The 288,358-nt window shown below is 41.8% G+C and overlaps 4 protein-coding genes and 1 long non-coding RNA gene across 7 annotated transcripts in view; all 5 read right to left on the bottom strand.

Annotated features, from left to right (window-relative positions):
• Positions 1–21,591, bottom strand: part of cables2b (Cdk5 and Abl enzyme substrate 2b) — an 87,084-nt gene extending 65,493 nt beyond the window's left edge. The window contains exon 1 of one of the 2 annotated variants that reach the window (XM_060938010.1): positions 21,097–21,591. In XM_060938010.1, the coding sequence (XP_060793993.1) occupies positions 21,097–21,551 (455 nt within the window). In that variant the 5' untranslated portion in view covers positions 21,552–21,591. Of the gene's footprint in view, positions 1–15,141; positions 15,529–21,096 lie in introns of those variants that run through there. The other variant, XM_060938011.1, reaches the window with a different exon arrangement.
• Positions 21,592–36,666: 15,075 nt separating this feature from the next.
• Positions 36,667–65,631, bottom strand: ccm2l (CCM2 like scaffold protein). 2 transcript variants are annotated; one of them, XM_060938013.1, is made up of 10 exons: positions 65,552–65,631; positions 63,101–63,268; positions 56,567–56,650; positions 55,615–55,798; positions 55,002–55,192; positions 52,612–52,741; positions 48,235–48,298; positions 47,692–47,851; positions 45,726–45,864; positions 36,667–37,484 (listed from the first exon to the last, which is right to left on the bottom strand). In XM_060938013.1, the coding sequence occupies exons 1-10, from the start codon at positions 65,579–65,581 to the stop codon at positions 37,222–37,224; spliced, it is 1,413 nt and encodes a 470-aa protein (XP_060793996.1). In that variant the 5' UTR covers positions 65,582–65,631; the 3' UTR covers positions 36,667–37,221. The 2 variants fall into 2 exon arrangements, with proteins under 2 accessions (XP_060793996.1, XP_060793995.1); XM_060938012.1 differs by having other exon boundaries at positions 54,561–55,192.
• Positions 65,632–77,573: 11,942 nt separating this feature from the next.
• On the bottom strand, positions 77,574–234,345 carry xkr7b (XK, Kell blood group complex subunit-related family, member 7b). Its single transcript, XM_060938014.1, has 4 exons — positions 233,903–234,345; positions 90,814–90,998; positions 78,170–79,536; positions 77,574–77,593 (listed from the first exon to the last, which is right to left on the bottom strand). Exons 1-3 carry the CDS (start codon positions 234,343–234,345, stop codon positions 78,566–78,568), a joined length of 1,599 nt encoding a protein of 532 aa, XP_060793997.1. The 3' UTR covers positions 77,574–77,593; positions 78,170–78,565.
• A 9,671-nt stretch (positions 234,346–244,016) lies between these two features.
• LOC132896163 (uncharacterized) lies at positions 244,017–251,240 on the bottom strand. Its single transcript, XR_009655951.1, has 3 exons — positions 251,159–251,240; positions 245,439–245,472; positions 244,017–245,132 (listed from the first exon to the last, which is right to left on the bottom strand). It is a non-coding gene; the product is annotated as an uncharacterized LOC132896163 (long non-coding RNA).
• Positions 251,241–272,165: 20,925 nt separating this feature from the next.
• Positions 272,166–276,440, bottom strand: sox18 (SRY-box transcription factor 18). Its single transcript, XM_060936879.1, has 2 exons — positions 275,837–276,440; positions 272,166–274,135 (listed from the first exon to the last, which is right to left on the bottom strand). The coding sequence occupies exons 1-2, from the start codon at positions 276,159–276,161 to the stop codon at positions 273,168–273,170; spliced, it is 1,293 nt and encodes a 430-aa protein (XP_060792862.1). The 5' UTR covers positions 276,162–276,440; the 3' UTR covers positions 272,166–273,167.
• Positions 276,441–288,358: the final 11,918 nt, after the last annotated feature.

Below are 288,358 nucleotides of genomic sequence, written 5' to 3' on the forward strand. Positions count from 1 at the left end.
GCCCACTTTTGGGGTCCGGGAATTGAACACTTAATTTGCAAGCATTTTTGGAGGCCCATATCTTTTGTTCTAAGGGGAATATAGACCTGTAAATTGAGATATCTATGTATTCTGGCCCTGTCTGTCTGATTCTGCACCTAAAAATAGCACAGGTTTACTAACTTTATAGATATTAACCCCTTAAAAGTGGATTTTTTAATGACACAATTTTTTTGACATTTTGGGGGTCCATATCTTGGAAAGTTTTTATGTTGATGGGGTTTCAACTGATTTATCATCATATTTGGGAACTCTACTGTGTACTTGGAGAGTTTCAGGGCACTCAGAGCTTTGGTGGGGGTACAGGGGGCCCCCAAATATGGCTTCGGGACAAAATTACCATTTGGTACGCCCTACTTCAGGCCATTAGTTGGCCATGTGGGTACATGATGACTGGAATGAACCTTTAACCCTATCAACAGACACCTTTTATCAAACTTTTAAGCCAATAAAAACATTGATTATCCAACTCCTTCAATATAAACTAAGCATTTGTATATGGTACTGTTTTTGCATATTTTCTGAAAAATCCTAAGTCCGGAAAGTAGGTCAACTGTTATTTTGACTGCCTATTCATGCTTAAGGTAGTAAAAGCACACCCATATAGTGATTTTAATCTATGGGAAGATTATTTATACCCAATACCCCATTAGTTATATTGACAATTACAAGGGATAAACCCTTTCCCGTCTGTTTCACAATGCTTTTTTTTTTTACATTTGACACCTTTCCCTGTATCCAACCAAACTCTGACCACTATACACTAATAGTTAAATGCATCTTTCAAACAGGAAAGGGAAAGATGCAAACAAGGGGATTGTAGGTGCATTTGGGTAATTGAGTGATCAATCTCATTAAATCTGAAGGTTAATAATTAAAATTGAATCAGTCTCATTTGAATTGTTTTCAGTGAATCATTTTCATTGAATCAGTCTCATATTATCATTAAATCACTCATGGAATCAGTCTCATTAATCAGTCTCATTAATTAATAGCATTAATTTTGGTGCTTAATAATAAATTACCAAACAGCTAAATTATGGTATATTCCAAATTATTATGATCACTTACCATATTACATAAATCATATGCACCTTTTAGAATTCTTTGGAGACTGGGGACTTCAGAGATATTGGAACACAAATAAACACACAGTTTCAATAATAAATGAATTTATTATAACAAAGATAAAAATGGATAATGGCAGTTGAAATATATACAAACAGTGAGATGTGTGTGTGTGTGTGTGTGTCAGTGAAAGGCCCTATGGCCTGAGCAGAAGGCTAGCGTGGGATGCTAGCTAGGTATGTTCGTGTGTGTCCACATGGTGTAGGGATCACCACGTGGGATTTGAGGAGAACAAAGGAATTAGCCTTGTGTGGCTAAGCTAAGACAAAGGGAGGCTAGCTAAGGTGGGTTTGTGAGACATGTGGCCACGTGTGGAGGCCTAGATTAGCCTTGTGTTTAGCTAAGACAAAGGAATGCTAGCTAAGGTGTGTTTGTGTGTGGGGAGAGAGAGAGAGACCTTGTGTGTAGCCTACAAAAAGGATTAGCTCTGGTAGCTAACTCCACGTGTGTTTGTGGGGGAGGAGTTGACCACGTGGTAAGGCCTATGGCCTAGCAAAAGAAAGAAGCTAGTGTGGGATGCTAACTGAGGTGTGTTTGACCACGTGGTGAGGCCTAGATTAGCTTTGTGTTGCTAAGTAGACAAAAGAATTAGCCATGTGGCTAGCTAAGGAGGGTGTGTCACCACGTGGGGTTTGAGAACAAAGGATTTAGCTCTGGTTGCTAGCTAAAGGTGTGTTTGTGTGTGGCCAGGCCTGGTGACCACGTGTTTCTAATGCCGCTTTTCCACTACAAACGCGGCTGAGTCGTGCCGTGCCGAGTCGAGCTGAGTCGAGCTGAGCGGGGCTGTTGGAGTTGCATTTCGACTACAACCGCGCTGAACCGTGCTGGCTGGAAGTGGGTGGACACATTGGGTGGAGTTAGTGAAAGTGGGTGGACGTCACGTGATGTCGTTAAGCAGCGCAAACAGTGACATCAGTGACAGTGGCGGAACAAGTCAGAGCCGGGCCGGGGGCGGGGCAAATGACCGGGCCCTTTATTAAAGCTTATCATAACATCATTTTAGGCTACAAAATGTCCGCAACTGCGGTGATTACCAATTTCAACACTACCGGGTGCAACTATATGTTATTTAGTACATCAAGTCCTTCAAACGAACATGTAACTCAGAAACAAAAAACATTAGGATACTGTACATGGCTCATAATAAAACATCAATAGCCTATACTGCGCACATTATTTGAAGGGCATACGAATGAGCGCTCAGAGGTTGCAACGGTGACAGGAAGAGTCAGAAATAAAAGGAGGGCGGTGCAAACCTCACTGAATGCACTGTGTTTACCAATTTCAACACTACGGGGTGCAACTATGTTATTTTGTACATTAAGTCCTTCAAACGAACATGTAACTCAGAAACAAAAAAACATTAGGTGACATACTGTACATGGCTCATAATAAAACATCAATAGCCTACTGCGCGCATTATTTGAAGGGCATACGGCGAGCCTTGCGCTCCGCGAACTCGTGCACGATGCTCTGTATGTCACTGATTCAGTGATCTTTTAAGCGGTAGTCTCACGACCCGAATAGTAAACAATAAACATGGAGGACATGGAGTCGTTAGTGTTGCTGGTCTTGGTGCTGTGGCTTGTTGTCACCGACAACGCCAACAGATACTGGCAAGAGCGTATAGATGAGGCGAGGCGCATAAGGCTTCAGAAATTCTCGTAATTCGTAATTATTCTCCTTCCGGGTTTGCGGTGTTTACAGATCCCAGCGCGCTCGCGGGGCGTGTGTGGGCATGTAAGGACACTCCTCCTCACCAATCAGCGCACAGGGGAGTGTCTGCTCACGCCCCCAACCTCAGTCGGCACGGCTTGGCTCGCTTCAGCCCCACTCCAAAACGGTGCGAGTTTTAGGGGCTAAGCAGGGCTGAAACGAGCTGAGTCGTGCTGGTTTTTGGTAGTCGAAACGCGAGCCGTGTCGGGCTGAAGTGAGCTGAAGCGAGCTGAAGTGAGCTGAAAAAGGGTAGTGGAAAAGGGCCATAAGTAACAAAGGACTAGCCGGTAGCTAACCCACTAGCTCATAACAATACTGAATCCACTGAAATCTTGATGCGGTCAAGATGTGATAAGGAAATTATGTTAGTAAGGAATAAAGAGAAGCATGCACAACCTATCTATTAAAACAAATGAGAGATTAAAACAAAACAATAAATCAATTCAACACGCTGCGTGTTTACAGTGTAACAAACCGTTCCTGAGGTAAATTCACACTACTTCAATAAAAGCTAAATTCCTAAGACTAGGTTTTGCCCAAATGCCAAGTCTTACTCAGTATCTTGCCTCTAGCAAGATTATGAAGAGATGTTCCGAGACTTTTGGAGTTTCGCCGTTGTGGAGCACGTGAGTCACTTCCGTGAGGTGCAGAGAACTTCTCGGTCCGACGCGTGGTCGCTTGCGATGAAAAGAAAAGTCTCTGATAAAATACTGTGCACAGTTTTTGAGTTAAAAAGGATCCAGTCGCTTCTTAACTTTAAAATAACTGCCTGGGCTGCAGTAGTACGTACTTATAAGGAACAAATGAAAAACCGGTTGTAAACTCAAGCTGAGTTTGAAATCGCGCGATCTTAGAGTCTACCGTGGCCAAAGGTAAACAAAGAAAAGCGCGAAACTCTGATTCTTGCAAGAAAGAAAAGACGTCTTTTTGGGTTTGCTCGTGGAGCGAGCGATTCCTCCCTGTGTCCGTGTTGAAATCACGGCGCCAAAAGAGGAGGAGCTAGGAGTTTCCGGGTGGTTTATGCCTTCCTGGAGGATGTGACGTAGATGATCCCGCCCACGCGTGACGTAGGTCAACGCGAAAGTTGGCTGATGGGAAATGTAGTTTCTTAAAGAGACGGACTGAATGTACCTACAGGATGATCCCAAGAAAAACATCCTGGCTGCTTTACTACATTTGTTCTGACATCCGATCTGGAAGTTAAACCTAGACTCATCAGGGTTTTTTTTTTCAAGAAAAGGGGAAGGGGCCCCTAGCCACTCATGTGGGGAAAATTAGCATATCAATTAGCAAAAAGGGGAAATAAAGATTATTTTATTATAATCATTATAAACATGAAGGGGTCAAGGGTATTCATGAGGAACTCTATATATTTTTGATACATACCTTTCTTCTATACAATTGTTTTTAAAGTATTGATCATAAAGACATCTAAATGTTAACAGTTTTATGCTATGTGTTCATTACTTACAATAATTGGTTGTTTCAATATCAAAGTCTTGAGCATATGGCTCAAACCCACTGGTATTTTCATGAACAGTTAGCATTAAAAAAAGTAACAATTATTTTGTATACAAAGTAAAATTAATTTGTAACAAACTGTGACATCACACAAAGGCTCCCAAGCTGAGTATTTGCTTGCTTATAAATATCTAAACTGAATTCACAGAGAAAAGAGGATTGTTTCAATAAGGTCATTGTAGGGAGGGGAAGGCACCAATATTCGGTGTCAGTTTGTTAACCAAAAAATCCCCTGCTCATGGAAGATGGAACAAAATACTTGCAAGATTGGTTTGTCACTAAATGATGACTGCCATAAAGTTGATCTGATCACATGACTAATTTATTAAGCTAGTGTAGTTTAAGTTAAATGTGTGTGTGTAGAGTGTGCAAAGGGTTAATAAATGTAAACTGTCAGTTATTCAAATATATGTGTTCAGTGATATTATCCTTGTTTTAATCTTACTATTTTATAATTTGAATGTGTTTTAGTACCTTTTGATTTGAATTGGCAGTTAAAACAATAGCTGACCTACTTTCCGGACTTTTTGGATTTTTCAGAAAATATGCAAAAACAGTACCATATACAAATGCTTAGTTTATATTGAAGGAGTTGGATAATCAAAGTTTTTATTGGCTTAAAAGTTTGATAAAAGGTGTCTGGTGATAGGGTTAAAGGCTCATTCCAGTCATCATGTGCCCACATGGCCAACTAATGGCCTGAAGTAGGGCGTACCAAACGGTAATTTTGTCTCGAAGCCATATTTGGTGCCCTCCTGTACCCCCACCAAACCTCTGAGTGCCCTGAAACTCTCTAAAAAAAAATTGTCATTAAAAAATCCACTTTTAAGGGGTTAATATCTCTAAAGTTAGTAAACCTGTGCTATTTTTAGGTGCAGAATCAGATAGACAGGGCCAGAATACATAGATATCTCAATTTACAGGTCTATATTCCCCTTAGAACAAAAGATATGGGCCTCCAAAAATGCTTGCAAATTAAGTGTTCAATTCCCGGACCCCAAAAGTGGGCGTGGCACCCAAACTTTGAAGGGCCAAAATTCAAAAACCATTCCAGCTAGGAAGCTAAAATTTTGGATTCTTTCTTTTGACATCATAAGGCACTAAGAAAATAAAAATAAGCCAAATTGAAGAGGTGTCACTGGGGAGGGTGTGTGAATTGACATGGAATGACCCCATAACAACAAAAAACAAATCCCCTAATTGTCCTTCTGTTCTTGTTTTTTAGAACAACTTTTCAGTGAAAGCTCTGCTGTTATAAGCTGAAAGAGAGAGTGGTTGTGAGGAAAGGCAGTGTACTGAGCCAAAAAAAAAAAATTATATATATATATATATATATATATATATATATATATATATATATATATATATATATGTGTAAAATTGTGTAATGGTGGTTTCATGGTTAATCACAGTGTATAATCTGACAGTTACACCACCGGTGACTTTTTCAAAATGCCAAAACAATCTATATTTGGTTAAGCAATGCTGCACACTGATCTGTTGGTTATATATATATAACCAACAGATCAGTGTGCAGCATTGCTTAACCAAATATAGATTGTTTTGGCATTTTGAAAAAGTCACCGGTGGTGTAACTGTCAGATTATACACTGTGATTAACCGTGAAACCACCATTACACAATTTTACAGAACAACTTAAGTATGTATGTTACACATGCCCTAGATCATCATTAGTATCCACATATGAAAGGTATAGCAATGCAGCACAGTCTAACCCAACTAACCCCAACACACACAAACACGCACTAAACAACAACCATTAGTTATTTAATTGCCAGTCTCATCTCTGACTCTGACTTGGGCCTCCCATGGTGTTGTTCCAGTCTACAACTTAGGATGGACCGCTGATGTAATTAACACTGCTGTAAGCACTTCCTTCTTCAAATCACAGACTGTAAAACACCCATAATGTCAGGAGGTATTGCAGTTGCTTGTAATAAAGACGTCTAGGAGTCTCAGAGTCTGCTATTACAGTCCTCAACTTCATCAACACATGTATGATTAAATCCTTAGCTACACACTCAGGCTGCATTATGGATTCTATTGACATGATGCTATAAGGTTTGACTAGAGCTGCACAAAATATATATATATATTTTTTTTTTTTTCACGGTCCGGTTTCCATCAAATCCTGTGCTCTGATTGGCTGGCGAGCGGGTCCGTATCCTACAATACGGACCCCGGTTACGGACCTCTGGCGACTCGCTCGTTCACAACAACAACAAACATAGTAGCATTTTTTGTCAACATTTATCTTTTTTTTAATAAGATTTATTTACAAGATTATCAAAAATCTTATAAATTTTTGCCAGCATTTCTCAGGAGAATATCATTAATTTTACAGCATGGATAGCGATAACGACAGTGTTCACAGCGAAAGCGAGTTTTACTACCCTGAGGAAGAAGAAATAAAAGAAAACATTTCAGGAGAAAGCTAAAAACCTCAAACTGTTGCTAACACCAAGCAAAAACATGACTGAATCCTGAATGACTCCTATTTGTATAAACAGGGGACTACATAGGCGACAAAATGTAGTTTTTTTCCTGCCATGGAAGTGCACTTGTATACCGAGGAGGAAGCCATTTGCATTACAGCCGTGAATGAGGATTCAAAATGGCGGCTCGGCTCGGTTTTCCCTTTGGGCGCTCTCGTTTTCTGTTAGAATTTGGTAAAGAAAAAAATAAATATATTATTTACCAGCTTAAGGTCGGTCCGTATGGTGAAATACCGTGACCTCGGCCTTAAATGCTGATCTTGGCCTAGAGGGCCTTGCTCAGTACTTTCAAGACCTCAGTCACGGTATTTCACGATATGGACCTCCCAGCTGGTAAATAACATATATATATTAAAATCACACACTCCATCCTGTGGCTGTGAGGTCAGGGACCAAAATGCTCTCTGGGTGGGAGGGATGGTATGCTCTCTCTCCCCTGTCAATCACAGAGACACTAACCAATAGCAGGTGGCTGTGAGCTCATGTATGTAGAAGAAGGTAGATAGTGCTTTCCTCAGTGTGTGCTTAGCTGCCCTGTGATGGAGCATGAGCAGCTGTTTGGAAACATGTCAGCTGGCTTCATGTGTCTCGAAGATAGCCATCACCCACCCTCCTGAGTTGGTGATGGTCACACAGCTGCTGGGGTGACCAAAGTTGGTTGAAATATTTAATTTGCTTCAGAATGTGATCAGTGTTTCCGCTATGTACAATTGGCTGCGGCGGGCCACCGCACCTTGAGTTTTGCCGCCGCACCTTCAGGAATTCCTGAAGGGGGGCCGTGGCCCGGGTAACTTTTTGAAAATTATTTTTGAAAATTATTTTAAAAAATAGGCTAAACCAATATTTTTTGATGTTGAGCGGACTCGAGCCTGGCATGAACTGCTCCGACGCGCTATAATGACACCAATCTATCACCAGCCAATCAGGAGACTTAATCAAACGCATCCCCCGCCCACCAATCTATCACCAGCCAATCAGAAGACTTAATCCAACGCATCTCCCGCCCACTTGTGTCCGCGTCTGAGACGTTGAATTTTCACAGAAGGAGGGAAGAAGTTGACTGAGGTAAGACTGTGTGATAAATTAACGAACGAATAAGAGAGGAATTTCAACATATAGGGCTTAAGTTTGTTACCGTTAAATAAGCATTGCTTGTACAGTAGCGTTATGTCGTTACAACGTTGACCCACTTTTAACGTGCCGAGTACCGACTGTAGCCGCTAACATGCTAATTAGCTTGCTGTCAAAAGTGCAAAGACCTTAAATTGCTCTGTGTAAATTAGAAAATGGCGCAACTTCCTCTGTAGCCGTCACCTCAACTTGTCTTGAGTTTTGAGCCAATCACAACAGGGCAACACTGTGGCCTGAGGTAAAACATGATAGTTTTAGTTTGTTTAAATTACAAAAATGAGTACACCCAATGACTGTCTCACACTGTAAACCCGAATAAGTTGAGTTTACTTAAAAAAATTGAGGAAAGTGGTTACCTTAAAAAAAATAAGTAATTATTAATGATTGAATTGAGTAACTTAAACTTACAATCTTCTGGTAAGTTTAAGGTACTCAATTCAATCATTAATAATTACTTATTTTTTTTAAGGCAACCACTTTCCTCAATTTTTTTAAGTAAACTCAACTTATTCGGGTTTACAGTGCATATACTCTTCATATACTCACACTGTTTAAGTAATGCAATAAAACTAATCTTTAAAAGTGGTATTTACTCAAACTGTTTGCGTAGAATGAACTTTGGGGTTAACAGTGTAATAGTGTTGCAGTGTTCCGCACATTTGCAATTTAATATTTCAGATCTTGAGACATGAAAGTGCTGTTTTAAAAAATAAAAGGTCAGAAATGTTTTCTTTGTTGTCTATTTAGTTCATTTTATTTCCTCAATAATTTTCCTTGATTGAGAAATCGGTCTGGGCTCTTATGGGTTAATCAGTAGCCTGCATGCTAGTATATGTTCCATTTACAGTCAAACATTTTGATGTACTCCAGGCTCAATTTTGATTAATCAAAAATCTGCATAGTAGTACAGTCTGAAGATGCTCTTGCACATTCGGTGTCAATTGAACAAAAATTATGGGAGGATATAGGTTTAAGTTTTACAATTTTTGAAGTGAGTGATGGATTGATAAGTTTAGATGTGTTCAATATTTTCTTATCTTCAGACATAATATTGTAGATGTTTCTTTACCTGCTTGATAGTTTTGACCGGGACTCCAATCTTCCTCAGAAGAGTCTCATCTCATCTCATTATCTCCAGCCGCTTTATCCTTCTACAGGGTCGCAGGCAAGCTGGAGCCTATCCCAGCTGACTACGGGCGAAAGGCGGGGTACACCCTGGACAAGTCGCCAGGTCATCACAGGGCTGACACATAGACACAGACAACCATTCACACTCACATTCACACCTACGGTCAATTTAGAGTCACCAGTTAACCTAACCTGCATGTCTTTGGACTGTGGGGGAAACCGGAGCACCCGGAGGAAACCCACGCGGACACGGGGAGAACATGCAAACTCCACACAGAAAGGCCCTCGCCGGACCCGGGGTTCGAACCCAGGACCTTCTTGCTGTGAGGCGACAGCGCTAACCACTACACCACCGTGCCGCCCTCAGAAGAGTCATTAGTCCTTAAATTAAATTCATTATAGACATGAACTTAAAATCATTGTTTTATTTTATGGCCTCGGTGCCCTGGCTTTTGGCCTTCGTGCCCTCGGCATCAGCAGAGCGTTTGTTTTCCACACTTCGTCGACTGAAATCATACCTCCGATCCACAATGACACAAGAGACTGAATGACTTGATGAACTGCCATATTCACCGTGACATTCTGGAACAAACTGACATGACAGCCATCGCAAAGGAGTTCATGCAGGCCAATGACAGACGCAGGCAGGCCTTTGGGAAGTTTTAAGCGTAAGTCATTGGTTACTTCTATTAGCACCGCCGAGTGCAGTGCTTCCTCTGTTTTCAATGTTTCTATACTGCATTGGTACTGATACAAGCAAGTTGTTTAAGTTGAGTTAGCCTACTACCGAGGTGCTTTTGTTGTGTACTGTTGGCTGTTTTAGCATTTTATTCTGCGCAGTTATGTGCTGGCATGTTGTGGGCTAAAGTCATGACCGATGGATTAATCTATGTATAGCCTTCTGTGCTGTTGGCTGTTTTTATCCTCGTACTGGGGTGGGATGTCTGAGTACAGGTCTTGCCACCGCACCTTCAAACATTTTCTAGGGGAAACACTGGTGATTGTCTCAGTTCATCTGATTATTTAATTAGCCTTTTACGTTTTATCAGTGAAAATGCATGCATGTACATGTATGTTGCATAAGTTATAACACCTATCCTGTTTTAATGAGAGTCAACTCACAGTCAGTGAAGTCAAATCAGTCTTAGTTGAGCGAGTCGGTAACGGTATTTCTTACTTTCACCATAAATTTTTATTTATACGACTTTGGTCTATAGCTGTAAAAGGCCTCGGCCTTAAAACCGGTTACCGCTGTGATGTCACGCACTCAGGGCTGGCTGGCTCAGCGGGGCAGCTCGAATGCCAACTTTGCAGTTGATTTTAACTCTCAAAAATATATATATTTTTAAATTCCAATTTATGCAGCATACAAGAGTCAAGGATGGAGATACTATCCACTCAAATTTATTTAAAAATAAAGGTTCTGCGGGCGGCACGGTGGTGTAGTGGTTAGCGCTGTCGCCTCACAGCAAGAAGGTCCGGGTTCGAGCCCCGGGGCCGGCGAGGGCCTTTCTGTGTGGAGTTTGCATGTTCTCCCCGTGTCCGCGTGGGTTTCCTCCGGGTGCTCCGGTTTCCCCCACAGTCCAAAGAAATGCAGGTTAGGTTAACTGGTGACTCTAAATTGACCGTAGGTGTGAATGTGAGTGTGAATGGTTGTCTGTGTCTATGTGTCAGCCCTGTGATGACCTGGCGACTTGTCCAGGGTGTATCCCGCCTTTCGCCCATAGTCAGCTGGGATAGGCTCCAGCTTGCCTGCGACCCTGTAGAAGGATAAAGCGGCTAGAGATAATGAGATAAGATGAGATAAAGGTTCTGCGTATCTGCTTTAAGTGTTTACTAAAATGTAATAAAATATTAAAGTCATAATCACTAAGGGTAGTATCTCACTGGGCTGCGACAGCTTGCGACAAATTGCAAACGTCGTTCGCGAAAGAGTTTCAAAAGTGTCTTGAAACATTCACGGGGCTTCTCAATTTCCTCGCATGAGTCCCAAAGTGTCGCTCCTTTGTCGGTTAAATTTTGAACATGTTCAAAAAATTAGTGCGACAAAATTTCTCTCAAAATAGCCACAAATGCATCGCAAAGCCGTCACGAACCCTTCTCAAGTCAGTTTCCGCGAGACAGGAAGTGTGAGTTGAGACCAGGGCTGAACGATATGGACAAAATTTCATATCTCGATATTCATGCCAGATATCTCGATATCAATACGATACGACTACGGGTTCAGTGAAAACCAAGCATTTTTCAGAAAAATAAAAACATCATAATACAAAAAAATGTGGAAAGTGCAGTTTCATTTTTAAGAACTCACTGCCAGTCATCAACATTAACATAAATTATGAATAAATAAATTACAAATCAAACATTTTACTGCAGCTCTGCTTTAACAGTAAATAACAAATGCATCCGTATTTAATTATTTATTGTATGCTCCCCGGGGAAGAAGGATGTCTGCAGACAGCGGGTCTTGAGTTCGAAGTTTGTTGTAATAAAATGGACCGTTAAACTGATGTAAGGTTCGGTTGTCCGGCTCAACCACAGGTCCGTGGTTGTGGTGAAATGATTGATTTCACGGAGCTCGGATTCAACATTCATTTTACACTCATGATAGAGTTTCGGAATGGCCACTTGATTAAAATGTGTTCGGGATGGTATTTTATAACGCTTGTCCAGCGTCCAAACCATTTTTTTAAAGCCCTCTTTCGAGACTGTGTACACAGGTACCATGTCTTTTGCAATGTGGTATGTTATAGCGTCTGTAATTTCTTTATGTCTGGTGGACGTCGACTCGTACGGTGTAACGCTACTGAACGCATCAACAATCAAACTTTGCTTTGGCTTATTTTGGGATGACTGAGAAGTCCCCGGTGTTTCTCTCATTGTCATACACTCTTCGTGCAGCACGCGATGGTGTTGTTTCAGGTGGTGAAACATGTTTGTTGTGCTACCTTGCTTCGTCGCAATTTTTGCTAAGCACGACCTGCACAACACCTCACTCTGGTTAACATCGTCCTTTTTGAATCCAAAATACCTCCAAATAATGGAGGATGATTTATGTTTTGGCACCAAGTCAGATTCTGCACCGCCACCGGCCGCATTATCTTCCGCACTCATTTTCTTTCTTTCTTTTTAATTTCCCCGCTGTGTCTGTAGTGTGTGTACACGTCGGTCTCTGTCTCCCTTACTCCCGCCCTCATATGTTTGTCATTGGTTGGCTTCAGCTGTCGATCCACAGCAAGCATGAAATAAGGTTTGTTGTTGGCTGGCCTTAGCTGTGCATTCAAGGGGCAAGCGTAAAAATGATGTTTGTTGTGACTGCCAGAGCTGTACATGCAGGGCGAGCATGGAGAGGGGAAATCTATATCGTCTATATCGTTGCTTTTTCGATATTAATATCTTGAATGTTCATATCTAGATATAGATATGATAACGATATATCATTCAGCCCTAGTTGAGACAGGAAGTGCGAGCCAGTATCTCACTGGGCTGCGACAGCCTGCGACTAGTTGGAGATACAACAATTGCGGTAAAATATGCGAATATCAATTCAGTGTGATTCCAAGGGAAAATTGCCGCTAATTCGCATATTTTATCGCAATTGTGTCTCCAACTAGTCGCAGGCTGTCGCAGCCCAGTGAGATACTGGCTTAAACAAACAACAACTAAAAATGTACGTAATGGAGCCAGCGAATTATGGCTGCATGTGCCATCTTGTTCAAGTCCTATCTGAAGGTCTGTGCTGATCAGCTGGCCCCCATCTTCACCCAGATCTTCAATAGATCGCTGGAGCTGTGTGAAGTCCCCTCATGCTTCAAACACTCCACAATAATCCCGGTTCCCAAGAAAACCACCATCACAGGACTGAATGACTACAGGCCTGTAGCCCTCACATCTGTGGTCATGAAGTCCTTTGAGAGACTGGTGTTGTCACACCTGAAGGACATCACAGACCCTCTGCTGGACCCCCTGCAGTTTGCCTACCAGGCAAACAGGTCAACGGATGATGCAATCAATATGGGACTGCACTACATCCTGCAACACCTTGACTCTGCAGGGACATATGCCAGGATCCTGTTCGCGGACTTCAGTTTGGCGTTCAACACCATCATTCCAGATATCCTTCACACCAATCTCACTGTGCCCTCCTCCACCTGTCAGTGGATTATAAACTTCCTGACTGACAGGAAGCAGCAGGTGAGGCTGGGGAGCATCACATCCAGCACCCAGACTATCAGCACTGGCGCCCCCCAGGGGTGTGTGATCTCTCCACTGCTCTTCTCCCTTTACATCAATGACTGCACCTCAAGAGACCCGTCTGTTAAACTCCTTAAATTTGCAGACGACACAACGGTCATCGGTCTCATCCGAGACGGTGACGAGTCTGCATACAGACGGGAGGTTGAATGGCTGGTCTGTTGGTGCGGTCAGAACAATCTGGAGCTGAACACGCTCAAAACTGTGGAGATGACAGTGGACTTTAGGAGGAGCCCCCCCACCCTGCTACCCATCATCAACATCGTGACTGCTGTTGAAACCTTCAGGTTTCTGGGTTCCACAATCTCCTGGGACCTGAAGTGGGAGACCAACACAGTCACCATCATCAAAAAGGCCCAGCAGAGGTTGTACTTTCTGCGCCAGCTGAGGAAGCTCAACCTGTCTAAGGAGCTGCTGACAATTCTACACTGCCATCATTCAGTCTGTTCTCTGCTCTTCCATCACTGTTTGGTTTGCATCGGTCACCAAACAGGACAAGAACAGACTGCAACAGACAATAAGGTCTGCAGAGAAAATTACTGGTGTCAGCTTGCCCTCCATCCAAGACCCATACCTGTCCAGAGTCAGGAAACGGGCAGGTAACATCTCTGCAGACCCATCACACCCTGGTCACAAACTGTTTAAACTTCTCCCCTCTGGGAGACGCTACGAACACCGTACGCAAAAACAACCAGACACAAGAACAGTTTTTTCCCCTCAGGCTGTCTCTGTGATGAACAGCTAAAACCGGACTCAAATATCAGTAACATCAACTGTGAAATATCTGCACACTCATACCGTCATTCTGTGCACACTGTATATTTATATTTACTAATTCATCCTTGCACTATGCTGTCTATAGATAGTTTTCACTGACCTCACAGCATTCCGGGGAACGCCCTCCAGCCGCCATCTTGTGGGGCAAACAAAACGGACCATTGCCATTACCGGCTACGTTATCTCGGACAAATTTATGAAGTTATATAGTCAGTTTTCTAAAATAAAGATCAATGTCAGCAAAATCAAGCAAACGGAAGTATATAGATACATTGGACGACATCTCACGACAACGGTATGCAGCCAAACTGGCCTTGATTGGGGGAATTGACCCCTACGAAGTGGACAAAGATGCATTTTCAAGTGACTATGCAGGGCTGCCATCCATATCGTACCCTGATATTGTGAACTATTTCATGAACAGTAAAAGTGCCTACACACTTGACGACCTCAAAGCATACAAGTCGCTGGAGTCATACAATTATTTTGTCTGTGGTTGGGTCCGTGAAGTCCACCATATAAAAACAAGTGACAGTCGTGTCCTAATTACAGCCAAGGTATGTAAACATTGGAATTTTAGAGCTCTCAACACTGCATATAAATATATGTGTGTGTATAATATCGAGTTGATTTAAGACAAATTTTACATCCATTAGTGGTATTACAGTACCATGTCAGTATAAACTTTGTAATATAATTAACTGGTATGTAGGCTTGTTACATTTTGTGTTTGTTATGATAAATATGACAATTTATAGGCCAGTAATAATCATATGTTTGCAGCCTTGTACCGAGCGATATTAAGTGTACATTACAATGTAAACGTACACTCAGCGGTTCCAGTTAGGCATTCTCCAGAGATTGTTTACACGATGTTTTGGTTTCCAAAAACAAACTTAAACACAATTGATTGTTTATTTAAACAACTTACCACTTATAAAATGATCGGAGCAGACTTTGCTGTGTTTGGAAGGCTGATAATCCTTGCGGTTGATTCTCGCAAGCCATAGTAACTCCTTTGTATGCTGAGTTTCTTTGTTTGCTCGCCTTTGTGCTCCCGTACAGTGGGAATTCCATAAAAGCTCCGCTTGACGTCATCATCTGACCTATTACGACAGCCGTGAATACAACAGGTGTGCACCATTGCTAGCTTTAAATAGCCTGCTTGGGCTCTTTTGAAGACTCTGTACTCGCGCGTTACAATGTGTGCTCAGTGACCTGTACGGTAAGCTTGACCCACAAGATGGCCGCCACTAGGGAATCCCCGACTCTGTGACGTCATGTGAAAACTATGTATACATATATTTACCCTTCTACATGTACATAGCTTTTTGTTTTTTTCTACGCTTTTTATCTGTTTGTACTAAGAGAGCTAAGTGAAACCGGCGTCAAATTCCTCGTGTGTATTCACATACCTGGCAAATAAAGTTTATTATTATTATTATTATTACATATAGAGCTTTTATCAAAACCTGATCTTAGGCTTCGATAAATGATGACTGATCAAAAAAAAAAGGAAAAACTAAAACAAACTTGCGTGATCTTTTCACTGAAAGCACTTGTGATGGGGTACATTTTAAAAAGTAGTGGGAAGATTTCCTTTACACTTTGGGAAGACATACAACATTCTTGGCAACCTAATATGGGAAAGTTTTATACTAAATAGCAGGTGTTTCTTTGCTCAAGTTTTAGGCTCGGCTCGGCTATGGCAGTACCAATGTGCCAGCAAATGAGTACTTCACAGTACAGAAGAGCCATCATTCACAAACACCTACACAGAAGCAAGATCTCAATTCCGAGCCAAATTAAACAGACAAAAAAGTGATTCCTATTTAATCAGGAATTTGTGCACTGCCTAGTTCACAAACTGCTCTGATCTTCTCTGGAACCGTGATACAGAAAAGGTCACATAACAGTTTCAAGCATGAGAAACTGCTCTGCTCATGAATATTTCTGCTCTAACTAAGGAAATGACACTTACTGGTGTAAACTTTCAAATCCGACACAGTAGATGAACGAGGAAGAAGAGTAGAGTATTTTCTGCAATGTAAATAAATCCCCTTGACACCTCAGCAAACCCAGACCTACAGTACGTACATTCCTCCCACTTGTAACTATACACCTTTCCCTCTGTCCAGACATGATTTTTTTTTTTTGCTTATTAAAATCTCTCCCATATCTGTGTGCCTAGAAACACTTCCATGTCCTCCAGACTGGATTCTTTTCACATCGGAAGAGTTTTAGCGCACTGTAACCATCGTCTAATACCGGAGAGGGAATATGTTCGGGCCTGCAGAAACTGTACGACTTGCAGATACGACCGTGTGTTTGGCACACTTTGATCTCTCCAGGTGTTTGCGCAAAATGTCAACAGTCTAACCGGTATCTACTGATCTTCCCCTTCCTAGCTCTATGATAAAGCAATGCAGATGTGCTTGCGAGTGGTTCTGCTTCTCTTTCCGCCAATAATAACTGAAACCACACCCCTTCTGAAAAGGAAAAAAGGAAGCCAGAGGCAGGGCCGATACACAGAGCAAAGCACCACCCACTGCTCAGCAGCGTGCGTGTGTGCGTGCATGCATCAAACCTTTATCAGGCAGGGGTCTCTCACTGTTTTCTGTCAGATAAGTCAACTAAAATGGCGTTTATAATGCTTTGCTCAATGAATTGCCAGGTCTGAATAAACACGACTCATATCATTGGAATTCCAGCGAAGGGTTTGTTCATTTTAGGGGCTGCTGATCAGTGAGAAGGGGGCACATTCTTTTACCATGTCCAGTGTTTAGTCTCTTGCTGTTTAATAAATAAACTGCTAGAATGTGATTCACAGGTTCCTAATCTTTGCCCAAAGAATGACAGAGTTTTATCAAACACTCTACGTGTGCTGTGACTGTAGGATCTGCTGATCAGGACTTTCTTCATCTTATCTGTTTATTCACACCAGTTCAGCCCCTTGCAGGATACGTAAACACAGGAGTGTGTGGGAGTCTATGGTTTCTTTCTGCTGATTATGCTTTCTGTTCATAATCTGATGCATTTTGAAGCCTTTTTTTCTGGCTCACTAACATTTCACCTGTTAACGCTGTTCTTTCAATGCTGTTATCGGTGTAAACAGGGTGCGCTTCAACCGACAGGAGACTGTATGCAGTCTGATCGAAGCAACACAAACTGAGCAAAGGTTTTGGAGATTGTGCTGGCTCTCTGGTTTCGACTCACCTCAGAAAAAGAAAAAAAAAAAACCCTGCCGGTAGATGGATTGATTAAAATAAATTGTTTCAAGGTGTGAGTGTGCGCACGTGTGCATTTGTACGGTGCCCCTGTGATGGATTGGTGTCTGATCGAGGATGCATTCCAAGCCCTGCACCCAGTGTTCCTGGGATGGGCTCCAGTACTACTGCAATCCTGACCAGGATAAAGTGGTTAGTGAATGCGAGTAGAGTTAGTTTGTGAAATGAGGATTCTGTGCTTGCAGTAAAAATGCAGTAGGAATTTTTAGGAACACTTGGCATGTCATGATGGCAAACCAAGTCAAACATTATGGGCATTAAAACTACAAAAAATTATAAAATCAATAATACAGCTCCTGATCTCCTTTATTTGGAAGCACATTTTAAAGATAAAGTGAACCCAGTTAAACAAATGAGACAAAATATTCTACTTGGTCATTTATTTATTGAGGAAAATGATCCAATATTACATATCTGTGAGTGGCAAAAGTATATGAACCTTTGCTTTCAGTATCTGGTGTGACCCCCTTGTGCAGCAATAACTGCAACTAAACGTTTCCGGTAACTGTTGATCAGTCCTGCACACCGGCTTGGAGGAATTTTAGCCCATTCCTCCGTACAGAACAGCTTCAACTCTGGGATGTTGGTGGGTTTCCTCACATGAACTGCTCGCTTCAGGTCCTTCCACAACATTTCGATTGGATTAAAGGTCAGGACTTTGACTTGGCCATTCCAAAACAATAACTTTATTCTTCTTTAACCATTCTTTGGTAGAATGACTTGTGTGCTTAGGGTCGTTGTCTTGCTGCATGACCCACCTTCTCTTGAGATTCAGTTCATGGACAGATGTCCTGACATTTTCCTTTAGAATTCGCTGGTATAATTCAGAATTCATTGTTCCATCAATGATGACAAGCCGTCCTGGCCCAGATGCAGCAAAACAGGCCCAAACCACGATACTACCACCACCATGTTTCACAGATGGGATAAGGTTCTTATGCTGGAATGCAGTGTTTTCCTTTCTCCAAACATAACGCTTCTCATTTAAACCAAAAAGCTCTATTTTGGTCTCATCCGTCCACAAAACATTTTTCCAATAGCCTTCTGGCTTGTCCACGTGATCTTTAGCAAACTGCAGACGAGCAGCAATATTCTTTTTGGAGAGCAGTGGCTTTCTCCTTGCAACCCTGCCATGCACACCATTCTTGTTCAGTGTTCTCCTGATTTATCAAAAAATTTTAACCTTCTGATGCCGTTTCTCCCCTTTCGGATGATCATGCTTCAAGCGCATGCATAAGGTCATGTGGTGCAATGCTTGTGGTCATTGCTGATGGTGAATAAAGAGGAATATACAGTAAGCGTGCTCAGTCCTTACTGGCTGCTGGGCTCGAACCCAGGACCTTCTTGCTGTGAGGCGACACCGCTAACTACTACACCACCATGCTGCCTTCATGGGTTAGATAATATATCTTGTAAAGTAAGATATAACCTCCCCAACCTCATCTCTCATCTCATTATCTCTAGCCGCTTTATCCTGTTCTACAGGGTCGCAGGCAAGCTGGAGCCTATCCCAGCTGACTACGGGCGAAAGGCGGGGTACACCCTGGACAAGTCGCCAGGTCATCACAGGGCTGACACATAGACACAGACAACCATTCACACTCACATTCACACCTACGGTCAATTTAGAGTCACCAGTTAACCTAACCTGCATGTCTTTGGACTGTGGGGGAAACCGGAGCACCCGGAGGAAACCCACGCGGACACGGGGAGAACATGCAAACTCCGCACAGAAAGGCCCTCGCCGGCCACGGGGCTCAAACCCAGACCTTCTTGCTGTGAGGTGACAGCGCTAACCACTACACCACCATGCCGCCCCTCCCCAACCTGTATATAAGTGATTCCACGCTTATGGGTACTGAAATGGGGACATGAACTTATTCACCTAAAACCATTTCTTTTTTTACCATCAGGTCACAAAACATGTAACTTTAATGAATGATATGTTAAAAGATAACTTTAATTTTCTGAGATGTAATAAAAACATATTTATATGCCAAAGTCAAGCCTATCAGTTCCAAAATGATGTCTGTTACATTACTTCTGTTACGATTGTCCATCTCGCGTCTGTTACAAATTAATTACAATCTAGCTATATACCATGTTAATCTTATTGAAAGAATGTGTATGTTTATTCTACTACACATGTTTATTAATTATATTTGCTAAAACATCACCTTCCTATGTTTCAAAAAGTAATTCTACATTGTTAAAATTGAGAATATATATGTCCACAACACTTCTGTTACGTTCTGACTTTGGCATATAAATATGTTTTTATTACATCTCAGAAAATTAAAGTTATCTTTTAACATATCATTCATTAAAGATTACATGTTTTGTGACCTGATGGTAAAAAAAGAAATGGTTTTAGGTGAATTTCTAAAAATAAGTTCATGTCCCCATTTCAGTACCCATAAGCGTGGAATCACTCATATGCCAAAAAAAACAAGCTCCAGGAAAACTTGAATTAGCCCCTGGTCTTTTCAATAGCCAGAAACGCCCTTGTGACTTGTCTCATAATTCTGACATATCTCATGCTTGTGAGATAGATTAGATTAGATAGAACTTTACTGATCTCTTTGGGAGGGTTCCCTCAGGGAAATTAAGATTCCAGCAGCATCATTACAGGATAAACAGAGAATAGAAAATAGAGAAAAAACTTCTAGATAAATTAAATTAAATTATTTACATATACACTACCGTTCAAAAGTTTGGGGTCACTTTGAAATGTCCTTATTTTTGAAAGAAAAGCACTGTTCTTTTCAATGCAGATCACTTTAAACTAATCAGAAATCCACTCTATACATTGCTAATGTGGTAAATGACTATTCTAGCTGCAAATGTCTGGTTTTTGGTGCAATATCTCCATAGGTGTATAGAGGCCCATTTCCAGCAACTCTCACTCCAATGGTACAATGTGTTTGCTCATTGCCTCAGAAGGCTAATGGATGATTAGAAAACCCTTGTACAATCATGTTAGCACAGCTGAAAACAGTTGAGCTCTTTAGAGAAGCTATAAAACTGACCTTCCTTTGAGCAGATTGAGTTTCTGGAGCATCACATTTGTGGGGTCGATTAAACGCTCAAAATGGCCAGAAAAATGTCTTGACTACGTATATTTTCTATTCATTTTACAACTTATGGTGGTAAATAAAAGTGTGACTTTTCATGGAAAACACAAAATTGTCTGGGTGACCCCAAACTTTTGAACGGTAGTGTACAAATATAAAAAGAATAAGATATGGGGAAGAGGGGGAAAAAAAGGGGGGGGCAGCAGGATAGATATTGCACATTTATTGTTAGGCTAGGCTACTATTAGTAAGTTGAGAAAATGTTCTCATTATTATGATTATAACAATATGTCAGAATCCTGAGACAGCCGGGATTGTTATTATAACATGACATTCACTGTGACTTCATTTTTTGAAGTGTGTTCAAGCTCACGTGCGTTTCAGCGTGTATATAAACAAGTGAAACATCCGGCTGGCACGCGCAACACGGAAGTGAGTGACCAATGGAGCGCAGCGGACAGAAAGGTGCGCAGCTCGCTGGAAGACTTTCCGGTGTGTTTATAAATAACACGGTCATCTCCTCACCTGTGTCGGGACTCCAGAGATGATGCGCAGCTCTGGACGGACAGGAGGGTCGGAGCTTTCCGGGCTCCCACCGGGCTGGGCTGCAGGCTGCAGGGGGACAGCAGGTTCCCCTGCGAGGACGAAAAAGACCCCGGAAATGTCTCCGTGTTGTCGCAGTCCGAGTCTGAGGGCAGCACGAGGATCGGAGGCACACTCAGGAGCGCGCTCTCCGCGGACAGGTTCGAGAAGGTGCCGTTCAGTTCACTCGCCGCCGAACCGACCTCACTGCCTTCAGACTCAGCCGCGCTGTTTACGCGAACCACCGGCCGGCCGTCCAGGGAAATGTTGGTGAGAAACAGCAGAGCCGCGCGTCTCTTCTGCGTGTCTTTGCTTCTCCGCGGACACGCTCTTTCTCCGTGCCCGCTGAACGGACTGCAGGGAGCGGGAGGAGCCGCCGCTGCCGCCGCCGCCGCCATTCTCTCCACTGAGCAACCCAAACCCTGCGCCGAGCCGGGCTACCAGAGGCGCGAGAAAACCCGTCCCCGCCCACCCTCACCTCATTGGTGGAGCGACGTAAATTATGGTAATGAAGTGACCATCTCTGAGATGTGATTGAAGCAGGTGGTTTGTGACGATATGAATAATATAACGGGGCACAGAACGCAGCAAAACAGCACTGACGGATTGGAGCGGCAGGTACAGCGATGGGACAACAGCCTAGTCATCATTTCTCCTCCTCTTCTTCTTCCTTTTACTATTTAGGATCCATATCTAAAAAGAGTCAGCAAAATATGTATGAGAAACAATATAGTGTAACTAAAGCATCATGGCTTCCCAAACTTTTTGGCTAAACGACCCCAGGCAGAATCATAGGGTTGACACGGTGGTGTAGTGGTTAGCACTGTTGCCTCACAGCAAGAAGGTCTGGGTTCGAGCCCCGGGGCCGGCGAGGGCCTTTCTGTGCGGAGTTTGCATGTTCTCCCCGTGTCCGCGTGGGTTTCCTCCGGGCGCTCCGGTTTCCCCCACAGTCCAAAGACATGCAGGTTAGGTTAACTGGTGACTCTAAATTGACCGTAGGTGTGAATGTGAGTGTGAATGGTTGTCTGTGTCTATGTGTCAGCCCTGTGATGACCTGGCGACTTGTCCAGGGTGTACCCCGCCTCTCGCCCGTAGTCAGCTGGGATAGGCTGCAGCTTGCCTGCGACCCTGTAGAACAGGATAAGCGGCTACAGATAATGGATGGATCTAATAAGGGTCAGCAAAATATGTATGAGAAACAATATAGTGTAACTAAAGCATCATGGCTTCCCAAACTTTTTGGCTAAACAACCCCAGGCAGAATCATAGGGTTGACACTGTGGTGTAGTGGTTAGCACTGTTGCCTCACAGCAAGAAGGTTCTGGGTTTGAGCCCAGTGGCCGGCGAGGGCCTTTCTGTGTGGAGTTTGCATGTTCTCTCTGTGTCTGCATGGGTTTCCTCTGGGTGCTTTGGCTTCCTCCACAGTCCAAAGACATGCAGGTTAGGTTAACTGGTTGCTCTAAATTGACTGTAGGTGTGAATGGTTGTTTGTATCTATGTGTCAGCCCTGTGATGACTTGTCCAAGGTGTACCCTGCCTGCCTCTCGCCCATTGTCAGCTGGGATAGGCTCCAGCTTGCCTGCAACCCTGTAAGACAAGGTAAGCAGCTACAAATGATGGATGGATGGATGGATATTCTTCTTATTTAAAAAAAAAATTCTATTTATATCTTCCTGAGAACCAACCCAATGACTTGTGTCCTCTGTAGTTGACATTTGTTTTATGTGCACACCCTCTTACTCTTTCAAGCTATTCACTTGAATCCTGGTGTCTTGTAAAGAGCACATCCTGGGCTTTCCAATGATATATCATGTGACTAGGAGGGTTGCTGGGAAATTCCTAGTAAGGAAATCGCAACAAAAGAGAAATTGAGACACGTTTTTTTTTCTTGGTTCCCAGGAGGATATAACTACTTTTGTCTTCCATCCATTATCTGTAGCCTTATCCTGTCAGGGTCACAGCATAAGGCTACAGCTGGAGCCTATCCCAACTGACTATGGGTGAGAGGCGGGGTACACCCTGGACAAGTCGCCAGGTCATTGCATGGCTGACACATACAGTAGAGACAAACAACCATTCACACCTACGGTCAATTTAGAGTCACCAGTTAACCTAACCTGCATGTCTTTGGACTGTGGGGGAAACCGGAGCACCCGGAGGAAACCCACGCGGACACTGGGAGAACATGCAAACTCCACACAGAAAGACCTTCATTGGCCGCTGGGCTCAAACCCAGAACCTTCTTGCTGTGAGGCTACAGTGTTAACCACTACACCACCGTGCCACCCAAAGATTAATTGGTGTAATTGGCTAATTGGTGGCTCTAAATTGACCATAGGTGTGAATGGTTGTTTGTCTCTATCACTACGTTTACATGCACATAGAGAGAATCGAATTTCTGCCGTTGCTCGACTGAAATCGAAGTTCAAAATGCCATGTATACACCTTAATTCGGCTGAAATTGAACCGAACTTGATTTCTCGGAATCGAGCTACACGACCTAGTTTATGCGATTTCTGCCGAGCTACTTTGTGCATGTATACCCTATCGAGCTAGTTGTCGAGCTACTTCCGGAAGTGACGAGTGACGAGACCACAAGCGGGAAACACAACAGCCTCGGTCGGCATGACAACAGTAGTAGCGAGCAGCAGAAGAGGTCAGGAGGAACAAACGAAGAAGAGAAAATGTGGATGTAGAGCTCTCTGAAGTGTGGGTGGAGCACAGAGGACGGCAGGACAAAGCTTCTGGTACTAATAGGCTTTTTATTGTCAGACTTTTCAGTTTAACAGCCTACTTTTATTCTTGAGAGAAAAACACACACACACACGCGCGCGCGCTGTGTTCTAGTCCCGGGATGAGCTGTCCCCTCTGCTCTCCCTCTGCCTCCTTAAATAGGGCGCGGTTACTGGGAAGACACACAAACACAGGTTAATTACCGTTAGGTGAAGTGATTCTGCCACTCACCTTCCCTGGCTCCGCCCTCCTGTCACAGACCGGCGCTTGACCACGCCCCCACTGCCACAGGCAAGCAGAAACGTGCACTTCTGGAGCAGTGAGGAGGCAGAGTTCATGCTCATTCAGCTTAAGGAGTTGAATATATTAAAATTCATGGACGGGAGAAAAACGCGCAATGGAGAACACGGAACTGATAACTTTGTTTACACTCTTGAATAGCTCTTCTTCATGACGACAACCGGAAGTGTACCAACACGATGGGGTGTGTTGCGCCACCTGTGGCTCGGGTGCACAATGCACCTCACACAATAGCCCGAATTCAGTTGTGTGCATGTACGATTGGATTTCTCTGGCACCCTGCTGGGACCTTCAGCTCGATTACCGACAGCAGCTCGATTTGGATGTGCATGTAAACGTAGTCATAGTGTCAACCCTGTGTTGATCTGGTGACTTGTCCAGGGTGTACCCCACCTCTCGCACACAGTCAGCTGGGATGGGCTCCAGCTTGCCCGCAACCCTGTAGGACAGGATAAGCGGCTACAGATAATGGATGGATAGGCATATTTAAGGAGTACGTGCATGAGTTGTTTTGAAGTCCAAGCTGTACAGTATGTCCCGGAATGTGCAAAATAGGTCATGTGATGAAGATGAAGAAGAGTCATGATATGAATGTGTGAGAAGAAGAGAATATGTGCAGTGGGTTGAATAAATAGCCAAGCTGTACTGTGTGTGCCGGAATGTGCAATAAAAGTTCACAGAATGAAGGTGTAGGACTTGACCATGAAATGTGCAAAATCAGAGTTTTGTGAAGATACTCAGTCATCCAGGTACATAGTAATCTGTGGTTGGTAGAAGAGAGCAACTGGACTTGCTTGAAAAGTCTTGAAGACGTTTCGCCTCTCGTCCGAAAGGCATCCTCAGTTCTGTCTGTCTCTGTTCAGTGATGGTTGTTCCAGGTTGGCAAAAATGAACGATCCTCTCTGGCTAAGATGTCTGCCAGTTTTCTGGAAGTCCTCTCATACTCCCGCACCAGTCGAAGGGAACTCATCCCAAAGTGCGTAGAAACATATCTGTGAAGATACTCAGTCATCCAGGTACATAGTAATCTGTGGTTGGTAGAAGAGAGCAACTGGACTTGCTTGAAAAGTCTTGAAGACGTTTCGCCTCTCGTCCGAAAGTGATGGGATGAGTTCCATTCGACTGGTGCGGGAGTATGAGAGGACTTCCAGAAAACTGGCAGACATCTTAGCCAGAGAGGATCGTTCATTTTTGTCAACCTAGAACAACCATCACTGAACAGAGACAGACAGAACTGAGGATGCCTTTCGGACGAGAGGCGAAACGTCTTCAAGACTTTTCAAGCAAGTCCAGTTGCTCTCTTCTACCAACCACAGACAAAATCAGAGTTCAGAGACGAAGTGCATTAATTAAATAATGTTGGCTGGCGTTGAGTGGTATATCAGACATATTCCATTCAGCTAGCATGATATTGAATGAGTCGAAGAGGAGTTCAGGATCATGCTAGCTGAATGAAATATCTGATACACCACAAAAAAACCAGCCAATATTATTATTCATCTCATCTCATTATCTCTAGCCGCTTTATCCTGTTCTACAGGGTCGCAGGCAAGCTGGAGCCTATCCCAGCTGACTACGGGCGAAAGGCGGGGTACACCCTGGACAAGTCGCCAGGTCATCACAGGACTGACACATAGACAACCATTCACACTCACATTCACACCTACGGTCAATTTAGTCACCAGTTAACCTAACCTGCATGTCTTTGGACTGTGGGGAAACCGGAGCACCCGGAGGAAACCCACGCGGACACGGGGAGAACATGCAAACTCCGCACAGAAAGGCCCTCGCCGGCCCCGGGGCTCGAACCCAGGACCTTCTTGCTGTGAGGCGACAGCGCTAACCACTACACCACCGTGCCGCCCAATAATAATAATAATAATTATTATTATTATTATACATACATATTCCTTTCGGGTGTTCAGCACGTCTTTCTCTTTCAAAATTCTCTCAAAATCTTCAGTATTTAATGAAGCAAATCTGGTGGCCATACCGTATTTGTTGTGGCTACTGCCTCATCGGGGTAGGAGCCACTATGTCATCGTGTTGTAAGAATGAGTGTAACAATCGTGAACTGTACATAGGCATACAGGTGTTCCTATTAAAATGGCCGGTGAGTGTATGCAATTTGGTTCACCATTCGAAATAAATGGACTAGACTAATCACTTTCAGACATGTTTATGCTTATTACCAAGGGAAAGTGCATTTCTATTTTAAAATATACTCCAGGTTGTCCCCCTTTCCTTGCCTTCTTCAGCCAGTGGTCCCATGTGTGATGTAGATGTGATGCACTTCCGAGTTGTTACGGGAAGTTGTCGAAAAGAGTATTGAGACCACTGAGCTCTAGCGCCAGGCCTTTTCCGGGAAATAAGAGTTTGGGTCATGGCGACAGCGTGTGTATGTCAGCCTCGGTTCGGAGGTTTCAGTTTCGAAAACTGTAAGAGGTAAGAGTAGAATAATATAAAGTACAGACACTTGGTATATTTTACTTCTGTGATTTTTAAATTGTTTATTTTTGGATTACTTACACTTCATTTTTGTGGTTGCTGCCTCATAGAGTAAATATATATGCTATATTTACTGTATGGACATGGTATCAGAAAACAATTTTATTTATAAGCAGTAGCCACATGGACCTGTAGGGTACCTATTTTTTACAAATTGTCACAGTCGCTTGCTAGCGCGCAAGTTTTACATCTCCGACATGTGATGTCATGTTGTCTTGACAACCATGCAATATTGTAAACCATATTCAGTGCTCATTCTCCATTGGGTAGAGTGATGTAATACACGTAGGATAAGTGATATGCTAACAATATTGCATGCTATCAAACCAAATGAATGGAACCTGCAAGAAGGGAATAGAATACATTGAAAAATTCCATCGAAAAAGTGTGACAGATTGAAAGTGTGGGGCGGCCCGGTGGTGTAGTGGATAGCGCTGTCGCCTCACAGCAAGAAGGTCCAGGTTCGAGCCCCGTGGCCGGCGAGGGCCTTTCTGTGCGGAGTTTGCATGTTCTCCCCGTGTCCGCGTGGGTTTCCTCCGGGTGCTCCGGTTTCCCCCACAGTCCAAAGACATGCAGGTTAGGTTAACTGGTGGCTCTAAATTGACCGTAGGTGTGAATGTGAGTGTGAATGGTTGTCTGTGTCTATGTGTCAACCCTGTGATGACCTGGTGACTTGTCCAGGGTGTACCCTGCCTTTCGCCCGTAGTCAGCTGGGATAGGCTCCAGCTTGCCTGCGACCCTGTAGAACAGGATAAAGCGGCTAGAGATAATGAGATGAGATTAAAAGTGTGAGGTTAGAGTCAGTGGGGGGTCTCTGAACTTATTGATGAGGCCAGCTGCAGTGGGGAAAAAGTTGGCCTTATGGCGTGAGGTTTTGGTCCTAATCAACTGCAACCTCCTACCAGTAGGGAGTGAGTCAAAAAGTTTGTGTCTTGGGTGAGAGGGGTCGGTCACAATCCTTTCTGCTCTTCTCAGGGTCCTGGACTCATACAGGTCCTGAAGGAGATGGAAGGTTGCAGTCGATCATCCTCTCAGCAGAGCGAATGATGCGCTGCAGTCTGCCCTTGTCCCTGCCAGTGGCAGCAGTGTACCAGATGGTGATGGAGGAGGTGAGGATAGACTCGATGATGGTGCACTTTTACACCACCATCATTGGCAGATCAATCTTCAACTGCCACAGGAAGTACATCCTCTGCTGTGCTTTCTTGGTGAGAGAGCAGGTGTTCGTCTCCCACTTGAGTGATTATAGTGCCCAGGAAGCGGAAATACTCTACAGAGGTTAATGGGGTGTCAAACAGGGTGATGGGGGAGGGTGTGGCAGAGCTCCTCCTGACGTCTACGATCATCTTAAAGTGTGTATTCTGGACCAATTTTTTTTTTTTATATGAAAGTATGTCCCTTTACACACTCATCCAGAAAGGTAATTTTGCACAAGGCCATCTGTCTACAGCAGAAAAAAATAAAATAAAAAAACACGTCTGGAAAAATCCCAAGGGAGTCTGGAGCCAGAATTGTGACGTTACCTGCGGAAGCGCCAGCAGGCTGCGCGAGCTTTGCATGGTTTCAGTGCACAGCCTGTGTAGACCAAGCGCTCCCATTTCTCTCTCATTGTCCGCTCTTTTGGAAAACTATAATTACTAATCCCATCAAGATTGGTGTTGCTACACCCTCCTACGATACATCTGTTAACCATTTTAATAATTACGTGATAACGTTGAAGAAATTTGCAGAAAACCACCAGGTTGTTTTCTCATAAACAAACCAGCGCTGACGTAGGATTCAGAAGGAGGCATCCCGCACGCGACGTCATGAAAATCAATGTTTGCCGGGAAATCCAAATGCAAAGTTTTTTTCAGAGGCGGACCAATTCGCCTCAAATGGCTTGATTTCAACTGAATTTTTCTGGTATTGTGCAAGGTAAAAAAAAATTGCAGAGAATGCAGAATGTTACAGATATTTGACCAAAGTTTAATATAAAATAGGAGAATTACATTGATCTTGCTCCTGAATTTACCCGTGATATGCACTTTAAGTTGTTCTGCCTGCACCAGGACACCAGATGATCAATCTCCCACCTGTAGGCAGACTCACCCTCATCAGAGAGGAGTCCACTGAGGGTGGTGTCGTCTGCGAACTTTAGGAGCTTGACAGACTGATGACTGGAGGTGTAGCTGTTGATATACTTGAGTGATTATAGTGCCCAGGAAGTGGAAATACTCTACAGAGGTTAATGGGGTGTCAAACAGGGTGATGGGGGAGGGTGTGGCAGAGCTCCTCCTGACGTCTACGATCATCTTAAAGTGTGTATTCTGGACCAATTTTTTTTTTTTTTTTTGTATGAAAGTATGTCCCTTTACACACTCCTCCAAGAAGAATAGAGGAGAAAGGATGCAGCTTTGGGGAGATCCGGTGCTGATGGTTCGGGAGTCAGAAACATGTTTCCCCAGCTTTACATGCTGCTTCCTGTCAGACAGGAAGTCAGTGATCCACCTGCAGGTGGAGTCAGGCACGCTCAGCTCATTCATAATGTACATTATGAATTTTCTGCCACCCCAAGAATGGGCGATCATACATTTCTTTATTCCAGATGTATAATTTAAGACTAATGTAACATTTGAACATGTCTTCTTATGTCTACACATGTAAAATAAGTGAAAACTTTTTTAAAAAAATGTTCTTGTAGAGGAACGTCTTTGCACTGACCTGTCAGTCAGCTTGGAAGAGTGAGCTTGCATTTGTGACACAGCTCTTTAAAGCCAACAGGTGTGTCTGAAAGGGTGCATCTCATCTCCTTTTTCATTACAATTCTTTAACTAGAAAGACACTTGGTAGAGTGCGTACCTCCACCAAGCCACATATTATCAAAATCAAATCATTTGAACCTAGTGATGATACTAAAGCAGTACATCAAATTTCATCAAAATATGTTCACTACTTTTTGAGTTACGTTGGAAACACACCCACACCCATACCCACACAAAAAAATCCTGGATCCATATCCGGATTTGCTTCAGAATCTAATCAATTGTTCCTTGGCCCATGGCTCACCTTTCCTCAAAATCCTTTCACTGTTTTGAGTTACATTGGGGGCGGCACAGTGGTGTAGTGGTTAGCGCTGTCGCCTCACAGCAAGAAGGTCCTGGGTTCGAGCCCCGGGGCCGGCGAGGGCCTTTCTGTGTGGAGTTTGCATGTTCTCCCCGTGTCCGCGTGGGTTTCCTCCGGGTGCTCCGGTTTCCCCCACAGTCCAAAGACATGCAGGTTAGGTTAACTGGTGACTCTAAATTGACCGTAGGTGTGAATGTGAGTGTGAATGGTTGTCTGTGTCTATGTGTCAGCCCTGTGATGACCTGGCGACTTGTCCAGGGTGTACCCCGCCTTTCGCCCGTAGTCAGCTGGGATAGGCTCCAGCTTGCCTGCGACCCTGTAGAAGGATAAAGCGGCTAGAGATAATGAGATGAGATGAGATGAGTTACATTGGGAAGAGGCAAACAAACAAATGGAGGCGAAAACATAACCTTCTCCAACATAGTTGGCGGAGGAGGTAATGATCTCATAGTAATTTAATACTCATTTCTGTAGTGTCTATATAGCAAACCTTTTGTGAGCAGTGACCCCTTTAACTGAAAATCCCCCTGACCCCCTCAATAGCCTACATATTTATTTTATGAACATTATGTATACAATGAATTTGTATCTGTTCTTTTCTAAAACGTGATGGTTTTTTCACAGGTGACACTGAGACAGCCTATCAGTAATCACTAGGGTCACATCACGTCCATAGACTGTATAAAATCAAGTTCAGTGATTTCTCAGCAGCATTATTTGAACACGACTGTTCAGATACAGTGGTGCTTGAAAGTTTGTGAACCCTTTAGAATTTTCTATATTTCTGCATAAATATGACCGAAAACATCATCAGATTTTCACACAAGTCCTAAAAGTAGATAAAGAGAACCCAGTTAAACAAATGAGGCAAAAATATTATACTTGGTCATTTATTTATTGAGGAAAATGATCCAATATTACATATCTGTGAGTGGCAAAAGTATGTGAACCTTTGCTTTCAGTATCTGGTGTGACCCCCTTGTGCAGCAATAACTGCAACTAAACGTTTGCGGTAACTGTTGATCAGTGCTGCACACCGGCTTGGAGGAATTTTAGCCCGTTCCTCCGTACAGAACAGCTTCAACTCTGGGATGTTGGTGGGTTTCCTCACATGAACTGCTCACTTCAGGTCCTTCCACAATATTTCGATTGGATTAAGGTCAGGACTTTGACTTGGCCATTCCAAAACATTAACTTTATTCTTCTTTAACCATTCTTTGGTAGAACGACTTGCGTGCTTAGGGTCGTTGTCTTGCTGCATGACCCACCTTCTCTTGAGATTCAGTTCATGGACAGATGTCCTGACATTTTCCTTTAGAATTTGCTGCTATAATTCAGAATTCATTGTTCCAGCAATGACGGCAAGCTGTCCAGGCCCAAACCATGATACTACCACCACCATGTTTCACAGATGGGATAAGGTTCTTATGCTGGAATGCAGTGTTTTTCCTTTCTCCAAACATAGCGCTTCTCATTTAAACCAAAATGTTCTATTTTGGTCTCATCTGTCCACAAAACATTTTCAGTAGCCTTCTGGCTTGTCCACGTGATCTTTAGCAAACTACAGATGAGCAGCAATGTTCTTTTTGGAGAGCAGTGACTTTCTCCTTGCAACCCTGCCATGCACACCATTGTTGTTCAGTGTTCTCCTGATGGTGGACTCATGAACATTAGCCAATGTGAGAGAGGCCTTCAGTTGCTTAGAAGTTACCCTGGGGTCCTTTGTGACCTCGCCGACTATTACATGCCTTGCTCTTGGAGTGATCTTTGTTGGTCGACCACTCCTGGGGAGGGTAACAATGGTCTTGAATTTCCTCCATTTGTTCACAATCTGTCTGACTGTGGATTGGTGGAGTCCAAACTCTTTAGAGATGGTTTTGTAACCTTTTCCAGCCTGATGAGCATCAACAACGCTTTTTCTGAGGTCCTCAGAAATCTCCTTTGTTCGTGGCATGATACACTTCCACAAACATGTGTTGTGAAGATCAGACTTTGATAGATCCCTGTTCTTTAAATAAAACAGGGTGCCTACTCACACCTGATTGTCATCCCACTGATTGAAAACACCTGACTCTAATTTCACCTTCAAATTAACTGCTAATCCTAGGGGTTCACATACTTTTGCCACTCACAGATATGTAATATTGGATCATTTTCCTCAATAAGTAAATGAGCAAGTATAATTTTGTCTCATTTGTTTAACTGGGTTCTCTTTATCTACTTTTAGGACTTGTGTGGAAATCTGATGATGTTTTCGGTCATATTTATGCAGAAATATAGAAAATTCTAAAGGGTTCACAAACTTTCAAGCACCACTGTAGATAGATAGAACTTTATTGATCCCTTTGGGAGGGTTCCCTCAGGGAAATTAAAATTCCAGCAGCATCATTACAGGATAAACAGAGAATAAAAAATAAAGAAAACTTCTAGATAAATTAAGTATTAACATATGCTTAATGTATGTTAATTATTAACATGTGCTTAATTATATGCAAATGTAGAAATAAATTATGAAAAAAAAAGTCCAGCAGGAGAGGTATTGCACATTTATATTGCACATTGTCCAGTATTGCTTATTGTTAGGCTAGGCTACTGCTCCTTCCCGTCCTCTGTCCTCCTGTTACCCCTCCTCCCCCCCAGAGAGGAGTTGTACAGTCTGATGGCGTGAGGGACAAAGGAGTTTTTAAGTCTGTTAGTCCTGCACTTGGGAATGGCAGAATGGAAGGAGGCGGTTATTCTGGGGAATGTACGCACTCATGGCTAGACCTAGAACCCATTTTTCAGTTTTCTGACAGGATTAAAGATTCATTTTGTTTTAAATGTTTGCTTTGTTTGCCAAAAACGAACCACATCACGGCCTACAAAAACTCGCCGTCCAACCTGCGGAAGCATATTGAGGGATGTAAATGTTTTAGTCCAAGAGAAAGCTTGCAATGAAGTTGTCTGTGTTTTTTAGAGCTTGCGATAATGTTGCAATAGCTATACAGTCTGGTTCGTCAAATGACTTTCTATGGATTTGCCCGCCAAGTTGCCAGAGCCTTATCCACGGCTAACATTGGCACTATTAGTTAGCATGTAAAAACAGAGTTACGCTAACATGAATAACGTTACCTTATCTGAAGTCCTTTCAGAAATATGTTTTAGCGTAATCTTGCCAAATAAACAGAATGTAGAAATCTTTCTTTTCTAGTAACATGAGCTACACAATATGATTTTGGGTTTGAAAAGAGTTTGCTAGCATGCCAGGTGGAGCTTCAGTGCTACAGGTTCTACAAGCTAGTCAGTAGATCCAGTAGGTTGCTTCAGAGGCATTAGGTTTTGTAAGTGTTGTGGCAATAATACAACAATGCATTGACAGAAAATGTACTTTTAATACTTAAGTATTTTTAAAAGCAAATACTTCAGTACTTTAACTTAATTTGACTGGACAACTTTCACTTGTATCGGAGTAACATTTGACTTAAGTAATGAAGTTGGGTACTTTGCCCATCTCTGCCTAGGGGAGGCCTGTTCAAATATTTCACTTCATTGTATATTTTGTTGTCATGATCTGGAGAACAACTTTTGAAGCAAATCAGGGTGATATTTCTGGATTAAGTCTGTGGGGGAGAGAAGAGAATAACATGACTGTGTTCCAGCAGGCTGTCCTCTCTGCTGGCAATAGATAGATAGATAGATAGATAGATAGATGGATAGATGGATAGATGGATGCAAGGTGCAATAAAGAAGGCTTAACAAGGTTTAAAGGAACAGTCCACCGTACTTCCATAATGAAATATGCTCTTATCTGAATTGAGACGAGCTGCTCCGTACCTCTCTGAGCTTTGCGCGACCTCCCAGTCAGTCAGACGCGCTGTCACTCCTGTTAGCAATGTAGCTAGGCTCAGCATGGCCAATGGTATTTTTTGGGGCTGTAGTTAGATGCGACCAAACTCTTCCGCGTTTTTCCTGTTTACATAGGTTTATATGACCAGTGACATGAAACAAGTTCAGTTACACAAATTGAAACGTAGCGATTTTCTATGCTATGGAAAGTCCGCACTATAATGACAGGCGTACTAACACCTTCTGCGCGCTTCGGCAGCGCATTGATACGGAGCTCAGATATCAATGCGCTGCCGAAGCGCGCAGAAGGTGTTAGTACACCTGTCATTATAGTGCGGACTTTCCATAGCATAGAAAATCGCTACGTTTCAATTTGTGTAACTGAACTTGTTTCATGTCACTGGTCATATAAACCTATGTAAACAGGAAAAACGCAGAAGAGTTTGGTCGCATATAACTACAGCCCCCAAAAATACCATTGGCCATACTGAGCCTAGCTACATTGCTAACAGGAGTGACAGCGCGTCTGACTGCATCTGACTGACTGGGAGGTCGCGCAAAGCTCGGAGAGGTACGGAGCAGCTCGTCTCAATTCAGATAAGAGCATATTTCATTATGGAAGTACGGTGGACTGTTCCTTTAAGACATGTGTTTTTAATGGGGCAATATATCAGATTCAGTCAGGCCTAATTTATCTAATATTTCTTATTTGAAGATTATTAGAACTCCAAATATAAGATTATTTAGCTTACTTCTAGACATTTTTACTCATTTCAAGTGTGATGTCACTACAGTTGAGTATGTGCTCTGACTGCCATACCAACGAGCCTGGCTCTTTGGTGTTGTGGTCAGGATGCAGGTTTGGCACCCTGTAGACCTGGGTTCAAGTCAGGGTGGGGTGACTGTTCTGTCTCTTCGCTACAGTTGGCGTCAGAAGTGGGATGGCTAGTCGTAAGAAGACAGCTCGCCTTCCAAGGTAGTGGATTGGATTACGCTCTCAGCAGTGAGCAGTACAGGAACAGCCACCACCTGATCCAGCTTGGGAGATGGTGCCTTCTGATCCTTCAAAGGAGGTCATTCCTGGTTTGATGATTGGCCCTCCTGTCCCACCCAGTGCAGCTGGGAAGGAGCTGCTGGCCCTGATGAGAAACTTTCTCACAGCCCAACAGATGGTGTCAGAAGTGGGATGGCTTGCCGGGAGGCCATTGGAGGTGTGTGAGCTGTATGAGGGACCCCAGAGATGGGTGAAGCATGAGTGTGTGGGGCACCCTGGTATGGGGGTGGTACGGCTGGGGAATGTGTGAGGGACGCCTGTGTGTGTGAAGCATGGGTGCGCCTCCTGAAGGGGAGAGCAGCGTGATGGAGTGCCCGTCACTACTGTTGAGTATGTGCTCTTTGGTGTTGTGGTCAGGGTGCAGGTTTGGCACCCTGTAGACCTGGTCAGGGTGGGGTGACTGTTCTCTCTCTCTTTGCTACAAATTTTCTTTGTAATTTTGCTTTTTTTTCTAGAATTAAATGCTTAAAATTAGAAAAATTATCTGCCAGCAGAATAAAAATATTTAAAGCTTGAAATGAGTAAAAGCATCTAAACGTAAGCTAAATAATCTTGTATTTGAGTTCTAAGAATTTTCTAATAAGAAATATTTGGTAAATTCACCCGTATTATAGATATTTTCTCTTAAGATATCTTTTTTCAGCGTGCTATCCTCCACACAAGTGTGTGTGTGTGTGTGTGTGTGTGTACTACTGAGGACCAAATGTCCCCATAGGGATAGAAGAATCTGATTATTCTAACCTTGTGGGGGCATTTGAATGGTCCCTACAAGGAAAGATTTGTTGTTGCTGCTGCTTTTAACAAAAAAAAAGAAAAAAAGAGCCAAACAGTTTCCTTTTTATTACTGAGATTAAGGTTAGGGTTAGATGCAGGATCAGATTAGGTTTTAGGTTAATTAACTGTATTAAAGATTCTCGTCTCGTCTCGTCTTCTTCCGCTTATCCGGGACCGGGTCGCGGAGGCAGCAGTCTAAGCATGGAAGCCCAAACTTCCCTTTCCCCAGACACCTCGGACAGCTCCTCGGGAAGAACACCGAGGCGTTCCCAGGCCAGCCGAGAGACATAGTCCCTCCAGCGTGTCCTGGGTCTTCCCCGGGGCCTCCTCCCGGGGGGACATGCCTGGAACACCTCCCCAGGGAGGCGTCCAGGAGGCATCCGAAAAAGATGCCCGAGCCACCTCAGCTGGTTCCAGTACAAAATTAAATTACAGTCAAAAGTTTGGACACATCATCTGATTCAGTGGTTTATCTTTATTTTTATTAATTAAGTCACTTCATGTCAAAGTAATGATGGATGTCGTTTCTCTTTACTTAGTTGAACGGTTCTTGACATAATGGATCACTACAGTTGAGGAATAGGGCTATTTACTGTATGTTTGTTATTTACTGTTTGATCTCAAACGCATTAAGAAGGGAATAAATTGCACTAATTAACTTTAGACAAGGCACTTTGTTAATTGAAAAGCATTCCAGGTGACTACCTCATGAAGCTGGTTAAGATAACGCCAATAGTGTGCAAAGTGTCAAGGTAAACGCTGGCTACTTTGAAGAATCTAAAATATAAAACATGTTTTTAACACTATTTTGTTTACCACATCATTCCATATATGTTCCATATGTTATTTCATAGTTTTGATGTCTTCAGTATTGTTCTACAATGTAGAAAACAGTCTAAGTACAGAAAAACCTATGAATGAGTAGGGGTGTACAAACTTTTGACTGGTACTGTATGTTAAATATGTTGGAATGTACTGTAACTTCCTAATAAGTCATATAAGTAGTTCCTGAGAGCCTGAAAACCACAAGGGAAACCCATAATAAATATTGGCCTATGACGGTATGTCAATAATGTTTAAAACTATACGTAGTTCTAGTGAAACAGCGTCTTATTCGGTATTACAGACTTGCATTGTGGTGTAATAATTAGATTGAAATACTTTTAATAATTGGTTAGAAATTATTTCACAAAACCTAGGAAACATTAACAAACTTACGGATAAGATACTTTATTCAAAGTACACATATTCGATGTGCAAAAGGGATTTATGTCCAGTTCATGTGAACGTTAGAACATTAATCGAATACCTAAAAAGATAATGAAAACGTCATTCATTTTGTTTATTCTGTATCTATACCACAGAAAAATAGATGTTCATTCAGCCACCACCTCAACCCACCTGAGGAAGGTGCTGAGGCAGAATGAGTCATTCTGCTGAGGCCCCTCAAAAGACCAGAACTTTCCATGTCCTATAACATACTGTAAATCTTTACATAAAGTACACAAAATGTTGGAAATCAAAACTCTTTTTTTTCCAGTTCCTCATCCAGGGAATTAAGATGGCGGTGCAGTTGCACGCAGTGGCCCGGCAGTCTTCACCCACAGTATTTGCAGTGTTTTCACTGCTGCTTACTAATGAAGAACTTCTAAACAGATTTTTCTTGCTCTCCGCACAATGACGACAAAGATCTAATCTAATCGAATCTTTTAATCAGTTAATCCTTAGTAAAGACTTAAATGTAAGCCTATATACTGTTCAGATTGTAATCAGAGGTAGTAGTCCTCTTCCTCAATGTCTCCATCTCCCTCCTCAAATCCGAGGGCCTCAATGTCGTGTGTGATGTCACTCATCCTACTGTTGAAGTCATATGATCCCTCATAGCCTCTCACAGCCGTGGCCGACGTGCTGCTCATACTCCGCTTGATCCGCCCGAAGCTGTCTGTAAGAATCCCGCCCTCACGAATGCCAATGCTTTCCAGGAATGTCTCGAAAGTTCCCACATCCTGGTCAGGAATGAAAGGACGCATACCTAGCCATGAATGGGCACAGAAGAAAGAGAAAGCTCAACTTGTGATAATGTCTTACTACAATGTAATGGATGAATGTGGACACATTGTAGTAATTTTTGTAATGTTCCTCACATACTTGATGCCATTTTGATTTTATGAAGAGCGGGAATGAGCAGATGAGAATGTGTGCTGAAAATGGTCATCTTGAAAAGTATGATATGCAAATTAGTCCATCCATTATCTATAGCCGCTTATCCTGTCTTACAGGGTCGCAGGCAAGCTGGAGCCTATCCCAGCTGACTATGGGCGAGAGGCGAGGTACACCCTGGACAAGTCGCCAGGTTATCACAGGGCTGACACAGAGACAAACAACCATTCACACTTACATTCGCACCTACGGTCAATTTAGAGCCACCAATTAGCCTAACCTGCATGTCTTTGGACTGTGGGGGAAACCGGAGCACCCGGAGGAAACCCACGCAGACACTGGGAGAACATGCAAACTCCGCACAGAAAGGCCTTCGCCGGCCACTGGGCTCGAACCCAAGACCTACTTGCTGTGAGGCGACAGTGCTAACCACTACACCACCGTTTCACCCCAAATTAGTCCAATGTATCAAAATGGATGTTTTAATCGAATGAAAAATTTCAATTCATTTTCACTTCAATACTCTCTTCAAACATTTTTTTTAACTACTGCTCAGGCTGCATCTCTTTAACTACTGCAAACTCTTGTGGTTACCAGAGCACTAGCCCCCCACTGTAACCCTAGCTATGTAATAGGCGAGAGGCCGAGGGCTACTGAAATGGAGATTGGCGCCACCCTATGCACCACTTGGCGTGAGAAGGACTTTGTCAGGTTGCATCACAGGGTAGCATAACATACTCAGATGAAAGCGCCATCTACCCTCTTCCACATACATGAGCTCACAGACACCTATGAATGGATAGTGTTGCTATAACTGACAGAGGAGAGAGTGGGAGAGAGTATGCCATCTTTTCCATCCAGAGCGCAAGGCTAATTTTGCTCCCTTGGCTATTAGCCATGGATGGCTGGGGCATCATCAGGGTTTGAACTTGCAGCCTTCCAATGATAAGAGGAATGGTTTTCTGTTTTGCTTCTATTTCTGTTTTATGTTCTTGTGACACAAGTTGTATAAACTTCTAAAATATTCTGAGGTTTATGAATTATCTTGCATATTATACATATAGAGATATGATGTTTGCATAAATAGTTCATCAGAATTCTCCCCAGTTCTTTTTGAAGTGTGGCTCCATCTGTCCTGTTGGCACAACATTCACTCCATAATTAGCCTTTTTCATGGAAATGGAGGACGATCTGCAATGCAGTTAGGGATCAACAAAGATTAGATATCGTGACCAGGGCTTAGTCATACACAATAAACCAGTACACAAACCTGCATCAAAACACTCTCCCCTCCTCTTTGTACATGGAACCCAGATTTGTTTATGGCAATTCCAACAGAAATAAACACAAATGGATACATTTAAGTCATTTTAACTCGAGTATTTCCACATGGGAATGTATCCAAGAAATGTATGTGAATGGTTGTTTTGAAGTGTTTACACTGCTATATCTGCTGCTCAATTTTCTTAGCTCTGCTTCATGTCACTGGAAACATACAGTGTAGTTAACTAGTTCACAGAATAGTTCTGGGCTATGTTTGATGAGGATGTGAGCAGACAGATGTAAAGGCTTTGTCAGTTACATAATTGGGTTCGTGTACAGCTCACTCCCATCAGTTTAACGACAGTGTAGTTGTACAGTATGTGCAATTTATTTCTCTAAATCCACAATGTCTTATCTCTTCCCAGACGACTGGTTTTAAAGTATTTCTCAGTTGTATAAATGTGATAAAATGGAAGTCGCTCTGGATGAAGGCGTCTGCCAAATGCCGTAAATGTCAGTGTAAATATAAGATAGTGATGGCCAGCTAAAAATCTAATATCTACCAAAGGAATACAATAAATAAAGTAGCACTTCTTACCTTTTAATGAATAATGTTGTATATACAAGTATTTGCTTTAGATCAACCAACATAAAGGCATATTTGCTTGTTAAATCTAGAACACTGACTATAGAGGTTTTCGACCCACGTGACCGTTGCCATGTCAACAAGTAGCCGGCGCCATTTTGACGGTCACAAATATGGCGACTATCGGTAGCGATACACTGTTGATCATGACGAAGTCTCATTGTCGAGTATTTTATCCGGCCTAGATGACGCGAGTAAGAAGCGATATCACCAGAAAATCAATGATGCTGGTGTACGTGATCCGTACACGTTACCAGGCTATCTTTTTCTGGCTTTGCAGCGCTGCAGCGCGGGTGATCTTCCTGACCTGCAGTCAGGCGTGTGGGAAATACCAGGGAAAAAACATAAAAGAAAAAGGAGCGAGATGCAGAAAACACCTTCACTATCCAGCGACGTAGGGCATTTACAGGGCGAGCAGAGGGAGAGGTATTTGCAAAAATTGAGGTTAGCAGGCTTAGAGAACGACGCTTACCTGCTTCCACCAGGATTGTTCACTGACGTACGGAAGTACACGAAGCCCTCGTCTTTACCTGACTTCGGCCCACATGATCTGTATACCTATGTCGTTAAAAACCAGGCTGGGTAACATGCCTACATCAGCGGGTCGTCCCTGGAGCCGGTGGTCGCCATCTTATTACAGCTAAGGTTTGTTCACATTTTCATTTACTTTCGGTCCTCAGGATAAACAAAATGTTATTAAATGTCATTGAAATAACTTCTTAGTCTGTTGAGACATGGCCCGTTATAAATTTGCTGTTACCAGGCAATGACCAAGAACTGTATTATTAGGGTCGGTGTAGTTGTAGTAGTGCACTAGCAGCTAGCTGTTAGCACTAGCCAATGTCAACAACAGTAGCTGGTATGTTACTGTAGCAATGTTTACGTTCAGTCATTTGGATGACTGTTAAAACCTTTCAGTCTCAAGTTTTTCCTTTACTGTATTTACTAGTTTACTGAGCTAGCGCACTCGCTCCCAGCCTGCCCGAGCTAGCGCGCTCGCTCCCAGCCTGCCTGAGCGCGCTAGCTCAGTAAACTAGTAAATACAGTAAAGGAAAAACTTGAAACTGAAAGGTTTTAACAATCATCCAAATGACTGAACGTACACATTGCTACAGTAACATACCAGCTACTGTTGTTGACATTAGCTAGCTTGACCTTCAAAATGGCGGACACGGGGGCGTCATGTCACCTGTGACGTCACGTCGAAATCCTCTATATAAAAGACAAACATGGAGTTTGTCAATCATGGTTTTTCTCCTACTTTGTAGCTCAAGTGCTCACAAGTTGAAAATTCCAAATTTGGACTTCCCACTTTTGAGGTAAGTTGAATGCAACATCCTAACAGAATAATAAGAATGGTGTGGGGTAAAATATTACACACCCTTAAGCCTTTAATAATGTGTAACAGAGAGGTAGCTGTTTTAAGTTTGTAATGCCTTAATGGGTTCATGGAGTGTTTTCTCTGAATACAAAATATGGTAAACATAAAAGTTTTGTTTGTACAAAAGTCAAGTCAAAGTCCTTCCCGCACCATTCATGGCGCGTTTGGTGGCACTGATCTCCATTTCGTAGCCTTTAGCCTCTCGCCTATATTACATAGCTAGGGTTACAGTGGGGGGCTAGTCCTCTGGTAACCACAAGAGTTTGACTCCCCACTTGCGTTTGTATTGCAGCGTGCCTTGCCAGTAGGCACCATTTTTATGATGGGCTTTGGTATGACCCAACCGTGAGTAGAACTCGCAATCTCCCACTCGAGAGGCGAACACGCTAACCACTAGGCCACTCGCCTACACTTTATTTGTACACTTTTGTTAAAACCAACCAACCCACAATCACCACCACCACTATGACCAACAGCAACAACAACTAAACTGTGATGTCATCTATCATTTTGAGTCATTTGTACTTTGAACAATGTGTGCTCAGTTAATCTACTTTTTTGTTTCTACTCTAATGGCTTTTTTTTTGGGGGGGGGGTGATGACAAGAGAAGTAAATAGAAAAGTAAATAATCCACCTCTCTTGCTGTTATTACATCCAAGACCGTATTTCACGTGTCGTCTTAATCAGCACTGATGATATAACCGAAGTGAAGCTGGCTGAAAAAGGTCTGTCCAAATGGAGATTAAATCTAGGGAGTGTTTCATTCTTGGGTAATCACTTGACATAGCTCTCACTGCATGAACCTACAGTCTGGTCGAGAAAGAAATCAGTGCCAACCTCTCTTCTTCATAGCAGTCTGTATGTATGTGTGTGTGTGTATATATATATATATATATATATATATATATATATATATATATATATTATTACAACAATTGGTGGTGCTGTTGGGCATGGTTTGGTTTCACAAAAGTGCAAAATAAGAGATTGGTTAAAGCTAGACGGCCTTTCGATTTCATAAAAATCGGTGAAATTTAGTTTCCTCTGAAATTTGGTCACTGTGATGTATGTTTATTTCTGTAATATCTCACAAAATAATCAGGCCATTCTGTGGCTGGGAAGTTATTTAATTTGAGGGGATTCCCTCGCAAATAATGTGCATGAAATTGCTCGCTTCACACAGTCAAGCAGACAGAGGAAGTCCGTGTGTGCATGCGCAGGTTTACCTTCTTCTTCTTTTGGGTTTTACAGCAGCTGGCATCCAGTGTTGCATTACTGCCATCTACAGGTTTACCTGACGCCAATATTTATTAGTTTTGTCCTGCGTTTCCTTTCCTTCATAACATAATGTCTTTTCTTCTCGCTTTCTGTTACTGTAGTTGGTCTTTCACATTTCGTTCGTACACTCACCTCCATTTTTCTCTCCTGTTTCAAATTTGTATCCCACAATGCCTTGCGCAAACGGGGAAAGCCCACCATGTGATGCATGACGTATTTTCTGGACAATAAGCCGCTACTTTTTTCCTAGGTTTTGAACCATGCGGCTTATACAAAGGTGCGGCTATTCTGTGGATTTTTCTTCCACCGCTAGGGGCGCACTAACCGGAAGTAGAATCAAAAATAAGATAGACGAAAAATCAATGCAAAGAAGAATTAGCAGATCTTTAGCAGATAGAACACGCACGACAAATTACTAACTGGTAATTATTTTCAAATACAGCGAAGATGATTAAAGTGACTTGTGGTTTCAAACACAGGAGAAATGAAGGTAAATAAATACCGGTTATTTTCTCTTGGTTCTGTTCCGTTTTAATCAGCAAAGTTGCTGCCGTGTTAAAAGGCACTGTTCGGAAAGAATCTGTTCAGGTACATACATGTATATTTACAGTACAAAATCGTTCTGTACATGCAGTAAATATCTAATTTTTCAACATAGATATCTGCGGCTTATAGCCCGGTGCGGCTTGTATATCTTTTTTTTATTATTATTTTTTAAATAGAGCAGATGCGGCTTATATACAGGTGCGCTCTATAGTCCAGAAAATACGGTATCTTGAATTGGGTCATGGTGAAGCAGGAAAAAATGGCGGAGAATTTAGGGCCATGTGGCCACAAATTCATTAATTGTTATACTTAAAAAAAAAAACGAATAAAATTGGAGGTCTGTGATTCCAATTCAGTAGCTTTGGGTCCACTAAACAAAAATAATTGGGTGTCAGGGAAAATTCTTTTTATGACCTACAGTTGAAAAATCTGAAAGGCAGTCTACAGTGGTGCTTGAAAGTTTGTGAACCCTTTAGAATTTTCTATATTTCTGCATAAATATGACCTAAAACATCATCAGATTTTCACACAAGTCCTAAAAGTAGATAAAGAGAACCCAGTTAAACCAATGAGAAAAAAATATTATACTTGGTCATTTATTTCTTGAGGAAAATGATCCAATATTACATATCTGTGAGTGGCAAAAGTATGTGAACCTTTGCTTTCAGTATCTGGTGTGAGCCCCTTGTGCAGCAATAACTGCAACTAAACGTTTGCAGTAACTGTTGATCAGTCCTGCACACCGGCTTGGAGGAATTTTAGCCCGTTCCTCCGTACAGAACAGCTTCAACTCTGGGATGTTGGTGGGTTTCCTCACATGAACTGCTCGCTTCAGGTACTTCCACAACATTTCAATCGGATTAAGGTCAGGACTTTGACTTGGCCATTCCAAAACATTAACTTTATTCTTCTTTAACCATTCTTTGGTAGAACGACTTGTGTGCTTAGGGTCATTGTCTTGCTACATGACCCACCTTCTCTTGAGATTCAGTTCATGGACAGATGTCCTGACATTTTCCTTTAGAATTCGCTGGTATAATTCAGAATTCATTGTTCCATCAATGATGGCAAGCCGTCCTGGCCCAGATGCAGTAAAACAGGCCCAAACCATGATACTACCACCATCATGTTTCACAGATGGGATAAGGTTCTTATGCTGGAATGCAGTATTTTTCCTTTCTCCAAACATAATGCTTCTCATTTAAACCAGAAAGTTCTATTTTGGTCTCATCCGTCCACAAAAATTTTTCCAATAGCCTTCTGGCTTGTCCATGTGATCTTTAGCAAACTGCAGATGAGCAGCAATGTTCTTTTTGGAGAGCAGTGGCTTTCTCCTTGCAACCCTGCCATGCACACCATTGTTGTTCAGTGTTCTCCTGATGGTGGACTCATGAACATTAACATTAGCCAATGTGAGAGAGGCCTTCGGCTGCTTAGAAGTTATCCTGTTTGTGACCTCGCCGACTATTACACGCCTTGCTCTTGGAGTGATCTTTGTTGGTCGACCACTCCTGGGGAGGATAACAATGGTCTTGAATTTCCTCCATTTGTACACAATCTGTCTGACTGTGGATTGGTGGAGTCCAAACTCTTTAGGCTACGTTTACATTAGACCGTATCTGTCTCGTTTTCTTCGCGGATGCACTGTCCGTTTACATTAAACCGCCTGGAAACGCCGGGAAACGGGAATCCGCCAGCGTCCACGTATTCAATCCAGATCGTGTCAGCTCCGGTGCTGTGTAAACATTCAGAATACGCGGATACGCTGTGCTGAGCTCTAGCTGGCGTCTCATTGGACAACGTCACTGTGACATCCACCTTCCTGATTCGCTGGCGTTGGTCATGTGAGGCGACTGCTGAAAAACGGCGCGGACTTCCGCCTTGTATCACCTTTCATTAAAGAGTATAAAAGTATGAAAATACTACAAATACTGATGCAAATACTGCCCATTGTGTAGTTATGATTGTCTTTAGGCTTGCCGTCCTTCCACTTGCAAGTGGTAAGTGATATGCGCTGGGATCACACACACAGCGGCTCAGTCCCGAAAACACTGCTAGTGTGCTTCACTCGCGCGCTCTGTGAGCTGCGCAGGGCCGGAGTGCGCACCCTCCAGAGGGCACTCGCTGTTCAGGGCGGAGTGATTTGGAGCGCAGGATGCCTGCGGAGCCGAGCGTATCCGTGTATTGGTATTGTTGTGTGCACGCAAATCGTGTATTGGTGTTGCTGTGTGCACACTAATCGTTTTAAAAACGTTAATCTGATGATCTGCTGATACGGTCTAATGTAAACATGGGCTTAGAGATGGTTTTGTAACCTTTTCCAGCCTGACGAGCATCAACAACGCTTTTTCTGAGGTCCTCAGAAATCTCCTTTGTTCGTGCCATGATACACTCCCACAAACATGTGTTGTGAAGATCAGACTTTTATAGATTCCTGTTCTTTAAATAAAACAGGGTGCCCACTCACACCTGATTGTCATCCCATTGATTGAAAACACCTGACTCTAATTTCATCTTCAAATTAACTGCTAATCCTAGAGGTTCACATACTTTTGCCACTCACAGATATGTAATATTGGATCATTTTCCTCAATAAATAAATGACCAAGTATAATATTTTTGTCTCATTTGTTTAACTGGGTTCTCTTTATCTACTTTTAGGACTTGTGTGAAAATCTGATGATGTTTTAGGTCATATTTATGCAGAAATATAGAAAATTCTAAAGGGTTCACAAACTTTCAAGCACCACTGTACCTTTAATGGCAAATAATCTGGTGTGGATGCCAAACAACGAAACTTGTATTGATGTCGTTTCCTCTTTGAAAAACGGTGTGGGGCTTATCCCTGCTAACCCATATACCAGCTGCCCCTGGTAGTATCAATTACTCAGAAACCCCAAGCTGGACATCAGTTTTGACCTGCTAATGAAGTTTCAAAGAAATATGAACAAATCTGTATTGTCATTAAATGTGTCAGATGGCTGTTTGCTTTACTCACCGAGCAGGAGGAACTTGCGCGAGTCTCCATAGAGCTGGAGCAGGTCAGAGCAGAACTGGTCTATGGGAGCGCCCACACGGTACTCCCTCAGCAACACAGCAAACTGCTGAATCTCCTGGGGAGACAGCTTATTGCGTAGCTGGGCACAACAAAAACACAGCGCACATGTAAGGACTGCAACACTACCATGAAGTTCAAATTGAAGGCAATATAGCTCACAGAAAAGAGACTTTGTCATAGATAGTCTTTATCTTAGATAGCTAATACATTTGTGGCACTGACACACAACATGGACAACAACTTTTTTGGAGAAACACACATACTGTACTGGTTATGTGATGTGTAGCCTACTATTGGTATCCATAAATATTCAGCATAAAGCAGATTGTACTTTCAGGTTGGTAGCTGACGATGTACCATGTATGTATTTCGATAATATTTCTATGGTATTTCTTACACATTTAAAGCATTTGAATCAAATTAATTTGATCCCTCAAGGAAAGTATTAGTCATGACCCGAGGGGAACCGTCAGGGCCTTCTTGGCCTTCAGAGGCCCAAACATATCAGCGTTTCAAATGTGATATTTAATTTCTGTCATTGTTTAATTGCTTTCATTCTTTAATAATTTCATTACAACTATTCTCTTCTAATTTGGCCTCATTTTCTATCAAATTTGCTTCAGAAATGAAAGGGTTACTGTCCTGAAAACATTAAAATAGAGTTATACAGTGAGGTTTTTTTTTTTTTTTGTCGTCTCTAGGCTGAGAAGAGTTTAGAGCTGGCTCACTCATTGGTTAGGACTTCATTGCCGGGACAGAAGGCCATGGCAGTGTATGTTTATGTAGGAAGTGACAGATTAATTAACCAATCAGATTTTGATTTATAGTGCGAAGGGACCAAAAATTGATTGCCCTATGCCTTCTTGAAGGCCAACGTGAGATTAGCCGTGAATCGACGCCATTAGCATGGCAGTGAAGTCACCTTCCAGCCGGTGTAGCGTCCATCAGTAGTGTTAATGAATGCCAAAAAAGTGGTCAAGCCAGTGCTATCGAGAGCAAGTAGCATAGGCTAACGACCGAGAAACTAAGATTTCTGTCTCCAAACTCTTTTTCCACACACACTTGCTACAGTATTTTTCACTCATACTTAAGTATTCTTTCCCTGTGTAATTTACTTAGTTACTTTTAAAATCAACATCGACAACTACACACGACAGAGCTACCTGGCACCCTGCCACTAATCCCTTGCAAAATCCTTTGCCCTATTGCTTTTTTTTTTTTTTTGGTGTGTCTGAAGTCCCAACTCTACTAGTAACAGTTCACCACTGGTCATGACCATGTGTCCTCAGAAACTTTTTATTGATTACGTGAGGATAATGGCATCATTACTTCAGCCAAACAGTACAGTTCAAAATGAGTAGTACATACTGTAAATAGCAATTAAATATTAGTATGTAATAAAAATAAAGAAGTTGATTAAATTATAAATGCATATAATAGGCGGCACGGTGGTGTAGTGGTTAGCGCTGTCGCCTCACAGCAAGAAGGTTCTGAGTTCGAGCCCCGTGGCTGGCGAGGGCCTTTCTGTGCAGAGTTTGCATGTTCTCCCCGTGTCCGCGTGGGTTTCCTCCGGGTGCTCCGGTTTCCCCCACAGTCCAAAGACATGCAGGTTAGGTTAACTGGTGACTCTAAATTGAGCGTAGGTGTGAATGTGAGTGTGAATGGTTGTCTGTGTCTATGTGTCAGCCCTGGCGACTTGTCCAGGGTGTACCCCGCCTCTCGCCCGTAGTCAGCTGGGATAGGCTCCAGCTTGCCTGCGACCCTGTAGAACAGGATAAAGCAGCTAGAGATGATGAGATGAGATACAGTTTTTGCACGTCCAAGAGATTGCAAAGGTGTGTGAGGTCCTTCACAGTAAACATCCATGTGTTCCTCATTAGTCTACATACTCATTACAGTGTCTCACCGTAATCATGTACTCTTGCATTAGCTGCAGGCTTGCATTACTGGGTTCCGAGTCACTGTGTATGGACGCCAGGCTCCGATGCGAGTCCTGATAGGAAAGAGATGAATTCTCACTGTAGTTCTCACTGTAGTATGGTTCAAAGGCATACTGAGAGCCATCACTGTGGAAAAAACACAATGCAAGCGAAGGTGAAAAATATCAAGGGATCTAATCAGACCAATACACAAGGGTACTGTTATAGTTTGTGTCTAGTCTACATGCATGGAGACACGTTAACATGTTTATATACTCCAGTGTATATCCCACACATATAAACACACATTGTTGTCTTACTTTATCATTGGTTTTCCTATTTATCATTGGAGCAACTAAATACTGTACAGAGGCTTTAGCTCGGGCAAATAGGACAGAAATTCTCTCCATCTGTAAAAGTGCTCTCATGTTGCAATTTTCTTCTTTTCCTCCATCTGGTTTTTGGACAAGACAATACAAATAATGTGTACAAACACACAGGCATGAGGTCCCGGTGCACCAGTTACTCACTATGAGCTGCAGCAGCTGAAGTCCGTGTCATAGCTATATGTCATATCTGTCAGACAGCTGTCACCTTGGAATCAAAAAAAGAGGAATGATCAGGGTAACACTACAATCAGATTTTCTAACAGGACAGTCTATGACAGACTGTGTCATTAATTAATTAATTAATTAATCTCAATAACTGTTTTATTCTGGTCAGGATCAGGGCAAACCTGGAGCCAATCCCAAAATCCCAGGTCATGAAACAGGAATATGTCTACCTAAAGATGCAGTGTCAAAGAAAATGTATTAATTTTGCACCTGCAATAGATGTAAGGTACAACCCCAATTCCAAAAAAGTTGGGACAAAGTACAAATTGTAAATAAAAACGGAATGCAATAATTTACAAATCTCAAAAACTGATATTGTATTCACAGTAGAACATAGACAACATATCAAATGTCGAAAGTGAGACATTTTGAAATTTCATGCCAAATATTGGCTCATTTGAAATTTCATGACAGCAACACATCTCAAAAAAGTTGGGACGGGGCAATAAGAGGCTGGAAAAGTTAAAGGTACAAAAAAGGAACAGCTGGAGGACCAAATTGCAACTCATTAGGTCAATTGCCAATAGGTCATTAACATGACTGGGTATAAAAAGAGCATTTTGGAGTGGCAGCGGCTCTCAGAAGTAAAGATGGGAAGAGGATCACCAATCCCCCTAATTCTGCGCTGATAAATAGTGGAGCAATATCAGAAAGGAGTTCGACAGTGTAAAATTGCAAAGAGTTTGAACATATCATCATCTACAGTGCATAATATCATCAAAAGATTCAGAGAATCTGGAAGAATCTCTGTGCGTAAGGGTCAAGGCCGGAAAACCATACTGGGTACCTGTGATCTTCGGGCCCTTAGATGGCACTGCGTCACATACAGGCATGCTTCTGTATTGGAAATCACAAAATGGGCTCAGGAATATTTCCAGAGAACATTATCTATGAACACAATTCACCGTGCCATCCGCCGTTGCCAGCTAAAACTCTATAGTTCAAAGAAGAAGCCGTTTCTAAACATGATCCAGAAGCGCAGACATCTTCTCTGGGCCAAGGCTCATTTAAAATGGACTGTGGCAAAGTGGAAAACTGTTCTGTGGTCAGACGAATCAAAATTTGAAGTTCTTTATGGAAATCAGGGACGCCGTGTCATTCGGACTAAAGAGGAGAAGGACGACCCAAGTTGTTATCAGCGCTCAGTTCAGAAGCCTGCATCTCTGATGGTATGGGGTTGCATTAATGCATGTGGCATGGGCAGCTTACACATCTGGAAAGACACCATCAATGCTGAAAGGTATATCCAGGTTCTAGAGCAACATATGCTCCCATCCAGACGACGTCTCTTTCAGGGAAGACCTTGCATTTTCTAACATGATAATGCCAAACCACATACTGCATCAATTACAGCATCATGGCTGCATAGAAGAAGGGTCCGGGTACTGAACTGGCCAGTCTGCAGTCCAGATCTTTCACCCATAGAAAACATTTGGCGCATCATAAAACGGAAGATACGACAAAAAAGACCTAAGACAGTTGAGCAACTAGAATCCTACATTAGACAAGAATGGGTTAACCTTCCTATCCCTAAACTTGAGCAACTTGTCTCCTCAGTCCCCAGACGTTTACAGACTGTTGTAAAGAGAAAAGGGGATGTCTCACAGTGGTAAACATGGCCTTGTCCCAACTTTTTTGAGATGTGTTGTTGTCATGAAATTTAAAATCACCTAATTTTTCTCTTTAAATGATACATTTTCTCAGTTTAAACATTTGATATGTCATCTATGTTCTATTCTGAATAAAATATGGAATTTTGAAACTTCCACATCATTGCATTCCGTTTTTATTTACAATTTGTACTTTGTCCCAACTTTTTTGGAATCAGGGTTGTAAAATAAGACTATTATTCCCTTATGAGGAACGTTAGAAAGGAAATTACAAATAGGGAAATATTAATAACCTAAAAGGCGCTTTGGGAACTGCAATTGTGTACACAAATTAATATAGCTGGAGAGCAGGTATAACATTTGCAGAAGACTGTTGCCACCAGGTGAAGACAGAATTACTGTAGAACATTTAACATTTAGTCTAAGTAACAAGAAAGTTTAGGCTATATACTGTAATTAATGCCTAAGTAAAACAATCAGAAATGGTCCCCTTCAGAAATGGAGCACTTAATATTACTGTGGTAAAGTTGGTTTCATATGATATGTTTGCTGCAAGGGCGGCATGGTGGTGTAGTGGTTAGCACTGTTGCCTCACAGCAAGAAGGTTCTGGGTTTGAGCCCAGCGGCTGACGATGGGCCTTTCTGTGTGGAGTTTGCATGTTCTCCCTGTGTTTGTGTGGGTTTCCTCCGGGTGATCCAGTTTCCCCCACAGTCCAAAGAAAAGTCCTAATTGGTGGCTCTAAATTGACTGCAGGTGTGAATGGTTGTCTCTGTGATGATCTGGTGACTTGTCCAGGGTGTACCCTGCCTCTCACCCATAGTCAGCTGCGACCCTGCACAGGATAAGCAGTTACGGATAATGGATGTTTTCTGTGGGGGTGGTGTAGTGGTTAGCACTGTCGCCTCACAGCAAGAAGGTCCTGGGTTTGAGCCCAGTGGCCGGCGAGGGCCTTCCTGTGTGGAGTTTGCATGTTCTCCCCCTGTCTGCGTGGGTTTCCTCCGGGTACTCTGGTTTCCCCCAAAGACAGGCAGGTTAGGCTAATTGGTGGCTCTAAATTGACCGTAGGTGTTCAGTGTGAATGGTTGTTTGTGTCTATGTGTCAGCCCTGCGATAACCTGGCGACTTGTCCAGGGTGTACCCCGCCTCTCGCCCATAGTCAGCTGGGATAGGCTCCAGCTTGCCTGCGACTCTGTAGAACAGGATAAGTGGCTACAGATAATGGATGGTTGGATGTTTGCTGCGTGCTTACAAATCTGATGCTAACAAAACAAAAAGGGTTTTCACGCGCACAGAGACTTTCTGATATCAAACCACGGCCAGAGTTAGTTTAAGTAGAGACAGCATGCTGCTTAAAATATGAATGGAAAACCGCTCTATATGAAAGCTGTAATTAGTAAGTCCCACCACTTTGGTAAAAAGAGCTAATCACCATTTTGTTTAAGAGGTTACCAGAAAATATGTTGCATATCAGGTGTTCCTGATGACCGAGTAGCCAGTGCACCCTGAAAAATGTGTCTTTAATGTGTTATTTGAGCCAAGCATCTGTGTATAAAAGATCATCTTGTGAATCAGTTTCTGGCATATGGAACTATGGAACTTTCACCATCGAAGTAGGTAGAAGCCTGGTATTGTATGATGCAAAACTAGATGGGGAAGTTGCCAAGATGGCTGCAGAGCAGAAGGATTTTATCCTGGAACAACGTGTGCAGCAATCTTATTTAAATACTCTTAAATGCATAATAATCAGCTTTGAACAGAATTGCTACCCTGTTCAAAGGCTCCACCCTTCGTTCTGATGGATTTAGCAGACGCTCCTATCCAGAGTGACATACAATAGGAACCGGAGCAGCCCAGGGAGCAGTTGGAGGTTAGGTGCTCAAGGGCATTTCAACCATTCCTGCTGGTCCAGGGAACTGAACCAGCAACCTTCTGGTCCCAAAGCTGCACCTCTAACCATTAAGCCATGGTTTCCCCATGTCTTCCATATGCACCATTGGGGGGGGAAAACAAACTTGGAAGTCATTTTATAATGTGTCCCTCAGTATTCTCCATCTTGCCACCAGTATCATTTAGGAGACACTGTTCACTTAGTGGCGGGACGGTGGTGTGGTGGTTAGCACTGTCGCCTCACAGCAAGAAGGTCCTGGGTTTGAGCCCAGCGGCCGACGAGGGCCTTTCTGTGTGGAGTTTTCATGCTGTCTGCGTGGGTTTCCTCCAGGTGCTCTGGTTTCATCCAAAGACATGCAGGTTAGGCTAATTGGTGGCTCGAAATTGACCGTAAGTGTGAATGTTTGTTTGTCTCTGTGTCAGACCTGCGATGACCTGGCGACTTGTCCAGGGTGTACCCCGCCTCTCGCCCATAGTCAGCTGGGATAGGCTCCAGCTTGCCCGCGACCCTGTAGGACAGGATAAGCGGCTACAGATGATGGATGGATGTTCACTTAGTCTGATCTCGTAAATCAGAATCTACTACTTTGTATCTTGAAATATTACCCATTTGTTTCATGGCCTGTCTGTTTCACTGTTTGTAGTGATATGTACTGGAGCAAGAAACAGAACAGCACACCAGCTTCACCCCACAATGGCATATCCAACACCTAATATAGTGTTTTGTCTCTGATCTTTGTGTGATAAAAGACAAAACTGTAAGTTGACAGGATGTGCTATGTTTTTGTCACTCACTTCTCTGTAGCCAATAACGGTCAGGCATGGTGTAGTGATACCCTGCCCTGTCCACACACTCAATGGTCTGGTGTCCATAGATGATTTGAAACATCTGACAGATGAGAGCACAGTACTCCTCTGCAGCATCCTGTGTGTTTGTGGTTATATTTGTAGACAAAAAAGGAAACAATAATGTGAGAACGTCAGTGGGAGACGCAGCTAAACAAGCACACGCTCTACAACACATAAACAGAGACATGTACACAGTTTACTCACCTGCACAGTCAAACTGAGATCCAGGACAACACAATATCCTTTATATTGACCACACTGTTTCATCTTGTACACTTAGATCCTTGACACAGGACACTGTTATAAGTCTCTGCATTACACTACAGAAAGACTTCACTCTGAGTGAGCTGCTCATAATACGCTTGCTGTCACAACTCTACACATCAATACTTACTGCAGAGCACAAGAAAGTCATTAGAGAGGGAATGGCTGCTCCTACCCATCATTATTCAACCCGCATTACAATATTTCTGTATAAATATGGCTGATCTAGACATGAAATGATGGGCATTTTAAAGGTCAGTAATATTGATTTGTTCTGGAAAATATTGATATGAGCTACTTTTAGGAAAGGGGTTGGTCTGTTCAACTCTCTAACCATTTATCTTAACTACTACACAACTGTCTTTTCACTAGTCTGTCCATCCATCCAGCTGTTTGCGTTTTGAACCAGATTTATAAATAAAGAAATAAATAGATAGATAGCTCGATCAAGGGTGGCAGAGTGGTGTAGTGGTTAGCACTGTTGCCTCACAGCAAGAAGGTCCTGGATTCGAGCCCAGTGGCCGACGAGGGCCTTTCTGTGTGGAGTTTGTATGTTCTCCCCATGTCTACATGGGTTTCCTTTGGGTGCTCCAATTTCCTCCACAGTCCAAAGATATGCAGGTTAGGTTAATTGGTGGCTCTAAATTGACCGTAGGTGTGAATTGTTGTTTGTCTCTGTGTCAACCCTGTGATGACCTGGCAACTTGTCTAGGGTGTACCTCGCCTTTCACCCAAAGTCAGCTGGGATAGGCTCCAGCTTGCCTGCGACCCTGTACAGGATAAGCAACTACAGATAATAGATAGATAGATAGATAGATAGATAGAAACAAAAAAGCTTCGGTTGCATTTAGTTTGTAAGAATATCTGAAGGTACCAATAACTATGTCAAATGGGCCATCTTTTCACCTTCCCATTAATCCATCCATCTACCTTTTGAACCAGATTTATAAATAAATAAATAAGAAAACACTTCAGTTACATTTAGTTTATAAGAATTTCAGAAGATGCCAGTAACTGTGTCACATGCAACCCCCACCCCCCAACTCTTTACTCCCTGATTTAGTCTATCATATACCTGCCACCAACCTGGGAGACTGAAGCCAGCCAACCACATCTCTTTGAACTGCTGTACATGTTGCATTACAGGGCAGCATAACACACTCGGAGGAAAACACTATCCACCCCGTCCACATTTCTGAGTTCACAGACACCGATAATTGTTTAGTGTCGCTGTGATTGATAGGAGAGAGAAAGTAAGTAAGCCATCCCTCCCATCCAGAGTTCACAGCCAAATTTACACTATTTTTGTTTTCTCCATACCATGGATGGCTGAAACATCATTGGGATTTGAAGTCACGATCTCTGGTCCTAAAGGGGTGTGTATCTGTTACACTACTAGGGAGCCCTTGATAACGTACTTTCTTTATTTTCTTTTATAACCTTTTCAGCGTGAAATTACGCTACTTACCCACTAATACACTTTTTAACATATCTTTACCAAGTGCGCCAATATATTTGGAGCTATCCATCCATAATTATATCTATACATTTGTCTGATCATTCACCCATCATCCCTACATCCTTGTATCCAAAGTCCCATAATCACTTCTCCTCCACTTGTGATCTCTCACCCGGTTGTCCACTGCCAATACGACCAGGTTACAGTAAGCATCAGGGCATGGTGTTGGCTCCAGTGGATTGTGGCTCCTTCTCTCCCAACTTCCATATGACTTGCCTCTCTCCCAGCTTCCCATGAAGGCTTGCCTGCGCTCCCAGCTGCCCCCCTGCCCATGCTTCCTCTCCCAGCTGCCTCCTGCTTTCCCCCCAGGTCCGTGTCTCTTCTCCCAACTGCCCCCCACACCCCCTCCGCCTTTGCCCACGGGACCACGGCGCTCCCAACTGCCTCCTACAAGCCGTCTCTCCCAGCTCCCGCTCATGGGTCTCTTCTCCCAGCTTCCTCCACATGGCTTGCGGGTTTGGCGTCGCTCCCAACTGCCCCCAACCTGCCTGCGTTCCAGACTGCCACCTCCACCGTTACCTCCTCCTCCACCTGCAGACCCAACTCCACTCACACTAGTGCCACTCTGCTTTGACTCATGACGAGACAGTGGCTTCCAGTCCACACCACAGATTGTATGGCGTCGCTCCATGGTGCCCCCTGCAGGCCGAGGATCAGCATTGCTCATGGTCTGTCTGCGGCCTTCTAGACCAGTAGGCCTTTTTTCAAGGCTGTCCCCTGCTATAATGGTATCCACATTTAGACCTGAGACATATGCAATAGGGAAGGATGAAGAAGACAAACAGGTATATGGTCAATTGTGCAAAACAGCACTGTGCAGGATTTGCTCAGAGTAGACTAACCATTGTTATATGGATTGATGTTTTGTAGAAAATCTTTGTATTAGAGCTACTTGTATTAGAATGCTACTTCTCTGCTGAACCATTGACTTATTTTTCAGTCCTTCCATTCTGTCTTCCATCTGTTTATCCATTACAATTAATCCAGCCCCACAACTGTAGCTTCAGTTGATTTAACTTTTAAAAATTGGTCTACAAATTGCTTTGATTCCTGAATGGAGCTTTAATATAATGACACTATTTTGTTCAAAATGTATTTGGATTTCAAATATGCACCATGAGATGCACTGTAGCACAAATTGCCAGAGCACCCTGATCTTTCATCACCTGTTTTGAGCACCAGCAGGTGCAGGGCATCGTCCCGCAGGTAGGAGGCAGCAGCTATCTCATGCGTAGGGATTCGCAGCAGTAGTTTCTCATTGTCTCTCCAAGTGAGCAGTAGACAGCGTGCAGACAGACTGAGAATGCAGTCCTGCTCTATGGTTGTCTGAAGAGGCAGGACTTTCAGCTTCTACCAGAGATAAAGACAGAAGAATTATGTACTGTATCTCTGAGCCCTGAAATTCTTATATACAGTACCCGTCAAAAGTTTGGACACACCATCTAATTCATTCATCTATCCGTTATCTGTAGCCGCTTATCCTGTTCTACAGGGTCGCAGGCAAGCTGGAGCCTATCAGCTGACTATGGGCGAGAGGCGGGGTACACCCTGGACATCATCGCAGCATCTAATTCATTGGTTTTTCTTTATTTTTATGAATTAAAAGACACTTCATGCCTTAAAGTAATGATGGATGTCGTTTTTCTTTACTTAGTTGAGCGGTTCTTGACATAATATGGATGACTACAGTTGTGGAATAGGGCTATTTACTGTATTGTTATTATTTACTATTTACTGCTTGATTTCAAGTGCATTATGAAGGAAAGAAATTGCACTAATTAACTTTTGACGAGGCACGCCTGTTAATTGAAAAGCATTCCAGGTGACTACCTCATGAAGCTGGTTAAGATAATGCCAATAGTGTGCAAAGCGTCATCAAGGTAAACGCTGGCTACTTTGAAGAATCTAAAATATAAAACATATTTTTAACACTTTTTTTAAATCACATAATTCCATATGTGATTTCATAGTTTTGATGTCTTCAGTATTGTTCTACAATGTAGAAAATAGTCAAAATGCAGAAAACCTATGAAATGAATAGGCGTGTCCAAACTTTTGACTGCTACTGTGTATAAATATTTAAAGCTCAGAACTGGAGTGGGATAAGTTTGTCCTCACCCTCGCAGTGTCCAGAAGCTGCAGTAGTTCGTCTCTGCTGGAGGGGTTTAGGGAGCAAGACACCCATGTCAGATGACCCAGAAACTGAGAGTAACATTTAAAAAGAGTTTTATTGATGACTTGGAAAGAATAGCAACCCTCTCTAAAGCCCGAGGCCTAATTGTAATGCAAATCAATACCAAGTACTGCATTAGAATTTGGTCACATTATATTTTATGAACAACAAAGTTTTTCACTAAAATGAATTAAAAATTAATTAATTAATTATCTACAACATCACAAACTCTTTAAAAAAAATCTCTAACTGTAGGTCTGGATATAATATCTAGTGCCCTCCATAATTATTGGCACCCCTTGTAAAAATGAGTAAAAAGGGTAGGAAAAAAAATCCACTTTTTTGCAAAGTTGCTTCATCTCACACTGAAAAAATGAGAACCATCCAACCTTTCATTGAAATCAATTTATTCAGAGAAAAACAAATCCCTCATCATAATTATTTTCAACAAAAACACATGTGCCACTATTACTGGCACCCCCTGCGTTGAATACTTTGTATAGACTCCCTTTGCCAATAAAACGGCATTGAGTCTCTCCGATTAACATTTTATAAGGTTGGAGATACAGAGCAGGGCATCTGAAGCCATTCCTCTTTACACAATCTCTCCACCTCATCCATGGTCCGAGGCCCTCTCTTGTGCTCTCTCCTCTTCAGCTCACCCCACGTTTACAGTGGGGTTCAGGTCAGGGGACTGAGATGGCCATGGGAGAAGCTTGATCCTGTGGTCAGCTAAACAAACATCACAAAACTTACACCATATTTTAGAGCTGGGATCGGGTTCTTTTAATTATAGCCGTCCTTTTTACACCAAACTCACCTTCAGTGTTTATTGCCAAAAACTCAATTTTTGTTACATCTGAACACAGAACATGGTTGCAGTCAAAGTTGTACAAGTGTTTTGCAAAATTTAGGTGCTTACATTTGGGTTTAATTGACAGAAAAGGCTTTTTTTTTTTTCCTGGCATACTTTCCAAATAATCTGTTGGCATGGGAGGTGGCATATGATGGTGGTTTTGAAAACTTGATAAACCCAAAATTTTACTTTTTCTTGTAATTCACCAACAGTTATCCTTGGGGATTTTTTTTTTTTGCCTCTCTTACCCTCCTCCTCACTGTACATGGGGCAAAATAAACTCGGGCCCTCTTCCAGGCAAATTTGCAACTGTTCCAGTTGGTGTCCACTGTTAATTTTTTTAAATTATTGCCCTAACAGTAGAAATTAACATTTTCCAGTGAGTAGCTACAGAGGCGATTCTAGAGTCTGTTGTGGCCCCAAGTAAAAATTTCCAGGGGGCCCTTCTGACCAGTGTTCATCACCAATATGTGTTAAATAAATCTGACACTAACGAAAAATGTATGAAACCAAAGTTTTTTAAATTCCAAATGTGAAAATACAATGGTAAAGAACAATAAAAAACAAATAAGCCCTTGGGCCCCGACTCTCGGGGGGCCCCTGGGCCAGGGGGCCCCAAGCAGTTGCCTGCCTTGCCTGTTCACAAGCTGCACATCTGAGTAGCTAATGTTTTTATACCCAATCCCTGACTTATGAAGGCCAACACACTTCTCCCTCATTTGGTTTGCGTGTTCTCTTATCTTTCCCATGTTGATCGACGACTAAGGAAATGTGGCCTCTGTGTCTCCTCATATTTGTCCCCCAGTTAATCAGGAAGTCGTGGATTACAGTTTGAAAGTTCCTACACACGCCAATCAATTCAGAAATGTACAATTTTAATGGGAAACATGCTTCAGTTACATTGTGTTCACTATAAACTCCAGGGGTACCAATAATAGTGGCACATGTGTTTTTGTTGAAAATAATTATTTCTTAATGAGGGATTTGTTTTTCGCTGAATAAATTGATTTCAATTAATGGTTGGATTTTCCTTTTTTTTTTTTTTTAGCGAGATGAAGCTATTTAACCAAAATGTGGATTTTTCTCTAATCCTCTTTACAAGGGGTGCCAATAATTGTGGAAGGCACTGTAAATGAACAGCTTATATTAAATACTTTATTGTTTTTGTAGAAACAGGGACTTGTATGGCAGATGCTCTACATAAACTAAGCCTAATGGATTACGAAAGCATGTTGTTATTTCCCAAAGAAAAACATAATTGTTAATATGCTGAATATTTCAGTAGATTTTCTGACATGAGAAAATGTTCAGGACAGAGGAGTTTACACTTTCTGGTTTTTCTGACAACATGACAAGCTGCTTTTTTTGTCTTACTAACTTTGTGAGAGAGGGGAAAAAGAGTGGTTTGAGAATGACTATTTATAGCTGTTATAATGTAAGTGTAACAGGAACTAACTTGTCTCAAAGTCGATCCATAATATTCAATGTAACTAAATGGTTAAAATGTGTAATGTGTCATTCAATAAAAAATAAAATAAAATATAAAAACGGCACCCTGACATTGATTATTTTCCTATAACCTCACAGCCCATAGTGTTATTACACAACAGCAATCAGTATAAAGAATTCAATGTATTTGACTTACTGTATGATAATTCCACTTTATTATCATTTGAATGAGAAGTATGTATGAGAACAGTGAAACAGCAGTGAGGTGTGCAGTTGGAATGACTGAATGGTTCAAGGTGAAGGTGGGACTCCATCAAGGATCTGCTTTGAGTCCTTTCTTGTTTGCCATAGTGATGGATAGCTTGGTGGATGAAGTGAGGCAAGAGTCACCATGGAACATGATGTTTGCGGATGATATTGTGATGAAAGTAGAAAGGAGGTTGAGTTGGGTTTGGAGAGATGGAGGTATGCAGTGGAACGAAGAGGAATGAAGGTGAGTAGTAGCAAAACAGAATACATGTGCATCAATGAGAATGGGGATGAGAGTGTAGTGAAGATGCAAGGAGTAGATGTAAAGAAAGTTGGTGAATTCAAGTACCTGGGGTCAACTGTGCAGGAAAACAGGGGCTGCGATAGTGAGGTGAGAAAGCGAGTGCAGGCAGGGTGGAGCAGTTGGAGAAGGATTTCGGGAGTCATTTGTGATAGGAAAGTCCCAGCAAAAGTGAAAGGTAAGCTGTATAAGACTGTAGTGAGACCATCTGTGATGTATGGATTGGAGACCGTACCCTTAACGAAGAGACAGGAGGCAAAGTTGGAGGTGGCAGAGTTGAGGATGTTAAGGTTTGCGATGGGAGTGACAAGGTTGGACAGGATAAGGAATGAGCACACTCTAAAAAATAAAGGTGCTTCAGTGGTTCTTCAAATCTCTGGATGGTTCCATGGAGAGTCAAAACTCTGTGATGAACCATTACATTATGCGAAAGGTTCTTCACATTGGAAATGGTTCTTCAGAGCCTGGCATTCTCTTACCATTTGCTGGTCAATGCACATAGGCTATGTTTACACAAATCTGTCTTCACTGCTCAAACAAATGGTTTAAATGGTTCTTTAAAGAACTGTTGCATGAACGGTTCTTTGAAGCTCTGAAAAAGGTTATTCTATGGCATCGCCCTGAAGAACCGGTACTGGCCCCATTATTTTTTAGAGTGCACATCAGAGGGACAGGACATGTGGAGAGCTTGGGAATTAAGCTAAGACAGATGAGACTGAGATGGTATGGGCACATCCTGAGAACAGGAAGGAGAATGTTGGGGATGGAGCTGCCAGGCACACAAAAACGAGGAAGGCCAAAGAGGAGATACATGGATGTGGTGAGAGAGGACATGAAAGTGGCAGGTGTGGTAGAGAAGGATACGGAAGACAGGGAGCAATGGAGACGAAAGATCCGCTGTGGCGACCCCTAATCGGGAGCGGCCAAAAGAAGAAGATCATTTGAATCTACTTATTCCATTATAGATAGATAGATAGATAGATAGATAGATAGATAGATAGATAGATAGATAGATAGATAGATAGATAGATAGATCACTTTATTAATTTTAGAAGGAAATTCACAGATTACAGCAGCAATCCTAGAATGTGCACGTAAGAGTATTCAGAATAATAAAAATAAACATAAAAAATTGACAAAATATAGTGCAAGATAGGAAGGGAGTATAGTCTTATATACACAAGCCTAAGTAAATGTGAAAGCATCAGTGCAAAACTGGAGTATTAACCCCAGGGAAGATGAATAATGATGATGATGCGTGCAAAAGGTGCAAAACAGCAGGTATGGAACCACAGATGTGCAGCAATGTAGCTGTGATCAACAGAGTGACCACAGACGTACAGTTATACAGTGCAAAAAATTTGATGAAATATATTCTTATACTTCTATTAATATAAACTGAGTTGAATTTAGTTCTTGACAACTGATGTAACATTACATTACATTACATGGCATTTAGCAGATGCTCTTATCCAGAGCGACATACAACAAGTGCAAAAGTCAGGTACAAGAAGTGCTGAACTTCTAGACAAGAAAAGTTCCAGTGCCAGCTGATCAAGTGACCGATAATTCTTAGTGTAATATTCTGTTAAAGTAACGACAATCCACAAACAGCCAAGGAAAACAGCTAACCATACAAATGATCTGACAAAGTACACTAAGGCTACGTTCACACTGCAGGCTGAAGTGACTCAAATCCGATCTTTTCGCCCATATGTGACCTGTATCCGATCTTTTATTGACAATATGAACGACACAGATCCGATTTTTTTCAAATCCGACCCAGGCCGTTTGGATATGTGGTCCTAATTCCGATTCCTATCCGCTCTTTTCATATGCGACTTCAGTCTGAACCGCCAGGTCGCATTCATCCGACTTACACGTCATCAACAAGCCACAAACGTCACTATTCTGCGCTGAAGTAGGCGGCGGGTCTCTCAAAAAAAGTTACAACAACATGGCGCATAATCACGGGCGCAGATAGAGGGTGGGACGAGTCAGATTTAAATTCACCTCGTTCGGTCCCCCCACTTATAGGGAGGAAAAAACTTCTATGCTGTCTTTCTTTGCATAAGGCAAACCTCACGGAAAAATCAAAAGACTAATTACCATTCGGTTTATTGAGGTGCACAGCAGTGTATACATAGTTGCAACAACTCACATAAAACAAAACAAAGACTGATATTCGGTTGGTTGAGCTGCGCAGACTGCACATTGCGAGCTCGAGCTTGGTTGCTATGGTTACTAACAACAAGTTTGACAGGCATATCGGGGTTGGGGTTGGTTTGCTGGCAGCTTTGTCCCCCCCCCCCCCCCCCCCAGTTTTTTGTCCCCCCCAGTTCAAAAAACGTATCTGCGCCCCTGCGCATGACATCAATGCAAGGGACGCTTCGGGCTGTGAAGGTTCTGAATCTTCTCAATGGAAGGACGCAGAGGTTAGGGAGCTGATTTCCATTTGGGGGGATGCAGCTATTCAAGCTAGATTGGATGAGTCATACCGCAACCGGGCGGTTTTACTTCCGTAAACACTGGCCATGCTCACTGCGTGTGACGTCATCGTATCCTGCAATGCGCATGCGGAACACTTTTAGGTCGCTTTTCGTTCATACTGAGGATCACATACAAGTCGCATATATTTGTTAATGTGAACGACCTCACAAAAAAATCAGATTTCACAAAAAAATCGGAATTGAGCATTAAGCCTTGCAGTGTGAACGTAGCGTAAATTGTACCAAGGAGGACACATCCAGGCTGGACAAACTGATCAGGCGGGCCGGCTCTGTGGTTGGCATGAAGCTGGACTCTCTGGTGACGGTGGCAGAGAAGACGACTATGGACAAACTACTGAACATCATGGATGATGCCAGTCACCCTCTGCACACCGTCATCAGCAACCAGAGGAGCCTGTTCAGTGACCGAATGCTCCTTCCTAAGTGCAGGATGAACAGACTTAAAAACTCCTTTGTCCCTCACACCATCAGACTGTACAACTCCTCTCTGGGGGGGTAACAAGAGGACGGGAAGGAGCAGTAGCCTAGCCTGACTAAAAGCAATACTGGACAATGTGCAATATAATGTGCAATACCTCTCCTGCTGGACTCCCCCCTCATCTTATTCTTTTTTATATTTGTGTATGTAAATACTTAATTTAATTTATCTAGAAGTTTTTTCTCTATTTTCTATTCTCTGTTTATCCTGTAATGACGCTGCTGGAATTTTAATTTCCCTGAGGGAACCCTCCCAAAGGGATCAGTAAAGTTTAATCTAATCTAATCTAATCTAATCTAATCTAATCTAATCTAATCTAATCTAATCTAATCTAATCTAATCTAATCTAATCTAAATAGAGAAAAATAAAACTCCAACGGCTAACCCCAAGTTATCATGACCAGGCTAGACAGTACACAGCCTGGGTTGGTCAAGACCGATACGTGATTACACAGTGGGCAGGGGAGAGGTACAGCCTGAAATGGTGGGTCTTCAGTATGTGCTTGAAGGTGGTCAGGGAGTCAGCAGTTCTGACCTCAATGGTCAGATAAAAACATAAGATGTTTTCAGTATTGGACTCAGATGTACTGGGTTCTCGGACATATTATAAATATGCCAGTTCAGTGAGCTACTGACCTTCACTTCTTTCTCCACATAGTCATAGATGAGATGTTCAGGATGGATGAAAAAGTCTGGTGGGTAAACAGGCACCGTGTGCAGAGGCCTGCGATTTGCACTGCCCCTGTCTGCCTGCCTCCGGGCCGACTTTGGGAAGACCAGACGCTTAATTGGTAAAACAAACCCCTAAATAAGCACAGGAACATGAATATAAGCACAGGAACATGAATATGGTATGACAAAAATGGATACAAGTGTCATGACTATGATTAAGGTATAGAAAGTATATAAAACATTCACTCCAATCACTTTAATGTACCGTATCTGTATAATAGATTAGTCACTGTAAGTATTAAAATATCCAAAATGTTTTTGGGCAAATTCACAAAACTAGAATGTACAGTACCTGTCAAAAGTTTGGACACACCTTCTAATTCAATGTTTTTCTCTTTCATTTTTATTAATTAAGGCACTTCATGTCTTAAAGTAATGATGGACTGTTGTTTCTCTTTACTTAGTTGAGCGGTTCTTGACATAATATGGACGACTACAGTTGTGGAATAGGGCTATTTATTGTATTTTTATTATTTACTGTTTACTGTTTGATCTCAGATGCATTAAGAAGGCAAGAAATTGCACTAATTAACTTTTGACGAGGCACGCCTGTTAATTGGAAAGCATTCCAGGTGACTACCTCATGAAGCTGGTTAAGATAATGCCAATAGTGTGCAAAGCGTCATGAAGGTAAACGCTGGCTACTTTGGAGAACTTTAAAATATGAAACACTTTTTCGTTTACCACATAGTTCCATATATGTTCCATATGTTCATAGTTTTGATGTCTTCAGTACAATGTAGAAAAGTCAAAATACAGAAAAACCTCTGAAAAACTTTGGACTGGTACTACAGTACATAATCACAATGTTAAGAATCTTAAGGCAAAGCTCCAGAGGAAACCTTATCCTCAGCCGTCACATACACATAGGAATATTTCAGTAAACAGATATTACTTGTACAATTCCATTAAAAGCTTCCATTGTGGCTTTAAAAACAATTATGAAATGAAACTGAACTGACTTTGATGTGAATAATCAATGCTTCAGTTTTCTTCACTTAGTACAACAAACCATTCGGTGATGTGATATTAGCTTTTTTTTTCATCTGCAAGCATGGCATTTAGCTTTTACTGTTTAATTAATTACTCCTGCCCAATTTCAGGTACTAATGCTCTAATCAGATTCATTTAGCCCCTGCTGAGACAAAGAGAGAGAGACAGCTATCAGAGAGGAGTCATGTCTCCTGCAATGTGGATCAGATGAAACAACACGTCAAATTAGCCACATGCTGATTTACACGTGTGTGAGGGACTGAGAGCGAGAGCATATAATAATCACACCATATTCTAAAGTGTGTTCCTGGATGAGACACTTAAGATGGAGGTGAACATCAGTGTTTTTGCAGTATGCTCACGAATGACCTATTAATCATCTTCACTCAGTGTTTCAGTGTGGAAATAGTGGTTTTATGTGTATGTGAATGCACACGTGCGCGCGCGTGTGTGTGTGGGTGTGTGTGTGTAATAATGGCACTTCATAAATGGTACATTAGCAAAGAAATAAGGCCAGGCATAATGAAAATACGTCCAGTTCATTAAAGCTAAACAGACATTTTGCTTTATACCTTTTTACCCTCAGAGAAAACTGGTTATAAGTAGATCCAGTAGAGGGCAGCTGCTACAATTAGATGCGCTTTCGAAATAAAATGGTTTGTTAAATGTCTTCTTTCTGCTCATCAAACCTGATAGTGGATTATATGAACGGTTTTACACACACTCCCACTATCATTAAAATAGGAACAAAACTGTATTTGATATTCAGTTTGCAGGAATCTTGGAATGTGTCCTTTGTGTTTATGTGGGTAGGCAAGAATATCCAACAGTCCTCTTAAATTATGGTACAGGAAAACAGAGTACTGGTCTACGTTTTAATCCAAAAAAGTTTACAAAGTCATAAAAGAGGACACGGTCTACATGGAAACATTAACACCTAATAGCTCATGAGAATGACACCAGCTAAAGCTGCACGAGTGTGTGCACAACACTGAGGTTTAGTATTTAGAGAAACATTTTAACAAGAGCGGAATTATCTGGTAACAACCTCAAACCACATATAACCCATGTTTGAGCAGATCAACACATCCTCCAACTTGCTGTATGAGTGACAGTAAGCTAATGTACTCATATAAAAACCAACATACACAACAACCCTAGGAAAATAATATTACTGATAAAGTGGAAACGCAGATTGACGTATGTCAGTTATAAAACATGAAACAGTACAAATGCACAGGTGATGATGCCCTGGCACAAGCTAGAGCTTCCTCAAAATAATGATTTTTTAAATTTTTATTCAGGCAATTGTAGAACACCTATGCTGTTAGAAGAAAAAAAAAATTACTGCGCATATCTTACCTTTTTGATTTTCTTGGGCTCATAGTCCATGTCAACTGGCAGTGTGTAAATGAGTATAATAGTGTGTGTGTGTGCGTGGGCAGGGCTGGCCTGATCTTCCATTATACCCCTAGACGGACATCCCAACTAAAGCAGGAAATCAGTTTCCTGTTGAAAAGGAAACTCCACCAGAGAGGCCAATTTAAACTCTCCTGGAGTAGCTCTAATTTGAACACACACACAGATTCCTGACATTTCAAGCTTTTGGCAAAAACAAACAATACTGTTGAGTCACCTTCTAAAGTATAACAGATGAAACTAGAAGGGCACTCGGTAGAGGACATAACTCCACCAAGCCACATCTCCAGATTTGCATTAAAATCTAATCAATTGTTCCTTGGCCCATGGCCCACCTTTCCTCAAAATTTCATCAAAATCTGTTTGTTTCTTTTTGAGTTATGTTGGGAAAAGACAAACAGAGGCAAAAACATATCTTCCTCCTACAAAGTTGGCAGAGGTAATCAAGTGGAGCCCCAACTATGTGGGAAGAGTAGCGTACAAGATATTTTTTATTATTATATGGAGCTCTAAGCAAGTCTCATAAAACTGGAATTAAAACTACTTTTCATGATCTCTGTTTGTTTCCACCTTAAAGCTAGACGGCCTTTCCAGTTCATAAAATTGGTGAAATTTAGTTCCCTCTGAAATTTGACCACTGTGATATATGTTTATTTCTGTAATATCTCACAAAATATCAGGCCATTCTGTGGCTAGGAAGTTATTTAAATTGAGGGGATTCCCTCGCAAATAATGTGCATGAAATCGCTCGCTTCAAGCAGACAGAGGAAATCTGTGTGCGCATGCGCAGGTTTACCTTCTTCTTCTTTTGGGTTTTACAGCAGCTGGCATCCACAGTGTTGCATTCCTGCCATCTACAGGTTTACCTTGACCGTGCACTGACAGTTCCATCATTCCATCACACCAAGGTGCTCGGTGACCGCCGATATTTATTAGTTTGGTCCTGAGTTTCCTTTCCTTCGCAACATAACGTCTTTTCTTCTCGCTTTCTGTTACTGTAGTCGGTCTTTTACGTTTCATTCGCACACTCGGGTCCTCCATTTTTCTCTCCTGTTTCAAATTTGTATCCCACAATGCCTTGTGCAAACGGGGAAAGCCCACTAAATGTTGCATGACGTAGAATCTTGAATTGGGTCATGGTGAAGCAGGAAAAAATAGCAGAGAATTTAGGGCTATGTGGCCACAAATTCATTAATTTTTCTATAAAAAAAACTAACAAAATTGGAAATCTATGATTCGAATTCAGTAACTTTCGGTCCATTAAACAAAAATAATTGAGTGTCAGGGAAAATTCTTTTTATGACCTAAACTCAAAAAATCTGAAAGGCAGTCTACCTTTAAAGATTTAATTTAAACGTGCTGACTTCAAAGTCATCCGAAATTTTTTATTTTTTTTATTGTGCATGGCATTTTCCTATGTCTCGCAAGAACAATATCATGCGGACGAGATGTGATCATTTTGATGTGCTGAGGGTCACTTTCCTCCATTTTGGGACTGAATATCCTACCTCTTGAGGTAAACAGTATGGCCCTACAGAAATAGCCAAACACGAGGAGCTTTAACTAATTAGCATAACTCTGGAACTGCGTCACACCAAGATGGCGACGCGTGGAAAACATTGTGACTCTGCATCGATGTTGGACAGTTTTGAGTTGCAGGTATGTAATTTGTGGTTGACATTCGCAAATAAATCTGTGAAACAAAATACACTATATTGCCAAAAGTATTCGCTCACCTGCCTTGACTCACATATGAGCTTAAGTGATATCCCATTCCTAATCCATAGGGTTCAATATGACGTCGGTCCACCCTTTGCAGCTAGAACAGCTTCAACTCTTCTGGGAAGGCTGTCCACAAGGTTTAGGAGTGTGTTTATGGGAATTTTTGACCATTCTTCCAGAAGCGCATTTGTGAGGTCACACACTGATGTTGGACGAGAAGGCCTGGCTCTCAGTCTCCGCTCTAATTCATCCCAAAGGTGTTCTGTCGGGTTGAGGTCAGGACTCTGTGCAGGCCAGTCAAGTTCATCCACACCAGACTCTGTCATCCATGTCTTTATGGACCTTGCTTTGTGCACTGGTGCACAGTCATGTTGGAAGAGGAAGGGGCCAGCTCCAAACTGTAAAAACAGTCTGCATGCCTAGGTGCTTGATTTTATACACCTGTGGCCATGGAAGTGATTGGAACACCTGATTCCGATAATTTGGATGGGTGAGCAAATACTTTTGGCAATATAGTGTATGAATACATCTTTTCTCTGTTTCTGCTTTTGTGTTATCGTTTCTTTCTCTGTAAGATTAAAACATTAGGTGTATAACTCCATACTTGCTACTGTGGAGTCGAGCCCATGCATTCTAAGGCTAAGATAGCTAAGCACTAACTAGAATGATTTAGTTATCGGTCCAGAAAAATGACATAATCTAATCTTGCTCTATCTTGCATTTGCACTCACTAGGCAGGCTTTCCGTTTCTTTTCTGCTGGCTTTTAGCTGGTGGGAGAATGGAGTCCGCCATGTTTACCCATGCTGACTTGTTTTGGTTAAAAGTACTGTAGGTCAAACACCCCACGGTGGTCACGTGATATTGTTGCTCACTTGCTTCGGCAATCTCTGGAATCGCAAAATGCAGGATGCATTTTATCTCGGCAAAACATTTACACATAGGATACACAGTGTGTGCAGCAGCGAAACATCTCAAAACTCCAACAGCAATAGAACTAGAACATTTTACCCAGAATTCAACTTTGCAGTCAGAATCTTTAATTTACAAGTTGGTGGCTATACCTTAACTTTTCAGTTTTCATTGTTCTCAAAATGATATCTTCTGCTAAAAGCGTAGGCCCACTGTAGCCACATATTTCTCTTCTTGACTGAAAGGAGTGGAACCTGATGTGGTCTTCTGCTTTTGTAGTCCATTCACCTCAAGGTTCAATGTGTTGTGCAATCTGAGATGCTTTTCTGCTCACCATGGCTGGAAAGAGTAGATATTTGAGTTAGTGTAGGCTTGCTGTCAGCTCAAACCAATCTGGCCTCTGACCTCTCAACAACAATGTGTTTCTGCCCACAGAACTGGTGCTTACTGGATTTTTATTTTTGCACCATTCTGGGTAAACTCTGGAGACTGCTATGTGTGAAAATCCCAGGAGATCAGCAGTTTCTGAAATACTCAAACCAGCCTGTTTGGCATCAACAACCATGTCAGTGTTAAAGTTACTGAGTCATTGAGCTTTTTCCTCCATTCTGTTTGTACCTGCTAGCACATGATTGGCTGATTGGATAATTGCTAGGTATTCCTATGGAAGTGTCCAGTGAGTGTGTATTCTATCCACATTCACTGGATATTAGCAATCGCGTGCTCTGATTGGCTACTCTATGACGAGGATATCGGCTTATATACTGTGAGTAGAGAAAAACAAAATGGCGGTTTTGTTATAAAGTATTTAAAAGAAACAGAAACAGCTGAAAGAATATAGTCCCCCCAATATCTCCTGTTCCACACTCCAGGCCAGTTGGTGACGGTAATGCACCTTCAAGTTGGTTTGCTAACCGCCAAAAAAACCCCCTAAAGAAGTAGTAGTAGAAGAAAATGGTGGAGCGTGTTGCTGAACCAACTGAGGACGAAATAAAAACTCGACTCGAAAACAAAACCTCCAAAAATACAAAAAAGCAACAAAATACAGAATAAAAGTATTTAATGGTAAGAACGTATCTTTTTTATTTTTCAATAATTATTCTTATAGCATTTTTCACAAATTGCTACTATCATTTCGCTGGGCAGAAATTATTTCATTGGACATTTTGTATAAAGTTTTTATTTAGCAAATATGCAAAAAATAAAAATACTCTGTTTCTCAAAATCCAGTGAATGTGGATAGAATAAAACAGTTATTCCACTCAATCTCATCATACATGGCTTATAGCCTACTCTGTGCTACGCCCCTCATCAGCTATCAGCTCATCCATCCATTATCTGTAGCCGCTTATCCTTTGCAGGGTTGCGGGCAAGCTGGAGCCTATCCCAGCTGACTATGGGCGAGAGGCGGAGTACACCCTGGACAAGTCACCAGGTCATCACAGGGCTGACACATAGAGACAAACAACCATTCACACTCACATTTGGACTGTGGGGGAAACCGGAGCATCCAGAGGAAACCCACGCAGACACGGGGAGAAAAAGCAAGCTCCACACATAAAGGCCCCTGTCAGCCACTGGGCTTGAACCCTCTTGCTGTGAGGTGACAGTGCTAACCACTACACCACTGTGCCGCCCCATCAGCTCATGTACAACTCAAGTTTGTAGAATAATTGTGTGTGTAATAAATAAATAAATAAATAAATACACACACACACACACACACACACACACACACACACACACAAAACCCTGATTCCAAAAAAGTTGGGACAAAGTACAAATTGTAAATAAAAACGGAATGCAATAATTTACAAATCTCAAAAACTGATATTGTATTCACAATAGAACATAGACAACATATCAAATGTCGAAAGTGAGACATTTTGAAATTTCATGCCAAATATTGGCTCATTTGAAATTTCATGACAGCAACACATCTCAAAAAAGTTGGGACAGGGGCAATAAGAGGCTGGAAAAGTTAAAGGTACAAAAAAGGAACAGCTGGAGGACCAAATTGCAACTCATTAGGTCAATTGGCAATAGGTCATTAACATGACTGGGTATAAAAAGAGCATCTTGGAGTGGCAGCAGCTCTCAGAAGTAAAGATGGGAAGAGGATCACCAATCCCCCTAATTCTGCACCGACAAATAGTGGAGCAATATCAGAAAGGAGTTCAACAGTGTAAAATTGCAAAGAGTTTGAACATATCATCATCTACAGTGCATGATATGATCAAAAGATTCAGAGAATCTGGAAGAATCTCTGTGCGTAAGGGTCAAGGCTGGAAAACCATACTGGGTGCCCGTGATCTTCGGGCCCTTAGATGGCACTGCATCACATACAGGCATGCTTCTGTATTGGAAATCACAAAATGGGCTCAGGAATATTTCCAGAGAACATTATCTGTGAACACAATTCACCGTGCCATCCGCCGTTGCCAGCTAAAACTCTATAGTTCAAAGAAGCCGCCGTATCTAAACATGATCCAGAAGCACAGACATCTTCTCTGGGCCAAGGCTCATTTAAAATGGACTGTGGCAAAGTGGAAAACTGTTCTGTGGTCAGACGAATCAAAATTCGAAGTTCTTTATGAAAATCAGGGACGCCATGTCATTCAGACTAAAGAGGAGAAGGACGACCCAAGTTGTTATCAGCGCTCAGTTCAGAAGCCTGCATCTCTGATGGTATGGGGTTGCATTAGTGCGTGTGGCATGGGCAGCTTACACATCTCGAAAGACACCATCAATGCTGAAAGGTATATCCAGGTTCTAGAGCAACATATGCTCCCATCCAGACGACGTCTCTTTCAGGGAAGACCTTGCATTTTCCAACATGACAATGCCAAACCACATACTGCATCAATTACAGCATCATGGCTGCGTAGAAGAAGGGTCCGGGTACTGAACTGGCCAGTCTGCAGTCCAGATTTTTCACCCATAGAAAACATTTGGCGCATCATAAAACGGAAGATACGACAAAAAAGACCTAAGACAGTTGAGCAACTAGAATCCTACATTAGACAAGAATGGGTTAACATTCCTATCCCTAAACTTGAGCAACTTGTCTCCTCAGTCCCCAGACGTTTACAGACTGTTGTAAAGAGAAAAGGGGATGTCTCACAGTGGTAAACATGGCCTTGTTCCAACTTTTTTGAGATGTGGTGTTGTCATGAAATTTAAAATCACCTAATTTTTCTCTTTAAATGATACATTTTCTCAGTTTAAACATTTGATATGTCATCTATGTTCTATTCTGAATAAAATATGGAATTTTGAAACTTCCACATCATTGCATTCCGTTTTTATTTACAATTTGTACTTTGTCCCAACTTTTTTGGAATCTGGGTTGTGTGTGTGTATATATATATATATATATATATATATATATATATATATATATATATATATATATATATATATTCCACATAAACCGAAGGCTGGGGAAACTCTGCTCCCTTGTCCTCTCTTACTCTTTTATCTCTGTCTTAAAAGAAATGAGACAATATGGAAAGAATGGACACCTTATGTATATATTTTTTCAAACGTAACAGGTAGTCTTTCCACTCTATTCTGTAATGCCAACGCCTTTAGGCAGAATTATCTGTAGTTCTCCACCTGTGCCCACAGGGGGCAGTAGGAGACCGACACAGTTGAGCTTCGCTTCTTGGCACAAAAAAACAAAAAGTCTGTGAATCTTCACATCATTGTTTCCATACCAGCCCTGGAGGAACTGCACAGTAAGTTTTTGTGCACCTGATTCAGTTCATGAAAGGATTGATTAAAAGAGTAATGTTATGAGTACTGGAGCTAAGGAAACACAACGCTGGAGTTCGGAAACATTGCTTTAGGTCATGATGATGACCTGGGGTAGTGTTTACTAACCATCATCTGCTTTTAAACAAATGTGATAATTAGGTGTCAAGTCCATTTATGTGGATTTTTTGGGGGTAAATTTTGAACACTCTTTAGTATATGAATAACTGTTGCATTCAGAAATTGATGGTTGCAGAAAACGCTCGTAAGCTGTAAATAAGTGAGAAAGCGTGTGTATGTAATACGTACAGTAATGCAGAAGGGAGTGTGTGTACATCAGCTACATGCGAATGATATGTCACTAGTCACAGGGTATGTGTGTGTTTCGTACAGAGACCGCTTTTAATCCTGCACACATTTTGAGGCCTACAGGTGTGGAGCTAATGGGGAGCTCCTGTCTCTGCTGCTGAAAAGCACTTCAACTGGGAACTGACGGAGCTCCACAGACCCACAGTTACCACAGCAACCCACAAAAAATGAGCTTCATGAATTGCACATACTGACCTTGGGAGTCTTTATGAGAAAAGCTAGAGTCCTGTCTAGTAATTACCCTCTGTAGTGCGATTAATTTTTCCTGTCGAATCACCCTTCAGCTAAATTCACAGAACCGTCTGCACTTGAGTTGATTTCTTTTGTTGTTGCAACATAAAACAGTTTACATACAAAAATGGATAGAGTTAAAGGAATACTCGAGGTTTTGTGAAAACCTAATCTGTCCTCATCATGCCTGTAGCATACATGTGATTAGACACATTCAAGAATCTCAATATTTCCCTGCACTAGAGAAGAAAAAAAAAAAAAAACCTCAACACAGTTGCTGAATTTTATAAATGATCATGATCATTGGTCCCCAGGTCACACGTCTGTGTGGACTGTCTGTTCTCCCCTTATCTGTGTGGGTTTCTTCTGGTTTTACCAGTTTCCTTCCACCTTCCAAAAACATACCAATAGATTGACTGGCAATTGTAAATTCCCCTAGGTGTGAATGTGTGTGTGTGTGTGTGTGTGTGTGTGTGTGCGCGCACGCACGCACATGATGCACGGTGCCAGTGTTCCTGAGATTCACTGCAACGCTGACCGGCAGCTCCACATGGCACTGCCACATGGACCAGGATAAAGTGGTTATTGAAAATGAATAAATTAATCAAGAAGAAGAAGAACAAAAAGAGCAAGAACAAGAAAACAACAACAACTGTCCTTAGATTTCTATTATATCTGACTTGTAAGAAAAAAAGGTTTTTCAATTCTTTTCTCAGTGTAGCAAAATTATTTTAAATTATTAATCATGGTAATCTGGCATATTCCTTTGGGGGGGGGGTGTAAATATTTATGAATTTTGAATCAAATGATGCAGCTTCACCTTCAGAGTTATTTTTCCCCAACTATTTTTAAACTGCATAAGAGACCCTAATTTCCAATACAATATCTGCAATGACAGTTGCCCTAACCCCCATCATCACTAAATGTTTCAAGAGACTCATCCTCTCTCACATTAAAACAGCCATCCCTGCTGACCTCGACCAACATCAGTACGCTTATAGAGCGAACAGGTCAACAGAGGATGCAATAATCACAGCTCTCCACACAGCTCTCACGCACTTGGATCAAAAAAACACCTATGTGAGAATGCTGTTTGTGGATTTTAGCTCCGCCTTTAATACAGTTATTTCCCACAGGCTAGTTCAAAAACTGAATGACCTGGGCTTAGGCAGTTCACTGTGCACTTGGATATTGAATTTCCTAAGTAACAGACCACAGAATGTCAGGATTGGACTTTAACACATCGTCCACTCTCATCTTGAACACAGGCACACCACAGGGGTGTGTCCTCAGCCCCCTCTTCACCCATGACTGTTCCTCCATCCACACCAGTAACACCATTGTCAAATTTGCTGATGATACCACGATAGTGGGTATGATAACTAACAACAACGAGACAGCCTACAGGGAGGAGGTTCAGCACTTGACAAAATGGTGTTCAGACAATAACCTGGACTTAAACATTTCTAAAACTAAGGAAATGATAGTGGACTTTAGGAGATCGAGGCGCACTGAACACTCTGCCCTCTGCATACACAGTGAGGAGGTGGAGAGGGTGGAGACCTTCAGGTTCCTAGGCGTCCACATCTTGGCTGATCTCACCTGGACCACTAACATCTCCCACCAGGTGGGGAAAGCCCAACAGAAGCTTTACTTCATTAGGAAGTTAAAGCAAGCTCGCCTCCCTCGCCACCTGCTGATCAACTTTTATCGATCTGTAATAGGAGAGTCTCCTGACCTACTGTTGTACGGTGTGGTTTTCCAGCTGTACCGTGAAGGCCAGGAAGGACCTGCAGCGGGTGGTGAAGGCGGCAGAGTGCATAATTGATGTACCACTACCTCCCCTCAAAGACATTTACACTGACCGACTACAAAAGAAGGCCAGCTGTATTTTAAAGGACCATACCCACCCTGGACATCATCTGTTCTCCCTACTGCGCTCTGGAAAGAGATACAGACTAGAGCCCTGCACTCCCGCGGGAGTCCCGCGGGACCCGACGCAAAGCAGTGCGGCGCAGGACAAATTTTGAAAGCTCATTCCGGGTGCGGGCGGGAGGAGGAGTGCACAATGCAGGAGCGGGCGGGAGAGGTGATAAGCTGCAGTCCCACTAACTAAAAACGTGTTTAAAATAAAATTTATAAATTATTAATTTATGTCTATCATATATAATTTGTGCTGGATATTTTATTTGGCATTAATAAAAACATTTTAAGATGCCTAAATTTGCGGATGTGGTCTAATCTCGCGTACGTTTCCGATTCCTTTTCGCTCTCGGTGCTTAGTTTCAGCACCTCTCAGTGCTTAGTTTCACCTAACCAACTTTGTCTGAAGGTGTCAACTGCATTCAACATGGCGGACGGAATGTCTCGATGTTTAAATATCTCAGTTGTTTGACGGTGTATCGCACAGATTGTTCAATTTAAAGCGAGAAATAGACAGTGTATAATCTGAGGAGCTGGTTGTGGTTGCGCAGCACTTCATATGAGAGGAGAATGAAATCGCGGTTGGAATCATAACGCCACAGACTCGGAAGTGGGAGTGCGAGTGCGCAAAGTGAGAGCTGTCAATCAAAGCGAGAGCTGTCAATCATGAGCGCATGCAGCGCTCAACTTGGAATGTGTCAGCAGAATGTCAGAGTCTAAACAATAAACTTACAATAAACCTAACAATGCCACCTATAAATACACAACATGTAGATCTACATAACGTTATCTGTGCCATCTCACAGCAGTTTGCTTAGCTATTTTTAATCAGGGCAAATAGCCTTATAGCCAAAACTAGTATATGATGCTTTAATTTATGGAGATGCCTTTTGTTTACACGTGATTTCCAAATGAGGGGTACTGCAATTTTATATTAGTCTAAATGAACATCTACACCAAGTTGCAAGCATCAGGGGAAGATTATGGACGCACCAAATTTGGCTTAATGGTCATTTAATGGTGAAATGCCGTTCGCACTGTCAGCCAACTTCGGGTTGTTTCTCTGAATTCCGACAATAAACGAGACCATCCGAACACATCTGAAAACATCGTGGTTTGAACTGTGTTGGTTCAAATCAACTTGGTTCAGACCAAGTTGGTACTACAGCTTTGGGAAACAGTCGTTTTTTGGATGTTAGTTAGTTCAAACTTGCATCGTACCATATTGGTTTAATGCTAACTTGGTTGGTTGTTTGGGAAACACACCCCTGAACGTGAGCTGTAGATATTTATGCTAAATCCACTCAAAGTAGGGGGCGGGGCACCATCACGCTGTGTCTTTAAATTATATTAATTTCTTATAGGCCTACTTGTATTTCCTAGAATGTAAATGTGAGGAGTGACATATAAGCTATGTGCAATGTACAATATTCTTAATATCCACTGCAGATTTTGGTAGGTGTGTTGGGTATCTCTGTAAAAATTCAGCTGCGCATGCCGCCTGGCAACGCGCACCCTCGCTGCGTGCGCTAGGTGAAGGATCAGTCAGTGGAGAGCTCAGCTAAGCTCAGCATGTTTAATTCCCCAAGCCAATGACAAGAACTTTCGTGAGAAATAACGCGAATGTCTGCATCATGCGGGATTTGCGGGCGGGAGCGGGACAAAATATGGCAGGCGTGGGCGGGAGCGGGACTGAAAATCATAATTCTTTGCGGGAGCGGGACTGAAAATTCTGTCTCGCGCAGACCTCTAATACAGACTCATCAGAGCTTCATCAAACAGACTAAAAAACACTTTCTACCCTCAAGCTGTCGGTTGCGCAACCCCACCTCCCCTGCCCCAACTCCACCAGTGAGGGGCAACAAGCACCCTCCCACAAGGAAAATGCCTATTTATTGTTTTTATGTCTATTTATTGTGTTTCTTTTTGTGTTATTTGTTCGTGTATCTATTTTGCATTTTGCACTGCCAGTACCGAGAGCTGCTAAACTGTTTCGTTGTTTCTAAAACAATGACAATGTTCTATCTTATCTTAATATCAAAAAAAGTTAGAATGAACACAAATATAAATAAAAAGACAAAGACACTTAGACACACCAGTTTAAAATCCACCATCTTCATCTTCAACCCCTTGTGCTGCTCAAATCAAATGCTGCCCAACAGTGAGCAGCAAACAGTTTGAAAAACTCTTGCAACAAAACCAGTATCTCGCAACAGGCTTGTAGTACTCAAGTCCAGGACTCAGACTCGAGTCCGATTTGTGCCCTAATTTTAAGGACTCGTGACTTGACTTGGACTTGAGCACTGATGACTCGGACTTATACATTAACCGCATTCAAACTCGTAAATTGGAGACGAGGACTCGGATTTTTTCTTTATCTTTTGTAACATGGCATAATAATTTGGCATAAGATATCTACATTAATTTTTATACTAATTTTGTGCAAGAGAATGCACATTCACCTGTTCATGCGTCATGTTCAGGAACAAACTAACGTTAATGGTGCTAAAATGCCTGGAGAGAATGGCCCTAGGATTGTCCGCTTTGCTTATACAGACTTCTCGTGCAGTGGGAAAAAATGCACTGCTATGTGTTCCATATGTAGAAGAACTATCGAGGAGACGATGGGGACAACCTTGAACTTCAATCGCCATTTGGCAAGACTCCACCCAGAGAAGTAAGTGACGCACTATGTTCATTGCTCTGTTGATAGCAGGGCTTGCTTGCTGACTGATGAACTAGCTAGTGTTAACCCTCTTTCATGTTATTTGCCCTGTTGATAGTGGGCGGGGCTTGCTGAGCGATGAATCTGTAGGCTATTAACTAAAATGGGGCAGTCAAGCAGTAACGTTAGTCCAACACAGTAGCAGAGACGCTTTCACATAAAGGCAGCAACAGCCATCGTCAAATGGTGCAGTTGGAGTCTTGTTCTCGGACTCGACTCAGATCAATAGTGGACTTGACTTGAAATTTTCTTTAATGACTTGGACTTGAACACTGGGGACTTGAGACTGGACTCGGACTCGAGGTTTAGTGACTCGACTACAACATTGTCTCGCAAGCAAGAGTAGAGCCTATGGGAAAAGAAAAACACAAACAACATGCTTTCATTTTCTTTCTTTTTTTTTTTCAGGGTTGTTGACAGTTGTTTTACTAAATATGTTTCCAACTACATTTTAGTCATAATGTATCATCATCATCATCATCATCATCATATCAGGGCATGGTTAACCCATTTTTTTCTTCATATTTTTTTCTGTCTTGAACCTTTACAGATGAACAATGCAGTATGATCAAAGACCAGCTGAACATACAGACAACCCAAAGACATTCAGACCTACACAGTGATACCATTCCAATATACTGTATACATATAAGAAAATGATTATATGTATACATTGATATACAATAATAAAAAAAACTTATCATCATCGCCACAGAGTAACAAAAAAATAAATCTACTCGATCAATAAATAAACCAATGATAATTCAACTGGCTAATCTCACCATTCACATAAGCAATATAATACACAACTGGTACTGTTTTCAAGCCACTAATATGGATTTAGACCAGTGCAGCTCCCAGGGCACTGATTGGTCAGTTCTTCTAGCATTTAACATAAACATTTCACCTGAAATCTCCTACTTACATTTATCATCATCCTCATCATCACGTCCATGCACATCATCAAAACATCTATGGACAGGCATCACCCTTCTTTTCAGATCAGTACTTATGGCTGGCATTGTGGTCTTATTCTTGAATATCATTCTCATTTACAGTCAACCCTTTACTCACTGAACTTTTTGACCTTTAACTTCTAACCTCACTCATGTTCCATTTGTATTTTCTGAAATACAAGTTTTCAGAACAGATGATAATTTCCAGGCAAAGCCAATGACCCATGTCCCATGCACACACATGCCTCAGAGCACCAATTGTATTCTGGGATTCTCCCAGCATTGCCTTACTCTTCATTGCTTCTCTACACAGAGATGCAGAGTCACAGGCGAAGTCCCTGCTGATATGAGGTCAGGAATTGCAACTACACAGTAGTCTCGTACTCCATCACCTCTTTGGGGCTGCCAAGACTGCGGTACTGGATCCGTGGCGTCACTGGTGATGTATTCTCCAGCACCAAGATGGCTTTTCTCAACCGGCGGTCAATGAAGTGTGCATCCCAGGCTGGGTAGCTTTTCCTGGGCAGGTCAATGCGGATAACAGGACCCTCAGTTTTTGGTGTTCGGGGAGAAGGTGCAGGAGCCACACTGATGGACCTCACCTGAAAAACAGGCAAGCAACTCTCCTTGTCTCCTTGTTCCCGTTCCCCATCCTTAGTCCTCTGCAAGGTTCTTGGGGGACTTGTGACAACATCTGTTTGGGGCAGAGGCGTCCCCAGATCCCCCACACCTCCGAGTCCTATTGCACCCATTCCTTCCTCCATGCAGCTCCACTGTGAACCCAGAATTGGGCCATCAGGATGGAGCAGGCAGTAGTAGACAAACATAAAAAAGGTTCCCAAGGCATAGCTGCATACTACCACACACACAATGATAAGGGCATAGAAGTCTGAGGTGTGTGGGCCCCTGTATGCATACCAGGTGGCCGTAAGGGCCGCATTCTCCACCAAAATCACACAGTAGTATGTGGCCAGGCGGCATCGTGCTGGACCCTCCTTGACATTGAACCAGCAGAAGATGTAGATGATGCCTACAACCATGTTGTAAATGATCTCTTCCCACTTGGACATGCAGAAGTCCGTCTCACCTTGGATGATCCAGAAGGTCATGGCGCACCAGTGAGCCACAACAAAAATACCAAAGTACAGCTGGAAGACAGAGGCGAAGAGCGCAAAGGCAATGGTACGTGCACCAATGGTGAACAGGTGCCACAGCATTTGCACAATCACTGCCTTGTAGGACATGGGTAGCTTGTCATCTCTGGAGTCACGAAGGACCTTCTGGTAGGAGGCAATCATCCACGCCAAGGAGACCAAAGAGGCAGAGGTGGAGAGACCTGTTCAAAGCAAAGTGACAACTCAGTGACTCTCAAACATGTACATGGAGATTTATAAGGGCATAGAATTGTGAGGTGTGTGGGTCCCTGTATGCATACCACCAACAAAAATCACACCGTAGTACCCTATGTGGCCACAGTAAAAGCTTTTAAAAGCTATAAAAGCTCAGTTTGTGCCAAATCAAAGCATATTATTTACATTTCATTATAAGTTCTGGCGAAATGCTGAACGCCATCCGACCGTCATTGTTATTAAACCTCAGTTTACTCTGAGGTGCTAAATATAAAACCTAATCAGAATCTTTATGGAAAAATGAACACTTTCCCATTCTTAGAGCACTGCCGCTCAATATTTAATTAGATCCCATGTAATTCATTGCTAATTGGACATGCTATTGAATTATTAATGAAAGAAAAATGAATAATTCATGCCTTAAATTATGTCTCTCATTACTTGTGACTCATTCTTCATAAGAACAGCCATGAATCTGGGGACATTTCCTGCTTTTTGACTGCCTAAGCTTATATTAGAAAAGTGAGATTCTGAGGAAGCTACAGTAGGCACTCTTAAAGTATTACAAATAAGTGAAAAGCATTCATTAAAATTATATGACCGGCTACTCGTTTAAGAAAAGGCGAGACCTGAATTAGGAGCTAAAATTGTGACGTGTTTGTCAGTTTTGCTACTGTCTTGTATGTTTCATGAAAAAACACACTTTTTAGTTTACAGGCACCCTGGGGTATGATCAGGTAAAAAGTGTGTGTGTGTGTGTGTGTGAGAGAGAGAGAGAGAGAGAGAAGGAAGTAACCTCCAGGGCTTCCATAAAGGTGAAAGTATTCTTGACATCAGGTCTTTAGTACATCAAGGCGGTTTGTTTGTTTATCTGTCAGCTCCCTGCTGATATCCTGCTGCTTTTATCCCTATGATATTGTCAGACACACACAGAGCAACCAAGCCAGCGAAGATTTTTCATCCCTTTCACCCAGAGCTTTAACTCGAAAGTGCTGAACGATAATCTGTCTCCTTTAAAGCCAGTTACAGTGCCTTGAAAAAGTATTCATACCCCTTGAACTTTTTCACATTTTTCCACCTTACAACCACGAACTTAAAAGTTTTTATTGAGATTTTATGTGATAGACCAACACAGAGTAGCACATAATTCTGAAGTGAAATGAAAATGATAAATGGTCTTCAAAATTTTAAACAAATAAAAATCTGAAAAATGTGCTGTGCATTAGTATTCAGCCCCCTGTCCTCTGATACCTCTAAATACAATCCAGTGCAATCAGTTGCCTTCAGAAGTCATCTAATTAGTTAATAGAGTCCTACTGTGTGTAATTTACTCTCAGCATAAATACACTTGCTCTGTGAAGGCCTCAGTGGTTTGTTAGAGAACACTGAAGAACAAACAGCATCATGAAGACCAAAGAACTCACCAGACAGGTCAGGGATAAAGTTCTGGAGAAGTTTAAAGCAGGGTTAGGTTATAAAAAAATATCCCAAGCCCTGAACATCTCAAGAAGCACTTTTCAATCTATCATTCAAAAATGGAAAAAGTATGGCACAATTGCAAACCTACCAAGACATGGCCGTCCACCTAAACTGACAGAGCGAGCAAGGAGAGCACTGGTCAGAGAAGCAGCCAAGAGGCCCATGATCACTCTGGAGGAGCTGCAGAAATCCACAGCTCAGGTGGGAGAATCTGTGCACAGGACAACTATAAGTCGTACACTCCACAAATCTGGCCTTTTTGGAAGAGTGGCAAGAAGAAAGCCATTGTTGAAAGACAGGCATAAGAAGTCCCGTTTGCAGTTTGCCAGAAGCCATGTAGGGGACACAGCAAACATGGGGAAGAAGGTGCTTTGGTCAGATGAGACCAAAGTTGAACTTTTTGGCCTAAATGCAAAGCGCTATGTGTGGCAGAAAACTAACACTGCTCATCACCCTGCACACACCATCCCCACTGTGAAACATGGTGGTGGCAGCATCATGCTATGGGGATGCTTTTCTTCAGCAGGGACAGGGAAGGTGGTCAGAGTTGATGGGAAGATGGATGGAGCTAAATACAGGGCAATCCTGGAAGAAAACCTGTTGGAGGCGGCAAAAGACTTGAGACTGGGAAGGAGATTCACCTTCCAGCAAGACAATGACCCTAAACATACAGCCAGAGCTACAATGGAATGGTTTAGATCAGGGGTCACCAAACTTTTTTTCTCTGGGGGCCACATTGTTGTTCCTGACTGTGATGGGGGGGCCGGGGTCGGGTCAGCTATATAACATAGAATTGTATGACCCAGACAAATATGACCACCAGCAGGTCTCATTGTGTAGTAGAGATTACTAGCCTGGCACAGCCATCCCCACTACTATATCCCCACTACTATATCCCCACTACTCTATCCACACTACTATATCAACACTTGATTCCTGGCACATATTTGTTTATCTTTACTGGTGGTTTGCAAAAGTAGTAATCGAGTCTTCACACTTTGTTTTAATTTGAAATACCACAGATATTCCATTTATTTATTTTCTAATAAAAATAACATCAAAGCTGTCAAGGTATCTGCCTAGTTGAGGTGATTGACACTGGCAAAGGTGAGTGGAAAATTATAAATTGTAGGTAGGCCTGTTGATGTTATTAATATTAATAATAATTGTGTGCAGCACTTAATAAAGGCCAAATAAGTAGGCCTATAAAATAAATACATTTAAAAAAACAGTGAAATTATAATATGAGCAATAGATCAATAGATCACAGCAGTTGTGCTGTGTCCTGCACGTCATTGCTCTCACCCATGGCCAAAGCAAAAAACTCGAATTCTGACGCTTTCTCATTCAGCTGGTCATACACGTTGTCCCCCAAATCTTCGGTTCGCCTGGTCATAGCAGGTGTGGAGAGACTCACCGCGTTGAGCGCATCCTTCGTCGGGACACACCTCCTCGGCCACAGCAAGCATGCATACTTTAACAAAGTCCCCATCAGTAAACGGCTTTCCATGGGTAGCTAGTAGGTGAGCTACCTTATAGCTAGCTCGGACAGCAGCCTGGTTGATCTGGGTTTGGTGAAGGAATACATTCTGTTGTGCAGCCAGTCCGCATTTCATCCTCCGAATCCTGTCTTCTCTTGTTTGCCCTCGCAAACTAGCATACTCTTTGTGGCGGGTTTCATAGTGACGACGTAGGTTATATTCTTTGAAAATTACACACTTTCTTTACATACAAGACAAACTGCACGGTCCTTACACTGAACGAAAAAATAATCGGTGGTCCACTGTTCTTTAAAAACTCTGCACTCTCTGTGAACTTTTCGCTGACCGCTAGCCATTTTGCTGTCCTGAACACTGATAATTCTCTGCGCATGCGCTGCCTGTCACTGCTTGATCGCGAGCATATGATGAAAATTTGGAAAATATGAATAGTTCATTTTATAACTAAATATCAATTTTAATTGATAAAATCAACAAAATACAAGATGCAGACATGTTATTATTTGCCAAAAAGCAATTTTAAAAAATAGGCCATGACCACTTTTGGGGATTGCCTCATAGGGCCGGTTCAAGTGGTGGGGGGCAGAGGGGCTGGGGGGCCGGTCAAAGGGGGGTGGCGGGCCAGAGTCGGCCCGTGGGCCGTAGTTTGATGACCCCTGGTTTAGATCAAAGAATATTCATGTGTTAGAATGGCCCAGTCAAAGTCCAGACCTAAATCCCATTGAGCATCTGTGGCAAGACTTGAAAATTGCTGTTCACAGACGCTCTCCATCCAATCTGGCTGAGCTTGAGCTATTTTGCAAAGAAGAATGGGCAAAAATTTCAGTGTCTAGATGTGCAAAGCTGGTAGAGACATACCACAAAAGACTTGTAGCTGTAATTGCAGCAATAAGTGGCTCTACAAAGTATTGACGCAGGGGGGCTGAATACTAATGCACATCACATTTTTCAGATTTTTATTTGTTTAAAATTTTGAAGACCATTTTATTATTTTTGTTTCACTTCACAATTATATGCTACTCTGTGTTGGTCTATCACATAAAATCTCAATAAAAACTTTTAAGTTCGTGGTTGTAAGGTGGAAAAATGTCAAAAAATTCAAGGGGTATGAATACTTTTTCAAGGCACTGTATTCTTTCTCTCTCTCTCTCTCTCTCGCTCTTGTTTGTCCCACACCTACGTAGATTAAAATTAAAAGAGCTCTTAATTAGCACTGAACTGATAGCTGAATGTACTGTTTTCCGGCTCGGCTGTTGGCTGGCGGATGCTCTCTGTTCAAACTTGCACATTGTGTTCCTGCTGCTCTCATGGAACATGGTAGACAATCTTAATTAAATCAAACATCACACACCGCTGCCACAAAGAACATCAAAGATTAGATCATGGATTAGTTAAGTGCAAAGCTGGCACCTTGCTGTGAGAAAACAGAATGGGACAATTGGTTCAGTTACCTAAACGTGGATAACATCTGGTTGTGCATATTGTTCTAGAAACCTAATTGGCAATTTCTGAAGGAAAGGATTTTTTTTTAAGCTGAGCTACTTAAACAAGAAAACTCTGTAACTCCAACAGAAGCTGAAAGGATATTTTAGTTTGGAAACTGTGGCTGCAGCATTTGGATTTTTGTCTGTTCAAGTACTCGGATTCATCTGTAGTAACCACTTAGGGTCAGAGTTGTGGTGGAACCAGAGTCTATCCTGGGTATAGACTGATCGAACCGTGATCGAACCGTGTACTCTGGAGCTGTGAGCTAGCAACACTACTGTTTCACCCCTGTTTAATTTTTTAAGTACTATTTCATTGTTGTATTTCATACAAAAAGGAAAATCTACTGTACTGATACAACAAGTATACATTTGACAAGACAGAAGATGATTACAGAATGAAATTCTGTCTAGGTTTTAATCACTGTGCGTAAAGACAAATCAATTTTATACATAAATCTATCAAGGATTAATATTTGAATAACTAAGAGGAATCAAAACAGACAGAGCTCATTTAAAACACAAGTATGAAGCGGTTATAGCTATTATTTACTATTATTCACAGACTAACACGTACACAGACACGATGGCTAGAAATGTGTACAGATTTGTGAGCATGGCATGACATTAACAAATCTACATCTGCTTCATGAAACTTTTGTTTGACATCAAAATGAGGGATGGTTTGAGCACAAAGGATGAATTAGCTGATCACTGCAAAAATAAATAAACAAATAAAACAAAATATCCTCAATATAGTAAAATGTATTTAATATGTCCTATTATAGGATTACAGTAAACCACATGTAAGAATATTAAACTTATTTCTAGACATTTTTACTAATTTCAAAAATAATGAACATAGACTTGTTCTACTGGCAGATACTTTTTCTCATGTTAAACATTCATTTCTAGAGAGAAGCAAAATTATCTGCCAGTAAACATAAAGATTGAAATAAGTAAAAATGTCTAGAAATGTCTATCTATCTATCTATCTATCTATCTATCTATCTATCTATCTATCTATCTATCTATCTATCTATCTATCTATCTATCTATGTGAATTATTTTGTAATTTAATTCAAAAAGGTAAAATTTCATATATTCTATATTCATTATACATAAAGTGATATTTCAAACCTTTGTTTTAATTTTGATGATTATAATATTATATTACAACCCCGATTCCAAAAAAGTTGGGACAAAGTACAAATTGTAAATAAAAATGGAATGCAATAATTTACAAATCTCAAAAACTGATATTGTATTCACAATAGAACATAAACAACATATCAAATGTCGAAAGTGAGACATTTTGAAATTTCATGCCAAATATTGGCTCATTTGAAATTTCATGACATCAACACATCTCAAAAAAGTTGGGACAGGGGCAATAAGAGGCTGGAAAAGTTAAAGGTACAAAAAATGAACAGCTGGTGGACCAAATTGCAAATCATTAGGTCAACTGGCAATAGATCATCAACATGACTGGGTATAAAAAGAGCATCTTGGAGTGGCAGCGGCTCTCAGAAGTAAAGATGGGAAGAGGATCACCAATCCCCCTAATTCTGCGCCGACAAATAGTGGAGCAATATCAGAAAGGAGTTCGACAGTGTAAAATTGCAAAGAGTTTGAACATATCATCATCTACAGTGCATAATATCATCAAAAGATTCAGAGAATCTGGAAAAATCTCTGTGCGTAAGGGTCAAGGCCGGAAAACCATACTGGGTGCCCGTGATCTTCGGGCCCTTAGACGGCACTGCATCACATACGGGCATGCTTCTGTATTGGAAATCACAAAATGGGCTCAGGAATATTTCCAGAGAACATTATCTATGAACACAATTCACCGTGCCATCCGCTGTTGCCAGCTAAAACTCTATAGTTCAAAGAAGAAGCCATACCTAAATATGATCCAGAAGCGCAGACATCTTCTCTAGGCCAAGGCTCATTTAAAATGGACTGTGGCAAAGTGGAAAACTGTTCTGTGGTCAGACGAATCAAAATTTGAAGTTCTTTATGGAAATCAGGGACGCCGTGTCATTCGGACTAAAGAGGAGAAGGATGACCCAAGTTGTTATCAGCGCTCAGTTCAGAAGCCTGCATCTCTGATGGTATGGGGTTGCATCAGTGCATGTGGCATGGGCAGCTTACACATCTCGAAAGACACCATCAATGCTGAAAGATATATCCAGGTTCTAGAGCAACATATGCTCCCATCCAGACGACGTCTCTTTCAGGGAAGACCTTGCATTTTCCAACATGACAATGCCAAACCACATACTGCATCAATTACAGCATCATGGCTGCGTAGAAGAAGGGTCCAGGTACTGAACTGGCCAGCCTGCAGTCCAGATCTTTCACCCATAGAAAACATTTGGCGCATCATAAAACGGAAGATACGACAAAAAAGACCTAAGACAGTTGAGCAACTAGAATCCTACATTAGACAAGAATGGGTTAACATTCCTATCCCTAAACTTGAGCAACTTGTCTCCTCAGTCCCCAGACGTTTACAGACTGTTGTAAAGAGAAAAGGGGATGTCTCACAGTGGTAAACATGGCCTTGTCCCAACTTTTTTGAGATGTGTTGTTGTCATGAAATTTAAAATCACCTAATTTTTCTCTTTAAATGATACATTTTCTCAGTTTAAACATTTGATATATCATCTATGTTCTATTCTGAATAAAATATGGAATTTTGAAACTTCCACATCATTGCATTCCATTTTTATTTACAATTTGTACTTTGTCCCAACTTTTTTGGAATCGGGGTTGTATTATAGCTCATGAGTATCAGAAATCCAGTATCTCAACTTATTAGAATGTTTAATTTCAAGTTTGAGTAAGTTGCTATTCAAACAATATAAATACTGTGCATCTCTCAGTGTAGTTCAGTACACACAACCACAATCATAGGGAAGACTGCTGACTTGACAGTTGTCCAGAAGATGACCATCGGCACCCTCCACAAGGAGGGTAAGTCACAGAAGGTCATTGCTGAAAAGGCTGGCTGGAAAAGGTGCACAAGCAACAGGGATGACTGCAGCCTTGAGAGGATTGTCAAAAAAATTCAATTGAAGAACATGACTGAGCTTCATAGGGAGTGGAGTGAGGCTGGTGTGAGTGCGTCAAGAGCCATCATGCACAGACATCTTCAGAAAAGGGGCCACAACTGTTGCATTCCTAATATCAATCCACTCCTGAAACAGAGACAGTGTTAGAAGCGTCTTTCCTGGGCTAAGGAGAGAAAAAACTGGACTGTTGCTCAGTGGTCCAAAGTTCTCTTTTCAGATGAAAGTACATTTTGTATTTCATTTGGAAATCAAGGTCCTAGATTCTGGAGGAAGAGTGAAGAAGCACAGAACCCAAGGTGTTTGAAGTCCAGTGTTTAGTTTCCGCAGTCTGTGATGATTTGGGGTGCCATTACATCTGCTGGTGTTGGGTGACTGTTTTTATCAAGTCCAAAGTCAATGCAACTGTCTACCAGGAGATTTTAGAGCACTTCATGCTTCCATGTGCTGACAAGCTTTATGGAGATGCTGATTTCCTTTTCCAGCAGAACTTAGCACCTGCCCACAGTGCCAAACTACTACCAAATGGTTTGCTGACCATGATATTGCTGTGCTTGATTGGCCAGCCAACTCGCCTGACCTGAACCCCATAGAGGATCTATGGGTCAAGAAGAAGATGAGAAACACCCGACCCAAAAGTACAGATGAGCTGAAGGCTGCTATAAAAGCAACTTGGGCTTCAATAACTCTTCAGCAGTTCCACAGGCTGATCGACTCCATGCCACGCCGCATTGATGCAGTAATTCGTGGTAAAGGAGCCCCAACCAAGTATTGAGTGTACAAATGAAAATACTTTCCAGAGGTTACACATTTCTGTATTGTAAATCCTTTTTTTGATTGATTTTAGGAAATATTCTAATAATTTAAGATACTGGATTTCTGATTTTCATGAGCTATAAGCCACAATCATCAAAATGGAAACAAACAAACAAAAAAAAAGGCGTGAAATATTTCACTTTATGTGTAATGAATATAGAATACGAAAGTTTACCTTTTTGAATTAAATTACAAGAAAGTGAACTTTTTCACAATATTCTAATTTTTTGAGATACTTTAGTATATACTAAGATTTTTTTTTGCAGTGAAGAGAGTAACATTTTTCAGTGAAGTTATAGGTGCATTTGTTTGATGTTTCTACAAATAAAAAGACAATCATGAAAGTATGCTCTGTTTTATATGAAGCTGTTTAAGGCCATCATTACATAGAAAGCTAAACAGTTTGGCAGAAACAGAGGCAACAGACAGATGTAAAAGCAGCAGAGAGCTTAATTAGGCTAAGCTGGCACACAAATCCAAAACAATACGCAAAAGGCAGAGTCACAAAACAGGCAATGGTCAGGCGAGGCACAAACAGGTTATCAGAGGCAAAGACAAAAGGGCAACAAAGTACAAATAAAGTCAAAAACACGATGTCAGCATGTTGCTTAGAAAGCTTGGTAAAGCCAGGCAAGGGTACACTGAGCTTTTACTTCACAATGAACTGTGAGCATGAAGTCCTTAAAGGAGAACTGAAGGCAAATTTTTAATTATCAAAATTATATTTCTCATTTTATTAAATATAGGAATGCATTTTTGATAGCTATTTTTCTCACTGCTATAGCAAGTTATGAGTGTTTGAAATATGCTCTGTAATATATCAGTCCATATGTCAAAGCAATGGCCGTAAACGAGATTTGTTGAGACCTGTGCGAGACATCGTAGGACGGAAGTAAAACGTACAGCGGAAATCAAAGCGACCGACATCTGCCAACGTTGTCCAAAGACGCGTGCGCCCTCTTTCGAATGCTGATGTAATCAAGCTGGAAGTTTTGTTTTAATAGCAATCAGGAAAGTTTGAAAAAAGTAGGCAGTAATCGTCATTTAAACTTGTTTTTGTGCAATACTTCATTTGGATAACAGTTTTCAAAATGGCGGCGCTGACACTTCACGTTTCGAAGTCTTGCGCAAGTCTTGTGAAGATCGCACGGATAAGCGACGCCTGCCGTGAACCAAACGAACTAAATTCAACATGGCTAAAAACCGAATAGGCCGATAAGTATAATATTTAATTGCAATTAGTTGCCAATACGAGTCACGATATAAGGTTACTAAAACCGAAAACGTAATTGAATAACACTTTAATTAAGAAATAAAGCAAGTTTAAAAATGACTTCAGTTCCCCTTTAAATCGTGTGGCTGAGTGAGTGCGCAGTGTTTGGGTTCAGGTGTGTGATGAATTCCGGAGACTGCGAGTGGTGAGGTGCAGGATGGTTATTGTAGTCCATGGCAGCCATATTTGATGGCCGCTGTGAATCCTGGGAAGTGGAGTCTTGAGTGCAAGCAGGTGCCAACGTGATGCAGTTTTCCAATCTCCCCTGTAAGTGATGTGAATTCTGTTCATTGCGAGGTGCTTTATTCATTGAAATACTCAAATAAGTCAGGCTGAAGTCAGATTTATTCGAATCTGTATGCATATTACAAAATAGCATCTGGCATGTTTTAGCATTGGTCTGAAATGATATAGTAACCTTAAACACCTGATGATATCCAAATGTCTCTGAATAACCCAGGTATGTGCTTCATCTTTCATCTGCTCATTCCGAGTCAATGTTTATAATAAACGCCATTACGTATTATAGCACAGAATTCCTGCAGACGCAACTGTGACGATTAATATTATTTGCCATTTTTCTTGTTATTACTTTTCCTACTCTACCCACAATACTATGGATTATACTGATATTGATTTTGTTAATTTAGTAAATATTTCTCAGATTATTAAAATGGCACGCTCAAATGTATATGCACCTCTGACCATATGACCTTATAGATCCAACAAAGATGAAACAGCACTGCAAAAATGTCTTGAATATAAGCAACTATTTTTTCTTTGTTATATTGAAGACGCATGATAAGGTTATTTATCCTATTTTTCTGGACATTTTTTACCAATAGAATAAAACAGCTAAGATTAAATGGAGTAAATCTGTGTAGAAAAAGGCTTCATGGTCTTATATGTGTTATATAATAATAATAATCCCATAATGAGAACTATTACATAACCTTTCACTTATTAAAGAGAATTACATTTGCCAAGATATTTTTTGCCGTGTGATGATTAAGAAAACTGATGATACGTTTGCTTGTTTTACGATCAATGTGCCTACAGATTCATGGTCTAGGCTTCTCTTTTCTCTGTCCAGCCCTCGACTCTCCCACCTTCTGACAGAATGGGACATTATATCATAGAACAATGTTCAGTGTACTCCACATATCATTGCTTTCACAGGTAAATCTCACACCACACTACACCACACACAGAGACAAAGTATTTTAAGGAACACGAGTGTCATGCACACATCTACACCTCTTCTGTCACCACCTATCATTATTTCTCCTTCACTGCTCTTTTCCACTACCTTTCCCCCACTTTCTTTTCATTCTCTTTGAACATTTGGCTCTTCATATCGCTTCCAGATTTTCATGCACAGCAAAGCATCTCATGTACTTGTTAAGAATCATGGCATTATATTGACGCCGAAGTGGGGTTTGGCATGCATATGTGTGTCTGTGTGTGTGTATGTGCTTGTGTGTTTTCACTCTGCAGGCTGTGATGGATCATGATGCCAAGATGCAGCCCCAGCTGAAAATCGCATATGTAGAGGCAGTCTACATGCATTCACGCTGCAGGCGAAGTATGTGTTTGCACTGTGTGTGTGTGTGTGTGTGTGTGTGTGTGTACTCACCCTGTAGTGGCAGGACGTGTTTGCTGTGGATCATGATGCTGAGCTGTAGGACAAGCTGTGGTGCGCTCTTCAGAAAAGCCTCCAGCAGCCTCAACATGTTCACATCAGCCGTTTCAAACATCAGGCGCCAGTAGCAGTGGCGATACCAGTGGTTCTGCACGCCCAGGTACAGCGTGTGAATGTACCTACACACACAAGCAAGCAAGAGGGATTTCTTTACTTCTGTTCAATTCTATTTTTGTTTGTACAGCAGTGGTGGCTTTCAGCCTTGTAATATGGAAGTCCATCCATCCTGTCCTACAGGGTCGCGGGCAAGCTGGAGCCTATCCCAGCTAACTATGGGCGAGAGGCGGGGTACACACTGGACAAGTCGCCAGGTTATCGCACATAAACACAGACAACCATTCACACTCACATCCATGGTCAATTTAGAGCCACCAATTAGCCTAACCTGCATGTCTTTGGACTGTGGAGGAAACCGGAGCACCCGGAGGAAACCCACACAGACACGGGGAGAACATGCAAACTCCACACAGAAAGGCCCTCGCCGGCCGCTGGGCTCGAACCCAGGACCTTCTTGCTGTGAGGCGACAGTGCTAACCACTACACCACCATGCCGCCCCAATATGGAAGTCAGAGATGACAAATATAAGAATCAACACCTTGAATTGGCATAAAAGAAGAAACCTCGAGAGGAGCCGGACACACCAAAAAAAAAAAAAAAAAACATCCGCCTCTGCTTGGCACTGAATTGTGGTAGTTTGATAGTAAACTTGTGAGTAAATGTGACCTTTAGAAGTAGGACATGTTCCTGAATTAGCACTTTATAACCAATCACTGCTTTCAGATATCAAGAGTGTGCCTCTCCTGCTCCTCCATGTCCTCAGCTTGTTAGCTGAAAATGCCTTCCATTGCTCTGCATTTCAGTTCATATTTTTTTTTTGGATGAATGATTGAAACATAAAAAGTAATGGCAGTCTAGAAACTACACAGTGTTATAAGATGCTAGAAATGACTATTTGAGAGTCTTAAGATGTAACTAGAAATCAATTTTAATCACACGCGTGCTTTCAGGTGATGGGGTGTAATACAGTCCCGCTATGTGCATCTTTAATGTAATATGTTTATTCATACCAGTATCTGGGGCGGCACGGTGGTGTAGTGGTTAGCGCTGTCGCCTCACAGCAAGAAGGTCCGGGGTTCGAGCCCCGGGGCCGGCAAGGGCCTTTCTGTGTGGAGTTTGCATGTTCTCCCCGTGTCCGCGTGGGTTTCCTCCGGGTGCTCCGGTTTCCCCCACAGTCCAAAGACATGCAGGTTAGGTTAACTGGTGACTCTAAATTGACCGTAGGTGTGAATGTGAGTGTGAATGGTTGTCTGTGTCTATGTGTCAGCCCTGTGATGACCTGGCGACTTGTCCAGGGTGTACCCCGCCTTTCGCCCATAGTCAGCTGGGATAGGCTCCAGCTTGCCTGCGACCCTGTAGAAGGATAAAGCGGCTAGAGATAATGAGATGAGATGAGATACCAGTATCTGTTTTCAGATTTCAACCTAAAGTGGGTGTGGCCTAAGCTGGAAGGGACTTTTTGAATTTTTGAATTGAATTTGATAGAGATTTGTGCAGGACAGCTTTTCTCTCCTGCTTCTGCATGTTTATTTGTTTTTCACTGCTCACAACATTTCTAATGAATGAAGGAATAAATTAATTAATGAATTCATTAATTCATTCAGTTTCTATACCACTTATCCATTGTGGGTCGTGGCTGAGCTGGAGCCAGTCCCAGAGTGAGGTGGGGTACACCCTGGATAGGTCACCAATCCAGGTCACCACAGAGAGACAGACATCCATTCACACTCACATCAGTGGGCAATTTACAGTAGCCAGTTGACCTAATCCACGTCTTTGGACTGTGGGAGGAAACTGGAGCACCCGGAAGAAACCCACACAGGCACAGGGAGAACATACACACTCACACACTCAGCACAGAAAGGCCCCAGTCAATCACAAACAGTGGCAGCTGATGGTAAATTTTTTTTTTTTGGGGGGGGGGCACAATGAATTTATATATATATATATATATATATATATATATATATATATATATAAGCCCTGTGATGACCTGGCGACTTGTCCAGGGTGTACCCCGCCTTTCGCCCGTAGTCAGCTGGGATAGGCTCCAGCTTGCCTGCGACCCTGTAGAAGGATAAAGCGGCTAGAGATAATGAGATGAGATGATATATAAGGGCCATTTTCAAAAAAATGTACCTATTACGGTAAAGAAGAAGTCTTCACTTATTTTTCAGTTTCTCATCAGAACAGAGGGGTTAAATTGAAAAATGATTCACATAACTGCATAGACCAGGGCTTTTCAAAGTGTGGGGCGTGCCTCCCCGGGGGGCGCCAGAGTGCTTCAGGGGGGGAAAAATAAACCAGAATAAGTTACTATTGCGGACATTTAGCGAACTTCAGCTAGCCTTTGCCAGAGACAAAATGGATCGATTTTTAGTACCTAAAGCTACAGTGAGTGAGGAGACAGAGTCTGGGCCAAGCAAAAAAACAGAGCCTCCAGGATGTTGAGATTTGCAATTTCAACGCAAATTCAACCAATCCCCGCGAATTCAGGGCGGTGTTGCAATTATATCCAATCACCGCAACTTTCCCGCAAATTTGACCAATCGCTGGTGTCGTCTTGAGGTGACGTCGACAAACTACCTTCCGCCTTACTTCCGTGTATACGTTCAAGAGAAGCAGCATGCGCGCAGTGTTGCCAGATTGGGCGGTTTCGAGTGCATTTTGGCGGGTTTTGAACATATTTTGGACTGGAAAACATCAGCAGTATCTGGCAACACTGTGTGCGAGTCAGTGTTTATATAGGCTTAAATTCTGTTACTGAAAGTGTGTTATGTTTACAGTGAAGGACTGTGCGCACTTTACATTATTTTTTTTACTTAATACAAGAAATTAATGGATGGCAACATTTTTGCCAAAATGGTATTTTATTTTCCATTGTTTAGGCAGCTTCAGCATCATACCGAGATTCTGTTCAAATGTTTTTTTTCTTCTATGAAGCCTGAGCCATTTATTTTATTAGTTTATAATTATTGTTTAATTTAGTCTTCAGGAGAGACTGCCTGCACACAGTACTAGTATTAATAGTTTTTTTTTCTTACATGAAAGCTGAGGCATTTATATTATATTTTAAGGTAACTTCATGTTGTGCTGTGAGGTTCTCTGCACTTTAACTTTTGAACCAACAGGTGCATTTGGATAAGTAAAGCCTATTTTTCTGCATTTTTGTAGTCCTGGTAATCTTTTATATTGGTAAAGTTGTTTATAGGACCATTTCTCAGTGTCTTTGTTTTTTTAATCAATAGTTTTTCAGTAATAACTTAATATTTAACATATCATTCAATTTTCATCACAAAAAGAGAACATCGCAACAATTTCTCGCAACTTTCACTTCCTCCCGCAATGTAATCGCAACAAAAACCTAAAAAACACTGCAATTTTCATCGCAATTTTTTGGAAAACCCCCGCAACATCAGACATTTTAGCCCACAACAATCACAAAAAAGGCCCGCGGAATCCTGGGGGGACTGTAAAAAGAAGGAAGTATGACCACGATTATTTAAAGTTTGGATTTTCATGGACTGGCCCTGAAGATGCTCCACTGCCACAGTGTGTTGTCTGCCAAGAGGTGCTAGCTAATGATGCTATGAGATGTTTAAAATGTGTAAAACAAGATGTTTTAAAAAGCACAGATGTTTAAAATGTGAAAAATAAAAAAAATAAAAATGTGTACAACAACCATTTTTTTAAAATACGAATGGAACATTAAGTATAGCAACAACAAAATTGTAGGGGGGGGGGGGGGGCGCTGTTGTTTATTTGCTCTCCGAGGGGGGGCTGACTCTTCCACACTTTGAAAACCCCTGGCATAGACAATAAAAATCTCTCTAAATTTTCATACTGAAGTTTTTTATCTTATTTAATAAGAAAAATAAGAGTGATTTATGTTATAATTTTTCTTTACCATTACCAATGCAAAAACTAATTATTCATAAATATATCTTACATTCTTGAACTTACTCAGGAGTAAATTTTATTTTTCACAAAAATAACTAATTAGGTGTTTAAACAAAAGTATTGAGTACATTATCTGATTTGTTTTTTTTTATAAATTAAAAAAATATTGTTGTGTTACTTTAGTTTCTTTACTGTTACCCAAAAACATTTTTGAAAATAATTAGTTCCTAGTGCTTGCTAAAGAGGGAGCTGTTCAACATCCTGAAGTGCCAGGATGTTGGGACTCCATTTTGAATTTTTTTGAGGCAGTGGAGGCTGAAAGGTGAGCAAAACATTTCATTAATTACTCATGTCACACAAATATACTTTCTTTACCGTGATGCACATATCATCTTATAGACATCAGTGATTTGTAGAAACCATTTGTAGTTGTTGAGTAAGTTTGAGTGATGAAATATGAGCAATTATTTGAAAGCATAACTGTCATGCTATGTTGTAAGAGAATGAGACACCTCTTTACCGTTACCATTCCTAGTAACGGTAAAGAAACTTTGGTAACAGTAAAGAGAAAATCATGCATAAATGTCTGTTTTTCTCTAGATTTCCGGGCCAAATAGGCAAATAGAATTGAATTTAAAATATTTTAAGTCATTGTGTACCAGATGAAATATAATAAAAGCTTTTTTGGTATGGTAACAGTAAAGAAAGCCACAATTTCAGAAAAATTAATTTTTTTAAATAAAAATAATAGGAATCTAGCTTTGCTAATTAGTAGGACTTGATTTTAATCAATAGGCAATCTTTTTGTACATTTATAGAAAGTGACAATTTTTTTTCATTTCTTTACCGTAATTGGTACAATTTTTTGAAAATTGCCCATATATATATATATATATATATATATATATATATATATATATATATATATATAAAATATAATTTCGAAGAAGAAGCAGCCTTTATTTGTCACATGTACACTCAAGCACAGTGAAATTCATCCTCTGCATTTAACCCATCTGAAGCAGTGAACACACGCATGCACACACACACACACACACACACACGTGAGCAATGAGCACACACACATACCCAAAGCAGTGGGCAGCCGTGCTACAGCGCCCGGGGAACAGTTGGAGGTTAGGTGCCTTGCTCAAGGGCACTTCAACCCAAGGCCGCCCCATGTTAACCTCACCACATGTTTTTGCACTGTGGGGGGAAACTGGAGCACCCAGAGGAAACCTACGCAAACATGGGGAGAACATGCAAACTCCACACAGAAAGGACCCCATCGGCTGCATATGGTTTTGTCCTCTGTCCTTTTGTGCAATTTGTACTTTGATTGGACAATGTGTGCTCAATCAACTTTCAGTTTCTCCTCCAAACATATTTTACTGGCAAAATAGTGATAGTGCATAATCCGTTTCGTTCACTTTCATTACACCTATGACTGAGTCTGTAACATGTCTACTGGTGATGTATTATGGAAACATCACCAAAATGAGCTAGGAGAAACAAGTACAACGCATATTAGTCCACTGGAGGGTGTGTCATGCTGTGTAGTCACGTGACACGACTGTTGCTGATTGGCTGCATGAACCTACAACAGATAGTAGCTCTGTCTACTGTCTACATGAAAAAAAAAAGTTCCTCCGACATGCATATGTATTTCTACTGTTCAAAACACATTATCTGTTCAATCTAAACAAATGTATTTACATTCATAACCACCCGTAAAGGAAACCATAAAAGCTTTTAGTGAGGATATTTGAGCATATAATGAAGAAAATATTAAAGTTGAGTGAATTTGATATTTAAAAAAAAAAAGAATATGTGCATGAAACTATTTTTTATTTATCATTTTCACTGGGTAATATTTGTTTGTATCTGCCTATGACATTTTCTAATGAATTTAGTTCAATTTGCCATTAAAAAAGTGCCCCTCCTGTTAGTATCTGTGTACTGCTTAGTTCACATTTATTCAATCCAAACCATGTATTCATTTTTTTTTAAAGATTTTTTTTGGGCTTTTTTTACCTTTATTATTGGATAGGACAGTGTAGAGACAGGAAACGAGCAGGAGAGAGAGACGGGGAGGGATCGGGAAATTACCTTGGGCCGGAATCGAACCCGGGTCCCTGGATTTATGGTATGGCGCCTTATCCACCTGAGCCACGACACCCCCCAAACCATGTATTCATATTCAGTTATTAGGATAAAGCAGGTTAAAAGGTATAGAAACAGAAATGACAGCAGTGCAGAAGCACGTTTCATGAGGGAGAATAAGTACAGGCTCCTTCTTATACTTCCACTCAAACCTATACCAACATGCAACGGATAGTGGTGAAAATCATCCATTTTTGATGTGTTGTGAATTTGGAGGGATGACCAGAAACTCACTCTCTCTCTCTTTCATGTTGAACCAGCTTTAGGCAGCTACTTTATCTGAAAAGCTGCAGAAGAGGTAGGATGCCATACCCTCTGCAGTGGGAAAAAGTCCAGCCCGTGCATTCGCCTGTTAGCCTTGCTGCAGTAGACTGTGTTTCGGGCTTAGATATGACTGTGTTTATGGGGAAATGGTCTAAGAACAAGTGCATGTCACAATTAAAATAGACGAATCATTGCTTTAATACGTGTGTGTGTGTGTGTTCACAGGTCTCAGACAGGCTCTAAGCAGCTACTTTCTCTGGATGAAAGAAAAGCTTGCAATACTCATTAGGGCTCTGTTGATCTGAGGGCATATGCGGTTTGAAATGGTACAATAACACAAACTTTCAGTGTTCTACTTTCTCTGGGTCGATCGATCAATGAGACCCATTTTTATAGCCTCTCAGTATGTAGCTAGCCATGAATCATAATATTGGTGGTGCATCAATGCAAATCTAACCTGATGGCTGTAGTATAACATGCACAGCAGTAACGTCATATCAGCATTTTAATTAGATGTTATTGATCAAAGTCCATCCCGTGCCAGGACCTGGTCTTCCCAGACAGTCTCCCGTCCCAGTACTAACCAGGCCCTCAAGGCACACTGGGTGGCACAGATCTCCGTTTCTATAGTCCTCAGCCTCTTGCCTATTACACAGCTAGGGTTACAATGGGGGGTGGGGGTGGGGGCTAGTCCTCTGGTAACCGCGAGAGTTTGACTCCCCACTCGCATCAGTGTTGCAGCGTGTCTTGCCAGATGGTAGTAGGTACCATTTTTATGATGGTCTTTGGTATGACCCAACCGTGAGTAAAACTGGCGATCTCCTGATCGAGAGGCGGACACGCTAACTACTAGGCCAGCTTATGGTGATGTTATTGATCATGACAATGTAATTGTAGTGTTGCTAGATGACAGTGGCTCTCTTCCTCAAATTGAATGTGTGTAATTTGCACCTTATTTGCTGTTTACAGTAATTATGGCCTTGGTTACTTGCATATCGTCTTCAGTTTCATCCCCTACCTGTCATCTCATGCTGTGCAGTTTGAAAAACAACGGTGGAAATGTATTTTCTTCTCTGAGTGTGTATTCTGTTCTGTATTTGTATGACTTTAACAGACTGCTACCTGGATCACTAATGGCCTCATTTCAATCCTTAAAACACACATTCAAGCCTGGCTTTACCCACTGTTTTGTATAGTAGTGTGAGAGAGAGAGAGAGAAAACAGAGCAACATCATGAGTGTGGTGTAACAATAGTAAATGTGTTGTTTCACTTTGACCTGATCAAAGAAAATTCTGGGACACTGAGTACATGGTTCTATTACACAAAAACTGGGTCTTTGTTTCCAAAGCTCTGAGTTCAAACCACAGAACATCAATTAAACAGCAAAATGAGAGTTGATAAGACGACGGAATGGAAACAGAGTAACTCATACAAAATGAAATGTGCCTTCAAAAACTGAGAGAACAAAAACATTACCCGTACCACAATGTTTTACAATTAAAATGATGCACATTTATTTTTCACTAGATTAGCCAGACCTTGGGTAGCATGCTTAGTACTGTTACCTCACAGCAAGAAAGTTCTGGGTTTGAATCTTGTGGCGAGTTGGGGCCTTTTTGTGTGGAGTTTACAGTACATGTTCTCCTCATGCCTGTGTGGGTTTTCTCCAAGTGCTCCAGTTTCCTCCCATAGTCCAAAAACGTGGATTCGGTCAACTGGCTACTCTAAATTGCCCATAGGTGTGAATGGCTGCTCGTCTCTGTATTAACCCTGTGGTAGATTGGCAACCAGCCTAGGGTGTACCTCACCCGAACTTGGATTGGCTCCAGCTTTCTCCGTGACCCTGATGGTTAAGTGGTATAGATGATGGATGGCTGGATGGATGGGTAGCCAGATCTTGCCATTTTAACCCACCTTCAACAGTTTAACCTGCTGCCTCTCACAGAATATTCATACCAGCCAAACTAGAAATACACTACATGGCCAAAAGTATGAGGACAAAAGTAAAAGTCACTGAACATCCCATTCCAAAACCATGGGCATTAATCTGGAGTTGGCATGAATTTGGTGTTCCAAAAGATCCGAAATACATTCAGTGAGGCTGATGTCAGGGTTCTATGCAAGCCACTCGTGTTCATATGCATCCATCCTTGGTAAACTATGTCTTCATGGACCTCTCTTTGTGTACCATGCTTTAACAGGTTTGGACTCCTTAGTTCCAGTGAAAGGAATCTTAATTACACACTATACAAAGAATTTCTAGCCAATTGTTTGTTTCCAACTTTGTGGTAACAGTCTGGGGAAGACAGTCATATGGGTGTTATGGTCAGGTGTCCACATACTTTTGGCCATATAGTGTAATTAACCAGGCAACCTGGAGGAAACCCATGTGATACTCGCTCGAGGCATCAATGCTATATACTGTGTCCCCATGCTGTTTGAGTCAATCTGAAAATGTGAAGTTGTAAACCAATACTGTGATACTGGTGAAATGGTTAAATGATACTGAATCCATTTAATGGGTTGTTATTGTACTGTGAAATTTTCATATTGTACCCCCCTAAAGGAATTCATAAAATGTGCCAGAGCATTTTTATTACAAAATGGAAGGGCACAAGATTTAAGTAAGGATATTTTGGCATATAATGAGGAAAATGTTAAGAGTTACTGAGGGAATTAGTGTGTGAGAGTGAGCAAGTGAATTAGCAAGCATGAGTGAGTGAAAGTACAATGAATGAATTAATGAGGAAGAGTGAGTGCAAGTGAGGGGTGCGTTAGTGTGTATGCATAAAACTGTAAATTAGGGAGTGTATGAGTGAGTGAATAATTGAGTATGAATGTGTGAGTGAATTAGTGATTTCAAGTGTGTGTGTGTGTGAGATCTCATCTCATTATCTCTAGCCGCTTTATCTTGTTCTACAGGGTCGCAGGCAAGCTGGAGCCTATCCCAGCTGACTACGGGCGAAAGGCGGGGTACACCCTGGACAAGTCGCCAGGTCATCACAGGGCTGACACATAGACACAGACAACCATTCACAGGTCAATTTAGAGTCACCAGTTAACCTAACCGCATGTCTTTGGACTGTGGGGGAAACCGGAGCACCCAGAGGAAACCCACGCAGACACGGGGAGAACATGCAAACTCCGCACAGAAAGGCCCTCGCCGGCCACGGGGCTCAAACCTGGACCTTCTTGCTGTGAGCGAATTAGTGATTGCAAGTGAGGGAGTGACTTATTAACCGTATGTGAATGAGTGAATTAGCAAGTACGAGTGAAATTGTAAGTATGGGTGAATAAGTATGAACGAGTAAGTGAAATTAGTGAGTGAGAGTATAGGGTGAATTAGTGGGTTTAACAGTGAATATGTGAACCAGTAAGTACAAACGAGTAAGTGGTTTAGTGAGTATGAATGTGTGAGTAAAATTAATGAGTGAGTAAAGGGTGAATTAGAGGTCTGCGTGGGTCGGATTTTTCAGTCCCGCTCCCGCCCGCATTGTGCAGTCCCGCTCCCGCCCGCGCCCGCAAAGAATTATGATTTTCAGTCCCGCCCGCGCCTGCCATATTTTGTCCTGCTCCTGCCCGCAAATCCCGCATGATGCAGACGTTTGCGTTATTTCTCAGGAAAGTTCTTGTCTTGACACAGCGTGATGGTGCCCCACCCCCTACTTTGAGTGGATTTGAGCATAAATATCTACAGTTCACGTTTGTTATTATTTACCTTGTTTCTGAATTCAGAATGTTGAAATGGCAGCATGTAGACCTAATAATAATAATTATTTAAGTAGGCTAATCATTTAAGTATGCGCTCTCCCGTGGTGCGTCTCCTATGAATAATTAGTGTGAAAGGAGAGATGGATCGCACTCTTGAACTTATTCTTTTAGTTACATTTCTTTTCAGTTGTTTTTAGCAGCACTTACTTTTGAAGCACTGTGAGCTTCAGTAAAGGAGCTCTGCTCTTCTGCCATGATCGGAGATCTCAAACACGGAAGAGGAAAGGAATCGGAAACGTACGAGAGTTATTTATCCTCTCCTGGATTCATTTATTTACTCAATTGGACAGTGTCACTCACTAATTCACCTGGTGAATTAGTGAGTGAAACTGTCCAATTGAGTAAATAAATGAATTAGTAAGTGAGTGAAAACAATTAGTGTGGGTGAGAAGTAGTATGAGAAAGTGTGTTAATTAATGAGTGCAAGTGAAGGAGTGAGTTATTGATTATGACTGAATGTGTGAATTAGTCAGTGAATGAGTAAGTATGAATGAGCGAGTGTGAGTGCAGGGTGAATTAATACGAGGGAGTAAGGCCATCCATCCATTATCTGTAGCCGCTTATCCTGTGCAGGGTCGCAGGCGAGCTGGAGCCTATCCCAGCTGACTACGGGCGAAAGGCAGGGTACACCCTGGACAAGTTGCCAGATCATCGCAGGGCTGACACATAGACACAAACAACCATTCACACTCATATTCACACCTACGGTCAATTTAGAGTCACCAGTTAACCTAACCTGCATGTCTTTGGACTGTGGGGGAAACCGGAGCACCCGGAGGAAACCCACGCACACATGGGGAGAACATGCACGCTCCACACAGAAAAGCTCCCATCGGCCACTGGGCTCAAACCCAGAACCTTCTTGCTGTGAGGCGACAGTGCTAACCACTACACCACCGTGCCACCCTGAGGGAGTAAGTGAAATAGTGAATTGGTGAGTGTGAGTCAGGGGTGAACTACTGTGAGGGAGTAGATGAAATAGTGACTGAGTGAATTAGTGAGTATGAGTGAGTGAATTAATTTATACAAGCAAATGAGTGAATTAGTATGAGGGAGTGAATGAATTATTAAGAATGAATTTGTAAATAGGTGTGAGTGAAATAGTGAGTATGAATGAGGGTTGAATTCGGGAGTGTGAGTAAATGAATTAGTAAGAATAATTGAGTGAATTTGCCACTATGAGTGTATTAGTAGTATTAGTATGTACTAATAAGTATGAACGAGTAAGTGAAATTAGTGAGTGAGAGTATAGGGTGAATTAGTGGGTTTAACAGAGTGAGTATGTGAACCAGTAAGTACAAATGAGTGAGTAAGTGGTTTAGTGAGTATGAATGTGTGAGTAAAATTAATGAGTGAGTAAAGGGTGAAATAGTGAGTGACTACTAATACTACTACTAAGTACATACATACTACTAATTAGTGAGTAGGAGTGACAGAGTGAGGCGGAGTACAGTAAGTGAATTAATTAATGTTAGTGAGTGAATTAGTGAATACAAATGAATGAGTTAGGTTCAGAGGGAATTAATACGGAGGAGTGATTGAGTTAATGTGTGAGTGGGAATAAATTAATTAAATGTATTAGTGAGTGACTTAATGAGTACAAATAAGTGAATGCCTGAGGTAGTGAGGGTGAGGGAGTCAATTAGTGAATGAATTAATTCATTTGTGTAAGTGAGCGAATTACTGAGTGTGAATGAATTAATAAGTGGAAGTGAGTGAATTAGTGAGAGAGAGAGAATAAGAGGCTGTCCACAAGGCAACGGATTCAGGTGAATCTGATAAAATTGTTTATCGTTTCGGCCTGGCGTCCACACGGCACCGGCGTTTTGGGTGCCCCAAAACGATATTTTTTGAGAACGGGTTCCAGAGTGGAAAAATCTGGCAACGGCGCCGTTGCGAAGTCGTCTGGATGAGTAGAACGGATTTTTTTACGATGACGTCACAACCACATGAGTAGAACAAGCAGCACTCTCGCTGTTTTGTATGAACCACTGCATTGCATTCACTTTTGTATACAGCTTTTCTTTTAAATAAACAAGTAACTGAACCATTTCTTGAATTTATTTATTTTTATTGGATAAGACTGCTTTTCAAAATGTTCACACACAATATAAAAAGTTATATAAATTATATAAAAATGCTTTTCAAAATGTTCACACACAATAAGAATATTAAGTTATATAAAACTATGCACACTAATAAAACTAATTTGTACACACAGAAGGCACAATTTCTTCGTGTAGTCGCAGCCATCATCTTCTTGTTGTTGTGTGTTTGTTCCTGAGTGCTTCACGCCGGGTAGAAGAAGGGGTTTATGCGCATGCGTCCTACTTCTTCTATTGTTCTGGTGTCTCCGATGGGACCGTCTTATAGTGCACGTAGAGGTGTGGCATGTGTATTGCATCGCTTTCAGCAAGCGTTGCGTTGCCATATGTACCTAATATTTTACTGATCCATTGCCCATGTGGACGCGATATTTTTGTAAATAAAATCTCGTTGCCGTTGTCATGTGGATGTAGCCTAAGTTTGTGAGTGAGTGAATGAGCAAAATAGTGTGCAAGACTGAAGGGTGAATTAGTGAATGACTAAAAGATTAACACACACACTCACACAGCCTTTTTCTGCTGAAGCAGGTGGCACATGTCTATTCCCATCGGCTTTGTGTACAGTCTGTGCTAAAGCTTGTTTGGTCTAATTAGCGGCATTTAGACGAGTTAATGAGTTTCCACTTAGAGAGAGTGTGCCAGTTAGAGTAGTGTTCTGAGAGCTACCTAAACTGCTTTCAAGTACCTAATATATGCGTGTGTGTGTGAGCGAGAGAGAGAGAGGGAAAGAGTGACCATGAGTGAGAGTGTGAGAAAGTTCTGGGTGGTGGGATTTTGAGTGAGCATTAATCATCTTAATGAGTGGAGCTCCGGTTCCAGAGCTTATTAGACACTGAGTAAGAGAGATGAACACTAGACTGAAACTTAGAACTCGCAGTAACACTTTTTTGGCCAATCTGCTCGTCCATTTTTTTTTCGTACTCTATAAACAGTCAACAAACCGTTTATAGATTGTCAGTGCCATCTCAGCTGACTGACATGAAGTCCATCAACAATCCTCGTCAACAAATGGTTCTATCTTTCAGTATCACTGACTGGAGTGTCAGTGGTTCTTTGATTCATATTCATGCATTCAGCAAACTATTTGACTGATAATTCGTTCATAGTTGGCTGATCAGCAAAAAACAGACCATGCAAGTGAAGTGTTTCTAAGGCTACATTCACATTACAAGCCTCATTGTTCAATTCCAATTTTTTTGCTCAGACTGGATTTTCCTGTCGAGGGTTCACATTCATAATGACAAGTGACCTGTAACTAACTGTAATGTGAACACATCTGTCCTCCGAAACAGCACACTATGTTTTTGCATGAGTTATCCACGTCACAAACAACAAAAAATGTATTTGTGAGACAATTCATGGTATTAAAACCGACAAAATGGATGCACTAGAAATTAACGTATGCTCTGGAGGATGGCAAACAGTTTGTCAGCTGTACGTGATCAGGTTGAGAAGGTGAAACAAAAGCCAGCCAGCTAGTTTTTGCTGTGTTTGCAGTTATTGTAGCTCTCCTCCATTGTTGTTTTGCCATGCTACTGGTGCTGGCTGATAAAGACAGCGCTTAATGCACGTGTATACCGTTCTCATTCATGTCTCATGGCCACAAATAGGATATGTATCCGATCTAGGACCACATATGAAAGTGACTCAAATCTGATTTGAAAAGATCGGATTTCTTTGGCTACTCTTCTTCTTTCGACTATTTATATTAGGGGGTCGCCACAACAGATAATGTCCCTCCATCTCCTCCTGTCCTTCGTATCTTCTTCTGTCACACCAACCGTCCTCATGTCCTCCTTCGCTACATCTATAAAGCTCATCTTCGGTCTTCCTCTTTTCCTTCAACCTGGCAACTCCATCTCCAGCATTCTTTCCCCCCCAATATACCCTGGATCTCTCCTCTGTACGTGTCCAAGCCAATACAATCTTGCCTCTCTCACTCTGTCTCCAAGCCGTCCTACATGTGCTGTCCCTCTAATGTGCTCATTTCTAATCCTGTCCAACTCTCTCACTCCCAATTAAAATCTCACAGCCCTGAAAACATCAGATCTCTGTCACATTAAGGGGAAAAATCAGATTTGAGTCACTTCTGCCTGGCAATGTGAACATGGCCCAAAATAGAACCTGTGCTGATGCGATGTGATGCTGATCCTGATCCAGTGTAAACTGACCCAGATGCAGTTTACTCTGAATTGCTTCCAAAATACTGAGTTCAAAATGTTGAAGAAAAGAGGAAGAGCATTCCCAAAGACAAGTCGGATTCAGTGTGGTTTCTTGGTTCAATAGAAAATTCAGATCTGGTCTGTGTGTCTCTCTCATCCGTCTGTGTCCCCCATTTAATTATGCATCACCCTTTTTCTCTCATTTGGCTATGAGTTTCTCTTATGTTTTTGCGTTTATTGTATTTCTGTCTCTCTTTTCTATCCATCTCACTTGTCTGTCTATGTCTCTCTTGTCTGTTGTTTTTTTATTTCATTTGCCTGCCTCTGTTTGTCCATTGTCTGACTGTCGTGTTTGACTGTCCCAGTGTCGTGTCTGCCTGTCCTTTGTTCCTGTATTGTCCTTCTACAGTATGTGTTTGTCGCTCACTTATGCACTGAGATAATGTGAACACACAAATTGAGAACGCATGCCTTTTTTAGAGAATTTTTAAGCTAAATTAGGCAACATCCAACAACATTCTTTCAAACATGATCTGTTTGATTTCACAATTCTAAATATTTTATGATATTGTGGTAAATTTGGACAATTGAGATAACTGGGATAGATTACCAGTGGGATGGGAAGAGAAAGAATAAGAAAGCAGTGTTCCAGTATAAATTATGAGTGTGGGTTTAACTGAATAAGGGTAATTATCCTGAATGCAGAAAAAGCCTTCACACATTAACTGTAAATTAGAGGCTTAATGTAAGAAAGTAATCTGTCCCTGAATGATATGGATTCACCTGTGCATTAGTCTTGCTAAACCATTACAGTATGCCTCAATGGCTAGTAATTAGTGTGTATATATAGATATAGCGATGTCAATTTGTATAGACCACTGCTGAGTCTTCTCCTACACTCACACTTCTCTCAGTACAGAAGAGCCAGTAGTGCCAGAGTGCCAAACCCGCAAAAGCTCTGCATACCATCTTGCCCTGATCATAAAGAGCTCATGATTCATTCATTCATTATCTGTATCATTTATCCATTATGGGTTGCGGTGGAAGCTGGAGCCAATTCCAGCTGACTTCGGGCGAGATGTGGGGTACACCCTGGACAGGTTGCCAATCTATCATGGGGCTAACACAGAGAGACAAACAGCCATTCATACAGAAAGGCCCCAGATGACCAGCAGGTCCAAACCCAGAACCTTCATGCTGTGAGATGATCTCCATGGAAACCATTGAGGAACTTTTACTCCTGCACCATTGAGAGCATCCTGACGGTAAATATTCCCACCTGGTTTGGGAACAGCACCTTCTTCTTCTTCTTTCGTATATCATCAGATGGCCAACTCAATGTCATGCAGCCACGCCCTCATCTCTGGTCCTAAGTCGAAGAGGCCAGCTTCTGAGGGTGGGCTGTGTAGGGGACAGCCGGTGATTATGTGCTCGGCAGTCTGTTCAGGTTTGCCACACTTGCATGCCGCACTGTCCGATAGGCCCCATTTCTTCAGAGATGACTTGAAGCGGCCAACCCCAGTGTGTAGACGGTTCAGTGAGGTCCACAGGTGGCATGGCAGGTCTTCTCCTTTTACACCGCCTCCTGGGTCCCTGATGTATCGTTGGATGCGAGAGGGCCCAGCCATCTCCTACGTCTGTTTGCCAGGATGCTGCTCTGGACAAGACCTCAGGGATAGACTGTAGCATCTCTTGTGCTGCCTTGTTGTAGGGATGGCTAGATTTGAGCCTGCCTGATGGATCTGATGTTATTGTGGCTTTGTGCAGGATGTGCCAGTCATACTTCCGGGCTTTTCTTGCCAGGGTGAGGGTAGCTGCATCCCGTCGGAGACTGGCCGGGGTGATTCCAGCAAGGACTGACAGGTGGGACACAGGGGTGGGTTTCAGACAACCAGTTACTATCCAGAGGGCACTGTTGATGGCAGTATCTACCTTGTTCACGTGTGAACTTCTGCTCCAGGCAGGGGCACAGTATTCGGCTACGGGTAGGACAAGGGCTTGCGTGGATATGCGAAGGGTCCGGGGAGAAGCTCCCAAAGTCGAACCTGCCAGACGGCAGATGAGCAAGACCCTTACTGTTACCTTGGCCTTCCCTTCATCCAAGTGTTGCTTATAGGACAGTGTCCAATCCAAGCGTACACCAAGGTACTTGGGGGCTTGCTGGAACTCCAGGCAGTTGTTGCCAACATACACGTCCAGTTCCCTTCTTGCTTCCGGATTGTTGAGGTGGTATGCTGCAGACACTGTCTTGCCCACGCTGAGCTGAATATGCCACTTCTGGAGGTAGTCTGCCAGGATGCCCATGTCTCGGTTGAGACCATCTTCCATCTCCTTCCATGTTGGGCGTTGAAGCATGACGGTCAAATCGTCCACATAGCCGTACTTGGTAGATATTGTATCTGGCAGGTCATGAATGTAGATGTTGAACAACACTGGTGAGAGGACGGAGCTTTGTGGGACACCGTTCTTCAGCCTTTGGAGCCTGCTGGTCTGGCCATCGCTGGTCTGTAGGATAAAGCTACGGTTCAATAGCATCTCCATGATGAACCTCACCATGTGCCGGTCCAGGATTGTCCTCAACAGTTTCAGACGTAGTCCACAGTGCCACACGGTGTCATAGGTGGCTGTCAGGTCCAGGAATACTACTCCAGCTTTCTCGCCATCCTGAAAGCTGTCTTCGATGTCCTGAGTGAGTAGGGTTACCTGATTCACTGTTGACCTTCCTCGGCGGAAGCCGGCTTGTTCTGGTGGGAGTTATGGGTCCACCACTGGCTCGATGCAGCTGTAAAATCAGCCTCTCCAGGATCTTATATGGGATACAGAGCAGAGAGATGGGTCTGTAGGACTTCAGATCTTCAGCAGGTTTGTTCGGCTTTGGCAAGGCTATGACGGAAGCACAGCGCCAGGTCTTTGGAAGCTTGGACCTCCGGAAGCATGCTGAGAAGAACGAGCATAGCTAGCAAGATGTTCTTTCACTTTGGTGTATGACAAACTCTGGGTGGATATTGTCTCGACCTGGTGACTTGCCCGGCTTCAGTTTGTTAATTGCTGCACTTAGTTCGGCTGCTGTGAAGTCTCCTGAGAGGTTGGCATTGACGCTGGCTGCCCTGGAGAGAGACGATACCTCACACGAGCTCAGTCGTGTGAAGTTTTTGTCTGCATCTGGGAAGCGGCCATTTTTCAGGAGCTGGGAAGCAATAATAATAATAATAATAATTTAAATTTATATAGCGCCTTTCAAGAAACCCAAGGATGCTTTACAATTATAGACAAGGAAAAAAATAAATAAATAAAAAATTTAAGAAAAAAAGTAAAAAGTTCACCAAGTAGGGGTCAGGATGTAATTCCCGTGGTGTAGCAGCCACAGTCCCACCAAAAGGCGCACGAAAACAAGTCCCACATCTCCAGCACCGCCGCTGTGACGCTGTCAGCAACATTGCTTGAACACCACGCCATGGATCCACAAAGCGAGCAGAGAAGCTCTGCCACACAGAGCGCTGGTGTGTCCCAAACCGCCTGCACAGCCACTGCAATGCAATGGCATCTGCTGTCACTTGACACCTGCGGGGTGTTGTTTTTGTCCCTGAGAGCAGGTTGATGGGTCTGCCACGCCTTCTGGCTACAGTGGGTGAAGTCGAGAGATTCCACTACTTCAGTCCACCTAGTCCTTTGGGTGTCGTCCAGCTTCTGCAGTAAGGTTGTTGCTGTTGCGTCCATTTCTTCCCTGGAGCTCGCCTGCTGGTGTTGGTGCAGCAGGCAGCTGCACTCCTCATCCCAGCCCAGGATGTAGTTCTTGTTATAGCCACGCGGGATGTTGTGCTTTGCTGCCCTTTGGAGGACTTTACAGTAGGCGGCATATGCAGCATCCACATCAGCTGCTTCTGGGTCCAGCAGACCAGCAGTTCTTTCTGTTTCTGCCATAAACAACTGCCAGTTTGCCTTCCTAAAATCCCATCTCCTGATCGGTTTGCCAGCTACCGGCTTTACCAGCGATGGTACTTTGATGGATGGCCGGTCGTGTGAACGAGGGAACCTGTCCAAGACACGTCTCTCCGGTTTCAGGTCGTTACTGCGGCATATGGCGAAAGCCAGGTCTGGGTTGGTGTAAGAGTTCCAGCATGCAGAAAAGAAGCTTGGGGGCTCTTTTGAGTTGAAGAGCAGCAGTGCTTCAATGTTAGAAGCCCACTCACTCAGTGCTTCACCATCATGTGATGTGTGGTTGTAACCCCAATCTGTATGTTGGCAATTGAAGTCACCTGCATAGATGACGGGAGCAGGCACAGGTGGAAGTGATGCTACAATCAGCGCTGTTGGTGGGGGCTTGTATACATTCACAACAGATGTTTCTTGGATTTTGGTGACCAGCCACTCAATGTTGCAGCCAGGTGGAGAGTGGCTGGTGGCTGACCAACTTAATCCTTCCCAGACAAAGGTTGCCATTCCATGTGTCTTGCTGTGGATGGACCCAGAGAGGAGGAACCCAGGCAGCTTGAGGTTGTCATCAGAAACCCAGTGTGTCTCTTGCAGGAGAACAACTGCCACTTTATTGGAATCAGCGAGATGTCTGATGATTTCGAGTTTGGCGATGGTAAGGCCCTCGACGTTGAGTTGGAGCACTGACAGGCCTTGGTTTTCGACGGTGGGGGTATCTGCCCATCCTAAGGAGGACGTTCTCGGCCTTGGTCTTGACCTTGGCTTGTACCTTGGTCTGCCAGCTCGATGATTCTTTGGCGACATTAGTTTCATGAGTTGGTCTTGCACCATTTCTCACTACTTGCAGGGGAGGCCATGTGGAGGCTGTCATCTTCTCTCCCAGATGAAAGGACAGATGAGCTCTCCAGAGAGTGGTGCGATCAGCCGAGACATCATCCACACTGAGCTCCCTGACCTGCAATCTATCTACACCAACTGGTGCCGGATCAAAGCCAGGAAGATAATGAAGGACCTCAGCCATTCCAACAATGGACTCTTCTCTCTGTTGAGGTCAGGCAAGCACTTTCGCTCCCTTAAGGCCAACATGGAGAAAATGAGGAGGAGCTTCTTCCCTCAGGCCAGTCGGGCTGTTAACCAGGACAATACCTAGGTTTCATCACCACTTCACCCTCATCCCCTCCCCATCTCTCTCACCTCATCATGCATTTTCATTTCACTTCATTATAGTGCAATATATGCAGTAAATTTCTATTGGAAGTGCAACTTATTATAGTGATCTACTCTGTATATATTCTGAAGAGTATTCTATTCACATTTTATTTTTATTCTATTTATTATATTCTATTTTACTCTTTTTTTTCTTTTTACTACTTTACCTGTTTTTTCCCCCTTTCTTTTTATCGCCCTAGCGATACTACTTATGGAGCATTGCCCTAAGCATTTCACTGCATGTTGTACTATGTATGACTGTGTATGAGACAAATAAAATTTTAATTTGAAAATAGTCTTTGTGATGAAGCTTTGTTCTGCTTGCTAATTCATTTTATTACCTCGCCTGGGACGGAGTCCACCAGGGGGTGAGGTATTGTTTTCAGTGGGGTTTTTTTGTTAATGATATTACAGGAAAATGGCTGGACCAATCTTCATGAAACTTTTAGGATAGATGGGCATTGGTCTCAAATAGAACCTCCAACATTTTGAGGGTTATCCGGTCAAGGTCACCAAAAAGGTCAAAATCGTTTTTTCGCGATATCTTCCTTCATATTCATTCAGATGTGTTCTGACTGGCTAAGAGCAGTATGGTGTGTTCTGACTGGCTAAGAGCAGTATGGTGTGTTCTGACTGGCTGAGAGCAGTATGGTGTGTTCTGATTGGATGAGAGCAGTACGGTGTGCGAATGAGAATCAGGCTCAGAACCGTGTTTATTGGCCAAGTATGCTTATTGGCCAAGTATGCTATAAGGCCAAAATCAAGGTCAAGGTCACCAAAAAGGGCAAAATAATTTTTTCGCAATATCTTCCTTCATATTCATCATAAGTGCTACCGGGCGAGGTTTGTTTTTCCTGGTAACACTTATTACTGCAACGATTTTTTTTTACTCTCAAATATGATTTATTTTGTTGTGTGTTCTGAATCATGGACCTTGTGGCATCATTGATTATGCACATGTAAACATTTGACGCATGTCCAGGACAGAGATTGTTGATGCTAATGACAGATACATGTCGAACAAAAATGACAATATGAGTGTCACAGTTTTCCTAACTTTGTCACTGTCACTTCCTGTTTTGGTTCACAGTCTACCTCCAGTCAACTAGCATCTTAGCAACTTCCTTAATTTATGGTAGCTCTGCCTGACCAATAAAAAGTCACTATTTGGATTTAAATAAATGCTTAAGAGGCTTTGATTGGATAATTACTAAATATTACTAAATATTACTTTCAGCTGGCAACAATGTTTTTAGCCCCAACTGATGCAGTGAGTAGCTTCTCATTTCTTAAACAACCATGTCAGAAGATGTATCTCGTGCTCATGGAAAAGATGTTACTGTGTTTCAGAAGGGTCAAATTATTGGACTGCATCAAGCAAAGAAAACAATTAAGATTACTGAAATTACTGGAATTGGGTTAAGAACTGTCTAATGCATTATTAAAACCTGAAAGGACAGTGATGAACTGTCAACTTTGTGAAAGAAATGTGTTCGGAAAAAAATCCTGACTGACCATGATTGGAGAGCACTTAAACACTTGCTGAAGTCAAATCAGAAAAGAGCAATAGTAGAACTCACAGCTGTGTTTACTAGTGAAATTAAGATCGTTTTCACATGCACAGTGTGATGAGAACTCACAGGATTCTATCTAAACAGCTGTGTAGCCACAAGAAAACCTCTTTTCAATGAGTATAATGGGAAGAAAAAGATTCAACTTGCTAGGGAGGCATAAAGATTGGACTCTGGAGCAATGGAAAAAGGTCATGTGGTTTGATAAATCCAGATTTACCCTATTCCTGAGCAATAGGTGTTTCAGGGTAAGAAGGGAAGCACATGAAGCGATGCGTCCATCATGCATAGCGGCCACTGTGCAAGCCTCTGGAGGCAGTGTTATGATCTGGGGTTGCTTCAGTTGGTCAGGTCGAGGCTCAGCAATGTTATGTGGCAATAAAATGAAGTCAGCTGACGACCTGAATGTACTGAATGACCAGGTTATCACGTCAATGGATTTCTTCTTCTCTGATAGCTCTGGCATAAAATTAGGGCTCAGATTGTGAAAGATTGGTTCAGGAAGCATGAGGAATCATTTTCACACATGAACTGGCCACCACAGAGTCCCGACCTTAACCCGATTGGAAGTGTTTGGGATGTAGTGAAGACTTTACAGAGTAGTTTGACTTTCCTGTCATCAAGACAAGATCTCGGCAAATAAATAATGCAACTCTGAATGGAAATAAATGTTGACATTGCATAAGGTTGTTGAAGCAATGCCATGGTGAAAGTGCACCATAATCAAAGCTAAAGGCAGTTCAATGAAATATTAGAGTGTGCCATGCAGTGTATATCCTGTCTCTGCCCTCGCCGTTTGTGTGACTTTGCTTGTAATTTGCTTAATGTTGGTTTGATGGTTTTCTGCTTGTTGGTCTCTGTGGCAGTGGAGGCATGGCCAAGCGGTGGTTTGTGAATGGAGGGCGGGGCCAGGGAAGGTGAGTGGCAAAGTCAGTCGACTGTCGATTAATGTTGTATGTATGTGTGTTTTGAAGTTATGATGGAGGGTAGAAAAGGAGGGAGAGAGCGGAGAGAGAGAGAGGAGCTCTCCCAACCAGAGCACGTCTGTGTGCTGTGTGTGTATCAAGTCAAAGCCGAAAAGCAAAAAGTCAAACCAAACACAAAATAAAAGTCTGTGTTAACCTCATTCCCTGCCTGGTGTGCTTCAGTATTCCACCCACGTCAGGGACGTACTACAGTCTCATACTCATATTTGTTTTTCCTGTAGTTTGTATGTTTCCACTTTTGTTTAAAGTTTAATTTTGGTTTTACATTGGCATCATGGTTGGTCCTGGTCTCATCTGTTTAATGTACCCAGTCTCGCCTAAACAAAAGGAAAGAAAAAAAAAACAAAAAACCCACAACGACTTGTACCTACACTCAAAATCTCTGTCGGTTTTGTCAGACTTGTCTCTGGAACCTGTGCCAGTGTTACTCTGAACCACCAAAGCAAAATAATCAGAATGTAACTTGACGTATTGAGATCAGTATCTTGAAGGCTCACATCTTTTCCATTAATTTGATTGTTTTGAGGTGTTCAGAATATTAACTTTTTAATATGATGATTTTAATTAAAAATTTAATATAATAATTTAATATAGAATATTAAAGATCAGATATCATTTAAAAGTTATTAATACAGAAATCCAGATAATTACAAAAAGGCCACCAACTTTTCCCCAATACTGAGACGTCTGTGTGTGTGTGTGTGTGTGTGTGGGGGGGGGGGCGCTGTTGCCCTGTAATGAATTGCCCTACATCAGTCAGTCAGTCATTCTTAGTGTGGCTGGTGTGAATCCTCTTGTTGACTGGAAGTTAATTTTGATCATTTTATTCATAAAACAGGGCAGTGCGCAGGCAATGGTTCTACATGTGGTTCTTTTTGAGAACACACTTAATTTTCTATGAGTCACTATGTTTCCCTCTGCTGTCTCATCAACTCCTATTTTAATTAATTGATGCTCTGTGGTTTGAGCTCAGAGTTGATATGTGTGTGTGTGTGTGTGTGTGTGTGTGTGTGTGTGATTGTGTGTGTGTGTGTGAGAGAGAGAGAGAGAGAGATGTGGATACTGAAATGTTCAGATTTGGATATTTTCTACTATATATACACTTACGAAAGCTATATGCTTTCCTGAACTGGATGTGAATGACAGAAAATCATCTCATCTCATTATCTGTAGCCGCTTTATCCTGTTCTACAGGGTCGCAGGCAAGCTGGAGCCTATCCCAGCTGACTACGGGCGAAAGGCGGGGTACACCCTGGACAAGTCGCCAGGTCATCACAGGGCTGACACATAGACACAGACAACCATTCACACTCACATTCACACCTACGGTCAATTTAGAGTCACCAGTTAACCTAACCTGCATGTCTTTGGACTGTGGGGGAAACCGGAGCACCCGGAGGAAACCCACGCAGACACGGGGAGAACATGCAAACTCCGCACAGAAAGGCCCTCGCCGGCCACGGGGCTCGAACCCGGACCTTCTTGCTGTGAGGCGACAGCGCTAACCACTACACCACCGTGCCGCCCGCGACAGAAAATCATATTTAAAGATAAAAAAATACTGCAACATTTAAAATTATACAGTGTGAAAATGACATCACTTTCATTACCAGCTTCATTCACATCAGTCTCTGTTTCATGACCTGAAGTAAAAGTTACTCACAGCATTTCTTCACGTCACTGGTCTTTGTTCACACTAACATTTGTTGGAAACAGCACATTCTCTTAATGTTCTCTTCTAATGGTTACTTTTCTTGTTATTAATGCCTTTTTATCAGGTTATTTAAGCATTTTGTCTGATGCCATCTGTACAGAGTGTGTAAACCCTTTTGTGATGTGATTTCAAACAGAATTGATTAGACTTCTGTCCAATTCACTATGGCATGGAACTATCCAAAAATGTGATCAAATCAAAGCACACGCCGGTAGCAAAGTTTTATAAATCTTCATACAGAATGCACATATAGTAAATATATCTTTACCCAATATGATCTTTGTAGGCAGACAGTCACGGCATGGCTAAAATAAATAAAATGATGTAATTTTGTTCAAATGTTATGTTATACATACAGGACACTTTTTCCATGGAATAAAAACAAGTATTCTATTCCCTTCTTGCAGGTTCCATTCATTTGGTTTGACAGCATGCAATATTGTTAGCATATCGCTTATCCTACATGTATTATGTCACTCTAGCCAATGGAGAATGAGCGTTGAATGTGGTTTACGATATTGCATGGTTGTCAAGAGAACATGACGTCACATGTTGGAGAAGTAAAACTTCCATGCTAGTGAGTGACTGACAATTTGTAAACAAACATGGCTGCCAGGTTTGTTTCGGTAACTATGGGAGATTTTGAGAGAATTTTAAAAAGAGAAAGACGCATTGAACACCTGAAAGAAATGTGTATATTTAATAATATTATTGGCTGGCTTTTTTTTCGTAGTATATCAGATATAGTCCATTCAGCTAGCATGATACTGAACTCATCTTCGACTCGTTCAGTATCATGCTAGCTGAATGGAATATATCTGATATACCACTCAACATCCATCCATCCATCCATCCATCCATCCATCCATCCATCCATCATCTGTAGCCACTTATCCTGTACTACAGGGTCACAGGCAAGCTGGAGCCTATCCCAGCTGACTACGGGCGAAAGGCGGGGTACACCCTGGACAAGTCGCCAGGTCATCGCAGGTCTGACACATAGACACAGACAACCATTCACACTCACATTCACACCTACGGTCAATTTAGAGTCACCAGTTAACCTAACCTGCATGTCTTTGGACTGTGGGGGAAACCGGAGCACCCGGAGGAAACCCATGTGGACACAGGAAGAACATGCAAACTCCACACAGAAAGGCCCTTGTCAGCCTCTGGGCTTGAACCCAGGACCTTCTTGCTGTGAGGCGACAGCGCTAACCACTACACCACCGTGCCACCCCCAGCCAACATTATTTAATTATTTTCAGTCAAAAATATTTTACTGACTAGAATTTCTCAATTCTACTTTTTTGATTGATTGCCAGAATTCAAACACTGACATATGACTGGTTTTTAAGCACGCACGCACGCACGCGCACACACACACACACACACACACACACACACACACGTTTGTGAACCTCTCTGATACCCGTCTGTCTACTAGACATCAGCCCTGTAGAACAACCTCATCCACACTTTCCCCTCAGTATCAAGTCATCTTGATTCTGACAAAGTAATCCACCTCATCATCGTTTAGCTCTAATGAGAATAAATGTGCTGCTAACAGCACACTGACCCCCCGAGAGAGAGAGAGAGAGAGAGACAGAGACTCATTACCAGCAGCCATGCCACCTGCATGTCCATGTTTCCCCTACAGGGTGGGAGGGGGACATCTCCCTCCAAATGTCATTAGTATCTCAACAATATGACCATTAAAATACACCAAACCAATACTTATTCTATTCATAATTAGGTGCCTTGTGGCACAGTCATTTTCTCTGACAAATCCAACAGGACACACACAAGCTGACAGGAGGATCATTTCTTTAAGGGCAATCAAATAAACCAAAAAAACCAAGCAGTAGAGTAGGAGAGCAGCTATTCCAACCTATGCTCTTTGAATGACACTAAATATGGCAGGTGCAAATGAGTCTGTGAACAGCCGGCTTCACAGCAGAAATAAAGCAAACAGAAGGAGCATCCTGGCACTGCACCCTCTTCCCTAACACCACCACGCAGAATACTTCTCATCAGAGACACAATATACCCACTCATTCGCACAATATAGCTAATCAGGTTCATAATACTACAAAATTGGACGTATAATATAGCCAATCATAATGTGCACTACCCAATAATTACTTCGGCATTTATATTGGTACATAAAGCACATCGGCAGAAGACGTCAGGCTTTCTTTGAATCTCTAAGACGCAAGTTTGTGAAAAAGGGCTTTTATTGACAACTGCTTTGCAAAGGCAAGTCTGAAATCCTTTAGCCTGAAAATGTTTAAACATGGGTCTGTGTGTTTATGGACTGAATCTCGAAAGAAAAAAAAAAAAGAGACGATTATGTATGCATGTGGAACTGATGTACAAAAGTAACTCAGAGGGGATGTATATTATATTGAGAAGCTTAAAAGTTGTCAAAACTAAAGAGAATGAAAAACTGTTGGGATTATTAAGGATGATGAGGAAATAGAAGTAAACAACAGAACCTACCTCAAACTTCACACCAGGTTAAGTGGCTTCATAGTTCTGCATTTTTATTAAATAAATAAAAATCCTGAAACTCTGACGCAAGAGGAGGAGGTAAACAATATCATCCATTCATCTTGGCTGCATAGCTAATGCTAATTAACAGGTGTTCCATGAAATTGAGTCGTACGTGAGCTGATAGCCGACAAGGCACGTAGCGCCGAGTTAGTGATAAGCCATGTACAATGAGATTGAGTGGAATAACTGTTTTATTCTACCCACATTCACTGGATTTTGAGAACCAGAGCATTTTTATTTTTTGCAAATTCGATAAATAAATACTTTGTACAAAACATCCGACAAAATAATTTCCGCTTAGAATGTAAACAAACTGGTGAAATGACTGGAGCAATTTGTGAAAACGCTATAATAATAATAATTCTTTAAAAAATAAAAAAGATGTGTTCTTAGCATCAAATACTTTCATTCCATATTTTGTTGCTTTTTTGTACTTTTTGGGGTTTTGTTTTCGAGCAGAGTTTTTCTTTCGTCCTCGGTTGGTTCAGCAACACGCTCCGCCATTTTGTTTTTCTCTACTCACGGTATATGAGCTGATATCCTAGTAGTAAAAGAGCCAATCAGAGTGCATGATTGCTCATATTCAGTGAATGTGGATAGAATAGTACATGATCTCATCTCATTATCTCTAGCCGCTTTATCCTGTTCTACAGGGTCGCAGGCAAGCTGGAGCCTATCCCAGCTGACTACGGGTGAAAGGCGGGGTACACCCTGGACAAGTCGCCAGGTCATCACAGGGCTGACACATAGACACAGACAACCATTCACACCTACGGTCAATTTAGAGTCACCAGTTAACCTAACCTGCATGTCTTTGGACTGTGGGGGAAACCGGAGCACCCGGAGGAAACCCACGCGGACACGGGGAGAACATGCAAACTCCACACAGAAAGGCCCTCGCTGGCCACAGGGCTCGAACCCGGACCTTCTTGCTGTGAGGCGACAGCGCTAACCACTACACCACCGTGCCGCCCCCATAATACATAATGTCTATTTCAATTTATCTAACGGTTTTCACCAAATATTTCACTCTGTAGTATATTCAAGTCAATTCGTGACTTCTGAATATTCATGAATATTTTGAAGTTGATCACAATGCTTTGGTTTAAGCTTGCTTTACTTTTAGACAATTTCTTTTTATGAAGGCCAACACTGACCTGCAAAATCTGAGTTGGACCTTTCCCTCTTCATCTCCCCCCTCAAATTCTCTGGTTAAAAAAAAAAAAAGATTTTGATTTTACAAAGCAGAATTTCTTTGTTTAAAAAGAAGGGTCACATCTACACTACCGTTCAAAAGTTTGGGGTCACCCAGACAATTTTGTGTTTTCCATGAAAAGTCACACTTTTATTTACCACCATAAGTTGTAAAATGAATAGAAAATATAGTCAAGACATTTTTCTGGCCATATTGAGCGTTTAATCGACCCCACAAATGTGATGCTCCAGAAACTCAATCTGCTCAAAGGAAGGTCAGTTTTATAGCTTCTCTAAAGAGCTCAACTGTTTTCAGCTGTGCTAACATGATTGTACAAGGGTTTTCTAATCATCCATTAGCCTTCTGAGGCAATGAGCAAACACATTGTACCATTAGAACACTGGAGTGAGAGTTGCTGGAAATGGGCCTCTATACACCTATGGAGATATTGCACCAAAAACCAGACATTTGCAGCTAGAATAGTCATTTACCACATTAGCAATGTATAGAGTGTATTTCTGATTAGTTTAAAGTGATCGTCATTGAAAAGAACAGTGCCTTTCTTTCAAAAATAAGGAAATTTCAAAGTGACCCCAAACTTTTGAACGGTAGTGTATGTCCTGTGTCATATTTCCATTTACAGCACCTTTCGAAAATGTTCTTACACCCTCATTTTTAATTTTTGGCAAAACTGAAGGAACTAATCAAATTTCTATTGCCTAAAGCTTTTAAATAAGCATGTGTGACAGCCATAAACCTCGATAACCCTCGTGTTCACCAGAAGTTTCAGTTCTATTGTATTTCTGTGGTTATTAAATCACACTTATATTCAGCATCAAAGTCCTTCCTACGCCATGTGGCGCATAGGGCGGCGCCGGTCTCCCTTTCCGTATCCCTCAGCCTCTTGCCTATTACACAGCTAGGGTTACAGTGGGGGGCTGGTCCTCTGGTAACCGCCAGAGTTTGACTCCCCACTCGCATCTGTATTGCAGTGTGCCTTGCCATACGGCAGTAGGTACCATTTTTATGATGGTCTTTGGTATGACCCGACCGTGAGTAGAACTCGCAATCTCCCGATCGAGACGCGGACACGCTAACCACTAGGCCAACTTGCGGTAGCAGGAACTAAGGCTAAAGGATATCGATACTTCACAGCAAATGAGTTTAGTCCCCTGTACTTGATGCAGCAGAGGAGAATGCCATCCTTCCTTTCTACAAATAAAAACCCTGTTGGTGCTGAAGACATAGATATATGCAGCATGCAGCACCATAAACTCTGCCTATACCACAGCATCTTTTTAATTACATTATTAAACATGTATTTTGACCTTATTATAGATGAAGAATGAATGGCAAATAGAACCTTCACCCTCTACTGCATGAATGTTTTAATTGTTTAACGGTTTTAATGCTTTTTATAGTTTAAGTGAAAGTGTTTTTTGTGGTTTAAGTGAAAATTTGAATTTTTGTTGAAAATTAATTTAAATGGTGTGGGGGTAGGGAGTTGGTAAATTGTCGCCATATGGCAACAATGCACAATGGTGGAAAGTGCTGTAAAATCTAATTTTTCCTTCAAAACTTAACTTACTTTCTTAAAAAAAATTGTAGTTGTACTCAATGAAATTCATAACCAAATATTTACACTGCTAAAATAATGACAATTTCAATTAACATATTACCCTATTATCTCACATATATCACAGTTTGTTTGCAAACTGGCAAATATTTACAAGGTCTTATAGGACAACAAAATTTCTAAAACTACAAACACAAGTATAAAGAATGTTTTCTTTTATGTCAAAATATGATTAAAAGTTGAAAATACATTCTGAGAGTATCCATAAAACATAATGTTTTATATAAACCTATTACATTCGGATCAGTTGAATGAACACATTTCAGTTATGTATTTGCATGCTGTTGCCATATGGCAGGGGTCACCAAACTTTTTTCTCTGGGGGCCACATTGTCGTTCCTGACTGTGATGGGGGCCGGGTCGGGTCAGCTATATCACATAGAATTGTATGACCCAGACAAATATGACCACCAGCAGGCCTCATTGTGTAGTAGAGATTACTAGCCTGGCACAGCCATCCCCACTACTATATCCATACTACTATATCAACACTTGATTCCTGGCACATATTTGTTTATCTTTACTAGTGGTTTGCAAAAGTAGTAATCAAGTCTTCACACTTTGTTTTAATTTGAAATACCACTGATATTCCATTTATTTATTTTCTAATAAAAATAATATCAAAGCTGTCAAGGTAAGAAACATCTGCCTAGTTGAGGTGATTGACACTGGCAAAGGTGAGTGGAAAATTATAAATTGTACGTAGGCCTGTTGATATTATTAATAATATAAATAATAATTGTATGCAGCACTTAATAAAGGTCAAATAAATAGGCCTATAAAATAAATACATTTTAAAATACAGTGAAATTATAATATGAGCAATAGATCAATAGATCACAGCAGTTGTGCTGTGTCCTGCACGTCATTGCTCTCATCCATGGCCAAAGCAAAAAACTCGAATTCTGACGCTTTCTCATTCAGCTGGTCATACACGTTGTCCCCCAAATCTTCGGTTCGCCTGGTCATAGTAGGTGCGGAGAGACTCACCGCGTTGAGCGCATCCTTCTTGTCGAGACACACCTCCTCGGCCACAGCAAGCATGCATACTTTAACAAAGTCCCCATCAGTAAACGGCTTTCCATGGGTAGCTAGTAGGTGAGCTACCTTATAGCTAGCTCAGACAGCAGCCTGGTTGATCTGGGTTTGGTGAAGGAATACATTCTGTTGTGCAGCCAGTCCGCATTTCATCCTCCGAATCCTGTCTTCTCTTGTTTGCCCTTGCAAACTAGCATACTCTTTGTGGCGGGTTTCATAGTGACGATGCAGATTATATTCTTTGAAAACCGGCACACTTTCTTTACATACAAGATAAACTGCACGGTCCTTACACTGAACGAAAAAATAATCGGTGGTCCACTGTTCTTTAAAAACTCTGCACTCTCTGTCAACTTTTCGCTGACCGCTAGCCATTTTGCTGTCCTGAACACTGACAGTTCTCTGCGCATGCGCTGCCTGTCACTGCTTGATCGCGAGCATATGACGAAAATTCGGAAAATATGAATAGTTCATTTTATAACTAAATATCAATTTTAATTGATAAAATCAACAAAATACAAGATGCAGACATGTTATTATTTGCCAAAAAGCAATTTAAAAAAATAGGCCATGACCACTTTTGGGGATTGCCTCATAGGGCCGGTTCAAGTGATGGGGGGCAGAGGGGCTGGGGGGCCGGTCAAAGGGGGGTGGCGGGCCGGATCTGGCCCGTGGGCCGTATCTGGCCCGCGGGCCGTAGTTTGGTGACCCCTGCCATCTGGCAACAATTACATTTTACCATTTAACAAAACACTCATTACATCTAAACATGTTTTAATGATAAAAATTAAATATATACTTACCTCAGACAGTGTTTTATTTTTTTCCTTGAAGGACTTTTGTTTAAATACTGAAAAACTGTTCAATTTTGACAGCCCTTAGGTGACGACCTTGATGTGTCAAGTGTTTGCTGAAAAGGGAAGCTCTACCAGCATTTCCTGTTCACATAACCTTACATTCTGTTTCATAGCAAAAGAAAGGTCCTCCTTTTCACAAATAAACAGTAAAACATAGGCTTTCTGGTACTGCCTGTTAGAAAAATTAGATAAATTAATTGTTGCCATATGGCTACACCATGCAATAGAGGGTTATAATACTAAGGTCACAACATTCCATCTAAAGACAATCTTTTCAGCAATATGAAGAATTGTTTTGCAATGTGTTCAAACATTGAAAGGATGCTAGAGGGCATCTACAGTCCTATAAGCAAAGAAGGTTTCACTGTGTCTGTAATCCTCCACATTTTGCCGTTTACCAGTCGTTAGAATGACGAAAGAGTATTGAAAACCACCTAGTACATGTATACATCATACACTGGTGATGTATCCTGCTGTGCAGAAAAAGCACACTGTGCAGGAGGGATAGAAGGCTCCCATTAACTGTCAGCAAGAAAAAGGAATTTGATGGACAGAGACCTTGCTAAACAGTTACACATCTCCTAGTTCCTTGGTCCTTGCTTATCCAATTTGGTTGTGGAAAATATAGGTGAACCCCATTACTATCAATCTCTACGCTGGATTGTTCACCTGACATCTTCGCATAGAGTGAAGGAGAACTGGTGGCATTGTCCTCAGTATGAATCCACCTGTTTAGCTCTTCCTGTCAAGCCACTCACATCGCTAGCCCTTTACATCATACAGAAATCACTTGTCTTCGCTCAGTACCAAGATTTGGCTGAGGTTTTTCAGTAATGGTAAAGTAACGCAATTACCTCCCTAGAGAACATGGAACTGTCCCAGGAGCTTTACCTCCACTAAGCAAAATATACACCCTGTCTCTACCAGAGAGACACACCACAGAGCCATACACCAAACACTATAAGAAATATTACAGGGCTCTTCAATTTCTCCTTAAAGGTTCTATGTAGAACCTGACAAATGAAAGGGTTTCCACTTCTGAAAAGGATCCAAGGACAGCCTCTTTAGAAGAGCTGAATGTAAATATTCAAAGAATTGTAAAGATACTTGTTAATCCCTTTATCCCTTTTTTGTCAGGTTGTAAGCTTCACAAGGATATCTATGTCTTCAGCACCAACAGGGTTTTTATTTGTAGAAAGGAACATTCTCCTCCACTGCATCAAGTACAGGGGCCTAAACTCACTTGCTGTGCAGTATCGATATCCTTGGGCCTTAGTTCCCGCTACTGCGAGTTGGCCTAGTGGTTAGCGTGTCCACCTCTCGACCGGGAGATCGCGAGTTCTACTCGCGGTCGGGTCATACCAAAGACCCTCATAAAAATGGTACCTACAGGACTACCGTCTGGCAAGGCATGCTGCAATACAGACGTGAGTGGGGAGTCAAACTCTCGTGGTTACCAGAGGACCAGCCCCCCACTGTAAACCTAGCTGTATAGGCGAGAGGCCAAGGGCTATGGAGATCGGCGTCGCACCCATATGCCTTAAAGAGTTGGTTAGTACTGGGACAGGAGACTGACTGGGAAAACCAGATCCTGGCATGAGAGGGACTTTGACTTGACTTTAGTTCCTGCTGTTGTAGAACAAATAAGCAGGGCTAAGATCACTGAACTAGACCTCCACTGCAAATATTTTGTTGGCAAATAGTTATAACCTTGTAACTGTTTCTAACTGGAAGCTAGTATGAAAAGAAAACTCACTATTGTTGGGCTATATGTAGAAATGCTTTGTTTTAAAGCGATTAAACAGGACATTTTGAAATTACGGGGTTATGAAATGCCATTATTATATGTTAATACAAGATGTTCTTGATGAAAAAAATTAAGCAGACTTTAGCTTAAAAAACATTTTAAAGTTGCAACATCAGTCCGTTGGGCCATTTCCGTTGCAGCCATATTGGATTAGCCAGATACATGGATGTATTAGGAGAAGAAAACGAGGGTGGCGTTGCGTGACATAGGATTCCGCACGTCTTCCTCATTCCGTCCTGGATCCAAGACGTTTGGCTGAGTGGCTTCATTAAGTAAAGTGAGAGAACTTTACTCCTGGAAAAATCAACAAAATTGTGCAGTGAGCATTTTACAGAAGATTGTTTTGTGGAGGACTTGTATGAAAAAAAAATCACTGTGAAGAAGTGAGACACGAGGCAGAAACGACATCTGAAGCCAGAAGCGATCCTGACTTTGTTTCAGCACAACACATTGGCAGCACGACAGCATAACACCATGTCAAGCATCAAATGGATGGAAGATAAGCAGGTACCGTAAATATATTTTTTTAAACAAACAGGCAATAAACTAGCCATTACTTTATTCTGATTCCTTTTCTAATACTGCATTGCCATCGTTTTTGTGGAGGAATGCAAACAAATTGACCGAGAAGTCACGCCAGACCATAATATTATAGGATAGACTCGTACAGCATGCACTTGTACACCTCCGCTGTGCTCACGGAAAATGACATCACGCATGATGGAGTTATGGCGGCCTCCCTGACAAAAAATAGTCCCGTCTATTTTCATCACTTTAGTGGTTAAGAACAAATTCAGCATGCAGCTTTTTATAAAGGACAGACATAAAGATTGACTTTTAGCTCAGTTTGTTTGTTTGTGAGATATTTCCTTTAAGGCTCTACATAGAACCTTTAAAGTTTTTATTAGAGGTACAGACTTCTTTCCTACAAGTGCGTGGTCTGGTCAGTAACCCCATTAAATATAGAGAAGTATAAATATCTGGTAGATATTAAGCACACAAGGGGTAGAGAATCTCATCTCATCTCATTATCTCAAGCTGCTTTATCCTTCTACAGGGTTGCAGGCAAGCTGGAGCCTATCCCAGCTGACTACGGGCGAAAGGCGGGGTACACCCTGGACAAGTCGCCAGGTCATCACAGGGCTGACACATAGACACAGACAACCATTCACACTCACATTCACACCTATGGTCAATTTAGAGTCACCAGTTAACCTAACCTGCATGTCTTTGGACTGTGGGGGAAACCGGAGCACCCGGAGGAAACCCACGCAGACACGGGGAGAACATGCAAACTCCACACAGAAAGGCCCTCGCCGGCCCCGGGGCTCGAACCCAGGACCTTCTTGCTGTGAGGCGACAGCGCTAACCACTACACCACCATGCCGCCCCGGGGTAGAGAATCATAAGGAAAAAGTGAAAGCACTGACGAAGTGTGTAAAGGCTTGCACAAAGACCTGCAAGGATTGTTAATGTTTTCCGTAACAATTTCATTGATTTTGACTTAGATTTAATCTCTCCACACAAAATCACACAAGTAGACTAAGTCAGTAAATCAGGACACCTGGTTCCTTTGCTCATAATGTAGTAGTTCTCAGTTTAAACAAAACTGCTTTCTACCTTGGACAGATTACATTCTAGCAGTTTACTTTAGTAGATGACTCGTTGCAAAGGACTGAGCAGATATTGGGAATAGCACATGGTCAGCTACAGAGGATCATCCACAGAATAAAGCTGTTGTAATTGGATCAGCGAACCAACCATGGCCAGTTATACTCAGTTGGTTTGGGTGTCCATGACTGACTTTTGGCTCAAACTTTCTTCTAAACAGCTCCAACAAACTACTAAGTTCAAAAAGTCTTCCCAATGTCCTTCGATAAATCAATTCAGTTTCATTGTGCCTGCAGTTGGCCCTGACTTACTGAATTGCCACTACCTTCCATATGTTCATAAGCCTCTGTCCTCTGCAGCATAAGTAGAAGAAAATTGAGCCACTGGATGTGAAGGTCAGCTTGGTGTAAAGCTGAAGATTGCATTGACTAATTGACTGGGAAGTATGAAATCACTAACTACCCTTAATCCTTAACAGAGGAGAGAGTAGTATGACCCGAGCCATTCAGAGAGATGAGCTCTCTTGTACTCCTCAGCTCAGACGGCTGTGGCATCGTCAGGATTCAAATTTGTCATCTCACAACACTGCATTGAGGATTGGATTGCATATTGGTCCGTGATTATTTTTTAATCAAATAAATTACCTGGAAACTCAGTGCACTGATCCTTAACACTATCTGAAGTACAATCACAAACAGTTCTGCCTATAATCTGCAAACCATACTAATTATCAAACGCATATAAAACAGTGTCATACATTCAGTCAGCAATTTTCTCTGGATCACAAAAATGTAATAAAAACAAACTAAATATCTCTCCCAAATTTACTGACATTTAGAAGAACGGAGTTAATTTGTTATGCGCTCTGTGCCCTCTACTGAATACCATAAAAGTGCACAAGGAAACAAAAAAACACATTTGTAAGCAAGCTGACCATTATTTTTACCTGTCATAATCTCATTCTCCCCTCTGTACATCTCATTATACCAGAAAAATAAATTGTGTGCCTGCAGGCAAACAGATCTCTGAGCTGTAAGAGATGGTCTGAGCCTTTTATGGCTTTTGCTTGAAGTCAGAAAGAAAAAAAAATGCCTTAGCATCTGCGCAAAGAGGGCATTTCAGCCGGCAGGAATGTAAACACAATTACGGACCAGTGTGAATTTTATCACACCTCCTGTAGTGTCCCACCAGTCATGTCAGTGCCAAATTAGCAATAAGTTGGTGCTACTGTATATCAGCTTGTGTGCAAAGATATTACTGGCATCTGTATCATGGCCAATTCTGTGCTGCAAGCTTTCTGCTTTATTTCAGGGGCTTTTAGCTTGTAGTATTTTTAGCATGCTAAATGCATCCTGTATTGGATTGGGCATTCAAGTCTTGGCCTCGAAAAACTTTAGTCCTGATCAATTTTTTTTGTAAAAGAATGTTTCATAAACTGCTGCAAAAGTAGAAGCAACCCTGACCCAGCTCAGTACATGCTCCTGTAGAGGCATATCACCAAATCAGACATTCCGGTATGTACTACATCATTAATTCCCATATGGTCCTGCATCATAAGATAGTTTAAAAAAAAAAAAATCACAGAATGATAAATTGCTAAGTTGTGTTTTGTACAAAATACTTGTACTTGGTAAGGTCATCTATAGTCTGCCTGCTCGTGCTCGGTTAGAAGGTTCCTCCATTGGATCCTGTTGGCGGCGACTCCCAGAGTGGAACCGATGTCCCAATGTTCACCCAGTAGATGCTTTATGTCGGAAGCAATAGATCGTAAAATGCTCTGACGAGGTCGTCCAACACTTCGGGCACCGTGTGAGGGAGTCCAGTTAAGAAGGTACTTTGGTAGTCGAGATGGTTCCATTCTTGCAACGTGGCCAAAGTATCGTAGCCTATTTAACTGAGCACGGGTACCCAGTTTGATGCAGGAAGATCTTGCGCGGACCTCTTTATTGGGGATGTAATCCTCCCAATGAATATCTAAGATCCGCCAAAGGCAAGAGTGTTGGAAGCTTTCCAAATGTTGCACTTGCTTATCTATTAGGGCCCAGGTCGGGGAGCCATATAGCAGGAGTGAAAAGACACCACATTCCAGGATCTTGATCTTTGTGCGGAGAGTAATTCCGCGGTTTCTCCAAATGTTGTTCAGGGAGTTGAATGCTCCAGAGGCTTTCCTGATCCTGACGTTAATTTCTTTGTCTATGGAGCCATCACTTGAGATGATTGAGCCAAGGTACCTGAAATGATTCACCTGCTCCAAGTGATTGTCGTCCACTGTTATGCCAAGGATTTCGTCCTGCTGAAATGGGCGTTGATTATGGAATTTGCCTATCAGCATGCAGTTGGTCTTCTTGGCATTGATCTTTAAGCCAGCTTCTTTGCCGAAGTAGGAAATATTTGATGTCGCTTCCTGAAGGCCAGCTACATTGCTGTCAAGGATGGCGATGTCATCAGCATAATCAGGATCGCTGATGTAAGCTGCTGGCTGCCGTGAACTGCGACGTTTTTGCAGCAGAAAACCATTTGAGATGTTTCTCTCTGATAATGCTCATTCCAAGACCCAGTTGAGGATGATGTTGAAGATGGGAGGGGCCTGTATAATCACCTTGACCTGTACCAGAGTTGACGTTGAACCATTCGGTCAGCTCATCTCCGATGCGTACTGCACTCACTGTGTTGGAATAGAATGCTCTGAATACGTTGATGTATTTGACGGGTATGCCGTAGTGTTCGAGAGTGGCCCAGATATAATCGTGATTGACTGAGTCAAAAGCTGCTTTAAAATCGATTAAATTAATAAACGGGGGAAGATTGTACTCAAGAGCTTGCTCGATGATAACGCGCAGAGAGAAGAGTTGGTCAATACAGGATCTGTTCCTCCGGAATCCGCACTGGTTTTCACGCAGGAGGGATTCTATGCCGTCTGATAATCTCGATACGATGATCATCTGGAAAAGTTTTAAAGCTACACAGCGGAGGGTGATACCTCTTATTTTCGCAGTACGTTATGTCTCCCTTCTTCACTACTTTGATGATAACTCCTTTTAGCCAGTCTGAAGGCACTTGTTCTTGGTCCCAGACTCGGCCGAACAGGGGGTGGAGGAGGTCTACTGTGGCTTCTCGCCCGAAGCGAAGTTCCTCATTGCTAATTTCATCTATGCCGCAAGCTTTGTTGTTCTTAAGCTTTGAGAGGGCCTTGCTGATTTCACACTACGTAGGGGAATAAGGGTAGATCAATAGAGTTCATCTGCAATAAGATTGGAAGGAGTGACAGAAAACTGAGAACTGGGAATGGGATTAAGAAGCTCTTCAAAGTGTTCCTTCCACCTAGCAAGTTTCTCATCTTGAGCAGTTATGAAGTCTCCGTCCTTGTTTCAAACTACGGAGGAGGCGTTCTTCTTCTTCTTTCTACCAGAGAGAACGTTGATGTTATGCCACACCTCCCGTTGGTTGCCAAAAGTAGCAGCATCCTGAAGTTTTGAGGCTACATTCGAGGCCCAGTTCTCATCATCCTTCTGAACACTTTTCTTGACTTGCCTATTGATTTTGATATACAGTTCGTGGCTTCTCTCAGATGCCTTCAGCTTTTTCACTTCGTTGCGTTTCTCAATGAGGCGCAAGGTTTCAGTGGAAAGATGCTTATCACAGAACTTGATGGGTCTTCGGCTGACAGACTCATGAGAGGCATTGCGGAAGGCTACTTTGATGTTATTCAAGTCTTCGTCTAAGGAGTAACCAGAGGTGGGGAGATCTATTGAGTGGCGACAAAGGGATTGCCGGAAATCCTCAATTTTTTCGCCCGATCACAAGAGATCTTGGTTGGGCAAGGAAGAGTGTTTCTTTCTCCTTTGGCTGGAGAGCTTCAGCCGCACTCGGCTGATCACAAGATTGTGGGTGGAATTTATGTCGGCACCGCGGTAACTTCTGACATCTAGCAGGGAGCATTTCCAGCGATGGTTGATGCAAATGTGGTCCAAGTAGATGTGTCTCCCTTAGGTGAAGTCTATGTAGCCTTGTGGATATCCTTGTGCTCAAACAGGGAACCACCAATGATGTACTGGCGAAGAGCACAGAAGTCCAGAAGGCGGTATCCATTGTTGTTGGACACTGGATGGTGAGAATGTTTTCCGATAACATTCGGCCAGGCATCAGTGTCTTTCCCGACACGGGCATTGAAGTCTCCAAGAAGAATTTGAATGTCATTTCTGGGAACATCACGGTGGATTTTTTTCTAGATCGAGATAGAATTTGTGCTTTTCTTCGTCATCAGAGACTTCGGTAGGAGCATATGCAAGGATGATCATGAGATTCACTTGTCGATTGTAAAATCTTGCTGACATGATCCTGTCCGAGAAGGGTGTATATGAGATCAGGGACCTTCGGAGATCTTTGGAGATGAGGAAACCGACACCATATTCTTTCCTTCGAGTAGTCCCGGAGAAGATGAAAAGGAAACCGTTATCGAGGATGTCTTCCCCAGAGAGTGGAATGTGTGTCTCCGTAATTCCCAAAATGTCGAGATGATATTGATCTAAGGCACGTTGGAGCTGGTACATCTTGCTAGAGTTGCTAACAAGGGAGGTGACATTCCATGTGGCAATCGAGAGAGGTCTTTTGGAGAGACAAATCCCTGGATGCATCTTGTTGTACTGCATGTCAGATGGAGTAATGTGGAAGGGTGGTCTCTTGCATGATCGTGGGATTGCACAATTGGTGGATTGGATGGTTGGGTTGGGGGTGCTATTCTTAGCACCAGATGGTAGTTGTGAGCTCTGGGACATCGCACTGGCAGCGTCCAAGTGGCTTTGACTGTCAGCGTTCATAATGGAACGATTGGAGGATCCTCCCGGTGTCACACTAACCAGATGAGTTGGTGATGTTGTTACACAAGTTTCGGTAGATATGGCGGGTTTTCCTTGACAGGGGAGCTAGCCCGGTGCACAACCCCCTAGTATGGGGGAGGGGTTGACTGAACTTCGTCTGGCCTCTACCCTTCGACCAGTCCGGCATGGTTGAGCCTACCAGGGACAAGAGTCCCAGCCAGCATTGCTCTAGGGGTCACTGAGACACACAAACCTTACCACCACGTTAAGATGTCAGCCACGGTAAGGAAATACAGAAAACTTGATTGATTGAAAAATACAGAGAACTTAGATTAGATTCACTTTATTCATCCCACATCAGGGAAATTTCACGTGTTCCAGTAGCAAGAAAATGTCAAACAGATAAATAAAACTGAAATAAAAATTAGACAAATGAAGGATTAAATACAGAGGGCTATTTGCATTATCTACCGTGAAAAAGTATAGAAAAATTGCCTTATTGAGAGGCTCGGAAAAATTGCACATTACAGGTAGACTCTGTATATATATACACACATATATAAGTACGCATAAAAATAGTTTAGGGCCTATATTAATTGCACATAATTGCATCGATGAGAGATGGCAGAGGTAGTAGTGGTGAAGTAGTGCAAATATAACAACAAACAGGTTATTGGTGCTACGTTACAAGTTGTGCGTGTTATACAGTCTGACAGCAGTAGGTATGAATGACCTGCGGTACCTCTCCTTACACCGTGGGTGTAGCAGTCTACTACTAAACGAGCTGCTTAAAGCCCCCACAGCCTCATGTAGGGGGTGAGAGGGGTTATCCATGATTGAGGTCAGCTTGGCTAACATCCTCCTCTCACCCACCACCTCAATGGAGTCCAGAGGACAGTCCAAGACTGAGCCAGCCCTTCTGACCAGTTTATTAAGTTTCTTCCTGTCCCTCTCTGAACTTCCACAGCCCCAGCAGATCACAGCGTAGAAAATCACTAATGCTACCACAGAGTCATAAAAAGTCCTAAGCAGTGACCTGCACACACCAAAAGACCTCAGTCTTCTCAAGAGGTGGAGACGACTTTGGCCCTTCTTGTACAGGACATCTGTGTTGTTAGTCCAGTCCAGTTTGTTGTTGAGGTGAACACCCAGGTATTTGTACTCCTCCACGATCTCAATGTCCAAACCCTGGATGCTCACTGGTGCAATTTGAGGAACCGTCCTTCTGAAATCGATCACCACCTCCTCTGTCTTGCTGGTGTTGATGCGCAGGTGGTTCAGTTCGCACCAGGCGACAAAGTTGGTGATGACCTCTCAGTACTCCAGATCGTCCCCCTCTGACACATGTCCAACGATGGCTGTATCATCTGAAAACTTCTGGAGGTGGCAGCTGTCCGTGTTGTAGCTGAAGTCAGATGTGTAAAGTGTAAAGAGGAAAGGAGAGAGCACTGTACCCTGTGGAGCCCCTGTGCTGCAGACTACCACATCAGACACACAGTCGCGGAGCCTCACATACTGTGGTCTGTTAATGAGGTAGTCGATGATCTATGCAGCCAGGTGGCAGTCGACACCAGCTCCCTCCAGCTTCCCCCTAAGCAGTGATGGCTGGATTGTGTTGAAAGCACTGGAGAAGTCAAAGAACATGATTCTCACAGTGCTCCCAGTGCCTTCCAGGTGCAAAAGTGACCGGTGTAGCAGGTAAATGACAGCATCATCCACACCAATGCCCGGTCGATGTGCAAACTGCAGGGGGTCCATCTCGCTGTTCACCAGGTGTCGGAGGTGGGAGAGAGCAATCCTCTCCATGATCTTCATTAGGTGAGACGTTAAAGCTACTGGCCGAAAGTGGTTGAGCTCCCTGGGGTGCGCAGTCTTGGGAACTGGAACCACACATGATGTTTTCCACAGAAGTGGAACTTTCTCTAGACTGAGGATCTGGTTGAAAATGTACAGAAGAATCCCACAGAGCTGATCTGCACAGTCCTTAAGCAGTCTGGAGTTGATACCATCAGGGCCAGCAGCTTTCCTTGTCTTGATCCTCCTCAGCTCTTTCAACACCTGATCAGCTGTTATGGAGAGGCAAGGGGTGTAGCCGAGGTGTGAGTCCTGTAGAGTGAGGTCGGGGGTGGAGTGTGTGGATTGGTCTGACAGGGATCGGAGGGGGGTGATGTGGTGTGAGGAGGGAGCTGTTGGTGTCATAGGTATTGGGGGGGGGGGGGGTGGAGTGATATCACAGACCGGTCAGGACTATGGTGAGTGGGGGAGGGTGGGGTGGCACAGTCAAATCTGTTGAAAAAGAGATTCAACTCATTTGCTCAGTCTTGGCCCCCAGATACAGGGCCCCTCCCACTGTCCTTTGTGTGGCCAGAGATGGTTTTCAGGCCTCTCCATACCTCTCCGGTGTTGCTCCCCTAGAGGTGCTCCTCCAGCTTCCTCCTGTAGCTGTCCTTGCCTCTCCTTATCCCCCTCTTCAGCTCCCTCTGCACTCTCCTCATCTCCTCCTTGTTGCCAGATTTAAAAACCCTCTTCTTCTCGTTTAATAGGGATTTTAGTTCAGAGGTCACCCAGGGTTTATTGTTGGGAAAACACTGTACCTTCCTGACTGGCACAGTGTTTTCAACACAGAAATTAATGTAATCCGTGATGCAGGTTGTCAGGCTATCAATGTCATCCCTGTGAGGTTCACACAACACATCCCAGTCCGTGGTGTCAAAGCAGTCCCTCAGTGCCATACTGGTCTCCTCAGACCAGCTCCTTACATACCTCATGGTGAATAAACAACCACCCACCAAAGGTATGTATGTAGGGGACAAGTGAACCAGATTGCGGTCAGAACGACCCAGCGGGGGGAGGGGTGATGAACTATATGCGTCCTTGGTGTTCACATACATTAAATCCAAAGTTCTCTTGTCTCTGGTGTGGCATTTCACATACTGAGTAAAGGTTGGGAGAGTGGAAGACAGGGAAGCATGATTGAAGTCACCGGAGATTAGTAGCAGGGACTGGGGGTGCGATGTCTGAAGCTTTGACACTGTAGTGTGTAAGAGCTCACAGGCTGCAGCAGCATCGGCCGCTGGGGGGGATGTACACAGTTATCGCGATAACATGCGAGAATTCCCTCGGGAGGTAATATGGCTGAATGCTAACTGCTAACAGTTCAATGTTTTTACTGCAATACTGCTCCTTTACCCTGATGTGCCCCAGGTTACACCATCTGTCATTCACAAACATCGCTATACCCCCTCCTTTCCTCTTACCGCTCTCCTTGGCTTTCCTGTCCGCTCTCATGAGTTGAAATCCATCCAGAGTGACGTGTGAGTCAGGTGAGAGTTCATTCAGCCAAGTCTCTGTGAAGCATATAAGGCTACACTCCCGGCACTCCCTCTGCAGCCTGGTTAGCGCCGTTAGCTCATCCATCTTATTAGGGAGAGATCTTACATTTCCCATGATGACAGACGGTATACATGGTTTATACCATCTTTTCTTCTCCCGGCACTTCATTCCAGCTCTGCATCCCCTTCTCCTTAATTCCGCGGGGATCACCAGTCTTTCCACGGGGAGTACCTTGGTGTTGCGCAGTGCTAACAGCTGTTCCCGAGTGTAAACAATGGAGCCGTGGCTAAAAGGGTCCGCTGATGCCAATTTAACTAGCCCCAGAAAGAAAAAGAGAAAAATACAAATGCACAGTCTCATGAGTAGTACATCCCGAGGTGCACACTTCCGACTGAGACTAGTGCAGAAAGAAACACACAAAAAAATAAAAAAAACATACCAAAACACAAACATGCTCGGAGCTACTGTAACTAGCTGCCACTCTTGCGGCGCCATCTTGAAGTAGATCATCAACTTGATTGATTGATTGATTCTGAACAGTAAAGAAGATTTAAAATAAAAATAAAAAATGCAATAATCAAAACATCGTCATAAACAAACAGACTAGCGTAGCCACAAGGCAGTAACATAATAATGTTCGGAAAGGATTAGGAAGAAGTAAATAACTTATCAAATCCTAACCCTCTATACCACCAATCAAACGTCACTTTCTGCAATAACTTCACTGAACAGACAAAGTAAATACTATTTCAGACATTATTTACAATGATAGAGTGATCTATTACTTGAACAATAAGATAATAAAGTCCTCTTTAAGCTCTGAACTGATGATACTGCTTGCAGAACTGAACTGCTGTCCCATGTACAGTACCAGTCCAAAGTCTGGACACACCTACTCTATATTCTACATTATAGAACAATACTGAAAACATCAACACAATGAAATAACACATGGAACATGCATAGAATTATGTGGTAAACAACAAAGTTTAAAAAAAAACCCACAATGTTTCATATTTTAGATTCTTCAAAGTATCCACCGTTTACCTTGATGACGCTTTGCACACTATTGGCATTATCTTAAAGGAATAATCCGGAATGATATGCTTTCTAGGTCTATTTTCGCATTATTGGGAGTGCATACGTTGAGTTGCTACCACAATCACGTCAATTGGATGTGTTTTGAGAGAGTTCATTTTTTGCGATTTCAACTGGAAAGCGCTAACACGGCACTGTGAGGGGCATGTCTTTTTGCCGATACCACAATTGTGCATTTCCAGCGGGATGGGCTCTGCACTCGGCACTTGACTTTTATGGACTTTACCCTGAAGATGGCGTCTGGAGAAGAACAACTTCAGGTAAGGTACTGGCTTTGTATTTACTCTTCTACACACTCTGTCCGTGCACTTGCAGAGCTAGGGACACTTCGTTTTGTTTGTAGGAACCCTCTACTCACTTCCACAGAACTGTCATGTTGTTTTGAGCTTTGCAATGGTTTTAGAACTAGCGTTTTGTATCGGCAAAAAGACATGCCCCTTGCACTGCCATGTTAGCGCTTTCCGGTTGAAATCGCAAAAAACGAACTGTCTCAAAACACATCCGATTGATGTGATTGTGGTAGCAACTCAACGTATGCACTCCCAATAATGTGAAAATAGACCTAGAAAGCATATCACTCCGGATTATTCCTTTAACCAGCTTCATGAGGTCGTCACCTGGAATGCTTTTCAATTCAAGTCAAGTTTATTTGTATAGCGCTTTTAACAATAAACATTGTCGCAAAGCAGCTTTACAGAATTTGAATGACTTAAAACATGAGCTAATTTTATCCCTAATCTATCCCCAATGAGCAACCGATGGTGGCAAGGAAAAACTCCCTCAGACGACATCAGGAAGAAACCTCGAGAGGAACCAGAATCAAAAGGGAACCCTTCCTCATTTGGGCAACAACAGACAACATGACTATAACATTAACAGTTTTCACATGAAGTCAGTTTCGTTGATGTTATAACTCTTCATTGAAGGAAACTTGAGTGCAAAACTGTTCATGACAACCGCAGTCCTAAAGTTAGCAATTAACAGGGGTATCTCATCAAAAGTTAATTAGTGCAATTTCTTACCTTCTTAATTCATTTCAGATCATCAAACAATAAATAATTCGGTTTGGTTCAGTGCCCGAACTGATAATCTGCATCATCAGTTTTTCTCTGGCTAATCAGACACAAGGTACACCACCACTCTTGCCGGAGCAGTTGGGGCTTAGGTGCCTTGCTCAAGGGCACTTAAGCCAGTCCTGCTGGTCCAGGGAATCGAACCAGCAACCTTTTGGTCCCAAAGATGTTTCTCTAACCATTACACTATGGCTTCCCCTAGTAAATAAATGGGGAAGCCATAAATAATCTCATCTCATCTCATTATCTCTAGCCGCTTTATCCTTCTACAGGGTCGCAGGCAAGCTGGAGCCTATCCCAGCTGACTACGGGCGAAAGGCGGGGTACACCCTGGACAAGTCGCCAGGTCATCGCAGGGCTGACACATAGACGCAGACAACCATTCACACTCATATTCACACCTACGGTCAATTTAGAGTCACCAGTTAACCTAACCTGCATGTCTTTGGACTGTGGGGGAAACCGGAGCACCCGGAGGAAACCCACGCGGACACGGGGAGAACATGCAAACTCCACACAGAAAGGCCCTCGCCGGCCACGGGGCTCGAACCCGGACCTTCTTGCTGTGAGGCGACAGCGCTAACCACTACACCACCATGCCGCCCTGCCATAAATAATAAAAATGTAAATAATAAAAATGCAAAAAAGTAAATATTCCTACTCAACAATTGTAGAAATCCATATTATGTCAAGAACCGCTCAACTAAGTAAAGAAAAACGGCATCCATCATTACTATAAGACATAAAGTGTCTTTTAATTAATAAAAATAAAATAAAAAACATTGAATTAGATGGTGCGTACAAACTTTTGACTGGTAGTGCACATGCTCTCTTCACTGCTCTATTCTCATGATTACTTTTTTGTGCACACAATTCATGGCACCTCACTCATATTTTTACTTACCATACCAGGCTGTAGTACTCAAGTCCAGGACTCGGACTCGAGTCTGACTCGTGCCCTAACTAACATGATTGGTCTATTCAGTATGCATGAATACGTAAAGATTAGACTCGGCCACTGTGTTTACTTCTTGCACCTGGACTATGGAAAGGCTTAGTTCTCAGCTCGTACCTGGACTTCTCTTGGTTGAGCTGTATCCTTTTACACACGTTATAACCATAAATACAGTATATTTAAGCACAAAAAACCCCACATGATTATTCTGTCTATTAGGACTATTATTTGAGTCCTGACATCTAACATACTGTACTGTTACATAAACATAAATCACTCAATACATCATCAGGTCTGTCTGATTACACATTCAGCTGCACCTTTAAAGAGATTGTGTCACATTGTGGCATTGACGACCCCGATAATTTCTGATCATTAGTGCTCATCAGTGCTTTTTTGTTGGTGTCAGCCTTTTCCCCCCTCTTTCTCTATTTAGACTTGCAGTGATTAAATTATCTACACTGATAAACTGCTTTCACGAAACTGAATAGAAATCCCTCTAGGAAATAACAAGCAGCTGCAAAGTTAATCATCCAATTCATATTTTAACACTCTAAAATCAATACCTGCAATGGATACAATTTTATTAAAACATTCACTGTAGACAAGATGTGTATTGTGCTCAGGCCCATAATGGGTCTTTAAAGTACACATCTTAACCTCTATCGCCTGGAGGAAGGGAGAGGACACAGTAGTGTATACCTATAAGCCAAGGTGAAAAGGTGGTAGCAAATTTATTGTCTGAGGCCCTGTCCACACAGCAACGGATTCAGGTGAATCTGATAAAATTGTTTATCGTTTCGGCCTGGCGTCCACACGGCACCGGCGTTTTGGGTGCCCCAAAACGAAATCTTTTGAGAACGGGTTCCAGAGTGAAAAAATCTGGCAACGGCGCCGTTGCGAAGTCGTCTGGATGAGTAGAACGGATTTGTTTACGATGACGTCACAACCACATGACTGTCAGTGCTTCACGCCGGGTAGAAGTGTAACGAACTCGATGCAAGTTGTTAACAAATCCTATAACTTGGTTCATGAAACGCGCTTACAAAATATTTTCACTGTGAATATTTATTGTGCAATGGTGCAAAGTGAGAGAGAGAGAGAGAGAGAGAGAGAGTGAGAGAATAGCCCTTAGGGCAGAGTCTTTAGTCCAAACACTGTGGAAGCAGTACCAAACCGCGCAGCACCGCCCGTGCGCTTTCCAAAAACAAAAACAATCCTGCCAGCAAACAGGAAAAAAAAAGGAGCGATCTCACCTCTTCAGATGTTGGTTTAAGTCCGACAATACATTCCTCAAAAAGGGTGTAGAAGAACAAAGTAATCCATCAACGTGCAGCATTCAATTTATTCCGGACCATTAAAGAATTCTGGAGGATATCAGAATGTTGGCGTACCGGCTTCCATCTACCCCCATTCATTCCTCTTTCCGCGTCTTTCGTTTTACGCTACTGATTAATAATCAAAACTTTATGTGGCTGATGCTACAGAAGAAGGGGTTTATGCGCATGCGTCTACTTCTTCTATTGTTCTGGTGTCTCCGATGGGACCGTCTTACAGCGCACGTAGTGGTGTGGCATGTGTATTGCATCGTTTTCAGCAAGCGTTGCATTGCCATTATGTACCTGAAATTTTACTGATCCGTTGCCCATGTGGACGCGATATTTAAAAAAAAAAAATCTCGTTGCCGTTGTCGTGTGGATGTAGCCTGAGATAGAGGAAATGTGGACTTGCAGGATGGGAAAGTGCAATTCCTTTTTAAAAAGCTTTTATTTGTTATTACAGTACACATACACTCAAGCACAGAGTTAAGCACACAGTGAAATGTCTCCTCTGCATTTAACCCATCTGAAGCAGTGAACACACACATGCACACACAAGTGAGCAATGAGCGCACACACATACCCAGAGCAGTGGGCAGCTATGCTACACTGGCCCATGCTAATCTAACCACATGTTTTTGGACTGTGGGGGAAACCAGAGCACCCGGAGGAAACCCACACAGAAAGGCCCCTGTCGGCTGCTGGGCTTGAACCCAGAACCTTCTTACTGTGAGGCGACAGTGCTAACCACTACACTGACGTGCCAAAAACTTTTGTTTCCTAACCCTTTGGTACTCCTCTGCTCTAAACTACATGACTATACATCTGCGAAGCGGTGTACCTGCTGCATTAGTGTGTCAGTAGAAAAAGATACAATTTATAATATATTTTATATATAATTGAATAATATACTTTTATAATTTATAAAGATATAATTTATAATTAATATTTTAATTTTAGGTATAATAAAACTACTGTGTATAATTTTTGAAATTCAATATTATGTGATATTTAAAATTTTGTTAGGGCATAGGACCATAAAGTAATAGACCACATTTCTGATAAAAAAAAACTAATATACTATATATTCAAGATTATTTGGGAGTGTAACAAGTTCTCCAAGGGGCTGCAACAAGCCTATCAGCTAATTCATGTAATCTTAAAAGCATAGGTAAATGATGATTTTATTATACTTTATAATATATACTTTTTTTTTTTTTTTTACTGTTTACTACTCAATATAGTCATTACGTTGATATTTGGGAACTTTACGTTTCATTAATTTTGAAGTCATCTTTGTGCTTTTACAGACTTTTGCACAGTACTGTATTGTGTATATCAGAATAAATGATCAACTGAGAGAGAGAGAGAGAGAGAGAGGCCAAAATCCAAAAGGAAATGGCTTTTCATTTAATAAATACAATTCTATCCTTTTATTTCCTTGTCAATCCATCTCAGAATGGCTCTGAGGATAAATGTCATAAAACAATCCTGCTATCCATCCATCTCTGCTCTCTACCATTCAGCTCGCCTGCCAATCATGCTCGCAGATTCTTCTTTCCATGGAGAATGACAGCTTTAAGAATGCAGTGACTGAAAAACTGGGTTGTTAAAGAGTGACTCACTCTAGGACCATTTCAAAAGTTGTGCTAAACTCCCTGAATTCAGAGGCGGGATTTCGGCTGAGTTAAGAGCATAATGCGCTTTTTCTATATAATGTATTAGCTTTTTTGTTTCCACCCAGCTCTCGCAGAACGTATCGATTCGGTCAACAAAGCCACTGTTCTGGAACAAAGCAGCATCCAGAGCGACTTTTCTCATTAGAGATGTGCTTCACTCAGTAACACTAGTATACTGTATGCACACACAAAGTTGTTTGCATTGTACACCTCATGGTTCTCACATCCAGCATGTGCACCACATAAAATTTAGGTCATGGTAATAAGCAGAACCTATTAGAAACTGAGATAGTTTCACCTCACTTGTCTCACTCGCTTATTCACTATTTAAAATATATCCTGTTCTACTTGGAGCAAGAGGAGGGCAACAATAAGGGAGACACTCAGTGTGTTTACATGCACATAGAGAGAATCGAATTTCTGCCATTGCTCGACTGAAATCGAAGTTCAAAATGCCATGTATACACCTTAATTCGGCTGAAATTGAACCGAACTTGATTTCTCAGAATCGAGCTACACAACCTAGATTATGCGATTTCTGCCGAGCTACTTAGTGCATGTATACCCTAACGAGCTACGTATTCGAGCTACTTACTTCAGCACTGCCCCTTCCGGAAGTGACGAGTGACGAGACCACAAGCGGGAAACACAACAGCCTCGGTCGGCATGACAACGAATCATGACAACGGCATGAATCTTTTCTTTTTGTGGCATTGTTTGCACTGTTAAAATTTAGCTCACTTACTGTATCACCAAATACATCTGTACAGCTGTTGCATAGCTGTGAATTGTGGACATAAACAAGTCATTGTATTTGTGTGTGTGTGTGTATATATATATATATATATATATATATATATATATATATATATATATATATATAATGTCTGAGTAATAATACAGTATATGCACCTCACCACGCTACTGTATTAAACGTACTTTCACATCAACTACTGCACAGAGCTTTATAAATGATCTCCCAGAGCTGTCAACTTTGATTGGGTCACTGTCAGCCCCTGCAGAACTTGATCAGGCAACTGAATGCTTAGAGTCAACATTCCGCCATACTTTAGATAATGTAGCTCCTCTAAAAAGGAAAATGGTCAGAGACAAAAAATTAGCACCCTGGTATAATGATGACACTCGCACATTAAAACAGACCACTCGGAAATTGGAACGTAAATGGCGTCAAACAAAATTGGTAGTGTTCAAATTAGCTTAGAAGGAGAGCTTCCTGAAGTATAGAAAAGCTCTTAGTGCTGCGAGATCAACATATTTCTCCTCCCTAATAGAAGATAACAAAAATAATCCTAGATTCCTATTTAATACTGTAGCAAAATTAACCAGGAATAAGTCCGCTATCAACACATGCACACCTGCAGTATGTAGTAGCAACGACTTCATGAATTTTTTTAATGACAAAATTGAGAATATCCGACAAAAAATTCAAACTACTAATTTAAGGTTAGACAATGAAAGTGACCCTGGAGTTAACAATATAACTGTATCAGATCATCAGTTAGAATGTTTTACTCCCCTAAAAGAAACTGAATTACTTTCATTAATCTCTACATCAAAAGCCTCAACTTGCGTACTAGATCCCTTACCGACACATCTATTCAAACAGATAATACCTGAAGTAATTGAACCGCTTCTAAAAATAATAAATTCTTCTCTTATGATTGGCTATGTACCCAAATCCTTTAAACTAGCAGTTATCAAACCCCTGATTAAAAAACCTGACCTTGATCCCTGTCGGCTGTCCAATTATCGGCCAATATCAAACCTGACCTTGATCCCTGTCAGCTGTCCAATTATCGGCCAATATCAAACCTCCCCTTTATCTCCAAGATCCTTGAAAAAGCTGTGGCACAGCAGTTATGCTCATATTTACATAGGAATAACATCCATGAAATGTATCAGTCAGGATTTAGACCTCATCATAGCACAGAGACAGCACTGGTTAAAGTAGTAAACGACCTACTGTTGGCGTCTGATCAGGGCTGTGTCTCACTACTTGTGTTGCTTGACCTTAGTGCAGCATTTGATACCATTGATCATTCCATTCTTCTGGATAGACTAGAAAATGTTGTGGGAGTTAAGGGAATGGCCCTCTCCTGGCTCAGGTTTTATCTAACTGATCGTTATCAGTATGTTGATATAAATGGTGATATTTCTAGACGTACCGAGGTAAAGTTTGGTGTTCCACAAGGTTCTGTCTTGGGTCCACTGCTTTTTTTCCTCTATATATGTTACCTCTGGGCGATATTATTTGTAAACATTGTATTAGTTTCCACTGTTATGCTGATGACACACAGTTGTATGTCTCTGCAAAACCTGATGAGAGACACCAGCTTAATAGAATTGAGGAATGTGTTAAGGACATTAGACACTGGATGCTTATTAATTTCCTTCTGCTCAACTCTGACAAGACTGAAGTACTTGTGCTAGGACCACATACAGCTAGAAGTAAGTTTTCTGATTACACAGTGACTCTGGATGGCCTTTCTGTTTCTTCACGTGCAGCAGTAAAAGACCTCGGAGTGATTATTGACCCCAGTCTTTCATTCAAAACTCACATTGATAACATCACCCGGATAGCTTTCTTTCATCTCAGAAATATTGCAAAGATAAGAAATTTAATGTCATTGCATGATGCAGAAAAACTAGTCCATGCTTTCGTTACCTCCAGGTTGGATTATTGTAATGCCTTACTGTCTGGATGTTCCAATAAGTGCATAAACAAGCTCCAGTTAGTTCAAAATGCAGCAGCAAGAGTCCTTACTAGAACTAGAAAATATGACCACATCACGCCTGTCTTATCCACACTGCATTGACTCCCAATCAGATTTCGTACTGATTATAAAATACTACTATTGACCTTTAAAGCACTAAATGGTCTCGCACCACAGTACCTGAGTGAACTTCTGCTCCTCTATGACCTGCCACGCCTACTTAGATCAAAAGGTGCAGGCTATCTGCTGGTACCTTGTATAGTGAAGGCTACATCAGGGGGCAGAGCCTTTTCTTACAAAGCCCCACAGTTATGGAACAGCCTTACAAGTAATGTTCGGGAATCAGACACAGTCTCAGCATTTAAGTCTAGGCTGAAAACATATCTGTTTAGTCAAGCCTTTTGTTAATGGTGTTTATGAGGTAAAGGAGTAGATCTGGAGGGTCCTCAGACATAGTGTTTTGGTAAACTGGGATGTATGGATGCTGTCAGTCCCCACTCGCTTGCTCACTCGTGTTTGTTGACGGTGTAGTGGCTGCTGCTTTATGTCCCGGGGCTCCCTCATGCCTGTGTTACCTTCTGGCTCTCTCCTTTTAGTTATGCTGTCATAGTTGGTTGCCGGAGTCCCTGCTTGTACTCGGTGCAATATGTATACTGCTCCTACTTATTCAGGTGACATTGGGCATACCTAACAACCTGTGTTTTTTTTTCCCTCCCCCCCACCCCAAATCTGTCCCTCTGAGTTACATGGAGTCAACAGGAAATCTTTTGGTGGAGAGGGTGGAGACCTCGACTGGCTATCGTAGCCTGCAGGGAATCGGCCGTCAGACATTCTGTCGCATGTCCCAGACCCGGTGAAATGTAACTGAATTGTCTTGGCCAGCCCTAAGGGTCCCATCTGCATCTCATCATTGCTGAGGAGTGTGCTCCCATCACCCAATCAAGCATCCAGCCAGAGCAGGTCATGATATTTTTTTACCATATTAACATGCCATTGTTGTGTGTTATGCCTGATGTAAAGACTCTCATCTCTGCGAGCCTACCACACAGATTTAATACTTGTCATTTTTAGGGCATACCTAACAACCTGTGTTTTCTTTCTCTCTCCCCCCCCCCCAATCTGTCCCTCTGAGTTACATGTTGATCCTGGGATTGAGATGCTGGCCTCTTCTGTCCCTCGGACCTGCTTGATCCATCCTGGTGCCCTGTGTCTGGTCGGAGTTTTATCGCACCACTCCTGTGAAGGACGGCCCCATGAGGACAGTTGAGGGTTATACCTGTTAAAACTGTTAATATTATAGTCAGGCTGTCTGTTGTTGCCCAAATGAGGATGGGTTCCTTTTTGAGTCTGGTTCCTCTCGAGGTTTCTTCCTCATGTCGTCTGAGGGAGTTTTTCCTTGCCACCATCGCCACAGGCTTGCTCATTGGGGATAGATTAGGGATAAAATTAGCTCAAGTTTTAAGTCGTTCAAATTCTGTAAAGCTGCTTTGCGACAATGTTTATTGTTAAAAGCGCTATACAAATAAACTTGATTTGATCTGATATATATATATATATCACAGGTGGCTTCTCCAGTGAGGAGAGGGAGGAAGATCCTCCTTAAAAATTCTAAGAATAAAAAGTTGAAATTGTCTTGACCAATTTAATGAATTGCTGTCCTTGAATATTACTATTTTACTGCCAAATACGACATGTACATTATATTCGTTTCTCTGGGTGAAATTACATTAGCACCCCCTATCGCTCGGTATTAGAAATTACTGCACGGAGGATCTTCCTCCCTTCGGCTCCCATTCACTCCGATTCAAACAGTCTCCGGCACTGGCGGCTCGTGGTTAACATAGACTTCAATGAGAGAGAGGAGGAAAATCCTCCTCTAAGAGGGTGGGACTAGCTAAGAGATCTGACAAGTGCTACAAAATATTAACCAATAGGCTGCAGCCCTAGTTGCGCAATGAACCAATAAGTAGAGGCCTTAGCTGCCTGGGGGGAGGGGTTATCTTATCAAACTTAACTTCTAGATCCGGTGACTCAGGCACTTCGGCAGTCAGAGTGAGAACGGCGAGGTGGAAGTGGATTGACTATGTTATAGATATTCTACGAATAAAGTAATGGAAACAGAGGACGTGGTGAATGTTTTGCTTGCAAAACCCTTCCATGGGCTGAGCTACAGTGAAAAATTAGCCATCAAAGCAGCAGGTAGACCAACCCCTAAAATCGAAATCACAAAACCCAATGGCAAAGGCAGTACAGTGAATGCTACATGGTTTGCTAGGTACACATGGCTCACTGGTAGCGTTACCACCCATCGATTATATTGCTGGCCCTGTTTGCTAATGAACAATGCCAAATCACAAGCGTGGAGTGTTCATGGTTTCAATGATTTAAAAAATCTAGATAGGGCAACCAAACGCCATGAGAAGTGTCAAGACCACGTTGGTGCTGCTATCCGACTGTCCTTACTAGGCACCATGCCAATAGATAGGGTGGTAGACGAGGGTGTGCGGCTGCAAATCCAGCAGCACAATGCTAAAGTGAGTCGCAATAGAGAGGTATTAAAACGTCTAATAGATGCAACAGCCTACCTAGGCATGCAAGAGTTGTCACTGAGGGGACATGAAAAAGGGGGGAATTCGGACAATAAGGGCAATTACAGGGAGCTAGCGGAGGTTATTGCTCGCTATGATCGTGTTCTGGCAGAGCATCTGGAAAGTTCGACTGTCTTCACAGGCATGTCAAAAACAATCCAGAATGATCTAATATCCGCTGTAGCTGGTTCAATTAATTCAGAAATCCAAAAGCAACTTAACACGGCACCCTTCTTCTCGTGGCAAATCGACGAGACCACAGACATAAGCTGTCATTCACAGCTGTCTGTCATCTTGCGCTATGTCGATAATCAAGGTACAATTCAGGAACGCTTTCTAGGATTTTTTGATGTGTCCAGTGGTCGCAGTGCACAATCCTTGTTCGATTTCGTGCAGACTGAGTTGTCAGGTTTCAATTTCAAGGATAAACTTGTCGCTCAGACTTACGATGGTGCCGCGGTCATGGCCTCGGACTTGAATGGCCTTCAGGCTAAAGTGAGAGAATTGGCTCCCTGTGCAACATTTGTCCACTGCTATGCACATCGCTTAAACCTAGTTTTAAGTCAGGGTGTTAAGACCATTCCCCAAGCAAAATACTTCTTTGCTCACTTGGGTGGCTTCACGTCTTTTTTCTCCAAGTCCAGCAAGAGGGTTTCTTTACTCGAGGAGTTCAGTTGCGCCCGCATTCCCTGGAGCGCTCCCACTCGCTGGAACTTTTCCTCTAGGGTTGTGAACACGGTTGCTTCAAATTATGACGAACTACTTCAGATTTTCGAGAACATTACTGAGCGCCCAATGATGGATGATGAGACAATACGTTTAGCTGATGGTTTGAGGTCGAAAATGCAAGAGTTTGAATTTGCGTTTTTACTCTTCACTTTTGAGCAGTTGTTTTCGCACACTGACGTGGTGTTTGACATCTTGCAGCACAAATCCATGGATGTCGCCTTTTGCAAACGGCGAATAGAGAATCTCCTGCAAATATTGGATGAGCTAAAAGTACAGAGCGCCTTTGACAAAATCTACGCCAGGGCTGCCTCTCTAACAGAAGACCCTGACTTGTCTCACAGGGTCAAAAGAAGGCTGCTTAATCCCCGTCAGTCCTACAGAGCACTTTATGATTCCATCCACGACAACTTGCGCACTCAAATAACTCAGCGCTTTCAACACCTCGACCGCTTGCGCTTCATGGAGCTTTTGGATGCGGCGAAATTCGACTCGTTCAAAATATCATTTCCTACGCAGCTACTGTCAAATTTGATGGAGACATATGGCCACCTTTTTGATCAAGAAAAGCTGAGAATCGAACTGCAGCATTTTTATCACAATGCAGAAATAAATTCATCAAGAAAACTTTGCGATGCCCTTGGCTTCATGAAGTCCAGCGGTCTTGATGGAGCGATGCCACAGTTGTACATAGGCTCATGTCCCTGATTGGAACAACTGGCGCAACCTCTGCAGGGGTTGAAAGGAGTTTTTCGTGCCTCAAGAGAATTAAAACATACACACGCAACGCAATGGGGCAGGAGAGATTAAAACATCTGGCCATTATTTCAATTGAAAAAAAGATTCTCAAGACACTCCAAAAAGATCCAGTGTGGTACGATCAGGTCACAGATAGATTTGCAAATCAGACAGCACGGAGAATTGACTTGATGTATAAATAGGGAGCCTCAATCAGTTGGCCTGAATCATTCCTTAACATCAATGTTTGTCTTAAACACGGCTATATCCCATGTAAATAGTTGTGAAATAATGTTATTGTTGTTCTTTTACTTGTTGACTGTTGCCAGTTGTTTGACACCGTGGAAAGGATGTTAATGAATTATTCAGGAAAAACTATTATCAACTCAACCCGTGCGTGTAACTATAGCCGGTCCAGCAGGTGCGGTCGCATTGGGGCCCGTGACCTTCAACCAAGCATTCCTTCCTCCCTCACTTTTACAAAAGCCAGCCGCCACTGATATATATATATATATATATATATATATATATATATTAGGGATGTCCCGATCAGGTTTTTTTGCCCTCCGATCCGATACCGATCATTTGATTTTGAGTATCTGCCGATACCGAGTCCCGATCCGATACTTCTTATAATCCATAAAAAATAATAAAGACGAGGAAAGAAACGGATCCAGGATGTTCCTCATTTTTTTTTAATTTAACACCTTATTTTAACATCCAACAACTCCGTTAGCAAACAGAGCACTTATGTGAGGTAGTTTGAACAATAAATAACAAATTAAAAACATAACCTTAAAATACCTGGCAGGAATGTAAACAAATAAAAAAAATAATAATAAAACTGCCACAGTGCCAGTAATTTGCTTTTAAGAATGCATCTCACAGTGGTATACAGTAATTTCAATTAAGGAAATGAACGTTTTTCTTGATGAAAACAAGCATTTCTACCCTTTCAGGTTTGAGCCTGTTTTTGTCATCCAACACGTTTGCAACAGCACTAAAAACTCGCTGTATTGTGTCGGGTGTTTGTTTTTCAGGTGCCGTATCAGGTTTGTTGTATTAAATGCGGCCCTTTCCTGTCCACCCCTTGAAATTCCAACTTTACATATTTCACAGTTTGCTATGGCAATGTTGTCATCAACTTTGAAATACTGCCACACCGCAGACATGCTTTGCTTTCCGCTTCGAACTGCTTCCGTGTTCAACTTCGCCGGCAACAGGCAGCCAATAACCAATAGCGTCTCCGCTACAAAGTGATGTCATGCCGCACGCGTTGATGTTGCTGTGTTGAGACAAGAGGTCTGGTCTCACTCTGTGCCAACGCATAGCTATTGATGTGTTAAAAATGAGAATATATTATATAGATATATATCCGATCCCTGATCGGGAGGTAATGCCCGATTCCGATCGAGTCTGAAACCACGTGATCGGGCCCGATTTCCGATCACGTGATCGGATCGGGACATCCCTAATATATATATATATATATATATATATAATATATGTGTCCAACATCTGAAGAATGTCAATAAAAACAAAACAATTGAACTTTTTGTGTGTTTATTAAGACACAAGTTAAATTGTAAGCAAAAAAAAAATTTTTTTGTAAGCAAAAAATGGACTTTAGAAAAATATACAATTGTACAAAATAAGTTGTCTTACAAAACAGTGTTCTGCGCAGGACAGTTTGTAGCCATACAGTCTGTTAGAGCAAGCCTAACAGCTTGAGCATGGAACTTGTGAACACGGAACTGCCAGTGTTGCCAGATTGGGCGATTTTAAGTGCATTTTGGCAGATTTGAACATGTTTTGGGCTGGAAAACGTCAGCAGTATCTGGCAACACTGCTGATAACTTTGTTTATACTCTTGAATAGCTCTTCTTCATGATGACAACCGGAAGTGTACCAACACGATGGGGCGTGTAGTGCCACCTGTGGCTCGGGTGCACAATGTACCTCACACAATAGCTCGATTTCCTTGTGTGCATGTAGGATTGGATTTCTCTGGCACCCCTGCTGGGACCCTTAGCTCGATTACCGACAGTAGCTCGATTTGGATGTGCATGTAAACGCACTGACTGTACTGAATTCAGACAACACTTAGCACTTCAGCATGAACATTCACTTCAGCACAGATCATTTGGTTAGCCAACGTAATTGTTCAAAAATGCATTCCTTAGATATAGAACATTTTCAGATTAGTTGAGTCAATTGTACATGTATAAGAAATTAATTTATAACATAATTACTCGACATGTTTTTCATCCCAGGACTTGTTTACTCTTACTTGAGTAATTTGCTTGATCACAAGGGGAGAGCAGGGAGACGTGGGACAGTTTGTATTCCCATGAATTAATGTCAACCAGTCAGGTTTTAGATGACATCAGATGTTAGATGTTGCTCCTTAGAGTAACCTACTTCCTTTGGAGCCACGAAGCTGGACACTGCAGTAAGGTCTGTGCAGTTAAATCTTTTTTTCAACCAAAACTTGTTTTTTTACTTCAGTCCACCTCCATTCCATGGTGTAATGTATGCTGGTGAATTCAGGATTTATTAGGAATAACAAGTATGTAGCCTAGAGCAGGGTTCTCAACCTTTTCTACTTTAAGGCCCACCCATTCATACTTGTAACGAGTCGAGGCCCATTAAAAAAAAAATCCCTCAATTATTTTGGCTCATCTATTCTATTAGAATCTAATAATCTATTGCCGAATGTATTAATGGGATGCAATATCACTCCCTGTTGCAGATGGGAGCCCAGGAATTAAATAAATGTAATAAAACAAACTGTTTTTAATTGTAGGTATTGTATTTAAAACTTTATGGATGTGCCAGAAGCCAAACCCTGCACACAGGGCATTTTCAGTCAAAAGGGAGTCTGGTCCATTAACACAAGAACTTACTGCCATGTTTGTGTACAACAAACAAGCAAGTTATTAAAACCAAGAAGTACACTCACAAGAAGTGGATATAGAAACCACTCAATGGGATTAGATCCTTACACGCTAACAAAGAAGGATTTTTCCTACGAGTTGGAAAATGATCCATCTGTTGAGTTCCCTGAAATCTCAAACTACCTGGTGCTGCAGACATCGTTCTACACGGACACACAGATGGAAACCTGGAAGAGCATGGAGGAGTACAACTTTTTATATGTGGCTGGGTTAAAGACCTGGGGATCAGGACACTACAAGATAGACGGCAGTAGACAGATCTAAGCGCAGGAAGTGTTGATGAGCAGGCATGATATTTATAAAAATGAAAACAAAGCAGAATCATAAGGCAGAGCATTTAACCCTTTGGGGCTGAGAGTTTCGCCGGCGAAGCTCGACAGGTTTAGAATAAGCAGGTCATGTATTGAGATAAATATCTTCAATTTTTTTTTTTTAAATCATACAAGCATGATAAACATATTGACAGAAACTTTATACTTTACACTTTCCTATGTGCCCACTGCCAAATAATATTATAGTTTTAAAATTACCTAAATTAGATGAAACATAAAACTTGTCACCTTACTCAGTCACACCGGAGTCAGAGCGCTGAGTGCCCACTTACGCATTCATAAAAGACTGTTCACATGGTAACGGCATGATAATCACTCTTTCGGTTTCGATTGGTTTCTCTTTTGCGGTGGGAATGCCCACCGTAAACAGGATAAAATCCGTCATATATAGTTTGGGCTATTTGGAGGAAAAACTTGTTGTGAGACGGCACATGGATTTTATGGACTTCGGATGATTCAGTACAGTGATGCAATTAATGATTCATGTCACGATTCAGGACAGGTATTCAACTCATGATTCATGACAATGATTCGGTTCAATCTTGAGAACTGCGACACTGATGATGAGTGGTGCCTTTTTTTTTTACTTCGACTCAATCCAGCCAAAGATCAACTCGAGTAAGTGTAAATATTTCTTCTATTTATTATGAGCAGATCAGTTGATGTGTGTGCGCTGTTGTGAAAACACAAGAAAAATGACTAAGCAATTTTTTCCAGAGTTAAAAGTATTTTCCTCAAAGTAGTTAATTTTGCTCTATTTTGAGTTGAGAGAGTAAAATTTGGAATTGGAGTGGGAGCAAAATTACAGAGTAATTGTGTAACAGAGATGGTTGTGGCTCTGAACTGAGTAAAATAGTACGAGAGTTAATTTCAAGACACACTGAATAGAGTCAAATACCAAAATAAAGTCAAATTCCAGATAAATGAAGCTGTTGTAAAAAACAGTTTTAGAACTGTCTTGGAATGTGTGAAGAAACATTACCTTACCCATTGTGACTTGACCTGATGGGATTAAGAGATGGCAGTACTCTGTACACAATTACTCTGTAATTTTGCTCCCACGCCAACTCCAAATTTTACTCTCTAAACTCAAAATAGAGCAAAATTAACTATTTTGAGGAAAATACTTTTAACTCTGGAAAAATTGCTCAATCATTTTTCCTGTGTATGCACTACAGTACACACATATCAACCGATCTGCTCATAATAAATAGAAGAAATATTTACACTTAAGTTAATCTTTGGCTGGATTGAGTCGAGGTAAAAAAAAAAAAAGGCACCATTCATCATCAGTGTTGCAGTTCTCAAGATTGAATTGAATTGCTGTCCTGAATCATGAATTGATTTGCTGTTCTGAAACTGAATCACTGTCCTGAATCATCCGAAGTGCATAAAAATCCGCGTGCCATCTTGCAACAAGTTTTTCCTCCAAATAGCCTAAACTATGTCTGACAGATTTTATCCTGTTTACAGTGGGTGTTCCCATGGCGAAAGAGAAACCAATCGAAACCGAAAGAGTGAAAGTGATTATCATGCCGTTACCATGTGAACAGTCTTTTATGAATGCGTAAGTGGGCACTCAGCGCTCCGACTCTGGTGTGACTGATTAAGGCGACAAGTTTTATGCTTCATCTAATTTAGGTAATTTAAAAACTATAAGGGCACATAGGAAAGTGTAAAGTATAAAGTTTGTCAATATGTTTATCATACTTGTATGATAAAACACTTGCAACGATATTTATCTAAATACATCACCTCCTCATTCTAAACCTGCCGAGCTTCGCCGGCGAAGCTCTCGACCCCAGAGGGTTACATTTTTTTTGTTAAAAATGTGGGCGTGTCCCTGCATGAGGATTAAACTTATTTAATTCCTTCTTGAGAATGGAACTGTTTTGTCGAGTCAGGTTTTGGGTAAACTGGCATTTTTCTATCGCTGTACCAGCATTGTGTGTTCATACAGTTCATACATTACACGTTCTAATAATAAATAAAAATTAAACATGCAGGCCTCTGTATTTTATTTTTGTTCCATGTCTCCTCTCTATGTCCCAAGTCACCAACATAATGTCCCGTCTCCCCTCAATGTCTCATGTCTGCGTGCAAAAAATGATGACAGAAGACGTGAAGCCTGAAGGTCAGTATATGTGACAAGCTGAAGAACTAATGTTGTGGTAAGAGGGTATAGTAAATCCTCTCTAATGCAACATGAATGTGACGCTACCTACAAAGAATTTCAAAAGCCGAAAACTTGTCCCAAATCTCTCCGCTCTTCCCTACTTTTACTCAAATGAATTATTACGACAGAAGTAATAGTCTTTCCACCACCGACTATAGTTACAAATATAGTGCACTATACTGGAAATAAGATTTGTTCACTAAGGATCCCTAGGAGTCTAATCCTTCTTGTTACTAATTTATAAGCTAGAAATATCCTTAAATATACTTCAAACAGGAAGAAAAATTATCTCAGGCATTTGACCTTTCTTTGAAGACTTTCTTAGATTTTGGATACATTCCAATCTAATCAGTTCGTCTACTGGTTAGAATAATAATTCCACATAAATCCTACAAATATGATATGTTGCTAACAAGGATGGACAGACAGACAGACAGACAGACAGACAACCTGAAAATGTAGTGCTTCCACAATAAAGAAAAGACGCCCATGTCGTGCACTATATGGTGAATAAGGAATGTCTGCTGTTTCTTCACTGCTTCTGTTACAGTGTCCTTATTCCACCTGCAGACACTCACAGTTTGTTGAGCATTCTCAATTCTAACTTCTTATTAACTTATAGACAAAATTTTTAGAAATTTTCATTCATCTACTCATTCATCCATCTTCAGTATAGCTTTATCCTGATCAGGGTTGTGGTGCCTGTCCTGGGAACACTGAGCACAAGTCAGGGGAATTCAGTCTGGACAGAACACCAGTCTCATTGCAGGGCACCCCCACCCTACACACACTCACTTGTTCATACCTATGGGCTATTCTTTATGTTACATTACAGGCATTTAGCAGACACTTATCCAGAGTGATGTACAATATGCACACACCCATACCCAGGGCCTGGAGAGCAGTTGGGGGTTAGGTGCCTTGCTCAAGGGCACTTCAGCCATGGATTTTCCTGCTGATCCAGGGAATTGAACCAGTGACCCATTGGGCCCAAGGCTGCTTCTTTACCCTTTAGGCCATGGCTGGCCCAGCATCAGTATAGCGAGAACAAGTGAAATTCCACACAGATGGTAACCTGTATCTTTACGTTCCACAAATTATTCATAAAAACTATACATTTACAGATCTGAACATTAACAGCAATCAACATTTCTGATACATAACCATAAACCAATAAACATCAATTATCATCACTGTACAACCAGACAAAACAATTCCTCTTGACCAAAAATATTAAGTTGTGAATATATATAAACAAACAACAGATTTTACCGTGGGCATATCTGTAATTATTATATCCACATTCACTGGATATGAGCAATAGCACACTCTGATTGGCTACTCTACTACTAGGATATCAGCTCATACCATGAGTAGAGAAAAATAAAATGGCAGCACGTGTTGCTGAACTAACTGAGGACAAAATAAGCGGAAATTTTTTGTCGGACGTTTTGTATAAAAAGTTTTTATTTATCGAATTTGCAAAATATAAAAATGCTCCGTTTCTCAAAATCCAGTGAAAGTGGATCGAATAAAACAGTTATTCCACTCAATCTCGTCGTACATGGCTTATAGCCATCTGCACCTCGTCGGCTATCAGCTCATGTACGACTCGATTTCGTGGCATAACTGTAAAATATCCATTTATATAACTTAAAATCAGATCCTAAGACCCAAAGATATAATCTACAGTATGTAGACATTCTATGTTGTCTCTCTCTATCCTTCTCTCTCTAAGCTCCTTCATGCCATCCTCCAGTCTGACCTCTGGGTTTCCGTGACACTGTGAGCGTAGTTCCCTATACTGCTGTTAAATAATAAATATAGTTCGAGATCACAGACTTTTTATAAGGCTACTGAAAATGACCACTGGCTTCTGATGGAACTACAGCATGAGTTGAATTATATCACAAAAAGCCAATGTTTGGGTCATAAAGCACTCTGTAGTTGGAAGTGAAAGCACTATTAAGATAAATATTCTCAGATCCTGTTCTCTCTCTCTCTCTCTCTCTCTCTGTGGGCTCTCACATATGGACAGTTTGACAGTCTTATTTACAGAGCGCTCTCTTTCTCCATACTTACTGCTGCTAACTGCCACCATGACTCTTATTGGAAAATGCAGAGATCTATCAATCAAAAGAATGAGGGAGAGAGGGTAAAAAAACTAGGAGAAAGAGGAGGGCTGGTGATCAATGTATTCTGCCAAGTCTCTCAGCTCCGATAAGATCTCTCTGTGAGCTGTAGTGTTTAATTAGACAGAGAAAACTGACAAAGAGAGCTGGAAACAGCACACATAGTGTGTGTGTGTGTGTGTGTGTGTGTGTGTGAGTGAGTGAGTGAGAGAGAGAGAGAGAGAGAGTGTGATGGTGTTGTAAGTACACACCACTTGTAGGCCACATCCACACGACAACGGCAACGTGATGTTATTTAAAAAAAATATCGCCTCCAAATGGGCAACGATCAGTAGAAATCAGGTCCATATGGCAACGCAACGCTTGCTGAAAACGATGCAATACACATGCCACACCTCTAGGGGCGCTGTAAGACGGTCCCTTCGGACACACCAGAACAACCCATACGAAAAAGAACAGTAAAGAACTTATAAGAGTTTACCACTGTCTTAGTAGTAAATCCTTATAAATATAAATAAATATATATGCCATGTATGATTTACTCCTGAAAGTGGCCCATTTTGCATTTTCCTCATACAAATTTTTTATGAAAATCTAGTATGTATGAAGTGAACATTGTGCATGGTTTTTACAGATAATGTGTATGATGAATTACACTGTCTTTGTATGCTTCATGTAATGTTTGTAGTTTTAAATTATATTTTACAGTTTAAAATGTATATGCCTTTTATATGTAAATCCAACACAAACATATGTGGATTTACATATAAAAGGCATATACATTTTAAACTGTAAAATATAATTTAAAACTACAAACATTACATGAAGCATACAAAGACGGTGTAATTCATCATACACATTATCTGTAAAAACCATGCACAATGTTCACTTCATACATACTAGATTTTCATAAAAAATTTGTATGAGGAAAATGCAAAATGGGCCACTTTCAGGAGTAAATCATACATGGCATATATATTTATTTATAAATCCTTATAAGGATTTATCCTTATATTTATAAGGATTTACTACTAAGACAGTGGTAAACTCTTATAAGTTCTTCACTGTTCTTTTTCGTATGGGAATAGAAGTAAGGACGCATGCGCATAAACTATTATGCGCGAGACTTCATATTAGCCACAAAGTCAGGAAAATCTGTTCGTAAAATTACATTATAATGACCAAATACAATGAAAAGTATTTTTCCAGTCTCACCTGTGAAAGGTAATCCCATGTGATCTCGTTTGGACGGTAAACCTGTTGGTACAGTTAAACGCAGCTAATCTTTATTCTCCGCTTTGACCTTTCCAATATGGCGGCGAGGATGACGTACGCAGAAGGCGGCGTCTTTAATTGTCCGGAATAAATTGAATACTACACGTTGATGGATTAATTTGCTGTTTCTCACCTGTGAAAGGTAATCCCATGTGATCTCGTTTGGACGGTAAACCTGTTGGTACAGTTAAACGCAGCTAATCTTTATTCTCCGCTTTGACCTTTCCAAAATGGCGACGAGGATGACGTACGCGGAAGGCGGCGTCTTTAATTGTCCGGAATAAATTGAATGATACACGTTGATGGATTAATTTGCTTTTCTACGCCCTTTTTTGAGGAATGTATTGTAGGACTTAAACCATCATCTGAAGAGGTGAGATCGCTCCTTTTTCCCCCTTAGTTTTGCTGGCGGGATTGACTCTGCCCTAAGGGCTATTCTCTCTCTCTCACTTTGCACCAGGCATTACACAATAAATATTCACAGTGAAAATATTTTGTAAGCGCGTTTCATGAACCAAGTTATAGGATTTCTTGACAACTCGCATCGCATCGCAATGAGATCATTGGCACTACTGGTGTTAAGAATCAGACCATTTTATAAATGAATATTTTGCTGTAGAGCTGCAGTGTTTGTACAATTGCATGTTTTTGCTTCACTATTACTGTCACTATTCTGCTTCTTGCATTACTACTGTGAACTAACACTGAACATAATAATAATAATAATAATAATAATATCCAAGCTCGTGTTTCACTCTCACTAGTGCTCTGTAAGGCTTTTTCCTGGTGATATTCGTTACACTTCTACCCGGCGTGAAGCACTCACAGTCATGTGGTTGTGATGTCATCGTAAACAAATCCGTTTTACTCATCCAGACGACTTCACAACGGCAACGTTGCCAGATCTTTCCACTCTGGAACCCGTTCTCAAAAAGATTGCGTTTTGGGCACCCAAAACGCCGGTGCCGTGTGGACGCCAGGCCTAAACGATAAGCAATTGTATCGGAGTCACCCGAATCCGTTGCCGTGTGGACAGGGCCGTAATGTATGCTAACTCTCAGTGCGTTTACATGCACATAGAGAAAATCGAATTTCTGCCGTTGCTCGACTGAAATCGAAGTTCTAAATGCCATGGAAACACCTTAGCTAGGCTGAAATCGAACCGAACTTGATTTCTCGTAATCGAGCTACACGACCTAGATTATGCGATTTCTGCCGAGCTACTTAGTGCATGTATACCCTATCGAGCTACGTAGTCGAGCTACTTACTTCAGCACTGCCCCTTCCGGAAGTGACGAGTGACGAGACCACAAGCAGGAAACACAACAGCCTCGGTCGGCATGACAACGAATCATGACAACGGCATGAATCTTTTCTTTTTGTGGCATTGTTTGCACTGTTAAAATTTAGCTCACTTATTGTATCACCAAATACATCTGTACAGCTGTTGCATAGCTGTGAATTGTGGACATAAACAAGTCACTGTATTTGTGTGTGTGTGTGTGTGTGTGTGTGTGTGTGTGTATATATATATATATATATATATATATATATATATATATATATATATATATAATGTCCAACATCTGAAGAATGTCAATAAAAACAAAAAAATTTAACTTTTTGTGTGTTTATTAAGACATAAGTTAAATTGTAAGCAAAAAATGGACTTTAGAAAAATATTTTTTTGTAAGCAAAAAATGGACTTTAGAAAAATATACAATTGTGCAAAATAAGTTGTCTTACAAAACATTGGTCTGCGAAGGACAGTTTGTAGCCATACAGTCTGTTAGAGCAAGCCTAACAGCTTGAGCATGGAACTTGTGAACACGGAACTGCCAGTGTTGCCAGATTGGGCGGTTTTAAGTGCATTTTGGCGGATTTGAACATATTTTGGGCTGGAAAACGTCAGCAGTATCTGGCAACACTTTGTTTATACTCTTGAATAGCTCTTCTTCATGACGACAACCGGAAGTGTACCAACATGATGGGGCATGTAGCGCCACCTGTGGCTCGGGTGCACAATGTACCTCACACAATAGCTCGATTTCCTTGTGTGCATGTAGGACTGGATTTCTCTGGCACCCCTGCTGGGACCCTTAGCTCGATTACCGACAGTAGCTCGATTTGGATGTGCATGTAAACGCACTGACTGAGCGCATACAGCACCATAGTTGAATTTCACTGTACATGGTGTATACAATATTAATTCAGTAATGTGGGTGCAGGGCGGCACGGTGGTGTAGTGGTTAGCGCTGTCGCCTCACAGCAAGAAGGTCCTGGGTTCGAGCCCCGGGGCCGGCGAGGGCCTTTCTGTGTGGAGTTTGCATGTTCTCCCCGTGTCCGCGTGGGTTTCCTCCGGGTGCTCCGGTTTCCCCCACAGTCCAAAGACATGCAGGTTAGGTTAACTGGTGACTCTAAATTGACCGTAGGTGTGAATGTGAGTGTGAATGGTTGTCTGTGTCTATGTGTCAGCCCTGTGATGACCTGGCGACTTGTCCAGGGTGTACCCCGCCTTTCAACCGTAGTCAGCTGGGATAGGCTCCAGCTTGCCTGCGACCCTGTAGAACAGGATAAAGCGGCTAGAGATAATGAGATGAGATGAGATGTGGGTGCAGAGAGCAGCACAGTTGTGCAGTGTTTAGCACTGTCACCTCACAACAAAAAGGTTCTGGGTTTGAATCTCCTGGCCGACTGGGGCCTTTCTGTGTCTGTTTCTCCGTGATTGTGTGGGTTTCCTCCGGGTGCTCCGGTTTCCCCCACAGTCCAAAGACCTGCGGATTAGGTCAGTTGGCTACATAGGTATGAATGTGTATAATGTGAATGGTTGTCTCTGTGATACTGTAGATTGGTGAGCTGCCCAGGGTGTACCCCGCCTCTTATCTGGGATTGGTTCCAGCTTCTTCCGCAACCCTGATGGATAAGCAGTATAAATAATGGATGGATAATATGTGGGTGCAAAATCTGAGGAAGGCTCTAACTCGGTTTCAATTGTTCTCAAAAATAAGCCTGTATCCCAATCATTTTACCTGTTTTGCTTTTATGGAGACGACATAAATATGGCTACTGTCACTGTTGCATAGGCTCATTATTCAGTCGGCGCGTTTGAAAAATCAATTCTCATTTAAACAAATATCAAAATCATACTTATGCTCTCACAGAGAAGAAAGAGAGCGAGAGAGAGAGAGAGAAGGAGGGTCCATACGTTCACATGGCCTTGGCTGGCTTAAAGTCAACATGACTAAGCCTGGTGTCTGTAGATGTGCAGTTGCATTCCTCTCTTTTATTACACGACTTGTACAATGCTGCACTATAATAATTTTCTAGCACCATTTTTCATTTCTGCATGATTTTCTATTTTAAGTGGAATTTGAGATTTTTCATGGATTTCAATTACTTTTCATGGGTGGCAGGTAATGTTGCTGCTTCACAGCTCCAGGGTCCTGGAATTTTGTTCCTGCTGTGTCTGTGTGGGTTTCCTCTGGGTTTTCTGATTTCCTCCCACCACCCAAAAAAACACGCCAGTTGGTAAATTGCCTACTGTAAAATTGTCCCTAGTTGTGGATGAGTGTGTGCACGGTGTCCTGAAATGAACTGGAGTCCTGTCCAGAGTGTATTCCTGTCTCATGCCCGGTGTTCACGAGATATATTCCACATCCACCATGACCCTGACCAGGATAAAGTGTTTAGTGAACAGAAATGAATGTTAATTTCTGAGGGAAAAAAAACCCTCTGATGTTTGGGGAACAGAGGAACTGGGAACGGGCTTCAGAACAGGTGTGTTTATTATTTTTCCCACTTTTCAGTGCAATAATTAGCCCCTACACACAGACACCACATGAGTTTGGGAACACAGCTTGCTTGCTCGCTCTCTCTCATTCCTGGCTGTCTAATACTTCGTTTACACGTAGCCAGGTATTTATGAAAACCAGTATCTTCTCCTCCCCGTACTAGAAAATAATTCTGTTTACACAATGCTCAAAAACAGCCACGGAAGGCTGTCAAAAACATGTCAAACAAATAGAAAGCCAACCAGAGATCTGAAAGCCAAGGAGGAGGGACCGTCAGATCACAATGCTAAAACTCCGTTTTCCCCATAACTAGGGCTGCTCGATATTGGAAAAAATCAATATCACGATTTTTTCAGTAAATATCGATATCGCGATTTTTAAAACGATATTTATACACCTTTTTTTAAAGCCCTGATCATCAACACCAGAGGCACCGGGCCACATTTTTATAGTACAGGCCTCATAGGCTACCTGTCAACCCTTCCCGTTGTACCCTGAAACGCCTTTTACTTAAACTATTTACTGTGCAAGCGCGTACTTTGCCTGCACAAGGCTCACGTTCTCCTCACTCAACATTTCCGATCACAGAGGATGGAGCCAGCGCTGGTATTACCAGTGATTACTGCATAACGTCCACACTGGCTCGTAGCCAGCCAAGGATAAAATCTCTCTCTCACACACACACACACACACACACACACACACACTACAACGTAAGCTTGTGTGTTGTTAAGACACCAACATTAAACACGCACAATATAGAGACAAGTCCTTAAGAATTAACATACATGAAAATAGGCTTCTCTTCCTTCATCTTCCAAATGTGGACTCCGCTATCTTTTTGGCATGTCAGCATTGAAATACCATTTGCAGAGATATTTCACTCGCAATTAAGAAAAGTAAAAGCAACACATGATTAGGGCTACATGATTAGCAGGGGGACACCGTTTTAAGCGCACGGAATTTTAAAAACAATGTAATTACATCTGAGTCCGTCTACATCGCGCAATAAACCCGTCCTTAGCAGAACCTACTTCAAAGCATGATGCTAGCTGCAGATGCACAAGTCAAAATCAAATGAACCCAACATGCCGCGACGGGCAACATTAATAACCAAATTGCCTTACCTTAAAACGCTGCCTTGACCACAGGACGACTCGCAATTATTCCACTTAAATCCACACGGTTTAACAAATCTAACACAGCTAGCAAGCTGGATATGTGCTAATATTGTTGTGCTTGTTTTCTTCCGTAGATGCCATTTTTACATTACCCAGTCCCACATCCAAAAATATGACGTAAATATATGTTAATTGTATTATTATAACTATTAGCAAGCAAATCAAACAACATATTAACAAATCAATATATCAAATCACCCGACACGTATGAAAACAGAAGAACTGATTTTTTACTGTTGCGGAGATATCGCGGGAGTAGAATGGATGACGTATGCAAGGCTACGGTGTGCCTTAGGGGACAGAAGGGTTCGTTTTACCTTACTGTCACGTCAATGTTATTGTTGTTTTATTGCCATTGTAGAAATATTGTGCACGTCCCTTTCGACAAATGACAAAAAATCATTTCATATCGATATTATGAATTTTGATATTGTTTGACACCAATATCGATATCGTGATAAAAATACGATATATTGCACAGCTCTACCCATAACACGGAGAAAACTCCGTTTTCCACTATTTACACACAGGCATGAAAACGGAGTTTTCACAAATGTCCACTTTGCCCGGGGTTTTCAAAAGCAGCCGTTTTCAGTGACTGAAACCTCCGTTTACGTGTAAATGATGGGTGCATTAAATAAATAAATATCCGTTTTTACAGATACCCGGCTCCGTGTAAACGGGGTCTACAAGATACACATGTTAACAGACTGCCAGTAATTAGACACAGGTGTACCTTGTCACACGTTTTTTTTAATATATATACACATTAAATATATATATATATATATATATATATATATATATATACACACACACACACACACACAGTGGTGCTTGAAAGTTTGTGCACCCTTTAGAATTTTGTATATTTCTGCATAAATATGACCTAAGCTGCTTTGCAACAATGTTTATTGTTAAAAGCGCTATACAAATAAACTTGACTTGACCTAAAACATCATCAGATTTTCACATAAGTCCTAAAAGTAGATAAAGAGAACCCAGTTAAACAAATGAGACAAAAATATTATTCTTGGTCATTTATTTATTGAGGAAAATGATCCAATATTACATATCTGTGAGTGGCAAAAGTATGTGAACCTTTGCTTTCAGTATCTGGTGTGACCCCCTTGTGCAGCAATAACTGCAACTAAACGTTTCCGGTAACTGTTGATCAGTCCTGCACACCGGCTTGGAGGAATTTTAGCCCGTTCCCCCGTACAGAACAGCTTCAACTCTGGGATGTTGGTGGGTTTCCTCACATGAACTGCTCGCTTCAGGTCCTTCCACAACATTTCGATTGAATTAAAAGGTCAGGACTTTGACTTGGCCATTCCAAAACATTAATTTTATTCTTCTTTAACCATTCTTTGGTAGAACGACTTGTGTGCTTAGGGTCGTTGTCTTGCTGCATGACCCACCTTCTCTTGAGATTCAGTTCATGGACAGATGTCCTGACATTTTCCTTTAGAATTCGCTGGTATAATTCACAATTCATTGTTCCATCAATGATGGCAAGCCGTCCTGGCCCAGATGCAGCAAAACAGGCCCAAACCATGATACTGCCACCACCATGTTTCACAGATGGGATAAGGTTCTTATGCTGGAATGCAGTGTTTTCCTTTCTCCAAACATAATGTTTCTCATTTAAACCAAAAAGTTCTATTTTGGTCTCATCCATCCACAAAACATTTTTCCAATAGCCTTCTGTCTTGTCCACATGATCTTTAGCAAACTGCAGACAAGCGGCAATGTTCTTTTTGGAGAGCAGTGGCTTTCTCCTTGCAACCCTGCCATGCACACTGTTGTCGTTCAGTGTTCTCCTGATGATGGACTCATGAACATTAACATTAGCCAATGTGAGAGAGGCCTTCAGTTGCTTAGAAGCTACCCTGGGGTTCTTTGTGACCTCGCCGACTATTACACGCCTTGCTCTTGGAGTGGTCTTTGCTGTTTGACCACTCCTGAGGAGGGTAACAATGGTCTTGAATTTCCTCCACTTGTACACAATCTGTCTGACTGTGGATTGGTGGAGTCCAAACGCTTTAGAGATGGTTTTGTAACCTTTTCCAGCCTGATGAGCATAGACACAGACAACCATTCACAATGCTTTTTCTGAGGTCCTCCTTTGTTCGTGCCATGATACACTTCCACAAACATGTGTTGTGAAGATCAGACTTTGATAGATCCCTGTTCTTTAAATAAAACAGGTTGCCCACTCACACCTGATTTTATCCCACTGATTGAAAACGCCTGACTCTAATTTCACCTCCAAATGAACTGCTAATCCTAGAGGTTCACATACTTTTGCCACTCACAGATATGTAATATTGGATATTGGATCATTTTCCTCAATAAATAAATGGCCAAGTATAATATTTTTGTCTCATTTGTTTAACTGGGTTCTCTTTATCTACTTTTCGGACTTGTGTGAAAATCTGATGATGTTTTAGGTCATATTTATGCAGAAATATAGAAAATTCTAAAGGGTACACAAACTTTCAAGCACCACTGTGTGTATATATATATATAAATAAAATATATATAAAATCTCATCTCATCTTATTGTCTGTAGCCGCTTTATCCTGTTCCACAGGGTCGCAGGCAAGCTGGAGCCCCTCCCAGCTGACTATGGGTAAAAGGCGGGGTACACCCTGGACAAGTCGCTAGGCCATCACAGGGCTGACACATAGACACAGACAACCATTCACACTCACATTCACACCTACGGTCAATTTAGAGTCACCAGTTAACCTAACCTGCATGTCTTTGGACTGTGGGGGAAACCGGAGCACCCGGAGGAAACCCACGCGGACACGGGGAGAACATGCAAACTCCACACAGAAAGGCCCTCGCCGGCCACGGGGCTCGAACCCGGACCTTGTTGCTGTGAGGCGACAGCGCTAACCACTACACCACCGTGCTGCCCGTGTGTACACACACACACACACACACACACACACACACACACACACACACACACACACACACACACACACACACACACACACACACACACACACACACACACACACTCTCTCTCTCTCTCTCTCCACATTCACTGGATATGAGCAATTGAGCACTCTGATTGGCAATGCTACTATTAGGATATCAGCTCATATACCGTGAGTAGAGAAAAAACAATGGCTGAGCGTGTTGTTGAACCAACCGAGGACAAAATAAAAACTCTACTCGAAAACAAAACCCCAAAAATTGTTATCAAGTATTTAAAAGAAACAGAAATAGCTAAAAGAATATAGGGTTTTTTTTGTTTGTTTTTTTTTACCCCCAATATCGCCTGTTCCAAACTCCAGCCCAGTCGGTGGCAGTAATGCACTTTTAAGTTGGTTTGCCAACCATCAGAAAACACTGAAGAAGAAAAAAAAGAAGACCCTCCCCCAAAAGCAACAAAATATGGAATAAAAGTATTTGATGGTAAGAACATTTTTTTTTATTTTTCAAGATATTATAGCATTTTTCAGGATCCAGGCTGGTTGGAACAGCTGGAGAAAAGTGACTGGCATCATGTGCGGCAAAAAGGTAGCCCCAAAAGTCAAAAGGAAACTTTACAAATTTATCATCAAGCCAGCAATGCTATATGGAATGGAAGCAGTGGCAGTCACCAAGGCACAAGAGAAGCAGATGGACATGGCGGAGATGAAGATGCTGCGATTCTCTCTTGGTCTGACTAAACTGGACAAGGTATGGAATGAAGTGGTAAGACAAAAGTTAGGAGTGGGGCCTTTGAGTGGAAAACTCATGGAAACAAGGCTAAGAATGCATGGACATGTGTTAAGGACAGACCCTGGGTATGCTGGAAAAAGAGTGAGAGAGAGATGTCCATTGGAAGGAGAGGAAAAGGCAAACCAAAACGATGTCTACAAGATTGTGTCAAGGAAGATATGAAAGCTGCTGGAGTGACGGAGGAAATGGCAACTGACAGAAGGTATTGGAGGGCATGGATTAGCACTGGTGACCCCACATGTGGGAAATAGCCTGAAGAAGAAGAAGATTATTATAGCATTTTTCACAAATTGCTACTGTCATTTTGCTGGTTTGTTTACATTCTAAGCAGTAACGATTTTGTTGGATATTTTGTATAAAGTTTCTATTTATCTAATTTGCAAAAAATAAAATGCTCCGTTTCTCAAAATCCAGGGAATGTGGGTATAATAAAACAGTTATTCCACTCAGTCTTGCTATACATGGCTTATAGCCAACTTGGTACAAAATGTATGACTCAATTTCATGGACTAACTGTTAAATGGACATGTGTTAAGGAGATGTTTTAGTTTCATTTTTAGAAATTATACTCACAGACTTTTCCCCAACTCTAAAACAGCTTACTTTTCAACCTTAATATAAACAGTCACAACAATAGTAGGTTCTTTTTTCACACAGCTAAATTAATGAATTTTGGGACAGTTATAATTCTCAAATTCGCCTGTATTTCAGTTGCAATGATTTCTCAGACTTCAGTAAGAATACATGGATCATAAGGGCTAAAATTCAGCAGCAGGCTGTCAGGAATCCATTATGTACTATTTCCATCTTCTATTTAATGATAACTGAGGAAACTCCATAATCAACAAATATCTTGAGTTCTTTGTTATAGGTTATAATGCTCTATATCTTGATACTATTCCTTCCACAGACTCACATGACATAGCCAGGGGTTGGTGATTTTTAAAATTTAATTACAGTGGTAGAATCACAACCCACCAAAATCAAAGCTATTATAGTTATTATTTATTTTTTCTTATTAGGTCTGCTTTACTGGTCACTTGAATTGAACGGGTTTAATCCAAACTTTAATAATTAAAACCAAGTCAGTCTATAACTACTGTAATGTCTATAAATAACTCAAATCTAATGTCAATTTTAATAAAATTGTATTCTGTAAGTGGAAAGTTCAAGAATGTAAAGCTACAGCTCATCTCATCTCATCTCTCATTATCTCTAGCCGCTTTATCCTTCTACAGGGTCGCAGGCAAGCTGGAGCCCCTCCCAGCTGACTACGGGCGAAAGGCGGGGTACACCCTGGACAAGTCGCCAGGTCATCACAGGGCTGACACAGAGACACAGACAACCATTCACACTCACATTCACACCTACGGTCAATTTAGAGTCACCAGTTAACCTAACCTGCATGTCTTTGGACTGTGGGGGAAACCGGAGCACCCGGAGGAAACCCACGCGGACACGGGGAGAACATGCAAACTCCACACAGAAAGGCCCTCGCCGGCCACGGGGCTCGAACCCGGACCTTCTTGCTGTGAGGCGACAGTGCTAACCACTACACCACCGTGCCGCCCCGTAGAGCTACATGGCTGCAACAAATACCCAATATATTAATAGACACCTTTAAATCATTTGCTTAACGTATGAAAAGTTGGAGTATGTTCATAAACTAAATCTGTATGGGGTCTGTAAATTTTAAAGAGGTGCTTAGCTGCAAAAGCTTTGAGAACCCTGCTGTAGGCCAACCAGCTGTGTCCTTGACTTAATGCCATCTTAGTTTAATTTTGTGAAGTTAATTTTGGAGGTCTTATTAAACAAAAACACATTCATCACTCAGCTTGAATTTTTATGACAGGTGTTGTTAAGCCAGTGCTTAAGAAACCTTATCTTGACCACTGCAACCTCTCCAACTTCTGTCCAACCTCCAACACAATTATTCTAACTCACATTTTGGAAAAGTTTACTCCAACAGCTTTGTTTCTTTCAAAAGTGGAAATAACAAGCATAATAGTATATTTCAGTCATTGTAGGACAGAACCAGTACTGGCTGAAGTGGTCAATGGCCTACTGCTGCCTCAGACAGTGGATGATTCCATGTTGGTATGATGCAACACTATTGATCATGATATTTTAACTGGTAAGTTAAAAATCACAGTTGGGGCATGCTTAAAAATTCTGATGCTTTTTCAATAATAAACTGGGATCTTAACAGATAAAACTGATATATAAAGTCGGATGTGCACGCTTGCAGAACTTGGCATGGAATGACATACTTTCTTATAGCTTTGGCAGTTCTTCCAACATTTAACATTATTGCATACTAAATCTACTGTAGCTTTTGTAAATTATGCTAACACTCACAGACCAATTGCCATACAAATGTGAATTTCTCCAGAAATCTGTTAATTATCTAGACTACATTCTCAACCAAAGAGGAATGGAAATGGATTAAAGTGTAGGCAGTAAAGATCAAACTGTGGCTCCAACACAAAACTGTCAAGGAAACGCAAAGATTCCTGAGGTTCACCAACTTTTAATGATGGTTCATTTGGTGCGTGAGCGCTGTGTTAGCCCTCATAACATCCGTCCTCAAAGGAAAGCCCAAATAGAACCCCAAAGCCCTGGATGCCTTTGATGCCTCGAAACTACTCCCATCCTGCACCACCATGATCCTGACCTACAATTCATGGTGGAGGTAGACACTTCAGAAAGTGGAGCTGGAGCTATCCTCTCTGAATAACATGGTAACCCAGCTAAACTCTATCCATGTGCATTTTTCTGCAGAACGCTCACCTGCCGAGATGAACTGTGATGTTGGGAACTGGGAGTTGCTGGCGATCAAAGCAGTCTTGGAAGAGTGGAGATATTGGTCGGAGAGAGCCAGTTATACAGTCATTATCATCACTGATCACAAGAATCTCAAATGTGTCAAGGCAGCAAAGAGACTGAACCAACACCAAGTCAGGTGGGTACTATTCTTTACTTGCTTTGACTTTGTGCTCACCTATTGACTGGATTCCAAAAATGATATGGCCAATGCCCTCTCATGAATTCATAAGACTGCTCACAGTGTATCTAACCCTGAAATCATCCCAAGGCTTGCTCTGTAGCTCCAGTTCAATGGCAAACCATGGCGGAAATCTGAAAACCCAGCAGGATTATCCAATTTCTCTACAGTGCCATAATACCCATGTCTATATCCATTAGTCCTTAGTCCCTTAGTCTTAGCTGGGTTCACATGTCCCTTAGTTTAGGACACCTGGGCAGCACAATGACTCCGAGACTCATCGAGAACAATAGTGGGAAACCTTAAAACAAGATAGCAAAAGGGATGTTCATGGTTGTTCAGTCTATAAGGCAAAAAAAAAAAAAACCCTTTGTTTCCAGTTACTCGACCCCCCCCCCCGGCCTTTCCGACACCCCCACCCCCGTGACTCCGACCCCCTCCCAGTCTACAAAACGTTCATGCGATGCACATAGCGTGGTTGTCCCTGATCATAGACCAACGTCCGTACGTTATGCATAGTGTGAGTGTCTCTCACATCATAAACGGCCGATTGTACACATGCGCGTGACTACCTCTAACAGGAAGCAATGAAAATGGCGGTGGTCTGTGTGCTGAAAGATGCGTGTCTTGCACATTGCAAGCCCAGTCTTAGACAAATTATGTCACTAGAAAAAGAGACATTTAAAGACATTGAAGATTTGTTAGCTTGTACCAGTAGTTCTAGAGTAAATATAGAAATCATCTACGCGAAGCATCGGTTGACACACCGACAACAAACAGCACTCACTGTGTTGCTGTCAGCGTTCGAGTACTCTTGCGGGGTGCTAGTAATACCCCCTGAACATTTTCTTGCTTCAGTTTGTGGTGTCAGAATGCCTCTCAACTGTGCAGATCCTGTTTAAATAGCCTACTATAGCAGTGGATTTGGAAGAACAGACATTTGTCCATATTGTCTTAAAGACTCTGTCTGTGTTAAACCAAATCTGAGAAAAAAATTTAAAAAACAGTTTGTGGCAGTGGGGGCGTGGCCAAGCAGCAGTCTGTGAATGGAGGGCGGGGTCGGGGAAGGTAAGTGGCTAAGTCATTCCACCTGCTGTCAATTAATGTGTGTGTTTGTTACAGGGATGGATCATAAAAGGAGAGAGAGAGAGCAGAGAAAAGGGGCTCTCTCCCCGACCACAACACATGTGTGAGTGAAAGAAAGAAAGAAAGAAAGAAAGAAAGAAAGAAAGAAAGAAAGCTGAAAAGCTCAATCAAGTGTTTGTGTGTAAACATCAACTCTCGCCTGCCGTGCTTCTGTGCTCCACCCACATCAGGAACTGTTACAGTCCGACAGCAGGTGGAATGACTTAGCCACTTACCTTCCCCAACCCCGCCCTCCATTCACAGATTGCTGCTTGGCCACGCCCCCACTGCCACACAGTTATTGAAGTATGTGACGAGTGCCTTCAAAAAGGCATAAAAGACGTTTGCTACAGGCCATATGGGAAGTAGACATTGAACAGCTGATCTTTACAGTTCAACGTACATGTTCAGTGTGAGAAGTTTGTGTATGGTTCGAAATAAATCTTTGAAAAGTGTTCTTTAGTGTTTATTTCTGAAAACAAAATACCTGAAAACATGCATTCAAACAGAGTGCTGGGTGGGTGGATATTTTATTGTGAATATGGGGGAAAAAAAGAGTGGTGATAACCATGGAAACATTTCTTCCAAAAAAAAAAAAAAATCCCTACCGACCTACCCTAATTTTTCAAGGCATGTAATAGGAAACAAACAATTTTTTTTTTTTTTTTGGCCTAACCAAACAAGATAGCAAAAGGAATGTTCATGGTTGTTCTGTCTATAACCAAACCCCATATTGTCTATAACCAAACCCTCATGACATTTACCCATGGGCCTTCTACAGCCTCTCCCCATTCCGACCTTGGTCACACATTGGAACTGATTTTTGTCACTGATCTACCTTATTCACAGGCTCAGACTATACTGAATCTCGTTGACTGCTTCTCCAAGGTCTGCTGCCTCGTTCCACTGACCAAGCTACTCATAGCCCTTGAGACTGCTGAGATCTTGTTCTGTGAAGTATTCAGGCTCTGTGGACTTCCTGAGGACATAGTCTCAGGCCGTGATATTAAATTCAACTCCCAGGTATGGCAAGGCTTTTGAAAAAGGCTCAATATCAGTCTTTCCTCAGGTTACCATCCCCAATCTAAGGGCCAAACAGAAAGATTCAGTCAAGAGTTTGGTAGGATCCAGGGGAATTATTACAATAATGATCAGAACAACTGGAGCAAGTTTCTTCCCTAGGCTGAATACACCCAGAATTCCCTTATCCACTCATCCACAGACCCCATTCCAGTATGTGCTGGGGTAGCAACCCCCACTGTTTCTGTGGTCTGGAGAAAAGTTTAGCCTGCCAGTGGCAGACGATTGAATGAGACATAGCAAACATACCTGGGATGCAGTGCACGTCTGTCTACCAAGAGCCATCCAAGAACAGAAGAGGCTAGCAGACAGATCAAAGCGCCTTCAACCCCTGCAACCTGACCAGATGGTCTGGATATTCATCTGAGACCTCTGACTAAAACTTCCATCTTGAAAGTTAAGTCCATGATTCACTGGTCCCTCAAAGTGCTAAAACAAGTTAATCTAGTATCATACAAACCACAGTTACTCTCACAATATAGAATACCACCCACATTCCATTTATCATTACTCAAACTGTGTGACTGGAGCTGAACCGCCCCCACTGTGTTTAACATGCTTTATCATACATACATTATTTTGACCATCTAAATTTTTGTATGGACAGCACATAGAGATTTTGAACTCAGAATAAAGACTGTGATGATGATGATGATTATTATTATTATTACTACTACTCTCTCTCTCTCTCTCTCTGGGGAAAACTGGAGAAAACTACCTGAAGTTTCTACTCCACCTACACCTTGGATGGTGCTAATTTTAATTACATTAACATTACACAAGAGAGATGGAAAGAATCTGAAAGCTGCGTGCGCATGTACATGTGCATGTGTAAGTTGATAATTTTATTTAGGCTGACATAATTACACATGGGCGGCACGGTGGTGTAGTGGTTAGCGCTGTCGCCTCACAGCAAGAAGGTCCTGGGTTCGAGCCCCGGGGCCGGCGAGGGCTTTTCTGTGCGGAGTTTGCATGTTCTCCCCGTGTCCGCGTGGGTTTCCTCCGGGTGCTCCGGTTTCCCCCACAGTCCAAAGACATGCAGGTTAGGTTAACTGGTGACTCTAAATTGACCGTAGGTGTGAATGTGAATGGTTGTCTGTGTCTATGTGTCAGCCCTGTGATGACCTGGCGACTTGTCCAGGGTGTACCCCACCTTTCGCCCGTAGTCAGCTGGGATAGGCTCCAGCTTGCCTGCGACCCTGTAGAAGGATAAAGCGGCTAGAGATAATGAGATGAGATGAGATAATTACACATCCAAGAAACAAACATATAAGTCCGTGTAAGTGATCATTATGGTCTAAAAGTGAACAGATCCTGAAAGAAGCAGCTGAAAACTGAGCATACTTGAATGCAGACATTGGAACACCATCAGCATCTAAGTGTAACATTGTATGTAACATCTGTATATGTTCCATGCAATTACATGGCGTATAAACTATTCAGCACTAAGCTTTTCCACAACATATAGTGCTACAACTTGTAACTGAAGTAATAACAACAACAATAATAATAATAATAATAATAATAATAATAATGTTTCCTCCGGGTGCTCTGGTTTCCCCCACAGTCCAAAGACATGCAGGTTAGGTTAACTGGTGACTCTAAATTGACCGTAGGTGTGAATGTGAGTGTGAATGGTTGTCTGTGTCTATGTGTCAGCCCTGTGATGACCTGGCGACTTGTCCAGGGTGTACCCCGCCTTTCGCCCGTAGTCAGCTGGGATAGGCTCCAGCTTGCCTGCGACCCTGTAGAAGGATAAAGCGGCTAGAGATAATGAGATGAGATGAGATAATTACACATCCAAGAAACAAACATATAAGTCCGTGTAAGTGATCATTATGGTCTACAAGTGAACAGGGGCCTCATGTACAAAGCTTGCGTACGCACAAAAAAGCTACGTACGTCACTTTCTGCGCAAACATTCGTATGTACAAAGATTGACTTGGCGTGAAAAAGTGCGGTACTCTACGCAAACCTCATGGCTGGCGTACGCACATTTCTGGTGCATCTTGGTACTTGGCGACACTTAGAGGCAGAGCAATGCAACTACATTTAGGCCTACTCGGTCAAGAGTCATGACATGGCGATAAGAGGCATCCAAAAATGCATCGGAACATCAGGATGCGTGAATTGAAATGTATGTCAGTCATACGACATTGTCGAGACACATAATGCGAGACTGTTGGGTAAATGCCAACAGATCCATCAACCATCCCTTCCATATTGTAATTACGGGAAATGAGAAACCCCAGCAATATCATTTCGATATTATTCCCATTGACTATTGGTTAATTAATTAAATTAAAGAATGCACATGCAGGACCATGCATTGCAGCTAGCTTAATAGATCTTCCTTGCGCATTTGCCGCGAGGTGTCAGACTGAAATATTATTAGTTGATGTTGCGTGGGGTAGCCTTATCACATAATTACCAAGATCAATATATGAAACGATTTCCAAGTGCGTACAAATCAGACACAACCGCGGTGTGTGGCGTGTTACACAATGTGGCGCAGCGGCACGGCGTGCCAATAATGGAGCGAGACCTGCCGGAGGACCCAGACCCTGGGCCTCACAATGAGGTGCCACAGCGACATGGCATACAAACCTGGCAGCGCTTAAAAGCCACAATGTGAAAAGGTAAGGACAGACGGGACACGGGGCACCATTCATTTTTTAAGATATTCTTTTAATGCGTTATTCAGTTCCTTCAATTCCTCACGGATTCCCTCGAGGTTGTCGTTAATCGCCTCTATCCCCTTTAAAATTTCCCCCTGCGACTCAAGGACCGCGCGCGTCAGCACCCGGCCTGTGGACCCGGCGACAGGGGCAGGCGGTGGAGGAGGGGGGCAGGTGACAGTGACGCTGGATCCGCTCGGCTGGGGGTCCTCTTCCTGCTCGGGTGGGATGGACTGGGGGCCTCCTGTTGTTCCCTGGCACCCTGCTAGAATACATTTGTCATTAAAATCCTATTGTGGAAAATATGTGCACATGTTTTATTTCTGGTTACATGTGGCTAGGAATATTGGGCCTACTAAGAGAGGAAGACATTTCGTCAAATACAGGGTGTCCCCGAAAAAATGTACACATTAGAGCACTAAAGGTGTTTTTTTGTTTTCAAAACCCATGTAACTCAAATAGACACTCATTGTAGCGCAGGCACTGCGGACGATGCGAATCATACCGTTATCTCGGTATAGTCTACATTCACATTCAGTGGCATACAATCAGTGACCGTTGCATGTCTCATAGCATACACTTTGAACATCACTTTAATTGGAGGTGACAGAACAATTAAGTGATGTATGTGAATTCTATTACACTGTGCTAAAGGCAGGGATTAACGCGAATAAATGTTAATGTTAAATGTTAATAATAAATGTTAAATGTTAATTTGATTAATGCGAGATTTCTAACATTTAATTAACATTAACGCGTTAGTAAAAGTTGCCATGTCTTTTACCTAACGCGGGCCTTACTGCAGGTCTATTTATACTAATTAACATATTCAGTGTGGAATAATTGAGGGAGGAGACGGGGCGGGGAACGGGGCTCGTGCATGTGCGCCGAATTCCACGTTGATTGGGATGTACAACGGGAGAGTGCATGGAAACCTTCTTACGCACTGATTGATACATCCGGATTTTTTTGGTCGTACGCAAATTTCCCAATTTTGACGTGCGCACATATTTAGTGGGAAATCCACGCAGGTCTTTGTACATGAGGCCCCAGAACCTGAAAGAAGCAGCTGAAAACTGAGCATACTTGAATGCAGACATTGGAACACCATCAGCATCTAAGTGTAACATTGTATGTAACATCTGTATATGTTCCATGCAATTACATGGCGTATAAACTATTCAGCACTAAGCATTCCCACAACATATAGTGCTACAACTTGTAACTGAACAATAATAATAATAATAATAATAATAATAATAATAATGTTTCCTCCGGGTGCTCTGGTTTCCCCCACAGTCCAAAGACATGCAGGTTAGGTTAATTGGTGCCTCTAAATTGACCGTAGGTGTGAATGTGAGTGTGAATGGTTGTTTGTCTCTATTACTGTGTTCACACTTATACCGGTACGAAAGTGGTATAACTGTATCGATACAAAGTATACCGGTACAGTTTAGTGCATCTGTCCACACTAGCGAGAAATGTTTGCGGTTTTCTTTCACGGTAGTTGAAATGCGCGTGAGCGAAATGTTTCCGTGGTTACCGAGTAACTTCCTTCCGAGAATATATGGCATCCGTTATTTCGAGATCTCGAGAAAACAAAACAATTATTCCGTGATCTCGAGAAAACAATTATTTCATGATCTCAGCTGGATCACTGTATCTCCGTCGGTAGAGACGAAGCTGGGCCAGTCTTCTGCGGAGGTGCCGCGGACTAATTTTGAAATTATCCCTTACTAAAAGACTTAATGCAATCTCTCCCTGTGTCAACCCCTGATCAAAATATTGCCTTATTAGGTGATCAATTATTCCAGACATTCTAATGACCAAAGTTGCGTCTATACAGAATGAGAAATAGCCCCAAAGTCAGCATATCACAAGTCTCTTGGTGCACCTGAATGAACCATTTCTCAGCTGTTTACTCGAGATCACGGAATAATTGTTTTCTTTTCTCGAGATCTCGAATTAGTTGTGTTGTTTTCTCGAGATCCTGAATTAATTATGTCGTTATCTTGGGATAACAAGGTGAATAAAAAAAAGGATTATATGAAGGGCCTCTCTTGGCTTCCGTACGGATGAAACAACGTGTGTGTGCTTTTTGTTGTCAATGTACAGTCTGTATTTCTGGTGGTCATTTATTCAGTCGAATCGTATAAAACGCGCGAGGCAGTTGAGAAAGAAACAAACGAATCTCCGTTCTTCACTATTTTATTCAGCGAAGACATCGGTTGAGGTGTGTGACTTTGCGCATGCGCATTATATTTGTATCAATACAGAGCCGCTTCATCTGTCCACACTACAGCGAAGCGCTACAGTACCGATGCTGTACCGGTATGAAACCCATACATTTGTGGGTTTCGTACCGATACAGTTATACCGCTACAGTACCGGTATAGTTGCTAGTGTGGACAGGTGTTGTGGTACGAAAGTAGTTTCGTATCGGTACAAAATCCCTAGTGTGGACAGGGTATATGTGTCAGCTCTGCGATGATCTGGCAACTTGTCCAGGGTGTACCTCGCCTCTCGCCCATAGTCAGCTGGGATAGGCTCCAGCTTGCCTGCGACCCTGTAGAACAGGATAAGCGGCTACAGATAATGGATGGATAATAATAATAATAATAATAAAGTTCAAGTTATATAGCACTGTTCTCACACCCAAGGTCTTTTTACAATTGGGGGGGGGGGGGGGGGGTGTCCACCAAAAGAGGGTCATGATGTCATTCCAATGGTGTAACTACCACAGTCCAACCAGGCACATGAAGATAAATCCCACACTGCCTGCACAGCTGCTGCGATGCCGCTGGGCAACATTGCTTGGAACACCGCACCAAGCACAGCAGCACCGCCACACAGAGCGCCGGACGACCCCGATGCCAAAAGAGCAACGAGCTCACTGCAGTCCACAGCGAGGAGCACAGGCATCATCCATGGCACACCAAGGCCCAAAGGAAACCGATGCCAAAACTGGGTCCGGAGCTACACCACAACCGGCGGACAAAACATTCAAACAAAGAACAAACATCAAACCACACAAACACAAAAAAGAAAAACAAAAGGGAAAAAAAAAGAAAAATGAAAAGCTCCAGTGAGAAGCAGTAGCCAAAACGCGCACGGCGTACTCTCAGCCAGAAACAGAAACAGCCAGTGACTGTAAATGGGATTTTTACATAATAAATAATTGATTTACATAATATAATATGTAAACTATTTTTCTTCTGACACTAAGCTTAACTTTAAAAAAACCCCAAAAAAAACCTAAACAAAAAAACCCAACATTTGTATTAAGCATTAATGTAAGTGTTTGACCACCTGGTAGAACTGCCTCTGGATCTATTTCGGAATCCAAAGCAGGATGCTTACAGTCCTGTGAACCTATGCCCTAGTTTCAAATCTTTTGCAGACTGGAACAGTTTTTCTTATAGGATTGCCCTGGATTTTACACCATCTATCTTTCCCTTAACCCTGACCAATTCTCAGGGTGATGTGCAGAGTTTTGCCATTTTTGGGTAGTCTGGGACCGAACAGGAATAGGAACAGGTGTATTTACACTGAATTCATATGATACTTTAATTATACACTAGTTTGACTCCAACCGGTTGCACCAGAACTAATTCAGGATATTTACAGCAGTGGGGGTGAATACTTATGCCATCACAAGTTTTATACATTTTTATTTCTAAATAATTTTGCAAACTGTATTCTCCCATACCTCTGTCCCCCAAACACCCCCTTCCCTTCATTTCTAAGGCCTAGTTTGTGTAGTAATTTGTGTTCAGTATCAAATCAAAGTCCTTCCCACGCCATGTGGCGCATAGTGCGGCGCCGATCTCCGTTTCCGTAGCCCTTGGCCTCTCACCTATTACATAGCTAGGGTTACAGTGGGGGGCTAGTCCTCTGGTAACCGTGAGAGTTTGACTCCCCACTCGCATCTGTATTGCAGTGTGCCTTGCCAGACGGCAGTAGGTACCATTTTTATGATGGTCTTTGGTATGACCCGACCGTGAGTAGAACTCGCGATTTCCTGATCGAGAGGCAGACACGCTAACCACTAGGCCAACTCGCGGTACACTGTGTTCAGTATATACAAATAATATTTCATCCGTAACCGCTTATCCTGTGCAGGATCGCAGGCAAGCTGGAGCCTATCCCAGCTGACTATGGGCAAGTGGCGGGCTACACCCTGGACAAGTCGCTAGATCATTGCAGGGCTGATACATAGAGACAAACAACCATTCACACTCATATTCACACCTACGGTCAGTTTAGAGCCACCAATTAACCTAACCTGCATGTTTTTGGACTCTGGAGGAAACCGGAGCACCCGGAGGAAACCCACACAGACATGAGGAGAACATGCAAACTCCACACAGAAAGGCCCCCATCGGCTACTAGGCTCAAACCCAGAACCTTCTTGCTGTGAGGTGACGGTGCTAACTACTACACCACCGTGCCGCCCGCAGACAGTCAATTTAGCTTCATTTAACTCATTTATACATACTCTCTTCATATCAGCATTCTCGAAGGCCAATGCAAGCTTACCCGTGACTCAGTGCTGTTAGTGCAGCAGTCCAGTTAGCTTCCAGCTGGTGTAGTGTTAGCACAGGCCAATGCCAGCACAGTCAAGCCAAATATTATTATTATTTTCCCTGTGTAAATTACTTAGGCCACACCAATTCGATTAGTTGGTTCTCGGAATCGCCGCTTGAAGAAAATGCAAAATGAAAAAAAAAAAAATTAAAATCGACTGCAGGTTGAGGTCACTTGACATTGAAAACCAATCAAATTGCCCCTTTCACTTTAGATAAAGACTTGTGGAAGAAACATGCCTGTGGAGGGGAATCCTGCAAAGCCTGTTTGTGATTGTTAGTATACTTGGCGAACAAAAGCGTAGGTGTGTCGAAATTCAAGAGGGGGAAACTTTGCACAGTTGTACTCAAGATGCCGTGAGCTTGTTACCCTGCGATGTGCCAACTTGGACAACAACTCTGTGGAGGTGGGTTTGATTTATATATTTCACTGATTGATGTGAGGGGCAAACAAAAAATCATTTGAAGTATTTAGCCATCAGAAGTAGCCTACTCCTGGTCAAATCTTTTTTTCTGTGCATTGTAGATGTTCAGTTGACTGTAATTCAATCGTTTATTTAGCCTCTCTGTTTACTGGTTTGCCTGATAAAAGATGTGCAGCCAGAGCTAGCCCTTAATGCATCTGGGTGGAAATAAGAGAAGCTATTAAAAGAGCCATATGAAATGTGTAACAATAATGTATCGTCTTTGTTTTGTTTCTCTGTTATGAAAGCCCTCTATTTCCACCACTAATTTTACCATCAGAGCATTTTTTAAATTTTATTTTTATTTCGTGCGCTCGCTTCATATTTTTCCTGAATAAATCCGAGAACCAACTAATTAAATTGGTGTGGCCTTAGGTACTTTTAAAATCAACATTGACAACGACACACAACGGCGCAACCTGGCAGCCAAAATTCTCTCAAAATCTTCTGCTTTTAATGAAGCAAACCTCGCGGCCATGTTTGTTTACAAAGTGTCACAGTCACTTGCTAGTGCGGAACTTTTACGTCTCCGACGTGTCTCTTTTCCAGTTTTTCGATGTCTGTTGGTATGTTTTTCTCTTGTAAATATACATGAAGAATATATAATGAAGTTTTGGTAGCCTTTTGGGTGTTCAGCACGTCTTTAGTCAGTTTATTTATTTAGTGCTTAAACCTAGCACTGGATTAGCCTCGTCTTCTCTCTTTCCCGGCTGGCAAAGAAATGATTGTGCGCATGCACAGCAGAAAAGTTTCACATGAGCTCCGATATGTGATGTCATGTTGTCTTGACAACGTGCAATATTATAACAATATTGCACGCTCATTCTCCACTGGGGAGAGTGGCGTAATGCATGGAGGAGAAGCGATATGATAACAATATTGCATGCCATCGATAAACCCACTAGAAGGGAATAGAATACATGTTTTTATTCCATGGAAAAAGTGGCCCATATGTATAACAATAAAGTTTATTGTCTGAGAATGAGAATAAGTTCAAGGTGTAACATGACTTCTATCTTTATTCAGAAAGTTTTTCTTCTTCAATGAACATATTTTACAACACGTGAAAATTTTTCTTCATCAAAAAAATACAATTGACATTCCTTTAAATAGCATGTCTAGCCGAGCATTAGTCTGTAATTGACAAGCCAGGCAGGGTATGGAAAGAGACAATGGACTTTTCTGACAAAGAATCAGAGCCAAAATCTGTTCCTTTATAGAGTTCTGTGGGTTAGCTTCAGTGAACACTGCCATCAATCAGCACAATTATTCACCTGCACACCATTAGGATATAACGCTGTACGTGGAACTGTCTGGCTTCATGTATCCATTCATTTCAGTTAGAGGCTGGAGAGAGGCAGGAAAGACGTCTCTATAGTAGACTTCTTATTAAAGCCTGAAAACTCATATCTCTCTCTCCATAATCGCAGATAAGCACAGGTTAGTATGGTCCAGTTTGCGGGCATAGTGAACCAGAGATGATTATTAAGTGGGATATAATTTATCACAATATATTTTTGAACTAACCACACAGTCTTTGCAGCTCTTTCAGCCACCATGCAATTGATTCCATGATTTATTTATTTATTTTTGCATCTTCCACTACCGGGGGCGGCACGGTGGTGTAGTGGTTAGCACTGTCGCCTCACAGCAAGAAGGTCCTGGGTTCGAGCCCCGTGGCCGGCGAGGGCCTTTCTGTGCGGAGTTTGCATGTTCTCCCCGTGTCCGCGTGGGTTTCCTCCGGGTGCTCCGGTTTCCCCCACAGTCCAAAGACATGCAGGTTAGGTTAACTGGTGACTCTAAATTGACCGTAGGTGTGAATGTGAGTGTGAATGGTTGTCTGTGTCTATGTGTCAGCCCTGTGATGACCTGGCGACTTGTCCAGGGTGTACCCCGCCTTTCGCCCGTAGTCAGCTGGGATAGGCTCCAGCTTGCCTGCGACCCTGTAGAACAGGATAAAGCGGCTAGAGATAATGAGATGAGATGAGATCTTCCACGACCTAATGTTGTTCAGAGACCTGCTGAAATGTTATGAGAATAAAACTCCCCTGAATTTCCTGTATATTATTAAAGGGGAACTGAAGGCAAATTTTTTATTATCAAAATTCTATTTCTCTCATTTTATTAAATATAGGAATGCATTTTTGATAGCTATTTTGTCACTGCTATAGCAAGTTATGAGTATTCGAAATATGCTATGGAATATATCAGTCCATATGTCAAAGCAATAGCAAGTAAAACGTACAGCGGAAATCAAAGCGACCAACATCTGCCAACATTGTCAAAAGACGCGCGCGCCCTCTTTTGAATGCTGATGTAATCAAGTTGGAAGTTTTGTTTGTTTTGATAGCAATCAGGAAAGTTTGAAAAAAGTAGGCAGTAATCGTCATTTAAACTCTTTTTTTTTTGTGCAATAATTTGTTTGGAAAACAGTTTTCAAAATGGCGGCACTGACACCTGGCTGACACTTCACGTTTTGAAGTCTCGCACAAGTCTTGTGAAGATCGCGCGGATAAGCGACGCCTGCCGTGGACCAAACGAACTAAATTCAACATGGCTAAAAACCGAATAGGCCGATAAGTATAATATTTAATTGCAATTAGTTGTCAATACGAGTCACGATATAAGGTTAACCGAAAACGTAATTGAATAATACGTTAATTAAGAAATAAAGCAAGTTTAAAAATTACTTCAGTTCTCCTTTAAATATGCGGTGGCACAGTGGTGTAGTGGTTAGCACTGTCGCCTCACAGCAAGAAGGTCCTGGGTTCGAGCCCAGCAGCTGACGAGGGCCTTTCTGTGTGGAGTTTGCATGTTCTCCCCGTGTCCGCGTGGGTTTCCTCCGGGTGCTCCAGTTTCCCCCACAGTCCAAAGACATGCAGGTTAGGCTAATCGGTGGCTCTAAATTGACCGTGAATGGTTGTTTGTCTCTATGTGTCAGCCCTGCGATGATCTGGCGACTTGTCCAGGGTGTACCCCGCCTTTCGCCCGTAGTCAGCTGGGATAGGCTCCAGCTTGCCTGCGACCCTGTAGAACAGGATAAGTGGCTACAGATAATGGATGGATGGATATTAAATATGCAGATGAAACACTGTAGTAAATACTCATACTAATAATAATATATGCCACTCGGTAAGGAAGCATAAATACAAACTTATTAATGTAATTATTAAACTGTATGACTAAATGAAACGTACACACAGAAGCAGTGCAAAATTGCTTTTCAGGTCATTTTGTCATTAGAAATGACACTTATTGCCCATTCAAACTCCCCTGCTGTTACACTGAAGGTAATGTTCACAAGTGTAATTGAGTAATAATAGAATTGCTACTCTCTGATACATCTCCAGGAATGGTGGTCATAATTAACAGAGGAAACAACAAAGAACAAACATTTACACAATTTAATAAGGATCATTAATAATTCAAGGCAGCAGAATGTGTGTGTGTGTGTGTGTGTGTGTGTGTGTGTGTGTGTGTGTGTGTGTGTGTGTGTGTAAGAGAGAGTTGGCGTGTGTTGAGAAAAACGTATACAGGATTACATAGATTTGATAAACTACGAGATCACAAAATGTCTGTGGCTTTCTTATGTATTTAATTGTTCTGATGGGATAACACACACACACACACACACACACACACACACACACACACACACACACTTTAGTCACAATATAGCCACATAGGGATAGCATTACACGTAACAGCATTGTGTGTGTGTGTATAAAATGAGGGGTGCTATAAATTTGCAGTTGAATGAGGCACCTCACTAAAGACCATTAGACAGGCACTGCTGATTCATGGTGGAAAAAGTTTACGTCTGCAGTTCCTTCTTTTAATCAAAGTAGTTGCTGGCATCAAGATTACCATCACAAATCTCTCTCTTTTTTTTTTAATCTTCACACTATTATCAGGAGCAGGAGCATGCCATGTCGTCTTGAGTCCCAACACATTACATTACATTCATGACATTTAGCAGACGCTCTTATCCAGAGCAACGTACAACATACCCAGAGCAGCCTGGGGAGCAGTTGGAAGTTAGGTGCCTTGCTCAAGGGCACTTCAGCCATTCCTGCTGATCTAGGGAATCTGCTGATCTTTGGGACCAGCAACCTTTTGGTCCCACAGCTACTTCTCTAACCATTAAGCCATGGCTTCCCTACACAGATGAGCAAGGTCTCTCTTCTGGCAAGAATTTCTCAGTCCCAAGAACAGAAAAGATCCTTAAATTTAAGAGTATTTTTAATTTCCAGAGTACATATGAGGGCTTCTGGAGTATCTTAAACAGCCGAGAGTAGTAAACGGTGAGAGAAGACTGTTGAGAGGAGTCTGAATTGAGAGAGAAGACTGCATTCATATACGCGCTCACTTTTTAGATGACTGGTTTGTTGCTTGGTTATGTTTACCTGTTTCTTGAATACTGTAGGGAAACAAAAACCGTGTGGAAATCCTAAAATCAATGGTGTAAGTAGAAACAGCTGAAGGTTAAATGTGTGTGTGTGTTATCCAAGCAAATATCTGATTACAATTTATAATTTTAGTGTAATGGAATTATCATTTAGTTACATCCCATCCATTATCTGTAGCCACTTATCCTGTGCAGGGTCACAGGCAAGCAATGGGAGTGAATACTTATGCCATCACAAGTTTTATACATTTTTATTTCTAAATAATTTTGCAAATTGTATTCTCCCATACCTCTGTCCCCCAAACACCCCTTTCCCTTCATTTCTAAGGGCTAGTTTGTGTAGTAATTTGTGTTCAGTATCAAATCAAAGTGGGCGGCACGGTGGTGTAGTGGTTAGCGCTGTTGCCTCGCAGCAAGAAGGTCCGGGTTCGAGCCCCGTGGCCGGTGAGGGCCTTTCTGTGTGGAGTTTGCATGTTCTCCCCGTGTCCGCGTGGGTTTCCTCCGGGTGCTCCGGTTTCCCCCACAATCCAAAGACATGCAGGTTAGTTTAACTGGTGACTCTAAATTGACCGTAGGGGTGAATGTGAGTGTGAATGGTTGTCTGTGTCTATGTGTCAGCCCTGTGATGACCTGGCGACTTGTCCAGGGTGTACCCCGCCTTTCGCCCACAGTCAGCTGGGATAGGCTCCAGCTTGCCTGCGACCCTGTATAACGTGATAAAGCGGCTACAGATAATGAGATGAGATCAAATCAAAGTCCTTCCCACGCTATGTGGCGCCGATCTCCGTTTCCATAGCCCTCGGCCTCTCACCTATTACATACCTAGGGTTACAGTGGGGGGGCTAGTTCTCTGGTAACTGCGAGAGATTGACTCCCCACTCGTATCTGTATTGCAGTGTGCCTTGCCAGACGGTAGTAGGTACCATTTTTATGATGGTCTTTGGTATGACCCGACCGTGAGTAGAACTCACGATCGCGAGGCAGACATGCTAACCACTAGGCCAACTCGCAGTACATTGTGTTCAGTATATACAAATAATATTTCATCCGTAACCGCTTATCCTGTGCAGGGTCGCAGGCAAGCTGGAGTCTATCCCAGCTGACTATGGGCGAGAGGCGGGGTACACCCTGGACAAGTCGCCAGGTCATCACAGGGCTGACACATAGACAGAAACAACCATTCACACTCACATTCACACCTACGCTCAATTTAGAGCCACCGATTAGCCTAACCTGCATGTCTTTGGACTGTGGGGGAAACCGGAGCACCCAGAGGAAACCCATGCAGATATGAGGAGAACATGCAAACTCCACACAGAAAGGCCCTTGTTGGCCGCTGGGCTCAAACCCAGGACCTTCTTGATGCGAGTTGACAGTGCTAACCACTACACCACCGTGCCACCCCCATTTGGTTACAATGAGCTTTAATTCAACTGTTGGAATTGTGTTCTCCATCTCAGCATTTGTTTAATATTTTCCCAGTGAGAAATCGAATACAAACATCTCAAATATGAGTTTTATTTCCTTATCATCAAATACTGTATGAACCAATCACATGGTTATTTATCTTTAAGTATTTATCTTTATATATAGTTATTTATAGTTTAAGTATTTATATTTACAAGTATTTAAAAACTGTAAATAACTATTATAGTTATGGCTATTTTATAGTTACAGTTATATTATAGTGTTATATATTTACCTCTGCCAACTTTTTTAAAGGAGGTTATATTTTCACCTGGGTGGCACGGTGGTGTAGTGGTTAGCACTGATGCCTCACAGCAAGAAGGTTCTGGGTTTGAACCCAGCGGCTGGCGAGGGCCTTTCTGTGTGGAGTTTGCATGTTCTCCCCGTGTCTACATGGCTTTCCTCCGGGTGCTCCACTTTCCCCCACAGTCCAAAAGACATGCAGGTTGGGCTAATCGGTGGCTCTAAATTGACCGTGAATGGTTGTTTGTCTCTATGTGTCAGCCCTGCGATGATCTGGCGACTTGTCCAGGGTGTACCCCGCCTCTCACCCATAGTCAGCTGGGATAGGCTCCAGCTTACCTGCGACCCTGCACAGGATAAGTGGTTACAGATAATGGACGGATGGATATTTTCACCCCGTTTGTCTGTTCCAAATGTAACTCAAAACATAGTGAACGGAGTTTGATGAAATTTTGAGGAAAGGTGGGCCATGGGCCAAGGAACAACTGATTCGATTTTGATGCAAATCCAGATATGTATGTGGATCTAGGATTTTTTTTGTCTGTTCCCAATATAACTCAAAAAGTAGTTAATGGATTTTGATGAAATTTGGTGCACAGCTTTAGTATTATCCTAGTTTCAAGTGATTTGATTTTGATGCTGATAATGATGTGGCTTTCTGGAGGTATGCACTCTACCCGTGCCCTTCTAGTTAAGTATAGTTTAAATACTGTAGTATAGTTATTTATCTTTAAGTATGTAGTACAGTGTATAAACCAGTCTCAAAGGATTTTATTTATCTCAGAGGCTTTTAAATCTAAATATATACCATAATTATGAAAAAGTTACTCTGCTAGCTCAGCGGTTTACTGTAACCATGCAGTGGACTTTGTGAGGAGTAAACAAAGAAACAGCTGGAGACTTCAGCGATTCGTGACTAAAAAAAGTACCGTAAAATAACGACACATAGCATGAAAAGTACTTGGAAAACACTAAGGACACAGCTGAGAGGGATCACTGCAAACTCAAGCATGCTTCGACTCGGCTCCCTTTGATTTCAGCGAGAGGTTCAAAAGCCACCTTTCTCGACGTCTTTTTGTGAAATCCTGTGTTCGTTCACCCTTTTTTATTAGTTCACGAGGAACCCTGAAGAAACTTTTATCAGCGTAAGGCATTTTTCATGCGAGCAATGCACCTTCTCCGTACAAATGCTTTGTCGACTGAGCTTTGGTAGACCACCAGCTAAAGTTTTGAATAACTAATGAGGCGAATGTAATGTCACGTGAAAACCAAGAATATTACCAGTGACCACAATAACCAAATGGGAACCAAGAATGTATTCTTTTACAACAGTATGAGATGAAACAATACTTAATGGACAATTCTATGGGTAACGGATAAAATCGCACAGGAGTGGAATTGAAGTATAAATAAAAGGAAATGGTGCATCGTCCTGGGAGGAATTCTGCATCCTAGAGAACGAGATTAGAACGCGTGTGTGCAAGTCTGTGTCACATACAGCTGAAGAAAAGGTCATAATTTGTAACTGTCCTGAAATTATATGCTATTACTGAAATCATCACAATCTTCACCATGATGTATGCATTAAATGACAATAAACATGACCAAGAATGATACTGACATCACATTTACTCCTTTGATGAAGGAACTTCATTTGGTCCACATTCCTGAAGCTGGTATTATGATCTGGACTCAGGAGTCTGCATTACTAATCTCTCTGTGTGTAGGGCGGCACGGTGGTGTAAGTGGTTAGCACGGTCGCCTCACAGCAAGAAGGTTCTGGGTTCGAGCCCAGCGGCCAACGGGGGCCTCTCTGTGTGGAGTTTGCATGCTCTCCCCGTGTCTACGTGGGTTTCCTCTGGGTGCTCCGGTTTCCCCCACAGTTCAAAGACATGCAGTTAGGTTAATATGGGACGGCCTTGGGCTGAGGTGCCCTTGAGTGAGGCATCTAACTCCCAACTGCTCCCCAGGCGCTCTTAGCATGGCTGCCCACTGCTCTGGGTATGCGAGTGCACTCATTGCTTGTGTGTACATGTGTGTGTTCACTGCTTCAGATGGGTTAAATGCAGAGAGGAATTTCACAAGCATGTGATGAATAAAGTTGTTCTTCTTCTTCAAGTTTTAGTTGTGTTTAATAGTCACCAGTCACTTCTCTATAGTAACCCCTCGTCTTTCTGAATTCTCTTGTGGACTGCTGGTATGACCTCTGCTCTGAACTTTGACCATTATTCTCAGATCGGTCTTAAATGTTGTGAGAATTCCCACTCTTATTTGTTACAGAAGACCACATTGCTCAACAAAACACCGACTTGGCATGTTAAGTATCATATGCCACATGGTAACAATGGAGCATGGTTATTAAGATCCAGTTTCTATGACTTAGTTTAATTCCGTGGAATCCCTCGTCTGTCTTACTGAGTATACCTGCTCGGCATTCATCCCTCTGAGGGTTTCCTGCTCCAGCACCACATTTATTTGCAGTATGTACTAGGACAACAGCCAGGAGAGCAAGGCTTACTGAGCCGCCCCAGGCTTACCAGTGAGGCATAAGACTGGGCAGATGGCCTGTGGACTCAAAATGGAAAAACCCATGGTGCCCAGTGAGGATGATTTTGAAGCATTTTTGTGAGAGGGTACATACCGCTAATCAATCCAATCCTGGCTCCTGTTTAGGGTGAACTTGCTATTAGCAGCTTAAGTTCAGATGTCATACATGAACAACAGCTTTGACTGTTTATACTGCAAGGAGGCTGTGTTGCTGGCAAACAAGGTCCCTAACCGACCCACCTCGTTTTTTTACTTTTATCTCTCTCCTGAATGCTTATTCAATGCCATGCTTATATATTCTGAATAGCTTATTTCATCATTCACACTCTGTTCTACATAGATATTCATGGACTGATACAAACAAATATATGCACACACCCCTCATTATTGTCCTGCTGAATTTTACCTTGAACTTTCTATAATTTCTCTCATTACCTTTCGAATGCTGAACCATTTGTCCAAATCCACCTACACACACAGGCAATGTCCATGACACAACTGACAACGTGCCGCTAAAGGCATGATGTTATATCTACATTTAATGAGTCGACTGAAGGTCTCTCTCTCTCTCTGTGTACGTGTGCGTGTCTCTCCCAAGTTATCCCATAGCAGCTTGTCAATTAATCTGTCACGATTGTGTGCACTTAAATTTAAGGGGTGTTCACACAGCAACTTTTACTCCGATGTAGCACCGGGGCTGCCCTGGTAGAGCGTTCACACGGTACAAAGTTATACCGGTGTAGCCCCTGAAAGCTGCTTAAACCGGTGCAAATCTAACCCTGCTCGGGAGGTGGTTTAAGAAATTTACTCCGGAGTAAATGCTAGTTTGCGGGGCAGCACCGAAATAAAATGGGACGTCTGAACGCTACAGGGGTAGACTCGCTACACGTGAGGAGAGTTGATTACATACGGGCATTGCATAATTTGCATCCTGGTATTTTGCGCTTCCAAAATGACGAATATCAACAACAACAGAACTGCGTGTCTTCCAGTGTTGCCAGATTAGGTGGTTTAAAGTGCATTTTGGCGGATTTGAACATATTTTGGGCTGGAAAACATCAGCAGTATCTGGCAACACTGGTGTCTTCATCCACGTTGTTTTCCCGGTGCTTGGTGATGCCATGACAACCGGGAAAAGGAAGTACATTTTCACGCATGCGCATATTTCATTTCCGCATTATTACTATCGTATAGCACGGTCGCAAAATCTGCCGTGTGAACGCAAGTGGGGCTGCACCGGTGCTAACACGCTTCTCTCTAGTAAGCAGGTTTGTGACGTGTGAATGCTCCACAAAATTTACACCAGTGTAAGATATATCGCAACAAAATACATCAGTGCAGCATCGATGCAAATATGTGCCGTGTGAACACCCCTACCGTCTGCACTTTGGTTGTATTTGTTGTGTTCTACATAGACTTACATGCACACTATATTCTTATGAGTAATGATATACTGTACATCCATGCACAGTAATATTATGTTTAACAAGAAGAAAGAAGAAAAGAAATCGTTCACTAAAGTGGAAGGAAATCTAGGAATATCATATCAACATAACATATACTTTATCCAAAAGATGCCTTGCTGACCGTGCTGTCTCATGTCAGTGTGAGACACTTCAAAGGCAGCACTATTTTACAACGCTGGCAAGATCTGACAAATGCTAAATGTCGCTAACCCCAAAAGCTTAAACTAGAGAGAGCACTTGTCCACGTACTTTCCTTCTTTTTTTTTTTTTCCCAGATGGGGCACTGACCTAGGAAGACACACAGGATTATGGGATATGGAGGACAACATAGGATACATATGCCCTGTGTCTGAAATCGCTCACTCGTTCACTACTCCCTACTCAGTATATAGGGAATTACTATATAGAAGACTATATAGTGAGCTCATTGGTAAAATGGAAAAAAAAAAAGGCTTTCGGACACTACTCCGTTGCGCTGGTATTTACGTCATTACTGTCGCACATTTAAAATGTGCCAGATCAGTTGGCTGGTGGGTTTCCAAAATAATAAATACATGCATGTATTTTTGTGATAAATCCATATTATACCGAGCGTATTTCACACATTAATCAGTACAAAGTACCTGCATCTTTCAGTTCTTTTTTTTTTTAAACAAGCCTGAATACTTTCTTCTTTGCCGCTGTCTTTTATTAAATCAAATTTGAGACTTTTAATTTGATTTCTTTCAGTGTGACCGCAATGCATGATGGGATATATTGCTTGGTTAGTGACCATCACTACTATGTACACTACTTTTCGTGATGCATTGTGGGATACTTTGAGTGCACTAGTGTAAATAATCCTCACTAAGGGGGCGGCATGGTGGTGTAGAGGTTAGCACTGTCGCCTCACAGCAAGCAGGTCCTGGGTTCGAGCTCCATGGCCGGCGAGGGCCTTTCTGTGTGGAGTTTGCATATTCTCCACGTGTCTGTGTGGGTTTCCTCCGGGTGCTCCGGTTTCCCCCACAGTCCACAGACATGCAGGTTAGGCTAATTGGTGGCTCTAAATTGACCGTAGGTGTGAATGTGAGTGTGAATGGTTGTTTGTCTCTGTGTCAGCCCTGCGATAACCTGGCGACTTGTCCAGGGTGTACCCCGCCTCTCACCCATAGTCAGCTGGGATAGGCTCCAGCTTGCCTGCGACCCTGTAGGACAGGATAAAGCGGCTACAGATAATGGATGGATGGATAATCCTCACTAAGGTTTCGGACAGCACTACAGCACACCACCATTTTTGATGTCGCCCGTATGTTAGTCACCAGTCCTCCCTCCAAATTATTTAACACAGCATGTACCCGACACAGTACACAGCTACAGCCGTTTCCAGGTTTGTTTTGTCTTTATTAAAGTGCTAAGTTTAAATTATATCATATTTATTATTTACAATTTGCTAATCTGATAAAGAATGAAAAGTCAAGCGAAATTAACACGATGATAAGAGTTTAAAGAAAGCTTTTTGTTTTTTTATTTAAATTTTTTACAAAAGAAAAAAGGCTGAAAGAAAGGAAAACTATATACAGCTATTTCAGTTATTTTATTAAGCTATTTCAATTTTAGATAATTGCAATAAACCCCTTCCTATATCAAGATGAGTGCTTTTTTTGATTATTGTGACCATAATCCAGAGCTGTGTTAAAGAACAGAGTTGTGCTAAGAGACTTTAAAACTTATGCTAAAAGACTTTAGATTTGTCCTAAATACAAATCTAAAGAACAACTTTATTCATCACACTCTTGTGAAATTCTTCTCTGCATTTAACCCATCTGAAGCAGTGAACACACACATGCACACACACATGAGCAATGAGCACACACACATACTCAGAGCAGTAGGGGTTAGGTGCCTCGCTGAAGGGCACTTCAGCCCAAGGCCGTCCCATATTAACCTAACCTGCATGTCTTTGGGCTGTGGGGGGAAACCAGAGCACCCAGAGGAAACCCACGCAAACACGGGGAGAACATGCAAACTCCACACATAAAGGCCCTCGCCAGCTGCTCTGCTCAAACCCAGAACCTTCTTGCTGTGAGGCAACCATGCTAACCACTTACACCACCATAATAACTGAAATGAAATAACTGGATACCATGCATATACTCACTGTGCACTTTATTAGGAACACCTGTATATTCATGCAATCAGCCAATCACGTGACAGCAGCGCAAAGCATAAAATCATGCCGATAAAGGTAAAGAGCTTCAGTTAACGTTCACTCTACAGTTCAGGACATCAGATAACGTTTTTCCAATCATAAACTGTCCAGTTACAGTGAGCCTGTGCCCAGTGTAGTCTCAGATTCTTGGCTGACAGGAACGGAACCCGATGGTCTGTTGTCGTTGTAGCCCATCCAATATCTGGTGTGTTTTTTGTTTGTTTTTGTATTTCACACCATTCTGTGTAAACTCTAGAGACAGTTGCGTGTGAAAATCCCAGGAGACCAGTTTCTGAAATATTCAACCCACAACCACATGATCAGAGTTACTGAGATCACACTTCCCCCCGTTCTGCTGTTTGATGTGAAAGTTAACTGTAGCGTTTGACCTGTATCTGCATGATTTAATGCTTTGAACTGCTGCCACATGACTGGCTGACTGGAAAATTGCACAAATGAACATGTATACAGGTATTCATAGTGGCCCAAGAGTGTATATGCTGCTGTCTAAAACTGAACTGATTAAAAGGTACTGCATGAGACATACAAGTTATTTACCAGCTGGTTGGTCCGTATCGTGAAATACCGTGACCGAGGTCTTGAAAGTACTGAGCGAGGCCCTCTGGGCCGAGGTCAGTATTCAAGGCCGAGGTCACGGTATTTCACCATCTGGATCGACCTTAAGCTGGTAAATAATATATTTATTTTTTTCTTTACCAAATTCTAACAGGGGGCGGCACGGTGGTGTAGTGGTTAGCGCTGTCGCCTCACAGCAAGAAGGTCGGGGTTCAAGCCCTGTGGCCGGTGAGGGCCTTTCTGTGCGGAGTTTGCATGTTCTCCCCGTGTCCGCGTGGGTTTCCTCCGGGTGCTCCGGTTTCCCCCACAGTCCAAAGACATGCAGGTTAGGTTAACTGGTGACTCTAAATTGACCGTAGGTGTGAATGTGAGTGTGAATGGTTGTCTGTGTCTATGTGTCAGCCCTGTGATGACCTGGCGACTTGTCCAGGGTGTACCCCACCTTTCGCCCGTAGTCAGCTGGGATAGGCTCCAGCTTGCCTGCGACCCTGTAGAACAGGATAAAGCGGCTAGAGATAATGAGATGAGATGAGATGTAGTCCCCTATTTATACAAAATTGAGTCATTCAGGATTCAGCCATGTTTTTGCTCAGCATTAGCAACAGTTTGAGGTTTTTAGCTTTCTCCTGAAATGTTTTCTTTTATTTCTTCTTCCTCAGGGTAGTAAAACTCTGTGAAGACTGTCGTTATCGCTATCCATGCTGTAAAATTAAGGCCATTCTCCTGAGAAATGCTGGCAAAAATGTATCAGATTTTTGATAATCTTATAAATAAATCTTATAAAAAAAGATAAATGTTGACAAAAAATGCTACTATGTTTGTTGTTGTTGTGAATGAGCGAGTCGCCAGAGGTCCATAACCGGGGTCCGTATCGTAGGATACGGACCCACTCGCCAGCCAATCAGAGCGCAGGATTTGATGGAACCGGACTGCGAAAAAAATAAAGCATTATATGCAAACATATATCACATGACTCGATGCCTTTCAGTCTGGGGAGGCGGTATTCACTGGACACACTATCACTGAATTTGTCAAAAGCTGCTTCGTGAAAATGTCTACTCTTAAAAGTGCTATACCAGTAAAATTGAATTTAATATAGTATCATGCTACTGACTGTAGGCATGTCGTCATACACTCACCAGCCACTTTATTAGGAACACCCATACACCTGCTGCTTTATGCAGGTGTCTAATCAGCCAATCCCTTGACAGCAGCACAATCAGGGTTCTCCAGAAAATCTGAAGGAGCCGGCTAAAAAAAAAGTAGTCGGCGGCTCTTGAATTTGCAGCGGTAATGCTGGGGGGTGGGGGTCCTGTAGGCATGCCCCCACAGAAAAATTTTAAATTTACATGCCTTCTGGTGCACTCTCAGCTAATAAATTACTAACCATTTCCCTGTAAAATACTTGCAAACATATGTATGAAATTTCCCTCCAGATGTGTGTGCCCTTGGCCTTCTCAGTTCCCCTCTGTAGTACGCTGCCTGGCTTTGTAACATAACTACATGGTGATTGTTTGGTGCATGTGTAATGTACTTGATGTGCTTCTGGTGTGGTATTGTGTATTGTATAGTTTTAATTTCAGCATAAATACAGTTGTGCTCATAAGTTTACATACCCTGGCAGAATCTATGATTCTTTGACCATTTTTCAGAGAATATGAATGATAACACAAAAACATCTTTTCCACTCGTGCTTAGTGGTTGGGTGAAACCATTTATTGTCAAACGACTGTGTTTTCTCTTTTTAAATCATAATGACAACAGAAACTACCCAAATGACCCTGATCAAAAGTTCACATACCCTGGTGATTTTGGCCTGATAACATGCACAGAAGTTGACACAAATGGGTTTGAATGGCTACTAAAGGTAACATTACTAAAGGTAAAGGCAAACCTGTGATCTGTTTGCTTGTAATCAGTGTGTGTGCATAAAAGCTGAGTGAGTTTCTGGGATCCAGACAGACTCTTGCATCTTTCATCCAGCCACTGACGTTTCTGGATTCTGAGTCATGGGGAAAGCAAAAGAATTGTCAACGGATCTACGGGAAAAGGTAGTTAAACTGTATAAAAACAGGAAAGGGATACAAAAAGATATCCACGGAATTGATAATGCCAGTCAGCAGTGTTCAAACTGTGATTAACAAATGGAAAATCAGGGGCTCTGTTAAAACCAAACCACGGTCAGGTAGACCAACAAAAATTTACGCCAAACAGCACAGAGACAAGCCTCAAAACTTCTGGAACAAGGTCATTTGGAGCGATGAGACCAAAATTGAACTTTTTGGCCACAACCATAAACGTTACATTTGGAGAGGTGCCAACAAGGCCTATGATGAAAAGAACACCATTCCTACTGTAAAGCATGGAGGTGGATCGCTGATGTTTTGGGGATGTGTGAGCTACAAAGGCACAGGAAACTTGGTCAAAGTTGAAGGAAAGATGAATGCAGCACGTTATCAGCAAATACTGGAGGCAAATTTGTACTCATCAGTCAGGAAGCTGCGCATGGGACGTACTTGGACGTTCCAACATGACAACGATCCAAAACACAAGGCCAAGTCGACCTGTCATTGGCTACAGCAGAACAAACTGAAGGTTCTGGAGTGGCCATCTCAGTCCCCTGACCTCAATATCATTGAGCCACTCTGGGGAGATCTCAAGCACGCAGTTCATGCAAGACAGCCCAGGAATTTACAGGAACTGGAGGCTTTTTGCCAAGAAGAATGGGCAGCTTTACCATCTGAGAAAATAAACAGCCTCATCCACAACTACCACAAAAGACTTCAGGCTGTCATTGATGTTAGAGGGGGCAATACACGGTATTAAGAACTGGGGTATGTAAACTTTTGATCAGGGTCATTTGGATGTTTTTTGTTGTCATTATGATTTAAAAATAGAAAACAGTTGTTTATCAATAAATGGCTTCACCCAACCACTAACCATGAGTGGGGAAAAAAGTTTGTGTTATCATTCATATTCTCTGAAAAAAGGCCAAGAAAGCAAAAATTCTGCCAGGGTATGTAAACTTATGAGCACAACTGTATTTACACACAATTACGTAGTTATTTGCACTTGCACTTTATAAGTATGAAGCCTTAGCTAAGGTACCATACATCTCTATGGGAACTGAGGCACTCCGGGTAGCTTCTGAATATGAAAATAACAATTCTTAGACATGAAAATATTAATTACGATTTATATGTACAAACCTGCAGAAAACATGGACTTTATATTTATTTGGTCCACGGAAGGTTTTAGTTTCTTCTTCTGTGGCATCTTGTGAAAACCGAGTAAAATCATCTGCAACAACCACCAACTGTGTCTTTACCGTCTGCTATGGCGTGGTCACGTGGTCTGGCTCAGCCAATCAGAGTGCGAGAATCAAATCAACAAATATGGCGTCGCTTCCAGTCATGCTAGACCCAATTGAAGATAATTTCGTGGTGAAATAATTTGGTTCGCAGCAAATTATGGGCAGTGGAGATGATATAAATCACTTGAAAACTGAAAGGCAATTTTTAATTTTTTTCCTGGGATCGAGCAGCCGGCGCAGACCGTCTGTGTAGGTGGAGAAAACTGCCGGTCATCATTTCTTGTGGACATCTCTGACAATGCATAAAATCATGCAGATACAAACGAAGAGCTTCAGTTAATGTTCACATCAGACATCAGAATGGGAAAAATTGTGATCCCTGTGACTTTCACTGTGACATGAGTGTTGTTGCCAGATGGATTGGTTTGGGTATTTCAGAAACTGCTGACCTCCTGGGGTTTTCACACACAACAGTCTATAGAGTTTACACAGAATGGTGCGAAAAACAAAAAAAAAAACATTGAATAAGTGAGAGTACTGTTCTGTGGGTGGAAACACGTTGTTGATAAGAGCGGTCAGAGGAAAATGGCCAGATTGGTTCAAGCCGTCAGGAAGGATATCGTAACTCATCTAATCACTCTTTACAACCGTGGTGAGCAGAAAAGCATCTCAGTATGCAACAGAAGAAGAGCACATTGGGTTCCACTCCTGCAGCCAAGAACAGGAACCTTAGAATCAAGAACAAGTTCCTATTAAAGTGGCCGGTGAGTGTACATTGTTTATGTAACATTTTCTGCTATTTGTTCAACTCGTTGACTGTATAAAAAATGGACAGCACATCATCTCTAAAGAGTGAAGCCCCCCCACACTGGACTAACACCCCTGCTGGCTGGTTGCAGTACAGTTTTGTGTGTTCCATCCCCATGAGTTTCAACATTTTTTTTCATTGTCACTTTTATTGTCTAAACTGTCTTTCTTTCGACAGTGTCTAATTCAAATAGTTAGTTTTCCCTATGCTGATATCTTCACATTTTTTATTTCCCCCAGAAATTATTTTTTTCTAAATGTTATCCTACTACGGGGCGGCACGTTGGTGTAGTGGTTAGCACTGTCACCTCAGAGCAAGAAGGTCCTGGGTTCGAGCCCAGTGGCCGGCGAGGTCCTTTCTGTGTGGAGTTTGCATGTTCTCCCCGTGTCCGCGTGGGTTTCCTCCGGGTGCTCCGGTTTCTCCCACAGTCCAAAGACATGCAGGTTAGGTTAACTGGTGACTCTAAATTGACCGTAGGTGTGAATGGTTGTCTGTGTCTATGCATCAGCCCTGCGATGACCTGGTGACTTGTCCAGGGTGTACCCCACCTCTCACCCATAGTCAGCTGGGATAGGCTCCAGCTTGCCTGCGACCTTGTAGGACAGGATAAGCAGCTACAGATAATGGATGGATGGATTTTATCCTACTAAGGGGCAGCACGGTGGTGTAGTGGTTAGCACTGTCACCTCACAGCAAGAATGTCCTGGGTTCAAGCCCAGCGATCAATGAGGGCCTTTCTGTGTGGAGTTTGCATGTTCTCCCCGTGTCCGCATGGGTTTCCGCCGGGTGCTCCGGTTTCCCCCACAGTCCAAAGACATGCAGGTTAGGTTAACTGGTGACTCTAAATTGACCGTAGGTGTGAATGTGAGTGTGAATGGTTGTCTGTGTCTATGTGTCAGCCCTGTGATGACCTGGCGACTTGTCCAGGGTGTACCCTGCCTCTCACCCATAGTCAGCTGGGATAGGCTCCAGCTTGCCTGTGACCCTGTAGAACAGGATAAGCAGCTACAGATGAAGGATGGATGGATGGATGGATGTTATCCTACTATAAAGTAAGAAGGCGTGGATACGGTTGGAAATGACGTGATTGGCAGATTTCCCAGAAGAGACTGACTATAGCCAGCTAGCTAACTTCATCACAGAATTTACTCTTATATATCTACTTTTCTAAACACATGCACTAACACAAACTGTTATTCATCTCGATTAAAAACGTTTGATAGTTACCCTGTTTTGCCTGTACAGGTAAAAAGAAGAAAAATAAACCCTTCAGACAGGCTAGATGATGTCTTTATCAGACATCTGTTTGACCTTAGCAACAACGCTGTGCTGTAGACGGCAGCTTGTATTTTGGAACACAACAGGACCAACCGGCGTCTTTACTAACAGTTATACGGTATCTACTGTATGTTCATTTGTGTATGTTCAGTGAGGAAGTGTCTGACATCCTACAGTACAGAGTGTACTCAGTCATGAGGACGGAGCTGATTTCCCAGTACAACAAACCTATCTGTAAAGATTAGGATGATGCAACCATTTTCATGAAACTATTCAGTCTGATAAGTTTCTGTGTGTGTGTGTATTCTTGTTTCCATGACCAACAGCTGTATCAATGTCTGTGCCCAATATAGTGTCCTAAACCCCGTTCCACACAAACGGTAAAAACAATGGGCATTCTGTACCATCTTGGGAACATTATTTACATTAGTAACCCTAAGCAATGCATGGTGGGCTTTCATGAGCACACTCGATGTTTTCCATTTTGGCAACAAATTGGCAAAACTATCCAAACAGTGCACTTTGTAGGGTGCAGTTTAGCAAGCAAATGTCACCCTTACTTCCCATGTCTCTCAAAGTCATATTCTGATAGTCAGATTCTGTTCTTTCATTATGGTTCCTTCATCGACATGTTTAATAACACACAGCAGGGTTGTAATGAGAGCTTTACGGCTGGACTCGAGCTTTGATTTCGAGCCAAGTTGCACCATTGGAATCTGACCCCAAGCCTATATCAAATAAGAATAAAAGACATGTCTTTAGACACACACACACGGATCCATCCATCCATCCATCCATTATCCATAGCCACTTATCCTGTACAGGGTCACGGGCAAGCTGGAGCCTATCCCAGCTGACTATGGGCAAGAGGCGGGGTACACCCTGGACAAGTCACCAAATCATCGCAAGGCTGACACATAGAGACAACTATTCACACTCACATTCACACCGATGTAGGGTTGGGCGGTATTACGGTAAGAAGGTATCCCGAGGTATCCAAAAGTACCAACGGTATCGGTCTCATTACCGTCATTTTAAAAAAATATATAATATCTAAATAAATATGGAGTACATGAGGTCATAATATAAAATAATAAATTGAAGATCATCCCGAATAACTGTGTGATCGTATTTTCACTAATTCTATCAATTTCCTAAAGAAGTTTTCATCGCGTGCAGGGTTGTTTATGTCGTTACCATGGCAACCCTGCGTGACATTTTGGAGTCTGACAGAAAGCTTCGCAAGAGACTGAGAGCGGGGGTGTCATGGCTCAGATGGCTAAGGCACCGTACCATAAATCCGGGGACCCGGGTTCGATTCTGACCCAAGGTTATTTCCCGATCCCGTCTCTCTCTCCCCCGCTCAGTTCCTGTCTCTCTATACTGTCCTATCTAAAAAAAAAAAAAGAGACTGAGACCGCGGTTGAAAGATGGCAAGTCAAGATAACGAGTTAGTGGCAAAAAAAAAAATACAACATCGGCAGTGTGGCAGTATTTTGGTTTCAAACCAAACGAAAAATCTAATATGTCCCCTAAGGCACACCATAGCCTGGGGTACTCCACTTCCACGAGCTCTCTCCAATGAGTTGTGTTTTGAGTAGGTTACATGAGTAACAACAAGGTAAAATAATATAACGTATGACATTTGGGATGTGGGTAATAAACGTTTGAAATGTCATCTACTGAAGAAACGGAAGAAAACATCGTAGCGTAAACTGTTAGGTTTCTGGTGGGAATTAGCAATGCGCTTGCTATCTTTGTTGGGTGTGTTAAACTGTATGGATTTAAGTGGAATAATTGTAAGGAGTTATGTGATCAAGACAACGTTTTAAGCAAGGTAAGGCCATTTGATTATTAATTTCCCCGCCATGGCATGACGTGGGCCCATATGATTTTGCCTTGTGCAGCTATCACGCATTTGAATTAGGTTCGCCTCATTTGCGCTGAAGAATATGGTTTATCGCGCAGTCTAAACGGACTTGGGTGTTGGTTGATTCTTTTTCTTTTTTTTATTTCCCATGCTTGAAAGGGTATGATCCTGCTCATCGTGTACTTTTTTTGATGGAGTAGGTGAAATAGTGCTGCAAATGGCGTTTCAACGCAGACATGTGTAAACGACAGTTGAATGCTATTTTCAAGATGAAGGAAGAGTTGCGTGATGCTTTGAAATATCTCTTAATCCATTCATCAATGCACAAAATTCGCTTTGCTGCTTAATCCATACCACAATGCACACAATTCGCTATGCTGCTTTTAAATAGTACATTTGAGGCATAGGCGCACGTTACACAGTAGGCCGAAACAAAATATTATTTTTTTCTCGGTAATACCGTATACCTCGGGAAAACACAGAGACGGTTTAAAGGTATCCAAATTTGGATACCGCCCAACCCTACACCAATGGTCAATTTAGAGCCACCAGTTAACCTAACCTGCATGTCTTTGGACTGTGGGGGAAACCGGAGCACCCAGAGGAAACCCACGCGGATACGGGGAGAACATGCAAACTCCACACAGAAAGGCCCTCGTCAGCCACTGGGCTTAAACCCATAACCTTCTTGCTGTGAGGTGACAGTGCTAACCACTACACCACCGTGCCACCTATACATATGGATGCATATCAATAATCGTTTGGAGAATTAGTTGAATTAATTGTAAAAGTCCTGTAGCATTCTATCCTAGCGTGCTTCAAGTGATGGATTTGAGCATTTAGCAACCAGGGTATTAATTCTTACTAGTTGACGAGCAATTCAGAAACATTCTTTTAAGAGTTGCCTTTTACAGATTTAAAGTAAAATCAATTTCGCTATTTTCGTCATGCACAGGCTACAAGTTACATTTCAGCCTTCAATGCTTTTTTGGCTACACTACTAATAACAAAAACGAATAAATCGGTGCAATAAATAATAGTATAAAAAAACACAGTGTAATAATAAATCTGTGTATCATACTGCACTATTTAAGGACATACCAACTCTTAAACTGCATTCATGGCTCCAGTGAAATGGTTCAGTCTGGAACTGACAGCATGACACACAGAAGCTCATCAACAGAGACTTACAGCTCACTGAGCAGATGGAGGATGTGATGTGTACAGCCATGTCTGGGAGTTTTTTCCAGGTTGATAATGACCTGAGAGATGGCCTGAATGTACAACTTCGGCCTCAGGAGCATCTGAAAAAACTCCGGATCGACCTCAGACAGCTGGCATGGGTGGGATTGAATAGTGATATACAACCTACAGTGTGGAATACCTTCTTTCGCATGGTGCTGGTCGCTTGGTCCTGCCACTCAGGCAAATAAATGCATGCAACTTAGGAATAGTCATGGAAGTTTTTTCCAAGTAGTAGCAAATTATTCCGGGTCATACTGTACAGCTTGGACTTCAAAACAACCCATGCACATACTCAGGTGGTTGACCAAATACGGATAGGTCATGGATTACGGAAACATCATAAAAAAGGATAAAAATACGGAGTGATTACAGATTTTATTACGGATGCATCACGGATGCTAATAATTTATTGATTGGTCACGGACATTTCAGGATAATTACAGATTTCATACGGATGATGCATTACGGATAAAAAATTAAAAAGTCTAAAACAATTAAATGTTTGGACTGCCAAAGTTCATAATTAAAATATCTGACCTGTATTTATAGGTTTACTTCATTAATTTGCTATTGATGTTTCATGGAAAATCACATATCCGTGAATAAAAGACTTTGTATTATCTATATATTTTTTTCCGTGAATCCGTATTGCGTGACTTCATGATGCAACAAGGATGTACAAAGATGCCCGGGGAAAATAGCACGTGCTCAGACAAAGTCACAATTACCTGATTGGTCAGATGGTTTATCGGATCAGGTCCAGGCCTGAAAAAAAAAGAAAATTTCTCCGGAAGCAATCTCACTGATACGATAAACCCAGGCCTGGGCTATAGTTTTTGTTATCAGTCTGGTGTGACCACCAACCACATAAACTGCAGGGGACTGATTTATGTATTAGTTATCCTTATAGTTATCGATATTGTGGGACCAGGCCTTAACAAAGCAGATTTTGCCTGCTGTCTTTACCATATCCCTACATTTCTTTACTGTCTATCTTGCTGTTTTTTCTCCCAAAGCCTCGACCAGTCGCCAGGCCTACAGTGGTGAATAGTGACTAGTTGACTAGTCTACAAATCCACTAATGAGCAGCAATGAACCGGAATTGAATCTTTGTCCTGGAAAAAATTTCTTGTTGAAAGTGCAGTAGTAATCTATAGAGCAAATCAATAAAGGTTCTTAAACATGTCTTCAAAGTATCCCACCACTGTTAAGCAACTGCTTCATAGTTATTCAAAATCACTTTACAATACAGGTATTTGGTAGATGCTCTTATTCAGAGCGATGTACAACATACCCAGAGCAGCCTGGGGAGCAGGTGGCTTACTCAAGGGCATTTCAACCATTCCTGCTGGTCCAGGGAATTGAACCAGTGACCTTTTGATCCCAAAGCTGCTTCTCTAACCATTAGGTCATGGCTTCCATTAAGTCTAACCGTTAGGCCATGACTTCCCCAAAATGAGAAAAAGATTCTGTCGTAAACATAATTTATTGAACCACTGAACTGTGATTTTTATTTTTTTTTTGGTTGCAGATAATGAAAATATACTCAGGATATTCAGAGATTTATCTCTTTCAACTCACAGGTCTGTTGTTATGAGAAGGAGAAATGTAAGACTCCCAACAGGTGCTGGAAGGTTAATCCAGTTCTTACCGAAGTGTAAGATTGTATGGTCCTTCTTACAGTGAGAGTTTAGTCTGCAAACCAAGATTTGGACAAACTCTTCCTCTCATACCACTTTACTGAGTTCAAATAAGTGATTGTAAACCCTTTAGACCTATCTAGATGTTATCAGTGGCAATCAGTCTCAGAGACAGAAATGGAAGGAATGGCGAGTTTGGGTGAAACCTGAGCAGGAAATTCATTACAGCAGCAGAACAAACAGCTACAGAACCAATGCCTCTTCCATTTCTCTGTCTCTGCCTGTCTCTGTCTTTCTTGTAGATGTGGTGAGCTGGTACTTGAATGGCACATGAAGGCAAAGTCCTATTAGTAGTAACTCTAACAGAATCACCATGTGGACTGAACTATATTTTCCAAAATATCTTTAACTAAGCATCCACGATGTACAACCCCAACGGTATGGGGACAGTAAGGGAAATACACACACACACACACACACAAGCTGTGATTTCTAAATGTACTTTGACTTGTATTTCATTGCAGACAGTATGAACCCAAGATATTTCATGTTTTGTCTGGTCAACTTCATTTGTTAATATACATCCATTTCCACAAAAAAAGTTGGGACGGGGCAATTTAGGGCTAGTAATGAGCTAAAACATTTAATGTGATTGAAGTATGTGATTTGACACAGGTGATATCAACAGGTGATTGTAATCATTTGGTACAAAATCAGTACCCAGGAAAGGCCTGGGTTTTGAGGAGCAAAGACGGGATTGAGGATCTCCAGTTTGCCAACAAATGTGTGAGAAATTAATGAAATGTTTTAGAACAATGTTCTTCAAAAAAAAAAAAAGTTATGAAGGAATTTGGATATTTCACCCTCTACGGTGCACAATATCATTAGCAATTCAAGGAACGTGAAGGAATTTCGGTGCGTAAAAGGCAAGGGCGCAAGCCTAAGCTGAATAGCCATGATCTTTGATCCCTCAAATAGCACTGCATCAAGAACTGTCATTCATCTATAGCTGATATAACCACATGGGCTCGGGATTACTTTGGCAAACCTTTGTCGAGCACTACAATATGGAGTTACAGCCACAAATACCAGTTAAGTCTTTACTGTGCAAAAAAGAAGTCTTATGTCAACTGTGTCCAGAAGCGCCGTCAACTTCTCTGGGCTCGGAGGCATCTGGTATGGACCATCACACAGTGGAAACATGTACTGTGGTCAGGCGAATCAGTATTCCAGATATTTTTTGTAAGAAATGGATGCCGTATGATCCAGACTAAAGACAAAAAGGACCATCCGGACCGTAGCAACAAGTCTGCAAGCCAGGGTGTGTCATGGTATGGGTTTGTGCCAGTGCCCTTGATAAAAGTAACTTACACTTCTGTGATGGCAGCATTAATGCAGAAAAGTACATTGAGATTTTGGAGCAACATATGCTGCCTTCAAGACAACATCTTCATCTCATCTCATTATCTCTAGCCGCTTTATCCTTCTACAGGGTCGCAGGCAAGCTGGAGCCTATCCCAGCTGACTATGGGCGAAAGGCGGGGTACACCCTGGACAAGTCGCCAGGTCATCACAGGGCTGACACATAGACACAGACAACCATTCACACTCACATTCACACCTACAGTCAATTTAGAGTCACCAGTTAACCTAACCTGCATGTCTTTGGACTGTGGGGGAAACCGGAGCAAACCCATGCGGACACGGGGAGAACATGCAAACTCCGCACAGAAAGGTCCTCGCCGGCCACGGGGCTCGAACCCGGACCTTCTTGCTGTGAGGCGACAGCGCTAACCACTACACCCCCTTGCTGCCCCAAGACAACATCTTTTCCAGGTATATTTCAACAAGACAATGCAAAAGACCGTTCTGCACACATTACAAAGGCATGACTGTGGAAGAAGAGGGTATCTGTCCTCTCTGTCCCCAGTAGGAGAATATGTGGTGAATTCTGAAACGGAAAATAAGACAATGATGATCCTGTACTGTTGCACACCTTAAGACCTGTTTGCAGGAAGAATGGGACACAATAACACCTGAAACTTGGCGTCTTCAGTCTCTAAACATCTTTTAAGTCTTGTGAGAAGGAATGGCAATGTTATAAAGTGGTAAATGCTTTATCGTCCCAACTTTTTTGATATGTGTTGCAAGAATCATATTGAATTGTGTTTAATTTGAAAACAAACGAACAACAACAACAAAAAAACACCACAATAAAATTCAATAACATTAAAACATCAAATAATGTGACATTGTATTGTCTCATCTCATCTCATTATCTCTAGCCGCTTTATCCTACAGGGTCGCAGGCAAGCTGGAGCCTATCCCAGCTGACTACGGGCGAAAGGCGGGGTACACCCTGGACAAGTCGCCAGGTCATCACAGGGCTGACACATAGACACAGACAACCATTCACACTCACATTCACACCTACGGTCAATTTAGAGTCGCCAGTTAACCTAACCTGCATGTCTTTGGACTGTGGGGGAAACCGGAGCACCCGGAGGAAACCCACGCGGACACGGGGAGAACATGCAAACTCCACACAGAAAGGCCCTCACCGGCCCTGGGGCTCGAACCCGGACCTTCTTGCTGTGAGGCGACAGCGCTAACCACTACACCACCGTGCCGCCCCCGTTGTATTGTTTTGAATGCAATTCAGGTCAAAAATTATTTACAAATCATTGCTATGAGTTTTAATTTCAATTTCAACATCGGGGTTGTACAATATGCATTCAGTGAACTCCAAAGAGGCAGATGATCCTTTTAAAACACAGTAATACACACAGGGAAATTGAAATGTTGTGTTATAGGCACTCTAAATGCTAACAGCTGTCTAAAATAACAAGAATACAAAAGAATGTATATAAACCCTTCCACAACAGACGCTCACTGTGAAGCCTTACTCTTTCCCTTTGCCATGTCCTGGTTTGTGTTTCATATGTTTAGTCTTGTTCTGCCTTTTCTCTTGCTTTGCTTAGTCTATGCCTTTGATAGTTTTGCCATCATCCTGACTCATGCAGTTCTTTGCTATGCTAACGATTATTATAGTTCTTATGATAGTTTGTTATTTTTTTTATTGTTATTGTGTAGCAGAAAAATAATCTACTTGTTTCTTAGTTCCACTGTTCAATATTTTAGTTTAGTTTCTCTGCTGATCCTAGAATTCTATTTTCTTTTTAAAGTGCATATCACGGGTAAATTCAGGAGCAAGATCAATGTAATTCTCCTATTTTATATTAAACTTTGGTCAAATTATCTGTAACATTCTGCATTCTCTGCAATTTTTTTTACCTTGCACAATACCAGAAAAATTCAGTTGAAATCAAGCCATTTGAGGCGAATTGGTCCGCCTCTGAAAAAACTTGGCATTTGGATTTCCCGGGAAACATTGATTTTCGTGACGTCATCTGCGGGACGCCTCCCTCTGAATCCTACGTCAGCGCTGGTTTGTTTATGAGAAAACGACCTGGTGGTTTTCTGCAAATTTCTTCAACGTTATTGCATAATTATTAAAATGGTTAACAGACGTATCGTAGGAGGGTGTAGCAACACCAATCTTGATAGGATTAGTATTCATCGTTTTCCAAAAGGCCGGACAATGAGAGAGAAATGGGAGCGCTTGGTCTACACAGGCTGTGCACTGAAACTGCGCAAAGCTCGCGCAGCCTGCTGGCGCTTCTGTAGATAACATCACGATTCTGGCTCCAGACTCCTTTTTCCAGATGCGTTTTGTTATTTTATTTTTTTCTGCTGTAGACAGATGGCCTTGTGCAAAATTACCCTTCTGGATGAGTGTGTAAAGGGACATATTTTCATATAAAAAAAAAAAGAAATTGGTCCAGAATATGCCCTTTAACCTTAATTTCATTGTGCTAATTTTGGTTTCGCTGCTTGTTCTCATCTCATCTCATCTCATCATCTCTAGCCGCTTTATCCTGTTCTACAGGGTCGCAGGCAAGCTGGAGCCTATCCCAGCTGACTACGGGCGAAAGGCGGGGTACACCCTGGACAAGTCGCCAGGTCATCACAGGGCTGACACATAGACACAGACAACCATTCACACTCACATTCACACCTACGGTCAATTTAGAGTCACCAGTTAACCTAACCTGCATGTCTTTGGACTGTGGGGGAAACTGGAGCACCTGGAGGAAACCCACGCGGACATGGGGAGAACATGCAAACTCCGCACAGAAAGGCCCTCGCCGGCCACGGGGCTCGAACCCGGACCTTCTTGCTGTGAGGCGACAGCGCTAACCACTACACCACTGTGCCGCCCTTCGCTGCTTGTTGTTTAAAAAAAAAAAACTTTTTTTCCTCCCAATTTGGACATTTCCCACCTACTAGCTACCAACCAGAGAGGGTGAAGGCTAGCATGTGTTTCCTCTAAGACACGTGAAATGAGCTACCACATCCTTTCGAACTGCTGCTCATCACAGAATACACACGGAGGAAAGTAATAACTGCCCTCTTCTGTATACACAAGCTCATAGATGCCCATTATTGGCTAGTGTCACTTGATTGCTAGGAGAGAAAGAGTAATATCACCCCTCACACCCAGAGAGCACGGCCAGTTTTGCTCTCCTGGATCCAGCCACGGGAGTCTGTGTCAAACTCATGATCTCTCAATGACAAGGTGAAGTGCACTGGCTTGTACTTTTAGTGGAGCTCCTCGTGTGCACTTTGCGCGTACGGAACAGAGCCCCATACTTCGATCTGATTTTTGATGGCTTTGACCATACGATGTCCATACATACGTACGAACAAATGATGAATGTGTACCACCACAGGGAACCTGACCGTAAGTGCAAGGCAACGTATCTCATAAACATGACCACTGGACAACAAAATTTGTATCTTTATTTACATAAGACAGATAGGTTTTTATCTCGCGCTTATTTTTAATTTGCTTTTTAAAAATAACGTGGGATTATTTACTAACACATTTTCTGGAAAATATTCAAGACACTTTCATATAAAACTAGTTAAAACAGTTTTATTAGTCCAATAGATTCCTGGACAGTTGACAGTTTCTGTCATGTCAGAGCGATAAATGGATGTAAGTGCAGGAAGCGTTTTATGGAAAGCATGCTAGCAAACAGATCCAAACTGCAGACAAGGCAGAGTCAAAAAACAGGCAGTTTTCGAGCGAGGCACAGACAGGATAGCAGAGGAAAACTAATACTCAAAGTTTAAAAACATAAACACGGCCAAAACCAGAAAACTGATACAAAATACAAGGCTCTTGCAAAGTCTGTGCATTACTGAGAGTCCTTATATGTATGCGCTGCGACTGAGCTCTAATCAGGAACAGGTGCATGTCAATGAATCCTAATGGTATGCGCGTGCTTTGCACTCTGCAGTTGCGCGCTCCGAGCTCCAATGCGCGTGGACGTGAAAGATGTAACTAGACAACTATTTGACATATCAAGTTTGATACTGGATCATAACTAGATAGTAATGATGTAAAGTGAAAGTGCTGGTTCACTGCTGTCCACCAGGCACCCAGCAGAGTCACACCATAATAAATGTCGTGGTGGTGTTTCTGGCGCATGGCAAGCAGTATCAAAGAAAGGAATAAATATGTATTCGTAACTGCGATGTGTATCTCATTACTGGTATCAATCTCACAAGACAATGCAGCAATTTATTGATGTGAAATACACTATATTACACAATTCGATGGTTCATATGCTATAATATTATTCTGTTCAGGTTGATTTTGTGCCCTTGCAAATATTTTGCTCATACTCTCATCAGGTGCTCCACTTTTAGGCAGTGACACTAGTATATTATATATATATATATATATATATATATATATATATATATATATATATATATATATACACACACACACACACACACACCGTATTTATCCTTATAGAAGCGCCCTCCCTATTTGACGCGCCTCCACGATTTTCAGAGCTAGAATAGTATTTACCAACCATTTTCTTCATTTAACAAACTTTAAATCCAACAAACCACAACAGAGACGTTCAATTTCACCGCTGATTTTTTTTTACCGGAAATCGCGTTAGTAAACATGGACAGTATAAAATATGGACATTCACTCTGCTGCGGATATCAATACGGGTGGAGACGTACCTTTTGTTTGCACCACTCTTGTACACGTTTACGGTGAACATTAAATGTTTTTGCAGCTAAGTGTTTGCCTTTCTGCTCTGCCAGTTCTACAACCTTTAACTTAAAACTAGCGGTGAAGGATCGTTTTGAGGACGACATTTTGTTTTGTGAGCTCATAAACATCGACGATGACGTGAATTGTGACGTCACTACAAATAGTTTACTTACCAATGTTATCCTTATAAGCGAGCTGGACATTGTTTAATTGACTTTTTGGACATATAACTGTATTTTCATGTGTTTCAAAATAAATGTTTTAAATTCCGATGATTTTGTCATGTTCGATTTTTGTCATTTAAGGGTCAAAATTGACGCTCCCCCTTCATGTTTTGCATCGCGCCCAGGTGCGTTTATTAGGATAAATATATATAAGAATGTTCACTGTGGGAGAAATTTCAGGGACTCTCTCTGTGTGTGTGTGTGTGTGTGTGTGTGTGTGTATGAAATGCAGACTCTTCACTAGATATTCTATGGCCTGTAAGACTTCCACAGCAAACTGCACCCCACTGGAAATAAAGTGGTTGTTTTTGCTACTCTCTTGGCAGTGACTTTAAAATACACCCTCCACTCCATATTTATTTATAAGTCAATTTATCAGGACACTAAAGTGCAAGAAGCCAAACTAGCACCAATAAACCAATCTATTAAAGCTAAATGGCTGTCTACGACACTGTGTGAATAATGATTGAGGATACTGGTGACCAAACTCCACAGCTCTGTAAGCCAGTAGCATTTGATTTGTACACTGTTTTTAATATTTTCAAACCATTTATCTCCTGATAGTAGTGCAACTGTATTTTTTTCACAACCCGCACTGACCAACCTGTATAAATTTTAGAAACCCCATATAACCAAGACAAAAAATGGATACAATACATAAACATATAAGGTTTTCCTTACAAATACTCTTTCATTTTTATATTTGCATTGTCACAACTAAAGCCCTTTATGAGAAATTAATGAAAGAGTTGGTGATTAGCACATTCTCATATGTTGGACACTTCAGTTAAGTTGCAAAATGAACAATGCCATAACAATCTGATGCTCTCTCTCGCTCTCTCTCGTTGTGATGATAGTGATTTTTCACAGGAGGAGCCACAGTGAGAACCTGGCTATTACTGAAATGTGACAAAACCAGAAGGAATAGATAGAATAAAAGTGAAAATTTTGTGAAAGGAAGATTTAAAAATAGGTAGAGAAAAACAAAGCACTGTACCAGGTGGATTCTACGCTTCACCCACTGATCCAAGTGGCAAAATGCACACAGATGGCAATCACTATAAACATACAAACAAAATGACTGTTCTGTTCTGTGGCAAAAAGGCTTTAACAACTGACAGCCCATAATTGGAAACATTGCAAAATGAAATGCAGAAAGAAATAATTAAGACCAAAAAAAAAAAAAAAACACGAGAGACTATAATGTCTGCTCTACTGTACATAGGTAAAATGTATGTAGTGACAATAATTGGCCATTATCATGATGATAACAGTGATAGCCATCCAGATGTTTTGCTGCATACAATCATTACAGCCAGTCAGATTAATGGGCATAACTGGGGAAAAAAAGTGATGGAGATAGTTATGAAGGAACAGAGCGAGTGTGAGCTTGTCATCCACACAATGTTACTTTAAATCACAAAGGACTTGATGGTTTGTGTGTGCATGTGCAAACTTGATCAAACCTAAAAAGAAAATCAATTTGATTTACGAACAGGGTCTGCTGGGAATTGCATATTTCTAATGAGCCAAGCAGCACATCTTGCTTCTGCCTTTATAAATATGCAATCTGTGGTGTTTCTACCTAAAATGTGAAAGTACATGCCTATGCAAATAGATTCATTTAGCTCCTGCAGTGTGTACTGCAACCCGAAAGTCACTCTGGGAGTGGCAATTGCTTGCACCAATTAACAGAGCCGAAAGGCAGGTAGTAAATTATTAAAGCCCATTTCTGCCATTTGAAGGGAAAAAAAAGTTGTATTAAAATTCTCCAAATTATTTCTCAGCATACAATAATAATGTTCCAATGGAAATCAAGTGTGTTTTTGCTACATGCTTGGCAGTGACTTTAAAATACACCCTCCACTCCACAGTCATATTACAAGTCAGGGGTGTTTGGGGTATCAGAGTGGGGTAGCACCTTTGCCAGGGGGGGCATGTCACACCCTTGTGGTGGTCCGCCCGTCTCTGGCCCCCACAGGGCACCCAGCTCTCACATGTGGCTCCTTGTAGTTCTTTGCATGCAACAGCAGCCTCACCCCGGGCAACGGCTTCAGCTGGCCAGCTAAACCATATGAGGGTAGCCGACAGGTTTGAAACCCTCAGCGAGTTGGGGCTTGCCTACCTACGCATGTGGAGACTGGATCTGGTGAACGCTGCGGAGGAAACCCTCATGGTTCAACAGAGCGGAAGGCGGTTACAGCAACGCCCTGTGGAGTGCGGAGAGCAAGTTGAGGCACGTAAGGACTTCTTGGTCATCCACTGCATCCGGCTAATCTCCAGATGTCTTGACCTAGTCTTGCTACTGGATATAGATGGTCGCGGACGAGAGAGTGAGGTCGACGGTGCGCAACTCTTCCTCACTTTAAACAAAGTCATCGCACAAATCACTAGTCATCCTTCATCCTTTCCAACCCAAGAATGACTAGATGGTCCTCATCATTCCCAATGGACGAACAACAAATTAACTTATAAGTCAACTTATCAGGACTCGAAGGTGCAAGAAACCAAACCAGCACCAATTAACTATTAAAGCTACATGGTTGTTCTAACAGCCATTAACACTGTGTGATTAATAATAATAATAATAATAATAATAATAATAATAATTGCAGCTCAAGATCAGTGAATCAAGACAAATTATTATAGGAACAGGATCTTGAAAGACGGTACCGACCCAATGTGTAGGACATGCAATAAACAACAAGAGACAACAGACCATCTAGTCTCTGGAGGCTCAGAATTAGCCAAAACAGAATACATACAAAGGCATAACAAAGCCACATCATACCTCCATTGGGCTATCTGTAAGCATTATAACATCAGAGTCAAAGACAAATACTATGAACATGAGCCATTAACTGTAACGGAAAACGATGAGGCTACTATACTCTGGGACATGTCAATCCAAACTGATAAAGAAATTAAGGCCAACAAATCAGATATAGTACTGAAGGACAAGGACAATGTTTGCTCATTGATATGTCTGTCCCCACCGAAAGAAACACCTCTCTAAAAACTACAGAAAAACTCCAAATACAAAGCGCTAGAAACAGAAATTGAGAGAATGTGGGGTATGAAGACCATAACCATACCAGTGGTAATAGGTGCTCTCGGTTTGGTCAAGAAAGGGATTGAAAAATACACCAACAAAATCCCTGGTAACATCAAGATACAAGAAATTCAGAAGCTCGTCCTCCTCGGCACTGTTCACATATTAAGGAGGACTTTTATCTAGTATCAAGTAGACCATCACACCCTCATGGTAGCCCAAGTCCAAGGGATGGACTCAGCTCCGTGAGTGAACAGAACAGGACATTAAGGAAAAACACAATAATAATAATAAAAAATTTAAATCTCTCAAAATTATGCCTCAGTATATAAAATAAATGAAATGAAAATAAAAAAATACATTTCCTTCAGCGATTTACATATTTAAATATTTCTCATATACTATTACCACAGCAATTCTATATTCACTTATGTTTTATATTCATTATTTACCAACATCTTTGCATATTACTCAAAAGATATACCAGGGTCTTTTTTTTTTTTTTAATCCTGCTTCTGGGGTAATTAATGAGTTAGTTTATAAATATCCTCAATATTTTCTAACAAATTTAGTTGGTTCTAGTTCCATATATCTATGTATATCTAGTTCCACTGTGACTTGGACCAGGCAATTATTAAGAATCACTGCATGGTCTTTAATGGACTGTTTCACAATCATGGTTGTCTTTTTGAACAACACCAACTAATTCCTGTAACTACGTCCTCTGTGTGTGTGTGTGTGTGGTTAGCACTGTCGCCTCACAGCAAGAAGGTCCTGAGTTCAAGCCCAGTGGCCAGCGAGGGCCTTTCTGTGCGGAGTTTGCATGTTCTACCTGTGTCTGCATGGGTTTCATCCGGGTGCTCCGGTTTCCCCCACAGTCCAAAGACATGCAGGTTAGGTTAACTGGTGGCTCTAAATTGACCGTAGGTGTGAATGTGAGTGTGAATTGTTGTCTGTGTCTATGCTGGGGTTTACATTAGACCGTATCAGCGGATCATCAGATTAACGTTTTTAAAATGATTCGCGTGCACACAGCAACGCCAATACACGATTCGCGTGCACACAGCAACGCCAATACACGGATACGCTCGGCTCCGCAGGCATCCTGCGCTCCAAATCACTCCGCCCTGAACAGCGAGTGCCCTCTGGAGGGTGCGCACTCCGGCCCTGCGCAGCTCACAGAGCGCGCGAGTGAAGCGCACGAGCAGTGATTCGGGACTGAGCCGCTGTGTGTGTGATCCCAGTGCATATCGGGCATGCGCGTCACTTACCACTTGCAAGTGGAAGGATGGCAAGCCTAAAGACAATCATAACTACACAGTGGGCAGTATTTGCATCAGTATTTGCAGTATTTTCATACTTTTATACTCTTTAATGAAAGGCGATACAAGGCGGAAGTCCGCGCCGTTTTTCAGCAGTCGCGTCACATGACCAACGCCAGCGAATCAGGAAGGTGGATGTCACAGTGACGTTGTCCAATGACGACGCCAGCTAGAGCTCAGCACAGAGTATCCGCGTATTCTCAATGTTTACACAGCACCGGACCAGACACGATCTGGATTGAATACGTGGACCCTGGCGGATTCCCGTTTTCCAGCGTTTCCAGGCGTTTTAATGTAAACGGACAGTGCATCCGCGAAGAAAACGAGACAGATACGGTCTAATGTAAACTTGGCCTAAGTGTCAGCCCTGTGATGACCTGGCGACTTGTCCAGGGTGTACCCCGCCTTTCGCCCGTAGTCAGCTGGGATAGGCTCCAGCTTGCCTGCGACCCTGTAGAACAGGATAAAGCGGCTAGAGATAATGAGATGAGATGAGAAGTTTTCAATTCAGATCTTCACAGTCTTTAATTTGATACATTACACAACACTATGACAACTACTTTCAAAAATGGCCTGTCGTTGCTACTATAAGAAAATGGGTCAGTTTTAGATTAGATTAGACACATTGGGGAAATTCACGTATTACAGTAGCAAGAAAATGTCATACAGACAACAAATAAAACTGAAATAAAAATTAGACAAACAAAAGATTAAATACAGAGGGCTATTTGCATTATCTACCGTGAAAAAGTATAGAAATATTGCCTTATTGAGAGGCTCGGAAAAAAATTGCGCATTACAGGTAGACTCTGTGTATATATATATATATATATATATATGTAAAAAATAATTTAAGACCTATATTATTGCACATAATAATTGCATCGATGAGGTAGAGGTAGTAGTGGTGAAATAGTGCAAATAAAACGACAAACAGGTTATTGGCGCTACATTACAAGTTGTGGGTGTTATACGGTACAGTTATATAGAAATACACTATATGCTGTCTTCTCACCACAAGTAACATACCCAGTATAGGACCTGTAGCTCTGTAATTCTGCGCAGTTCATTTCCATCTCAAAAGGTCATTTTTGGCAGCAGAGAAACAAACAAAAAAAAAAAATCTGAGGTTTGATTTTTGGAATACTGTGCACCTGAAAAGTTTACCCTGATTGTGAAACAGCCCTATTTGAGCTTCAAAATCTTCCTGCTTATCTGACGATTTTGTCATTTTTTTGTCCACATTAACCCGGTCATAGTGTATAACTCTTGTCTCAACCCTGATAACCTTTCTTAAAGAAAGAAAGAAAGAAAGAAAGAAAGAAAGAAAGAAAGAAAGAAAGAAAGAAAGAAAGAAAGAAAGAAAGACTTATTCACATCAGTGTGTGTATCCGTTGAGAACACATTATCTGTTCAAATCCGAAGATAGTATTTGCATTCCATCCCTATAGTATCTTAGTATTTCAGTGGCTGAAAGGAAAATTGACTTCTCACGCATTCAAAAGCAGATTATGAAAATGTTGGCTGTGTGTGATGGTTTCAAGATACACTGCTGATGTAAATAGCTGGCTTCAGTTACTATCCTGAGAGGAAATGTTTCAGCTTTTGAGGTTAAATGCCTTGGTCTAACACAACACATTAAATAAAAGCAGCACTGTAAAGTTTGACTGCAGTGCTGTTAACCCCGCTATGTCCCAGTGCATTCACTGCAGCGAGCGAAATCTCGTCTGTATTGATCTGCACACATACCGTAGGAAAAGATCTACTTTCATTGCTGCCTCACTACTTCATGCAATTCAGTGTTTACATAATTCATTGGAATTAATCACATTATTCCTGTGCACTTATTTATGACTTTTATTTGTTCAAATTTGAGCCTAAACAAGAGTTTTGTATATGTAAGTGCCCGATATTTTTTTTCAGCATTTGGCTCGGGGATTTTTCAAACACGCTGTTCTGTAGAGACCCTATGATGGAGCGTGAGAGACTGTGCAGAGCAGGTGTTCAAAATATAGCTGTTTTGGAGCTGCAGTCATGTTATTTACATTATCAAATTACTAAGTTTCAATGTTTAATGTTTCAATGTTCCACTGTTGTGCTACAGCCATGAAATATCTAGCACGTGGGACAGCATTGTGATACTCCTGCTTTCATTACGGTCAAGTTTTGTGAAAACGCTTTCCAATTTTCCTCATTGTAATGCATGGTACCAACCGCGAGTTGGCCTAGTGGTTAGCGTGTCTGCCTCTCGATCGGGAGATCGTGAGTTCTACTCACGGTCGGGTCATTCCAAAGACCATCATAAAAATGGTACCTACTGCCGTCTGGCAAGGCACGCTGCAATACAGATGTGAGTGGGGAGTCAGACTCTGGCGGTTACCAGAGGACCAGCCCCCCACTGTAACCCTAGCTATGTAATAAGCGAGAGGCCGAGGGCTATGGAAACAGAGATCGGCGCCACCCTATGCACCACATGGCGTGGGAAGGACTTTGATTTTGATTTGAATGCATGGTACCACCAAGGTAATTACGCTTATACACTGATGTCCAGTAGTCTCTATTTTAAAGCTCAGTTGCTGTTTTTGACATCAATCTGAGCAATCTGCCATGCAAGCAATTAGTCTAAATTGACAATGGGTACATCAGTAATGCATAAAATGTAATTATTATTATTAATCACCTAACAGCAATTATTTAAGCTAATCAATATCATTTAAACAGGGCAGCGATTCACATGTTCTTCCCAGTTCCACATGGGTTCCTTTGAGTTCTCCGGTTTCCTCTGATCTCCTATCATAGTGAACTGAGTACACTAAATTGCCCTAGGCTTGAATGTAGCGTGCGTGCGTGCGTGCGTATGTGTGTGTGTGTGTGTGTATGAGAGAGAGAGAGCGCGAGAGCGTGAGCACATGCATAGCACCCATGCATGGTGCCCAACAAGAACTGGCACTTCATCCAGGGTATATTCCTACCTTATGCACAGTATTCACAGATCCACCAAGACCCTGACCAGGATAAGCCAGTTACTGAAGATGGATAAATTATTATTTTCAGTACATTTTTATTTACATTTTTTGCGTATTGTCCAGCACAATGAAACAAAACCCGACGGTCTACTGAGAGACTGAAGGGAAGGTGGGCCCGATACATGGGTGCTGACTTGGAATAAACATCAAGGCCAATTTTCGAATCTGGCCAACAGCCTATCACTAACAATGCATATTGTTTGTGTTCAGAGATCAAAATGGTCCAATGCCCCCCAACCCACCCTGCCCACAGCTATGGCAAGACTGGACGGACAACATACTGTACTATCAATCCTAATGTCAATAACTAATGACCAAAGAATCCTTTGGAAATGCAAATGAAAAAATCAACACAATGGGACTTCTGGATTCATCAAGGGGATGCAAAGTGTGGTTGGAAGAACCACTGCTACAGGCACTGGAACTAAAGCCATTGAAAGGAAAACCTAGAGAACGCTGAATCTACAGCTGACCTGCCAAGCTAAACCTCTTTGTTCACATCTTCCATGACAAACACCACAACAGACTGGCCAAAAGAAATCCTTGAGCTTATGAAGGGGACATGAAGGACCACTTAGAGGAGCTGGAGGAAGGCAGAAGAGCTAGAAAAGGATGCCCTGAAAGTACTCTGGAACCAACTCAGGAATATGCTGTCAGTCCTGAGGTGTGCAGAGAGAATCTGCAAGTGTAGAAGCAAAAAGGAGAAGGAAAAGCCAAGGTTCTTCAGAAACTCATTCAAGTATTAACAGTACCTTTTGGAGGAGAAGAAGAGTGGGGAAAGGGAAGAACCAGCTACGTATCCCTGGACATAACTTTGACATTGAGCAAGGACATGACAGTAGTAGAAAGAAAAAGGTCTAAACATTTACAAGAACTACCCGAGGGTGCTGAAGGTCTGATGAGAGCTCTCTGGAACAACTAAGTCATTCATGAAGAATGGCACAGAGTTCTGACCAGATTCATTCATAAGAGCAAGAACCTTTTAATATAACCCAATTCAGAGGCATTGATCTCCTGAACGTGTAACGGAAATCATCCCGTTTGTGCTGGAAAACGATTGATGGTCATTATGAAATTATGGGAAAGATTTACACCACACCACATTTCTTACCTAGACTAGGAATTTATGTTGCAAAGATGAGGAAGGTGCTGAAGCTGTCTAAGGAAGCAGAAAAGAAGAGATCAGAAGGAGAAATACAATCTGGCAGAAGAAAGCATCCTAGGGACAGCTGCAGGGATGGCAGGGAGATGTGCCAGCCACTGCTCCACAACCAGATGTTCTGGGATTAATAGAGTGAAACACTGATGAGGTGTAACTCTTTGCTGAGGACCTTGAAGCTGGCCTGATGGTACCATCAGAGATGCAACAGGGTATTGGATGCCCAGCAGGTATCCCACCTACCGTACCTATGCATCTGTCTTGGGTTAATGTAATAGGTTTTATATATTTTCTTTGGCGATCAGGAAAAAAACTGTCAGATGTGTTGCTGTGGCTGTATTCTGGTAAACGACCAAAAGACAAAATATTGGGTTTGACCAAAATAGTATTTTTCTGCCTATAACATACTTTGGCACCCAAACTTTAAGAAAACAAACATTTCCCCAAAACAATGTGAAATTTCTCAGAATGGAATCTTTAAATGTAATTTTCTCCCTTTTCACCTGTCAGGGTCATCAAATTTTAAAATGCAAACCTTTACTTATTGAGATATACAAATGAGGAAGCTGTTTCAGTTCAGGAACTATATATAGGAGAAACTGTCAAAATCTGAAGAGGGTTTATCATATCTTTCCATTCCTTCACAGGCAAGAAGACGAGTTAAGTTCCTATTTGGATGGTCAGTGTTGGCAATGGCTGTATACATGGACAACTGTCAAAAAGTATTAAATGCTATGAAAGTAAGGCTGAGTTCATGGCTGAGAACAAACAGAGTTTCAGAAGTGATGCTTTCAACCCTTGTAATAATGTACGATACTTGCTAATACGATCACGTTCCACCAGCACGAATGAACATTCTCAAACAGAAACGCATGACTTAACATAGTGAATACACAACACACGCTCACAGACATAAACAGTGTCTGTGAGGATCTATAGAGAACTAGGTCAGCTCAGACAACAGGCAGGTTTGGCAGTGACAGAGAGACAGACAGAGAGAGAGAAACAGGGAGGGGGATACAGAAGACAAGCTTCAGTGAAGACAGGAAAACATGCCCTGTCTAGAGTGACAGAGCACCAGCAGGCCCTTTCTAACAGATTTCCACAGAGAATGACCAAATATTATACACACTAACAAACAGACACAGTATAAACAAACTGCGCCCGCTGTGGGGTATGGGGACAGCCCTGATGACGGGAAGGCAAAATTGACATGAAGTGTGTCTTGGAATTCTGATCATGCCTGCTGGCTTTGGTCTGCTGCCTGCAGCCCAGAGAGAATCTCCTCATCAACTCTGGTAATGACCCCGCAGACACACACTGCTGCTTTCCAACACCTGCAACACACATACCATACAACCCCACCACAGCTTCTCAGTCAGCGGAAGTCTATGTGTGTGTGTGTTTAATAAAATGTTCACTGCATCTCCCCTGAAGCTTGCTAGACTAGACCCACTAGACCTGAGCTGACATCATGGTGTAGGCCCTCATTTGGTGAATTTCCATTGAAGAAGAACTGAAGGCAAATTTTTTATTATCAAAATTCTATTTCTCTCATTTTATTAAATACAGGAATGTATTTCTGATAGCTATTTTGTCACTGCTATATCAAGTTATGAGAGTTTGAAATATGCTATGCAATATATCGGTCCAGGCGGCACGGTGGTGTAGTGGTTAGCGCTGTCGCCTCACAGCAAGAAGGTCCTGGGTTCGAGCCCCGTGGCTGGCGAGGACCTTTCTGTGCGGAGTTTGCATGTTCTCCCCGTGTCCGTGTGGGTTTCCTCCGGGTGCTCCGGTTTCCCCCACAGTCCAAAGACATGCAGGTTAGGTTAACTGGTGACTCTAAATTGACCGTAGGTGTGAATGTGAGTGTGAATGGTTGTCTGTGTCTATGTGTCAGCCCTGTGATGACCTGGCGACTTGTCCAGGGTGCACCCCGCCTCTCGCCCGTAGTCAGCTGGGATAGGCTCCAGCTTGCCTGCGACCCTGTAGAACAGGATAAAGCGGCTAGATATAATGAGATGAGATGAATATATCGGTCCATATGTCAAAGCAATGGCCGTAAACGAGATTTGTTGAGACCTGTGCGAGACATCGTAGGACGGAAGTAAAACGTACAGCGGAAATCAAAGTAACCAACGTTGTCAAATGACGCACACGCCCTCTTTCGAATGCTGATCAAGCTGGAAGTTTTGTTTGTTTTGATAGCAATCAGGAAATATTGAAAAAAGTAGGCAGTAATCATCATTTAAACTCGTTTTTTTGCAATATTTCATTTGGAAAATAGTTTTCAAAACGGCGGCACTGACACCTGGCTGACACTTCACGTTTCCAAGTCTTGCACAAGTCTCATGAAGGTCGCGCGGATAAGTGACGCCTGCCATGGACCAAACGAACTACATTCAACATGGCAAAAACCGAATAGGCTGATAAGTATAATATTTAATTGCAATTAGTTGCCAGTACAAGTCGCGATATAAGGTTACTAAAACCGAAAACGTAATTGAATAACACGTTAAGAAATAAAGCAAGTTTAAAAATGACTTCAGTTTCCTTTAAAAAAGTGAATTTCCAAAAAGTTGGACAATTCCATTTATGTAAAATATTCTGGAGAGGATGCCTCAAAATTGGACTATTTTCTCTTGAGTGGCGCAACAGAAAAGCATTCGCCGTATCGTTGGGAGATTACAAGTTCATATCCTCACAATGCCACGAACATCCGTGGCCAGGAGCCAAGGGAGCAAAACTTGCCAGGTTCTCTAAGTGTCAGAGCAGATGAGGGCAGATAGTGCTTTCCTTTGAGTGTGTTATGGCAGCAGTTCAAAAAGAAGCAGAGGTTATCTTCACGTTCTTTGGAGGAAGCGTGTGTTTGCCCCACCCTCCTGGGCTGGTAGCTGTCAAGACCAAATTGGGGAGAAAATAAGGAGAAAAAAAAAAAAAGTTATATCTGGGGCCATACTATAATTTACCTTTTAAACAAGATCTATTTGATCCACTTATGCATCATGAATGTCAGTAGGATTTAAAAGTTAGAAAATGATTGATTAATTAATTAATTAATTAAATTCCAGAGTATACATTTTGCTGAACACAGAGCGAAGTAATAGTCAGGGATGAGAGTGGGTGGTCACCAAAAAAAAGCAGAAAACAAGATGGTGCCCGAAGCCGGGGGTCTGGGAGGGATACCCCCCCCCAGGAAATTTTTGAAAAATAAGGCCTTACAAACCACTTTTCCTGCAATCTGAGCTGTAGTAGATAAAAACTCTGTTGTCTTTTTTATATATTTACATGAAAATATGTTTCAAATCAATAGGAGTATTGTTTGAATTCAAAATAAAATCACATTCTACATTCAAGGGTATGGTTATAATTTATGATCAACAAAAATGACAAACTAAATTCACATTAAACGCAAGTTTTATTAATTATCAAAATGTTCATATATTAAATAAAATTTCTTAGGGAGAAAAGGTCAGTCACCCTATGTCCTCATTAGTTGCATATGATTTCAAAGTCTTTTTAAATATTTAAGTTTTCAAAACTGTCAGCATTAATTCAGATTTACTGACCATCATATACATGTTCAATGTATTAAATCAAACGAATGCTAAGTTTATGGGATAATGTCTATGTACACTTTATACAATTATTTATAGTTCACGGTCACTTCTCATTTTCATTTAATAATTTCGACTTCTTCTTCAGCCTTTTGGCCAAAGACAAAAGCTTGTCAGTCCTCTCTCTGTTTTTTATACCAGCATCGATTTCACGTACCTTCGCTTTGTCTCGCTTGTCAATTGTATTCGGCATTTTGAGTAAAAAAGCCGATACGAAAGAGAAACGTATTTTTGAAGCGCAGCGACGATGAACATGTGCAAGTTTCGATAAAATAGAACGATGCGGGTACTTTTGTAAGAACTGTTATGATTGGCTTTTGTTCTCTCCCACACTCTTGTAACAACTGTTATGATTGGCTATCATGCTCTCGCCAGCGATGTTTTGGCCAATTACATTGTAGATAACACACATTGTACCGCGAGACTTAGCGAGACTAAAGATGGCGAAAATGTAAACATGTAACATCGTCGTACGCTTGAGTATCACGAAGGAACATACCCCAACCCCCCCCCCAATGAAAAAAACATCTCAACGGATTTGGCATAATATCGATTTTCGCTCAGAAAAAGCGGAAATTCGCCGAAAAGCGGAAAACTCTCATCCCTGAATAGTAGTTTCAATCAGTGCTATAAACAAGAGCAACTTTTTAGTGAAGTTCACATTGCAGATATGTCAGTTATTTAATATACCACACTGTTACCACAATTTATTCTATCCACATTCACTGGATATGAATAACCGCACACTCTGATTGGCTACTCTACTACTAGGATATCAGCTCATATACCCTGAGTACAGAAAAACAAAATGGTGGAGCGTGTTGCTGAACCAACCAAGGACGAAATAAAAACTCTACTTGAAAACAAAACCCCCCAAAAATAAAAAAGCAACAAAATATTAAATAAAATTATTATATGGTAAGAATGTGTCTTTTTTTTTCAAGAATTATTATCGCATTTTTCACAAATTGCTACTGTCATGTTTACATTCTAAGTGGAAATGATTTTGTCAGATGTTTTGCATAAAGTTTTTATTTATCAAATTTGCAAAAAAATAAAAATGCTCTGTTTCTCAAAATCCAGTGAATGTGGATATTATAAAACAGTTATTCCACTCAATCTCGTTGTACATGGCGTATAGCCGACTTGGTACTACCGTACGTGCCTCGTTGGCTATCAGCTCACGTACGACTTGATTTCACGGAATAACTGTTAAATATATATGTTATTTACCAGCTGGGAGGTCCGTATCATGAAATACTGTGACCGAGGTCTTGAAAGTACTGACTGAGGCCCTCTGGGCCGAGGTCATGGTATTTCACGATACAGACCGACCTTAAATTGGTAAATAATATTTTTTTTTCTTTACCAAATTCTAACAGCAAACGAGAGCGCCCGAAAGGGAAAACCAAGCCAAGGCGAGCCACCATTTTGAATCCTCATTCACAGCTGTAATGCAAATGGCTTCCTCCTCGGTATACAAGTGCACTTCCATGGCAGGAAAAAAAAACTACATTTTGTCGCCTATGTAGTCCCCTATTTATACAAAATTGAGTCATTTAGGATTCAGCCATGTTTTTGCTCAGTGTTAGCAACAGTTACAGGTTTTTATCTTTCTCCTGAAATGTTTTCTTTTATTTCTTCTTCCTCAGGGTAGTAAAACTCACTTTCACTGTGAACACTGTCGTTATCGCTATCCATGCTGTAAAATTAATGCTATTCTCCTGAGAAATGCGAAAATAAAATGTTGACAAAAATTGCTACGATGTTTGTTGTTGTTGTGAACAAGTGAGTCGCCAGAGGTCCATAACCGGGGTCCGTATCGTAGGATACGGAGCCACTCGCCAGCCAATCAGAGTGCAGGATTTGATGGAAACTGGACCGCGAAAAAAATAACACAAGTTAATACATTACAATGCTGAATGTGTACTTCATCAATTGCTAATTTCTAATCTACATTGTTAATCTTTGATTCATAAACTGCTCTGACTCAATTATACTGTAGTACCTGTTGAGTTTTGAATTACTTTACATATATATAGATACTATGCAAAGAATACAATGGCTAATGAGCTTTATCGCGATAATAGTATGTTAATAATGACTATTTTTACACAATGCAAAAACTTTAAAGTAGACTAATATAATTTTTAACATTAGAACATTTAATATTGGGTGGCACGGTGGTGTAGTGGTTAGCACGGTCACCTCACAGCAAGAAGGTTCCGGGTTCGAACCCAGCAGCCGTCGAGGGCCTTTCTGTGTGGAGTTTGCATGTGCTCCCCGTGTCTGCGTGGGTTTCCTCCGGGTGCTCCGGTTTCCCCCACAATCCAAAGACATGCAGTTAGGTTGATGTGGGGCGGTCTTGGGCTGAGGTGCCCTTGAGCAAGGTACCTGACCCCTGACTGCTCCCCGGGTGCTCTGGTGTGGCTGCCCACTGCTCTGTGTGTGTGTGTGTGTTCACTGCTTCAGATGGGTTAAATGCAGAGGATGAATTTCACTGTGCTTGAAGTGTGCATGTGACGAATAAAGGTTTCTTCTTCTATAAAGGTTTCTTTATTTATAGACAACTATTGAAACATTATGAGTAGTAAATAAATCATAGAAAAAAAACTAGAAAAGCACTCGGAGAGCGCAGACCTCCTCCAAGAATCCTTTAAAAAAATCCGGGATCCAGAAGGTGATCCGGATCACCGCCAAAATTTAATGGATTGTTACTTGTGCCCAGTCACACCTCTGGAAAAAATTTCAGAGCAATCCGTTCATAACTTTTTCCGTAATGTTGCCAACAGACAAACCAACAAACAAACAAACCAACGCTACTGAAAACATAACCTCCTTGGCGGAGGTAAACATTAAGGTTTGAATTTTACAAACCTACTTCATTTTACAAATGAACCTGATAAAGCTACTTCAGATGTTAGCCCGTTATATGCCCGTCGCATACACCTCAACAAGAAGCCAATCTTAAAGGGGATTAAGTATGCGGACAAACCTTAAGTGTCCTCCTAAGTTGCTGTGGGGTCAGTTGATAAATAATCATCACCAATGATAGGATAGCCTTGGAAAGCATGTTTTTCCATGTAGTATATACCGGTACTGGCCACTTTATTAGGAACACCCATACATCTGCTATTTTATGCAGTTATCTAAATCAGCCAATTGCTTGACAGCAGCACAATGCATAAAATCATGCAGATGCAAATCAAGAGCTTCAGTTAATGTTCACTTCAAATATCAGAATGGGAAAAATTGTGATCTCTGTGACTTTCACTGTGGCGTGGGTGTTGTTGCCAGATGGGCTGGTTTGAGCTTTTCAGAAACTTCTGATCTCCTGGGGGTTTCACACACAACAGTCTCTAGAGTTTAAAAAGAATGGTGCGAAAAACAAACAAACAAACAAACAAACAAACAAACAAACAAACAAAAAAACATTGAGTGAGTGACAGTACTGTGGGTGGAAATGCCTCGTGATAACAGAGGTCAGAGGGAGATGGCCAAATTGGTTTGAGCTGCCAGGAAGGATACAGTAACTCATATAATCATTCTTTACAACCATGGTGAGCAGAAAAGCATCTCAGCATGCAACAGCAGAAGAAGGTTCCACTCCTGCAGCCAAGAACAGGAATCTTGATTGATGGATTGCTTTATTCCGAACAGTAAAGAAGAAAGATATAAAAATAAAAAATAAAAAATGCAATAATCAAAACATCGTCTTAAACTCCCATAGAGCACTCTTGCAAGGCATGCCATTTCTGGCTGATCCAGTTTCCCCCACAGTCCAAAGACATGCAGGTTAGACTAATTGGTGGCTTTAAATTGACCGTAGGTGTGAATGTGAGTGTGAATGATTGTCTGTGTGTCGGCCCTGCGATGACCTGGAGACTTGTCCAGGGTGTACCCCGCCTTTCGCCCGTAGTCAGCTGGGATAGGCTCCAGCTTGCCTGCGACCCTGCACAGGATATGCGGCTACAGATAACAGATGGATATATATATATATATATATATATATATATATATATATATATATATATATATATATCCATCCATCTGTTATCTGATATATATAATTAGGACAGTGCTGTTTCCAAATTTAATTTGACAACAGGACAGGCTATGTGAGGACCAGACCCAATGGCATAGCAGCCATTTTTATGAGGGAGCAAAGCTGGGGAAACACCTTCACCAACATCCTGAAAATGTCAAATGATACTTTATGTGTGAGAACATATGGATCCAAACTGAACCTTAACACTGTTTTACTAACGTTATGTTCTCACTTTTGAACATACAGCGCTGCCAGTTATGCTATTTCTCTCTACTGGTACTGCCACTGTTTGCTTCTCCTACACCAGAGGAACAGAGAACAAACAAAGCAGGACTCTGACATATAAATCAGAAACTTAGCCCACAAAAATAAAAGAACATAATTACTAATCAAATTATTTACTGAGCTCTGTACAATGGTCGTAGCAGTCTGTGCATCTAGGCTCACTCGGTGCAAAACATACCCCAAGGTAAGATCATTTTATACCAGTACATAAATCACATTTTACATGTTCATACCTTCTTTTCAAGTCCGGCCTGCTCGCTTATTTAGCTAATGCACTCGTTCCAAATTTCATACTGAAGTCGAAAAACTCATCAAAATAGATTTTGTGATAAAACTATCATGAATTTCGTGGTTACATGATCGTACTTTTGACTATATAGCACACAGTTACAGAGACAAGTTATTATAACTGCACTATTTGGTATCACCTAAATAAGGATGGGTTCCTTTTGGGTCTGGTTCCTCTCAAGGTTTCTTCCTCATGTCGGCTCAGGAGGGAGTTTTTTTCTTACCACCATCACCTACTGGCTTCCTCATTAGAGATACATTTTATAATTCCTAAATATAAAATGTATATGCACACTTCATACATTTCTGTAAAGCTGCTTCGTGACAACGTCCATTGTTAAACATTAAAAATACAAATAAAATTGTAAAATTGTGTGCATGTGAGCATCCTTATCTTTTCATAAAACTGCCACTGACTTCATGCAGTGCATTTATTCTGATTCGGTCTCATTCGGCTTATTTGTGGTTGGTTAGGTCGCCTTTTGGTCAGTCCGAAGTAACAAATACTTTGGAAGATACTATTCGTTCATGTTCAAAGCTTACATTATTAGTGCATGTGGAAAATGTGAGAAAAGTGCAGTGAAAATCCTTTTTTATGAAAAGACAAGACCATTTTCCTATTCCAATGATTTGAGTATTTTGCATACGCATACAAGTTTTCCATCTCTGAGCAGTAATCACAGAGATATCAAGTTTAAAAAGACTGGTGCACAATTCAGACCATCGCGCACACACACACACACAGCACATGTATGGACTAAAGGCCAATTTATGCTGACAACCCAGTCCTCGCAGATGGCGTCTGCGTAGCCCCCCCACCTTCGCAGACGCTCTGCGTGCACCTCCCAAAAATTGTGACCACCGCAGAAGCCTCGCAGACAGCGTCGCAGACAAGAGGGCTCTGATTGGTCCACTCTACATCCGCTGTACACGCACTTCCACTTCCCTACTTTCCTGGTTTGGTTTGTTTTCACGACCGCCATTTTTAAAAACACGAGCGAAGATGGAGCAGCACGAAGAGCGGTTGATCGAGGAAGTGAGGAACTACGTACATCTACACGACTCCAGTTCTAGTCATTATAAGTAACCGGAGGATAAACACTCCACTAACCACACCCACCAACTACTCCTAGCGATTTCGCGACTTCGCACCCCCTTGCATTGTGGCGGTGAATAACATCGCGCACGCCTGTTACTCCCCGCTCAACGATAAATTACAACTGTCTGCGAAAAGCTATCTGCGAAAGCCTTGTCGCAAAAGCATGCAGAGGCCCTAACACTTACTTCTCTTCCAGTTGTAATAACACAATATTCAGCCTTTTCATTTTTGTCGTTCGACACCATAAAGATAAACTAAATTATTATTTTATCTTTATGTTCTTTAGAACCCAGACTTTGGTATTATGAGTGCCATTATTTGTCGTGCTAATAAAGCATGATAAAACTGAATAATGAAGCTGCAGAGAGAGTGAAAGAGAGAGATGTCTGTAGCACAAAGAAAGACTCAGCACAATTAAGGCACTACCTGTCGACAATAACTAACTGGTACTTTCTCCATTCCAATGCATGCAATTAAAAGTATTATGTAAAATGACGTGTTTCTTAAAATGATTTTTAAATACACATTAGAAATAACCAGTCTATTAGAATAAAGGTGTGCCACACTGACAGCATAATTTCTTCTCCTGTTCCAGTCTGAGACAGTGTGAGACCCTGTCATACCTGCATGACCACACACACACACACACACACCTATGCTGCAATTCATAATTCTTTCAGATTCTGTACCAATACTGTGACCTGAGAGACTGAGAGAGAGAATTGCATTTAGGAGAACGGTGACATGATATGCTATATCGTCTCTCAGACAATCACTGAAGCTCTTAAGTCCTCTCCATCCCCTGTTAATAATTCAAAACCAAACTACCAGTAAATCTCTCCCTCTCTCTGTTATACGCATGCACAGGATTGAATTAGCTCTCCTGGTCGAGCACTAATACAGCCTGCGAGATCCCCTGTGAGTGGGATGAGGTCCAATTCTGCTCTGTCAGACCTTCAGCTACAGCACAACGTTCAGCAACGCTGCACATGAGTTTCATTTGGAGATGATTTTATTGTTGCAGCTCAGTATTAACAACTCTCTTGACTCTTCTGATTGTCTCTGTTTCCATCCTTTCCCTGCCTGTGCAAGGTGTCTGCAGGTGTGCTTAAGGAACATTTAATATGCCAGGCTTATGTCAGTGTTGCTCTATATCTACTTTAAGATCTCATTTGCATCGAAAATACCTATTTATTTTCTTACATAAGTAAATTCACCATAATCTATAGTGAGATTCAGAGATGTTGACAAACTCAGGTTTTAACCGCTTAAAGTCCTAGCTCATATTCATTTAAAGCAGGGGTTCTCAACCTTTCCTACTTTAAGGCCCACCTATTAATTCTTGTACCAAGTCAGGGCCAATTAAAAGATCCCCATTTATTTTGGTTCATCTATTCTGTTAGAATCTAATAATCTATTATAAAGTGTATTAATGGGATGCAACATGACTCCCTGTTGCAGATGGGAGCCCAGGAATTAAATAAATGCAATAAAAACAAACTGTTTTTAATTGTAGGTATTGTATTTAAAACTGTATGGATGTGCCAGAAGCCAAACCATGCACACAGGACACTGTCAGTCAAAAGGGATTAATGATCCAAAAGTGGAGTCTGATCCATTAACACAAGAAGAACTTATTGCCATGTTTGTGAACAACCAAGTTATTAAAACCAAGAAGTACACTTGAAAGAAGTGGATATAGAAACCACTCAGTGGGATTAGATCCTTACACGCTAACAAAGGATTTTTCCTACGAGTTGGAAAATGATCCATCCATTGAGTTCCCCGACATCTCAAACTACCTGGTGCTGCAGACATCGTTCTACACGGACATACAGATGGAAACCTGGAAGAGCATAGAGGAGTACAACTTTTTATATGTGGCTGGGTTAAAGATCTGGGGATTAGGACACTACAAGATAGACAGCGGTAGACGGATCTAAGTGCGGGAAGAGTGTTTATTAGTAGGCGTGATATTTACAAAAACAAAACACAACCGAAAGCAAAATCATAAAGCAGATTTATTAACCAGCGTTATAAACATGGCAAGAAACAAACGTGACAGTGATAATACTTCAAAGTTTCTGTGAAAACAGTGTTCATATCTGTGCGTGCTAATTGTGTGCAAATCAGTATCAGGTGTTTCCCATAACGACTGAGTCCCAAACACTTGCACAACATGCTCCGTGAGTGAGCGCGGACGCTCGAGCTGCGCCAGACTCAAGCGCGCAAAGGCACGACAATCACATGTTCATCTGCTGTGTGACCACAACTTTTAACTCACGTATATCTATCGCCATGCATTGCCACCAAAATGCCTCATTTTCATCGATAATCCATCGCAAAGCATAGCGAGCTGTACTGTGATCGTAGCTTAATGAGGCAGATGTAACGTCGGATGCAACCCAGCAATTGTACCCTACTACGAGTAAAAATGAGCTTCAACTTGTAAAAAAAAAAAATTCACAGCCCACTAGATGGTGCTTCACGGCCCCAGTGGTTGAGGAACACTGATTTAAAGTGCATATCACAGTTAAATTCAGGAGCAAGATCAATGTAATTCTCCTATTTTATATTAAACTTTGGCCAAACATCTGTCACATTTTGCATTTTGTGCAATTTTTTTACCTTGCGCAATACCAGAAAAATTCAGCTGAAATCAAGCCATTTGAGGCGAATTGGTCCGCCTCTGAAAAAACTTTGCATTTGGATTTCCCGGGAAACATTGATTTTCGTGACGTCGCGTGCGGGACGCCTCCTTCTGAATCCTACGTCAGCGCTGGTTTGTTTATGAGAAAACGACCTGGTGGTTTTCTGCAAATTTCTTCAACATTATCACGCAATTATTAAAATGGTTAACAGATGTATCGTAGGAGGATGTAGCAACACCAATCTTGATGTGATTAGTACTCATCGTTTCCCAAAAGACCGGACAATGAGAGAGAAATGGGAGCGCTTGGTCTACACAGGCTGTGCACTGTGCACAGTACGTGTGTGACCAGACATCTGTAGTTTACACTACCAAGTCGATGATGTTGCTCCAGGGTTGTCTCCTGTACTATACATGTGAAGTGTGTGCTGCTAGTACAATCTGATCTCATGAGATATTAGGACAAATTCAAACTAAAAGGACGCATGGTAGAGTTCAAACCTCAGTCAAGCCACATATTATCAACATCAAAAGCAAATCACTTGGACCTAGTGATAATACTAAAGCTGCACACCAAATTTTATCAAAATATGTTCACTACTTTTTGAGTTACCTTTAGAACAGGCAAAAAATTCCTGGATCCTCCAGATTTGCATTAAAACCTAATCAATTGTTCCTTGGCCCATGGATCACCTTTCCTCAAAATTCCAGCAAAATTCGGTCACTGCTTTTTGAGTTATATTGGGAACAGACAAACAAAAAAACAGAAGCAAAATCATAACTGCATCCAAAAAAAGTCGACGGAGGTAATCAGCAAGGGTGATGCGGTTGAACCATACCAATAAAGCTGTCGGATTATGTACAATGTTAACCTGGGGCTTACAAGCGGACAAAAATATTTTAAATTTGAATGAATTTCTTATGTATATTTGAATTATATACTTTCCCTGGAAATCCCAGATACTTGACATTTTACCTAATTTATATGACATCACATGAGATTACAATATTCTAGTTTTGTAACTGAGATTCTGATTTTTGTCTAAATCTTAAAAACATAAGACGCTATTTGGAATATGTTGTTAAAGGCAAATAGTACTCCAAGTAAATTCAAATCCAAGAAATAAAAAAAAATGTATTAAATACACCAGATAAAAGAAAGACTTTTTTTAATGTGACGTGTATATAATGCAAATATATGAAATTCATACGTAAAAACGTGTGTCAGCTTCTAATCTCCAAAATCCTTCCTCTAACTTTAAAAAGCTTTCGAATTCATAAAATCGGTGAAATTTAGTTCCCTCTGAAATTTGGTCATTGGGATACATGTTTATTTCTGTAATATCGCACAAAATATCAGGCCATTCTGTGGCTGGGAAGTTATTTAATTTGAGGAGATTCCCGAGCAAATAATGTGCATGAAATCGCTCACTTCGCGCAGTCAAGCAGACAGACGAAATCTGTGCGCGCATGTACAGGTTTACCTTTGACCGTGCACTGACAGTTACACAAACAGCTGATCACACCGAAGTGCTCGCTGACCGCCGATATTTATTAGTTTGGTCTTGTGTTTCCTTTTCTTTGCAACATACCGTCTTTTCTTCTCGCTTTCCATTACTGTATTCGGTCTTTCACGGTTCATTCGCACACTCGCGTCCTCCATTTTTCTCTCCTGTTTCAAATTTGTATCCCACAATGCCTTGCACGAACAGGGAAAGCCCACCACGTGATTCATGGTGCAGTATCTTGAATTAGGTCATAGTGAAGCAAGAAAAAAATAGCGGAGAATTTAGGGCCATGTGGCGTTAAAGGAACAGTCCACCGTACTTCCATAATGAAATATGCTCTTACCTGAATTGAGATGAGCTGCTCCGTACCTCTCCGAGCTTTGCGCGACCTCTCAGTCAGTCAGACGTGCTGTCACTCCTGTTAGCAATGTAGCTAGGCTCAGCATGGCCAATGGTATTTTTTGGGGGCTGTAGTTAGATGCGACCAAACTCTTCCGTGTTTTTCCTGTTTACATAGGTTTATATGACCAGTGATATGAAACAAGTTCAGTTACACAAATTGAAACGTAGCGATTTTCTATGCTATGGAAAGTCCGCACTATAATGACAGGCGTACTAACACCTTCTGCGCGCTTCGGCAGCGCATTGATATCTGAGCTCCGTATCAATGCGCTGCCGAAGCGCGCAGAAGGTGTTAGTACGCCTGTCATTATAGTGCGGACTTTCCATAGCATAGAAAATCGCTACGTTTCAATTTGTATAACTGAACTTGTTTCATGTCACTGGTCATATAAACCTATGTAAACAGGAAAAACGCGGAAGAGTTTGGTCGCATCTAACTACAGCCCCCAAAAATACCATTGGCCATGCTGAGCCTAGCTACATTGCTAACAGGAGTGACAGCGCGTCTGACTGCGTCTGACTGACTGGGAGGTCGCGCAAAGCTCGGAGAGGTACGGAGCAGCTCGTCTCAATTCAGATAAGAGCATATTTCATTATGGAAGTACGGTGGACTGTTCCTTTAAATTCATTAATTGTTCTATTAGGGAAAAAAAAAACTTAATAAAATTGCAAGTCTGTGATTCAAATTCAGTAGCTTTCGGTCCATTAAACAAAAATAATTGGGTGTCAGGGAAAATTCTTTTTATGACCTAAACTTGAAAAATCTGAAAAGCAGTCTACCTTTAACATGAACCTTCATAATCATTCACATGAATTAAGTCATATAATTTGCAGCAAATTATCAAGCTTGAATAAAACGTGAATACTAGTGTAACATTCATTTTCATTAGTCATGTAAACAGCTTAAGGCCCGGTCCCACTGCACTTACGGATGCAAAGAGGATGTAAAACGTAAAAAAATCTTTGCCATCCGTTGGAAAACGCTATGCATCCGTTGTGTACTCATTGCATACGTGCTTCATACGCTCTATCCATCGAGCATCTGTCCACTGTGATTTCATCCGCGCAAAAAGTTTTGAGCTGCACAAAACTTTTAGAACGGATGAACTTTCCGCCATGTACGATGTAAATCCGCGACATATACGAGCAACAAACGTTCTATGTCCGTTATCATCCGTTAAACGTCTGCTGTATCCTCTCTGCATCCTCTGGGTATCCTCGCAACTCACATCCGCTGCAGCTGAAAACGGAAAGAGGGAGGAAAGATAAGGTACATGAAACGTCTATTCATCGTTAGTAGCACGGAAATAGAAAGGATGTAAGCGTATGCATCTCGTATATAAAGTATTCAAAACGGACAAAGCGTTTATATCTGGGATGTATCTCGTATATTTAGGATGTCTGGAGTATGTCTAGTGTATGTAGAAGGACACCTAGCGGACAATCGATATTTTGTATAAAAAGGGGGAGAAAATCATCTAGTAGTAGAGATGTATCGATGTAGCCGCCAGCACGTCTTTCCGCTTTATGCTGACGGCGTGCGTGCTGCATCCCTTTATATCCGCGGAGCAGACGCAATTCATACCCCCCGCATGCGCAGTGAACGGTCTGCATCCGATATACATCCGCGCAACATCCCCTTTGTTTCCGTTAGGCGTACGTGATGCATCCCCTTCATCCGCTATGCATCCGCTCTTTCTGCTATGCGTCCGCTTCTCAGTTATTACCGGTAACCCCTTCGGAGCTGTCATCCACTTCCATCCGCTTTCATCCGCTAGGCTTCCTATGAACATGCGTTTAACATCCCCACTATATACTACCCACGTCCGTTCTTTTCCGTTCTGTTTTCGCAAATTTTCGCCAATTTTGTCCATTTCTGGAGCGGATGAAAACGGATAGAGCCACCCCCGAAATTTTACTCGTCCGCTGTGTCCTTTTTGCATACGTTTTGTGTCCATCGGCCAGTGGGACCGGGCCTTTAGTAAGAACACCGTCTTTTTCGGAATGAGGGCAAAAAAACAGAATATTTTGTGCATGTAAATATAATGAATGATCATCTGTTGGTTTGTTGCTGGCACAGTGTAAACAGAGTCTAAACTCTAAGACCATAGCAATTCAGTTCAGACTTGTTAAAGCCTTTAATTGTTAAAATGTATTTTTAGAGAAATTAAGATGTCTTAAGGACCCACAGTCACTTTACTTCCTGTCTCTCTTATTTCTCTCCTTTACTTTATCTTGTTCTTTTGTTTCTCTCTCTCTCGCTCTCTCTCTGACACACACACACACACACACACACACACACACACACTCTTAGAATATCCTGAAATGCACCTAAAGCTCCAGAGCCTTTTCGAAAGTACAAAAAGTAGTGCAGTGTTCGCTCTCATGCACACTAACACAGACTTGAACATCGTTTTCTCTGACTGAGAGAATGCCAATTATAGTAAAAGCTCACAAACCGTCAACACACTTCGCACCAGCAAGGGTGATTTCCTCCAGCGGTTTATACTTCCTCCAAACTGGATCACAGGAGGAAACTTTCACACCATAGAAAGGTAAATTACACGATGAAGACAAACAGTGAGGCGAGAAGGAGCTAAAGATTTTCCCAGGAGAAAGCTGACCCAGAACGGACGAGTTCAGGATTCCCATACTTAGCAAATAATGACCCAGCGAGATGACAGAAAATCAGTGGAGAGGTTGGAGAACTGTGTTTGCTTTGGCAGGGGGAGGCTTGCTAGAGTTTGCAATTTATTATTTAACAGGATGGGTATACAAATACAAAAGAAATGGACAAAAAGAGACCAGTACTGTTTGGTATTTAATGATTTTCCATGGCTCAACTCATCAGTTAGGCGGCACGGTGGTGTAGTGGTTAGCACTGTCACCTCACAGCAAGAAGGTCCTGGGTTCGACCCCAGCGGCCGGCGAGGGCCTTTCTGTGTGGAGTTTGCCCTGTGATGACCTGGCGACTTGTCCAGGGTGTACCCCGCCTCTCTCCCATAGTCAGCTGGGATAGGCTCCAGCTTGCCTGCGACCCTGTAGAACAGGATAAGCGGCTACAGATGATGGATGGATGAAACTCATCAGTTAAAGAGTAGGTGTGTTAGAGCAGGGAAATCACTGATCTTATGCTGGATTCTAAACTTTCTTGATGTCCAAGTAGGTGTTTGTTGTCACATAGAATTTATCAATGGACTACATCTCCACCGAGCTGACCTTAGTTTTGTACATTGCTGTCATTTTACACTCGTCCCACCACTTATGCTTTTCTTTTCTTGTACATTACTTCAGTATTGTCTGTGATTTAGGAGGCACTGTATTTAATCTCCCTGGATGTGCATGCAGATAGGATTACGGTTAAAACCTGACTTTTTACTTCAGAATTGACCGTGCCAAATCCGTACAGTCATTAAAGTTTGGAATCACTTTGTAGTTCTCCCCTTTGGAAAATTCGAGCCCCTAGCTGTCGAGCTTGTGTCGATAATATCTATTTCAGCATAATCTAATACCCTCCTGTCTGTGGCACATGGGTCTTTCTCTCTGTCCCCTGGCACCACATCTAGGCTGGCAGTACTGCCTGAACAAACAGCACACACAGAGCCAACCCAGGCTGGAGAATAACTGCTCACTGCTTCCATCTGTCTTGCAAGTATTACAGAGGAAGCAGAAGAACTACAAGAAGGACACAAAGTTAACTGGAATGTGGAACGACATGCAGGCTACAGGTGAAACAGACTGTGTGTAATTTAGGAAGGGTTTAGTTAAGACATTGACGTTTCTTCAAATCTGCCCAGTCAGTAGCGTCAGTAGTACTGAATGGACAGCTACAGTCCTGAGTGTAACTTCTGTAAGGCTCTAAGCGTTCCATCCATCCATCATCTCTAGCCGCTTATCCTGTCCTACACGGTCGCAGGCAAGCTGGAGCCCATCCCAGCTGACTACGGGCGAGAGGCGGGGTACACCCTGGACAAGTCGCCAGGTCATCACAGGGCTGACACAGAGACACAAACAACCATTCACACTCACATTCACACCTACGGTCAATTTAGAGTCACCAGTTAACCTAACCTGCATGTCTTTGGGGGAAACCGGAGCACCCGGAGGAAACCCACGCGGACACGGGGAGAACATGCAAACTCCGCACAGAAAGGCCCTCGTCGGCTGCTGGGCTTGAACCCAGAACCTTCTTGCTGTGAGACGACAGATTTTTGTTCCATCCATCCATTATCTGTAGCCGCTTATCCTGTCCTACAGGGTCGCAGGCAAGCTGGAGCCTATCCCAGCTGACTATGGGTGAGAAGCGGGGTACACCCTGGACAAGTCGCCACATCATCGCAGGGCTGACACAGAGACACAACCAACCATTCATACCTACGATCAATTTAGAGCCACCAACCGGGGGAAACCCATGCAGACACGGGCAGAACATGCAAACTCCACACAGAAAGGCCCTTGTCGGCTGCTGGGCTCGAACCCAGAACCTTCTTGCTTTGAGACAACAATGCTAACCACTGTACCACCGTGTCGCCGCTTTAAGTGTTCATTCAACACAATTAATTTCAAACTCAGGCATTCAACAAAGTTGAAATTCAACATGGTTTGACAGCAGAGCGCGTCTGCAACTTCCCACGCTGATTAATAACTAAAAAACGATGCGCTTAGCTGTGCTGTCAGCCATGTTCCTGCTCTCTGGAGTTCTCCTGTGAAAAATATCGAGTGTAGGCAGATGTTAACAAGTTAGGTATAAATATAGGGTTGGATTGCATCCTCTATTAAGAGCACTGGTTTATATCCAGTACAAAAGGCTTGTGACATTTTCAAAAGAGCCAAACCTTTTCAAAGTGGTCTTAATGACTGAGAAACCAAGTGCTGCTTTGTCGAGTTATCGACTTGTTACTGTGGGTCTTACTGCATCCACAGAAGTGAGCTCAGGAGTCTGTGGAAACACTGTGCGATGGGAAGGTGCGCATCCCTGGGTGATGGTGCTGATGCTGGGGACTTTTTTCAGCGCACGAGCCCTTACCTCCACATCTGGCCCAGCTGCAGGATGTGCACGAGGGACTGGAAGGTCCACATGCATGCTCGGCAGCACCGGAACCTCCGGCTCCGCGAGCGCGCCGTAAGCGCCGCATCCTCTTCCGTCTCCACCGTGTAGTCGTAGACGAACCAGCGGAAGCTGAGCACCTGCACCACGGCGGAGGGCAGCGCGGCGAACAGCAGCGTCAGGGCGAACCACCAGGAGTCTCCGCGCGCGTAGTAGTCGGCCGAGAGCCACACGTCCGTGGCGCCGTCGCAGAAGAAGACGAGCAGCGCGCACAGCACCCAGCAGCAGTCGAGCAGCGCGTGCCGCCGGGAGCGGTCCTGGTGCTCTTCCGGTCCCGCGAGGACACAACGCGCCTCGGGCTCCTTATCGCGCGCGCACGCGGAAGCCGAGGTTGCGGCGGGTCCGTCCGATTTGGCGGCCATGTTTGTTTGTGAGAAGAGAAGGAGGGGGTGAGGAGGAGAAGAAGGGACAAGTGGAGGCTGGTGTGTTCGTGTGTGTCCGTGTGTGCGAGCGCATGATGGGTGGTGTGAGAGAGAGAGAGAGAGAGAGAGAGAGAGAGAGCCTGAAATGATCCATTTTTGGATACTAGGGAACTGATAGAACCTGGGTATCCAGTTGAATGTCTTGTTTGTTTGTTTGTTTTCCTTCATTGTCATGACTGTGTTCTGAATTGGTGTTACTATTATTCAGGTAATAGCACTAAAGAGCACTAGAGATCGAAACATCATCATCATCTTTGTGTGTGTGTGAGAGAGAAATCCTGAAATTATCCATTTTTGGATACTCGGGAACTGATAGAACCTGGGTATCCATTTGAATGTCTTGTTTGTTTGTTTGTTTGTTTTCCTTCATTGGCATGACTGTGTTCTGAATTGGTGTTACAAATATTATTCAGGTAATAGGACTAGAGATCACAACATCATCATCATCTTTGTGTGTGTGTGTGAGAGAGATCCTGAAATTATCCATTTTTGGATACTCGGGAACTGATAGAACCTGGGTATCCATTTGAATGTCTTGTTTGTTTGTTTGTTTGTTTTCCTTCATTGGCATGACTGTGTTCTGAATTGGTGTTACAAATATTATTCAGGTAATAGGACTAGAGATCACAACATCATCATCATCTTTGTGTGTGTGTGTGAGAGAGATCCTGAAATTATCCATTTTTGGATACTCGGGAACTGATAGAACCTGGGTATCCATTTGAATGTCTTGTTTGTTTGTTTTCCTTCATTGTCATGACTGTGTTCTGAATTGGTGTTACTATTATTCAGGTAATAGCACTAAAGAGCACTAGAGATCGAAACATCATCTTTGTGTGTGTGTGTGTGTGAGAGAGAGAGAGATCCTGAAATTATCCATTTTTGGATACTCGGGAACTGATAGAACCTGGGTATCCATTTGAATGTCTTGTTTGTTTGTTTTCCTTCATTGGCATGACTGTGTTCTGAATTGGTGTTACAAATATCTCATCTCATCTCATCTCATTATCTCTAGCCGCTTTATCCTTCTACAGGGTCGCAGGCGAGCTGGAGCCTATCCCAGCTGACTACGGGCGAAAGGCGGGGTACACCCTGGACAAGTCACCAGGTCATCACAGGGCTGACACATAGACACAGACAACCATTCACACTCACATTCACACCTACGGTCAATTTAGAGTCACCAGTTAACCTAACCTGCATGTCTTTGGACTGTGGGGGAAACCGGAGCACCCGGAGGAAACCCACGGGGAGAACATGCAAACTCCACACAGAAAGGCCCTCGCCGGCCCCGGGGCTCGAACCCAGGACCTTCTTGCTGTGAGGCGACAGCGCTAACCACTACACCACCGTGCCGCCCGTTACAAATATCATATCATTCAGGTAATAGCACTAAAGAGCACTAGAGATCACAACATCATCTTCATCTTGTGTGTGTGTGTGTGTGTGTGTGTGAGAGAGAGAGATCCTGAAATTATCCATTTTTGGATACTCGGGAACTGATAGAACCTGGGTATCCAGTTGAATGTCTTTGTTTGTTTGTTTGCTTTCCTTCATTGGCATGACTATGTTCTGTATTGGCATTGCAAATATTATTCAGGTAATAGCACTAAAGAGCACTAGAGATCAAAACATCATCTTCATCTTGTGTGTGTGTGTGTGTGTGTGTGTGTGTGTGGTCAGAGTCGCAGTGGATCCAGAGCCTAACCCAGGAACACTGGCACACACCGTCAGTGGGATGGCAATCCATTGCAGGAGCCACTAATACAGTGTTAGTGTAGCCAATCCACCTCCCTGCATGTTTTTAGGAAGTGGGAGGAAACCTGAAAGCCTGGAAGAAACGCGTGCAGACACGGGGAGAACATACACAGAGATGCCTCAGTAACCCGAGCTCAGGATCGAACTGGGGACCCTGGATAACTCTTGGGGGTAACTCCTGTGCTACCGTGCCACCCTGGAACATCACCAATAACAATAATAATATAACACAGTAAATGAATAAATAGGCCAGCAAGGTGGTGTAGAGGTTAACACTGTCGCCTCACAGCAAGAAGGTTTTGGGTTTGAGCCCAGTGGCTGGCGAGGGCCTTTCTGTGCGGAGTTTGCATGTTCTCCCCGTGTCCTCATGGGTTTCCTCCGGGTGCTCTGGTTTCCCCCACAGTCCAAAGACATGCAGGTTAGGTTAACTGGTGACTCTAAATTGACCGTAGGTGTGAATGTGAGTGTGAATGGTTGTCTGTGTCTATGTGTCAGCCCTGTGATGACCTGGCGACTTGTCCAGGGTGTACCCCGCCTTTCGCCCGTAGTCAGCTGGGATAGGCTCCAGCTTGCCTGCGACCCTGTACATGATAAGCGGCTACGGATAATAGATGGATGGAGGGATGGATGAATAAATAGGCAACCAATAGGGAGATTAAGCCTAATTAATTTCCTTAAAATTACCATTCATGTGGTAACTGTTAATTTGTAGAATATTTACGCTCCTTGTTTTTTCTAGAATGATGTAATTAAATCTCACTCATTTATATCTCAGCCATCCAGCATAACTCAAGTTGCAATGATCTTAATTGTCTGGGCTTGACAGGGAAGTAAATACCCCACTCAATTTTTACCTTTTTTTTTTTTAATTGTCGAATTATGAAGAATTATGTCTCATTACCTGACGTATAAATTACTCCTGGCACTTAAACATGATTAGGTTTATGCCCCTTTCACTATGATACATAACTAACAGCGTAATCAATGCCTGACATGAACTGTATGAGAAAAGCACATTTAGGGTCCGTTTACACGAGGACACTGTCGGGTAAAAACGACTAAATATTTTATCGGAAGTGCCTTTCGTCTACACGGGGACGGCGTTTTCGAGGCTGAAAAACGGAAAAAATTGAAAACGCCTTCCAGAGTGGATAAGTTAAAAACAGCCCCCGTTGCATATCCGTCTAAACTACCCAATACGCGAAACTCTGCTCGGATCTGCTCACGTCGGGTACGCGTTTACGTCATAGTAAGAGCATGTGTGGCAGCGGGGGTGTGGTCAAGCGCCGGTCTGTGACAGGAGGGTGGAGTCAGGGAAGGTAAGTGGCAGAATCACTACACCTGATGTCAATTAACCTGTGTTTGTGTGTCTTCCCAGTGACCGCGCCCTATTTAAAGAGGGAGAGCAGAGAAGCTCATCCCCAAGCTAGACGCCGGTTGCGTGTGTGGCTGTTGGTTTAAAAATATTGTTAGACTGAAAAGTGTGGCAATAAAGCCTATTTGTAAACCTGATCTCTGTCCTGCCGTCCTCTGTGCTCCACCCACTCATATAAAACGGCTACAGCATGTCTGATTACATCGATCCAACGGACCTTCAAGCTGCTCTGGCAACCTCACGAGTAGCCATAGCCAGAGTAGTCAAAGTTTTCGCGGCGCAGATGTGCAGATCAGACAAGACGGAAGACGTTGCGCATGCGTGCAGACATAGCGGAGGTCTTTCACAGCACCACTAAGCCGCCTGGCATGCACATCCAATTGAATTCCACACATTTATGCGTCACCGTATAGACGCAGATTTCCTCCTTGAAAACGGTCGTGTAGACGCGGAAAAAAGTGAGAACGAAAACGGACTTTTGCGTTTTTGTTTCAGACCGTCCCCGTGTAAAGTGGGCCTTAGCTTGTAAAGTTTCAGATGTCTTTATGCAGGCTGGCTGTGTTTACCACGGTGTTAAACTGGCTCCTTTTCCAACATGATATTTCTGGGCAGATAGCCAAGGCAATGTTAGAAAATAGCTCGAATGAAAATGTTTTGGTAAGATATATTTTTATGTCTTCTTAAAGTAGAGACGTCCAAGTATAGTACTGGCAGAAAAACCTCAACTTTATCACAACCGGATAATTTTGGCTGTTTTCCAGAACTGATTGGGTTTCCCACACTATTACACAATTATTAATTAATTATTTGTGTTGTCAAACAAAATACATAAAAGTTGTGCATAGATTAGTGTCTTATAGAAAAGTTTTATTCACCCATGTATGATTTTTACAACAAACAACTAACTATATGTATTATAAAAGCAGAGCAGTTTTACACTTCTGATCTATTTCTGTGTGCTTTTCTCTGGAACGTGGTGGCACTGTACATCTGGAACATCTGGAAAGTGTTACTGGTTGTGGGACAGCCTCGACTTTTTCTTTCCCTTTCCGTATCTATAATGAACTGGAATGTCACATCACATTTTCTTGCAAACGTGTGAAGTTATTATATTGGGGGAACAAAGACACACAATACTCCAGTTGTATTTATGAGCAAAACTACTGAATCTGCTGCAAATTCAAAAATCACATTTGAGATTGGTATACATGCATCTGTCTTAAAAATTTATCTGACTTTTATCACATTTTGTCCTTTTTATTTAAAAAAAATCTTTAACTTGAATCATTAGAAAATGTGTTCACATTCTTTTTCTGCTCCTTTTTCTTCTTTGTTGTAGTAGTAGTAGTAGTAGTAATAATAATAATTTAACCTTTAACTGTATGGAATATAAAATCCCCTTTCAATCCAAATGTAAATCTCAGTATCTGCCGACCCTACGTGTTGTGAAATGTGAAATAGACCTAATGACCCTTGTTTCCATTAAGTCTATTAGGGTCGTCGCTTACTCAGCGAACTGGCAAAACAGTTGCTCGGTAAGCTTTTTAACATCCAGTACACATAAATCCTGCAACACGTTTCTTGTGTCTTACTGATCCACCATAAACCTGCACAAAAAGCAAGTAGCAACCACTGCATTACCCCTTAATCACATATTGGGTTGTTAGCAAACCATGGCCTCATTTCCTCCCTCTTCTTCATCCATTTTATTCAGTTAGACCTGAGGCTGTTTTCAACCCTCACTGTTTTGAATACTGGACTGTGTTTTTCGATGTTGTTTGCCTAATTTTATAATAAAGTGCCTCCAGACATGGACGTTCACTCTCCTAAATCTGGTCAGTTATATCACACTCACTCACTCACTCACGAAGACTAATATACTTCCAACTCCATCTCACATCAAAATCTGAAGAAATTGTAATAAAGCAATGGTGATTTCTTTTTTAAAAAAGCTATAGCATTACAGTTCATGATTTTTTTATACAAAATGGTCTGTATAAAATTTGCAACCATGACATCATGTTAAAATCTAAGCGGTAGGATGGAAAGGAGTTACAGTCGCAATGTAGTGTGGAGCATTAGTTGGTCCTGTGCACCCAGCTTGCTTTGTAATGCCAAATTAAGCTATTTAAAAAATGTTCAAGTTGAATGAAATCTACCTGAAACAGAGTTAATGACCATAGACATAAGATGACAGGTAACTGAAAAGTCAGCATGTGTCAAACCCTGCCATCATACACTATGTGGCCAAAAGTATGTGGAAACCTGAGCATTGAATATCCTGTTCCAAAACCACAAGCATTAATATTGAGTTGTTCCTCCTTTGCTGTTGTATAACAGCCTCCACTCACATGTGAGGATTTGTGCCCATTCAGTCCAAGCCACATACAGACACACACATTATATTATATATTGAATCTTCTGTTCCAGGAATTGAAATCACCCACTTAAAAAATAATGGCTCCTTAAATAAACTGCATAATTTCCACTTAAGTAAAATATGTAAGTTCACCAAAAAGTAAATAGGTAAATAATGGCATGTACAACCCCAAATCAGAAAAAGTTGGGATGGTATGGAAATGCAAATATAAAAAGAAAGCAGTGATTTCAAAATTTACTTTGACTTGTATTTCATTGCAGACAGTATGAACCCAAGATAGTTCATGTTTTGTCTGGTCAACTTCATTTCATTTGTTAATATACATCCATTCCTGCATTTCAGGCCTGCAAGACATTCCAAAAAAGTTGGGACGGGGGAAATTTGGGGTTAGTAATGAGGTAAAACAATTAAATAATGATGGGATTTGAAACAGGTGATGTCAACAGGTGATTGTAATCATGATTTGGTACAAAATCAGTATCAATGAAAGGCCTAGTCTTTGAGGAGCAAAAATGGGATGAGGATCTCTAGTTTGTCAACAAATGCATGAGAAAATTATTAAAATGTTTAAAAACAATGTTCCTCAAAGAAAGATAGGAAAGGATTTGGATATTTCACCCTTTACGGTGCATAACATTATTAAATGATTCAAGGAATCTGGGGAAATTTTGGTGTGTAAAGGGCAAGGGCGCAAGCCTAAGCTGAACACTTGTGATCTCCAATCCTGTAGCTGGCACTGCATCAAGAACCATCATTCATCTATAGCTGATCTAACCACATCAAATCAAGTTTATTTGTATAGCGCTTTTAGCAATAAACATTGTCGCAAAGCAGCTTTACAGAATTTGAACGACTTAAAACATGAGCTAATTTTATCCCTAATCTATCCCCAATGAGCAAGCCTGTGGCGACGGTGGCAAGGAAAAACTCCCTCAGACGACATGAGGAAGAAACCTCGAGAGGAACCAGACTCAAAAGGGAACCCATCCTCATTTGGGCAACAACAGACAGCCTGACTATAATATTAACAGTTTTAACAGGTATAACCCTCAACTGTCCTCATGGGGCCGTCCTTCACAGGAGCGGTGCGATAAAACTCCGACCAGACACAGGGCACCAGGATGGATCAAGCAGGTCCAAGGGGCAGAAGAGGCCAGCATCTCAATCCCAGGATCAACATGTAACTCAGAGGGACAGATGGGGGGGGGGGGGGGGGGGGGGGGGGGGAAGAGAGAGAGAAAGAAAACACAGGTTGTTAGGTATGCCCTAAAACCACATGGGCTCGGGATTACTTTGACAAACCTTTGTAAAGCACTACAATACAGAGTTACATCCACAAATGCCAGTTAAAACGTTACTGTGCAAAAAAGGAAGCCTTATGTCAACTGTGTACAAAAGTGCTGTCAACTTCTCTGGGCTCTGAGGCATCTGGGATGGACCATCACACACTGGAAATGTGTATTGTGGTCAGACGAATCAGTATTCCAGGTTTTTTTTTGGAAGAAATGGATGCCATGTGATCCGGATCAAAGACAAAAAGGACCATGCAGACTGTTACCAGCAACAAGTCCCAAAGCCAGGGTCTGCCATGGTATGGGTGTTGTGTCAGTGCCCTTGGCAAAGGTAACTTACACTTCTGTGATGGCAGCATTAATGATTTTGGGTGCATTGAGATTTTGGAGCAATATATACTGCCTTCAAAATGACATATTTTCCAGGGATATTTCAACAAGACAAGGCAAAACCTCATTCTGCACACATTACAAAGGCGTGGCTGTGGAAGGAGAGGGTTCCTTTCCCATCTGTCCCCAATAGAGAATATGTAGTGAATTTTGAAATGAAAAATACGACACTGACGACCCCGTACTGTTTGCAGAAAGAATGGGACAAAATGACACCTGAAACATTTCATCACTTGGTGTCTTCATTCCTTAAACATCTTTTAAGTGCTGTTAAAAGGAATGGAAACATTATAAAGTAGTGAATGCTTTCCTGTCCCAACTTTTTTTTTAATCAAAATTGAAATGTTTATTTTGAAAAAACAAAAATTCATGAGGTAAAACATTAAATAATGTGCTATTTTGAGTGCAATACAGGTCACATATTATTTACAAATCAATGTTTTCAGTTTTAATTTCAATTTCAACATACCGTCCCAACTTTTTCTCATTTGGGGTTGTAAAAGCTACATAATAGTGGTGTTGTACTTGAGACCAGTCTCAAGACCACTTTTTGAAGGTCTCTGTCTTATCTTGGAATCAACCACATTTTTACTTGGTCTTGTCTTGGTCTCAAAGATAGAGGACATGGGATTTTACTTCAAGACTGGTCAACACCATAAGTGTGGGGATGTCACTAAATTGCTTGTGCATTGTCTGATTCATTTGTTAACATCAGTTACTGTGATTGGATGCGAAACTTTCTGATTCAAACGTAACTAATAACATGACTCATTGCCAATTTGAAAATTGTGTTACTGTTAACAGCCGTCACCCCTCCCCGGCCCCTTAACACACACGGGTCTGGTCCTGGGCTTGACTCAGGGTGTATTCAGACCAGGATAGTTCGATAGTTCACTTGCTTTGGTCCGAACCAAATGTTTTTTTTTATTTTTTCATTTTGGTGCGGTTCGCTTTCACACTGTACATTTTAGTAAGTGGACCAAAATCTGTCAACAAAGCCACGCGCCCTGAGGTCGTTCAGCTATTGGTCAGAGACGACACGCGCACAAAGCGTTAAGTTCAAAAGTAGTCATGGAGGCTTTCTGTGCTGTTATTCTTTTTAATGTCATCAAAGCTATATGTTTTTTCCAGTTTTTACTGTTTTCACAATTGTGCGATTACTATGCTGTTGTACAAGTAATTTATCAACGACGACGACAAAGGGCAAGGCGGCTACGGAGGATAGCGCTGATGAGCGCACGTCATGTTGTGACAGTTCTGGCTCTTCACGCAATAGATGAATTTCTTTTTTGCGTCGCTAGTACCGTCACTTTTTGAAAGAATGTCCCTGATTTTAATGTAGGTCTGACGGAGTTTCTTCACTTTTAGCCGACATTGTTCTGGGGAGCGCGTGAACCCCTTCTCCTTCATTTTCTCACTGAATACAGCAAACACGTCGGCATTTTTGTGTGTTCTCTCCAAAAGCTCAGATATGTGGACATCTGCCCATATATCCACAAGGGTACGTGTTTCTTCCTTGGCCCACGTTTGCCCCCTACTCATTTTTTGTACTCACCTACCACTGGTGACTGAACGACCCTTGACAACCGAAACAGTGTTTGCACTTTGCGGTGGAGCGTCAAGACTCTGTTTCCCATAATGCTCGACAAACGACGGAAGCTCCCGAGGTACAAAAAAGCAAAACTGTCAGATTAGGTCCGGTCTGTTTTCACAGCTCCAAAAGATCCTCACCAGGGTTCCTTTGGTCCGGACCGAGTCCGACCTTACAGCTCGGTCTTGGTCCGCTTGTTTGGTCCGGACCAGAGTTCGGTGGTTTGTATTCAGACCAACCCAAAAGGTCCGGACCAAGGGAAATTTGGTTCGTTTGGTCGTTTGGTCCGGACCAAACAACGTAGGTGTGAATACGCCCTCAGTCTCGCCTTGCTTTGGTCATGGTCTTGACTCAAACCCTTTAGTCTTGGTCTTATCCCCTCAAAGTTTTTGTCTTGTCTCAGACTCGATACACTCTGGTCTTGGTCATAACTTGGTCTTGGTTTAGGTGATCTTGACTACAACACTACTACATACAGCCATAACAATTTTTATGATTTTTGATTGATTGAGCCCAGCAGCTGACGGGGGCCTTTCTGTGTGGAGTTTGCATGTTCTCCCCGTGTCTGTGTGGATTTCCTTTGGGTGCTCCGGTTTCCCCCACAGTCCAAAGACATGCAGGTTAGGTTAATTGGTGGCTCTAAATTGACCGTAGGTGTGTGAATGTGAGTGTGAATGGTTGTTTATCTCTATGTGTCAGCCCTGTGATGACCTGGTGACTTGTCCAGGGTGTACCCCACCTCTCGCCCATAGTCAGCTGGGATAGGCTCCAGCTTGCCCGCAACCCTGCACAGGATAAGTAGGTACAGATAATGGATGGATGGATGGATGGATGGATGGATGGATGGACGTTGGAGTAGTTATTAATTTGAGAATTTTCGAATAGCAAATTGAGAGCATTTCTAGTGCTCACATTAAACTAAATGGTTCATACTACTTAAAAAAAATTTGTATTTTTATAGTTTCTCTAGGGCTTAGTAAGTAGGCAAGCACAGGAAAGAGAGTTAAATAAGAGGGTGGTCTCAAAAGAGACAGATTTGACTCCACACCAGATCAAGTTCATGCAATGGAAGAGAGAGAGAGAGAGAGAGAGAGGAATGACAAATCTGCAGGAGACAGAAATAGAAGAGAAGTGCTTGAAGAGGCAGGAGTGTGGGAAGGCCTTGCTGATGAATTTAATGGTCCATTAGTGGCGTGAGGGGGAAATTTTTATCAAACAAAAAGTATATTCACTTCAGGAAGGCATGAGCACTCCTGTCAGCAATTCCCCAGCTTCCCATATCTTAATGAAAATGATCTCTTGGCACACACACACACCTCAACCATCTTAGTTCACTCAGCGAACTGAACTGTGTTTATTGATGTTTCTTTTTTATTGATGTTCTTTTCTCATTCATTCACTAGATTAAGATTGTGCCTCTTTTACTCTCTCACTCAGAAGACAAGACAGAAAAGACGGAGGCAGCACTATTCTTTAGGCATAGTGTGGGAAGCTGTCCCTGCTTCCTGTCTGCCGCCTTTAATTAAAAGAAAAATCCTTTTCTGTGAGGAGAAGAAGAGGAGGTTTAGGGCAGAGGGGTGGAGTGAAGACTAATGTGGCTTTAGGCAATCTTTATTAATTCTCTGCTGCCTGACAAGAAGTGTTTGAACTTGAAGCATTAATGTGCGTATGCATGCGAGCAGGGGTTCCTTGTCTAAGACTTGTATTTCCATGTAAATGGATCATCCAGAGTCATCATGTACATTTGGAAAAAGAAAAAAAAAAAACGTTAGCTATTGCCCTAAGATCTGGGGAAAAAATTGAATTGGCTATGCTGAAATTGTCCCTAGATATGAGTGTGTGTGTGTGTGTGTGTGCATGGTGTCCTGTGATGGACTGGCATTCCATCCAAGGTGTATTCCCACCTCACAGCCACTGTTCCTGGAATATTCCATGGAGCCACTGTAACCATGACAGGATAAAATGGTTACTGAAGAAGAAGAATGAATGTCTAAAGACGTGAGCTTATGCACATTTCTGCAGAATGCAGTTAAACAATATATATTTAATTGCATTGAGACTGAGATTGCACTTTACCAAAAGTTTTCCTTTCATAACATGACCTAAATGATATTTTCTGTTATATAACTCTTATAATAGGGAGGCACGGTGGTGCTGTGCTTAGCACTGTCGCCTCACAGCAAGAAGGCTTTGGGTTTGAATCTGCCTGTCAATAGATTGGTGACCTGTGCAGAGTGTACCTCGCACCTCTCCGGCAGTCAACTCCAGCTTGCCCCATGACCTGCAATGGACAAGCAGGATAGATAATGAATGAATGAACTTGTGTGATGTCATTACCTTGCAAAATAATAACAATTCTATTTTCGATCCACTTTATTAATAACGCCTGTCCACCTCCACATTCCTGCAGTTATGAAATTAACCAATCATGTGGCAGCAGTGCAATGCATTACATAAACTGTTTACACAGACTGGTGCAAAAAAATTAAAATAAAATTCCAGTGAGCAGCAGTTGTGTGGATGGAAACCACTTGTTGATGAGAGAGGTCAGAGGAGAATGGTCAGACTGGTTCGAGCTGACAGGAAGGCTTTGGTAACTCAAATGATCACTCTTTACAACCATGATGAGCAGAAAAGCAGCTCAGAATGCAACCATGAGGATGCTGGGTTACAGTACAACAGCAGAAGACCACATCAAGTTCCAGGTCTGTCAGCCAAGACCAAGAATCTGAGACCACAGTGGGCATAGACTCACTCAAACTAGAGAGATGAAGACTGGAAAATGACCAGGCAATGTTTTTCTAATCATCCACTTTCCAGACACAAAGCTTTTCGGCATGATTTTTGTAATCAATTGTACTGCTGCCACATGAGCAGATGATTGGGTGAATGCATGAATGACCAGGTGTGTAGGTGTTCCTAATAAAGTGGACACAGTCAGTGAGTGAAGAGCACTCACAAACACAAATCTATTTCATTCATCAGGTCTAAAACACACTTTATGTGCAAACCATCCTGCACACCAATGTCTCACACACACACACACACACACACACACACAATGAGCACTGGGCGATTGCTGCAGTGTTTCAGACGCCACAAAATCTCATCAAAGCAGTGGAGCAGAAGACTGTCGTCATTCTCAGCCAACCCCCGGAGAAAAGATCCAGAAAGAAATAGAGGAAAAATAAATATAGAAAGAAAGACATGAAAGGTGTGGTTTTATAAAAGCAACTGATTAGACATTACCTCAGGTACAAAAGTGTGTGTGTGTGTGTGTGTGTGTGTGTATAAGTGGAGACACAGTAGAGTCACCAGGTTGATTAACACCAGCTAGTGTGGCACTTAGGCACATGATTCTGTTCTGAGGTAATGTTTCAAGTGAGGCTTCATGAGCTCTGTCTTCTTTAATTCCACAGACAGCATTACATCTCTCTCTCTCTCTCTCTCTCTCTCTCTCTCACACACACACACAACACACACACACTGTGTGTGTGTGAAGAACCCCTCAAATGTGTGGCAGTGCTGCCCCAGAGTGGTCAATACAAGTGTATACACACTCTCTCTCTCTCTCTCTCTCTCTCTCTCTCTCTCGCCAGAGGAAGTGCTATGATTAGCTCTCTCCAGGAGTCGTCACCATCTGCCAAGGTCAAGAGCTCTTATCAGCTCGGCTGCAGCTGCTTGACCAGCAAAACACACAACACAACACGAAAGAGGGAGACCGAAGGAAGTGGCAAAGTGGTAAGAGATGGACTGACACAGTGAAGGAAGAGGGAATATGAGAGAAGAAAGAGGTGGATGAACAATATAGACCGAAGATTAGAATGGGGAAAAAAAATCCACAAGCGAGCCAGACACAATGCCATTGCTCACATTATTAAGCTTCAATTACGAGTAAATACTGTTCAAAGCCACTGAATGATGTTTGTGTCACTCTTCCCACTGCTAAGAGCATTACATTTCTCATCTCATCTCATCTCATCTCATCTCATTATCTCTAGCCGCTTTATCCTGTTCTACAGGGTTGCAGGCAAGCTGGAGCCTATCCCAGCTGACTACGGGCGAAAGGCGGGGTACACCCTGGACAAGTCGCCAGGTCATCACAGGGCTGACACATAGACAATCATTCACACTCACATTCACACCTACGGTCAATTTAAAGTCACCAGTTAACTTAACCTGCATGTCTTTGGACTGTGGAGGAAACCGGAGCACCCGGAGGAAACCCACACGGACACGGGGAGAACATGCAAACTCCACACAGAAGGGCCCTCGCCGGCCACGGGGCTCGAACCTTCTTGCTGTGAGGTGACAGCGCTAACCACTACACCACCGTGCTGCCCCAAAATATATATATATATATTAACAACTGAGAAAGAACGAAATCCAAACACACAGCTGATCATTTAAGAAACTGCTTTCTCACAGTTCTGGGATTTAAACTGACAACGTTCTGACCTGATCACTAGTGGATACTTGTTCCTGACTCTCATTCATTCATTTTCTGTAACTGCTTTATCCTGGTCACGGTCATGGTGTATCCGGAGCCTATCCTGGGAACACTAGGCACAAAGCAGGAATACACCCAGGATGGGAAATCAGTTCATCGCAGAGCAGCATGCACACACATTCACAGCACTGGTATGTTTTTGGGAGGTGGGAGGAGACTGGAGAACAGGGAGAACATAGGAAGCACCATACAGACAGTAACTCAACTTCAGGATTCATGCAGGGAGCCTAGAGCTGTGTCCCGGCAATGCTACATGCTATATCACCTTGCACCTCACATACTGAAAATATATACGGTAACTGTCAAGTTTGGACAATCCATCTAATTCAATGTTTTTTCTTTATTTTTTATTAATTAAAAGACACTTCATGTCTTAAAGTAATGATGGATGTTGTTTCTCTTTACTTAGTTGAGCGGTTCTTGACATAATATGGATGACTACAGTTGTGGAATAGGGCTATTTACTGTATTGTTATTATTTACTATTTACTGTTTGATCTCAGATGCATTAAGAACTTAAGAAATTGCACTAATTAACTTTTGATGAGGCACCTGTTAATTGAAAAGCATTCCAGGTGACTACATCATGAAGCTAGTTAAGATAATGCCAATAGTGTGTAAAGCGTCATCAAGGTAAACGGTGACTACTTTGAAGAATATAAAATATGAAACATATTTTGTGTTTTTTAACACTTTTTTTGTTTACCACATAATTCCATATATGTTCCATATGTTATTTCATAGTTTTGATGTCTTCAGTATTGTTCTACAATGTAGAAAATAGTCAAAATACAGAAAAACCTATGAACGAGTCAGGGTGTCCAAACTTTTGACTGTTACTGTGTATTCAGTTGTGCAGTTTTGTTCAGAATGTGACTTTGGAAACATGCCCTCAGTGTGATGTGAAAGCATAAAGAAATTACCAGCTTCAAATGAAATTGGCAAAATGGGATCATATCGCCTTCACTCATTTAGGTTAATGTGACTTGGTATATCTTTGTTGACAACGTAATATTTTGGCATCAGATGCAATTATATTAATCAGACTGATGCGCTCCCTTGTCATCTCCATATTCCTGTATGCCTGTGAGTCGTGGACCCTGACTGCAGATCTGGAGAGAAGGATACAGGCAACAGAGATGAGATGCTTCCGGAAACTCCTTGGCATCTCCTACAAAGGCCACATAACCAACAAAGACGGACGCAGCAGAATCCAGCAAGCCATTGGGCCCCACAAAGATCTCCTGACCATTGTGAAAAAGCAAAAATTGAAATGGTATGGGCATGTCACAAGATCAGAAGGGCTTGCAAAGACAATCCTGCAAGGCACTGTCCAAGGAGGAAGAAAAAGAGGCAGACAAAGAAAGAGATGGGAGGACAACATCACAGAATGGACAGGCCTGAAACTCAGCAACACCCTGAGAAAGGCGGAACAGAGAGAGGAATGGAGGGAACTGGTTGCCACGTCTTCAGTGGTGCCCCAACGGACGTCCAGACTACGGGATAGACAGAGCAATTATATTACACAACCAAAGGCAGTCCATCCATCCATTCATCCATCCATCCATCCATTAATTATCTACACTGTTTAACCTTCAGGGCTGGAGGAGAAGCTGGAACCAATCCAAACTGACTTCGGGCAAGAGGCGTGGTTCACACTGGGCAAATCACCAATCTAGCACAGGTCTAACACAGAGATGAACAACCATTCACACTCGCATTCACACCTATGGGCAGTTTAGAGTAGCCAGTTGAGCTAATCCTCATGTCTTTGGACTGTGGGAAGAAACCAGAGCACCTGGAGGAAACCCACGCAGGCACATGGAGAACATGCAAACTCCACACACTCCGCAGTCGACTGCAAGATTTGAACCCAGAACCTTCTTGCTGTGAGGAGACAGTGCTAACCATGGCACCACCATGCTGCCCCACCAAGTGTAGTGCAGGTATTAATTTATATGGTTTAAGAACTTATAGTGTGTTAATTACAAGAGAAGATAGGCTTCAAAAGTTTATCAAAATAAGTAGAAATTCTGTGTTCACTGATTTTCACCTTGAAAAAAATAAGTAGGTTACCCTTCCCATACCCTCACATAATATTTATTTGTGAGACTTAATTAATTACACTTACTGGCCACTTTAATAGGAACTTGTTCTTGATTCTAAGATCCCTGTTCTTGGCTGCAGGAGTGGAACCCAATGTGGTCTTCTGCTGTTGCTTGCTGAGAAGCTTTTCTGTTCACCACAGTTGTAAAGAGTGATTATGACTTACTATATCCTTCCTGGCAGCTCAAACCAATCTGGCCATCTCCCTCTGACCTCTCCGATCAACAAGGCATTTCTACCCACAGATCTGTCACTCTCTCAATGTTTTTTGTTTTTCCCACCATTCTGTGTAGAGACTGTTGTGTGTGAAAACCCCAGGAGATCAGCAGTTTCTGAAACACTCAAACCAGTCCATCTGGCACCAACACCCAAGCCACAGTGAAAGTCACAGAGATCACAATTTTTCCCATTCTGATGTTTGAAGTGAATATTAACTGAAGCTCTTGATTTGCATCTGCATGATTTTATGCATTGTGCCGCTGTCAAGGGATCGGCTGATTAGATAACGGCATCAAACAGCAGGTGGATGGGTGTTCCTAATAAAGTGGCCAGTGAGTGCATACCATCTCATCTCATCTCGTCTTATTATCTCTAGCCGCTTTATCCTGTTCTACAGGGTCGCAGGCAAGCTGGAGCCTATCCCAGCTGACTACGGGCGAGAGGCGGGGTACACCCTGGACAAGTCGCCAGGTCATCACAGGGCTGACACATAGACACAGACAACCATTCACACTCACATTCACACCTACGGTCAATTTAGAGTCACCAGTTAACCTAACCTGCATGTCTTTGGACTGTGGGGGAAACCAGAGCACCCGGAGGAAACCCACGCAGACACGGGGAGAACATGCAAACTCCGCACAGAAAGGCCCTCGCCGGCCACGGGTCTCGAACCCGGACCTTCTTGCTGTGAGATGACAGTGCTAACCACTACACCACCGTGCCACCGAGTGCATACCAGTATAACAAGTGGTTCAGATTTCATTGTAATGGTAAACCAATAATATTTATGCACTATTTCATCTTTAATTGAATATTTATAATGGAGTACACTTCATAAGCTGTGTGTACTGGAGATTGTCTCAGATGCTGTTTTGGCAACTGAATTACTGTATTTCTCACACTCCAAAGTAGAAAATGATAAAACGAAAATGATTGGTCATTTTCATGTTAATAAATGCCAGAATTTAAAAATGAACCTGCTTGAATCAAAGCAACAAAAACACAGATCAGTGCATAATAGCCTTTCTGGGCATGAATTTCCCATTTCGCACAGTGATGTGATGCTGAGAAAAGAGCCATGTATACGTGTAAAATATGTTGTTTGTGTTGGCATTTGATGCAGACATACCTTTCAGAATGAAATATACCGGTAATTCACCAAGCAGGTAGAAGAATGCAGTCTGAAACAATACATTAATATTTTAGAACCAAAACCACAACAGCAAAGGTATAAGCAAACATTATATAAGCATGAATTCTGGATCCTAGAGGCAAAGGGAGCCAAACAGCTATTGTCTGGGGGTTCATTTTGTGCATACTGTGTGTGTGTGTGTGTGTGATTTCCCAAACTTTGTTGTTGGGAGCATCCTGTCAATAATACCTCCCCCAAATGAGGCCTCAGGAAAGGACTGCAAGAGTTTGTTTATACAGGCATGGTTGTAAGCTCTGTGTGTGTGTGTGTGTGTGTGTGTGTGTGTGTGTGTGTGTGTGTGTGTGTGCTTCTACAAACAGCACATGCAAGAATAGGTGTGTGTGTGTGTGTGTGTGTGTGTGTGTGTGTGTGTGTGTTGACCATACAATACATGAGAACAGGAGTGTGTGTGTGTGTGTGTGTGTGTGTGTGTGTGTGTTTGGGGGTGAGAAAACCCAAAACACCTGCTAAACCAGCACATTTCCCTACAATGCAGGAAGCAGTAGTTTTAAATAAAACACATTAAGTCAGCACCCCTTACCCCCCTTGTCCTTGCTTCTAAACAACCTCAAACCAGCTGTTATCCAGCATTTGGCCTTGATGGTCCTAAGTTTCTAAATCTCCTTTGACATGCAAGCAAAAATCACTGACATCCACAGTTATTGCCTAGTATCCTGAATTAATCAAAAGTAATGCAATTTTAAAAATGCACGAGGTTACACGTATTATTTGGCTCGCTATTGAATGTTAATTTTCTTTGACTCGAAGAATGTTATGATTCATAATTTGATGGCTGTCAGACTGAAATCCTTTATCCCTCCTGATTACTAGCAGTTGCTCTGACCTTTGTATTTAAATGGTGTAGTTGTCCATCCATCCATCCGTCCATCGATCCATTATCCATAACCGCTTATCCTGTGCAGGGTCGTGGGCAAGCTGGAGCCTATCCCAGCTGACTACGGGCGAAAGGCGGGGTACACCCTGGACAAGTCGCCAGGTCATCACAGGATTGATACATAGAAACAAACAACCATTCACACTCACATTCACACCCACGGTCAATTTAGAGTCACCAATTAGCCTAACCTGCATGTCTTTGGACTGTGGGGGAAACCGGAGCACCTGGAAGAAACCCACACGGACACGGGGAGAACATGCAAACTCCGCACAGAAAGGCCCTCGCCGGCCGCTGGGCTCAAACCCAGAACCTTCTTGCTGTGAGACGACAGTGCTAACCACTTGGTGTAGTTGTCCCCTCCTCTATTCTTACTCTTGTTCTCGGTCAGATAGTGGAAATTAAATTGAATCCCATTAGGTGCTGTCACAGCTCACGCTTGTAATTTATTCTGAATAAAAGTACCAGCATGTTGAGGTATTATCTGTAGTCTGTGTAGTTTTCCTCTGTTCTGCCAGTGAAGTGTGTATTTCTAGGCTTTTGGCTCAGTTGCCATGATTTTAGAATTTGAACACTTCAAATAATTCCAGCACACCACAGCTTTTCATTCAGCAAAAGGAAAGCTATAAAATACGCTGTGATAAAGAGATAAGAAAGTGGTTTTGGTTCGAGCCAGATCTCTCGTCACTGTTAATATATTTCATGCAGAAGCACAATGATAATCACTACAAGTAACAGCCAGGAGCATGAAGCCTGATCTATAGTATATATTCATTTGGTTTTCATATTGTGTGTTTTTCCATTTATTCTAATATACCATGTATTTATCTACATCTCTTTATCATATTCATCACTGTCGAATATTTATATGACTTGTCCCTAAGTAGCTCAGTGTTTCACAAAACTGATCATATTTCCTTCCTTCTTTCCATATTCTCCAGATGTATAGTGGCAGATGGAGAGATTTGTATGCCTATGCACGCATTTAGTCCTTCTTTCTGGGCAAGATCCAGAGCTTCTCACAGTCAATTGCATCATATTCTCTTCCATATAATATTAACCTTTGTTTGTCTTTTAATTCAACCACAGAACAAACTGCTTTCATATGTTCTTGTTTGATCCTTTCCTCATCCTCTCCCACTCTCTTTCCAAACTTGTTGCTCTACATCACCATGATCTCAGTGGCTTCCTGTTTTCCTGCAGTTCATAACCGTCTCTTAGGACCAAATCAGGAACCTGAATAATGCTGCCGATTCTTTCCCTCTCACACACACACAAACCCCTTCAGCCTGGAAGAATAGTGCAGATAACTCTGGAGGGTTTTGTTGACGTCTGAGGTGTACACATGGGTATGATGGTCAAGGTTTTCTTTCCAAGTTATGAAAGCTGACGCTGACCAGTAAAACACACCCATGCACAATTTTCACTGAGCTCCATGATCTCATTCTCGCAGCACCTTTCCATACTGTTTCATGGCAACTTACTAATATGGTACATTTATAAACATTATAAAAATGGCATAAAATATAGGAGAGAGCGGGGAGACTTGGGACAAGTTTTCAGCTTTTGTAGATTGTGTGAAATTCTTTGTAGGTAGCGTCGCATTCATATTGCATTAGAGAGGATTTACTATACCCTCTTACAACAACATTAGTTTCTCAGCTTGTTACATATACTGGCCTTCAGGCTTCACTTTTTTTTTTTTTGTTAATTTTTGCAGGGAGACGAGACATCGAGAGGAGATATGAGACATTGTGTTGGGAGACTTGGGACATAGTGGAACAAAAATAAAAATGCCGAGGCCTACATGTTTAATTTTATTTATTATCAGAACTTGTAACATATGAACTGTATGAACACACAATAAGAACATTTTTGGTTTAGCTTTCTCAGTTGTACACATACAAAAAAGTAATTTCTAAAGTAATTACTCAAGTAGTTTTTCACCAGATTACTTATTTACTCTTACTTGAGTACTTTATTGTTCTTTCACTGAAGTTGCAGAACTTTTTGTCCTCTTTCCATCACTGCTAATACCACTAGATCAAAATCGACTGGCTGTGCCAGACATTTTTTTTCGATAAAAATTAACAACATACAGTATTCGTTATGCTAGTGTAACTGAATAAAAGATAACTTGCAAACAAATAACACAGAGCATGGGCGCCACCAGGGGGGAAAGGTTAGAACAATTCTAGGGGCCCAGCACTGCCATGGGGCCCTTTAAGGGGCTGATAATATGCTTTTAATGATTTTAATAAGACTTCTGAAATAACAACGATGCAATATTCCATCTGGTAAAATGAGCTAATTGAACAAGGTTGTCTATTTCTTGAGTTCTTCAACATATTGTCATTTAACCCTCCCCCTTTTGCGAAATGGTACAGTCCAGTTCTGGTAGAAGCGCGATGCGTTAAATCTGTGTGCTGATCAGTGCAACGCTACTTGCTGCTGTGTCGCGGTGCAGCAGCCAGCCAGCCAGCAGTGGAGTGCGTACAGTCTATGATCGCTAAATATGAAGAGTGGCTGTCAAAAACGTAAAGAAAGGCAGCTGAAAGCTGAGAGGGACCGGAGAGGCAGGCAACTCGTCACTCAGTTTTTCCCAAAGAAAGGTAGCTATCGCTCACATGTGTGTTCAAAATATTAGCGAATGGTAAATGAACAGTATGAACGTGGTTGGATTAGCCTATCAAGAGAACACTTTTACAGTTTGTACAGTGACATTTTTTCCATTTTAATAACTGAACTGACTTGTGTGATAAACAAGATGAAATATTACGTTATGCTGGTGCTAATAACTAGTGCTAATAACCAGTTTCATAACTAATGGGGTGCCCTAAATATGCACAGATTCAGCCTCAGGGGGACCTCCGCCCTACCAAACCACTGAACCCCCCTTTGGAGAAGGAGGTAAGCAGCAATACAACCCATAAATGCTTTAGGATTGAAGTTTTTAATGAGCGAGCGCCATATACAGTTTGCTAGATTAAAGCATTGCTAATAACGGACACCAGTCAAGTGTTTGACATAGGTATTTTGATGCTGGGTAGAAAACTTTTTCTATGATTTATTAACAGTCACATCACACATTTCACTACCAATTGTCCTAGTACAAGAAGGCATGTGGCAAAATCTTGAATTTTCATTTGTGATTGTAAATGCACCAGAATTAGTCACTGACCAGTTTTCATCTAGTCCCTGGTAGGTTAATACATAAAATGTAATAACAAAGTCACAAACTCAAGGTCCATGGGCTATCAAAAGTCAAATAATGACAATAGTGCAATTGTGACGAGGGTGGGCAAAGTTGGGGGGCCCAAAATTCTAATCTTTCATGGGGCCCAAAATTTCTGGCGGCGCCCCTGCACAGAGATAAATATTTTCTGCATCTGAATGAATGAATGTGCTTAAAGCCCCAGAGTCGAAGAACACCTTTATGGGCGCTCTTAAAATTTTTTCACAAACCATCACAAAAGTGATGAGTCTGGGAAATAACTAATTTGAAGGAGAGGACAAGAATGCAGGAGAGAGATGGAAAGGTGGAGAAGATTTATCAGTCTGCATTGCTGTACAGGACGTTAGATTTAGGCCAAGGGGTTAAGAGCATGCCGGCTCTGTTAGCTCGATACTCACAGACAGCTGTGCGCTAAAGACGGCTGGATCATAAAGATGCTTGTAATTACTGAGCTGAAAAATTATTGAAATATGAAATATAGACAAAAAACATGTTAAGTTCTAGAAGATGGGATCAAAAGATGAGAAAATACAGGATTATACAGCGGCATGAATTATGTAGAATTCATGGATCGAATTTCAGACAGAAAGACATATCTAGAGGTTTTAAGATTTAAGATTAAGGTCAAAATCTTAAAATGGATAGCGATACAGTAGCTTGTGACATAAAACACCACACATAAACACATATGGACTCTGCCATTCATTTTTCAAGTGTGAAGCACTGTAATTATTGTGTGTGAAAAAGGAAGCAACTGGAAAAACAAGAGCATAGGAAGTGTGTGTAATCACACTCACACAGACGCTCATGCACACAAACAATCTTGCAGGTGGAGATTTAATCAGACCCTAGTCAGTCCCTTATTTGGTCCCCAAAAATGACTGCGGTTATACAGTGCAATGTCACATGAAACGCCTGGAATTCTGGCTCACTTTTACGTTCCTTTCAATAATAGCATCCGCCATATGAGTAAATATAATGCCAAAAAAAAAAAAAAACAGCCAACACACCACCCAACTTCTCAACATGCATGAGTGGCCATACGACATGGTCTTGTCTTGTGTGTCACTGTGTGATCAACTGCTCTACCTATTCAAATAGCTATTCCTTATTTATGATTACATACATAATAATAATAAGAATTGAAAGAACTGGTTAAGAAAACTGCATATTTTAATACTGCTTCATTAAAAATGCATTATATGGTTGCTATTTTGTAAATAGCAAAATACTTTTGGTAATTATTAGCATTATGACTTTAAAAGCAGTTTATAGAAGTTGGAATTGGTCTGCTTTTGCCATATGGACATGGAAAGCCTGAATTTACCTCTCAATCCAGACTGATGTTAATCAGATAAAGATGTCAGCTAGTACATAAACAGTGTTGATTTGTTACAGATTGATGCGAGGAAGTGTATAACAATCATAAACCAAGTTATGGACATAGATTTCTTTTGGAATAGGATTAGTAGTTTAATTAGCTGGCAGCTTGAGGAAAGGAAGCCATCTGCTAGATATCATCATCTTAGTATATTACTAAAACAAATACAGTGGATATAAAAAGCCTACAAACCCACTTTTTTTTGTGATATAAAAATTAAACCAAGATAAATCCTGTCAGATCTTATTCTGTCTTTATTGCAAAATTACAATCTATACAAAGAAGGTGAAAACAAATCAGAAACTGTTTTGGGTAAAAAATGAAAATAAAAAAACGTACAAAAACTTGTCTGCATAATTGTGCACACCCTTTAATAGTCAAGGATGTGGCTGTGTTCAGAATCAATCAATCACATCCAATCTCATCTTAAATAGTAGTTATTCTATCCACATTCACTGGATATGAGCAATCACATGTGCTCTGATTGGCTACTCTACTACTAGGCTATCAGCTCATATACTGTACCATGAGTAGAGAAAAACAAAATGGCGGAGTGTGTTGCTGAACCAACTGAGGATGAAATAAAAACTCTACTCGAAAACAAAACCCCAAAAAATGCAAAACAAAAAAAAAGCAACAAAATATGGAACAAAATTATTTGATGGTAAGAACATATCTTTTTTATTTTTCAAGAATTATTATTATTATTATTATTATTATTATTATTATTATTATTGGCGGCATGGTGGTGTAGTGGTTAGCGCTGTCGCCTCACAGCAAGAAGGTCCGGGTTCGAGCCCCGTGGCCGGCGAGGGCCTTTCTGTGCGAAGTTTGCATGTTCTCCCCATGTCCGTGTGGGTTTCCTCCGGGTGCTCCGGTTTCCCCCACAGTCCAAAGACATGCAGGTTAGGTTAACTGGTGACTCTAAATTGACCGTAGGTGTAAATGGTTGTCTGTGTCTATGTGTCGGCCCTGTGATGACTTGGCAACTTGTCCAGGGTGTACCCCGCCTTTCGCCCGTAGTCAGCTGGGATAGGCTCCAGCTTGCCTGCGACCCTGTAGAAGGATAAAGTGGCTAGAGATTATGAGATTATTATTATTATTATTATTATTATTATTATTATTATAGCATTTTCACAAATTGCTACTGTCATTTCGCCGGTTTGTTTACATTCTAAGCGGAAATTATTTTGTCGGATGTTTTGTATAAAATTTTTATTTATCGAATTTGCAAAAAATAAAATACAAAATGTGCTGTTTCTCAAAATCCAGCGAATGTGGGTAGAATAAAACAGTTATTCCACTCAATCTTGTCATACATGGCTTATAGCTGACTCAATTTCATGGAATAACTGTTAATTATAAACCTGGCATAAATTAAAGCGGCTCTGATTGACCTCAGATAAAGTTTGGCTGTTCCTGTAGAATTATTCTGATATCCTCTTGGTTGTATCATACTCCAAAAGTCATGGTCCACAAAGAGCTTTCAAAACATGAACAGGATCTCATCGCTGAAAGGTATCAATCAGGGCAGGGGTACAAAAAAGTATCCAAAATATTAAACATCCCATGGAGCACAGAGAAGACAGTCATAAACAAGTGGAGAAAATATGGCTCAATAGTGTCTCTACCAAGATCAGGACATCCCTCCAAGACTGATGAGAAGGCAAAGAGAAAACTGGTTAGGGAGGTTCCCAAGAAGCCGACAGAAACATTAAAGGAGCTGCAGGATTTCCTGGAAAGTGCTGGTTGTTCCCAAATGTAACAACAATCAGTCATATTCTTCATATGTCTGGGTTGTGGGGTAGGGTAGCAAGAAAGCCTTTACTCACAAAGAAAAACATCCAAGCCCGGTGCAAAAAGGCATATTCAGTGTCCCACAACCATATGGAAAAATGTATATGGTCTGATGAAACCAAGATTGAACTATTTGGCCATGGTATGTTTGGCACAAAAATAACAGCACATCATCAAAAGATCACCATACCCACAGTGAAGCATGGTGGAGGCAGCATCATGCTTTGGGGCTGCTTTTCTTCAGCTGGAACTAGGGCTTTAGTCAAGGTGGATGAAATCATGAATTGCTCCAAATATCAATCTACTTCAGCAGAAAACTTTCAAGCATCTGCTAGGAAGCTGAAGATGAAGAGGAATTTCACCTTTCAGCAAGACAACAACCCAAAGCATACATCTAAATCACCAAAGCAGTGGCTTCACCAAAAGAGGATCAATGTTCTGGAATGGTTTGGCCAGAGCCCAGACCTTAATCCAATTAAAAATCTGTGGGACGACCTGAAGAGAGCTGTGTACAGGAGATGTCCTCACAATTTGACAGATCTGGTAAATGTTGGCAAGGAAGAGTGGATAAAAACTGCCAAGTCCAGATGTGCCAAACTGATAGACTCTTACCCAAAAAGATTGAGTGCTGTAATAAAATCAAAAGATGCTTCAACTAAGCATTAGTTTAGGGGTGTACACACTAATGCAACCAGATCTTTGTATGATTCTTTTTTCCTTTTTTTCGTTAAACAGTTTCTGATTTGATGAAAGTCATGGCTTAATGGTTAGAGAAGCAGCTTTGAGACCAAAAGGTTGCCGGTTTGATTCCCTGGACCAGCAGGAATGGCTGAAGGGCCCTTGAGCAAGAGGCTGCTCTGGGTATGTCTCTCTGGATAAGAGTGTCTGCTAAATGCCTGAAATGTAATGTAATGTTCTCACCTTCTTTGTCCATCCATCCGTCCATTATCTCTAGCCACTTATCCTGTTCTACAGGGTCGCAGGCAAGCTGGAGCCTATCCCAGCTGACTATGGGTGAGAGGCGGGGTACACCCTGGACAGGTCGCCAGGTCATCGCAGGGTTGACACATAGACACAGACAACCATTCACACTCACATTCACACCTACGGTCAAATTAGAGCCATCAGTTAACCTAACCTGCATGTCTTTGGACTGTGGGGGAAACCGGAGCACCCGGAGGAAACCCAGGTGGACACGGGGAGAACATGCAAACTCCACACAGAAAGGCCCTTGTCGGCCACTGGGCTCGAACCCAGGACCTTCTTGCTGTGAGGCAACAGCGCTAACCACTACACCACTATGCCACCCATCACCTTCTTTGTACAGGCTGTAATTTTGCAATAAAGGTGAAATAAGTTCTGAAGGGATTTATCTTGGGTTCATTTTTTTAATCACAAAAAACCTGCGATTTTAGCAGGGATGTACACCACCATGCCGCCCTAGTTTAATTCAATTCAGTTGTATTTGTATAGTGCTTTTAATGATAGACATTGTTACAAAGAGCAGGTGAGACTTGGGTATAAACTGTTTTTGATAAGTGCAATCTTTATTCAAGTGGGACCTTGCACAGTAATCTTTAGGCGCGGTGGTGTAGTGGTTAGCACTATCGCCTCACAGCAAGAAGGTCCGGGTTCGAGCCCCGTGGCCGGCGAGGGCTTTTCTGTGTGGAGTTTGCATGTTCTCCCCTTGTCCGCATGGGTTTCCTCCGGGTGCTCCAGTTTCCCCCACAGTCCAAAGACATGCAGGTTAGGTTAACTGGTGACTCTAAATTGACCGTAGGTGTGAATGGTTGTCTGTGTCTATGTGTCAGCCCTGTGATGACCTGGCGACTTGTCCAGGGTGTACCCTGCCTTTCGCCCGTAGTCAGCTAGGATAGGCTCCAGCTTGCCTGTGACCCTGAGAACAGGATAAAGTGGCTACAGATAATGAGATGAGATTTTATATATATATATATATATATATATATATATATAGGACCATCCCCAGCAGCAGCAGCAAGTGCTGCTTGTAGAGCATCATGATGAACCAGGCAGGTCCTGAGGGCAGAGGGAGACATGAACAAGCAATGACTTCCTATCAGCAGAAGGAGTGCATGTGTCACCTGACAGTAAGAGAGACAGAGAAGTGAGAATGAGCTTGAACCGATTACCTGCTTGTTCTTGTAGTATAGTGGTTTAAAGAGTGTACATTGTGATCAGAGTGATCAGGCTGAGCTTTGACAGCATAACTAAAAGAGAGTGCCAGAAGGTAACACAGATATGAGGGCACCCTGGGACATAAAGCATCCTGCCACTCCACCATCAGCAAACCTGATTGAATGGGTCAGAGTGGGAGGGGACAGCATCTACCAAGTCGACAACTGACATAAATAAAGCTTTCAGTGGGACATGTTTTTTATCAGAATTAATAGGAAGTCTCCAACAATTCCCAATTTTTCTATTGAAAAAAAATTTTTGGAAGGAAGTCTGTGAATTTCTACTGAAATTCAGAATATGGTCTGATTGGCCTCTTAATACTAAAGACTGGAAATGAATGAGCAGACTTTTTTGTGGCTATGTTCAATATGTACTCAAAATAAGTTAAATTCATTTCCAGATTTCTGTTGAATACCTAGAGTATCATTACAAACAAGTGTTACCAGGCAAAACAAACCTTGCCTGGTAGCACTTATGATGAATATGAAGGAAGATATCGCAAAAAAAATAGGTACCCTATGGGTCCATGGGGCTACTGCTTATAAATAAATTTTTTTCTGATACCATGTCCATACAGTAAATATAGCATATACAGTAATATATATATATATATATATATATATATATATATATATATATATATATATATATATATATTTACTCTCTGAGGCAGTAACCACAAAAATGAAAAATGAAGTGTAATCCAAAAATGAACAATTTAAAAATCACAGAAGTAAAATATACCAAGTGTCTGTACTTTATATTATTCTACTCTTACCTCTTACAGTTTGCGAAACTGAAACCTCCGAACCGAGGCTGACATACACACGCTGTTGCCATGACCCAAACTCTTATTTCCTGGAAATGGCCCAGTGCTAGAGCTCAGTGGAACGCACTTTCCCTCTGTAATAAGCATAAACATGTCTGAAAGCGTTTTTTTTTTAGTCTAGTCCATTTATATCGAATGGTGAACCGACCACTCACCGGCCATTTTAATCAGAACACATGTATGCGCATGCACAGTGCGCGATTGTTACACTCTTACATTCTTACAGTACAATGACATAGTGGCTAGCGCCTCTACTTGAGACAGTAACCAGAACAAAAACGATTTTGACCTTTTTGGTGACCTTGATCGGATGACCCTCAAAATGTTGGAGGTTCTATTGATGTACTTAACAGAAAATTGGACTCGACCAAATTAATTTGTAGCTTTAAATGAAACTAGCCTTCCTGGGTACAGCTATTTAGACACTGCCCTCATCTAATTGGTCAAGGAGGAGGTGTTGTGTTAATTACCTCACCTGGGACGGAGTCCACCAGGGGGCGAGGTATACCAATGCCCATCTATTCTGAAAGTTTCATGAAGATTGATCCAGCCATTTTCCCATAATATCGTTAACAAACAAACAAACAAACCTGACCGAAAACAATACCTCGCCCCCTGGTGGACTCCGTCCCAGGCGAGGTAATTAACACAACACCTCCTCCTTGACCAATTAGATGAGGGCAGTGTCTAAATAGCTGTACCCAGGAAGGCTAGTTTCATTTAAAGCTACAAATTCATTTGGTCGAGTCCAATTTTCTGTTAAGTACATCAAATCCCTGATCAGTTATTTGTTCATTAACAATAAGCACATTAGATGTAAAGAAATCTAATTTTATGTCAGCGACAGCTTTTTTCTTGAGCTCTGTGTCCCATCAGCCTCATGGACTACAAACCATACCACATGACTCACGTACACACTTTAGTCCATGTGACTTCTATTCAAGCACACCTGTTTTTAATCACACTCGCCCTTTATACTGTATAGTCCAGATTACACAAGCGATGACACCAAGCCTTTGGTCTCTCATTTGCTGTTTGGGATTTGACTCTGTTTTGTTTATTACTGTGATTTCTGGTTGTTCCCCATTTATCACTACTTGTTGATTGCCTGATCTGTGCCTATGCTTTGACTACATATTTGGATTTACCCTTTTGTATTGTTTGCTTGTTTTCAATAAACCGGCACATGTATCTAACCCAGACTGCCTCTTGTCCCATTTGCTCATATTTAGCAGTCCTAGCTTCAGCTTGAAGGTGCTGGCTGAGCATTTCATATGATCTAATTTTCTGTTAAATAGATTATGAAAACAAACTTACTGAGATTTACTTCTTTTTTTTTTTTTTGGTTTTGTCCAGCTATTGGAAGAGACACTGTCTTAGTTTACCGTGGTTGCACTATATTGAATGAAGGTCCCTAGCAGAGAGCCACTTTAGCCAATTTGTCTGCTGCCTGGCCCTGACTCTGGATAATCACAAATTAACTAGGCTTGTTCTAAGGCTATGACTCACAGTATATTACAACCCCAAATCAGAAAAACATGGGACAGTATGTTGAAATTGAGATTAAAACTGAAAACAATTATTTGGAAATAATCTTTGACCTGCATTGAACCCAAAATAATACAACAGCACATTATTTGATGCTTTACCTCATGAATCTAATTGTATTTTTCAAAATAAGCACACTACAACTTTGATTCTTGCAGCGAATTTAAAAAAAATGTTGGGATGGTGAAGCATTTGCCACTTTATAATGTTGCCATTCCTTTTCACAATGCTTAATGATGTTTAGGGACTGAAGACACCAAATGGTTAAGTGTTTCAGGTGTTATTTTGTCCCATTCTTCCTGCAAACAGGTCTTAAGATATGCAACAGTATGGAATTGTCATTGTCATATTTTCCGTTTCAAAATTCACCACACATTCTCCATTGGGGACAGGTTAGGACTGCAGGCAGGCCAATCCAGCATCCACACCCTCTCCTTCCACAGCCATGCTTTTGTAATGTGTGCAGAATGAGGTTTTGCCTTGTCTTGTTGAAATATCTCTGGAAAAGATGTCATCTTGAAAGCAGCATATGTTGCTCCAAAAATCTCAATGTACTTTTCTGCATTAATGCTGCCATCACAGAAGTGTAAGTTACCTTTGCAAAGGGCACTGGCACAACCCCATACCATGATAGACCCTGGCTTTTGGACTCATTGCTGGTAACAGTCTGGATGGTCCTTTTTGTCTTTGGTCCAGAGAACACTGCATCCATTTCTTCCAAAAGAGACCTGGAATACTGATTCGTCTGACCATAATACGTTTCCACTGTGTGATGGTCCACCTCAGCTGTCTCCCAGTCCGGAGAAGTCAACGGCACTTCTGTAAACAGTTAACATAAGGCTTCCTTTTTGCACAGTTGAGTTTTAACTTTTTGGGATGTGTTGCAGGCCTGAAATGCAGGAATGGAAGTATATTAACAGACGTGTTTAGCTTCGGCCTGCACCCTTGTCCTTTACGCACTGAAATTCCCCCAGGTTCCTTGAATCATTAAGTGATGTTATGCACCGTACAGGGTGAAATATCCAAATCCCTGTCACAAGTTTTTTGGAATGTCTTGCAGGCCTGAAACACATGAATGGATGTATATTAACAAATGAAATGAAGTTGACCAGACAAAACATGAAATATCTTAGGTTCATACTGTCTGCAATGAAATACAAGTCAAAGTAAATTTACAAATCACTTCTTTCTTTTTTTATTTGTATTGTCCATATCATCCCAACTTTTTCTGATTTGGGGTTGTATATCACACATGGTACACTTGTGATGTTGGTTAAGTCGCTAAGAATTTATGTGAAAATAATGTGCTACTATACAGTGTATGGACTACTATTTTGACAGACTATATAATCCATCCATCCATCGATCCATCCATTATCCATAACTGCTTATCTTGTACAGGGTCACAGGCAAGCTGGAGCCAATCCCAGCTGACTGTGGTGAAAGGTGGGGTATATCCTAGGCATGTCACCAATCTATTGAAGGGCTAACACAGAGACAAACAGCCATTCACAACTACAGGCAATTTAGAGTAACCAGCTGACCAAATCCACATGTCTCTGTTCTATGGGCAAAAACCTATAGGGGCTTTTCACTGACGTCACAGATTTTTGTTTGTCATGCAGTGTACGCCATATTGCTGGGCAAACAAAGAAACATACCCATGACAGTTAATAATGAAAATTGAGATGGCTGCAGTCAGTACAATCTCTCTGAAATGATTAAAAATTTAGATTATACCAGTAGATCGCATTACATCAAAAAGCTGAAACATGCAGGCATCACAGTTCCATATAATTTACCTACAAATGTATTTATTCCACTTGAAAAGTGTACGACAAACCAGCTACCGGATTTGGGACATTACGACATCCTGAACTACTTAGAATGATGAATGAACCCTTTATTATCACTGTACCGGTACCTGTGAAATTGACCATCAACCTGCCCTTACATACATACATACATACACATAAGAGGGGGAGTGGACAGGACAGGAAGACAGGGGAAAAAAAAGAAATTACAGAGAACATGAGGAAAGGAGAGGAGAAAAAAGCAACCCCCACCCTATGCTCCTGCGAGGAGTACAGTGTGGGAACATTTAAAAAAACCTCAGCACATAAGCACAAAAAACACAAGTGCACTTTACAACATGAAAACACGGGACTTGAAGGGGGGAAAGGTGGGGTGATCAGGGTGAGGATAAGGGGGGAGGGGGGAGGGGAGGAGGTAGAGGTAACCCAGTGCAAACAAGCAGTCGTCCGCTCCTGCAGCCATGAGGGCGCTGGTCACGCACCCGCTTGTCACACTGGGGGTGAAAGCGGCGACAGCGGGAAGTGGGGGAAGGAATGCGAGGAATGCGAGAGCGTCTCACAGCAGTGACCTTCAGGGGGAGATGTTGTCCCAGCAACGGCCTCGGCTGAGGCCAGTGCTGTCTCAGGGAGCTGAAAGTAGATAAGATTGGGATTGTTTGGTCTTGGGGCGAGCAGACGCGTTTTTTGCACGTCCACTCTATTCGTCCATTTCTGTCCATTCTGTCCATTTTATCCAATTTGGTCTCCGAAATACTTTTTCTTTGCAAAGCCAAAAGCTTCTCCATGATGTCATCCATGTTGTGGATCAAGTTCTGAATAGCCACAGTCTGAGTGCCGACAGCTCTGCCCACCACTTCAATCATATCGGGCAGCTTTATGGGGCTTTGAACAGCTGTCACCATTGTCTGATTTCCTCGATAAACCAGGGCAATGCCTAATCCAGTCAGCAAAAGTCCTGTAATCATGGTTCTGAATAGGTAGATGTCTTCAATGTCCTCCACAGAAAGAATCACCAGGCACACGACCCGCCACCGCTCCCACGCATCCATCATGTAACCAGCTGCGAATGTTCCGGCAGGACAGGCGGGTTCCCCTGAACCCAGGCTTCTCGTCGAGAAAACTGTGTCAATTTCGTTAGGAGACCAGTTTATCAATTCCATGATTTTTTTTTTTTTAGTTTAGAGAGCAATGTGGAGAGAGTCTCTCAAAAGTATAGACAGACGAGATGAAACAAAGGAGCACAAGCAGGGGGGAAAAAGGAGGGAGAGGGAGAGCAGAGAAAAATGTGACCGCCTTCCGTGAAGCATGGAGAAGAAAATATTTAGTATTTGGGACTTCTAAATACAATATTTCAAGGCAGGTTTCGTGCATGCTGGAATGTGATGGGTAATTCCCAGTAAAGAAAAATACCTTATTATGACAAGGGTAAGCTCAAAAATGGACTTCCAATAGTAATAAACAAGCCAGGGCCTAGATCTAGCATATTTTTTGGTGTTTAGCCTAGTCTACATTATCAGTGCATAACAAACCTGCTGCTAGTCCAGCCAAGCATTAGGTCTAATAAAATATTGCGTCTAAAGCCTATATCCAGATATACATTTTAATGTTCATGCATTTGCCATTTGGCATGTTTTTTTGTAGTGCAGTAGAGCCGTTAAATATGACACGCTTGTGTATGTACCAGTAGACTGTACTTAGTGCCAGACCATGCAGCTTTACTATCTAGATCAAAGTTCTGTCCATGTTACGCCAACTTACAGACTTATTGAATGTTAACTTGAGTACGCCTAGGCTAGATCTAAATCTATGGGATTTTTATAACTGAATGGCCTTGAGCTAGAAAAAGTTTTAGGAGAAGTAACAGGTGCACAGAGCTTTCACACTAACCTGATATAAAATGTTCTCCACACACACGGAAATACTTTGTTGGCATCCAGTCTTCATGTTTAACTGCAGCTCGCCATTTTTCTCGTCTTTCTGGGCTCGCCGGGAAGCGGTGAAAAGTTAAACTAGGCTTCCTCCACATCTGTTATTACATCCAAAAGCACTACAGGTCTCTGGCATTGTTCTTTTAGATGCAACTTCTACAAGTTTATCTGTAGATATTTACTTAATTGGGCTTACAATCACTTTCATACACTTGTGCCGCTATTGTCCCAGTCGTTGTCAAACGCAAAGCTTGCCCGGCAATATGGCCATATAAACAAATCCATAGTTATAATGACGTCATGTGAAAGGCCCCTATACAGGCACAGCGAGATCCTGCAAACTCCACACAGAAAGGCCCCAGTTTGCCACCAGATTCAAACTCAGAACCTTCTTGCTGTGCAGCAACAGTGCTAACTACTGCACCACCATGCTGCCCTCTATATCGTACAGTAATATGCACATTTCATAGAAGGCACAGCTATAATAAACCTTTTTTTGCCACTTTGAGGCTTAATTATTCAGAATTCGGTTAAAATTTTGCCTCCCAGCCTGCTCAAATGAAACAGAAGTTGCCCAAGGACTCCTTAAAATAAATTGAACAGAAATATGTAACTTCATGCCTTAGCAAAAATAGAAATATCAGAAATATCTTAGAAATGAACCTCATTTAGAATAAGTTTGTGAAACTGGTAGTTTATGGTCATAAGCCACAAAATGGTTGTTGGCTGAGGTGAAGTTGGTTTGTTGGCCACACACTGTCACTGAATGAACAAATCTTCCCATGTTGCTCAAAGACCGGAGAACAGAAAATGAGGGGTGACTCGGGGAAAAAGAGTAATAGGAAATGTTTGGCTTTCCATCAGAAACACGAAAATGTTTTGATCTGCCAGACTGAGTGCGGCTAGTGGACTTGAGAGCAACTATCGCCCCCTCACCCACATTCTCATGTTCATTTTTTTGGGAGGAACTTTTCAACAAGTGATTTTTTTCACCTTTCAAATGCCCCCCCCCAAAAAAAAAAAAAAAATTGGGATACACTGATAAACAACATGTGCAGGGAAAAAGAACAAAGTGAAGGAGGACACGAAGAAGGAACTTTGATGAACGATGCAACTTCATGGAGTGAAAGTGTACAGATTGCTCTCTGAAAGAGGAAAAAGCTGAATCATAGACAGACTTTTTCATGAAATGTAGCTTTTTATTCCCCTGTTTTTTGTGGGGTTTTTTTTGCATTTTTATTCATTCAGTCTCATATCTTTTCTCAATATCTTATGCATATTTTCCTTCTCTTGTCTTCTTTCAGCTCATTCTTTCCCTGTGTCCTTTTCTGTCCATCTTTCTTTCTTTCCCTCTCCACCCCCTGGTTTTTGGCTCTCCTCCACTTGCCGCACTCTTGCGGCCTCTCTGACTGTTTCTCTCCCAGAGAAAACCACTTAATGCAAACAGAAGATTTTTGTCCTCGGTTTGCAGCATGCAGTCGCTTCTCTTCGGAAACGGACTTTTAACAAAATGGAGATAAATCAGTGATTAAATAGTACTGCTCTTATATCCCAGACAGAAATGAAAAAAATGTCACTCATCAAAGGCAAAGAGTTGTTTTTTGTAATTATACGGATGGCCAATAAATGGCAGCACAAGAAAGGGGGAAAAACTCAAAAACACTCACAGAGCCATGGTGGATGTTTCACAACGCCCGCATGGCACCAGTGGGTTAGGAGACTTTGGGTCCTGGGAAAATGATGTGTGTATGTGTTTGTGTGGGTGAGTGTGTGGTTGTCACTGGTCTGGAAGTCTGTCTCTGAGCAAAGTCCAGCAGTGGCCAAGTGTATGAGACGACAAGACAAGAGTATTAATCTCTCTGTCTCGGTGTGTATGTGTGTGTATGTGGGTGATTTGTGATTCTCGGGGCCAAGTCCTGGTCACTTATGCACAGCAAGGCACAATTATATGTTGGAGAAGAAGAAAAATGGAAATCTGAGAATTGTGCGAAAGGGGAAAAAAATAGCCTCAAAACTGAGCAACAACAAAAACACCCAAAACAACCCCCCCAAAAAAAGAAGTGAGCATTTATGAGGGTTGGTTCTGTCTGCTGGCTCACTTGCTGATCTTTAGCAAGGCGTCACTCCGGGTCAACAGCCCGGCTCCCAGACGCTGCACTGGCAATTATGGCACTGTCATGGAAACTACATTAAACCGAGGAGAAAACGACCCCTCATGACTTCCAAGATTATTCTCAGGACTCCATTTGTGTTGGGCTGCAGTTCAGTCCACAAATTTGTTTGCTTGGAAAACGATGGAATGTGTATAGGGAATGCATCATAACTAATGTATCATAAAGAATGCCTGGTATATTCCTGAATGACATACAATCGCCAGATCATCTAAAATGTACAATTGCCTTGATGTGATACCGCTACACATTTCAAAAAGAGATCGCAAGTTCAAATACTGATGCAACCAGAGGCCTAGGGAGCAAAATTGGTCTCTGGATGGGAGGGACGGTTGGAGTCTCTAGTATCATTTGTAACAAGTAGAGATGAATCTCTAACTCACATCTTTAAGACATGGGGAAGTCTTTAGGATGTGTTTGACTCTAAGGAAAGCACCAGCAGTCATGCACTGAGCTCATTTCTTACGCCAGGCCTTTCCATTGACCCTTGACCTTTACTCTGTGTAGCCTTAGAAGGCTTGGCAAAGGGATTTACCATAGCAGAAAGGAGTTTCCTCTGCACACACATATATACATGCTCTTACATTCATCCACATTCCCCTCGCCTTGCCGTTTACACAGGAAGGGGAGGTAGAGCTACTTCCTGTCAGAGAAGGGAAGAGTGAGGGTACGGATGGTGGTCACACATCCTGATAAGAAGAAGAAGGGATGAGAGAGAAAGAGAGAGAGAGAGAGAGAGAGAGAGAGAGAGAGAAACATGAATGACATCATGCTTTAAGTTTGCTGGATGAGGTTTTGGGGAGAGTCCACAGTCCAGTTTGATGGAAAAGCTGAAGCTGTCGGGTGAGGACACACACACACACACACACACACACACACACACACACACACACACACACACACTCAGCTGCAATAACAAAACACTCAAATATGACAGGATCTGTGACCCTACACACCTAATGTCAAAGGAACACACACACAGACAAACACTCAGCACAGACTTTCTGTACTAGTGTTAGTGCCAAACACAAATCCTGTCAGACTTGACACACTGCATAGTGCAGAACATCTCCAAGAGTCTGTCGATGCCGAATTCCGTCTTCTTTCTTCCTCCATTAACTCAGACATGAAAACTAAGCTAGTCCATCTGCAATGGCAAGTGATAAGTGCTGGTCACAATATAATAATACTGCATAAGAGATTTCAACTTCCTTTGTCAATAAGAATGTAAAACTGCTTTTATGGAGCTTTGAAGCTTCAAGCCAACATTCTTACACATAAAACTCTAGCAAAGAAAATAACAGCTTAACGAGAAGACAGATGGAGTAAAAGTAATGATTTAATGTTAAAAAAAAAAGATCTGACTTTGAAATCAGGTAACAATAATGTTTCTGAAGTGGTGAGTTTCTGTCTTACAGGCAAGGGGAAGTTAGAAAGTGAACAGGTTTTACTGTCAGTTTTATTTGAATAAATCTCCAAATGGTTCACTCATGCATTCATGAACCCACAGCTGGGTAATAAACTTTAAACAGTGAGAGAGATGGCAAAGTGACAAAATCTACTTGCTGCCACATGCACTGATGTGTCCTCTGTTATTTTTACTGTGTGTATCATACCCCGGCCAAAATGCAGGCTGAAGAAGAAGAAAAAAGTATTTCATTTTAGGGCATCGGCTTTCTTGAAGCCCGCATCCCTAAACATCAAAACATTCAGAATATTTTTCTAACCTTGAGATGAGTTTGAAAAATCAATCGACTTAATGTTATTCTCTCCTGGTCAGGGAGTGAACTGTTTGGACAGAAAAAGCACCTCTTCCCTTTAACATCCTTCCCCTGGAGTGAAAAAACACACACACACACACACACACTTTTGGCTTACGATCCCTGTGAGGACCTTACTGTACATCGACATAATTATTACTGCAGCTAATTAAATTAACCCTCAGCTGAACCTCAGTAACCAAACAGAAGCTTCTGTCTCTTTGAGTTTTTCAAGCAAAAGCTCGTGGGGACCAGGTAAATGTCCCCACAATGTCAAACCTCTTCGATATTCCTATCTTTATGGGAACATTTAGTCCCCACCAATATATAAATCATGGCTGCACACACACACACACACACACACACACATTTGTTTCACTATCCTTGTGAGGACCGTCCATTAACATTATTATTTCAGTTAATTAATGCTGTGCCTGCACCTAAATCTAACCCTAACCTTAACCTCAGTAATGAAAAGGAAAATTTTTGACTCTTTTATTTATTTATTTGTTTAAAAAACACAACAACAGCAATTTCCTTGTGGGGACCATCCAAATGTCCCCACAAGGTCGAAATTGTCAGATTTTACTATCCCTGTGGGGACATTTGGTCGCCAGTAGTATAAACACACACACACACACACACACACACACACACACACACACACACACACACACACAAAATGTTCCAGCTATGCAAACTTCCCCGCTTTCCACAGGATCTTCCTCTGTTTTGATATTCTTTCTAATTTTATACCTAATTAATTGCTGGGTGAGTTTTTACTGCTTATCAGATGAACGCCTCATGCAGTCACTCATCAACAGCTCTGGTATTTCATTCACCGTGAATAAAAACAGAGTGAATTATGGTGAACATCAGCGTGCATGCCCAAACACCGGTACATAGTCTTGCCTGTTACTAAAAATAAATAAATAAATAAAACCTGGGAACACAATTAAGGACTATTTAGCGTATCGTTATTTTCTTCGTTACTATTTTCCAAATGAATCCACAAAAGGGTTCGTTGTTTTAATCTCAAGATTTTTGAGATTCTTTGTATAAAGTTATAAGTGGATATGGACTTTGAGTTTAGTTCTTCTCGGACAAATCTGTTTTTATTTTTGCTCGTGGTTTAGCTTCCTGTGCCAAACTCATTTTGTGGATGATCAGGAAGTCAGACAGGGAGAGGGAAGATGAGGTGGAAATGAACTAGAGCTGTTAAACATTATGACAATTCTTTCTCGCCCTCTTTCTTAAAGGACAACCGTCACCACAGACCCTCTCTAGTTCTCCAGGCCATTCAGACATGACAAAATGTCACACTCTGCTGAAAATGTGCTCCAAATACAATAATTCTCACGAGCCACTCATGTTTTAAGCCTTTATTTTTGAAAAATACTCAGTGAAATGTGTGGATGTGCAATACAAAATACATTTTTAAGAACAACACTTCAAATGCAAAAAAAAAAAAAACTATTCACATGTATAAAATCAAAATGCATATGTCCTCTTCAATGTGGGAAAATGATTCTATGAAATGAATTGTGTGTTTCCAATTACTTGTTTTGATTTAATGGCTGAGAGACTTTTTTTTTTATTTTATTGAAAACACTTCTATTTGAAGATAATTACTACCAAAAGCTGGAAAGTTATTACTAACTCAACATGTCTCTCAGTTGCTGAGTCAAAGGATTACAGAATGCACTTACAGAGGATTAATAAAATACATATATACTAAATGACCTTTTCAGTCATACGGCAAGAAAATACACAATAAATTACAGTCTTCAAGAGATCCAAATTCCAGAGATGATTTTGTGGTCTCTTTCATGAACATGACTTTCTTTGCTTGAGATACATCAAGTGCAGAACTAAGGAGTTTCGAGTGGTTTCTCATACAGTTCAAAACATTCTGACCCAGTGCAAACATAATATTTTTTTGAACAATTATATAAAAGAAAGATTAAAAAAAGAAAACACACATGTAAATACAAAACCCTCTGAGAAAATGAAAGAAACATTCACATTCTTATTGTCCCTGCTTTTGGAGCCTCATTTGATATGAACTTTGCTGTGACTGGTATATACGAATATTGTAGCTGAATGTAATCTACGAAACTGTTGACAAACTGACTGTGGCCTTGAGAACTATATGTACTAAAGCCCTTAAAAAGAGGTGCAATATGAAACATCTTTTTGTAGTCTGTAATGTACACGTATTCTTCCGCAACTTCTTAAAAAAACAACATATAAAAAAATTGATTCACTTGACACTTAGGATTAAAATTTAATCAGGCCAAAACAGTTGATCAAATCTACTGATAATCTTGCACTCATAAAAACCTTGTATACACCTGATTTTAGAACTAACATTTGCCAGAGAGTTACGTCTTTATCCAGTAATACAGGTGCTGTAGTAGACAGCGTTGCTGGCATCAGACAAGGCTGATATGAGCGTGCTGCTCTCTTCACATGCAGTGCTCCTGTTTACTCGAGTCCTGCTGGCACTGAAATACTGCTCAAACTCATGATGGTCCACTTCACTCCAGAAATCTGCTGAAGGTCCTAGGTGGTCGTTATTGTCCAGGGAGGGTGGTGGAACCTGGGGGGCAGTGGAAGTAGGAACTGGGGTGGAAGATTCTGGAGGGGGAGAAAGTTGGCCAAGTTGAGATGTGAAGGGCTGTTGTGGGGTGTTTCCATAAACTTGACCATAGTAAACACTTTGAAGTGGAGAGGGTTGTGGGACTTTGGCCTGTTCTGGGAGACTTATACTGGAATGGGAAGGGAAGAGATTGTGAGAGTTCGTAGGTTCTGAGCATTTCTCCTGCATAGAACGGCAACCTGGTGCAGGTTTCTGGTTGAGGTGGGAGTGGGAGTGGTGGAGAGAGTGGATGTTCGGGGGATGGTGGTTAGCATGGTGGCTTTGGCTTTGCTGTTGGTGCTGGTGGTAGTTGACCCAAGGTGCCAAGCCCACATCATCCTGCATGTGAGGGGGAAAGAAGACAGAGTCTCCGCCTCCCTCCTCCAGCACGTCCAGAGGAGACATCTCAGGTGTAGGGAGGCCATAGATCTCCAGATCTTGTGCACCAGATCCAGAGTGAAGATCTCGGAAATGGCCCAAAGATGGAAGAAGGTGGTGGGGATGAGGGTGCTGAGGGTAGGCATCTCCACTCCCAGAGCATCCACCCAGACCATGGAGAAGCAGGCCAGGCTCCACTCGCTTCACCTTTTTGGGCTGCTTTTTACGCCGAGGCCGGTATTTGTAGTTGGGATGGTCATGGAGATGTTGCAGCCGGAGACGTTCAGCTTCCTCTACGAAGGGACGCTTGTCCAGCGTACTCAGAGCCTTCCAGGACTGGCCTAAAAATACATGAAAGCTATTATGTTTCGGGTTAATATTATTTGCTGTTTTAACTGCATTTCACAATTCTCATCTCATCTCATTATCTCTAGCCGCTTTATCCTGTTCTACAGAGTCGCAGGCAAGCTGGAGCCTATCCCAGCTGACTGCGGGCGAAAGGTGGGGTACACCCTGGACAAGTCACCAGGTCATCACAGGGCTGACACATAGACACAAACAATCATTGCATTTCACAATTAATACAAGTATAATTAAATATTAAATGTTTATTGTAACAGCTTGTATTGGAATAATTGACAAATTAAATTGTAATTAATATAATATTCTACGGGCGGCACGGTGGTGTAGTGGTTAGCGCTGTCGCCTCACAGCAAGAAGGTCCGGGTTTGAGCTCTGTAGCCGATGAGGGCCTTTCTGTGCGGAGTTTGCATGTTCTCTCCGTGTCCGCGTGGGTTTCCTCCGGGTGCTCCGGTTTCCCCCACAGTCCAAAGACATGCAGGTTAGGTTAACTGGTGACTCTAAATTGAGCGTAGGTGTGAATGTGAGTGTGAATGGTTGTCTGTGTCTATGTGTCAGCCCTGTGATGATCTGGCGACTTGTCCAGGGTGTACCCCGCCTTTCGCCTGTAGTCAGCTGGGATAGGCTCCAGCTTGCCTGCGATCCTGTAGTACAGGATAAAGCGGCTACAGATAATGAGATGAGATGAGATAATATTCTACATTAAACACCTCCTTGTTTAAAAAATGAAAAGTAACAAGTAAAATTAGTCAAGCAACAACAAAACTTTTATTTTGAGCAAAATTTTGACATCGCCATGTATTTAACTTTTGGTTCTGAGTTTAAAAAAATAATAATAAAAATCAGAATGCCTGCGTATTAATTGTAACTGTGACACTGTGTTAGTTGTGAAGTAATGGCTTCAGTAGTAAAGCCTGTGATAACAGGATGCCTTAACAATATGGCCACTTGTTTGGTATAGTTAAGCGTTTAGACTCAATGGTTTGAGAATTATTAACGGGTCAGTACCTACAGACAATTAGCAGTTTGTGGGCTCAAGACTGTCTGCTCCAATCTGCCATTTTGCTAATAGTAAATTAAACGTTTTTCAAAACAAGGACATCATTTTGGTTACTTGAAGTCTAGCGATGTGCAAATATTGCGCAATGTGTTCAGGCATTTCACATTACTGCAGTCACTTGTTCCTGATTTCGCTTGTTTGTAGAATGTTACGGACTTTGTGAGATATTTCAACATATTTACAAGCCTTCATCTGTAACTATCCAAACTTCTGAGCACATGCACAAACACATGTAAGGACAAAAGATCTCAAAACCACAGAGACCATCAGAGCATAATAAACCTATTCCATATGACTGTCCTAAACTGTGTTTCTGAAGCAATGATTCGGAACCAATAACTGTAATATTTATCCAACTGGCATGCAAGCATTAACTTTGAAGGGATACTGTAGGATACAGAAATATGAATATATTCATTCTATTGTAGCTACTAAAGCTTAATTTACTGAGTTTTTGAAACTAATCTAGAATGCTTTAGAAGTTAACAATCAATCAAAAAAAGTTTCGTGAAACTGATCCCAACAGTACACAACTCTCAAAATAAATAAATTGCATGGCAGTCAGGTCATCCTAATGTACATGCCGGAAAATGTAGAGGAAATTCAGGTAGGGAAGTCTTACCTAGCATCTTGCTTAGCACGGCATTGTGCAGGTCTGGATTCTGCAACGCCAGCCGCTTGCGTTCATCCTTAGCCCACACCATAAAGGCATTCATGGGCCTGCGGATCCTCGGCTCAGCCCCACACTTTCCCTCACTGGCTTGGCTGGAATCCGGGCTTCCTGTTCTCCTCTCCTTCAGTCCACCACCTGCTTCATGATCAAATCTGCGGCTCCGCTCAGGACCTATTGGGCTGGAAGATGACGAAGCAACCCATGCTCCACACTCCACAACCTGGCTGGGCTGAGTGCTGGCCTCTGGACAATAACTGGACTCAGATATATTCATTCCAGCAAAGACCACCTTGTGATGATGACACAAAGTTTGCGTAATTAAAGCGAATTGCAGGACCTGTCACTTTTTTTCTGATTGTTTGTACTGTAATTGTGCTCCCCGTATACACGTAAAAAAAAAATAAAAAAATAAAATAAAATTAGCAAACAGAAAAAAAAACCCCGACAAGAATGTTGGTCTGATGTTGGTAGAAAAGAAAAATTAATTCCCAAAGATGGATGCCCAGTGCTCAGTGTCTCCTGCTGTCCAAGCAGGCTGAGTGTTTTCAGCTCCAAATTTGAACGTTGTAGTGAGTTTGATGGCCCTGTGTTGTAGATATATAAGTGGCCTTATCCAATCAGATGGCTGGTTGACACAGGACGTCCCGCCCCCCTCACCACCACCTCCCCAGCAGCCTCCACAGACACAGAGATGTAATCTGAGAGGACCATTGTTTTACTCTGGTACAGAGTATACACTCACACACACACTCATACACCCACACTAAATCTCTCACGCGTGCACAAATACACACACATACAGACACTGAGCCCCTGCTGGGATCCAAGTACAGGGTTGTGGTTGAAGGAGGGACCACAGAGAAAGTCATACTCATTAGTGTTAATTTTAACGAGGAAAGCAAACGTTACGTTCGGCCGATCTGAATCAAAGAAAAAACATACTGTCCAGACAAGGGCCAGTGAACACTGTTTCTGTTGCATAGTAACATGATTTTTATTAGCATGAGTATTTATGGGATTATGATTTTATATACATTACTTTGCAAAAGTCTTGCAAAAATGGCTTAAAAATAAAGAAATGAAATGTTTCAAAATTAAAAAAAACTATAAATAATACACCATAATAAATGAAACAAAGTCAATATTTGGTGTGAGACAACCCTTTGATCTCAAGTACAATTAGTGTAGTTTTATAGGTTGAGCTGTAGGTTTTGCTGAACATCTCCCAGAACCAGCCACAGTTCTTCGGGACACTTTGACTGTCACACTTGCTTCTTAATTTTGCAGTAAAACCCAGCAGCCTTTTTTATGTTTTCTTTTTCAATCTGATAAGTGCTCTCTTATGTAATATGCTGCTTAGATACAATTTTTTTTTCTGTAACATTTAATTTTGTGCTGGAAAACAAATGTTTGGAACTCTAAAATGTTTTTGTACTGACTCAATAATGTAGAAATCATAAAATAGAAATCTATAACATAGTTTGTATGGAGAAAAAAAATAGAGTCCCTAAGACTTTTGCACAGTACTGTGTGTGTGTATATATATATATATATATATATATATATATATATATATATATATAAAATCTCATTATCTCTAGCTGCTTTATTCTGTTCTACAGGGTCGCAGGCAAGCTGGAGCCTATCCCAGCTGACTACAGGCAAGAGGCGGGGTATACCCTGGACAAGTCACCAGGTTATTGCAGGACTGACACATAGAGACAAACTATGTCTTCACACCTACGGTCAGACTCACATTCACACCTACGGTCAATTTAGAGCCACCAATTAGCCTAACCTGCATGTCTTTGGACTGTGGGGGAAACCGGAGCACCTGGAGGAAACCCACGCGGACACGGAGAGAACAAGAACATGCAAACTCCACACAGAAAGGCCCTCATCAGCCGCTGGGCTCGAACCCAGAACCTTCTTATATACAGTATATATATATATATATATATATATATATATATATATATATATATATATATATATATATATATATATACACACATACTATAGATAGATAGATAGATAGATAGATAGATAGATAGATAGATAGATAGATAGATAGCATAACTTACTGTGTTCTCTCCATGACCTAACTCTCAAAGACAAAACTCAATACAAAATGAAGTCTTGTGACAATACAAAGAGCAAACAGTAACCTGGACTAAAAGACAATTAATATGTTTTATCAAATCAACTATTCAAAAATGCAATAATACAAAAAAAAAAATCATCATTGCATCTTCACATGCTTAGCACCATTAGCATAATGAAAAGCCAAGATCTTCAGGGGCTGTGTGCATTCATTAGTTAATTACATTAACAGACTTCACTTTAGTGTTTCTGATACACCATCACTATGGTTTTTTTTTAAATGAATGATAAACATTCGTTATCTACTTATTAGTTTATAAATCAACACAGGGACAAGTGTGTAATTAAACAGATAACAGATTGCAATGACAAATAAACTGGATGAAAAAATTAATATTTATCCATTGTGTCCTCGTGTCAGTTTCAGATAGTTCTGAAAGAGAAGGATATGTGAAGTCAGAAACAGGGTGAGGAAGTGGGAGGCGGGCATATGGCCTGATTCTTTTTTTTTTTTTTAAAGTAGAAATAATTGCTTGTGAAACTTTTCTCCCTTTTGAGCAATGTAAATTGGTACAGTGCATTGTAAACAATTAAATGAAACATCAGCTCTTTACTTGTATATGCATAATTTTATGCATCACACTGCTGCCACATTATTGGCTGATTGGATAATTGCAGGAATGTGCAGGACTACAGGTGTTGCTGTTAAAGTGGCCGGTGAACATACAGTCCCTGACTAAAAGTACTGGAAAGGCAAGGCCAATTCTTTTGTTTTAGCTACACACTGAAGACATGACAACAAAAGGTGGCATGTTCTACTGTAAATTCTTGAACACATCTAGATGTACGTAAATATCAGAAAATGAAAGCTGAAATTCTGATCTACTGACTCATATTCATGTTTTGATCTCAAACCCAAATGTCTCCTCCATTCACATACATTCAGAGGGCACTGAATGCTCACTGTCCACTTTAACAGCTGTAGTTCTGCACGTTCATTCAATTATCCAATCAGCCAATCATGTGGGAGCAGTGAAATGCATAAAATCATGCATATAGTCAAGAGCTTCAGGTAATATTCACATCAAACATAAGAATGGGGGTAAAATGTGATCTCAGTAACTTTGACCATTGGGTGTTGGTGTCAGATTATTTCAGAAACTACTGATCTCCTGGGATTTTTACACACAGCAGTCCTCAAAGTTAATACAGAATTGTGTGTGTGGGGGGGGATCAATCTACAATTCTGTGGGTGAAGTGCCTTGCTGACTACCACAGTTTTAAAGAGTAGTTATTTGAGCCACTGTAGCCTTCCTGTAAGCGCAACCCAGTCTGGCCATTCTACTGTGACCGCTCTTAAGGTGTTTCTACCGACAGAGCTGCTGCTTACTGAATATTTGTGTTTTTCGCACCATTCTGTGTAAACTCCAGAGACGGTTGTGTGTGAAAATCCCAGGAAATCATCAGTTTCTGAAATACTCAAACAAGTTTGTCTAGCATAAGCATGCCATGGTCAAAGTCACTGAGATTACATTTTTACCCCATTCTGATGTCTGATGTGAACATTAACTGAAGTTCTTGACTTGGATCTGCATGATTTTATGTATTGCACTGCTGCCACTTGACTGGATAATTGCATGAATAAGTAGGTACACAGGTGTTCCCATTGCAGTGGCCAATAAGTGCATATGCACTATATGGCTAAATGGTTGTTGACACCTGACCATCATACCCATATACGAGTCTTCCCAAAACTGTTGCCACAAATTTGGAAGCACACAAAGGTCTAGGATATCTTTGTATGCTGTAGCATTACAATTTTCAATCACTGGAACTCAGTAGTTTAAACATGTTCCAGCATGACAATGCCCATGTGCACAAAACGAGGTCCATGAAAATATGGTTTGCCAAGGTTGGAGTGCAAGAACTTTAGTAGCCTTCATAGAGCCCTTATGTCAACCCCATTGAACACCTTTGGGACGAATTAGAACCCCACCTCACCCAGCTTCTGTGCCTGACCTCACTCATGCTCTTGTGACTTGCTGACTGCAGTTGACTTGCTGACTTTAAGACTGCAGTTGACTTGCTGACTTTAAGACTGCAGTTGACTTGCAGACTTTAGGACTGCAGTTGACTTGCTGACTTTGGGACTGCGGTTGTTGTGAACGGTTTTGCGCTCGGGTTTCCATCGGTGGGGGGTTTATAGCATCAACGAAGCTGACTTTATGTTAGGACTGTTAATGTTATAGTCATGTTGTCTGTTGTTGCCCAAATGAGGATGGGTTCCCTTTTGAGTCTGGTTCCTCTCAAGGTTTCTTCCTCATGTCATCTGAGGGAGTTTTTCCTTGCCACCGTCACCACAGGCGTGCTCATTGGGGATAGATTAGGGATAAAATTAGCTCATATTTTAAGTCGTTCAAATTCTGTAAAGCTGCTTTGCGACAATGTTTATTGTTAAAAGCGCAATACAAATAAACTTGAATTGACTTGAATGGGCAAATTCCCACAGCGACACTCCAAAATCTAGTGGAAAGCCTTCCCAGAAGAGATTATTATAACAGCAAAACGGGAACTACATTTGGAATAGGATGTTCAAAGAGCACATATGAGTGTAATAGTCACGTGTCCACAATCTTTTGGCTATATTGTATACTTTAATATTGGACATATAAAAAATGCTTCAACATCATACCAATGTTAACATTTGATCTAAGTCATGCACATGCCTGCTAAGTTGTAACACACACACAAACTTTTATTAATGAGAAAAGGCAAACAAACACGACGACAAGATCTATTACTTCCTTTAAAATGAAAAAATAGGTATGATAATGAATGGTAAGACATAAGAGATGTTCAGAGTTCAGTTCGTATTCCTAGGGAATTGTCTTCAAATTTTATTCTGCCAAAATGAATGAAAGAATGAATAGGTTAGATAACTAACTAGTTAAGTTTGATTCCCTCTGCACTGATCAAATGGCTTTACTTTTTTTGCAGCTTTACTACTGATTATAAACTGTCTCTTTTAATAGAGAGCACAGTTAACAACACTACAAGTTATACTTGGCCAGTTATCATTTAACCTGGCATAGAGTAGGTGGATGTTTAAAATCTATTTCTCTTATCCTCAAGAAATAGAAACAAAACCATCCTTCAGCACATACACATTTAAATAGGCATGGCCACACACAACCTTGCACACACATGTAGACTTGTAGACGCCCATACACTTACATTTTGGTGAATTTATGTATGTATGGGAAGATGGAGTAATAACCTCTTGTCTATGATGAATGCAAAACATTCCCATGGTTTGATTCCAAGGGAAAGCTGAACATGTGGCTTGTTAGAGAACTGCGAGTGCAATGCCTGTCTCCATGTGGAAACCACAAATTAGTGCTTTAAGTCGATGTCTCCACACCTATGTAGTTCTTCCAGGCCGAGACGACTATATGTACAGCCAACATTCCCCCCAACTGAGCATTATATCACCAGTTCTCAACTTTACGACTACATCCATAGTGAGATGTAAAGCCTATGAGCCTACTCCTTGTCTTATACTGCCTTCATAATATGCATTATTTTTTAAAACAGTTTTGATATACTTGCTTCTCTAGTTTACTATAAATTTTACCATTTAGTTTTTTTCACTGTTAAGTCCTGTTAATTTTAACTTTCTAATCTGCTGCTTTTTCTTGCTTTTTTCATATAAACAAGAATAAGTGCTGATTATAATCCTGTGTAATTAGCCCTTTTATACTGCACTCAAAAATTGGGTTTTAAATGCCTTCTACTGGATGGCTAAATCTGATTATATTGTCTGGTCAGACTTTTTTTTAATACAAGAGCAATTTTTAATTAAAAAAGAAACTAATTCACATTCTATATTTAAAACAGGCAAACTGATTCAGTTATGAGAGTTATGTATAAACTCAGCTTATGATTTCATCTCTTTGTGTGGTGACATGCTGTTCTTAAACTTGTTTTATATATATATATATATATATATATATATATATATATATATATATATATATATATATATATATATATATATACAGTATATATATGGCAGCATGGTGGTGTAGTGGTTAGCACTGTTGCCTCACAGCAAGAAGGTTCTGGGTTTGAGCCCAGTGTCTGACAGGGGCCTTTCTGTGTGGAGTGTGCATGTTCTCCCCATATTTGCATGGGTTTCCTCCAGGTGCTCTGGTTTCCCCCACAGTCCAAAAACATGCAGGTTAGGTTAATTGGTGGCTCTAATTTGACCGTAGGTGTGAATGGTTGTTTGTCTCTGTGTCTCAGCCCTGCGATGATCTGGCAACTTGTCCAGGGTGTACCCTGCTTCTCGCCCATAGCTAGCTGGGATAGGCTCCAGCTTGCCTGCAACCCTGTACAGGATAAGTGGTAACAGATTATATATATATAATCTCATCTCATCTCATTATCTCTAGCCGCTTTATCCTGTCCTACAGGGTCGCAGGCAAGCTGGAGCCTATCCCAGCTGACTATGGGCGAAAGGCGGGGTACACCCTGGACAAGTCACCAGGTCATCACAGGGCTGACACAGACAACTATTCACACTCACATTCACACCTACAGTCAATTTAGAGTCACCAGTTAACCTAACCTGCATGTCTTTGGACTGTGGGGGAAACCGGAGCACCCGGAGGAAACCCATGTGAACACGGGGAGAACATGCAAACTTCACACAGAAAGGCCCTCGCCAGCCACGGGGCTCGAACCCAGACCTTCTTGCTGTGAGGTGACAGCGCTAACCACTACACCACCGTGCTGCCCTATATATATATATATATATATATATATATATATATATATATATATATATATATATGCGCTAACTGATTTACTCGCAGTTAACTCGCTCACCAGCTACATCCATGGAAATATTACATATAGTATTGTTGCAGAGCAACAGCAAGTCAATAAATGCGAGTTACTCTTCTGACATAACAACAATTCCCTAATTTTAAAGAACAGATGTTTCCTTTTGGTCCTCACAGTGTGACTCCTTAACTTTTATAATTAAATGTAATACACCATAGTTGTAGCAAATCATAGCCTGGATAATGCGGGGAAGGAGTGGGGTTAGGGTTTCAGGAGCAAGTGACAGTTAATGAGTGCACATAGATTCTTGCCTTCATTATGAGGGCAAAGATGTAGATATGTTTCGAAACCATTTTCATAGTTTGTTAGGCATCGACATATTAGATGATTAATTCATTTTCAAAGTTTGAAATAATAGATTCACAAGTACTTTAAAGCCTATAATGGGTTAGGCTGTGCCCTTGAGAGGAACCAGACTCAAAAGGGAACCCATCCTCATTTAGGTGATAATAGATAGTGTGATTATAAATAACTTGCTTCTACAAGTGTGTCCTATATAGTCACAAAATACAACTGTGTAACCAGGAAAATTATTATACAGTAGTTTTAACATGAAGACTATTTTGTTGACGTTATCAACTGTTTTTTGATGGTGACTTGAGTGCAAGATTGTTCATGACAACTCCAGTCCAAAAGTTATCATCACAATTGTAGCCCTAAGCCATTGTAGCAAAACTGTAAGTGTCCAGAGTCATCTTCTAAGTGTATCTTTAGACACCTAATGGTTAAGAACAGTACATTGTGCACTGAGTGGGAGCAGGGACTCCGGCAAGACTAACTATGACAGCGTTACTGAAAGGAAGAACTAGAAAGTAACACAGATATGAGGATGCCCTGGGACATAATGTGGCCAGCCACTCCACTGTCAACAAACCTGAGTGAATGCTTGAGAGAGGGGGTGGGACAGTATCCATACATTCCAGTTTACCAAAACACTCCATGCCTAATAACCTTCCAGATCTGCTCCTTTACCTCATAAAAAGCTATTAACAAAAGGCTTGACTAAACAAATATATTTTCAGCTTAGACTTAAACACTGAGACTGTGTCTGATTCCCAAACACCAATTGGAAGGCTGTTCCATAACTGTGGGGCTTTGCAAGAGAAGGCTTTACCTCTTGCTGTAGCTTTCACTATTTGAGGTACCAACAAATAGCCTGCACCTTTTGATCTAAGTCACTGCAGCAGGTCATAAAAGACCAGAACTTCACTCAGGTACTGTGGCATGAGACCATTCAATGCTTTAGAGGCCAACAATAGTATTTTATAATCAATATGAAATTTGATTGGGAGCAAATGCAGTGTGGATAAGATAGGGATAATGTGGTCATATCTTCTGGTTCTTGGTAGGACTCTTGCTGCAGCATTTTCAACTAAATGGAACTTGTTTATGCACCTACTTGAACATCCAGGCAGTAAGGCATTACAATAATTCAATAAGGTAACAAAGGATTGAACTAGTTTTTCTGCATTGGGTGGTGACATTATATTTCTTGTCTTAACAATCTTTTTGACATGAAAGAAGGCTATCCTAGTAATATTATCTATATGAGCTTCAAATGAAAGACTGGAGTCAATGATCACCCCAAGGTATTTTACTGCTGCACATGATGTAACAGAAAGGCCATCCAGAGGAACTATGTAATCAGAAACCTTACTTCTAGCTGTATATTGTCCTAGTACAAGTACTTCTGTCTTGTCAGAATTAAGTAGAAGGAAGTTACTAAGCACCCAGTGTCTCATGTCCTTTACACATTCCTCAGTTTTATTAAGTTGGTGTCTCTCATCTGACTTTACTGAAATATACAACTGTGTGTCATCAGCATAATAGTGCAAACTAATACTATGCTTATGAATAATATTACCCAGCATGCCTTACCTTAGCATGCATTGAAAAGTCACCATTTACATCTACAACCTGATAACGATCAGTTCAATAAGACCTGAGCCAAGAGAGGGCCATTCATTTAACTCCAGTGACATTTTATAGTCTATCAAGGAAAATGGTATGATCAGTGGTGTCAAAAGCTGTACTAAGATCAAGCAACACAAGCAAGGAGACAACCCTGGTCAGAGGCCAATAGTAGGTAATTTACTACTTTAACCAGTGCTGTCTCTGTGCTATGATGAGGTCTAAATCTTGACTGATACATTTCATGGATGTTATTCCTATGTAGGTATGAGCATAACTGCTGTGGCACAGCTTTTTCTAGGATCTTGGAGATAAAGGGGAGGCTTGATATTGGCCTATATTTGGACATCTGACAGGAGTCGAGGTCAGGTTTTTTTTTTATCAGGGGTTTGATAACTGCTAGTTTCAAGGATTTAGGTACATACCAGGGTTAAGGGAAGAACTGATTATTTTGAGAAGAGAATTTAAGAGAATTTAAATGAGGAGCACTTTTCTGAATGACACGCATCCTTTTTTATATGTTCATTAGTGATGCAGTGCCTAGCATTTTACCTTTGCTGTCTTTCATTATAACCTAATAATGATAAGTTCATCTATATTGAAGATATTCTACTTTTTTGTGTGTTTGCAGTGTTTGACTGAGGAAAAAAATAAGCCAGTGAATTTCAGTCACCTATTATTCTGGTTCTGGTGCTGACCTCTTCTGCTCCTCGGACCTGCCTGATCCATCCTGGTGCCCTATGTCTGGTTGGAGTCTCATCACATCACTCCTGTGGAGGACGGCCCCATATGGACAGTTGAAAGTCACACTTGGAAGACACTCTGGACACTTACAGTAATGCTTTTGTGGCTGAGGACTACAGTTGGCTTGCTAACTTTGGGACTGCGGTTGTCATGAACAGTTTTGCACTCAAGTTTCCATTAATGAAGAGTTTATAACATCAATGAAACTGACTTCATGTTAAAACTGTTAATGTTATAGTCATGTCTGTTGTTGTCCAGGTGAGGGTGGGTTCCCTTTTGAGTCTGGTTCCTCCCGAGGTTTCTTCCTCGTGTCATCTGGGGGGTGGGGGTGTTTCCTTGCCACCGTTGCCATGGGCTTGCTCATTGGGGATAGATTAGGGATAAAATTGGTTCATGTCTTGGGTCATTCAGATTCTGTAAAGCTGCTTTGGGACGATGTCTATTGTTAAAAGCACTATACAAACAAACAAACTTGACTTGACTATTAAATGTCAATCAGGAAACTTGTAATCATCTAAACCCAAATGCATTCCTATTCATCCAGGAGATCTGCATTGATATTAATAATGATGAGGGAAAATTTACAGAAATCTTTAGATACACGTCACCGAATATATGCTAAATCTCTCTCTCTCTCTCTCTCTGTGAGAGAGTTTTAGATCACACGTCACTATTTTACTGATATGTTCTTAACATGAACACACACACACACACACACACACACACACACACCCCTTACTGGCAGGGGAAGGGTGGGATGTAACGGGAGCATGTACAGTAGTATGCATGGTGACATTTTCCTTTTGTCCGCTTTCTTTTTCTCAGATGATGGAAGTTGGATACATGACAGAGGCCTTCGCCTAGCTGTCTGCTCTATGTTTCCCCTTGAGTATTTTTGCCACTGTAGTTGTGTGTGTGTGTGTGTGTGCTGACTGTTCTGCATCTGTACTAACAATTCTCCACCCATACCTCAAGAAACAGGAAGTTAGGGATGTTCCTACGGGCTGCCTTTATGAGCCCTGATAAGATCAGAGGGAGCAAGTGAGGGGAAGAGAGGTAGAGAGAGATAGAGAGACAAAAGGAGAGAGTGCTGAAAGAACTAGAGACAAAGGTTAGGAATGGAAAAAGAGGACATTAGTTCTCCAACCCAACCATGCCTTTTGAACTGTGTGTATTTGTGCACGCGCACATTTTTGTGTGCCATGCTCAGCGTCACTGTCCCCTGGCCTCCTGCCTGTCGAGAGTGGCAGCGCCCCCTCTTCACCACTGTCTGCTTGTCTCTGTCTGTAAGTGTGGGAGTGTGTGTGTATGTGTGAGTGAGTGAGAGAGAAAGAGAGGGGGGGGGGGGGGGGGGAGTGGAGGCACCACACCTACACCACAGCGGAAATTTGGCAAAGGATCCAGACTCAGCGGCTAGAGGAGGAGAACTTCGCTACTTTCTCATCTTTTATTTCTTTATTTACCACATGGGGGAGGATGCTTGTTTGAAAATTCACTCACATAACCATCTCTCTCTCTCTCTCTCTCTCTCTCTCTCTCTCACACACACACACACACACACACACACACACACACACACACACACACACACACACAGAAATTCTAGCCATTCTTATATGATTTGCATGAGCAAGTATGCTGATATGTTTATCTGTCTGTGTGTATCAACTTGAAAGTAGGACAGTGTGTGTATGTGTGTTTGTTCCTAAGTGTGGGAGAGGTCATATCCACACACAGTGCTATTCTCTACCTTTAGCAGATGGGAAATGTGCTGATGGATGGAATATGCTGTGTTTGGGAATCCCCCGACAGCCATTATCCTGGCAACACACACACACACACACACACACACACACACACAAATAATGACGTTACATCATGAATATTATCAACAAAAGTCATCAATAATCACATCAGCATTGTTTACCCAAAGCCCAACCATTATGTCACGACATAATCTAGATTTCAACTGCTGCTGTTTTTCTTCAGAAGTTTATATGATACTTTTATGAGAAGTGGCATGAATCACTACTTGTTTCCAGAGCAAGAACTTACACCTAGTAACAATTGGATGACAATTTGATAAGAAAATCACATTTGCTACTTATTGTTCCACATAATGCTGGAGGAAACCGATATAAGAGACTAAAAATTCCAGTCTTCCATTTGAAATGGGTGCATGAAATCAGATGCTTTCTAGTCAAGACATATTTCTTGTTAGCCTGAGACAAGGTAAATTGTTTGTTCACTAAAACTAATTTCACAGTACAGCTAAGGCACTTGCCAGTTAAAAGTACACAGCACAGAGATAGCTTTGGTCAAAATCACCAATGACCTGCTAATGGCAGCTGATTCCGGGCTGTTAACCATACTCATGCTCCTTGAGCTAAGTTCTGCCTTTGATACAATCCCTCATAATATTCTCTTGGAGATATTAGCTTCTATTGGCATCATCGGCACTCCTCTTGCCTGGTTTAAATCATCTCTCTCTGGTTGTACACAGTTTGTACAGTTAAAAAATTTCAGATCACAGTCTTGCCCAGTTATAAGTGGTGGTCCTCAGGGCTCTGTTTTAGGCCCCTTTTATTAACTATTTATCTTCTGCCTCTTGGCCATATTTTTAGGAAATTTGGTATTCAGTTTTACTGTATGGGCGGGACTGTGGTGTAGTGGTTAGCACTGTCGCCTCACAGCAAGAAGGTCCGGGTTCGAGCCCTGTGGCCGGCGAGGGCCTTTCTGTGTGGAGTTTGCATGTTCTCCCCGTGTCCGCGTGGGTTTCCTCCGGGTGCTCCGGTTTCCCCCACA

The sequence above is a fragment of the Neoarius graeffei genome, chromosome 13 (assembly GCF_027579695.1).
Source record: "Neoarius graeffei isolate fNeoGra1 chromosome 13, fNeoGra1.pri, whole genome shotgun sequence".
NCBI classification, from domain to species: domain Eukaryota; kingdom Metazoa; phylum Chordata; class Actinopteri; order Siluriformes; family Ariidae; genus Neoarius; species Neoarius graeffei.

Bases quoted from the DNA above. Each gene is read 5' to 3' on its own strand.
- ccm2l (XM_060938012.1), bottom strand. From the start codon at position 65,581: ATGGACTATGAGCCCAAGAAAATCAAAAAG. The intron at 63,269-65,551 runs GTAAGATATGCG...GTGCTTATTTAG, and splicing joins AGCCCAAGAAAATCAAAAAG to GGGTTTGTTTTACCAATTAA. The intron at 56,651-63,100 runs GTCAGTAGCTCA...TGTTACTCTCAG, and splicing joins ATGTGGAGAAAGAAGTGAAG to TTTCTGGGTCATCTGACATG.
- xkr7b (XM_060938014.1), bottom strand. From the start codon at position 234,345: ATGGCCGCCAAATCGGACGGACCCGCCGCAACCTCGGCTTCCGCGTGC. The intron at 90,999-233,902 runs GTAAGGGCTCGT...TTGTGTGTGTAG, and splicing joins CAGCTGGGCCAGATGTGGAG to GTACATTCACACGCTGTACC. The intron at 79,537-90,813 runs GTGAGTACACAC...TGCTTTGAACAG, and splicing joins ACACGTCCTGCCACTACAGG to GTCTCTCCACCTCTGCCTCT.
- sox18 (XM_060936879.1), bottom strand. From the start codon at position 276,161: ATGAATATATCTGAGTCCAGTTATTGTCCAGAGGCCAGCACTCAGCCC. The intron at 274,136-275,836 runs GTAAGACTTCCC...ATGTATTTTTAG, and splicing joins CGTGCTAAGCAAGATGCTAG to GCCAGTCCTGGAAGGCTCTG.